General features: G+C 35.3%; 35 protein-coding genes, 3 long non-coding RNA genes, 1 other non-coding gene and 4 pseudogenes across 54 annotated transcripts; 20 read left to right on the top strand and 23 right to left on the bottom strand.

Annotated features, from left to right (window-relative positions):
• Positions 2,938 to 4,307, top strand: LOC18606187. Its single transcript, XM_007039654.2, has 2 exons — positions 2,938 to 3,471; positions 3,578 to 4,307. Exons 1-2 carry the CDS (start codon positions 3,007 to 3,009, stop codon positions 4,208 to 4,210), a joined length of 1,098 nt encoding a protein of 365 aa, XP_007039716.2. The 5' UTR covers positions 2,938 to 3,006; the 3' UTR covers positions 4,211 to 4,307.
• Positions 5,342 to 9,554, top strand: LOC18606186. 5 transcript variants are annotated; one of them, XM_018116684.1, is made up of 8 exons: positions 5,546 to 5,640; positions 5,719 to 5,788; positions 6,901 to 6,989; positions 7,095 to 7,170; positions 7,773 to 7,822; positions 7,908 to 8,246; positions 8,615 to 8,653; positions 8,919 to 9,333. In XM_018116684.1, exons 2-8 carry the CDS (start codon positions 5,719 to 5,721, stop codon positions 9,096 to 9,098), a joined length of 843 nt encoding a protein of 280 aa, XP_017972173.1. In that variant the 5' UTR covers positions 5,546 to 5,640; the 3' UTR covers positions 9,099 to 9,333. The 5 variants fall into 5 exon arrangements, with proteins under 5 accessions (XP_007039713.2, XP_017972173.1, XP_007039714.2 ...); XM_007039651.2 differs by lacking the exon at positions 5,719 to 5,788 and having other exon boundaries at positions 5,342 to 5,640; positions 8,919 to 9,554; XM_007039652.2 differs by lacking the exon at positions 5,719 to 5,788 and having other exon boundaries at positions 5,547 to 5,640; positions 6,857 to 6,989.
• On the bottom strand, positions 11,719 to 12,650 carry LOC18606185 (lysine-rich arabinogalactan protein 19). The gene has a single exon (XM_007039650.2). The coding sequence runs from the start codon at positions 12,519 to 12,521 to the stop codon at positions 11,964 to 11,966; it is 558 nt and encodes a 185-aa protein (XP_007039712.2). The 5' UTR covers positions 12,522 to 12,650; the 3' UTR covers positions 11,719 to 11,963.
• On the bottom strand, positions 13,810 to 14,642 carry LOC18606184. Its single transcript, XR_001926954.1, has 2 exons — positions 14,409 to 14,642; positions 13,810 to 14,303 (listed from the first exon to the last, which is right to left on the bottom strand). It is a non-coding gene; the product is annotated as an uncharacterized LOC18606184 (long non-coding RNA).
• On the bottom strand, positions 15,632 to 19,574 carry LOC18606183 (putative glycerol-3-phosphate transporter 4). Its single transcript, XM_018116697.1, has 3 exons — positions 18,179 to 19,574; positions 16,626 to 17,171; positions 15,632 to 16,150 (listed from the first exon to the last, which is right to left on the bottom strand). The coding sequence occupies exons 1-3, from the start codon at positions 19,209 to 19,211 to the stop codon at positions 16,113 to 16,115; spliced, it is 1,617 nt and encodes a 538-aa protein (XP_017972186.1). The 5' UTR covers positions 19,212 to 19,574; the 3' UTR covers positions 15,632 to 16,112.
• LOC18606182 (50S ribosomal protein L19-1, chloroplastic) lies at positions 20,009 to 22,751 on the top strand. The gene is made up of 5 exons (XM_007039646.2): positions 20,009 to 20,236; positions 20,320 to 20,694; positions 20,994 to 21,080; positions 21,170 to 21,303; positions 22,440 to 22,751. The coding sequence occupies exons 1-5, from the start codon at positions 20,213 to 20,215 to the stop codon at positions 22,546 to 22,548; spliced, it is 729 nt and encodes a 242-aa protein (XP_007039708.2). The 5' UTR covers positions 20,009 to 20,212; the 3' UTR covers positions 22,549 to 22,751.
• Positions 25,322 to 29,242, top strand: LOC18606181 (vesicle-associated protein 2-1). Its single transcript, XM_007039645.2, has 8 exons — positions 25,322 to 25,610; positions 25,845 to 25,938; positions 26,540 to 26,610; positions 26,729 to 26,810; positions 27,038 to 27,153; positions 27,259 to 27,393; positions 28,244 to 28,312; positions 28,871 to 29,242. Exons 2-8 carry the CDS (start codon positions 25,878 to 25,880, stop codon positions 29,006 to 29,008), a joined length of 672 nt encoding a protein of 223 aa, XP_007039707.2. The 5' UTR covers positions 25,322 to 25,610; positions 25,845 to 25,877; the 3' UTR covers positions 29,009 to 29,242.
• LOC18606179 lies at positions 31,657 to 36,820 on the top strand. The gene is made up of 15 exons (XM_007039642.2): positions 31,657 to 32,093; positions 32,186 to 32,262; positions 32,476 to 33,348; positions 33,506 to 33,572; positions 33,677 to 33,739; positions 33,858 to 33,921; positions 34,038 to 34,131; positions 34,205 to 34,288; positions 34,364 to 34,453; positions 34,573 to 34,600; positions 34,983 to 35,501; positions 35,591 to 35,652; positions 35,973 to 36,082; positions 36,165 to 36,252; positions 36,341 to 36,820. Exons 1-15 carry the CDS (start codon positions 31,736 to 31,738, stop codon positions 36,626 to 36,628), a joined length of 2,865 nt encoding a protein of 954 aa, XP_007039704.2. The 5' UTR covers positions 31,657 to 31,735; the 3' UTR covers positions 36,629 to 36,820.
• On the top strand, positions 37,859 to 39,908 carry LOC18606178 (bax inhibitor 1). Its single transcript, XM_007039641.2, has 6 exons — positions 37,859 to 38,082; positions 38,405 to 38,548; positions 38,645 to 38,736; positions 39,100 to 39,286; positions 39,380 to 39,535; positions 39,648 to 39,908. The coding sequence occupies exons 1-6, from the start codon at positions 37,972 to 37,974 to the stop codon at positions 39,699 to 39,701; spliced, it is 744 nt and encodes a 247-aa protein (XP_007039703.1). The 5' UTR covers positions 37,859 to 37,971; the 3' UTR covers positions 39,702 to 39,908.
• Positions 41,548 to 43,976, top strand: LOC18606177. 2 transcript variants are annotated; one of them, XM_018118085.1, is made up of 5 exons: positions 41,548 to 41,720; positions 41,917 to 42,063; positions 42,526 to 42,636; positions 43,332 to 43,451; positions 43,503 to 43,976. In XM_018118085.1, the coding sequence occupies exons 2-5, from the start codon at positions 41,947 to 41,949 to the stop codon at positions 43,614 to 43,616; spliced, it is 462 nt and encodes a 153-aa protein (XP_017973574.1). In that variant the 5' UTR covers positions 41,548 to 41,720; positions 41,917 to 41,946; the 3' UTR covers positions 43,617 to 43,976. The 2 variants fall into 2 exon arrangements, with proteins under 2 accessions (XP_017973574.1, XP_007039702.2); XM_007039640.2 differs by having other exon boundaries at positions 41,551 to 41,720; positions 43,332 to 43,976.
• Positions 44,492 to 46,226, top strand: LOC18606176 (protein BUD31 homolog 2). Its single transcript, XM_007039639.2, has 4 exons — positions 44,492 to 44,725; positions 44,955 to 45,056; positions 45,160 to 45,347; positions 45,816 to 46,226. Exons 2-4 carry the CDS (start codon positions 44,963 to 44,965, stop codon positions 45,969 to 45,971), a joined length of 438 nt encoding a protein of 145 aa, XP_007039701.1. The 5' UTR covers positions 44,492 to 44,725; positions 44,955 to 44,962; the 3' UTR covers positions 45,972 to 46,226.
• On the top strand, positions 57,078 to 62,630 carry LOC18606174 (GATA transcription factor 26). The gene is made up of 8 exons (XM_007039636.2): positions 57,078 to 57,630; positions 58,816 to 59,178; positions 59,745 to 60,174; positions 60,525 to 60,597; positions 60,850 to 60,953; positions 61,209 to 61,395; positions 61,502 to 61,616; positions 61,950 to 62,630. Exons 1-8 carry the CDS (start codon positions 57,591 to 57,593, stop codon positions 62,252 to 62,254), a joined length of 1,617 nt encoding a protein of 538 aa, XP_007039698.1. The 5' UTR covers positions 57,078 to 57,590; the 3' UTR covers positions 62,255 to 62,630.
• LOC18606172 lies at positions 62,859 to 66,149 on the bottom strand. Of its 2 annotated transcripts, XM_018117902.1 has the most exons (3): positions 64,419 to 66,149; positions 64,015 to 64,229; positions 62,859 to 63,049 (listed from the first exon to the last, which is right to left on the bottom strand). In XM_018117902.1, the coding sequence occupies exon 1, from the start codon at positions 65,884 to 65,886 to the stop codon at positions 64,588 to 64,590; it is 1,299 nt and encodes a 432-aa protein (XP_017973391.1). In that variant the 5' UTR covers positions 65,887 to 66,149; the 3' UTR covers positions 62,859 to 63,049; positions 64,015 to 64,229; positions 64,419 to 64,587. The 2 variants fall into 2 exon arrangements, with proteins under 2 accessions (XP_017973391.1, XP_007039696.2); XM_007039634.2 differs by lacking the exon at positions 62,859 to 63,049 and having other exon boundaries at positions 64,012 to 64,229.
• On the top strand, positions 69,794 to 71,309 carry LOC108661204. Its single transcript, XR_001926944.1, has 2 exons — positions 69,794 to 69,832; positions 70,936 to 71,309. It is a non-coding gene; the product is annotated as an uncharacterized LOC108661204 (long non-coding RNA).
• LOC18606171 (histone-lysine N-methyltransferase, H3 lysine-9 specific SUVH6) lies at positions 74,394 to 79,324 on the top strand. Of its 4 annotated transcripts, XM_018118243.1 has the most exons (4): positions 74,395 to 74,662; positions 75,346 to 77,928; positions 78,055 to 78,223; positions 78,993 to 79,324. In XM_018118243.1, exons 2-3 carry the CDS (start codon positions 75,382 to 75,384, stop codon positions 78,166 to 78,168), a joined length of 2,661 nt encoding a protein of 886 aa, XP_017973732.1. In that variant the 5' UTR covers positions 74,395 to 74,662; positions 75,346 to 75,381; the 3' UTR covers positions 78,169 to 78,223; positions 78,993 to 79,324. The 4 variants fall into 4 exon arrangements, with proteins under 4 accessions (XP_017973730.1, XP_017973732.1, XP_007039695.2 ...); XM_018118241.1 differs by having other exon boundaries at positions 74,394 to 74,458; positions 75,346 to 78,223; XM_007039633.2 differs by having other exon boundaries at positions 75,346 to 78,223.
• On the top strand, positions 80,851 to 88,215 carry LOC18606169 (COP9 signalosome complex subunit 8). Of its 3 annotated transcripts, XM_007039631.2 has the most exons (6): positions 86,106 to 86,272; positions 86,428 to 86,507; positions 86,655 to 86,836; positions 87,164 to 87,271; positions 87,591 to 87,662; positions 87,957 to 88,215. In XM_007039631.2, exons 1-6 carry the CDS (start codon positions 86,189 to 86,191, stop codon positions 88,094 to 88,096), a joined length of 666 nt encoding a protein of 221 aa, XP_007039693.2. In that variant the 5' UTR covers positions 86,106 to 86,188; the 3' UTR covers positions 88,097 to 88,215. The 3 variants fall into 3 exon arrangements, with proteins under 3 accessions (XP_017974055.1, XP_007039693.2, XP_007039692.2); XM_018118566.1 differs by lacking the exons at positions 86,106 to 86,272; positions 87,591 to 87,662 and adding an exon at positions 80,851 to 80,949; XM_007039630.2 differs by lacking the exon at positions 87,591 to 87,662.
• On the bottom strand, positions 81,260 to 82,890 carry LOC18606170 (expansin-like B1). Its single transcript, XM_007039632.2, has 4 exons — positions 82,630 to 82,890; positions 82,325 to 82,431; positions 81,726 to 82,037; positions 81,260 to 81,629 (listed from the first exon to the last, which is right to left on the bottom strand). Exons 1-4 carry the CDS (start codon positions 82,769 to 82,771, stop codon positions 81,432 to 81,434), a joined length of 759 nt encoding a protein of 252 aa, XP_007039694.2. The 5' UTR covers positions 82,772 to 82,890; the 3' UTR covers positions 81,260 to 81,431.
• Positions 89,031 to 90,670, bottom strand: LOC18606168 (expansin-like B1). Its single transcript, XM_007039629.2, has 4 exons — positions 90,406 to 90,670; positions 90,150 to 90,256; positions 89,517 to 89,828; positions 89,031 to 89,423 (listed from the first exon to the last, which is right to left on the bottom strand). Exons 1-4 carry the CDS (start codon positions 90,539 to 90,541, stop codon positions 89,226 to 89,228), a joined length of 753 nt encoding a protein of 250 aa, XP_007039691.2. The 5' UTR covers positions 90,542 to 90,670; the 3' UTR covers positions 89,031 to 89,225.
• On the bottom strand, positions 92,361 to 96,336 carry LOC18606167 (ATP-dependent Clp protease proteolytic subunit-related protein 4, chloroplastic). Its single transcript, XM_007039627.2, has 8 exons — positions 95,950 to 96,336; positions 95,489 to 95,692; positions 95,105 to 95,160; positions 94,594 to 94,720; positions 94,403 to 94,480; positions 94,039 to 94,152; positions 93,846 to 93,957; positions 92,361 to 92,546 (listed from the first exon to the last, which is right to left on the bottom strand). Exons 1-7 carry the CDS (start codon positions 96,217 to 96,219, stop codon positions 93,886 to 93,888), a joined length of 921 nt encoding a protein of 306 aa, XP_007039689.1. The 5' UTR covers positions 96,220 to 96,336; the 3' UTR covers positions 92,361 to 92,546; positions 93,846 to 93,885.
• On the top strand, positions 96,806 to 98,349 carry LOC18606166 (annotated as a pseudogene).
• On the bottom strand, positions 98,990 to 100,987 carry LOC18606165 (ankyrin repeat-containing protein At3g12360). Its single transcript, XM_018117131.1, has 2 exons — positions 100,391 to 100,987; positions 98,990 to 99,814 (listed from the first exon to the last, which is right to left on the bottom strand). Exons 1-2 carry the CDS (start codon positions 100,985 to 100,987, stop codon positions 98,990 to 98,992), a joined length of 1,422 nt encoding a protein of 473 aa, XP_017972620.1.
• LOC18606164 lies at positions 103,073 to 104,634 on the bottom strand (annotated as a pseudogene).
• On the bottom strand, positions 106,484 to 108,660 carry LOC18606163 (ankyrin repeat-containing protein At2g01680). The gene is made up of 2 exons (XM_018117219.1): positions 107,904 to 108,660; positions 106,484 to 107,702 (listed from the first exon to the last, which is right to left on the bottom strand). The coding sequence occupies exons 1-2, from the start codon at positions 108,504 to 108,506 to the stop codon at positions 106,929 to 106,931; spliced, it is 1,377 nt and encodes a 458-aa protein (XP_017972708.1). The 5' UTR covers positions 108,507 to 108,660; the 3' UTR covers positions 106,484 to 106,928.
• On the bottom strand, positions 110,844 to 112,303 carry LOC18606162. Its single transcript, XM_018117242.1, has 2 exons — positions 111,480 to 112,303; positions 110,844 to 111,315 (listed from the first exon to the last, which is right to left on the bottom strand). The coding sequence occupies exons 1-2, from the start codon at positions 111,624 to 111,626 to the stop codon at positions 110,845 to 110,847; spliced, it is 618 nt and encodes a 205-aa protein (XP_017972731.1). The 5' UTR covers positions 111,627 to 112,303; the 3' UTR covers position 110,844.
• LOC18606161 (ankyrin repeat-containing protein At2g01680) lies at positions 112,719 to 114,993 on the bottom strand. The gene is made up of 2 exons (XM_007039621.2): positions 113,921 to 114,993; positions 112,719 to 113,697 (listed from the first exon to the last, which is right to left on the bottom strand). The coding sequence occupies exons 1-2, from the start codon at positions 114,494 to 114,496 to the stop codon at positions 112,912 to 112,914; spliced, it is 1,362 nt and encodes a 453-aa protein (XP_007039683.1). The 5' UTR covers positions 114,497 to 114,993; the 3' UTR covers positions 112,719 to 112,911.
• LOC18606158 lies at positions 116,659 to 119,095 on the top strand. Its single transcript, XM_007039618.2, has 3 exons — positions 116,659 to 117,167; positions 118,395 to 118,532; positions 118,650 to 119,095. Exons 1-3 carry the CDS (start codon positions 116,795 to 116,797, stop codon positions 118,892 to 118,894), a joined length of 756 nt encoding a protein of 251 aa, XP_007039680.2. The 5' UTR covers positions 116,659 to 116,794; the 3' UTR covers positions 118,895 to 119,095.
• On the bottom strand, positions 119,305 to 122,428 carry LOC18606157 (annotated as a pseudogene).
• LOC18606156 lies at positions 122,871 to 124,456 on the top strand. Its single transcript, XM_007039616.2, has 4 exons — positions 122,871 to 123,205; positions 123,302 to 123,580; positions 123,904 to 124,095; positions 124,207 to 124,456. The coding sequence occupies exons 1-4, from the start codon at positions 123,140 to 123,142 to the stop codon at positions 124,264 to 124,266; spliced, it is 597 nt and encodes a 198-aa protein (XP_007039678.2). The 5' UTR covers positions 122,871 to 123,139; the 3' UTR covers positions 124,267 to 124,456.
• LOC108661189 lies at positions 124,370 to 129,155 on the bottom strand (annotated as a pseudogene).
• LOC18606155 lies at positions 128,339 to 150,023 on the bottom strand. 2 transcript variants are annotated; one of them, XM_018117851.1, is made up of 37 exons: positions 149,750 to 150,023; positions 149,505 to 149,595; positions 149,185 to 149,279; positions 148,562 to 149,082; positions 148,235 to 148,445; positions 147,802 to 148,113; positions 146,760 to 146,913; positions 146,513 to 146,650; positions 145,805 to 145,886; positions 144,650 to 144,936; positions 144,420 to 144,533; positions 143,365 to 143,609; positions 142,536 to 142,784; positions 142,284 to 142,439; positions 141,824 to 141,961; positions 141,465 to 141,707; positions 140,470 to 140,597; positions 140,139 to 140,262; positions 138,955 to 139,116; positions 138,646 to 138,793; positions 138,444 to 138,544; positions 137,868 to 138,029; positions 137,411 to 137,458; positions 136,966 to 137,073; positions 136,000 to 136,074; positions 135,622 to 135,672; positions 135,036 to 135,179; positions 134,813 to 134,943; positions 134,127 to 134,214; positions 133,577 to 133,636; positions 133,259 to 133,511; positions 132,496 to 132,647; positions 132,316 to 132,386; positions 130,884 to 131,040; positions 129,267 to 130,578; positions 128,991 to 129,141; positions 128,339 to 128,793 (listed from the first exon to the last, which is right to left on the bottom strand). In XM_018117851.1, the coding sequence occupies exons 1-35, from the start codon at positions 149,930 to 149,932 to the stop codon at positions 130,417 to 130,419; spliced, it is 5,544 nt and encodes a 1,847-aa protein (XP_017973340.1). In that variant the 5' UTR covers positions 149,933 to 150,023; the 3' UTR covers positions 128,339 to 128,793; positions 128,991 to 129,141; positions 129,267 to 130,416. The 2 variants fall into 2 exon arrangements, with proteins under 2 accessions (XP_017973340.1, XP_017973341.1); XM_018117852.1 differs by having other exon boundaries at positions 138,652 to 138,793.
• On the top strand, positions 152,280 to 156,823 carry LOC18606154 ((S)-ureidoglycine aminohydrolase). Its single transcript, XM_007039611.2, has 13 exons — positions 152,280 to 152,523; positions 152,614 to 152,745; positions 152,847 to 152,934; positions 153,017 to 153,093; positions 153,174 to 153,213; positions 153,349 to 153,415; positions 153,791 to 153,876; positions 154,179 to 154,260; positions 154,548 to 154,604; positions 155,211 to 155,249; positions 155,627 to 155,697; positions 156,306 to 156,359; positions 156,476 to 156,823. Exons 1-13 carry the CDS (start codon positions 152,460 to 152,462, stop codon positions 156,543 to 156,545), a joined length of 927 nt encoding a protein of 308 aa, XP_007039673.2. The 5' UTR covers positions 152,280 to 152,459; the 3' UTR covers positions 156,546 to 156,823.
• LOC18606152 (cationic amino acid transporter 6, chloroplastic) lies at positions 169,373 to 172,759 on the top strand. The gene is made up of 5 exons (XM_007039609.2): positions 169,373 to 169,824; positions 169,951 to 170,173; positions 170,587 to 170,917; positions 171,037 to 171,265; positions 172,169 to 172,759. Exons 1-5 carry the CDS (start codon positions 169,437 to 169,439, stop codon positions 172,720 to 172,722), a joined length of 1,725 nt encoding a protein of 574 aa, XP_007039671.2. The 5' UTR covers positions 169,373 to 169,436; the 3' UTR covers positions 172,723 to 172,759.
• Positions 176,542 to 178,513, bottom strand: LOC18606151. Its single transcript, XM_018116682.1, has one exon. The coding sequence runs from the start codon at positions 178,044 to 178,046 to the stop codon at positions 176,730 to 176,732; it is 1,317 nt and encodes a 438-aa protein (XP_017972171.1). The 5' UTR covers positions 178,047 to 178,513; the 3' UTR covers positions 176,542 to 176,729.
• On the top strand, positions 179,693 to 182,309 carry LOC18606150 (protein ACCELERATED CELL DEATH 6). The gene is made up of 3 exons (XM_018116815.1): positions 179,693 to 180,688; positions 180,875 to 181,407; positions 181,539 to 182,309. The coding sequence occupies exons 1-3, from the start codon at positions 180,121 to 180,123 to the stop codon at positions 182,181 to 182,183; spliced, it is 1,746 nt and encodes a 581-aa protein (XP_017972304.1). The 5' UTR covers positions 179,693 to 180,120; the 3' UTR covers positions 182,184 to 182,309.
• TRNAW-CCA lies at positions 182,536 to 182,607 on the bottom strand. The gene has a single exon. It is a non-coding gene; the product is annotated as a tRNA-Trp (tRNA).
• On the bottom strand, positions 183,840 to 186,673 carry LOC18606149 (phospho-2-dehydro-3-deoxyheptonate aldolase 2, chloroplastic). The gene is made up of 5 exons (XM_007039604.2): positions 186,082 to 186,673; positions 185,716 to 185,993; positions 185,240 to 185,516; positions 184,466 to 184,711; positions 183,840 to 184,354 (listed from the first exon to the last, which is right to left on the bottom strand). The coding sequence occupies exons 1-5, from the start codon at positions 186,565 to 186,567 to the stop codon at positions 184,082 to 184,084; spliced, it is 1,560 nt and encodes a 519-aa protein (XP_007039666.1). The 5' UTR covers positions 186,568 to 186,673; the 3' UTR covers positions 183,840 to 184,081.
• On the top strand, positions 186,804 to 187,644 carry LOC18606147 (phospho-2-dehydro-3-deoxyheptonate aldolase 1, chloroplastic). Its single transcript, XM_007039601.2, has 2 exons — positions 186,804 to 186,889; positions 187,001 to 187,644. The coding sequence occupies exons 1-2, from the start codon at positions 186,827 to 186,829 to the stop codon at positions 187,268 to 187,270; spliced, it is 333 nt and encodes a 110-aa protein (XP_007039663.1). The 5' UTR covers positions 186,804 to 186,826; the 3' UTR covers positions 187,271 to 187,644.
• LOC18606146 (DNA repair endonuclease UVH1) lies at positions 189,861 to 194,134 on the bottom strand. Its single transcript, XM_018117922.1, has 9 exons — positions 193,097 to 194,134; positions 192,744 to 192,967; positions 192,530 to 192,618; positions 192,195 to 192,356; positions 191,285 to 192,073; positions 190,945 to 191,055; positions 190,598 to 190,858; positions 190,282 to 190,505; positions 189,861 to 190,200 (listed from the first exon to the last, which is right to left on the bottom strand). Exons 1-9 carry the CDS (start codon positions 193,954 to 193,956, stop codon positions 189,990 to 189,992), a joined length of 2,931 nt encoding a protein of 976 aa, XP_017973411.1. The 5' UTR covers positions 193,957 to 194,134; the 3' UTR covers positions 189,861 to 189,989.
• LOC18606145 lies at positions 194,345 to 197,737 on the bottom strand. Its single transcript, XM_007039598.2, has 5 exons — positions 197,207 to 197,737; positions 196,474 to 196,572; positions 196,202 to 196,246; positions 195,624 to 195,761; positions 194,345 to 194,981 (listed from the first exon to the last, which is right to left on the bottom strand). Exons 1-5 carry the CDS (start codon positions 197,591 to 197,593, stop codon positions 194,619 to 194,621), a joined length of 1,032 nt encoding a protein of 343 aa, XP_007039660.2. The 5' UTR covers positions 197,594 to 197,737; the 3' UTR covers positions 194,345 to 194,618.
• LOC18606144 lies at positions 200,849 to 201,645 on the bottom strand. The gene is made up of 2 exons (XM_007039597.2): positions 201,251 to 201,645; positions 200,849 to 201,087 (listed from the first exon to the last, which is right to left on the bottom strand). The coding sequence occupies exons 1-2, from the start codon at positions 201,567 to 201,569 to the stop codon at positions 201,071 to 201,073; spliced, it is 336 nt and encodes a 111-aa protein (XP_007039659.1). The 5' UTR covers positions 201,570 to 201,645; the 3' UTR covers positions 200,849 to 201,070.
• LOC18606143 (serine/threonine-protein kinase SAPK3) lies at positions 204,997 to 210,201 on the bottom strand. The gene is made up of 9 exons (XM_018116659.1): positions 209,770 to 210,201; positions 207,674 to 207,748; positions 207,106 to 207,207; positions 206,945 to 206,998; positions 206,777 to 206,869; positions 206,574 to 206,666; positions 206,106 to 206,210; positions 205,896 to 205,994; positions 204,997 to 205,593 (listed from the first exon to the last, which is right to left on the bottom strand). Exons 1-9 carry the CDS (start codon positions 209,890 to 209,892, stop codon positions 205,315 to 205,317), a joined length of 1,023 nt encoding a protein of 340 aa, XP_017972148.1. The 5' UTR covers positions 209,893 to 210,201; the 3' UTR covers positions 204,997 to 205,314.
• Positions 217,392 to 221,593, top strand: LOC18606142 (calcineurin B-like protein 1). Of its 3 annotated transcripts, none has more exons than XM_018118297.1 (9): positions 217,393 to 217,747; positions 218,307 to 218,466; positions 218,825 to 218,907; positions 219,165 to 219,224; positions 219,843 to 219,951; positions 220,036 to 220,088; positions 220,289 to 220,369; positions 220,787 to 220,899; positions 220,989 to 221,593. In XM_018118297.1, exons 2-9 carry the CDS (start codon positions 218,388 to 218,390, stop codon positions 221,050 to 221,052), a joined length of 642 nt encoding a protein of 213 aa, XP_017973786.1. In that variant the 5' UTR covers positions 217,393 to 217,747; positions 218,307 to 218,387; the 3' UTR covers positions 221,053 to 221,593. The 3 variants fall into 3 exon arrangements, with proteins under 3 accessions (XP_017973787.1, XP_017973786.1, XP_007039656.1); XM_007039594.2 differs by having other exon boundaries at positions 217,393 to 217,751; XM_018118298.1 differs by lacking the exon at positions 219,165 to 219,224 and having other exon boundaries at positions 217,392 to 217,751.
• LOC18606141 lies at positions 221,101 to 223,093 on the bottom strand. 2 transcript variants are annotated; one of them, XR_001927250.1, is made up of 2 exons: positions 222,665 to 223,093; positions 221,101 to 222,573 (listed from the first exon to the last, which is right to left on the bottom strand). It is a non-coding gene; the product is annotated as an uncharacterized LOC18606141 (long non-coding RNA). The 2 variants fall into 2 exon arrangements; XR_001927251.1 differs by having other exon boundaries at positions 221,101 to 222,449.

Here is a 234,417-nt window from a genome sequence, read left to right as displayed (position 1 = left end):
ATATAATTGTATAAATATATTATATATACATATATTTAATTTATACATAAACATTACTATAATTTATAATAAACTTTATTTATATTATTACATTTAATAACTTTATTAGTTATCACCTTAGATTTTATAATATATTGTTTATAATTAATTATTATTTATACAAATTTTGATATAAAACATTATAACATATAAGTTATGTCATTAATTTCAAATATATATATATATATAATAAAATCATATATTATATATACATATAATTAATTTATACATAAGCATTACTATAACTTATAATAGATTTTATTTATATGATTACACTTAATAATTGTATTAGTTATCTCCTTAGATTTTATAAAATATTGTTTATAGTTAGTTATTATTTATACAAACTTTGATATAAACATTTCAACATATAATTTGTATCATTAATTATATATATAATAAAGTAATATATTAATATATATGTATTTAATTTATACATAAGCATTACTATAACTTATAATAAACGTTATTTATATTATTACACTTAATAAGTTTATTAACTATCACCTTAGATTTTATAACATATTATTTATAATTAATTACTATTTATATAAACTTTGATATAAAACATTATAACATATAAGTTATATCATTAATTTCATATATATATAAAATTATGGATGAAGTTTATAAGTTTTAATATTATAATTTACAGAAAAAAAGTGATAAAATTTTGATCCATTGGTCTAAAACCGGACCAATTAAACCAAATTTATATTTAGTTGATTTGGTCTTTTTTTATATTTCGTCAAATTTGATCGGTTTTTTAAAAATAATTGATCCATTTGATCCTTATGTATAATAGACCAAGCCACCTAATCCACCAACTTGCTTACCTCTACATAATTGCCTAACCCCAAACTGCTAATTAATGAGGCAAGTTGATTTTCCATGAAATCAGTCAGTTCCCACATTAATTTAACATGAAAGCCAGCTACGAGCAAATCCCAATTTCACCCCTTACAATGCCTCCCGCACTCCCATGGCTCCCTTCGCTTGCTAGCTCCATGTACATGATTCAACTGGGAAATGGCCCCGGAGGAGGTTGAATCCACCTTACCAAAGTGAAGGTTGCCATGAATTTACAGAACATATGTCAAATGCCAAATCAACTTGCTCGATGCATGGGTGGTTTTGTCCTTAAAAACAAACTTATCGCAGGCTTTCCAGTGTCACCAACAAGCACCAGGAAAAAACACCTCACCTCAGTTACCAGGTCCCTTGCATATTCAAGATGGTCCAACATCGAGTTGTTAAGCTTAAAAAATTAAAAGCTACTACTACTTCTCAGCAACCCAAGCAGAGAGCATTTTGGCATTTCCTTATGGAATGGGAAACAACTGCATAATATTTGATTTCTAACGACATTTATGAGCTGCACATGCAGTTGTGTTAGAGCAATTAATGATAACATCTTGACTCGTCTCGTTCATTGCTCGTTTTCACCAGCAAGAACTGCTTGAGGCTCCATATTAAAATCTCAACAAACTTGAGCTGTTTTTATAAGTCCTTTATTTGCCAGAAAAGCCCTTTACATATATAGAAATTCAAACTCTGGGAGCTGCGGCTATGATGATGAATCCTCATCTCAAAAGAAACCACTACATTAATTATAAACTTAACTTATCCTTAGGAAGGGTAGCACCTTTCGGTTCCTTTGGCCAAATTTTTGTACGTGCAATATGAATCTGATGACAGGGCTAAGATACCCAGAGTTTTTGTTCAGCTATGGAGGTTTGCAATTAAAGTAACCCCCACTTACTTAATGAATCATTGAAAGGCTTATCAAAAAAAAAAAAATTATAAACTTAACTTGTGATAGTTTATAATTCAAACCCCAAATTTGGCAGATTAAAAAAGTTAAGCCAAAAACTGAATTAAATATTACAGTTGTTTATTTGGTAACTTTTTCTTTGTGCAATTTAAATTGCTGACGAGCTTGGAACAAGTGAAAAAGAAAACTCAATGTGTGTACGGTACATGAATAACACCATGTTGATTCTTGCCTCCATATTTATTGGATATTGGTGGCCGTTTAACGAACTTAAAGTAAAAGACAAAAATCTTTTTAAGTGACGCTGCATGCTTTAAGGAAATTCGGCCAATGTTTTTACAAGAGCTTCCAAAACTTGGTAAATGAACCTACCAACCGATCATTGAAATGCAATATTGTCTGGTAACGCGCTGTGGGCCGAGACTGACATCTGGCCAGGGCCATTACAAGTTACTGCACATATATGCACACCCTTCATTCTGCAAAAAACTTTTGCTTTCGGGCTTTTTCGTTTAATGGATTTTGTACTAACTGACAATTGGTTGAACTGATTTGGTCTGAATTCAATTTAGCAGATTTGTATTGATTTCGCTTTTGCTTGTCTGAAGAGACTCTAGTAGACCAAGAAAATGGAAAAAGACACGAAGAATGGATTTCCCTGTGCCAGCACTGAACTCAAATTAACAGTAATGATCAACTGCATGCTTAGCAATGAGCTTGGGAAAGTTGGCTTTTTTGCCATTGCATGTGCTTCAGAAGGGTATTGCCGTGGAATTTTTTAATGTCTTTAAAAGGAAAGAAAAATGATATTAAGTGATGCAAGTTTAGATTAGATTTTGTCTGATTACCAAATCTTTTACAGAATAAGACATCTTCCTTTCCCTTTACGAATTATCCTGGCACATTAGGTGTACCAGCAAACCAGCCTCTACTAAAATTCATTAATCAAGCCAACACTTTTTCTTTCTTTTTTTAAATAAAATAAAAAATGAAAAAATAAAAACTAAGCTCTTTTTGTAATTTATAATACTAAATCGCATGTTCAGACTGCAATTATGCAATGGCATTTTAGTACTTTAGACTGTTCTCTTTCTTTTTTTTGGGAGCTCAGCTGTTTTGTGCTGGACATGTTTCTATAAGTACCATAGCAATTAGCGGAGATGTAACCTGTTCTGCTCACAAGCTTCCCAAAAATGGCAAAGCAAACCGATAGCTTTGTTTCCAAATTATCCATTGAAGGTATTATGACTGTAACTCCCATAAGGATAACGGATCCACGACAGACCCGACAAGTGTTGGCAGGGGAGGTTGTTGATCCAGGGGTTTTCCAGCGGTGTCTGAACGTAGTCCAATACTACAGAAAGGAAAATGAGGAAGATTCTGGCTGGCTAGTTGCTGGGTGGATTAAGGAGACACTTGGGAGAGCTTTGTTGGAGCAACCAATGATTTGCGGACGTCTCCGAAAAGGGGAGCAGAATGATGGAGACTTGGAGATCGTTTCCAATGATTGCGGCATTAGACTCATTGAGGCAAGAATTCAGATGAATCTGTCACAGTTTCTTGATTTGAAGCGACGGGAAGAGGCAGAAGCTCAGCTTGTATTCTGGAAGGATATTGATGAGGAAAGCCCGCAGTTCTCCCCATTGTTTTATGTTCAGGTAATATTGTACTGACATTAGCAGGTCATTAGCTATATTAGAAAAGCTCTTGGGATAAGAAACTTGATTTCGAGCAGAATTACGATCAGCTCTTCATGTTTTACAGGTGACCAATTTCCAGTGTGGTGGATACTCAATTGGAATCAGCTGCAGCATTCTTCTAGCAGACCTTATGTTAGGGACAGAGTTCCTCAAGACATGGGCAGATATTCACAACAACATTGTCAACAAGAATAATGAACGAAAGCTACCCCTATTCTACCTCCCTGGTCTCAAGAACACCACCACCTCCTCCCCCAACATAATCAGCTCAAGTTCAAGCAAAAACTCTGGCAAAACTATGAGCTTCAAGATTAATGCTGAAAGTGGGAGTCTTGAGAGTGACTGGTGCAGAAAAGCCGCCTTAGCCTGCCTTGAGGAGGCAGAGCACAATCTCGGAAGTGAAATGGGTGCAGAGTTTTCTTTGTTTGTGAATGAATCGTTTGAAGCCATCAAGGTGGAAAGCTGCTCAAAACATGGGACACCGAAGCCACAGCTGAACCTCAACAAGGACTTCACTTACGCAAAATGGGATGATTTTGGGGCAAATGAAGTTACTTTCCGACAAGGGAACAAACCCGCTCATGTTTCCTACTGGTTTACATCCATTTTGGGTGGGGTCGTCGTCGTAATTCCTTCGCTTCAGGAGGATGCAAACAGAGTGAATATCTTTGTCACAATTCCTAATGAGAAGTTGTGAAAAGGGATTATCCCTGGGCTTGAATTGCAAATGACTTTTATTTAAATAATTTTCAAAATAAGCAAATAATATTTACTTTATATTAGCATGCATCAAATGTAATCTTGCCATAATAACTTTTTAATTATTCCCTTATTCTTTTAAAAATCATTGCATGCAAATATTTTGAAGAATTCAGCTCATCCGATTCATTTCGTTTTAATGACAGATTTGTCCAAACAAAGTGGCTTCGCTTATGCCGATATTTTTCTCAGTTCTTTACTTGGAAGTTGGAAATGAATCTGATGAGAAAAGAACTGAGAAAAATTTACAGCTTATGCCTCTATTATATAGAATTCTGGACAAATAGTTAAATAGTCAAATGCAATTGGGATTTGGGGAAGGGAGAGAATAAGGACGATTGCCCTTGTTACTTGCTATACCCTAATATATGTGAACGTGCACTCCTTCAAAGTTTACTAAAATTAATCAAATAATTATTGTTATAATCAATTTAATTGCCTTAATATTTTTTTTAAAAAAACCCCATCGTTGAAAATTGCTCCAAAACATAAAATATTTGTAAAACTCATGCATACCCTTTCGAATGACGAGATTTAATAAAAAATAAAATTTTTTGTATAAAATGATCTCAGTTTAATTTTCTAATACCAACTTAGAAATTTCAACACATTCATATTTTTTTTTTCAAAAAACATTATTTTCTTGTTCATTCCTCTATTTATTTTTTATTATCAAGATTTGAAAACAAATTTTTTAATCTTATAAATAGCTCAAAAAAATGAAATATAATTGGGTTTGGGTTCAAACAATTTACTTGATAAAAGAGGCCTATCCCTTGCTTAAAATTAGTAAGCCTTGAGCCCAAATATAATGAAAGGACCCAATCCAGCTCGACCCATAGCAAATTTTCCCAGTTCGTCTTCGTCTACAGCTTACTTACGGTAGAAGTGCCCGCACTTTCAATTTCCATTCTACATATGGGTATTTATGTAAATCCAACCATTTCCCAACCTAAATGTACTTACGTTTATTGACGTGGCAAGGTCTGATTAAACCAAACATAACAAAGAAACATGTTTCTGTCAACAGACGATATCTACCCACAGTGTATATGTTTTAGTTGCAGAGAGACAGGAAGGAGTAACATAGGCAGAATTCTTGGCTTCTCCGAAGAGAAAAGAACATGAAAGAGATACGCATATGAAAGAGTTTTCCTTGGGATTTTGCAGGAAGGGGAATAGATACTTGTTGAAGAATGGAGAGTAGTATCAGTAACAGTAACGATAAAATAGAGGTAACGAATCAAAGAAAAGGCTTTGAAGGAATCAGAATGGAGAATCCATTTACTTTGAAAGTGGGTCAAGTATTTACTGGCTTTGGCATTGGCTGTGGTATTGGTATAGGTGTGGGTCGCCCTATAAATCTAGGTACTGCTAATTATCATACTCGCTCTTTGCGTATGCTTTATTCAATCAGTGTAAAAATCTTGTCTTTCAATTGTGAAGATGAATTGGGGTGGTTTGTTTATTCCCAAGAATGATGATATTTATTCCAATTGGCTTCCTAAGAAACCATGTATGTATCACTTCTGGTATCACTTTCTTTTCATTTGTTTTATTAAACATATAGGTTATGTTTTGTTGTGGGAAAATGTGGGTAAGTGGAATGAATAATAGCTTTCCATTTTGATGTTTACAGTATTTGAAATGACGGGTTAATTGATTTAGTTTGTTAAGGTTTGAGCTTTTTTCAGTCGTCAAGAGTGTGGTTTAGCTTAACCATTTGTTATTCTAAGTCCTGATTAAGAACAACTACTTTCAGTTTGTGTTCTATATATTTGCTGTCCCTCTGTCATACTTTTGGAGTTACTAGATCAGTACTATCCTGACTTAGCTTAATAAGCCTCAATCTCTTGAGTGGCTTTTGGTTGTCTGCTCCTTAGTGGAAATCTGATTGCTTTTCACTCAAGTTAATTGCAAGATGAAAACATTAAGAAATTATTTGAGTTCAATCAAGAGTACAGTGTAATTTCTTGATTTAATCATGTACCAGGTAATTGGTAATGACTCCCCCTTCAAGGTTTGGCTTGGATGATGTTTTTCTACATCTTTATGCAATATGATGGTGTTTTGCACAATATAATGGGAATTTGGAATATTAAACGAGATTGTAATTCAATAATAAAATCTTAAAGTTGCCTACAGTGAACCAATTCTGCCTTGTTTGGGGTGGCCATATCATCTATTAACAATCATTGACTGTGGAATGTTGATAGGGAGAGCATACTATTAAAGAGTTATTATTTTTGGACATTAAATTTGTTAAATTATAATCCTCTTGCAAACTCTTAGATGCTTTTGTTTTATCCTCTTTATCCAATGCATGCTTCTTTATATTCTTTGATCGTATGTCCTGTGAGGCTGTTCTGTAAATCAACGCCTTTAGATATCATACTAAGTCTGTAATTGCTGTTTAAAGTTATCAATATTATTACATTAAATAATTGTATCTGGAATGAGAAATGAATGGGTTAGGGCAAAACTTTTATGATTGATGAATATCTCTTATGATGAAGTACATTATATTGTTGTTAGCTGATGTGAGTTTTGCTGCTGTTTCTGATTGTTTGTACATTCTTTCAAGGATATTTTGTTAACCGGTGAAACTTAGCATATGCTATATACCAGGTGCAATACCTATGCTTGGCCAAGTTATGAGTGCAACTAGAGGTGCAACTGATGCGTTTTCTGGTGTTAGCAGACATGTCAATGGTGCTGTAAGTCAAATATACAACTTTCTGAATTTTTATGACACCTTTTGTTTTTTACTTTTGGATGTTTGATATTTCACAATCTGCTTCTTGTATTTTCTCATGTTTCAGTTAAGGAAGTTGGGAGCGAAGAACATAGAAGCAGGCATTGGATGTGGAGTTGGTCTTGGCCATGGTTTTGGTGTTGGTATGCAACATTGTTGAAAAGAAAGTATTATGATATAAATGCACTTGTATTAAGATGTGATATCTTATAAATTCCTTGTGTAGTCTGACTGTTATTGGACCTTGCAAAAAGATACCATGAGGTGACATTGTGTGTGCCTAATTTTTTCAAGACTAGAGAAATTACAGATTTTTTTCTCATGATTCCCTTATTAGTTACTTGATTTTATGCTGTGTACAAAAGTGTTATGTGATAAGCCACTGCTGATCCACATACAAGACCAGATACTTTATGGTTTGCTTGCTGACTGCTTAGTTTCAGCACTTTCTTATATGATCATAGCAAAATAGCTGATTTCTGTGGTAGGGATTCTAGCAACATGAGACATATGTCTTTTCTAACAACAAGAAAATCTGTTCATGCTTTCCTCTTCTTTTGAAATTCTAAGCATCCGCGTAAGGAGTAACCCCATCAAGCCTGCTGTGCTTATATCTTTTATACCTTAACTGACATTGATATCTTTATCCTCATGCTGCATAAAAAATAATCTTGTAAATTAATGCTCTGTCAATGATATGAACTAAAAATATCATTTTTGACAGCTAAAGTTGTTTTCATTACAGGACTTGCTGTGAAGCCAGGGGTGGTGCGTCAAATTCAATGTTGTGTTATAGTACGTTTATTTCTTATAACATCGTCTAATTTGCCTATTGTGGTTTGCTTTAATTTTGTCTAAATTTGTAATCTAAAATTTCTAGGAAGCGACGACAAAATTGATGATGAAGTTTGGAATGGCTCCCAAATTGCCCTTCAGTGAAGGTTCTTTTCCTGTATCCTTTCAAAGTAGTTTGACCACGAGAAATGAACCCTATATCCAAAGCCCACTTGGAAACATGAAGCAAATGGTTACAAAGCTACCAGATCCCACATCTCAAGGCTTGCCTGGACCTGCAAATGTGGGCAGAGATTCAGCTTATGAAAAACTTTCATCAAAATATCCAACTGAGACCTCTTATGGAAGTCGAACAGAAAAGGTTCTTAGTAGTTTTTTGCAAAATCCAGTTTTGAAGGAAGACAAAACTAGCCTAAACGAACTGGTATGCAAAGATAGCCTTGTTCTTGTGCATTTCTCTTTGCAATTCATCACTTGAGGATTTTGCTATTTCTTATCCTCATTCCTGCATTTGAATCTGACTGTGAAATGTTAGTTTTAGAAAATCTTATGGGAGGTCTATGGGGTTAAATTTGTTCAATATGAGGTTAAAAAACCAGCTCATTTTATACACTTAATGGTTGTGAGAGAAACATTATTTCCCTCCAGCAATTGAAGGAGTAGCTGGGAACAGGAAGCTATGAAAAGAACATGCTTCGACACGCAACAAATAGTTGCAATTGTTCTGATTTTGGTTATCAGTGGTAGCAGTAGGCAGCAGCAATAATGCACTTGAGTTTGGTTGTTTTGTAGGTTGGGCGCTTGCGTTCTGAAAACAACTTGCTTCAACTGGTAATGCTCCTTACTCACTAGTTTTTTCACCTGATCTGTACCCATTTTGTTTTACTGATCTTGTTGCCAAGAAGATTGTTGATCATTAAGTGGAAAACCACATAAAAATTGGAAGAGCGCAATGGTAATTAGATGTAAAATTTCATGATTGACGTTGCAATGTTTTCGACATACATTTGATTCATACAAGGTCTCATCCATTTCGCATTCCTCCTCCTTTTATTTAGGATTGTGTTAGATTGTACTGAAACTTCTATTCATTAAGGTGTTGAAACATCAGCGAATCATTGAGGAACTTATGGAGGAGAATCAGAAGCTTCATCAGATACTAATAGAAGACCTGAAAATACCACCAAGCAAGCTCCAAGCCAGTTACTCGAGTAAAATTAAATCTCCATGTTCAGAATGTTTCCATTGCCGAAGAAAACTAAGGAAAAATAGATGATGACAAGAAGTATGATATGTAGAGTAAAGACCATTCAAGTGCCATACCAAAGTTCTTATTGATAACCTTTCCAACAGGATTTTGAATTCAGCCGAGCCTTTCCAACCTGATAATGCAGAAGTGTTGTTAACTATCATCGATTATGATCCAATGGAAGAGGATATCAAAGTAAATGACCTTACACATGATTGTACCGAACAGATTGAGAGACACTGAAACTAATACGCCAATGAATCTTCCAAGGCAGGTTTTTTCCCCCCTTGATGTGCAAGTTTCTGCAGTTTTGCTAACTGATCATGAATCTATCCATTTTTGGTTTGATTTAATTTCTTGATCGTTGTTTATGATCTATACAGGCTTGTCCCTTTTGTTTTTTAAGTATTGCCAATGTGATAAACAGTTACATTCAATGCATGTGATACTGTGCAATTTTTACCTGCATATGTACGAAACTGAGTTTTCTTTGCTCAAGCTTTGCTTAGCTATTCTCCATGAGCATGAGTTTGCTTTTAATCAATCTCATCCCAAGCTCAATGAGTCAAGAAGCTAGTTTAAACTTGATCATTTCGCCTAGACGACCAACCCACCAGAGCAATGTCACAAAGTTTAAGAAAACCTCCATTACACCATTGAAACATGCTTTTCCACACAATACTACTTCCAGACTAAAGACACTGGACGACCAGTCGGTCCCAAAAAAGACTCCAAAAAGCTTCAAAGTTGAAACAGCTCATCCTTCTTTCTCTCTTTCAAAAATATGGTAGCAGTATTCCTTGTTGTCAATTTGATCGACCCCGAGCAGGCCCAGAGCAATAAATTATGGGCCCATTCTAATGCTTTGGTGGGCCAAGCTCTGACACTGCTTTTAGTCTTTGGTCAATATCAGATGATTAGAGGGCTTAGACTCTAAGCCCAACAGGTGGCCCACCCTATGCCTAATCAGAACCCCAATGTGTCCGTTTTCTTTCTTGTTTTCTAATTATTGTTTTTAACCCAACATCAAACATTCTTACTCATATTCATGACTGGACTAGGTTAATAAGCGGTAAATTTGTGTGGCTCACGTGAAAGATAAACTGGACTAGGTTGGAAGGAGAGCAAGTCTTGGTATAGGCTTTTATTCTTTGTGCTTGTCATCTCTTCATGGGAGAAAGACAAGACAGAGAAAGAAGATAGACAAGCTAAGATGTTTTTTAGTGCAGTGCTTCTTCCTAGTGTTTACCCATTATTTATACAACCTCTTTTGAAAAGGTATCCAATGTTGTTTTTTCTTTTTCTTTTTTTTTTTATGTTTTCTTAACTAAATTCCTATTATTTGTTTATATAATTTAACCTGTGCATGCCAGTCATTTTAACAGGAAAATTTTTCATTAATGCCTCTCAAAAATAAATAAATTTCTTCCATCAAACTACATAATAACATGAACTTCATGCAATATTTTGATATGAAAAAAAAATTGATCATTTATTTGTATTTTTTTATTTTTAAGAAATAGTTAGGAAGTTTCATGCAATAAAAAGAAAAAAGAGTTGACCCTTATTATATAAGCCCAAACCAATAAAGAAATAATTATGTATGCACGTAGGTAAAGATTTGAAAGAATTTAGAGACCCAAAGATTTGATCTTAAATTTTCTTTTTAAAAAAAAAAAAAAAAGAATCTGATTTTAACTTGCAACTTGATAGTTAATTTCCTTGAACTTGTTCGTGGTGGCAAGCACTAGCACCCCATGTGCACATCACTTTCATACTCGAATTGATTTGTCCTTTGAGGTTTAGGCCCACAACAGCCAATCATGCATCCATGGCAAGCTCCCTCAGGACTCTTCCTCTCTCTCTCTCTCTCTCTGTCCCCCTTGTGCTTTTGCACCAATGGAGAAAAAAGGCCCATTCTCTCCGGTTTTAGCACTCATAGGTCAGAGCATATACCAATTTCTCCCACAAACACAAAAGAGTCTCCAAAGGCAAATTCCCTACCCCTTTCCAAAAAGTTTAATTACACTTCCTCTCCCTCCACACAAGTCTAAACTTAACAGCTAGCACCTAACCTTTTCCATGACCATTCACCACCACCAATGTGCACCTCTTCATCTTTCTCCATCTACCCCTCAACCAACCCATTCTCATCTAACTTTTTAGCAAAGAGAGAAGACATTTGGGCTTTAAATGCATAGACAGGGATATGTACTTTCTTAATTTGTGTGTGTGTGTGTTTGTATATTGCTTCTTTTAGGCATTTTAAGAAGCGCATTAGAATTGTAATGGACTGAGTAAATTCATAATGGATTAGAATATAATCATTTGAACTTTGTGAATCAACACATAGTTTAGTGGTAATCAAATGTTTTTTCCATCTCATCCTCTAAGTCTAAACTGGCAAGGGCATGGTGAAAAAAGTCTCCGTATCTGACGCTTGCCTAAACAATGAAAATAACTTGATTGAATGGCCATAAAATTAACCTGCCATTTCAGTTTTTTTTCCCCTTATTTTCTCCATTTTCTTTATCAAAAATCAAGATGGATAGTCTAATATTCGATTTTTCTTTTCTTTTATGGTAAAGTCTAAGCAAAACAATATCCAGAATCACAAAGAAAAGAAAATAATTAAGACTTATTAGAGTAACGCAAAACAAGAATCACAAAGTCTCTCTTTATTAGGCTAAGTCAAAATGCTACAAAAGAGCTGTAACATTCAATGTAAATCTTCAAAAATAAAGGCACCTCGCAAATCACAAATGCAGCTCCAAGAATCAACCAGAGAGAGAGAGAATGTAACCAAAAAAAAAAGAATACACAGTGAACAGCTTGATCTACATAAAATAAACAAAAGAAAAAAGATTAAAAATTTTGGAAAAAAACTGTGTCCTAAACAAAGAGTGCAACTCCTCCGAGCAATGCTAACAAGGACATGCTGTATTCACGTGTAGAAGCAGCAAAGCTTGGCGAAGCCGTAACGGAAGGAGGCGGAGCAGTAGAGGGAGAAGGTCCTGATGCTGCTGGATTATCGGCTCCCGCTGGTCCAGGAGGAGAAGCTATGGAAGGTGCAGGTGGCGAGCTTATTGATGGGCTTGGTGCCATAGGGGTAGATGATGGGCTCGGGGCCATTGGAGTTGATGATGGGCTAGGAGCCATTGGGCTTGTTGGAGTCATGGAAGGAGGGCTGGACGTGGCCGGTGGGGGTGCGGAAGTTGGAGTCATAGCTGGGGGAGGTGTCGTGGAGGTGGGTGGTGGGGTGGATGCTGTAGGGGGAGGTGTCATGGAGGTGGGTGGTGGGGTGGATGCTGTAGGGGGAGTACCACCAGTAGGGGGTGCGGTGCTTGAACTCGGTGGCATTGTTGGTGCTGCTGATGGACTTTGAGCTACTGAACATGATATCAGAGCCAGCACCAAAGTCAGCGCGAGCATGGCACGTGAACGAGCCATGCTAACATATACGTATGTGTGCGCGTCTCGAAGCAAAAGGCAAAGAAAGGTGGAGAAGGTTAAGATAGCAGGAAGCTGAGGCCTAAGATGAATTGTGTGAGGTATGGGGAGAAGGAGAGGTACTGAGGATGATATATAGAGGCAAGGAGATTGAAAGTTCTGAAGAATCATTTCAAGGGATAAGTACACGGACAATTCATCCTACTGGCCACAAGAATCGACGCGTGTCCCAAAGGAATGTGTGTTTTTTGTGGTCGAGCACTTCCTGCTCAGGACAGGCCATGCACAGGATGAAGAGGATATTTTCTTTTTCCTGTTATTGTCACAAGATAAGTTAAATCCAACACACATTTGTTAATTTAAATTTCCTGTTTATTCTAAACTAAGGTCACAAATTGTTTATTCCATGATGTGGAAGCCATCAAGTGGCTTTACCTTTTTAGGAATTTTTATACAGAAAACAGGAGAGCTTAAAGTTAAAATTAATCAGGTGACATGGGAATGATTGCTATGATTTCATTTGAAAAGAAAAGCCTTCCTTCTAAATAGCACAAAGCTTTGATGCTTAAAGCAGTTAGTAAATACACGTCAACAACATGAAATAATGCATTTGATTCTGTACAATTGTCACTCTGCTTTACAGTCCTTAGGCCAAAAACCAAAGTATGAGACCCTGTTTCCCTTTTTTTTTTTTTTTCCTGGGTTGATATTGACAAAAAGGCAGAGAATGAGTAGTTTCTTTTTCAAGTGCTAAATATTGGTAAATTGGGGCTTAGCTTGCACTCCCACCATAGGATCCTGACAGGGACCAATGACCATAGTGGCATTCATGCTTTGCAGGTATCGTTTTGTTTGTCCCACCAACCCAAAATTTGTGACAGCTGACTTATTCACGAGAATCAAAATGACAAGAGCAGCAAGATATTGAAAAATCATCTTGAGAAAAACCCAAGACTTTGTATCAGCTAGCAAGAAATTTTGATGTTTTTGTGCTTTTCTTCTCGATCTGATTAGATTCATGCTGAATTGCAAGATGAATTGGGTTTAGTACCTTACATAAGGTTGAATGATTCTCTCGATGGGAGTCAAAAAATTTAGATTTGTGATCATCGTCCTTACATCAGCAGTAATAGTACTCATTAAGTGCTCTGCGTACAACTGCACCGATAGAAATTCTTGGAAAAGGTGCAGGTTACGCAGATTTGACATGTTTTCCATGTTGGTTGTTTGGTCGGTGACAAAATGGATTGCGAGCTGTTAGAAATCGAGCCAAGGTCGTTCTCTGAAATACAGAACATAATGGTGGCAAACAGCCTATTATGTCCAACTATGGTCAAGATGTTCATGGAAAAGAAAAAAAACCCACCCTGCTCAGGTTACAGTTTGGCAATTTGTAATCAGAAAATGCATCAAGATATGTAAGTTCGAGGGGAAAACAACATTAAAAACTAGTATTCTTTTCACCGTTTGTGCAGTTCTTAGAAAGAAGTACCTGAGGCTTTTTCTCTTTCAAATTTCAATCCTAATGTAAACCCTTTTTATTGACAAGACTTTCTTCTCCCTCGGGTTCCAAACCACACAAGCCATGAGCCCATGACATGAATAATCAAGATGTTGGCACACGAAATACCCGGTGGTCCTCCACGATGACCCGGACCCTGGTTCCATTTTTTCCACCTTGCTAAGCCTAAATTAATGCGGGACCCGAAGCCAGATGTGCTTCCATGGAGAGGACCTCCAATTTGTTGGCTCATTTCTGGTTGGCTGTATCTTAAATCAAACCTAAGAATCAAAGGCAATATACATAGTTTGAAGATGTAAGAGTAACATTATTACTTTAACAAAGAACACATAGTTTGACACTAAAGAATCAAATAGTTCTCTTACCTATGGACGTGGTGAGAGATCAAGAATTTCTTGAACAGTTCGAACAATTGAAAAGATGGCAGATGTCTGCGTGTGAGACGAAGGGACAGCATAATTCTAATGGAAATCGGTTGTGGTCTAAACCTGTTGAAAAAGAAATATGAGAATTTTTAAAAATTATATGGTTAGAAAGAAGAAAGAGCTGGTGTGACAACCAGGAAGGAGAAAGGGGTCCTCAATTCCAGCAACTACAATGGCGATTGATGGTAATGTCTGCTTTTGGGGCTGTCAAAAAGGACACATTTTTTTTATTACAAATTACAAATTCAAGTGAAAAGGAGCCAGCCATGCCTTTGGAAGCTGGTGTGCCAACGTGTTAGTCACTGTATTTCATCATAAAAATCTTTTTCCCCTTTCCTTTCAAGCAACTTGGGAACAAAAAGAAATTGGAGAAACACTCAGATATGTGATAGTTCCCTCGTTCCGTATGAACAATTTAGTACTAAGACATTTGTCTGAATTGTAAGCTTGGAGTTTGAATCTCAAAACCATAACGACATATCATTAGAACTTGTATCCTGATCCGAACAAAATGATTTGCAGCAACAAGGAACATGGGGAAAATCTTTCCTGGAACTGGAAAGAACAGAAACCATTCCACTGAGGACAGATTCAACAGATACACACAAGGGGTAGGGGTAAGTAACAGAGAGGAACCCAAGGGCCGTTAGTTGGTTTCATTGAGAGAGCAGGACATCTCCAAATACATTAATTGCAATTTCAAGCGTTAATCAACATCTCTATCAAGGCAATTATATCCTTCAGTACGTAAGGGACCCCCTGCTACAGGAGAAGCCATTTAAAGTTATTAAAGCATAAGTGAAGGCATCATCTCTACAGACTTGACTTTGAGTTCCTTTCTAATGCTAAAAATTGACAAAGAAAACACGAGCATATATGCGTTACAACAGAAATTCCCTTGAAACTAAGAACTAACCATTGAATTCGAACCGGAATCCAACAATAATGCTAAAGTAGGCTTAGCAGAAACCTAACAGCATCAAGGCCGCCAAGTTAGATAGCTTTGGATTAAAACAGCTAACTTAAAAACGATCTCCAGCTTCCGAAACAGTCATTAGCACTAGTCAACCTGGTTTCTAAGTTTACTTCTTATTCGACTTAGAGAGGGGGGCAGTGGAAGAGCCTAGTTTCTTGGAGAACATTTTTCTGACATGAGAGGCTGATGAACCAAATGAACATTCACATGTTGTTCATAAATATAAATATTTGAGACAAAAATTCAACAGGTGGCCGGTGGGTGATAGCAAAATTAATGCTGCCAAGTCCGATAGGTTTGAATTGTCAGAGGTTAACGAGAAGAATGAGATCCACCCACCTTAATAGTCATTGGCACAACTTGGCCCGGCTGCTCCACTTACTTTTATTAGATCAGTTAAAAGAGGGAGCTAGGACATTGTTCCTAGGAGAATAAACTGAAACAAGAGACAATAAATCAAACTAATGTTACATATTGCTATCAGTGTAAATATATTACAAAAATCAGACTAGCTGGAGATAAGCTGCAGCGTTGCCGTCAAAATTTAGCAAAATACATATGCTTCATGTCTGTCAACTCAGACAATTATTTTTAGCACTTCTATCTATCTCTAAAATGTGTTCTAAACTCCCTTAATTATTATACCTCCTTGACACCGTACCTGGTTATCACCTTTGATTGCTTAAAAGAGGTTGGGATCCTGTAGCTGCAAGGAAAAGGTAGAGATCAGACAAGTCCAAAATGATACCATGTTGGAAGACTTTTCACACATGCAAAGGATAGGAATGTGACTTGATTGAAGCAAACATGGGACCTCTAGCATGAAAAGTAAGACTTTGAAACAATTAAAGGTAAACTTTTCCAACATATTATCTTTCAAAATCGAAATTCCACATATAACACACAAGAATTATCTATCGGAAAGCTTGGAGCCTCACAAATAACACATTGAAAAAGTTTAAGTTTCTTTATCATCTACCTGGTAGTCTTGGAAGTCACAAAATATATTTTAATTCCTACGGCTTCCGTTACTATGACTGTTCCAATTTAGTGGACAGCATTTCACCCTCAAATACTATTAAAAAGCAGGTCGCTACATTTAATTTCAAAGAAATTTTTAATACTACTCAGTATGCATCACGCATGCATGCATCTGTGCAACAAAACTTCTACCACATTACCTTCAAAAGCTTGCCGTCCATGGGATAATGGAATTGGTTTCTGAGTTTTCTCAGTAATTTCTGCTATGACCAAACGTGATAAAAGAAGTGCTGCAATAAGAGCACCAACCATTAGCATTACAAAAACTGCATCCCATCCCTTTGTTGAGAGAAACCCAGTGAGTAGAGGGCCAAGTGCAGCGCCAACTGATCCAGTGCCATCAATTATGGCAGTCACTGTTGCCAATGCCCGAGAATCCCCTCTGAGAGAACTGTGTGTACCAAGGTCTGCAGAAACTGCAGTTGTGATAAGTGCATATGGCCCATTAACAAACAAGCCAACAATCATCATAAGCAAAATGTTTATAGTACGAGAAACATTTCCATATGTGCGGTATAAGAGCATGGAAGGAATTGCAGCAGACATGAAGCTGGCTGCTGTAGTAGCCCGGGCATTAAGTTTATCAGACATGTATCCAGCAAGGATCCCCCCAACAATACCCCCTACATCAAACAAGGTAGAGAGATTTCCAGCAGACTTCACAGACACATACTCCCCACCAATTTCTGCATAACAAAGAATGCAAAAGTCTCAGACTCTTAAAGGTAGCAAATTCACACAGGTCTAGAAAAACAGGAAATAAATCTGTTTGAATAGACAGTTGACTACTTAAGAACCAACTTTGGTCAAAATTTATGCATATCCAGGTACTGAATCCACAGAAAAAAAAAATGAGCAATATCTTTACTGCTATCACAAAGCAGCTGGATTACAAGCTGAATGTTAAGCACAATGTTATGCATCTTTAGTAGAATCCCAAGCTCCAGCAACAAATAGGCATCAGGAAAATAAAATAGAATAGATAAGTGAAATATATATATATATAACGCACTGAGAGACCTAATTGTTAGCTGACAGGACTTCAACTACCTTCATAAGCACAATTTTATATACAATTGATGCATTTTGTATCTTTTATTTATTTTTCTGAAAAAAGAAATCACAACGAAAACAAACAATTTTAATATAAGTAAAAAAGAAAGAACAGAAAACCAACTTACAATTCACAGGAGTTATACTTAAGGATGAATTATAAGTAAACTAGCCCCCTAGAATGCTTTTGTCCCACAAAAGTCAAAAGATAAACTAAAATTGTCGAACTTGGCATCAATTTATGCTACATCAAAGGGTAGAATAACAAACAAATTAGATCCTACATATAGCTATTTATCAATTTGACCTCTGTAGATTGACTGGATTAAATTTTGGGTGTTCAATTAGACAAACTTTGACACCAAATCAATCCTATGTGCTGAGGTCTCAAAGAAGGAAACTTTATTCGAGCTCATCATGATTCTAGCTTGATTTTCATTCCATTTTAAACCTAGCATAAATTCAATCATTTCAAAAGTTGCAATCTCTTTTGATCTAGTCACTCAAAGTCTACAATAAAGCACATTCATCAACCAAGATCAGAAGATATTTAAAAAAAATAGATACCTATTAATCTCCGGGTTGCAATTTCCATCTCGTCAATCAAACAATACCCAAAGCTTGGAAACAAGAAAAATACCTGTCTGACTCAGATAAAATGGTAACCAGTATAAAAATGTGTAGGCCACGAGCTTTGAGAAGAGGAGGCACAGTGCAAAAGGAATCACCCCTGGTATCAAACAAGCTTCAGAAAGTCCAACACCTTTCCTGCTCCCTGACCCCTGTTTGAGACTAGAACTTTTTTCTATATCGACTGCATTGCCCTTTTGAATCTGAGCCACCTCATTATGAGGCACGGAACCTAGTTTCGGAGTTGAAGCATTTGCACCAGCGAAACCGATATCCTCTGGATAAGCAGGTAGGAACAAATAAACTAGTACCCCTGCTGAAGCAATTAATGCTCCTGGGACAATAAAAGACCATCCCCAGCCATAGTCCAAAACAGCAGCAGCAAGAAGAGATCCACTAATATTCCCAACTGAAGTATGCGCATTCCAAACACCCATAATCAAACCCCTCTTCCTTTTCCCAAACCAATTTCCGATCACAGCCACAACTGAAGGCCACCCAGTAGCTTGAAACAACCCAGCAACCATTTGCATCACAAGGTAAAACCCAAAGATATGAATATTCCAAAAGTATCCCATCCCAAACAGCGCCACAAAAATGCCACTCCCAATCATCCCAGTTGTCAAGAACAACCTAAGATCCAAAGTATCACCTAAATGCCCTGCAACATACATTCCGAAAGAGTAACAAGCCAGAAAAGCAACATCAATTTCACCCAATTTTGATGTACCATCAGTTCCATTAAAAGGATACCAACCCTTGTGTTTCACCCTGTTTCTATCAGAACTCACAAATTCTTCCTTGATGAAGACATTTCCAACAGGCCAAGGCTTCCCCTCAGAAACTTTAATGGGGTCAGGATACAAAACACTCTTAACTATGCTACTAGGTTTCCTAGATGCATGATAACTAGCATATGCTATGAAGGTAATCAACAAAACCATGTATCTATATGATTTTAGGCTCCAATCCTTCCCTCTAATACTTCTAATAAGCAAAATCCCAGGCGGGGTTTTCCTCGTTGTATCTGAATTCCTTGACATCTTTAACAATCCCACAAATTTAACCACCCAAAACCGATAGAAAAAGGTAGCCTTTTGTTACCAATCTTTCATAATCATCATAATCATAAAAACCCCATCCTCAAACATCCTTAAAAAGCGAAACGTCTTACAAAATGCAACTAACTTGATGGACATAAAAAAACGATACCTTTACCTCACAAGAACAAACCCTTTTATGATCTAAATAGGATAGCTAACCTTGATCCAGACTAAAAAAACTTTTTCACTGGTTCTTGCAGAGAGAGAAGGAGAAAAAAAGTTGGTGTTTTTAGGGGAGAAGAGAGACTGATGTGAGGGAGAGCGAGGTTGGCGGGAGAGCGACAAAGGGGACGAGTTTGTATCAAAACTGGATGCACGTGCTACTTGTCTGGAGCTTCAACCGAAAACATATGTATCCAAGTGCCACGTAGGCGATCGAGATAGTGACGGGATTACCGCGGTTCAATCAAGAGAGAGGCTTGTGAAAGGCTACCTGATAGCCACGTTGCTAAACACGAAGAAACACAGCAGTATTGACCGATAAGCAGCTTATTCCCAGAATCACAAAAAAAAAAGAACGAGGTATACCTGGATCAGATTTCGTCATTTTGGGTTTATTTCTACACTACTCTATCATAATAACTTTAGAGTTTGGACCAACCCAAAAATATGTAAACTTTTTCAATGTTTTAAAAGAAAATTTAGATTGATTTTTCATATAAACTTGATGATTAAAAACAGGTGAAAAGAGTTAACTCAAAGTACTTATAATCTTATTTCATCAATAAAGGAAACAAAAATCTGAAAAGAAAAACAACCAAGTTTTATGGAATATTAAAAATATATAAGCATTTCATATATATATAAACCGTTGGAAAAAAGCCGGTGTAAAAAATAATACGACCCGACCCGTTACAGAACCCTATCTCAAAGTGTTTACCCCAGCAATTCTCGAAAACAGATAAGACACAGTCTCGGAACTGAGACTCCGTAGTAACACCATGGCCTCCCAAGTTCTTCCTCAGGTAACCCCATCTCTTTTGCTTTTTGCTTACATTTCTTTAATTTACATTTTCAAGAAAGAATTTACATTTAATTGTTTGATTAGGCACTGCATATGATCCCGATAAACCAAGTACAGTCCTTTAATCCAGTAAAGAATTTTGGGTTCTCTGCATTTCTGTCTCGTGGTCCTTCTCCGTTGACGACTTCCAAGGTTTCAGTTTCTGGGTTTCATTTGAAAATCCCGGTTGGCTCAAGTTCTAGTTGTTTTGCCCGAAGGGAATTTGTTGTGAGAGCAGAGTCTAATCCTGAAGGTGTAGGTGAAGTTGAAGCTGAAGCAAGTGAAAATGATGTTGAAGAAGCAGAAACGAAAGCAGAAGCTGAAGAGGAAGTTGAAGCAGGAGAGGACGGAGAAGATAAGGTTGAAAAGAAACCCAAGGAGGGAAGAAAACCCCTGGTTAAACTTGGCGATATAATGGGGGTAATTTGTATTCTAAAGTTTTGTTGATAGTTTTATTTATTGATTTTCTTATATTGGAATTGAGAAGAAGAATAAAACCTTTGAGTTGCAATTTTCCCTTTCCTTTTCAGTTGGTTTAGGAGTTCAGGAAGTTGAATTGTTTACAAAGAGAGAACCTTTTTCCAAAATTTGAGGAGTTGGGTTGAGCTTTTCGATAAAAAGGCTGAACTTTGCTCAGCTGTTTGAAAATTTTTTTTGAAGATGTGTGACTGATAAATGCTCTAGTTAATTTGATGACACAAGTGCTGTTTTCTGAGTAGATATTGAATAAAAGGGCAATTGAAGAATCGGAGAAGCAAAGGCCAGTTCCAGATCTTAGGACTGGTGATATTGTTGAGATTAAATTGGTAATTCGTGTTTCTCATTCTTCCTACTGCATCTCTTTTGTGTAATTTAGTTGCTTTTCTTATATTTGCTTCTTGCGGTTGATGTCCAGGAAGTTCCTGAAAATAGACGCAGGCTGTCTGTATACAAAGGTATAGTCATGTCAAAACAGAATGCTGGTATCCACACTACCATCCGAATTCGGAGAATTATTGCTGGCATTGGAGTTGAGATTGTATTCCCTGTGTAAGTATTTCTTTTATCTCTTATGATAACCATTTCCTTCATCTGGGTTGAGCATAGTGGTGGTTAAATTATTCTGCCTAATTAACTAACTAATGTGTCATTTGAATCTGAGAAAGAGAAATTGGAGAAGCTAGATTTGTGCATAATCTTCATGAATTTATGAAACTCAAGAAAATAAATAAAAACATAGAATAATTTGCAAAATTGAAACCTTAATGTAATGTGTGCTTATCGATTCCTATCTCAGTCTTAGATTTCTTTTTGATATTAAGATGATTGGCCTTCTATGTCATATGTGAAACTTACCTTTTGTTATTTATCCAAACAAAAAAAGGAAACTTGCTTTTTCTTGCTATACATACCATGTCTATCACTATGATGATTTTACCTTATTGTTTTTATCAAGCAAGTCCTCAAGTTACTTTTCTAAAAAGTGAGATTATCATGAGTGCATGACTGACAATTAACCGTGAGGCGACAGAGTTTGACAATACAGTTAAATTTTTTTCCAACTTACTTGGCTAAAGTCTTAGTTGATTTGTATTATATATAACTAACCACCTATGTGCTAGTTAGTTTAAGGATCTTCTTCATATGTGTAACTCCTATTGTTTTGTCCCCTTTTTGTTAAAGAATTTCTCTGAACTGTTAATTATTTGCGTTTTACATTTTTGTCCATGGTCCATGAAGTCATGCAGTTATACAAATTCATCAGGCTTCTTGTGATTTCTGTTTCTATGTGTTCATCACTGGGAAACAACAGAAGTTGAATTTTCTTGAATATATCTTTTGCTCAAACGTGAGCATGATATTGTATGAAAATTAACCAGTAGAAGACCACAGGAAGAAAGTTTGAATTATCACATTTATGTTGCACTGTTTGCGTGTTATTCCAAGCCAATTTGCGAATACAGAAAAACAATATCTGTTCCACCAGTTTTCAACATGATATTGAAATCTGTAATAAGTTGGAACCTGAATTTAGAATAGTTTATTCCCTAGCTTAATGTTTCATGTAATTCAGATGAATTAGTCTCCTGAATTTGGATGATGATTATGCCGGACGTACTAAAGACTCCTTTCTGAAATTTGTTAAACATGATTCCCGATTTATGTTTTCTGTATTGTTATTGCAGTTACTCACCCAACATTAAGGAAATCAAAGTAGTCAAGCATAGGAAGGTCAGGAGGGCGAGGCTGTATTATCTAAGAGAAAAGCTCCCCAGGCTGTCAACTTTCAAATGAAAGACACTGATGCCTTTCCTCTGGTTTTCTTTCCCCCCAAATTCCAAGCTGTTTTTTAATTGCTTAGATATTGTAAGAGCTGTAATTCTATGAATCTACCCTTTGTCCATTTTGGTGTAAAATTTATTGTAAACATTGCTTTGATTCTGGGAAACTACTAAATTCAATTTTCAAGTTATTTACTAATCATTTCAGTATGTTAATCCCAATCTTCTAGCCTTGAGATATGCTTCTTTCTTTGTTAATCAAAGGAAACAGAAAATCTCAGTTTTCAAAGTTCCTGGAGCCTTTCTTCAAAGCAATATTTAAATCTACTTTAATTGCAACAATGCAAGCTTCCCAATCCCAATCTCAAGCTAAGATGCTGGGGTTCGGAAGATTTTCAAAATAAAGTGAAAGAAAAGTAAGATTAATTAAGTAATTTGATATGTGAATCGATTAAATCGCATGATTAGTCGAATAAGATTCAATGAAAATTGATTAATGTGAAACAGGGGTTCACACGTTTAATCCGTTAATATTTCATGTTAATTGACTAAAGTTAAAATTTAAATCTAAAAATTTGTTTTTGGGATGAGCTAATCGACTAATTTCATAAGATAATTGACTCACTGAATAAGAATATAAATTTTAAGTCCTAATTTTTCTTTTAAAGTGTCGATGCCTTTTCAATGGGTAATTCAAAATATTGGTTAAATAAGAGCTTACTCAAAAAAAAAAAATTGTCTCTCTAGACTCATTAAAAAGAAAAATCTATAAATAACTAAATTAAATAACTTTTCAAAATAAAACAAAAATTAGAAAATAATTCTCGTCACTCTCGAGAAAATAACAAATCTCTTATACATTATTTCACTATAAATTTTTTTTATTAGACTGATAATTCTACTGCTCATTGAAAACTATTTAATAATTTGATTTCATTTTAGTATAAGATGCAGTTTAATAAAACTTCATTTTATCTTCAAACTATTCGATTAAATTGGCCACGCCACCATAAATAGTGAGAAGAAAATAAGTCTTAAACGAGAGCTAGGCAGGTGAAGTTATTTTCCATTTAATTTTGTGACTTTTCATACACTCGCATTTAACAAACGTCTTCTATTAAAGCCTAAAGGCATCTACCTTTCTTTCAAGAAAATTGAATATGTTCTTTTCAGGTTTCATATTAATGGGGAAATACAGATTTCTTGTTAGGATTAAACTTGGATATTAAACTGACAGCAATATTGACTTTATTCAAGCCTACCCAAATTGAAGGTTGGTTTTTTTTTTTTTTTATTAGTCCAAGCTTTACCCCTCCTCATATATTTTGATGTGGTACGAAAATTAATTTTTCCACGGCTACAAATAAAGTAATGGGATGCTGTTATCATGCACCCCATGTTCCATTTTTTATACATCATCATGATTGACGGATAATTAATTGTTTAATGCACGGCAAGTTTCTTGGAGAAACCGGTTTTCTGTCTAACCAACCACCGTTCTCCCATTTCCCCTTTATTTTTTCCTCTCACCGACCTAACATTATCCTCATCCATGGTCATGACCTAATGATGCTTCGTCTTTTAAAAATGTTTTGTCGACAGGGATGCATGTTTGTTGGTTTGTAAAGTGGAAATTGTAAAATCAAAATAATTTTGAATATAAATGTTTTTTTTAATGCACGAGTTTATTAAAATTATGTGTTTTAAAATTGATATAATATTTTTTAAAAAATTAAATTATTTAGAAAAATATACATAAATTATTAAATTTTTATTATATTTAATCAAATTTTAATATTTATATTTTGAGTCAAGTAAATTTTTATAACTAATACTTAACTAATTATTGTTGTCAAATTACTACTATCTTATATGGTGTAGATATTATATGATGATATAATTATATAATATTTTTACTATTTACGTTAGTATCATGTCAACGTAATATAATTAATCAATTCTTAATTATAAGAGTTCATTTGATTTAAAATAAAAATATATGAATTAATTGAATGCAATAGAATGATAATAATTTATTTAAATTTATCTGAATAATTTATAAACATTTTCAAACATTATATTTTTAAAATTTTACTTTTTTATATTTTAAAAATATTTATTTTTCAAAATTTAGTGTTCATGACATTAAAGATGTAAATGAAAACGAAAAATCAAACAAATGTGACCCTATACATCTTTTCTTTAGAATTTTCCCATGGAACAATCAATCAATCATGGGTTGGAGTTGGGATGTTTCAACTTGTACATGCATCAAGATGATTGGCTGTTTTCCTATTGAAATCATTGACTAGTTAGGATATATGGATGAGGTTGATTGTCAAGCAAAGTACTTTCAAATAATTAAGAGGTCCTACCTTTGATCTTCAAAATTCAAATCATCCACTCAAAACTTTTATGTGACATAAAGCCTTCCAAAATTCTTAAAAATTGTAAATTTTAAATTTTCTCTAATTTTCTTTTTAAAAAAATATAAAATAAAAATCTTGATTTCTTAGATTTTTCTTTAATGGACAAAAAGAAAAATCATAAAGTAAACAAAAAGACATAAGAGAAAAAGATAAAGTAGCCCTTAGTGCCCATTGGGATTTGGGTTAGAGGGGACACATCACAGAAAAAATGAGGTCAAAAAAATGGAAAAATCTTTTTAATACTGAAGTGACACGTAAGAGGCTTCCTTTTATTGAGTGCCACGTCATTGGATCCCAGTTCCAGGCTGTCACTTTAGAACAGGGCGTTCACTTTCTATTTAATTGACACGTGTCAAATCACAGTCTTCCTTCTCCTCTTTCTGATAGAACCGCACTCTGCCTCTGCCTTTCCCAGCAGCAGACGGTGCACAGAAGCTCCAAGCCATTTTCCTCTCCCATTTAAAACCTTATTTTCTTTTCCCTCTTTTATTTAAGTGATAAGAAAAAAAAAAGGGAAAAATTTATATCTTATTCGGACCTGAAACTCCGACTTTTGTGGCGACAATTTGGGTGACTCTTTTTCCCACGCCAAAGAAAAAAGGAAGAAAGGAACCTCGGATTTAAGACCGAGCCAGTCGCACCACATGTTAGTTCCTGATTCATTTTCTCTTTCTAAATTAGTACGTTTAATTCTAGTGACTAATATTAACTAAATTTTTCTCTCTTGAAGTTTTTTTTCTCTTTTTTGGCTTTTGAGGGTTATGTTTGTTGATTTATTGTTATTATTATTATTAGTATTAGTATTTTTGCTGTGATCCTTTAGGTCTGTGAAAGATTTTTGTAGTTGGTTTTGATTGATTTTGTTTTTGAGAGAGTAAAGATCTATTGGTGACGGTGGTGGTGGGGCCAAGTCATGACTGCTGGTGACGGTAATCAGTTGATCTCTGTTCATCCCAATGACCTCAAGTTCATTTGTAAGTTTCACCTTTGTATGTTTCTACTCGCATGCATGCATGCGAATTTTTGATGTATCTATGTATGTATACTTACATGCATGAATGTGTGTGTGGAGTCGGGTTGGATGTATGTGAAAATTCATGTTCAATTCCACGATTATGTGATGAACTTGGAAGGGAAAAAGTGGTGCAAAGGATTGGTGTTGTGTTGAATCTCAGGTGGGAGAGATGCATTGGAGATGATTATTTATGACAAGTTTATGGAATTTGAGGATTATGTTTGAATTCTTGACTTCATTGGGCCTTGATCTGGATTTGGGACCAACCAGAACTTGTATAAAAACAGTGAATGCGAATTTAATTTGTTAAGGTTGAGCTTTTGTTTTTAAGAAAATGCAGGAAGAAGAAAAGCGGTTTAGGGATATTATTTAATCGTTTCTTAGTCTTTGTAACAAGTCATCAACGTTTAGTTACCTTCATTTCCGCTTTTGGCAGCTGGTTTCTTTGTAATGCTGAGATTTTTTTAAGTCATCGTTACAATCATCTTCTTTGCTATACGTTTATTCTTGAAAATTTTGTTAAGAAAGTTTTTAGTTGATCATGCCATTCATGTTTTCAGTTGAGCTGGAAAAGCAAAGCTTTTGTGATCTTAAAGTGGTAAACAACACGGAACACCATGTGGCTTTTAAGGTACTGCTTCTGTTACTGTTGCAAATATGTATGATTATCTTGTTATGTGTATTCCTATCCACTTTGTGATTTTCTATAATTGTTTGATTTTAATGTTCCCAACTTCTTATCATGTTAGGTTAAAACAACTTCACCTAAGAAGTACTTTGTGCGACCAAACACTGGTGTTGTACAGCCTTGGGACTCATGTGTCATCAGAGGTATTTCTTTTATGATGATCTTTCCAAAAACAATTTCATTCTTGTAAAGTAAGTTCATGATAGAATTTAAAACACAGTTATTTTTGGGTCTAAGAACTGTTCTAGCTTTGCGTTTTAAGATCATTAAGTCACTTGCTTAGCTTGCTTTCCACCATTACTTTTCTCTGTTAGTTCATTGAGATTTTCATACGTTTGATACTGATTTCATTGACATGCTTGAATACCAGTCACCCTCCAAGCCCAACAGGAATATCCTCCAGATATGCAATGCAAAGACAAATTTCTGCTGCAGAGTACTATAGTGCCTCCACATTCTGACGTGGATGACCTACCAGCAGATACTGTAAGAATGATGAAATGGAGTATGATGTTTCCATTTGTCTACCTTTATGATATTGTCTAAAAACAAACTTGATTTTTGGGCTGTGATCTTTGTCTTTGCATCCAGTTCAATAAGGAAAGTGGTAAGGAGATCGAGGAGTGCAAGCTTAAAGTTTTCTATATGTCTCCTTCTTCAGCTCAAGGGAATTCAGAAGATGAAGGATTAAAGAGCTCCTCACAGCAAAGCCCTGATTCAAACTCTGTGAGTCTCATTGGTGATCTGCTATATTTTTTTTTTGAGGAGGGGGAGGGTTGTGTATGTTGTTTTATTCTATGGAATATTTATGTTTGCAAATGCTTAACCTCACAACACATTGACGCATGCACCTTTGTGGTTTTGAGTAAAGTTTCAATTGATACAGTTGATCATCCAATTGGAATAGGTGTTGAAATCAGTACTGATGTGGGCAAGTGAAAACTTTCCTCCTAATCTCTTTGTTTTTAATGCTTTTGTTATATCACTTAAGTTGAAGGTCCAAAGTATTGCTGGTTTGTTTGTATAGTATTGTAATTTCTAGTATTCTAATGCTGTATGATGTTACTTTAGTTTTGTTGCATAAACTGTCACCCTTCTGGCTTGTGACCAAAGGGAAATAAAATGTATGCATTAGACTTTTGATCAATTATCTGGAATTTGCTAATGGATGTTTACAGTTTGAATGAAGTAGGCATGTCAATATGCAAAATAATGGTCAAATGCATTTGTTTGCCAAGCTGCAGATACTTATTGCCTGATTTATATGAGCACATGATTCCAATGTTCCTGTCTGATTTGTATGAGCACAGATGGTTTCAGTTCCTTGTAGCCATTTCTTGTCTATGACCTGATTATTATGGGATTAAGGACCTTCCTTTTTTTATAAAAAAAAAAAATTAAGTTATTGCAAATCATCATGTTTTGTTATCTTACATTTGCAGTACTTCATCATTATATGCTTGCTGCTTGGCCTTTTATTTAATTATATTTTCTGGTGAAACTAACTTAGTAAAATGCAAAGCCAGTCTGATTTCTATGTCTTTATATTTTACATTTCCCTTCTGTATTCAATCAGGCTGTGCAGCATCTGAAGGATGAAAAAGATGCAGCAGTTCGGCAAACACTGCAGCTGCAACAGGAACTGGTATGTTTTTACTTCAGATTTTTTTATCTTAGTTTTCTTCACAAGTTGACAACTGCTCCACTAAACTCAAAAACAGAAATGCGCACTCACACACAAAAATACAGAAAGAAGAAGAAAAAGAAGAAAAACCAGGCTTTTCTAATTTCGAATTTCAGCATTTTGCAACATACAATGAGAATTTTGACGGTTGACAGAATCCATATAAAGGGACATAACATGAACTTGTAATGTAAGTGGTGTTCGATTTCCACCTGGGTCGAATATGATATTCACTGTTTTTTTCAATAAGAGCTAGAACTGAATGGTGAAACTTTTAATTTGCCAATCCGAACCAGTAAAAGGTTATTATCCATATATGAGCTGTAATTGACCTGTAAACTTTTCATTCCCAAACTGAGCAAGCAGATTGTCATTACCCAGGGAAAGAAGGGCAGATGTGCTCCTTGATTATAGTTTCTTTTTTTGTATGTATACATGTTTATGTTCTTTCTGAGGTACAGGCTTACAACTCCGAACAGACATGACCAATATGTAAACAATCTTGTTTTCCTCTAACAGGATTTTCTGAAGAGACGAAGACAACGGAGAAATGACTCTGGCTTCTCCATCTCATTCGCAGCCTTTGTGGCACTGATAGGGGTGATGGTTGGCTTTCTATTGAATCTTTCCTTGTCTTCACCACCACCGATGGAATGAACAGATGCCCTTTTACAAGTGTGGAAACCAGTAATTTTGTCCACTTCATTGTATAATGCCGAATGTTTCTGTTGGATGGAGAGTTTGATCTTCTAGCCATATTATGTTGGTCAGCTGGTTTTTGTGAATGTGTTTTTCATTCAATTGATAAGTTGATATGTTACTCTTATTAGTGCAATACTAAGTAAATAGTTCTAATAGAAGTTTACTGAGTTCAAGTTCTTGACAATTAAACCTCTTTTGAGTTCTTCACAATTGCGTAGATTGATGCGAATTAGAATCATAAACCATCCACTATTTAATTTTTTTTATTTAAAGGGGAATTTATTGATTAATCAAATGTGGAATACAAACTCCCATCTTATCATTCAGGAGTAGGGAAGAAGCTTTTGCTGGTTGGTAGTCATACAAAATACTATCAGAGTTTAAGTCAAACCCAAGATTAGACATAAAATCTGCAGTTGTGTTAGCTTCCCTATATATATGACTTATATTGACCTCCCAATGTCTACCTAACATACCTTTAATTGCTCTAATTAAATCAAGATTGGAGCAAGGATGAACAGAAGAAAAGCTGATTGCCTGAACCATTGCCTTGTTATCACTTTGTAATTTAACTTTGCGGAAGCCTCGTTCCCAAGCCAGTTGGAGACCATCCCACAATTCCACACGAAGGCCTGAACTTGTTTCTAACTTGCAGGCATATCCCACTATCCAAGTACCATGTGCGTCTCTTAGCACTCCTCCAGCAGCCGCAGTCCTTGCTGCACTCTTGAACACCCCATCCGAATTTACTGCTATCCAGTCTTTTGGTGGTGGTGACCATCCCACTAGGATCTCCTCTTGATGCCTCATGCCCCCACTAATAATACTCGGAGTTGACCATGTATTATGAGAATTCACAGCCATGCTTTTGATAATACTCAGCCGGCCTTCAACAGAGAGTTCACGACCTTCAAAGATAAACAAATTACGCCATTTCCAAGTATACCAACAGGCTATACCAAAGACAATATTCCATGGGACATCAAATACATAAAGATTCTTAAGGTTAAGATTCGAAGACAGCCAATCAATCAGTGGTGTTTGGAAGAATTGATTGATACCACTTTGAGGTAATATGTTCCTCCAGAGAGTCTTTGATGCAGGGCAGTCTCTAAGCACATGCAGGCAAGTTTCCTTCGCTCCATAATAGTGAGGGCATGATGCATCTGATGACATCTTATGTCTAACTCCTTCTGCATTTGTCAAAATGCGTTTGTGCAAGCAGAAAAACAGGAAAAGACAAACTCTATGAGGACCTCTCCAATCCCAAACCAAGCGCCACATTTTGTTGTTATCTTCTCGAGTAGAATCTGCAAGACTCCATAGATGCTCATATGTTGAGGAAATAGTGAAATACCTAGAAGGAGAAAGAGCCCAATAAGGCATATCTAGTGAGGCTGATAGAGTGGGAGGGATAATGTAGAGAATTTGATTCACCACTTCAATTGGTAAAATAAATGTTAGCCTCTCTTTATCCCAATCACCATTAGGCATAATATAATCCCTTACCCAAGCTCGTAAATTCGACATGAATCTCATATCAGCAACAACATTAATAAAAGACACTTCCCTTACCCAAGTATCTGTTCAAAAATTAACTAGAATGTCGTTCCCAATTGACCATCTCACATGTTTGGTGAATTCACCCCATAATCTACTCATTGATTTTCATACATTTGAACATCCACAACACATAGGATCTTTAAAATAGTCTATTCTATTGAAATTATATTTATTCACAAGAACCCTTACCCAAAGTGTGTCAGGCTTGGAAAACAATCCTCAATATAATTTGAGGATAAAAGCGTTGTTCATAAAGGAAAGTCTTCGAATGCCCATCTCTCCTCGTGTCTTAGGCTTACAAAGTATATTCCACCTCAACAAGTGTACTTTCCTGTCTTGACTTTCACCATGCCACATAAAATTTCTATACAAAACGCTATATTTTTTTACAAATTTATAGAGAATAGAGATTGTTTGTATTGTGTATAAAAGAATACTCGAAAGAATCCACTATTTAATTTATTGATGCTTGATATATATATAATCATACTTAACACTTGACTTTCAACAATTATATTTTTTGAAATACTTCTAACGATTACTGATTAAAGTTATTATATACATATATATAATCGTTTAGAAGTTCAATGGTAAAAGTTTTTAAATTTTTAAAATACATATTTATAAATTTATGGGTATTTGTCTTTTAGAGTTTCTGATTCTTAAATTTATTTACCATTAAAGTGACAATATTTAATACATTGATAGTGTTTAAAATTCATATATTATAAATTTATATGAATAAAGTCTATAATTGATACATTCATACAAATAAAATATATTGTGATATATTGTCAGAGTATAATATCATTTCATAAATATATAAAAATAAATATTTTTAAATAAATCATTTCACATTGTCCATCGTTCAACGAAGGGGAAAAAAAATAAATACTTGGGGAGGGGACAAAGGTGTAAATTCAACCTCACACAGGTTCAGGATCAGATGAGCACATTGGCGGGAAAGCTCGCACGTACTGAAATCTTAAAATCCCCATCACGTGCCTGATTCCCGCCTATCTCAGTACCGTCCCAAACTTTTCTGTAAAAATTCCTTCATTTTCAAACCCTAACATCTCTCTGTCCTTCCCCCCAGCTTCTCTCCCATCCATATTCGTCATGAAAAGTGACTCGGAACAGCTCACCGAGTCACTAATCCTCCCGGCCAGCGAGTCGCAAAAGGCCTGGCACATTTTTTCTCTTCTAGTCTTCATCGGCAAGCCCACCCCTCTATGGGAACTCGCTTCCCAATGCACTTTGTTCCCGGCCAGCCCTGCTCTCATTTCTTCCCTCTGTTCCATTTCAAACTCTCCCATCACTCTCTCAAACAAGTATTTCGTCGCTATCTCTTCAACAGGCCTTTCTTTTTTCGCCTCTTACTTAGGCCGAAATTTCACCGTAGCTGAAGCTTTTACGTCGTCGCCGATTCGATTTGGTGGTTTCCAGAAGATATGGCTTGGCAAGAGGAAGCGAGACGGTAATTCCAAGAAGAAACATGCTTTTTGCTTTTTCCTTTTTTGGTGTAATTGCGTGTTTATGTTTTTGTTTGACTTTTGAGTGATTTTTCAGCGGTGGATTATGCAGAGGATAAGGAGGAGAGAGAGTTGGCTCTGTCGTTGAAAAGAATTCGAGGTTATTGTACTAAGGTATATGTTGAGCTAATTATACACAATAGATCTGTAGGGAAACTCCATGGAATTGCTAGTTAGTACATTTGGTAGCTCAATTTGCCTGTATTTTTAGTGTGTAATGATGATGATGAGTGTAGATCTTGGAAATGCCATCAAGCAAATCTGTTTTCATTAATTGTCCTTTTCAAAGTTATAGTATCCAAAAACTTATTAATCAAAAAATTTCAGGTACATGACCATCTAATTGATGATATCAACAGAATTGTAGAATTGAGTAATCCGTTGTTCTTGGTAAATAATATTGTGGTCAACCCCTACTTTCTAGCTGAAACTAGTGCTAGACAATTAAGTTGTAAAGTGGAGGGTATTGAAAATGTGGAAAGTGAAGTGAGTGTGGAAGACTTCATGCAGAGAAATGTCAGCATAGAATTAGCAGCTAGTGAACCTGAACCAGAATCAACAGTTCCAACTGCAAAACCAGATCATGAGCTAGAAGTTAAAGCAGTTAAAATCCCTCCTGTATATTCTACAGAATGTGATAAACAGAGCAATATATCAGTAGTGGTGGGTGGAAAATTTAATGTGGATTGTACCACAACAAATTTTAGAATTGCAGACAATGAAGTGATTCCTGAGGACAGTAAGAAAGAAGAGAAACTTGATTTGGTTAGTCAAAGCCAAGGAGCACTAGATCTTTCCCCTTCATTTAACATTGACCTTAATGAGGTACCACCTGAAAGGGATTTGGAAAGCCTTGATAAGGATAACTGCTATCATAGGATGCCATCTCTAGCTGGGGAACATCTCATTGTACCAGCAGGTGCCAGTGTTATACATTCTGTTGCCAAAATTTCTGTTTCCAAGGAGCAGCTGGCAGAGCCTTCTGTGAAGGCAAAGACTAATCAGAGGTATATGGTGGCTCCAGTAATGCAAACCCCCGGCAGGTCTTTGGGGCATACCAAGGTTGTTCATACTTACAAAAGGAAGCTGCATGGTGAAAGAGATCATCTATCAGTTCGTGCTGCACAGAAATCAAATCAGAACCATAGGGACATATATGTTAAAGAAAGAAGGGGAAACTCTACCTCTATTTCTTCTCAGGTAAGTTTATTTCATTTTGTAGTTTTGCTGTCTCATGTAGGAAGTAGGGTGCTCTATTTTTTTTTTTTGTTTAAAAGTGGGAATGTATTCAATCTGCCTGAATTTGGCTTTTGTGTTATTTGAACTATAACTTAAAAACTATGTATGCTTGCTTCAGGACCAGTCAAAGCCAAAAGTACTGCCAGACTTTGAATCTTATATTGTAGAAGAGGAAGAAGGTTCAGGTACCGTAGTGTTAATTATTTCTTCTTTGCTTGTACTTCACTACTGATCTGTTTATGACTATGACCATTTATAGATTGGCTAAGGTGAAAACTCTAATTGGCAGGTGGTTATGGCACAGTATACAGGGCACGAAGGAAGAATGATGGAACATTAGTTGCCATTAAATGTAAGAGGCAAATTTTATATAACATGCTGTTGCATAGCTGTGCTGCAAGGAGACCTGTATTGTATTAAATTTCTGGTGCATTCCCTTGATGCCATATTGCTTATGTATTTCATTGCAGGTCCTCACGCCAATGCTCATAAGCACTATGTTTACAATGAGCTGAAAATGCTGGAGCGTTTTGGGTAAGCATTTCAGAAAAAGTTTGTTTCATGTAAAGAAAATTTCCTTTCTTTTTTAAAGTTGTTATTAAGCTCTTCTTTTTCCTCCCCTCAATCGTTCCTTTTTTCTCCAATTTCAGGGGTAGAAACTTTGTAATAAGATATGAAGGATGCTTTAAGAGTGCAAATTCTGATTGCTTTGTTCTAGAGTATGTTGAGCACGATAGGCCGGAGGTAATTATTAGAAGTTTAACATTTATATTTTGCTTGTTCTTCTGCTTGATTGTGACTTTGTTTCATTGTGCAGGTCTTGAAAAAAGAAATTGATGTTTTTCAGTTACAGTGGTATGCTTATTGCTTGTTCAAAGCTCTTACAAATCTTCATAAACAGGTACGTCATTTTCTAGATTTGATGCAGCTGTTCTACCAAATTACATGTTCTTAATAAATCTTTATACATCTGCAGGGAGTAGTTCATAGAGATGTTAAGCCAGGAAACTTTCTTTTCTCTCGTAAGACCAACAAAGGTTATCTTATTGACTTCAATCTTGCCATGGTAAGCAGTGCAAGGTCTCCTTGCATCATTCTACAATTGGACATTATGGTTTCCTTTTCCAATATTTTCATTCTCTAATCTAATGATTTATAGTTTTGTTCTTTCTCTTGTTTTGACAGGATCTGCATCAAAAGTACAGGAGTATGGGTAAGTTCCTTTTCTGGAGCTTGTAATTAGGTATCCTGGTACTGCTTTCAAAAAAAAAAAAGAAATCCCCAGTGTTGTTTTTGTTGTACTTTAGGCAATGAAGAGGATCACCTAAATGTTTTTGTTCTCCTGTCTAATACTTCCTCTAATAAAGATTCAAGAAAGTTTTACTCTGGCTGTTAACTATCTACTACAGCCCTCCTTATCATCCATAGAGCTGACCCTACATTGTAGTCAAATGCTTAGTTTGTTGTTTGTTCCATTCCAGTTAAATAGTCTTCCTTTCCTTTCAATAGTAATTTTTTGCCTTCAAAGTTTCCTGCTCTTACTACCTCCTGATTATTAATTTATAATTGATGTGGCATTGTTATACATTTCACAGACAAATCAAAGTTGGGATATGATGTAAGTTTTAATCGTAATATTGTTCCTACCAAAGCCATTCATCCTGCAAATAGCAGCAAGATTTTAAGTACTAAATTATTGGAGGGAATCAATATAGAGGCAACAAAAGACTCCAGGTTAACTTTAGAGCCTAAGAACATGAAGAAGACAGCAGGACAAAGAAAGGCTCGTAATGACTTGAGTAGTTGGAATAAAATCAATAGTCAGGGTGCAGATGGCTCGGGCATCACCTCAGCAAAGGATTTAAGTGCAAGGACTCCTTCAGCAGAAAGGCTCAGAGAACCTTTGCCATGCCAAGGTAGGAAGGAGCTCATCAGCCTGTTGCATGAAGCAATGCAGAGTCCAAACCATGGAGTGTCACATGTTCCTGCTCCCATGAGAAAGCGAGTTGCTGCTTCTCCAGGAAAAATGGATAGACAGGTTCTTCATCTTACTCCAATGCCTTTGAACTCAAATAGCTTTGCTATTGCTGGAGCTGGCTTAGCCAAGAACAAAGGTAAGTACTTTTCCTGCAAGAGTTTTTGCAATTTTGGTTTCCAAGAACAATTTTCCTTAGTAAATTCATTAAAACTTATTCACTTGCAGGGGATGGGAAGCATAAGAGAGACGGTCCTTGTGCTGGGACAAAAGGCTTCCGAGCTCCGGAGGTAATGAATATTAAACTTCAGTTTAGGTTTTAATTTAATCCCAGAAAAAAACCTATGGGGCTAGATATCATTGAGTTTCCTGCTGGTGGTCTTAGAGGTTGAATTCATAAAGCGAAAAACTTGTCCAAAAGAAAAATGTTAATAGCAAATGCCAAATTTTGGCCATTTGACCAAAGTAAGAAAAAATGATTTCTGTTATTAAAAGAACTGAAAGATATGGCAAACTGAACTTTTGCTACTTCAGACCCTGATTGATGCTCCCTCAATAATTGATATTGTTTTTCCGATGAATGGAGCCTCAAGTTGAGTGGTTTGTGCAGGTCTTATTCAGATCTCAACATCAAAGTCCAAAGATTGATATCTGGTCTGCTGGGGTCACTCTACTCTACCTAATGATAGGGAAATCACCCTTTTTTGGTGATCCTGAACAGTAAGAATTCTTTCTTTAATCCTAATTGCTTGATCCAGTTCTGCTTTATGCCTCATGTTTCCAACATCATTGGCACTTTCAGGAACATAAAGGATATTGCAAAGCTGAGAGGCAGTGAAGATCTTTGGGAAGTTGCCAAGTTACATAATCGCGAACCCTCATTCCCTGAGGTATAAATATAATGAATGATCTGTAACTATAATCTATTCAAAAAGTAAGTAGTGATGTCTTGTATTGAAGAGTATGATTTTCTTGTAGGACCTCTATGGTAAGCAGTCATTGGCATCTGTGAACCTACGGGAATGGTGCCAAATGAATACAAAGAGACGAGACTTCCTCCAGGAGATACCAAGTTCACTTTACGATCTTGTGGACAAATGCTTAACAGTGAACCCAAGATTAAGGATTACAGCAGAGGATGCTCTGAAGCATGAATTCTTCGCTTCAATACATGAAACCCTGAGAAAGCATAGGGCAATCAGGCAGGGACTCAGCTTGGAATCTGGGACTAACAAATCCATTAAGGTTTCTCTCGAAAAAGCTTGATCAACTGTGATAGTATACTCCATTTTTAAAGGTATAAGGCCGGCTGGAATCATTTTCTGCAGTTCTTAATTCTGTAAATGTAATCAAATCTTCCACCCCTGTAAAATTTCCTCAAACATTACAGGTTCAAATTTTTTGTAACTGTATCCATTACCTGAAATAGAAAAATGCAAATCTAATAGTAGTTATATATGGTTCATCCTTGACAAGTTGGTCGAGAGGCATACCGAAAGAAAAAGATCACAGTGAAAGGTCTATGTTTTACGAGAGAGGTCATAGCTTGAGAGAGAAAACTCCTTAATATGCTTTAACTAATTCCTTGGGTCAAATGAGAACTTTCTGGTACGCAAGGAATTAAGTTCTCAAGTAATTTACTTCGCCCAAAGTTTCAGTCATTCCATATCAGCTGGCCAGTTTTGACGAATGATTCTCGTTTTTGGAATGATAAATTTTGGGACGAGCATGTTATTTAAATTGAATTCAATAATTTATTGAGTTTCTATTTAAGTTTTTATTTTAACAGATGATTTATTTGATTAATATTTATATTCAAAATTTATATCAAATTGATTTAAATATTTATTTTTTAAAAAATTAATTACTTTAATTTTTAAATGTTTAAAATCAAACTGATCAAATCCACTCAATATTTCTCTCTAAATAAATTTTAAAAGGATAACATTTGAACTCATTTTCGCTGTAATTAAAAAAAAAAGAAAAATTAGTTAAACACTTTAATTATGGTTTTAATTACTGAATTAACGAAGTGGGGGATTATTGGGTTGTAAGTGACATGGCAATATTCTATTGGCTCACGTGACGCAGCAGCAGCGGAAGTTTTCTTGCTTCGTGGCGAAGCGATGTTCGCAATGAACACTTTTTTGGTTCTTTGCTTGTCATTAGGAAGCTGTTGGTCAACCTCTGAACACCGCGAGTTTTCCAGAGCATTTGCGTCTTGTTCCATTTCCCCAATTGTCCCTCAAGTATCGGATAATTTCAATATTTGCCATAATTAAAACTCTTTCTTATCTTAATTTCCCTTCAAACCTTTGTTTAAGGAGAGAAATTTTCTAGTAATTAGTCCTAAGACTAAATACGATTCTTCTTCAACCAAATAAACTCGTTCAAGTAGTTGGCAGACATTTGTAAATTAAAAAAGAAAAGGAAGGGCTTTTTCGTAACTTACCTATCTAGAAATTTCCAAGAAACTCTCTTATTCAGGCCCGATAAATACCACGATCCATATCGTAATCAAAATAAACAAAATCCAATTCGACAGACTTTTCTTTCGTTGTATCTGTGAATTTTCTTCCGATTTCTCTCGTTTTCTCGTTCGACAAACAATGGACGCGTTCTCTTCGTTCTTCGATCCTCGATCGAGAAGCAACTGGAGTTACGATACTCTCAAGAATTTCCGTCAGATCTCTCCTGTCGTTCAAACTCATCTCAAACGGGTAATTTTCCCTCAAATTACGATTTTATGAAGGAAAATTTCCTTAATTTTTTAAATTTTGATGTACTTATATTGTTGCGAATTGTCTTTTTTTTTAAAAAATTTACCCCTAATTTTTTACTTAGGGTTTTGCACAGTTTTTTGGCTAATCTCTTGGATTGAACTCTTTCTTCGGTTAGGAGACTTACAGTTCTCATCTTTATGCGATTCTAATGCTTATTATGATTTTATCTTTGATTTTAGGACAAATTTATCTATTTAACTATTCTGTGATCCATATTTTGCTTTCTTGATTATCTGAATATAGCGGTTTTAATTTGCAGGTTTATCTGACCCTATGTTGTGCGCTGATTGCGTCCGCTGTTGGGGCTTATCTTCATCTCCTTTGGAACATAGGGGGTTATCTCACAACATTTGCAGGCTTTGGAACCATTATTTGGCTTCTCTCTAGCCCTCCTTATCAAGAGGTAGTAGCCTTTCTTGATTTGTCATAACGAATGGTTTTTTTTTTTTTTGCATTTTTAGAACTCATTTTTTTTTGTTTGTTATTGTAAATTATGCAGCAAAAGAGGGTTTCTCTTCTGATGACATCGGCAGTGTTTGAAGGGGCTTCGATTGGTCCTCTGATTGACTTGGCCATTCAGATTGACCCAAGGTATTCGTCCAATAACTATTAAATGGGTAATTTGTGTATTACTAATCACATATTAAATGTGGTGAACTTAAATTTTGAATCTAAGTTGAGAATTATATTTATTTTTTGTCACCTTTTGAGGGTGATATTATGCTTACCTAATTGAAAAAAGACAATTGCAAATCCCTCAACTCTGTCAAAGGTTATGGGCCTTCTCTTTGTGGTGGATGGTTATGCTTAATTGCTATTAGCTTTGACCATTATCTAGACCTTTGAATCTCATTTGGGTGTGTGACTTTGTATGTGTGTTCTTCCTTTCCACTTGATCAACAAAAAAGGCAAAAGAATGACTTGAACTAATGATGCTTTTCTCCATTATGACAGTGTTTTGATAGCTGCATTTGTGGGAACAGCTCTGGCCTTTGCATGTTTTTCAGGAGCCGCTATGTTAGCAAGGCGCAGAGAGTACCTTTACCTTGGTGGCTTGCTTTCATCTGGTGTGTCTATACTTCTCTGGTTGCATTTTGCTGCCTCTATCTTTGGTGGTTCCACAGCCTTCTTTATGATTGAGGTGAGTGAATTGTTAATTTGGAACTTTTTCTGTTCTGGTAGTTCTTGAAATGATATTAGGGACTGACACTCCTCTTTATCTTTGTTTTCCCAGATATACTTTGGGCTTTTGGTGTTTGTGGGCTACATGGTTGTGGACACACAGGACATAATTGAGAAGGCACACTTGGGTGACCTGGACTATGTAAAGCATGCCCTGACCCTTTTCACTGATTTTGTTGCTGTATTTGTCCGCATTCTGATAATCATGGTGAGTCAAACTAGAATACATGATAAAGCTTTATTTTAATTTTTATAATAACTGACTTGGTTTACATTACCTGACTATATTTGTACTAACATCAAACTTACTTGTGTTACAGTTGAAAAATTCAGCTGAGAAGAGTGAGAAGAAGAAGAAGAGACGGAGTGACTAAATCTTTAAACAGTAGCTGGGAAAGGTTGCTTACTGTCTTGCAAAGATGAAGTCAGTTGGATACAAGTAGTTTTCTTTGCGTTTTGTACTAAAGTATCATGCTAATGTGATGTGGAAAAAATTGGCCATACTGTTTCTGTTTCTGCTGATTGCTTTTGTTTGGAAACGATTTTCACAGAATGACATGTTAATATTTGCATTTTCTCAAGGTTGCAATTCATTCATTTCCCTCACTACATATGCTAGAAATTAAACGTGATATTCAAACTGCTTGATCTGGTAAATTTTATTTGAATAATTAATTTGGTGCAAGCCTGTATAAGACAGCGATCCCTGCTTCCAAATTTTCCCGAAACACCCTCCCCCCGTTTTACCCTTTATGTGTGTCTCCACCGATGGTCAGTGACAACTTTCCTGGTTCATGCGGCTCATTGTGACCCCAATTTCAGCTCAGACCTCGTCGCAGGGTATCTATCGTGGCTCTAAAGGGTTCTTCTATTTCTCCAGTTTCTGCGGATAACTCGTTGTTGCAGAGTCCATCGACAGCTGAGTATGACTAGCCTTCTTGCCTTGCTTACGACGTGCAGTGTTGGGTTTTTCAATCTGGAACTTAAAAGTTGCGTGAAACAGATTTTCCCTTCTAATTTCTAGTTGTTGGACTATTAAAGTCGTGTCTAAAACAAAGCGATGTTAAACAATTTCTTTATCCCTTTGGCAAATTAAGGATGCACTCCATGGAGCTCAACAAATTCTAAGTAGAAATCAAAGGAAAATAGTATGTATGTATGCATGGTAACGAGTAATCGACTCAAAAATTGAGTTCTACCCGCGTTATATATCAGCATTAATGGCCTCTTCTATTTGCATTCTAATGGTAAAACCAGAATCAATTTTACCCATAATAGTTAATTCATATTCTGCAACATGCAGTACGACTGAGGAGGGAGTAGAGAGGATATTTATCTAAAGTCTCATGTTAGTTGGATCATCTCTATCCTTACATATGATATCGACGACAGGAAGACTCACTCTTTCCCAGGGATCCCTTCATTCCTTCCTGGAGAGCCTCTTCGTATTCTTGTTGTTTTCTTTCTGGCTTCCACCTTTGCGACCACACAGTAACTATCATTTTTAGATTCGTCTCTTTCACACCTTTTCTGCAGTTTTCTCACAATGTTTTGATTGCCGCCTGGATCCCCATTCTCGTAAAGGATAGCATGTGAATTCAGAAGGGTCATTTAAAAGCTCTTTTGCATCTCTACAATCAAAAGCCTCGTTTACAAGGCTGGTCTCATCTAGAATTCCTTTTTCTTCACAATCATGTCCTTCGAGTGAGACTGCTGGGTCGTCCTGACCTTTGTGCATGCATTTGTACCCTTAGATGGACCATGTTCATTCTTTCTCGTCCTTTCAGGTTCATTTCCAACCTTCTCAAGTTGGCCAACAATCGGTATTAGGCAGTGCGAAAAGCAGATAGAAGATGATCTCGAAGATTGCTGAGGCAAACCGAGGCTGAGCATGGTGATTTTCTCTTTCATAATTCTGAGTGTTCCATGCACTTTTTGCTGACTCCGACATCAACTCCTTGTATCCGTCAGGTCACTAATCTTCTCATTGCTGCAGTCTTTCATGGCAATTTATTATGGTCTACTGCCAAAAGACTTATGCTAAGCCACCTGTACACATTCTTTTCTTTGTAAATAAAAGAGCAACAAAAAAGGCCCAACCCAAATCTAAAATTGCTAATTCTTTCATTACTGTGTAACGATGATGATTTGCAGCCTGCAGGTGACTGAATACCCAAGCCCAAGATAAGCCCATTTTGGAAGCATTGCAATTGGGAAAAAAAAAAAAGCAAGAAAGAGTTGAAATACAATTCGGGCTGTTCTTGGTCTCGATCCGCCCACCGCCATACACATCGTTACAACCATTTTTCGCCATCGGATTCAACCTCTCTTCCCTCCTAGACCTGCTTCGCCGCCGGTCTCCAGCCAGGCTCGTTGGAATTGGCGCCTTCCAGGTTAGTTCCTTCCTCCCCACCACCCTCTTTTCGATTTTTACTTCTTAGTTCTGGGTTTTTTTTTTTTAATTCTTGGGTTTTAAAACAGTGAATTTGATGATTGTTGCAACAAATTCTCCATTAATTTGGGAGTACTGAAACTAGTTTGTCATTATGCGATTGAAATGTAAGTTCTTTTTTCTTTTTTTGGGTTTAGGAAAAAGTGGATGCTAAAAGGTGAAGCAGAATGGATAAATTAAGAGAATTTGGGAGAAAAGCATTGTTCTACGTAAGGGTTCTCTCCGGGTATGAAGAGCGTAGAATTCGAAACTATAGATTGCAGCTCGAGAGACGTCTGCTACAGGTTTTTCACTTTCTTTACTCATCCTCATATTACTCTTTTACTTTTGCTTCTTTCTTTCCCCAAATTTTTATAAATTTGTGGAGCTAAGGCTATTTCATGGTATTGGTAGCCTTAATTTGAACATGGGAATTGCTTCGCTCTTCTAGAAACATCTGTTATTTGCAGCTGCTCTTATTCACTTGTGGGTCTGACATCACAAAGTTTTGACTATGTAATGATGCATTTCCTTAAAATGTAACTAAAGAAGAAGTTTTATTTCTGCAATGAGGTGACTGCACTGAGTTTGTAGTTGAAAAGGGTATATTCTTGTATGCATGTGTACTTGGGAGAGTTAATGTATGTATGTGTTTTATTATCTTGATTTTGATGCTTAAGGTAGACTTTGATTGCTCTTTGTGTGTATTGAATTTCCTGTCCGAAATTCTTATGTTAGCTCTCTTTCTCTCTCTTTTATCTTTGCAGGCACAAGAAAGGAAAGCGGACATAAGAAAGATCCCTGAGCAAGCTATATTGGCAGAGGTTCGCCGTATGGTTGACGAGATGCAAACTCTAAATAGAAAGCTTGAAGAAACAGTAAGTTTCACTTGCAATTGGAGATGATAATCGCCAAAGGCAGTGCAAAAATACAGTTTTTGCATCTTAAAATTTGAATAGTGTTGATTTTGGATACACATGTATATATTCGGCATTGCCACTTACAACCTCTATTCATCAGTGGGCAAAATGAACCAAAGAACTTTTGACTTGTGTGATTTGTCATTTGCTCAAGTTGTAAAGAAATATGTTCATGCCATAAGGCTTATGCTGCTTTTGCTTAGAGATACTTTTTCTTCTTGAATATGCATCATCAATCTTATAGGAAGTTTTGAAGATCAATGAGACAAATTATCTTGTATGTTGGACCTATGAAGATTGATTTTATCAAAGTTGAAATTCAGGAAAAAAATGAAGTTATTAGATTATGTGTAGTACTTGACAAATTCCTTGCTTGGTTATAGGCCCATCTTTGTAAGGTCCCGATCCCTACTTTCAGACTTTGATCAACTCAAAATATTTAAACCTCCCATAACTAATTTAATGGTCACTTTGTCTAAATATTGCCATGCGCATTTGCAATCATCTTTCCTTTTTCACTGTGGCACATGTCATGATGGGAATCACTCCACTGTTAGTTTCTGAACTCTCAGGCATTTTTCCGTTCCTTAAATGTCTCCTAGTTCAGAATGATTTTCCTTTTTATTCTTAACAAGATCGTTGTTCACGTTCAGGAAGCTGCCATTGAAGAGTACTTCAAACCAATAGACAAGGAAGCTGAGATGCTAATGAAAATGCAGCTTGAAGGAGAAGAGAAGACAATGAAAGAGATGGTGGCAGCAATGCAACAACAGGCCTTGCTTGAGAAAGCTGAAGCTGAGAAAATAGCAAATACGCAACAACAGGCCTTGCTTGAGAAAGCTGAAGCTGAGAAAATAGCAAACACGCATCAACCAGACACAAACAAAAGTAACCAGGATGCTACCTCCAGCAGCAGTCAGCATGCTCAAATGAGATAATTGTCAAAACCGATTCCATGAGTGCATATTTTTTGTTTCTCCACTTTTTTGTTAGTATGCGCGTATTGAGAGATAAGTCTGAATAATTGAGGCTTTTAGCAAGAAAAGTTGAAACAACTAAAGGCTTGAATTTTGTCAAATTTAGTTAGTCATGTATACAACCAAGAGTTGTTATTGTTGCTCAATTGTACTAATGGTTATGTAGGATGGATAGTTTCCATTGCCCATACTCCACATATTATGTTGCAAATGAGTGTGCTTTCATGGGGATGAGCTTAATTGTTGAATATTTGGATTTGGACACAACAGTCTATATCTTATATAATCTATTGATTCCTGAATTTAGGGATTTATCTGCTTGACAGCTGGCTTTATTTTTGCACTGGGATTTTTGTGCTTGCTGTTTCATTCCCAATATGCAGAGATTTAGGGTTTGTTTTGCATTGTATGGTATGCAAATTGGTGAATTTAAAAAAAGGATATATCATGTCATTTTAACATATTATGTCATTATTTGTTATAATATGCCATTATGTGTGTGATATAAAATAATAAGTGATATTTTAAATAAATTAATTATTAGTTATAAGAGTTTATTTAGTTTAAAATAAAAATATTAAGATTTATTTGATTCAAAATAAAAATATAAAATTTTAATTGAAGATAATAAAAAATAAAAATTTATTTAAATTTTTAAAAAATTTAAAAAAAAATTTAGATATGATGTCATTTGTAGACAAGAAAAAACAGTTTTAGGTAAGTTCAAGAAATTTAGCTATTAAACGCTGTCGTTTCCCAAGTTTATTTTTTATAAATATTCTACTCAATGGCCAACGTGGACTCTTCCTCTCCAATTGCTGCGCGTGTGGGGGTATTTATAGATTCCCTCTCTCACTCTCTCCACTTGAAGCCCGTAGGTTGTAGATCCAAACACCGCAAAATCAAAAGCACAAGGGTGCCATCAGCAGGCCGCCGCGTAAACCGACATAGTTCTGTTTGAAATCCCAATTCGTGACGCAAACGACCCAGATCGACTTCTCTCGTTGATTGACGACTATTCCCTTCGCCTAATTCCTCTTTCTCTCACCCTCAAGCTCCGTACTTTTCAGGTGCAGTGAGTTGTTCCTCTCCTATTTTGTTTCTAATTAAGAGAAAAAACAAGCTTTTTCATCTTTATTTCCGGTTCGTAGGAGCTAAAGAAGTAGGTAATAGGCTGTGATTTTTAAATTGTGGGCAAGATACCTCTTTTTACATAATTTTGATTTAGGTTTTGTGGCATGATGAAAAATTGCTAGGAAAAATATATGGTAGTAATTTGTCATTGGGCATTGGTGACAGGTCCAACGATGCCGAAGGTGAAGACTAACCGTGTAAAATATCCGGAAGGATGGGAATTGATTGAGCCTACGCTTCGTGAACTACAAGCAAAGATGAGAGAAGGTGGGTTTTTTATGCATCAAAGTATTTTTATGTTCTCTACTTAATTGTTGAATCTTTTACTATCATCTTGATGTGGTGAACTAATTATCAACTCTTTGGACAGCTGAGAATGATCCTCATGACGGTAAGAGAAAATGCGAGACATTGTGGCCTATTTTCAAAATTGCACACCAGAAGAGCCGCTATATTTTTGACCTTTACCACCGGAGGAAGGAGATATCCAAGGAGTTGTATGAGTTCTGCTTGGACCAAGCCTATGCTGACCGCAATCTTATTGCAAAGTGGAAGAAGGTTTGCCTCTGCTCCTGTTTCTTAGTTCATTATCATCAAGTGCCTTCCAATCTGATTTTTGACTTATGTGAGACTTGCATCATTAACATATTTGTTTTATTGAGCAATCAAAAGGAATACAAACAATGGGTATAGAGTATTGTTGGAAAATAGTATGTTATTGTCTTTCTGGAACTGACAAGGTCACAGATAATTAGGCAACGCGGTTAGGTCATGTTTGATCATTTTCTCAATTATTTCATATTAATTGATGATTGTTTTGTTCGTAATCTCAGACTCCATTTTCTTCTCTATAACATATATGGTGTGCATGTGTGTATATACTATATAAATAGACATATAAATGGACATACATTCATGTATCTACTATATGTACATATATACATATTCTCTCTTTCTTTCTTTCTGAAGTTTTAATTTAATCTTGTAGTAGCTGATCTTTATGGTTTCTCGTTTTACCTGTTGCAGCCGGGTTATGAACGTTTGTGTTGCTTGAGATGCATGCAGCCACGGGATCACAACTTTGCTACAACTTGTGTCTGCCGTGTGCCAAAACACTTGAGGGAAGAAAAGGTTATTGAATGTGTCCATTGTGGATGTAAAGGCTGTGCAAGCGGAGACTAGATTTGCCTTGTTCTTTTGGCCTCTCCTTCTTAGTTACCAAGGGGGGCTTAGAATGTAGTTGCTGCTGCCCCCTGATTACCTATTTCTGTAAATTTTCCTTGCGCTACTGTACCTCTGAACCTGAATTTTTGCTACGAATGTTATGTCTTGGATTGAGATATTTTTGCTGTGGCAGTTAACCATAGATAAGACATTGAATTGACTTATACTTCTGTCATTATGAGGCAAACTAATGTGCTTTGCAACTTTGCTGAACGAGCAATCAGAATTGATTTTGGACTTACTGTAGCATTTTAGTCACCTGTGTGATTTGTGGTTCAAACTGAGTGTTTAACAAATGGCTATATGCCTCCTGGTTTTGGTGCCGGAGCTAGAATTGAAAACAAAAAAAGCTTATGGTGTCCTGATGGTATAATTGTTGCATTCATCAGGAACATTTGAGCAACAAGAATACTTGTTCATGGCAAACCTAATAAGGCTCTCGTACTGATTTTTCTTTCCATTTTAGGTAGGATAGGATTAGCACTTGGTAGTATAGTAGCGAAAGCATTATAGGGGAGCGTAGGCCTGATATGATTCATGAAGTCCATTCTATCTACAAGTGTCCTAGTGCCCTCTCAACAAGGAATGCTTGAAAGAAAAGAGATAAAGAAGGATAGAAAAGGGTAGAGAAAATGATATGATAGGGACATATTCTAATACAGTATCCTCCATATTCTATCTCAACAGTCAATTGACTTACCAGCCATGAATACTCGATCAGTCAGAAAAATTCTGGCCCTAAATCAAATGGCAAAATCTTAATCTGAATTCGGTTTGATGTTTGAATCATTCTCTCCTTTACCTCAACCATTTTTAATATCTGAAAAGTCTCTCTTCCCATATCTACTAACCATATGTTCTCCCACCGCCCCAACATCAAATCATTCTTGTCTGATCTTGTGTTGAAAGGCTGCATCTGAAACAAGAAAATGTGGAGCAAGACTGAGAGAGAGAGAGAGAGAGAGGATTTGGAGTTGATTGATGGTCGTAAATGGAGATAATAGTATGCAAGTGGGGATAAAATCCTTTGTAGATGGGAGTGATTAGCACCTTGGACCCTCCTATCCTAGGCCACCGCCAAATTTCATGAATTGGTCGCCCTGTCCCAATCAGGAAAAAAAAAAGGGTACATACCACAGTGAAAAATCTCAACCTAAGGCTAAGCCAAGCCTAGAGAAAGTAAACTCAAAGAAAAAGGAAGGAAACTACTTTTAATACACAAAAAAATAATAATAATTGAATAAATTGATTATGCCTACATCATCATTTAATGCAACAAATAACATGAATGATAAGAGAATGAAGACGGCAATGGGAGTAGTGGTCACACAAGCATTATGTGAAAGTGCTATACTTTGTTTGGATGGGAAGACATTGACAACAAAGCAAGAATGGCTTTTTCTTTCTTTTCTTTGCTTATTGACTATTACAAAGAGCTTCTAGTTGGAAGAGGAAGGTTGCAAATTACCTGATTGTCCTTAAATTTCTTAAGCCTTAAGTTAGACAACACCTCTAAATCGATGACGACAACAAATTATCACGAGTCCATCTCAACGAAAAACCTTTTCGTAATAATACTAAAAAAAAACATGATTCAAACTTTGCATAAACTTACACAAACTCAAACTTTATATGTAAAACAAATTATAAAAAACATTCAAATTTACACTACACAAAATCATTTAAATTCTATTTTAAAACACATCAACAAATTTTAATACTTAACATTTTAAAAATATATTAATAATTATTGGACTCCTAAAAATTGAAGGCCCAAACTAGGTTGAAGTGAGGCCCATTCTTTTCGTTGGGCAATTCCAGCATGGCCCAGAGACTTACTTGGACCAATCTGTCATCCTATATACTAAAGAGCAAAGGGCATGCCATATCCAAAAGGGATCTACTTATCTTTTCCATGGAAGGATTCCATTAACTCAAACGCCTTTGTCTTATAGCACCATGAAGGAAAAAAAAATGTGGGAAACTGCTTTCCTTTCTCATTCTTTGCAAGAAAAGTACTCTCACGATTGGGTAAACCCCCAAAAACATGCCTAAATTGCTTGATCAGTGCAGGATCCTAAGGCTAAAACTGATGGATATCTTTATGAAATTATTAAAAAAAAAATGGAGTCCTAACTTATTCTTTGGTCCCATACTCAGTTGTCTTATCACATTGCAAATCCTGATCAGAGCCCACCATCTATTTTTGATTGTTCTTTTACTCTTCTTTTCCTTTGAATTCATATTTTACATAACCAAAGCTTCTGTCACTTGACTTTTTAATCACACTCATTTAGGCCTAATTGGGTGGTTGGATTGGTGTTGTCTTTTACCAATTTAAACTTATTCAAACGTTTAGGAACTTTAAATGGATTACATAATTTTGCTTATGATATCATTTGCTTGACCTTGCATGCCCTTCTGGTGGATTTTTGGGTCCAATCTAGGACAAAAACAGATGAAATTCAATGGGCAGAGAAAATTAAAACAAAAAAAAAAAACAGCCCATTTACTTCTAACTATTTACCCAAGAAATAAGAGAAAAATATTGTGAAATTTAAAAAAAAATGGGGGGGATCCAACCCATAAGGATTGCATAATATGAAAAGGCTTAACCAAATTGATGTTATCCTTTCTTATTTTTTCTGTGTGTTTGTTTTCTTTTTATGCTGCTTAGGTAAGCCCGACGGAAAAATTCAATGGTGGAATTGCTCATTCTACTTTCACATTTCGAGGGATTTTTAGGTAAAAAAGATAAAAAAAAAAAACGTTTGGTTGGATGGACCGTCACCCAAATGAAACAACAGTCAACCATAAACCATATTATATATGCATGTAAAAACATCACAATCGAAATTTTAGAACCCATTAAACCATATTGATTATATGGTTCAAAAAAGGATTTAAAAATGGTAAAAGATCCTTTCATGAAAACCAAAGTAACATTGACCCATGCATACCGCAATGATACATGACTCGTTTTCTAATTGATTCAAAGATTTTTATCTTTTGTCCATTTACCCATCATAGTTTTAGGTTACAAAAGATGAGTGGGTAAATGGCACACAATATTACTAAAGAGAAGTAGTCTAGCGAGAATGAATAAATTTACTACCAAGTGAAAGGGGAGCGAATAACGCTTAGATAAATTTGGGAGCAATGGGCATGAGAGTTTGATTAAAAGGGCAAACAATTATTAGAAAGAAAAAGCTGAGAGTTATTTATACATCCAATGCAAAGTGGCTTTGAAGAAAGAAAAGCTTAAAATGCGAGGTCTAGGCTGTCCCGAGGCAGCATACGGGTACATATATTACTTTCCAATTTCTGGTCCCTGAAAAGCTCATAGATACCATGATTTCCTGCCCTACGCTTTTTAATGGTTTTTTTCGTTGTACTATGGTAGCATTGTTTACAACTTTTGCCTGTCTTCCATTGCACTTGAAAGAAAAAAATGAATTTTGTAATGAAAGCTTTTGGTGGGCATTGGTGATGGCCTCTAGGGTAGGTGTGGGAATGCCGTGAACCATGAACCATGATGCAACGACAAAGCCGCTGTCAAATGGGTGGTGGCTCTTTCGGTCAGCTGGGAGCTGGTGGGGTGCCATATGCTACCTGGCCCAACACTAGCCACCCACAATGCTCAATATTGGGTGGTTTTTCTTTTCCTTTTTTAAACTTTTTGTACTGGTTTTTCATCAAAGATTTAATGACTTTGAAAAACTGTCAAGTACACGTAGATTGAATCCTGTTTTCCAGACCTGAGAGTGTGATTGAGGGATTTGTGAATCGTGGGTCTCCGGGCCTACCTGATTTTTCAACAGTAATTGGCAATGAAAGTTCATTGGATAATTTCAAATTTCGGATAAAGAATTCTTTAATTTTAGATGAGTATCTCACCTACACCTACGGTCTGTTGATAATAAGTAAAGTCAACAAAGGAGTCAAGATTTTATGTTTGAGAGGTGAAAAGTCGAAAATAATATAAAACACTTTAGATGAAAAAAATTTATATAAAAATTATTCAAAATATTAATTTTAATAATTTACTTAAAAAATTAACTAGTATAATCATAAATAATTAATGATAACAATAATGTCAATTTTTAGATAAACTTAACAACAAACAAAAACTAACAAATATAATAACAAATATATCAATAGAGAGTAATCTCTTAACTATCAGTAAATAATTCAATGGGAAGTAATTCTTTAAAATTAATCAAAATATTAAAAATAATATCAATAAATAATTTAATAATAAAGCGATTCCGAATAAAAAACTTAATTATTCACAATAATCTAAGCAAATAAAAAAACACAAATAATTTTTTAAAAAAATAATAAAAAAATCCCCAAATAAATAAGTAATAACTAATCCTGGTGCTTAATCAAATTCTTGTTTTGTTGCTTTCAATAAAAAATGACTGAGTGCTTGTTTGGCTTAATTTTTTTTCAACTTATTTACTTCTTAAAAGTACAAGTCAGGCCAAACATAAATTTTGAGAAGCTCTTAAAAAAATAACTTTTTTTTTAAAAATAAAATATTAAAAAAAAAGCTTATAGAAAAGAGTCATGGCTACTCACAGCAATATATGGCAATCCATTAGAGAGGGAGCGAAAATTTTTGTAAGATTCTTTAAAAATGGCAAGCAATGAACAGAATCCACCTTAGATGGTTATAGGGGATTTTAATTAAGTAGTTTCTTTAGGATAAAAATAAGGGCGTAATGACGTTAATTTGGCTCAGTGTAAGCTGTTGCTAAATTGCATGAGTCATTGCAATTTATATGACCTAGAAGCTTCTGAATTCAAATACACATGGTGGAATAAAAAGAGGATTAGTTAGGGATGATAAAGGAAATTGGTTAATTGGATTTGCCTTTAAATTTGGGATTTCTTTTGCCCTTGAAATAGAACTTTGAGCAATCTTAAATGGTCAAAAGACTTATCCAATCCCTATACTCTTTAATTTTATTCAATTTAGTCTCTATACTTAAAACTGAAGCAATTTAGTCCATTGATTTTGAAAATTACGTCAATTTAGTCCATTTCTCTAATAGTATTTAATTTTATTGTTAAAATATGACATTATCGCTAACATCAGTGATGATGTCAGCACTAATGTGTCACTTTTGATGACGTGTCATTGAGATGACAACGTGGCATGCCATGTGACACCAAGTGATGATGTGGTGATGTTGCTTGGTAATATACGATGATGTGGTAGTGTTGACGTGGTATTGACATGTCAGCATGTCAGTGCCACGTGGCAAATAAAAAAAATTCAAAATAAATTCTGTCATATCATAGGATTAAAGTGAAAAAAAAATATATAGTACATGAACTAAATTAAATAAAACTGAGATGTTGAGGCACTAAATTGTAAAAAAATATTTAAAAAATACAAATATTTTAGTAGATTATTAATATACTTATTAACAAATTAAATATTTAAGTGTAAAAGATTTATGATGTTAAAAAATATATAAATATTTTCTTACTTGATTATTTGATTCTAAAATATGTAAATTAAATTATCTTTTTTACAAAAATTAAGTTTAAATTCTCCTTCTATAAAAAAATTTTAAAAAAATTTCATACATAAAGTTAAATTTAAATGAATAACTTCTATTACGTTAAAATAAAATAATATAAAATGACTAAATAAATTATGTTTTCTTCTATTTATAATAGTATAAAAATTTGAAATATATTTAACTTAGTTTTTAACTTGAGCTAAAGTCAAATAAGTAAAATACGTTAATTAAGTTTTTTCTTAAAAAAAAAATAAAGAACGAAGATATAAAGTTAGCGATGATTATAAAAGTAATTCTTCATTTTGACATACTTAATTTGAACATAAAAAACTTCTTATTACAATCATAAAATCTGAGCTCCACTCTTTCAATTATTTATTTATTTTTATTATTTTTATTTTGTTTAATATTTTAAGTTATATTTTTTAAGTTCAAATTTTTAAAATTAAAGACTACATTTACGGTTAATAAAGTTAAATATAATTGTAAATATTTGTATCATTTTATTTTATTAATAAATTTTTTATAGATCTAAATTAATAATTTAAAATTAAATTTAGTAGAATTTGATTGTGGTATTTGAATTTAAATAAAATCATTTTATAAGAAATTTTGAGTAAATTTAAACAAAAGGTAAATTAGGTAAGAGTTGAATAATTTTAAAAGAATGTGTATTTGTAAATTGTGAAAATTGTAACTAAATTAACATATTTTGCTAATTTGAGTAAATTTAAATAAAAGGTAAATTGGATAAGAGTTGAATAATTTCAAAAGAATGTATATTTGTAAATTGTAAAAGTTGAAGCTAAGTCAACATATGTAGTCATTTTTATATTATTTTATTTTAACGTAATGCAAATTATTCATCTAAATTTGACTTGAGGTATAAAATTTTTTCAAACTTTTTTATAGAAGGAAAATTCAAACTTAATTTTGTTAAAAAAAGTAATTTACAGATTCTAGAACCAAATAATTAAGTAAAAAAATATTTATATATATTTTTTAACATTATAAATCTTTTACACTTAAATATTTGACTTATTAATAAGCATATCAATAATTTACTTAAAGATTTATATTTTTTAAATATTTTCAATTTAGTCCCTCAACATCTCAATTTTGTTCAATTTAATCCTTGTATTATATATTTTTATTCACTTTAATCACTATAACGTAATAAAAATTTTTTTTAAAAAAACTTTTATTCTACCACATGACATTGCTACGTCATTGCTGACGTCATCCTTTAACGTCAAAATTGAATAATGTTAGGAGAAATGACTAAATTGACGTAATTTTTAAAATTAAAGATTAAATTATTTCGATTTTAAATATATAAATAAATTCAACAAAATTAAAGAATACAAAAGCTAGACAAGTCTTTTGACCAATCGTAAATGGTCTCGAACCTTGCTGGGAAAGAGGCTTTCAAAAGGTATTGGTAGAAACTGACTCCAAACTTGCTATTAAGAGGATAACTCAGACAGGATCACTGTTGGAGCCAAATGCAAACATTGTGAAGAAAATACAAAATCTTCTTCAGTGAGATTGGTCTTGCTGACTCACTCACGTGTTACGTAAAGCCAATAGTTACGCAGATTGGATGGCAACCACCATCACAATCTCTCTTTGAGCCTACGTGTTTTTGAAGCCCCTCCACCAAATATTTTCTCTTTATTATTAGCTGATGTATTAGGAACATCTTGACCTAGACTTATGTAATTTGCTTTAATTAAATAGATTTCCCCCTTTACCAAAAAAGGAGTTAGAAATTTTGACGGCATTTTTGTTAATTGTGAGATAAACCACTTTAATATTTAAATCTCTTCTCCTAGTAGACTTCTTCATATGTGCAAAAAAATAATAAGTTAGACTAAGATAAGTATTTAATTATGCTAATTACTTTTGCAAGAAAAACAAATTAAAAGTATGTTTGAAAGATGATAAGGTGAACTAAAAAATTACACCAATCCTCATGAGTCAACTTGAATTGCTCTATAACCTAATAAACTACATTTAATTTAATTTTTTATTTTAAATAAACTGAGACCGAGCTACCTAAGTGGACAATTATAGTAAACTCTTTAACAGTTTAGTATATAGATTTCCTTGTATCCCCACATAATAATATACCAGGTTAGGGATCCTGGGTATTCGCAAATTTTTCTTGGGGGCAATTAATGGCTAGTGATAGAGGCAGAGGAATTGTTGAATTGGAATTCAATGCTTTTCAGTCTATTGCTCCTGATAAAGTTTGTGCATGAATTCCACATAAAACCTATCAAGAGTTTGAAAAGATGGATTCATTACTATGATTAAAATTAAATAAATGTGAATTATTATTTATTTTATTTAGTGAAATTGGAGAATTATTTCGCATTTTTCCTGATTTAATTTCCTAATTTTACATGGAAAATGAAACTAAAGACTTTAATAAAATTGGTCCATCCCTAAAATATGGTATAGCATGAGCCTGGCATTAGCAGCTAGGTGGCTGCAACTTTCAACATTTAGAGCGATAGATACAGCAAAAACAAGCATTGTACATATATTTTACAAAGTGGAAATGTTTAAAACTTTAATTAAAAACAAGCAATTGGCCAAAAATAACATTATGTTTTGTTAGCAATTTATATCCAAATGTACTTATTTATCTGTAAAAAAAAAACAAATAGTGGTTATCATATTGCAGAATTCTTGCCCCATCACTATATATATATATTAATTATTAGGAATATAATAGTTCGAAAATTGGGGACAATCCCCATGTTCCATTACCCACAAATCTAGGCCCTTTTTTTTACATTTAGTATAAAGACACCGAGATCTTATTGGGAAAAAACATAAAACAAAGATGAGGAAAGTGAGGGATATGATGTGAGGCCAAAACCCATATAGTATATTGCTAGGTACATCAAACCACCTAATGTATTAGACTTGTTTCTCACAATAATTTAGCTAAAAAAATCAGCACATTTAGAGATCCCATCAACTGGCCTCTCTCTACCCATGTCTCCTTTTTTGGTCTTATTATTCAAACATTTATTTTCTCCCAATGACTTTCTCACATAATAATTAATGTTGTTTAAATATATGAATCATCGACGTAACTCGAGTTTAATTGATGTAAGATTGTTTTTTTTATTACAAAAGCTCAACCCCAACATGATAAGAACAATTTTATGGTAAAAAATACATAACATGATTCGCTTTCAAACGAATCAATTAATAATCATAACGAGTAATAAATAAACCATAAAATTAACTATACATGGCTTGTGAATTTTTGTTTATACAAGGAAGTTTAGAAAGGTACAAGAATTCGAAACTTAAACTTTAATTAGTTTAAAGATGGATAAAAATGTTAACTCGAATTTAAATTGTTAGTGACAAAAAGCTCTTAATCAACATACTTGGAAATTAAATCTCGTATCTTCAATTCGGATTAAGGGATCATGTGAACATAAAATTCCATTAAGGATAGCCTTAGAAAGGGATTTAGGTGATTAAACTGACTTTTCTAGTGCTAATGACAACATCATAAACACCACATTTTAGCACTTTTTTGATGTTCCACCATAATATTAGCACTGAAAACAGTGGAGTAGTTGGTGAAGGGATTATATGGGAATTTCAGTAAAAATAAATAAATTCATAAGAAAAATCCCAATAAGGTGGCCAATCTGTAAATTTAAGCATGCTTTTGCTTTGGGATATCTATTTCCATTAAAAACCAAAAAGAGAAATTAGTTCATTGGTTACACCGGAGATTAGGTCTTCCTGCCCTCTCAAAGACGGCTTCTGTTTTTCCTTTTCTTTTTCTTTTTCTTTCTTTTAAAATTAAGGATTGGTAACTTCCTGTGTTCCAGCGCATGGCTTCAATCATGCACCTTAGTACTGCATTTTTACACGTGGCAGTTCATTTTATATCAAGTATTTGGACCCACAAAATGCATTAATTGGCCATACTATTAATAATCGAAGTTGATTTTATGCAATATATATACATATATATAAATTAAAATAAAGAAGATTTAACTATTACTTAAAAACAGAAAAATTCTGTTCTAAAATTTTATAAATAAATTAAATACTACCAGAAATAAATGTTATGGTATGAGCGGTTCACACATTATATTTGCCTAAAAAGGAGTCTATGAAGTAAGCTAGTATAATAAAAGGAGCGAAGGAGAAGAACCGGTCGATCAAGGACCAGCAGTTATGAGTTCTTCTTGGGACCCACCAATGAAAACATATTTTTCCAATTATTTTATTTTCTCCTTTTTTTTTAAATTTTTATGCAAGGAAATATTTAACCTTCCTTTACCCATTTTATTCTCCTAGTTTAACCTTTCCGCATTGGTGGGCTGCTGAATGTCAAAATATGGCATAATTACGAGAAATTTTGCAAGTAAATATATTTTTATTGAAAAATTAATTGCAAATATTGAATTGAAAAAGAATTCTGTGATTGGACCCATCTGATAGATTAGGTGACTGAATCAAAGGTAGAGATTTGTCATGTACACTTAGCACATGATTATGACGCGTACTATACGGCATGTATAAATAAACAAAAATACAAGAATAAAATGAATAAAATATGAAGTAAATGAAAGTCATGGTACCTGGACATTAGGCATGACTTTTTTGGGCAAAATGGACCCATCCGATGAGTTAGTGCAGAAGGATTGATGATCTTCGGCCGTCGGATTTGGAACATGATTTCGTAATCTGTTGGTTGTGTCATAATCCTTTTGATCTAGTGGCTAGATTTCCCCTTGCTGCCTTTGTTTTCAAATTTATTTTATTTTTTCACGGAGTTTGTATTTGGACTTTTGCTTTATACAAAAGAGTCACAGCCTCTCCGCCCCCTTTGAATCATCCCTTAGATCTAAGTAAATCACAAAGCGAAAGCAAAAAAAATAGTAATAATAATAATAATAATTTCATCGAGTGGGACCCAATTTGACGATGCTTTTAATTAAATCTGACGGAGTATAAATGGGTTGTGACAGTGATCATCACGCGGGACGGTGGAGATTAGGTTCATTCTCTTTTAAGAAAAGACCCACCAAAAAAAATTATATTATCGACATCATGTATCACATACACAAACAGGAATATAAATAAATAAATTTAAATTACCACATAAAAATATATTAAAAAAAAGAAAAAAAGGAAAGAAGCCAAACGAACTCTCTTTGTTTCTTTCTCCTTTATTTTTTTATTTAACAATCATTTAGTTTGCAAAATTCTATTTTTCTGGGAATTTTATAGACATAAAACAAAGCTGAAAAGTCTCTAGTCAACAGAGCAAATGCAATAATATTCCCGTAACCTTCTTTGAATATTTTTTTTAAAATTTTTTACTAATTTTTTTAATGTTTTGACATGAAATTGTAGGAAGAAATTAATTAAAGAGGAATAGAAAAGGAAAATATAAAGAAAGCTGAACTATTTTTACTTGATATAAAATACAAAGGGAAGGGGTCATATATACACAAAACACAAAACACACTACTATCTCTCTCTCTTTCTCTTTCTTTTCTTTCTCTTTCTTCCCATTTCACCTTCCTCTTTTCACAGCCATTTATTAGATTCCTCTCAAATAGTCTTCACCTTTTGTTCTCTCCATTGGATTGTACAGATTCCAAGCTGAAATACCCATCTCTAAAATCTTCCATTTCTTCCTGATTTTTTTGGGTGGCCTTAATTTTTATTGTTTTTTTTTTAATTTATGTTTCTTGTACTGATAAACAAGACATAGAACTCTTCTGGGTTGTATTTTGCTTTGTTCTGCAAACTAAAACTAGCTTTCTGGGTTGTTGCAGAAAAAGCCTTTAATACCCAGTTGAATATGTCGTATAAAGCTTGAAGAAACCAATCAAATTTATACACAAGAAAACTTTTCAGTTTTTAGTCAAAGTTTTTGTCAATAATAAATTTTTCTTGTTTTTCTTAATTTTTTCCTCTTTGTTATTTTAAAAAATTTTCCTTTTTAATTTTATTTCTCTTCACTCGAGCAAAAGAGAAAGACATGGGCAAGCAAGGGCCTTGCTATCACTGTGGAGTTACAAGTGAGTTCTTGTTTCTCCAGTTAACTTTTTGAATATGAAGCTAAAGAAAAAGAAAAAAGGAATTTTGAGTTCTTGGATATGAGTAAACGTTCAACCTTTCTCTATAAATCAGTATTTTTGTTGTATGATCTCATATGCTTGGATAAATAATTTTATCATTGGAATTTGGAAGGGGAATAACTGTATGTTGAAAAGGAACAGATTACATGGACAAAGATAATAAATTTTAGAATATGTGCTGTTCTTTGTGTTATTCTGTTTGTATATGGATTTAGAACAACAGGTGTCCTTTTTCTCAATCCATGTAAAGCTTTGAACTTGAAGTTTGTTTTTGAATTCAATTGTTTCTTTCAACCTCATTCATTTTCTCAGTCTTATATCTCATGGGTTGGTCTTTGACTCTTGTTCAAAGTTCTAGCATATCTCACAAAAGGGAAGTCAGGTTGAATTCTATTGGATAATGGGGAATTGCAGAGTCTATGTTGTTGAATTCTGGGCAGTTTCAGATTCAACATTAAATTGGTATTGCTTTCCCATTCCCATAGATGTTTATAACCTCGGTATCAAGTCAAACCTCAGTCCTCTTTGATTCAATTGAAAGGGCTTTATTTTCTTGCAACGCCATTGTTTTTGAATCCTTCATTTGTACACTTGCCACTGAGTTTCTGCTCATTTTTCTCCTTTTGAATAAGCTCTTGTTTAAAATTCAATGCCAATGAACAAATACTCTCATGTTTGTTTGAAACGTTTTTTTGGTCTTTGTTGATAAGACTTGTCGATCTCCACTGGATTGGAATTCTATTGTGAACCACTTTTCAGGAACTGCACTTGAATTCGTTTTAAACCAATGTTTTGTTCTTTTTCAGTTCTGGAGAACATTCTATTTTATTTTGAAGTTCATTGTTTTGCCTCTTAAGCCTTGAAACAGTTCAACCTCATCAGTGTCATTTGCTTTCAAACTCTCTGAAAGACTCCTGAGTGTTAAACTCATTGCAACATTTTTCAAACATTTGAAGTGTTTATAATCTTAAAACTTAGTGTGTTTGTACCAATTACTGCAACTCAACTTATGTCAGCTTGTTTGATAAAAAAAACTTATTTTAGTGTACCATAAGTATATCAGAATTATGATATCTCTTTGTCCAAAATCAATCTATACTTACTAACAACAATGTATTGTGATAGGTACTCCTCTTTGGCGCAATGGACCTCCTGAGAAGCCAGTATTGTGCAATGCATGCGGTTCACGGTGGAGGACTAAAGGGACACTTGCGAACTATACTCCACTTCATGCTCGGGTTGAACCTGATGATTATGAGGATCATAGGGCGTCCAGAGTGAAGAGCATATCTATAAATAAGAATAAAGAAATAAAACTGCTGAAAAGAAAGCCAAATCATGATACAGCAGTAGTTGCCCCTGATTACAACCAGGGCTTCCGTAAGTTTGTGGATGAAGATACAAGTAATAGATCAAGTTCCGGATCAGCCATATCTAATTCTGAAAGCTGTGCTCAATTTGGCAGTGGAGATGCTAGTGACTTGACAGGTTGGACACAATGCCATCAGTGTTCCTCATTGCTGTTTTGACCGTACAAGAGTAAATTGCATTTTTTTTTGTCACGAAAGAAAAGAGTCCTAGTGGACCATATATTAAATTCAATGGAACATCTCAGTCCATCTTGCAAATTCATTGGAGATTCATGAGTTCCATCCTTGGTGTAATCCAAAATGATTCAGGGAAATGGTTGTATATCTGCCCAAAAATGTGATCATTATTCTCTGATGCACATGGTTTCCGAATGTTTTTCCCAATGAACAACTGAAGTGAAAAGGTTTTCATATCTTTGAGATCACTATACTGAAACTGTGGTTATAAGTGGAGAGTGGAGACAATGTTTTTGACAATGTTTTTCAGATTATACCTCTTGCTATTATATTGAATCTTCTCCTTCAGTGGTTCATCATGGCGTTTTAATCGGCATACTCAGATTTTATCTCCTTTGTCTACTTGATCTTGACTAATGCCAATGGCTTCATTCTAGCTTCATGTTTATACTTTTAAATGGTCTGAAATACTGATTTTAACTTGTCTTCTTTTTTACATTTCTGTAGGGCCTGCTCAATCAAACGTGTGGGACTCCATGGTACCTTCTAAGAAAAGAACCTGTGTAAATCGTCCAAAGCCATCTCCTGTTGAGAAGCTTACAAAAGATTTATATACTATTTTACATGAACAGTCTTCATACTTCTCTGGATCTTCAGAGGAGGATTTGCTTCTTGAGAGTGAAACACCCATGGTTTCTGTTGAGATTGGACATGGAAGCGTTCTAATTAGACATCCAAGCTCAATAGCTCGAGAAGAGGAATCGGAAGCTAGCTCACTCTCAGTTGAAAACAAACAATATTCAATGAACGAGGCTTATTCACATTCTTCAAGCTTCCCTACACATAATGATAGTGAGGGCATCAAATTTTCAGGACATGGATTTGAGAAGGCTAAGAACCCTGCTGGACAAGGGATGCAGCACGAGCAACTTAAGAGGTAAATCTTTTCACTACAATATGAAACAAGCATAGGTGTAGACCATGTGGTTCATTAACTCTGATATTTTGAAATTTTACCATGCCCACTCAAAAAGGTTAAGATAAATATATTTGTGGGAGTAGAGAAGTTACATTTCCTGCAATGATATGAGGCATGGAATTTATCTCAAAAGCTCCAAGTAGGAATGTCTTTGGCACTGCAGGATTTCAGAAAGATGTTTGAGTATCAAGTGTCATTCTGAGTGATGGGCCATAAGATAAGCTTATAGCTGCTGCGGAATGTGAGGAGAAATTGGAGATGGTGCTTTCATGTTGTTTAATAAATTTTTTCCTTTATAAATTTGGCAGGGACAAAGTTCAACATGAAAAATCATTAATCCTGGAAAGTCATAAGTCACCACTGTGTAACATAGATTTAAATGTAAGTCCTCTTCTTTCTTTTTTCTTTATTTGTTTTTCATAGGGGAAAATCTTTAGAACTAAATGTGCTATATTGTAAAAAAAATCTCAATCAAGCACTAGGAACCTGTAATTTTGTAGGGACTCTGGATGTTTAACGAATCTTTCACATAGTTGCTCTGTCTTAAGTGAAGTGTTGAGTTACCATGAACAATTCACATCATTACATGTATGTTCATTCTCCATTATGTGGTTATATTTTTGTGTGGTGCAGGATATTCTCAACTTTGAGGAGTTTGTGAAACACATAACAAATGAGGACCAGCAGCTGTTACTGAAGTATCTACCTCCACTTGACATTGTCAAACTCCCTGACAGGTATTTTTTTTACTCTTTTATCAAGGAGGGAAAATAACATCTTTCCTCTTCATGTTTTGTGCGAATGCATAGGCTGATAATAATCCTGCTTTTATTCAATATTATCTGATGCATGTATTCTGGAAATTAGATAACTGAGGAAAAGAAAAAGGGAAAAGGTTTTGAAAACCAGTAATGGTCTTTATATAACTAAAGAGATGACCTATAGTTGGAAACATGACCAGGAATCACTTATTGTTGTCCTTGCACCTGCAGCCTCAAGAGCATGTTTGATAGCCCTCAATTCAAGGAGAACTTATGTTACTTTCAGCAACTGCTTGAGGAAGGGGTCTTTAATATCTCCGTCCCAGGGGTGAAAGCTGAAGACTGTAAGACTTTGAAAAGACTTGCATTATTCAATTTGACAAAATCCCACTGGGTGGAACGCCATAATGTACTTAAGGTTTGAATTGGTTTCTTAAACCGGGATATCTTAGCATGAACTTATTGACAATTAACTTACTTTGCCTAGTAGATATCTTAGTTTATTAGCATTTCTTTAGCTGCAGAAATATAGAAGTGGTACTGGAGGGTCTGCCATTGCTAGAGGACCAAATGCCATTACATCAAATAATATGATAATTATGAAGAGATCACGTGACAGCCAAAGTCAAAATTTTCCAGGTTTGAAAATTTTCTCTGCTGATATTACTTTGTACGAAATAAATCATGTTAGACTATATTAAAGATTAGACGGCTTCATTGAATTTTAAATTGAAAATAACCCAACTCAGGTTCTATGACAAGAAAAAGTAATAAAACCAGAGTCAGAAAAATTATACAGATCAATCAATAAATAATGAAATTGGGTGGAAGCTAATAACATGAAGCCATATGAAGTAAGTTTCTCCGAAACTGAATAAATTTGACCTTTAAGTCGAGTGTTAATCATGCTATTGCTATTGTTACTAGTTACTCTGCCATTTAGCTCAAGAAAATATGTTTTTCATTTTTCAGAAGCGAGGACTTTAAAGAGCCCCAAAAGGGTGATCATGAAGACAACTTATGAAAACAAAGAGCTCATAGACAATGATGGTTCTTGCTTTAGTCCAAGAAGCCTATTCGCTTTGCCTCCTGATGGTAGCTCTCTCATGCTGGATTCTCTCCATTTTGTTGACGAAAGTTCTGACCATGATTTGCTGCTGGATGTGCCATCCAACGGCTCATTCCCCCAGGCAGAACTGCTTCATCCTACTTTAAGTTTTGGCCAACAGGCAAGCACTAGCAGTAGCTCAGCACACCCACATCTTGTCCATCCCTAGCAATGGTTGTTAATTACTAGAACTATAAAGGTCTGCTCCTTCTGCAAGATCCCATGAGTGGGGTCGACATATTTTGCATGCCAAACACCGAAGTCTGTGAATGAGGTTTGATGGTTGCTGTTTTTTCCCCTTGACCTTTTAAAACTTGGAATGCTAAGGGATGAATTTAGGGTGGGTTTTTTTGTATAGGTTGACAACAGATTGTATAATATAGCTCAAAAAATGCAGAAGAGGTGGTATTTCCAGAGTTTTGTATGCAAATGTAGTTTTTGCATAGAAACATAATTTTATATACCCCTTGGTTAATTCCCCTTTGGTTTTGCTGAGTGGGGAAAGAAAAATAGAATAAAAGGGATATGAAAATAGCTTTACTGCATGCTAAGGAATCACCATCTAGCCTTTATTGGTGCCTTTTGAAGTATACTGGATACCTGCATATATCATTTGATTGTAGGGACCTTGTTGGTAAGATCTTTGTCCTTTCAAGCAATCACCCTAGGATAAGAAAGGTGGGGGGAAGGGTCCAAAGGGATAAAGGATTGTGTCTTTGAGGTGGTCGCTTTCGAATGTGAATATGTGATGGAAAGCAGAATTTAAGTAGGCAAACCTCCGATTAGTTTTGCGTTAAGACTATTCCATTTGATGAGTAGTGTGCATGACTGGTCGTTCAAGGAAATCGATAGAAAGCCACACTAACGGTTGTTTGAACTGCCCCAACGAGTGTGCTTGAAGTTGACAACCCGGGTCATCCTTTCTTGAAGTTAACTCATGCTTCTTTAGGTTGGGGAAAAATCCCTGCATTCAAAAGCAATGGAGGCCTTTTAAAGTATTGCACTGTTGCTCATAGGTGATTGCATTGTTTACGCTGAAATGAGTCGAGGAAAGAAGAGACGTCCATGAAGTAACTGAAAATACATGACATGAAACTGAATAGCTGAATCCAAGTGGTGTACGCAAGCTTGTTGAATCATACGTTAGCAATCTTTGATATTTCTAGCTAGGCAGAAAAATTACGTAAATAAGTTATGATGAGGAGAATTAAGAACGATGTCTAATCAATGATATTGACATCACCGTTAGTGCCTGATAATGGCCATAGACTCTCAAAGTCATGTCACATTGCCAACAAGCCATCGCTACTAAGGTCCAAATCTGAGACCAGGACCGTTTCCATCCGGCAGCACAGGATGTCAACTTCCTGTTTGTTTGGTTATAAAGACACTAAAGGCCTGAATTTAAAACCCTACTCAATCTCGTTTCCTATCCTTGGAAAACAAGCTCAATTGTTCTTTGTTTATGGCTTCAAAAACAAGTTAAACAATGCACCCAAATCAGATCAAACCTGCGATCAGACCACCATTCCTTTCTTTGTGGAAGGAGGGAAGGGCATTCGACTAAAAGTATGGTTTGGAAATTTTTAAATCCTTTGACGGTAGACATGAAATCAATAAAAGAAGAATGTGCAAGGCAAAAATCAGAAAGGGTAAATTATCCATCTCTGCACATACACCAGAAACTTTACTACTACTACATGTGCCATGGCCGACCATAGGGCTATTTTGTTGGCTAAGGGCAGGTGACATTTTGCTTTGCATATCCGGAATTACCTACTAAAGTGGGTATCTATTCTTTTAAAATGACGTATGAGCTATAATGAAAAATGAGCAATAGAGTGCAACACACTATGCTTTGATGCAAATGTAAGTCCTTTAGTACTACACATCCCTTAATTGATGGGATAAAAGGAGAAAAAGAAGTACCTTTCACCTGTTTCCTTATTTGACAAATTTTAGCGCAAATCACTTTTCATCCCGGGTACTGAATTTTGATCCACAAGGCTTGACTTTAAACAACAAATAATTTCTAGATATTGCGTTAATGGTCCATTTCCATAGACCAACCAATTAAGGCATCAACAGGTGTGGAGAAGCTCACCCACAGAGAGACAGGGGATGCACACATGCGCACACACGAGCTACACAAAGAAAACAATCATAATCGAAGTTTTGCATAAAAGACTAAAATATCTTTTTACACAAACAAAAGTATTTTCATGGTGTAACATTCATTTGTATTTGTATACAAGCAAAGCCTCCATATAGTGCATGGACTTGAACTACAAAATCTAGCCTACAGTTTTAAAACTGCACATATTCCAATTTACCTGCGTTTGTAGCAGAAAAACAGCTTCATACAATCTCCTTATGGACCTTTTCCGTCCATCCATACCCAAAGGCCAAAACGCGCCCAAAAGAAGACCCGATACTCTTTCAGTTTCAGCTATCTCTTCCCTTTAGATCTCCTCTCCTGCGGCCTACCACTTGGTCAAAAAACTATATCCCTTTTCTCTCTGCAACCTCCAAAAGACTAAGACATTCGAGACTCCTATCCTCCTCACAAGCCTTTGCCAGTTCCATCAAAACATTCAAAAGCGTCATTTCCTCAAAATCCTCACTCAAACTCTCTGAATCCTCAACATCCTCACTCAGTGTCTCCGAATCCGTATCAGCCTGGACCGGCTCCCTTTCATTATCTTCGACTCTCTCATCAGCCCCCATTCTCCCATTAGCCCATGAGGGCAATGCCCTTTTTTTATCAGTTTTCCCCTTCATTTCACGCGAATTCGAACCATTCCCACCAGTGAATCTAAACTGATCGATATCCTCCACACTCTTATTATTTCTCCCCGAATTTCCTTCACCATTCTCATTTTCGCTCTCCGCATTTCCTTTTTCAGGATGAAAGTCGATATCCTCAGTCGAAAAGTCAAGCCTTGTCTCCCCATCGTTTCCTTCACTATCGTTTTTTTTACTATCCATAATTCTTTCTTCACTCTCAGTAACATCAGTCGGCATATCAAGCCTTCTTTCCCTAACACTTCCTTCACCAACTTCATTAGCTTCATAATTTTGCTGATTTTCACGCTCTAATTCTGAACTAGCTCTTGGAGACAGACTAACTGTCTTGAAGTTCCATTTCTCCAACGATTTCAAAATTTCGTCTGTGTTTCCCCCTTTTGAAGTCCCCAAACGTACACTTGGCGATTCAAAATCCAAACTTTTCAACTTTTTCGATGGAGATTCAGTTGATAATTGCCCGTTTGGGGAAAATCCTCTTCTTGAAACCCTAATTTCTTCCGATTTCCTTCCAAACGCGCCGTCTGGTTTCGAATTAGCTTCAATTCGCTGCGTCGAATCCACTTCCACTTCCGAAAACCCTAGATCCGTATCACTCCCCAAATCAACGGCCCTCCTGCTGGCCGCACTATCAGCATCAACGACCACGGTTTCTCCGTCGTGATCAAGATCATCGCCGATCATTCGAACATCGTTGCAGTTACCGACAGAGGTGGAGATGGAGGTGGCCCTGGACTCGGGAGGCGTGTGGAAGATTTCCTGGTCTTCGGGAAGGGTATTTGTGTCATTTTCCGGTTCGTCTTGCTGTGATTCCGGAGGAGTCACTATTGTGATGCCGACGGCAGCGACCAGGATGTCGAGCGGATTTTGCTGCTTCGAGTCGGAATCATCAGAATCCGACTGTCCAAAATAAGAACAGCGTCGTAAGCGGGACTCCTCAGAGGATGACACCTGGCAGAGCTCCGTTATCCAACCAAAAGGATCGTCTGGTTCCATCCGAGGTTCTTTTTTCTTTTTTCACAAACCGACCTAAATATAACTTGAACAGAAGCTTGTATTTTAGATTCCTTTTATATTACCTTTTTTTTTTAATTTTCCTCTTCTTTTTTTTTTTTAAGAATTTCTTCAATTTTTTATTTGTTGAAGATATTTCCCGCCTTTTTTTTGGTGAAGTGGGAAACTAACGGTCGGATGACGCACCTCATATTTTTGCTTCGGGAAATCAGGACCGTTGATGTAGACGACTTCCTTTTCTTTTCCAAGTATTTTTAAATATTTAAAGTGGATTAAAATTTTAAAAATAATACTTAAGCTTATAGTAATTCCTAATTTTCCTCTAAAAATTTTGTTTTCTATTTGATTTCATTACAAATCTAATTACTAATTTGTCTATGAGTTGTCCTTCTAATTAAAAAAAATTGAATCAAGTTATACACATCGTTTACCTTTTGAATTTAGATTTTGATCCATTTACTGTATGATTGGAAAAAAATGAAATTCTGTATTAAAAAAAAAAGAAATTATGTGATAAGAGTAAGTAGTATTTTTTTTAGATAAAAGACATGTTTTATTAAAAATTAAGTTATAATACTTTAGAATAATTTTAAATTATCCAAGAAAATTTAAATAAAATTTTATTTTTATTATATTCAATCAAATACATGTATTTTTTATTAAATAAATATTTATAATTAATAACTGTCTAACTATCATTAATCAAAACGTTACTTGTCATTTTACAACATAAAATGTTATTGTGCTATATGAGCATATCACACTATTAACATATTATGTTAATATTACGTTAATAAATGATATTTTGATTAACAATAGTTAGTAAATGGTTTGTTATAAAAACCTATTTAGTTCAAAATAAATATATAAAATTTTGATTGAACGTAATAATAAATAAATATTTAAATAATTCATAAAATTTTGTAAATATTATATCAAAATAAAAAGATATAAACACCTCCAACTTATTATTATTACTATTTTATTTTAGTTTTTAAATAATTTCTTTAACTACGTTTAATGTTACTTAACTCATGATGCCAAATTCAGTCAAATCAATTATATACAAGATATATGCCTTTTTTTTTTTTGAATCTAGAGACTTTGTTTGATATTAGTAATTTAAGAAAAATTTATATATCTAATATAAGAGACTGTTATATAAAATAATATTTTTAAAGGTAAACACATATCTATTTTCCAAAGTATCATATCACCTTCTAATACCTAAATTATCTAAGCCTTTGTCCAAACGGACCAAGCCTGACTAAACCTCGAAGAGTATGAGGTTTTGGGCTGGGCTTGCAACTATACTCGGCCTCAATAGCTTGAAAATTAAGTACTACTACTTTTTGTACAAATTTATTTAATAAAATAACATGTATAAATAAAATAAAATAAACAATGTATAATTTGAAAATAACTGAGCTGATTTATGCTTAAAATCTTAACTTAAAATTTTCATAAAAATAATACAATTTAACATATAATATCAGCAAATGATGTCTACTAAATGTATTTTGTCCATATATATTTTAACATCTATTAAATATGTATAAAGATAAATATTATGATAAAAATAAGAATATAAAGCATACCTTAAGAAAAATAAAAATAAAGCATCATATTTAATTAGTTTATGGTAAGTAACAAAATTAGATTAAGGAATCCCTTAAATGATGGGTAAATTAAGTATAAACAGAGTCCGGATTTCAAATTTGATGAGATAAAAATAAAAAATTCAATATTTGACAATGCAAAATTATAAAATTTTTAAAAATAAAGAATGAAATTATAAATATTTAAAACAAATTAAGAAAAAATTTATAGATTTTTGAAACTTTTGAAAGGAGGGATGAGGGCCTTTACTAGCCCCCCTCCCTCCGCCTTTGATTGACACCATTATTTGTATAAAAATAGTGAGAGAGTAATTGCAAATGAGACATTTGTTATATGGGTAAAATACAAAAATCTCTCAATGCACTTTTAAAGTATATTTTAGCTTATCTTGTTTTAAAAAGCACTTTGGTCCTTTTGATTTTTCATTATCATTAGTTAACAGTTATTTACAAATATAAAAAGTCATAATTATTCTAAAATAATTAAAAATAATAACAAGGAATATTGTAGACACTCATTTTATTTGGGTGTTTATTGAATTTTAAAAATATAAAAAAAATAAAATTAAAAAAAGGAGATAAAGATGAAAAAGTGAAGAATAAGTTCACATCAATCTTAATCCTAGATGAATTGAAAAAAATCTAGAAGAGATTAAGTTAGATTGAATCAAAACTCATTAAATCGATTCAAGAAAAAATAAAACATATTGAGTATAAATATACCCAGCACCAGTGCCACAAATGAGAAAAAAAAATCTAGTAAAAGTATTTAGCAGAAGAGCTAAAATAGTTTTTGAGTTATTGAGTTTTGATTTTTTATTTTTTTCCTAAATCTAAGAGAATCGATTTAGTTTTTAAAAAAACTATTCCAATTAAAGGAAGAAATAAGATAAAAAAAATATTATAATGAGATATATAATAATTTCAATATGACATCGTTTTGCATAAGCTAAAAAGTAGATTTATGGGCTGGATCTAATCAATTTGACCCGTGCTTGGTATCTGGCTTTGCAGAATCCATGTGGGTAGTCTTAGCTTTAGTTTGGTTTTTTTTTGGATTTTCAGCTCAATTAGGTGAGTTTTTTTTTATTTTCTTATATTGAAATTAGTGTAATTTGTATTTTTCAACATTTTGATTAAAGTGCTTTCTTAATTTAATGACTTTTGAATTTTTTTTAGGATTTTGATTTTTGTTTTTATTCTTATTTTTTCAGGCCATTTAAAAATTAAGAGTATTCATAAATTTATAGAGATTATTCAATGATGAAATTTTAAGAATGTTGTGGCTTTTAAAGAATTTTTAAGTGAGAAAATCTTTGAAAATTATAAAAATAGAAAATGGATAAAGGAAATAAAATTAAATATTAAACTAGATTTTATTCAATAAAGTTTAAAAGACACCTAATTAATTAGGTATTACTTAAATGGATGTTATGAGTGTGCTAATACATTTTCATACGTAAATAAACTCTTGAACCTAAATTGCTTGGTCTACTAAAGTCTATTTGTGAAGAACCTAATTCAAAGTCTAAGATCTTATTAGGTAAAATAAATTTTGTCAAACCGTATTCTATAAAATAATTACAACGTCATTTACATGTTCAATAGAATGTTTGCATATTTAGGAAGTTCAAGAAATTGTTAAAAGACGATATTGCCCCTAATGGTACCATTAAGTCAATTAAGCATCGAACTAGTTCAAATAAGAATTTGAAGTTGAAATTAAGAGTTTCACAGTCTAAGAATGATTTAAAATGGTGATTTGGAGTTTGATGATCAATTTGAAGTCAAACCAAAATTTTCACTATCTAGGGGTAAAATGGTCATTTGCCACTTGGAGACAAAATGAGAATTTAAGAAAAGATTTTTGGCCCCCATTTGACTAATTGGAGTATGATTTGAGGTTTAGAAGTGAAAAAAATTTTAATTTCAATATAAATTTGAGTACATGGGTAAAATGGTAATTTTGTCATTCAATGGGCAAATCGGTAATTTTGCACCCCCATAGCATTTTTTCAGCATAAGGTCTTCACCTATCATCATTTTTGACCCTTGAATAATGTGTGGTGGAGAGAGAAAGCTTAATAGTTAAGAAATGACACATGGACCAATAATAAGGTGACATGTGTCAAGTTTATATCCATTGTTTATTTAGCTTTAAAATAAACATAAAATCAGCCAATTTTGTTTCATATGGCCGGCCAAACAAAGAAAAAAAAAAGAACAAAGGGAGAAAAGAAAAACCAAAACCCTAGGTGAAGAATTTCAAGAGAAAAGTGTGGGAAATTCAAGGAAACAAGTGACAAAAGGTAAATTTTTTTTATTTTGACTTGTGATCTACCTTTCCCATGCATTTCTCCTTATTTTTCATGCTTAAATTACATGTTTTCATGATAAATTCATGGCTGGTCAAAATGGGTAAGGAGAGAGAAAGATGTTGGATTGAATTGATTTTAAGATATGTTAGTGTTTTTAGTTAGTTTAGCATATTTAGAAGCAAAACAACAAGAGAAGAATCCATTTTCCTCATGAATCTTCATGGCCAAATCTTTCTTGATGTGTGTGGGTGATGGATTGTTATTATTTTAAGAGAAATGGCTTAGAAAATGATGAATAATTGTGAGAAAATTTAATAGGAAAAATCATGGTGTTAGTGCACTATGATGGTCGAATTTTTCCATGAAGAAATGGGAGGGTTTTGATGCTAAAATTGGTGTTATTTGAATAATGTTTGGTAAATTGAGGTATTAGAAATGAAATGGAACAATTTAGAGCCAAATCAGACACAATTGTCATTTAATCGGGTAATAGGCCAAATTAGATCAGCACCGCATTTAAGTGGTAGTCGGATAAGTTGCATATCATATCATGCATATACACCGAGCCTGAATTGATTTATAATGGTCAAGCATTAATGTGGTGAATTATGTATTGTATATTGTGGATATGTGGTGAGCATATTAAACTGGTAAAAGTACAAAGATTGTGCTCGAAGATTGGGATTAGGAGTACATTGACTTCTAGAACTGTGAGTAAACTTATTATCGTCTTAATTATCTAGAGTAGTTTTATTCAATTGTGTGATTTTATAAAAAATGGATTTAAATGGTAAATTGTTATGTTTCAAGAAAAATTGTGATTTTATAAAATGATTTTATAAATTTTCTGAAAAATTGAATACTGATTTTGAAAGTAGAGTAATTAGAGACTGCCCGCTTGTGTTATAAATTGTGTTTTAAATTATATGGCTTATAGCAATATGTGAGCATGAATGACAAAGTCTGTGTTTGTATCAAAATTATATATACTATGTATTTAGCCTTGAGAGGCTAGATTTCGATAAATTGTCATGTCATGTAGAAAATGATTTTATAAATCATGTGGTAGATAAAATAATTCATAATCCCTGTAGTGGAGGTTTTGTGGATCAGCCTAAAAGAAGGGGCACAGAATCAGATATACCTTAGCTCAATTAGAGAGTCGTGTGTAGGGTTTCTCTAGAGGTAAAGATTTGAGTGCACTTCACGTGGACCATCGCGTGAGAGTGAGACTTAGCCAACGCAAAGGCATGGCTAGAATTTTGGATGTAAAGACATTCAACAGCCTTGGTGGTCTCAGTCAGATGCCTAGGCCAAGGCATCCCTGGGAATGATTTTGGCAGAAGCCAAGTTTTGTGAATTACATAAGCCAAGTTGATTATTTGAGTAAATTGATTATTGATGTTATGAAAAATATACTGAAATGGAATATCTTACTTGTCTTTATTTACTCGATTTTAGATGGTTTATATGGTATTTGTTTACTCACTGGGATTTTATAATCTCACGACTCTCAATTTCTCACATTTCAAGCTCGGGATAGCCTGTAGATAGCCGATCGCATCAAGGACTTTAGTTAGCCTTGCATCGACAAAATTGTAGGTTCACAGACTCGCACCTTATTGGTTAGTTAGAGGCCCACGTGTCACTGTAAAAATAATTTTATATTTCAGTTATCTGCTTTAAAGTACGTATGAATATATTTAACTTTTACACTACAGAAATTAAATTACGAATTTCTCTATAAATATTGTTTTGTATTTAGAAATAGAATATTTCATTGAATATTATTATTTTATTCAAATAATTATAATTTCATTTCAAATAATTATTTTAGACATCTAAATTTACTTTTAATTATGAAACATGTGTTTTTCACCCACACACAATGTTTTTGACGGGTTTCGATATTTTTGAAGAAAAATGACAAAAATGCCCATATGAGCAAAAAAATAATATTTTATTATCTTGATTTGGAAATGACTTATTATTTTTTTTGAAATGCGGGATTTAATAATTGTCGCTCACTAGGGATATGCGAAAGCTGATGCTAAGCCTTGTGGGGTTCCAATCGACATTTGGGGTAATGAGTGCCTATCGGGACGTCGCGACGGTTGTCAATGGCTCGATGAGAGTTCCGGATTGTGACAAATTTACTTTGGTGATCAATCGTATCTAAAAAAAAAAGATTGATGGCCACTCGTCTTAAGTTGAATTGTTGAGTTATAGGGCTTAGACAAATATCATAATCTAATTTAATTAAATGATAATAAAAATATTTTTTATTCAACATTTATCAACTTAAAAATTTAAAAGTCTATGAAAATGGGTTTTATATTTGGGTAAAACACTTTTATTTTTTTAAGTTTTGCTCATAATTTCACGCATCTCTATTAGTATTCGAAATAGACATTTTACTCCAAAAGAATTTTTTTTGTTAGACGCATAACTTTTGTTGCAGGGGCAGCTCAATAAGTTCAAAAGCCTAAAGCGAAATATTTAATGAGGTATTTTTTTATTGAAATTAAAAAAAATTATTAAAATTTTATTATTATAACTTTTTGAGTTGCAAAATTTGTATATATTTTAAATGGCTAATACAAAATAAAAAATCAAAATTTTTAATTCAAATAAATCAACTATTACATAAAGTAAAGATAATATAACAATATAATATAAATTCTAAGTTAAAGTAAAAAAAAATTGTAAATATTAAAATAATAGTGCCTAATTGTTGAATGCTTATTGCAAACCACAAACGAGGCTAATAGTTTTATGAAGATAATAACATAGTAGATTTCTTGTGTATTCTTTGGAAGAAAACTAAAGTTAAAGGAAGAAGGAAAAAAGAGCAAATGAGACAAGAAAAATTCAAAAGTAGGTATTATACATTGAAAAAAAAATAATTGGTTTTATATATAAGAAAAAAATTGTTAAAAATCATTAAATATGTTAATTGAAAATAACAGAAAAAAGTAAGAAAAAAATAGTTGTTAGAGATGATTAAATATATATGACCGTTAGTTGATTGGAAATAATATAGTATTATAGAAATTAGAAAGTAATAGAAAATTGAGATTTATTAAACACATAATTAAGAAAATGAGAAAATAGGTAATTTTATTATTTATTATTTTTATATATTTTTAATATAATTAATTATATTATAAATTTATAAGACCTCTTCAAATTGGGACCCTAAAGCCCTTGCTTGGGTGGCTTAACTCAAGGGGTGACCCTATTTTGTCGTTAGTTAACTGTTAGTGTTTCCATTAAGGGTAAAATACCTTAATTTTTAAGTTGTGACCATAATTTCACATGAGTCAATTAGTATCCAAAATAAACAGTTCGTCTCAAATGCGTAAACGGCATTAACAGGCAAATGTGAAATGTCTCATATACTTTTATTCTTTCTCCACTATTTTCACTATTTTCTTTTCTTGCAAAGCGGTAAACAGTGCCTCTTTACGCTAATCGCTAGAGCACCAAGTTGCGCCCTTCTAATGCAATCTTGTGCTCATTGACGTTGTGGGAATGCTAAATCTAATGGTCTCGCGATCAAATCTAGTAAGGAAGTGACAGATCTAATGTTCACGCAGGTTTGATTTGGTTGGGTAGCATCTAATCTGTTGTTCTCGTGGTCAGATTTGGTTGGGAAACGTTCACTCAAAGCTTGTCATGTTGTTTGCCGTTGTTGTTGTTTACAGTGGAGAAATTTTAGTGAGAGAAGGAAAGAGGATGCTTGGACAGAGAGGCAAATAAATTGTAAAAATTAAGAAATTGTATTTTATGTAATGATAATTTGAAAAATTAATAAAAGATAAAATTATCTAAAAAATATTACCACGTCATCAAACTAATGAAAATATTAACAATTGACAAATGATAGGACTTATGTATCTAGTAAAAAATATTCTTTTAAGATAGACCGTCCATTTCAAATTCTAATAGACTCGTATAAAGTTATAATCAAAACCTTAAAGGTTATGGTAATGATGTGGCAAAGGATAATTTTACCCTTTTTTTCATCCTTAAACCTATTAGAAGCTAAAACTCTTTCAAAATCCTGATTTTATTGTTGAAATGCACTAGATTTATTGTTGATTTTTGGCACTTCAACTCATAAATGACTTGTGAAGAGAAACTATGAACCTATGTTTGATTTTTGCTAGGTGATTCAAAGTGAAGTCGAAAGGTGGAAGAGAAAATGAAAGTTGAGTCGTTGAGTTGATTTATTTATTTATTTATATATGGGTTTAGAAACCATAAATCTATGTTTGATCTAAGTTTTGAATTTCAAAATTTGTTATGAGAACTTGACATTTTTTCTGTTGGATAAAATTTTTCAAATAGGTATTGACACACTATAGTATTTATTTTTTTGTGCAATAGACAATTTAGATATTTCATATTTACCATTGATGCTATTCAAATTGTCAATTTTGAATCCTAATGAGTTTACGTGTAATTATTAATAAAAATTAGAAAAAATGTATTTTACCCTTATATTTTACCACCTGTCATTTGGCATAACGACGCCGTTTCTACTGCGGCACTCGAAGCGTCGGGTTTTTCTTCACTCCGGCAATCATCTCGTAAAGGAGACAAATCGAAACGGTAAAGTGCACACATTTCCTTCTCCACTACGAGCTAAAAATCATCAATTTTTACGATCCAGCTTCCTATCGAAAACTTTAGACGATCTTCACCGTTGATTTCAGTCTAATGCCGCTCATTCTTCATTAGTAACCGTCGTTTTCTTTCCTCATTTCGATGCTCTTCCGCCTTCTCGTGCATGTTCTACTCCTCGAAGATTTTCGGGTGAATTTTTATTCTTGTTGAAATCTCGTCTGTTTAATTAGCTTTTGATCACTTCAAATCCATAATAGATGGTCAACATTTCTTCGATCACTTATTTTTCCGCCTTTATTTTAGCAATTTTCTGTGCATGGTAACGCAACCATTTTTCTCTTTCCCCTCTTAATTTTGAATTATTCTTCCCGTTTTGGTGGATATCGAGTTTGTGTTTCTAGTCCTGTTTGGTTTCGAAGAAAAGTTCAGCAGAAAATTCGATATATTTTAAAGAAAACTTGATTATTGTCATTAGGTGCTTTAGAGTTTACGGGAAACTACATATATGAATCGCATTATTTTTTTAATCCATTGATTCATTTTTCCTTCTTTTTTTGTTGCTATTTGATTGAAAAGGGAGTTTGATTTTTTCATCCATTTGAGATATACTATTTGCTTATCTTTTAATCCCCTCGTTTTCAATTGGCTTGTTCTTCAATATTGGGGCATAGTTTTAGGTTATTTCATGGCTTGATTTGATTGTTGATACAGTCTTTTGCTGTTGTTAGAAACTAAAGTCTCATGACCACGGGATTCGTTTTAATTGTTTTCTGTTTTTACTTTTATTCATGGTTAGAGATAGAGAATGAGGTTAATTATTGTTTAATCTTTGAGCTAATTGCAGTCTAATAATATTTTATGTTGGTTTTTAGGTTGCTTTTCGTGCAACTTGTAATATATGAGTTGAAATGGGCGTTTCCGATAATATGCTGCATAAAGAGACATTAAAAGTGGCAAGTTGTAGTCATTCTGAGGGAAGGCTGGGAAGAGTGTCAACTGAAAATGGTCACTTTGCCCCTGCACCCAAGTATAAGCAGCGTAAAGTTTCTGTTGTTCGGAATTTTCCACCAGGGTGTGGAAGGTTGGCTGCACCAATCGATAGACCAAGTGAGCAAGCGGTGAAATCCCACCCTGGTGAGAGCAGTTTGGAGAAGACTTCGGCAAGAAATTATCGTCCTCGTAGAGGAGTCACTGTTGTGAGAAACTTCCCTCCATTTTGTGGAAGAAATGCTCCACCTCTTAGCGAGGAGGAGCGCATGAAATGGCTTACCTCTCTAAAGGACAAAGGTTTCAATCTAGAGAAGTTTGTAAATGAGGAAAAGCCCTCAGAGAAGACTATATGTACTGATGTGAAACAAGTGATAGAGGATGTTCAGGATGTCAATGCTCTAGAAGGTAAAATAGAAGGTAGTGCTCCTACACTCTCTGCAGAAGAAATTCAATCTAAACCTGAAGAGCTGGCTTCTGAAAAAATGAGGAAGCTATGTGCTTATGAAGCTTCATCCAGGAATGATATGGATGAGGACAAGGAAGATATGAGAGAAAAGAGCATCAAGTCTCCTTGCGAAACTTATCCAAATGAATTTGATAGCAAGTCCAAGCAAGTTAGTGAGACAAGTGATGGATATGTTAGAGGTTTGGAGGAAAATCCAATACATGATATTGTAATCTATGCTGAGGACAAGAGTTTTGAGACAAAGCTTTCTGATTCACCTGCCTTTGAGGATCAATTGCTGGAGGAGGACTGTGGGAGTCAAGAAGTTTTATTGGATGGGTCAATTGTGCAAGGCCTCATGGCTTCATCAACTTGTCCTCTGCCACAAGGGAAAGTGACCTGCAAACGTGACCTGGGGGGTGTTTCATTTAAAAGAAAAAGAAAGAACAATTTCATATTGCTACCAAGGGCAAACCATGCTTTAGTAGCAAATAAGAATGAAGCAGAGAGCCCTGAAGAAACATGTATTAAGAAGAATTCTTCTCCCACAAGGCCTTATAAAGGTCTTGGTCAAGTGGTTATCAGGGACAAGGAAGAATCAATCCAACAGGATGGACTATACACAGATGATAATTTTGCTCTGAGATCATACAGTTATGATGTGAGTCTTCCTCCTTCTTGTCCAAGTAGTGTGTGTCATGATAATGATGCAATTACTACTCGGAACAAAGTGAGAGAGACATTACGCCTATTCCAAGCCATTTGTCGGAAGCTTTTACAGGAAGAAGAATCAAAGTTGAATGGAGAAGGAAAGACCTTTAAGAGGGTGGATATCCAAGCTGCAAAGATTCTCAAAGAGAAAGGGAAATACATTAACACAGGCAAACAGATCATTGGACCTGTACCAGGTGTTGAAGTTGGTGATGAGTTTCATTATTTTGTGGAGCTCAATATTGTTGGCCTTCATCGCCAAAGTCAGGGTGGTATAGATTACGTAAAGCAAGGTGATAGGATCATTGCTACTAGTGTTATAGCATCAGGGGGCTATGACAATGACTTGGATAACTCAGATATCTTGACTTACATGGGTCAGGGAGGGAATGTTATGCAGAAAGGTAAGCAACCGGAAGACCAGAAACTTGAAAGAGGAAACCTTGCTTTGGCAAATAGCATATTTGTTAAGAATCCAGTGAGGGTTATTCGCGGTGAGACAAGGTCTTCTGATTTGTTAGAAGGTAGGGGTAAAACATATGTTTATGATGGCCTCTATTTGGTGGAGGAGTGTAAGCAAGAATCAGGACCACATGGTAAGCTTGTCTACAAATTTAAGCTGGTCAGAATTCCTGGTCAACCAGAGCTTGCTTGGAAAGTTGTAAAAAAATCTAATAAATCTAAAGTGTGGGAAGGGCTGTGTGCACATGATATCTCACAAGGGAAGGAGGTAATCCCCATTTGTGCTATAAACACCATAGATAGTGAAAAACCTCCACCATTTGTGTATGTACCTCACATGATCTATCCTGACTGGTGCCACCCTATTCCTCCCAAAGGTTGTGATTGTATTGATGGATGTTCAGAATCTGGGAAATGTTCCTGTGCAATGAAGAATGGAGGAGAGATCCCATATAACCATAATGGGGCCATTGTTGAAGCAAAGCGCCTTGTCTATGAATGTGGTCCTACTTGCAAGTGTCCTGCTTCTTGCTATAATAGAGTGAGCCAGCGTGGCATAAAATTTCAGCTTGAAATCTTTAAAACAGAATCGAGAGGCTGGGGTGTTAGATCCCTAAATTCTATCCCTTCCGGAAGTTTCATCTGTGAGTATGCTGGAGAGCTCCTCGAAGATAGAGAAGCTGAAGAAAGAACAGGGAATGATGAGTATCTGTTTGATATTGGAAACAACTACAGTGAAAGTTCTCTGTGGGATGGTCTTTCAACCCTAATGCCTGATGTGCATTCAAGTGTTTGCCAAGTTGTGCAAGACAGTGGTTTTACCATCGATGCAGCACAGCATGGCAATGTAGGGAGATTCATAAACCATAGTTGTTCACCTAATTTGTATGCACAAAATGTCCTTTATGATCACGATGACAGGAGAATCCCACATATAATGCTCTTTGCTGCTGAAAATATTCCTCCCTTGCAGGAGTTGACATACCATTACAATTATATGATAGATCAGGTTCGTGATGAGAATGGTAACATAAAGAAGAAATTTTGCTATTGTGGTTCTTCAGAGTGCACTGGTAGGCTGTATTGAAGCATGACACCAAAAACTCTTTTGGATTCCTGAAGAAGCACTGACTTTTTGCACTGTAAGTGTTTTTCCCCTCACATATCCTTAACCTTTATTAGGTAGTAATGCACATAGACATAGTTATGCATATATAAATATGCAAAGGCTATGTATTTGTGTATATGAATTTAATTTTGTTTTTGGTTTTCATTTATTACTCCTGATCTTTTTCTCTAAACATATATGTGCTTATGGATGCTCACATTGTATGTTTACAAACTGATCAATATACAAATCACAGATGTTCAAATCCATGGCAAATCCTAGTTGCTTGTGGGAATTACACTCATATGACTTGTGTGGATTCAAAACTTTAATATGCACAGACTATTTTTGCCTGTGTCATTTGTGGATTTGGTTTGGGACAATTTAGTGCACATTTCTACTCACTTTTGATCCCACATGTAAAGGTCATAATCTGGCAGTCATTTCTGCATATGATGCTGCTATAATATCTGTGCTCATTTTAGCAGCTGCTAATGCGATGGGGAAAATTTCTTGTTCTGGGTTGTGCTATGGAAAGGGAAAGAGCACCAACTTTAGAGATTTAACCCCTCTAAAGTATCAAGTCTAACATTATATTTGTCTCGTCTATGATGCGAAGTTTCTTCCCAATTCTAAATCATACACAAATTTGTACATAGTGTATAAATATAAAAAATCATAATACTATAAATAGATGCCGTTGAAATTTCCTATGGTTAATGCAGAAAGAAACAATATCCGCCATGCAAAAAATGGTGGTTTGTAATGAAGTTCTGCTAAGGTTGCTGCTTAAATTTTTGCAGGCATTACAATATCCAGATGCTGCACTATCGTATGCTTCATTCATGTTCAAATTTCATGCTTGCCAAGACTAGCTGCCCGCCGCAGAATGTTTATGATGCCCTCCTTGTTTGCTTGTATCAATGTATTGGAGACCTCTTTATGGTTATATTCTTCACAGCTGTTCCTAGAATATAATTTTTGGGCAAAAATGTACTTCTAAGACGCATGTGAGGAAGCTAATTGCAGAGTTAATGTTACAGACTTGCATGTGCGGTGTAATCATTTTGACAAACTACTCTACTTTACAGGGAAAATATAGAAAAATAGTCAAATATAGAAATTTCCCCACCAACTGGAATGTTATCTTTTTTTGTATATATGCTAGGGAATTTGACCTTCGCATTGGAGGGCTAGTAACTATTAAGTTAACTTTGGAGTAAAATTTGTAATCAATCAAAATTCAAAATGTTATTTGTAGAGGGTTTCTTTGGTAAGGGGAGAGTACGTTTTGAATAAGTAAAATGAAATTCACTAGAGGTGGCAGAAAAGAAGATTGGAACAGTTTTTGAAATTTAAGTGTTTTGGGTGATGGAACGCAATAGATAGAAAGAATTGAGTAAAGGGGATATTGGAAAGAGTTTAGAGAAAGTTTTGAGAGTAATCATTGATATTTTTCTGATTTTTTGTTTAATTGTTAAAATCTCATATTTATATTAAACAGTAGTGTTTTCTTAGAAGAAAATAGAGTAATTTTAAAAGAACATGTTTTGTATGGAAGAATGTGCTTGTTATGGAAAAAGCATGTCCACTATGTGAAGGATGACCTATGAGAAGAGCACTGTAAATAACGGTTTATCGATCATTAACATTATAAAAAGAGCACGTAATTGGATAATATTTTTAAGAAAACAAGTTTTGCATGGAAAAACGATTTTGTTATGGGAAGAGTATATTCACTATGGGAAGAATAGTTTATAAGAAGAGCACGTTAAAGGACAACTTATTTGATGATATGGAAAGAATACGTAATTGGATAATGGACATAAGTTTGGAGTAGTAAAGTAGTGATACTAAACAATGTGACACTTATACATTAAGAAAGAAGGAAAAGATAAAGCATGGTTAAGAAAACGTCTTCTTAACAACTTCAATTTCTAAGCCACTAGATCAAACTTTTTAAAATATTTAAGTATGAAAATAACTTGTGAACTTGTCACTTGTTTTGAATTAATTTTATTTTTTCATGTGACACAATTATTCTATATTTGTTCTCGTTTTGTAAAATAATACTTAAAAAAATAATTAATTAAAATTAGACATCTATAGTATGCTTTTTTTTTATTTTTAATTTTAATTATCCAAACAAATTATGGATTGTTATTTTTAATTATCAAAACAAATTAAGGGTATTTGTAATAATTTCTAAACTTGGGCACGGGAAAGTTTGGGCAACAGACTACAATAGAAATTTGGGTCGTGTCAATTAGAAGTAGGAAATTCCTGATATAGTTTTAAAATAGAAATTTGGATCGGTTCGAATTAGGCAAAACATGAATTTTATGTCACAATTGGACATTCAATTCAGATTGTTTCGAACTAAGTTTGAAATTAGACAAAAACATGGATGCCACGTCTCGAGTGCACAAAGAATGGGCTTATAAAGAATTAAGGTTGGATCCTTATGTTAAATGAAAACTTAAAATCGTAGAAGCTGTTTTTTAAGACGCCGCCCATTTAAATGGGCTTTAATTTTTCGGTCCATGAAATTGGGCTAGACAAGGGAAAAAAAGCAAAAAAAAAAGAAAAAAAACCGTCTCCCAAAGAAAACGATTTAACAGAGTAATAGTAGGAGAGAGGAAAATCGAAAGAGTAAAAAGCAGAAGATAAGAAGAGATGGATCTTAGTGTTCTGAATGAAGCATTGGCTTCCAAGTCCTTCGATAAGATTGCTGATATATGCGACAATCTCATGCTTCAGGTACCTTTTGATGTTCTGTATCAGGTCTGATGGTAATAGTGTGATGGATAGACTGGTATGAATGGATTTTGTGAACAGCAAGAATAGGGAACAGTGTCTTTGGTCCTGTTTCCTGATCTTACTGATGCCTTTTGCTAGTTCTTTCTTGGTTAGGATGAAAATTGATTGGGGCTGGGTGCAATTCTTTGTTGCTTGTATGGTGTAACTTGGTTCTCTTTTAACTCTTGACCGTTCTGTTCCTTTTTTTACTAGGTTCATCCCAGTTTGAATGAAAGTCTATGATGATTAATGTTAAAAAAAAAAGCAAAGGTACACATAACCAACTCTTTATTTTATCGACCGCAAGGCGAAGTTTTAAGCACTTTGCTGTCTTACTAGTGACATCATAAAGCAACCATGTAATTAAGGACTTAATACAAGTAGTCTGATTTTTGCGTTTTAAAATTTCTTATTTGTTTCTAGTAGTGCAAGCCTGACGCACTTTACTCAAGCTGAATATCTGATTCATACGCAACTCCAGCTTTCCAATCGCTGGGGATAACGTTTGGTGCCTGCACCCATGTCAAGCCCGCGCTGCCACTCACTTGCAACCTCAAGCTGACAGCCCCCTGTGGCGGACTAGCCATGTCGAAAACTGCCCCATACGCCCTCCTCATTCCTATCCATTGCTTACAATCCTCCTGCTCACACACCAAACGCATAATAATGTAACTATATGTACGATTCGGTACTTCAAGAAGGAGTAAAAAGTTTGTGATAAATAAGTAAAAATTTACCCGCCAAATATCAACGGCTTGGATATCGTTTTTGCCAGTTTGGTACAAGATTACAATGGCCAAGTAGCTTGGGTATCTGCTTTGTTCTTGAACCTTGAACTGCAGCTTGTGACCACCGTAGCGGCAGGGGATTCTCTGGAATTCCACGTCAACTACGCCATAAGCAAACAGCTGCGCGGCGGTGTTTGATCGTGCCATCCTTGTGTAGGCACGGGGACTCAGGATGAAATCTGTGTGGTCTCCTTCGCCATAGTCAGTCACCACAACGTTCACCCCATTACCATCACACAGTTGAGGGTTCGTGCACCTAACCTGAGTTTGTTTAATTAAGCAAAAGCAAGCGTCATGGATTAGCTAGCAACATAAAATAAGAAGCAACTTGTGTTTATAGATCAGTGCCAAAGCAACTAATGATAATGAAAACTTTTAATTAGTTTTAAGCGGTAGGGGCACATGTTTAACGCTAGAAACACTATACTATTCTAAAGGTTGAGTGGAAAGTAGTTTGATTTTGCGGAAGTTTCTGCCGAACCCATAACTCCTTGCTTTACCTGTGATCGCTTTCAGAGTTGAAATAATTAAGGGGCTTGAAGTTTTACCTGATAGCAAGCACCGCAGCCAGCTCCATTCTTGTAGAGCCTGGAAACCCCAGCCACGTTCGCATCATTGACAGTCCTGCCGTATTCTCCAAACCCGCAAGCTCCACCTAAATTCACATGATTGTTAGCTCATGTATGACATATGAGCATTGCATAGGCAGTAAGATTTAAAATCACAGTCAAGGACCTCAAGAATAAGTATATCCACTTGCTAATTTTAAAAATCGTGACGATGACACTTAATATTACTACTAAATACTACTAAATAAATAAACATGCACGTATCATAGGAGAAATGTACATACTTGGAGTCCCTAAGCAGTCAGGACTGCCATAGTAAGTTGCTCTGGACCGGACGAAATAGTCCTGAGAGTAACACAGAGACAGTGCAGGCAAGAGCACCATGACAGACACAAGGCAACAACGAAATCTTACTGAGAACCCCATGTTTCTGCTACCAAGCTTTTAGCAGTACCAAAGAGAATAATATAACCAAGAAAAGAGAAAGATAACCTAGCAAATGGAGAGGGGAGAAGTTGGATGAGCTTGTGAGAGATGGGAAGCTAAGAAATCAGTATCCCATATTTATAGCAGAAGGCAAGAGGCTGCTGTCGAGCAAATTGCTAAACCTTTTTTTTCTTATCTTCCACTAATTAGGAGTAGACAGTCCGAAAAAGGGTGCCAAGGCGGTAGGATTAAGATGAATGGTGTGTATACGTATGCGTAGACCCCGTTCTTGACCCCCTTAAGACCCTTCTTTGAATCTGGATACGTATTCTATTGACAAATGTTCTGCCTAACTTTTGTCAACATTCCCTTCACTTTTTGGTAGCTTCGTGTATCTCCAGGGTCGATTCTGAAAGTTTACGCGTGAATTATTACTCTACTTTTGGTACTAACTTGATTTTGTTTATGCTATTGTGTTTGAAGCATTAAAGAATTGAGACTAGAGAAGCAGATTTTTTGTATTCTCTTTTCTAGATATCTCCTCATCCTTCACCTATCAAGACAAAGCAGTTTTCATTTTCTATTCGTCTTGAGAGCTTGAGGCGTCAGAGTCTTAGATATTGCATCAAATGAAGAAGATCTCAGCATGAAGAATTTGAAATAAAGAATCAGCTGGATGGAGAACAGATGACAAACAAAGTTAAACTGAACTTAAAACAATAAAAAGCATGCACCAAATTGAACAGAAATCGAGCACTTGTTAAAAAGTAGGCTTCTTATTTCTTCCATCATAAAAAAGTAGGCTTTTGAGAGTTTTTGATTGATAAAGTTCTGTTTTTCTTGCCTTATATTTCCTCTGTTCTTGCTATACAAAAATTCATCATAACATAAACATGGTTAAGTTGTTTCAAGCTATAGGAACTATTAGTCATATACACCTTCAAAACCTATAGTTCCAATGCACTGAATATCTTTTTTCTTTCCTTATTAATTATTAAAAAACAGTTTGCCATTTTTGAAAAACAAAAGTTATGATTTTTTCATGTTTAAGTTTATATGTTTCCGGATGTTTGGCTGGATTTAAAATTCAAACCTTCAAGTCCCAGAATAAATTCGTTTGACAAACTTGAAACTTCCTCTTAATATGATTATTCATGTAACAGGTACTTGTGAAAGAATTGCTTGTTTTTAGTCAAAAACCAAAAGCTATTTGGAAAAATCCCATCAACACGACTAAATAGTACGAGCTGCATTAATCCACAAAATGCCATCACTTTGGTGGGTTGTAACGCACTATCACGACTGTCAAACCAGTAAGAACAAAACTAAGGTCTTCAGAACTGTCACTGGTGGTGGAAAATTTTAAGACTTGAGAGCACTCTTAAGTTTTCTGTTTTGCAGGTTTTATATAGCAAATTGGTCTTGAATTTCCCATTTTTTTCATTTGAAATCTTGGCACGTTTGTATTGATGTCGACACATGTGGCAAACAAGAGTGCAAGTGTGATTTTTCTGTAGGATACGTGTGCATAAATTCCAGTAGTATTTTATTTCTGAAGTGGGTTGTGGCTTTTCTTCTTGGTCTTCCATTTGGTGATTGTACGGCACATTGGGTTGTAAATACCATGGAAAAAAGAATGGGGGAGAAACATAGTAGGTTAGTAGTAGCTGCTAATTATGGCTTTATGACTCTGGTCATCAATTAACTATTGAATCATGGCTTCAATGTGAAAAGACTTAAGTACTGAAGTAACTAGTAGGAAGCAAGCATAGGGAAAGAAGACAAGAAGAAAGGAAGAAAATGAAAAATAAAAAAATAAAAAACAAAATTTTAATTGGAGTTTAAACAAATAAAACACTGGAATTTATTGATCCCAAGATACACTTTGTGCGCCAAATGAGACTGATACACGTGCTAAGAAAGCATATCCTTCAACTCATTCCCATGCCTTTGCTCCCCGAACAAAGCACACACTGTTCTCAGCTTCTCCAGTCATCCTTCAACTCGAGCTAATACTGTTGCAGCAAACAACATATCACAGAAGCTATAAAATAATTTTATAAATTAAAATAAAATTTGGACAAAAAATTGGATCTCTCTAAACACGTATCACTGCTGGGTTCAAATTAGATTGATACTTTCACATTTCAGAAAGACAGGCATAAAAAAATTGAGAGAAAGAGAGAGAGTGACCACCAGCTTTATTGGCTTAAATAAGGAGATCACTCTCCATTAACCAGCCTTGCCACTTGGAACAAATAATGGAATGGAATAGACACTGTTGAGAATTGGGACCAAAATACATCAATGATCTATATCCAAAATCCATTTTCGACTTAGAATCTCCTTCTAATATTTGTTTTTTTTTTTTTTGAAAGACGATTTCATTAATAGAAAGGGAAAACATAGCTCCCAAAACAATACATGGTTTGAGACTTCAATGCGTTAGCAAGAAACGCACATTAGTCTCAAACCACATAACCAATCAAAAAATACAAAAAAACTCCATCCATCTCCCAACGTTTACAAAAGAAAATCCCAATCCCTGTTTTTGTGATTAGCACTATTTACATTACCAAAAATCCCCTCAAGAAACCCCTGACTACCCCTACTCCTTCATAATGCTAATGAGATCTCTCTGGTGAATAGCTCCCTCCTTCGCGAGGTTATCAGCCATTTGATTGTTTTCCCTAAAGCCATAGATAACATCCCATTTTCCTAAATCTCCAAGGAGCTTCCGCTGGACTGTTCACCCATTTGACAGCATTCATTGAATGGCTCTCAATAACCAACCTATGGCCCCATTTGGAAGCAATAAACCCAATTAAAACTTCTCTAATGGCCCTTATTTCCGTTGGTTAGAATCTCTCACCCTGTACCTTAAAGTAGCGTTTGGTATAAGAAAAGTGAAAGCACATTTTTTGTAATGTGTCCAATTAAATTATATTACAGTATTTATTTTACAACAGATCATTATAATGTAAGATTGTAATGTAATCACATTATATTATACTTTATAATATTTTTAAAAATATTTTTACTCTTTAATTTTATTATTTTATTAAAAATATTTTATAATATTTTAATTAAAATAAAAAATATTAAAATAAAATGGGCAAGAAAAAGCTTTTGACGTCCCTGTATCATCCCTCAAGAGTCAAGACGCTCTCAATACCGGCACTACCGGGACACTTTGGGCAGGCTCATCCAAGTTGAATTTCGTGTGGACAAAGATGGGCTTTTCAAGGTTGGATCTTTTGACGCCACGAATTTAAATGGGCTTTAATTTTTCGGCCCATGGAATAGGGCTCAGAAGGGACCAAAAAGAAACAAGAAGAAAACCTCCCACAGAAAACGATCTGACAGAGTAATAGCAGAAGAGAAGAAAATCGAAAGAGTAAAAGCAGAAGAGAAGAGATGGATTTTAGTGTTCTGAATGGAGCATTGGCTTCCAAATCCTTCGACAGGATCGCTGATATATGCGACAACCTCATGCTTCAGGTACTTTCTCTCTTTTCTCTCCTTTTGATCTTTTATTTTCCTTTTTTTTTTGTGTGTGTGATGTTTCATCTAATTTTTAGATAGTTCAAGTGTTTTCCTTTAGAATTCCCAAAACCCTATCGAAACCCTAATTCGAATTTATAAAAAAAAATCAGGTAGCAGCGGAAGGCGTTGCTTTTCAAGACGAGTGGCCTTTCGCAATTCATCTTCTCGGCCACATCTACGTCGATGATATGTAAGTCCCATTTATTCTTTTTAATTAATAAGTTATATATACGGGATTATATGTGATTATGGGAAATGCTTTTTTTGGGAGTAAATGTTGTTTTCGTTTACATTTGTTTAGTTTGGGATTTGATGTTTGAAGGGAATGGTTTTGCAGTAATAGTGCAAGGTTTCTTTGGAAATCAATACCTGCAGCAATCAAGGAGAGCCAACCGGAGTTGGTTGCAGCCTGGAAAATAGGTCAGAAGCTGTGGACAAGGGACTATGCTGGTGTCTATGACGCAATTCGTGGCTTTGATTGGAGTCAAGAAACACAAGTTCTTGTTGCTTCTTTCTCAGGCATGCTTTCTCTACCATAGCTTTTTACAATATTTTAAGTGTTATTAGGTAGATAATAAAAAATATGTTAAAAAATGAAACCTGAATTAAATCAATAAAAGGAAAAAAAGGAGCTAATTATAAAAAGTAATATCTAATTGAAACATTATGGTTCAGTACAGAAACAATGATAGTTGAATTGCTTATTTTGACTGAGATGCATTGAAATTGAAGGAGTGAAAACATGTAAAAATTAAGTAACACTCAATATTATAGAATGTCCGTAAAAGATTTAGGCAATATACCAGTTGTGGTCATTATTTCATTTATTTGCTGTCCTTTTTGTAGAGCTTTACACTAAGAGGATGTTTGGACTGCTGCTATCTGCTTATTCAACGATAAGCATCCAAGATGCAGCTCAATTTCTTGGAATGAGTGAGGATGATGCCACAAATTGTAAGTACACACATTCCTTGTTATGTTTATACTGTGAATATTCTATTATTTTATTTGCTTTTAGATGTTTGTGATAAGCTTCTTTTGAGACCATATGAGTCTTTATAGTGTAAACATAAATATATGAAATCAGAAGGATATATCATATTCTGAATCAATGAAGTCTCCTTTATAGATGTTTAACTCCCTGATTGCAAGCTGGAGACATGTCTGGTTTATATCTATAATCAGTGAATCAATGTTGAAGCTTTTGCTTCTTATGGTTTGAGTAGAGTCTACATTTCTTGACTTTGAAACCTCTGGTCCTCTGCCTTTCCAGATATTCGAACATTTGTGCTCCCTGTACATGCAAAATGTATAAATCTCGAGACTCTGAACAAGTTTGGCAAAGGAAAGCTACTTTTTCAATTTCTTATATAGTTCTTGGTTTTATGGAACAAGATCGATGGCCATACAAAGCTAAATTCCCATTGAAAAACATGGAATTTTGCTGTTTGTAGGCTTGCCAAACTGGCTTTTACTGTTAACCCTTTTTGGAGCTGAATGTTCCACTTTTTGTATTGTTAATAGAATTGTCTACTTAAATTAGTGTGTGCTATACTATTCACAATTTCTTTTGGGTTGTTGATACAACAATATTGGTTGTATTTATTAATGTTGTTGATTTTGGATGTTTCACATGCAGATGCACTACGGCAAGGTTGGACAGTCGATCCTGTTTCTCAAATGCTAACTGTGAAGAAGCAGGCTATTGTGAGAGAGCAAAAATTAGATCCTGGCAAATTGCAGTGCCTGACGGAATATGTTTTCCACCTTGAACATTAAATCATATTTGTAACTTCTGAGCTTTCGATTGCCTTGTTATATTGAATTCTTTAAGAAGTTGAAACAAGTTAATGCTTCTCATATTTTTCTAAATTTTGGGGAGCTTCTTCAAACCTTCACTTAGTTTATCTTCTATCATCTTACATGCCCATTTTATGTTTTGAAACAGTTTCAGTGAACATCCTGATCCGGTAAAGCATGTTTCATCCTATAAGTAGCTGATGAGAAGTAGGAATAATTACGCAGCTGGAAACACGTAATTTAATGACATAAACAATCAGTTTTATTACCAAAGAAAGTCATATATACTTGAATTTTTTTTTTAAAATTATTCAAGAGAATTTAAGTAAATGTTCATTTTTTATTGCTTTCAATAAAGTTTTATATTTTTATTTTAAATTAAATAAATTTTTATGATTAATAATTGATTAATTGTCGTCAGTTACAATGTTATTTATTATTTTATGCTCATGTGGTGTTGACATGAAAAGTAAAAAATATTACGTGTTTATATATCATATCATATCATATTAACATATTATGTCATCATCTATTATAATATGTCAATATATCATTAATATCATGTAAAATGTAACGATAACTGATATTTTGATAATAACAATAAATTAATCATTAGACATAGAATTTTGTTTGATTTAAAATAAAAAATAAGTAAAAATTTATTTGATTTAAAAATAAATATATAAAAATTTAATAGAATGAAATAAATAAATAATAATTTATTTAAGAAATTTTAAATAATTTAGAGATTAGTTGAAGTGATAAAGGTGAATGAGATTGAGACTTAGTTAAACACATGGAAGTAAAGATTTGGATTTGAAATGTAGTATTTTTTATTAATGATTACGAAAAATAGTGAAAACAAAACACTATCAATTACTATAAGACGTCGTCATCATGATAATAAACTCAGTGGAAGGAAAAATACTCTAAAGGTGTAACTCTATTGACTCATGAAGCAAAAGTACATATAACAACTTTTTATTTTATCGAGCACAGGGCAAAGTTCCGAGCACTTTGCTGTCTTACTAGCGACATCATAAAGCAACTACATAATTAAGGAATTAATACAAGTAGTCTGATTTTTTTCCTTCTAAAATTTGCTACTTTACTCAAGCTGAATATCTGATTCATATGCAACTCCAGCTTCCCAATTGCTGGGGATAGCGTTTGGTGCCTGCACCCATGTCAAACCGGCGCTGCCGCTCACTTGGAACCTCAAGCTGATAGACCCCTGTGGCGGATTAGCCATGTCGTAAACTGCCCCATACGCCCTCCTCATTCCTATCCATTGCTTACAATCCTCCTGCTCACACACCAAATGCATAATTATGTAACAATATGTACGATTTCCGTACTTCAAGGGGTCAGAATTTTGTGATAAATAAGTAAAATTTACCCGATAAATTTCAATGGCTTGGATTTCGTTTTTGCCAGCTGGGTACAAGATTACGATGGCCAAGTAGCTTGGGTATCTGCTGTGTTCATGAACCTTGAACTGGAGCTTTTTACCACCGTAGCCGCAGGGGATTCTCTGGTATTCCACGTCAACTACGCCATAAGCAAACAGCTGCGCGGCAGTGTTTGATCGCGCCATCCTTGTGTAGGCACGGGGGCTCAGGATGAAATCGGTGTGGTCTCCTTCGCCATAGTCAGTCACCACAATGTTCACCCCGTTATCATCACACAGTTGAGGGTTCGTGCACCTAACCTGAGTTTGTTTAATTAAGCAAAAAAGGAAGTGTCATGGATTAGCTAGCAACATAAAATAAGAAGCCACTTGTGGTTTATAGATTAGTGCCAAATTAGCAATTAATAATAATTAAACTTTAATTAGTTTTAAGCAGTAGGGTCACATGTTGAACACTAGAAATGCTTTTAGCAAGTGAGAAATATATACTATTCTAAAGGTTATTGCCGAAATTAGTTTATTTTTGCGGAAATTTCTGCCGAGCTCATCACTTTGGTAGCTTCGTCCTTGCTTTACCTGTCGCTTTCAGAGCTGAAATGATTAGGGGGCCTGAAGTTTTACCTGATAGCAAGCACCGCAGCCAGTTCCATTCTTGTAGAGCCTGGAAACCCCAGCCACGTTCGCATCATTGACAGTCCTTCCGTATTCTCCGAACCCGCAAGCTCCACCTAAATTCACATAACTGTTAGCTCATGTATGACATGATGAACATCCTTAAGTGAATTTGAAGGTTTAAAATCACGGTCAATATCCACTTGTGAACTTTAATTGTAATAAATAAATAAACATGCATGTATCATAGGAGAAATGTACATACTAGGAGTCCCTAAGCAGTCAGGACTGCCATAGTATGTTGCTCTGGACCGGACGAAATAGTCCTGAGAGTAACACAGTGCAGGCAAGAGCACCATGACAGACACAAGGCAGTAACGAAATTTTAATGAGAACCCCATCTTTCTGCTACAAAGTTTATAGCAGTACCAAAGAGAATAACGTAACCAAGAAAAGAGAAAGATAACTTAGAAGATAGAGAGGAGAGAAGTTAGATGAGCTTGTGAGAGATGGGAAGCTAAGAAATCAGAATCCGATATTTATAGCCGAAGGCAAGAGGCTGCGGTTGAGCAAATTGCTACACCTTTCGCTTCTTTTCTTCCACTAATTCGTAGTAGGCAGTCCGAAAAAGGGTCTTAAGGCGGTAGGATTGAGATGAATGATGTGTATACATGTGTAGACCCCGTTCTTGACCCCCGTAAGACCCTTCTTTGAATCTGGATATGTATTCTATTGACAAATGTTCTGCCTAACTTTTGTCAACATTCCCTTCACTTTTTGGTAGCTTCGTGTATCTTCAGGGTCGATTCTGAAAGTTTACGCGTGAATTATTACTCTACTTTTGGTACTAACTTTGATTTTTTTATGCTATTGGGTTTGAAGCATTAAAGAATTAAGACTGGAGAAGCAGATTTTTTGTATTCCTTTTTCTCAATATCTCCTCATCCCTCACCTATCAAGTTTTCATTTTCTATTCCTATAAAGAGCTTGAGGCGTCAGAGTCTTAGATATTGCATCAAATGAAGAAGATCTCAGCTTGAAGAATTTGAGAAAAAGAATCATTTGGATGGAAAACAGATAACAAACAAAGTTAAACTGAACTTAAAACAATAAAAAGTATGAACAAAATTGAACAGGAATCGAGCCCTTGTTAAAAAAGTAGGCTTTTAATTTCTTTTCTCTCCAATCTTTCATCATAAAATAAACATGGTTAAGTTGTTTCAAACCATAGGAAGTATTACTCCTTTACACCTTCAAAACCTGAAGTTCCAATGCACTGGAGATCTTTTACTTACCTCATTAATTATTGAAAAACAGTTTGCCATTCTTGAAAAAACAAAAGTTTTGATTTTCCCATGTTTAAGTTCACATGTTTTCGGATATTTAGCTGGATTTAGAATTCAACTCTTTAAATTCTAAAATATATTCCTTTGACAAACTTGAAACTTCCTCTCATGATGATTATTCACGTAACAGTTACTTGTGAAAGAATTACTTGTTTTTGTCAAATATCAAAAGCTTATTGGAAAAATCCCACCAACACGAACTCCGGTTTATCAAATTTAAACTAGCACGCATCATCTTTGATAAGCTGATAGGTTTTGTTGACTCGGAAGAAGGGAAAAGCCATGTACTAAATTTAGTAACAGCTGCGTTAACCAACAAAAAGCCATCACTTTAGTGGGTTGTAACGCACTATCCCGACTGTCAAACCAGTACGAACAAAGCAAAGCTCTCCAGAACTGTCATTGGTGGTGGACAATTTTAAGATAATACTTCAAAAATTAGGGGTGAGAGCACTATTATTTTTTCTGTTTTGCCGGTTTTGTATAGCAAATTGGTCTTGAATTTCCCATTTTTTTAAGTCTTGGCACGTTTGTATTGATGTCGGCATGTGTGGGAAACAAGAGTAGAAGTGTGATTTCTCTATAGGATAAGTGCGCATAAATTCCAGATGTATTTTATTTGTGAAGTGGGTAGGTGGCTCTTCTTCCTGGTCTTCCATTTGGTGATTGTAGGGCACGTTGGGTTGTCAATACCATAGAAAAAAGATTGAGGAAGAAGCATAGTAGGTTAGCAGCAGCCGCTTATCATGGCTTCAATGTGAATACTCTTAGGTACTAAAGTAACAAGTACAGGAAGCAAACATGGGGAAAGAAGAGAAGAAGAAAGGATGAAAATGAACAAAAAAAAAAAAAACAAAATTTTAATTGCAATTAATTGGTGTTTAAACAAATAAAATACTAAAATTTATTGATCCCAAGATACACTTTGTGCTACAAATGACTGATACACGTGCTGAGACAGCATATCCTTGACTATGATTCTCAGTCCCATGCCTCTGCTCCCTGAACAAAGTACACACTGTTCTCAGCTTCTCTGGTCATCCTTCAACTCAAGCAAATACTGTAGCAGCAAACAACATATAAGAGAAGCTAGAAAATATTTTATAAATTAAAATAAAATTTGGACAAAAAATTGGATCTCTCCAAACACGTATTACTACTAGGTTCAAATTAGATTGATACTTTCACATTTCAGAAAGATAGGCGAGAGAGAGAGAGAGAGATAGTGACCACCACATTTATTGGCTTCAATAATGAGATCACTCTCCATTAACAAGCCTTGCCACTTGGAGCAAATAATGGAATAGATATTGTTGAGAATTGGGACCAAAATACATCAATGATCTATATCCAAAATCCATTTTCGACTTAGAATCTCCTTCCCACATTTGTGATGATTAGGATAAAGGGAGTTGCAAAAGGTAATGTAATAAGGGAGCTAAACTGATAATTTTTTGCAACAACGAACACCACTATCTAAGATTCCTCTTTGGTCATTCTCAAACCCCAGAAAACTTAACAGAAGAACCAAAAGCAAATGCAAGGTGTAAAGCAAATGACCACAGAGTCAAACAAACAACAATAGCTTCCAAGTGTCTCTCGTTGCAGATTTTAGGGTGGACAGAAAGAGCAATGATGGCAAAGGTGGTGAGATCATAATACAAACAAGCAAATACTTTTCTATTCCAGAACACACTTGTAGAGAAATGTACGAGTAACAGGCAGAACCTAGAACCATTGTTGGTGTGGAAGTGGAAAGAGGGGCATATGATAGAGATTGAAGAGCTAATGTTCAATAAAGGCATAACACATCTATAAAGGTTTATTCCTCCTTCATCCTCCACAGTAGATCAATTACCAATAAAAGCCTTTATACGTCAAGAATCAGGATATTACTTTAATCATTTCATTCAATAGGCAGAGATTTCACACAAAATAACGAACACCCAGCTACATCATGGTACACTGCTTGATAACATATATAAAACACTAGTAAATCACGGTACATTGCTTGGTAACATAAATAAAACACTAGAAGCCACGTGAAGAGTCACAATGCATCAAAGTATCAATACTTTCTAAATAATCCACGCTTCAACAGACGAGATTAATTGGATCCTGCGGTAGCAAGTATACCCTACATCTAAGTTCCATCAAAATTGTGGAACAAAAAAACTATAGAGAAAATAATTATGAGTGACACAAAGGACTCAAAATGAAATACAGCTATCTTTTAAGCATACTGCCTTCTAAAAAAAAACATTTATTGTTACTGAAGAACTACTTAAAAAAAAATATCTACAATATATAAAATGCAATGTAATCAATCATACAATTCAAGAGAAAACACATGGTTTACCTGACAGTTTTAACAGTCACATAGTACAAGTCTCTTATGGTCAGATAAGTTGTGCCTTCTTCAGGTCAGAAACAACACCACGGTCTTCAGCGCCCCTTTCATTGTATAATACCTGCAGAATATATTGGAAAAATACAGTATAGTAATGCATGAAAGCTAGTAGAAAATATAAAACTCCTTCAAGTAAAAGAACCTTATCTATGATGCCATATTCAACTGCCTCACTGGGGCTAAAATATTTTGGGCGCCTGATATCCGCTTCAATCTGCTCAGTTGACTTTCCAATGTGTTTTGCATAGAGTTTAACCTTGAGCATAATTCATATGCAGTTACATTAGCCCAAATTTGGATGCACATCCAACAGAAAAGTTTGCAAAGTCAGCTTTAATGCTAATAAGTCAATTTATGAACAAATGCATACAGTCTGCAGTATGCAGTTTAGTCATAGAAGACCAAGCAAATACAAAGCCGTGTAAGTAGGATCATGGTGTTTTCAAATGTAAGCTTGGTGTATAATCAGAAATCAGAATCCTTAACTAAGCAGATCATTTTCTTACCAACTCTGTTTTCACATTCTTTACTTCCTTTCTTGCAAGGTCAACATCTGTTGCTTGACCTTGAAATCTTGCAATAGGCTGCAGATTGGTAGAGATAAAAATAATAAATATTAAACATGTCAAAGTTCAAGCAACATCGTAGAAGAATTTCATAGTTTAGAGCATCAGAGATCCACTGTCCGAGAACCAACCTGCCTCATCATTATTGTAGATGAAGGAAGAGCAGAACGATTTCCTGTTGCACCGGCAGCTAAAAGTAATGCAGCTTCTCCCCAAGCATTACCAACACAGAGAGTAAAAATAGGAGGCTTCACATACCTGCAGTGAAAGATAGTATTCAAAACAGAAAATAAAGCTTGGAAGCTCTTCTGGAAGGATAAGGATGTGCAGAGGCTCATAGAACATTATACATTCAGAAAATTTTCCAGGCAAGTTGTATCTAAGTGTCTAGGAAGTAGAAAAACTTCATGTAACTGGGCCTCATCATGACTCAAAGAACATATCATTCACAAAGAATGATGCATTCACCATTTAAGAGTAGTTGATACTGCTGGGTTTTGACATCTAGAGTGAAACTACCACCCTGAAGCCAGGAAGAGAATTCCGATATTTCAACGTTTAATAAATGCAAATTAAGTGCAGCTCATAAGACAAGTAAATTGTGAAATACAGCATGAGTTAAAAAGTGGAAAGAGTAATAACCCCATAACGTCATAGATTGCAAAAGCCTCAGTCTCGTAACCCAACTTCTCGCCACCCTGAAAAAAGTGAACAATCCTATTAACAGTATTGAAAAGGGAGCAAACTAACACAACATCTGATTTCCTCTTTTAAGCACCCTAATAATGCAAAAGAAAAGGTAAAAGAGAATAAATATTTTTACTTACTAAGCACACCTGCAATACATTTTAACTCTATCAAAAAGAAACTAAAATAAGACTGGTTCAAAATACTTTCTAATAAAAGTTTGCATTTTTATCTTTCATTTAGCATCCAATTCTAATTATGATGACAATAATCACAGCAAAAATCTACATTTATGCTTCCAGAACATGGTTATCAACTTCTGTGATAAGAAAATCATACCTTGGTTGTTCCAGTGGAGTTTATGTATAAGTAAATAGGCTTCTCCGCATCTTCATACTGAAGGTAAAGAAACTCAGCCAGTATCAACTCTGTGACAGAAGGAACAAGCGACATTCCCAAGTAAACTATGCGGTTCTTGTACAAATACGATGCTAAGTCCGGTGGAGGTTGCTCCCATGCACTTCCCCTCGAAAACGGAATAACCTATCCACAAAATTCCGGGAAAACGCCGGCATAATGTATTTACTTTGCAATATACTTGACCTAGATAGGGCAATTCAACTTTGTGATATGATACTCAAATTTGAATTAAGAATTAAGATTAGTATTAACGTTACTTGTTCAGCATTCTTATAAAATAAAATTGCCTACTTTCTAACCGTTAGCACTATTAATAAACATTTGAAAGTCCTAGAGAAGTAAAGAAATTTAGATTAAAAGTCAAATAATTTAACGTGTACCATGGTTACGACACCTCGTTTAGGCTTGGATCGGGAGAGGGAAGCCGGGTTGAGAGATTCAGGTCGTAGCTTGAGACCGGAGAAATCTCCGGCGACGCTTCCGGTGGCGGGAAAGGGAGAAAGGAAGTTGGTTGAGAGAGAAGCTCTGAGAGAAGTTGACGGAGGAGAGTTTAGGGTTCGATAAGGGTTTACGGTTCGTGCAGAGGTTGGTGGTGATAACATGTGAGCATGGAGCGCGAGGCTTGATGCTGCTGCGGTTGCGACCTCCATTGATGGCTATGGTGCCTTCGAAGAAAAGCTGCGTTTCGGAAGGCAGTTAGCGAATAGTCGTAACAAAGAAGAAGAGGGAGAAGTGATATCCGGATCAAATCCGATTCGAAAATCTGGTAATGGTTCGGGTTAGCCCCGAAGTGCGGCGGTTTGGTTTGGTTGGCCTGGTGTTCAGGCCATTTTTGGGCTCCTTTCCTGTAATGCTTATGACTTTCAGCCCATCTTGGGCTCCCTGCCTTTTCGTTAGCGTGGGCGTGGGCTTATAATTGTCTAGCCCAAAACATTGTCTCTTCGCTCTTCGGTCACCTTTTGGGTTTATAATTGTTTGCTCATCTTCTTCTAGGACCCTTCGTATCTGATTTGTCGGTCCTTTTTGTCAACTCCTTTCCGTAATTTTTTAAAATAATTTTTCCTGGAAAAAATTTTCGTCAGTATCCTAGGATGACACTAACAAATTATTAGCGTTGTGTCATTTGTGCTCACCTCCTTCAACTTCACCCCAGTCAGCAGTCGCTTGCTTGGGGATATTTATTTGTTCATCGCTTGATCAAACTCTGCTGACATTTTATGCATTAGCCAACGAACAATGCATGAGATATCGCCACCGGCGCTGCCAATTCTCGTTATAAGAAGGTAATGATCCTCCTAGTTATATATCACCATTGCCCATATAGTCGCCTGCTCATTCTTGCGAACGTTCGCCTTATCACGCACTGCAGAATGGATGAGCAGTTACAGATTGCAGCAGAGAATGGAGATGTTGATGCATTGTATACTAGACTTGCCCAGGATCCATATCTTCCGGACCGTATCGATCGGATACCGATAGTTGATATTCCTTTGCCATTTTGCCATGGAAGTTGCGAACTTGAAGCCATCACTTGCTTGGAAGCTAAAACACATGGGACTTAGTCCCATTCATCTTGCTTTGCAGCATAAGTGCACTCCGATGGTGAGAGGATTAATCACTACCGACAGTCGACTTACCCGAGTCAAAGCAAAGGGGATGATTACACCTTTACACTATTAGCCCAAATAGACGATGCTGATCTATTAGCTGAACTTTTATCCGCTTGCCCATCATCTGTTGAAGACATCACAATTCACTGTGAGACTGCAGTGCATATTGCTGTGAAAAACTGCTCAATTAGAGATTTCGAAGTAATTCTGGGATGGCTGCGACGAGTCAACAAAGAAGACATTCTGAGCTGGAATAATGAGGATGGTAACACTGCCCTGCATATATATTGCCACATCTACTAATCTGACAGAGGTAAGCTTTATACATGCTCATTGTTTGCTGCAAATGATTTCAAAATATAATTATAGTTAACTGATCAAACTTTATTTGATTGTGAAGGTCGTGAAGTTGTTGATTAAGAATGACAGTGTCAATGTCAAGAACTTCAATGGTTTGACTGCTATGGACATATTTCACCTTCAAGGAACAATGCAGAACGTAGAGATTGGTACGATTCTACGTCGTTCTAAAGCAAAACAAGCATCTGATCTTCCCTCGAATGTGACTCTTGGAGATTACTTGAGCAGGGAATTAACTCTGATTGAAAAACGGGACAAATATTTTGGAATCAATTTCTAAAAAAAACGTAGTGATGTCCGTACTGTAGTTCTTGTGGTGGCTATACTGATTGCAACAGCCACCTACCAGGCTAGACTTAGCCTCCTGGCGGGTACTGGCAAGATGACTACAATCCACCAGCAAACAATGGAACCAACAACAGCAACACGAGCCTTGGGCAAGGGCGAAGACATCACCGTGCAGGGCAGATGATCATGGGGCCTCAGTGTCTGTTCAGTTGTGCTTTTTATTTGTCTGCGTGGACAAGTCTGATTGTTATAATTGGGCTCCCATATTCCATAACTATGTATACATCAACATGTCTTCTTCCTTATGCTTTTACTTATTATTCTTCCCTGGATAGGACCTTTCCATTCCGGAATAGCTCTACGGCTTTCATCGTTGCGAGGGCCTTTTATATAGCTTCAATTTACATATCTGGAGTAGTGGCATATTCAATTCCTTCGGCAGCGTACTCTAAACATGAAAAGCTTAAACACCGGGTGGATACGATAAGAGGAAGAAGGGTACTTGCCTGTCCTGGAAAATGAAGAAGAGGAAATTATATTAACTGTCGTGTCACCTGAAATATGTATTCGTTTTTTTAATTATTTACTTTAGAGTTGACTTGAGTTTGGTATCAATTTAGGATTTTATCCACAAATAACATAGATACACTACGTATTTGGTTTTTAGTTGTCTATTTCGCAACAGTTCGGATCTCCTTCCAACTTTCATTGCTACTTGCTCTCTCTCTCCGTCTCTCATGATGGTTTATCAATCATTGCAACCAGTCTGATCTCTGAAGTTTGTTCATTGGGTGAAAGCATGTAGGACATGCCACTCCACAAGTATGCGAAAACCATAATTTAATACCACCGTGTTGGATATGTACGAAAATTGGGACGAATTGGATGCTGTTGTTTGACTATCTCAATGATTGCAACATCAAACACTGTACACACGCTTTAGTTCTCTGGAGTCCTGCCATAAATTCCTAACTTGAAAAAAAAATTGAATTATTCAGGCACAAAGTTATATTTTATCAAATTGACCTTGCAACAGGTAAATACAATTGGAAAGCGAGAAATAATTACTGTTTTTTCTGATTAAAATGGGATGATATCTGATGAAAATAAAATGATAATTTTGAATGCCACTGAAACCGGATTCTCCTTAAAGCATCCAATATCATGCGGATGTAATATTTTGCGCACTTGACTCGTCACTAGCAGTCCTAGCACCGCTCTCCTGAACTTCATCTGCCAGTGCTTCTTTAGGGCACTTGTTTGCATTGTAGTTAAGTTGCTGAAGCTTCCGCTTTCCTCGTGAATAAATTAGGAGAACGGTGTACAGAAACACGATGAACAAGGACAACAATACCAGATCAGTAACTGCAATATTCATCTTTGGTGATATGACAAATATCGAAACAGCATAGCAGACTAACAAGTAAATTAGCATCAACATCATATTCACCCCGATCAAGCCGTCTGAGAGGAGAAGGCCAAGAATACCGATTACAGTGCAAAGGATAAAGGTGTTGAAAGTAGAGAAGACAATGAATTCTCCGTTATCCATGACACTCTTTCCTGCATCATTTGATGGTGATTCTCCACTGGCACTGGCGTCTGTAACAGGGCTGTAAGTTCCATCGATCATAATAGTTGGGTTGCCATTTTCCTGCCGAAAACTTCCAGGGGGACTAAATACAGCATGGAAAGTGGCTGCAACGATCACCCCAGCAACCACCAGCAATGCATTGCGCAGGTCCTCTGCAATTTTCATTCTCTGACGTGTGATGTATACCGCTACCCTTTCATCAAATGTTGTCTTTGACCTTAAGTAGTTTGCAAGAGTTTTAGTATTTTTAGGCGATGAAGGTTTTGAAACCCGAGTCTTGCGCAGCATTTGACGTACTACTCTTGTATCCATTTTGGTTTGGTGTTGCAGGGTGCCCAAAGCTGTTTTCCCTTTAGAATTCCTGGCATTTATTTCATATAATAACTGGATTGCCTGCATATTTGCATAAACCATGGCCAAAACTACGCCAATTCATCAAAGTAGAAGTTGTTGGAGATGAAAAAGAAAACGCAATTTCTTTGTTCTGCTATGATATCAAGTTAATGTTCAAAGCATTAAGAGTTAAAGAATAGTAATGCAAAGAACAAAACAAAGTTAAGAAGCAGATAAGCTTTGTAAATATCGAGCTTCTTCATTAACTGAAGAGAGAATACAACATTTATATCTTACATGTTTGACTACCACATGTACTTAAACTGACAAGTGTTAAACATATATTAAGTTCAACATGCACTACATGAACAAAGCAGCACTACATGAGCAGACTACCTTCTAGTTTATATAACCAGTACAACAAAGCAAAAGATGATAAATTTCCATTACTTAATTCAAAAAACAAACATGACTCAAGCGAGTTTTATCTCAACAGTCTTCCCACTATTTGATCAGAGTGCCAAATTATCATACTAACATACAAGTCTTCATGACAGTGGTATGTCTTCTTCTTATTAATTGATGTTTTAACGTTAGTTTGAAAATTAACATCTTGATAGAAGCATACGAACTTGCCTCAATTTGCATATTAGATACTGCAATGTCCAATACAGTGTCGCCTTGCTTGTCCCTCCAATTCAGAATGTCTGTCCTCCAACTGAAGGCATCTTCATGGCAGACTCTCTTAAGCCATCCCACCAAAACTTCAAGGGCCTCTAACATGTTGTTTTTAACAGCAATATGCAATACAGTCTCTGCCTGAACAGTTATATCTTCAATAGACTTTGGACAAGCCGCAAGAAAATCAGCCAAGAGATCGATGATTCCATTTTGAGTCGCATAATGCAAAGGGGTCATGCCTCCTCTTCCTTTGACACGAACAAGATCACGATCAGCACGTAGTAGTAACAGCACCAACTCAGAATGCCCCTTCAACAAAGCAAGATGCATAGGGCTAAGCCCATCTTTGTTTAGTTTCCGGGCAAATGATGGCATCAAATTCATCACCTCCACTGCGAAACAGGTTTCGCCATCTGAAGCTGCTAAGTGCAGTGGAGTATCTTCAAACATTGTTTTATCAATTCGCTTTAAGAAACCTGCATCATTCTTGAATAACTGATACAAGGTATTAATTTTTTCTTCTTCAGAGGCCTCAATCAAGACATTATCCATTTTATTGTTAATTGAATTTTCTTAAGCATCAGATATATATAAACCTTTTGACATAAGAAATTTTGTTGTCTTTCCCGCTAGGCTACCCTTTCATTATTAGTTAATTGCTAATGATCATAATGGGACAGATGAGGAAACTACTTAGTAGTTTAACACAAAGAAACCTCAATAAAAAACTGGGATAATAGTCAAATTAAAGATTCTTCCATCTTGTCTTTCTAGCTGGCAAGAAGAACCTTGGAGAATACTAACCTGGTACGGTCAATGCCTCTTGTTGGCAAGGTTCAAGACCAATACTACAGATCACAGAGCAAAGGACTAAGCCGTTGTAAGTAGAGAAGACCGTGAATGCTCGGGCATCCATGACGCTCTTCCGTGCATCCTCTAATGGCGATCCTCCATTGGCACTGGTGTTTGTAATAGTGGTATTGATGTGTGTTCCATTGATCACAAATATTCATAATAGATGGGTTGCCATTTTCCTGGCGGGTCTCAAGAAACCAAGCTCTTATCCTACAAGAATAATGAATAATTACTTTATTTTATTTTTCACTTAACATGCATTTTTTAATCTACATAGGCCTCACTTCAACGTCAATTATATACTAATTCAATGGTAACAAACAACATTATTGGATTCAATTAAAAATTTTGAAAGTCAACCCTACAACATTTAAAAAAAATGTAATACTATGAAACTGGTCTAATATCTTATTATAGGTTAAAATAATAGTTTTAAAAGTGATTTAATAATTGCTGACTAATTGATTAATTAAGAGAGAGAATATGAAATGAAATTAAAAATAAAAGGGTGAAAAAGAAATTTGAAAAGAGGGATAATTAATGGTAATTAACAAAGTAGAAAATATGTCAAGGGCACATAGGTTGGTGGAATCTTCTTGATGCTTGCCAACATCAAGCGTTGACCACACCAGGTTAGCATTCATATTTGTTTGCTCGGAGGTTCTTCCTGCCAACTATAAAGAGTACATGGAAGAATCTTGTTTTATGTACTACTAATTAGTTTCCTCATCTGCCCCGTTAGCAATAAACTAAAAATAAAAGGCTAGCCTAGCGGGAAAGACGACAAAATTTCTTATGTCCAAATGCTTATATACAAATGATACCTAAGAAAATTCAGTTTTCAATACAATGGATACCAACCTTTTCTGTGAGATATTATTTGTTTTGGTTCATTAGATTCACGGTTTTACTCTACTTGGTATTGTTCATTTTAACTAGTTGACCTCATAATTTAATCCTACAAAATATGCGTCATAAGTTAAAAGTAGTGTGAACCTTATATGTTCGGTATCACTTTAATATATAATTGATATGAAATTCATGATTTCCTCTTTAAAATTATGACATCTTTCCTATAATGCAAACAAATAGTGCTAGAACTACTAACAACAAGACAGGTGCACAAAATATTACATCTGCATTATATTGGATACTTTAAAAAAAATTCAGCTTAATTGACATTCAAAATTATCATTTTCTTTTAATTTTTTCAGCATATTAATACGCACAACGACGTGAAGAAATTATTATTATATTTCATGTAATTTTAATTAGAAATAACAGTAGTTCTCGCTTTCCAATTGTTTTGCCTGTTGCAAAGTTAATTTAATAACATATAATTTTGTGCTTGAGTAATTCAATTGTTTGCAAATTAGGAATTAATGACAGAACTCTACAGAACTAAGGCGCGTGTTGAGTGTTTGATATTGAGATGGTTAAAATAGCATTCAATATATTCCAATTTTCTTACATATCGAACACGGTGGTGTTAAATTATGGGTCTCACATACTTGTGGAGCGGTATCTCCTATATGCTCCCACCCAATGAACAAACTTCAGAGTTCAGACTAGTTGCGATGATTGATTAACCATCATGAGAGAGAGCAACTAGCAATGAAAGCTGAACGAGACTCAGCATCTGCCATCCGAACTCTTGTCATCTGTACAACTCCAAGCCAAATAAGTAGTGTATCTATGTTATTTTTTTGGACAAAATCCTAAATTGATACCAAACTCAAATCAACTCTAACAAAACAACAAATACATGTAGTTTCCTCTTCTTCATGTTCCAGGACCGGCAAGTGTCCTGCTTCCTCTTATTGTATCCAACCCGGCGTTTAAGCTTTTCATATTTACGATACGCTGCCAAAGGAATTGAATATACCAGTGCTGCAGATATGTAAATTAAAGATACGTATAAAGCCCTCGCAACGATGAAAGCCGTGGAGCTTTGCTGGGTTGGAAAGGTACTATCCAGCGCAGAATAATAAGCACAAAGGAGAAGAGATGTAGATGTAGAAAGAGTTATGGAATATGGGAGCCCAATTATAACAACGAGAATTGTCCACACAGAGAAATAAAAAGCACAGCTGTTGAGGGTGAAAAAATAGAACAGATTCCGAGGCCCCATGATTATCTGCCCCGCACGGTGCTGTCTTTGCCCCTGCCCAAGGCTCGTGTTGCTGTTGTTGCTTCCATTGTTTGCTGATGGATTGTAGTCATCTTGCCGGTACCCGCCAGGAGGGCTAAGTCCAGCCTGGTAGGTGGCTGTTGCAATCAGTATAGCTACTACAAGAACTACACTACGGACATCACTAGGACTTTTTTGGGAATTAATACCAAAATATTTGTCCCGTTTTTCAATCAGAGTTAATTCCCTGCTCAAGTAATCTCCAAGAGTCACATTTGAGGGAAGATCAGATGCTTTTTTTGCTTTAGCACGGCGTAGAATCTTACCAATCTCTATGTTCTGCAATGTTCCTTGAAGGTGGAATATGTCCATAGCGGTCAAACCATTGAAGTTCTTGACATTCTTAATCAACAACTTCACGACCTTCACAATCAAATAAAAGTTTTATCAGTTAACTATAATTATATTTTGAAATCATTTGTAGCAAAAAATGAGCATCTATAAAGCTTACCTCTGTCAGATTAGTAGAAGTGGCAATATGCAGGGCAGTGTTACCATCCTCATCCGTCCAGTTCAGAATGTCTTCTTTGTCGATTCGTCGAAGCCATCCCAGTAGGACTTTGAAAGCTCTAATTGAGCAGTTTTTCACAGCGATATGCACTGCAGTCTCACAGTGAATTGTGGTGTCCTCAACAGACGATGGACAAGCAGATAAAAATTCAGCTAATAGATCAGCATCGTCTGTTTGGGCTAACTAGTGTACAGGTGTAATCATCCCCTTTGCTTTGACACGGATTAGCTGACTGTCAGTAGTGATTAGTCCTCTCACCATATATGTGCACTTGATGAAGAGGACTAAGTCCCACGTGGTTTAGTTTCCAAGCAAGTGATGGCCTCAAGTTTGCAACTTCCATGGCAAAGTGGGGCTTCCCTGCCCTGGCAGCCACGTTGAAAGGAGTATCAACTATCGGTATCCGATCAATACGGTCCAGAAGATATGGATCCTCGGCAAGTCTAGTATACAATGCATCAACATCTCCATTCTCTGCGGCAATCAGCAACTGCTCATCCATTCTGCAGTGCGTGATGATGAGGGGAACTTTCACAAGAATGAAGCTGGCGATTATTTTAGCAATGTTGACGTCCACAACTACTAGTGTGCTTACCTTCTTATAACGAGAATTGGCAGCGCAGGTGGCGATATTTCATACATTGCTTGTAGGCCAATGCATAGAATGTCAGCAGAGTTCGGTCAAGAGATCAACAAAAGTAAATATCCCCAAACGACTACTGACTCAGGTGACATTGAAGGAGGTGAGCACGCATGACCCAACACTATGAATTTGTTAGTATTATCCTAATCTATTGACTAGAACTTTTTCCAGGAAAAATCATTTTAAAACTCTTGGCGTGAAACATGCTGTCACCAAGCGTCACATAAGCCAAAAAAAAAAAACAAAAGTCATTTCCACTTTTTCATTTGGCAAGTCATTCTCTCTCCGAATCCGCTTTTATTGAGGGCCATTTAAGGATCAGCAACTAATAGAAGGGTTTTTTTATTATTATTTTAATGAATGCCGAGCAACTTCTAAGCCACAAGTACTGCTTATAAAAGTAGTTATCTCTACCTATTTTACTTTCATTTCAGAATGAAGCAGCTAATGTTATCTCCAAAATATTATATATATATATAATGTTAGTAAAATTTGTTATTGACAAGAATGGCTATATTTATTTAATGTATTTTTAAGTTATCATTAAAAATATAATAACATCTATTGAATTTGTAAATATGAATTAGAATTGAAGGGCTTTCATTAAAAAATATTTTTCTTAATTTTATAATATTATTGAATAATTTATAGATTAATATTTTAAATTTTTAATTATTTATACTTTTAAAATATTTATATTTATATAAAATTATTATTAAAATTAAATAAAGAATATTGTAATGCATGTGATAATAAATATTGGTATTAGTGCTTGTTACATTACTAATTGCATTTATAAACTCGTGGAATTTCCCATGCATTACTATGGGTAAACATGTTTTGTTTATGAAAAAAAAATTTATGATACTAATATTAATAATATAAAAAATAATGACAAATTGAAACATATTAAAACCCAATTATTACCAAATATATAAATAAGTACTAAAATAGAAAACTTAACATTAACATAAGCAAGTAGGCAACAATTATAAACCCAAAAGGTTACCGCAGAGACAAATTTTGGGGGCTGGGCTGGAAGCATGAAGCCCTTGCGGAGGCTAACGAAAGAGGGAGGTAGCCCAAGATGGGCTGAAAGTCGTAAGTATGAGGGGAAAGGAGCCCTAGAGAGAAATAACACTAGGCCTGCCAAACCCAACCACAGCAAGACCCGAAAAGACTAAAAAAAAAAAGTTCACCGACGATTCGCTTACTGCGTTGCTAGTGGTCGCTGCCTCGCTGGGCTAATTATACAGCCACCTTCCCTGCTGTGTGTAGTACCCCTGGTAGTATTCGTCGGGAAACGCAAACCCAACTATTGTGATTAATAGTACAGCCATCAACTTGAGTCCACCGTCAAAGAATATACGTTCAATTCTCATTGTGCAACAGCACAGTCCTTGATCTTACAACCTTTATGGTTGGTCTCCTTGTCCCAGATGGATATTTGGGTACAAGCTGTTTTATCTACTGTTTTACCTGTTAGCATGCTTGTTTTGCCTATTGAGACACGGCCCCGAGCTCTTACATAGATTGGGCAGCATAAACCCAGATAGACACCTAGAGTGCACTATAATTCAGTGGTCAATTTTTCAGTGAATTGATAGGGTTAAAATGTACTATACGAATTGTTCATGTATTTTTCAAGATTTGAATGCAGTTTATTTGATTTTTATGACTTGAGGTCAAACTTTTAATGCACAAAAGATACATGTATATAGTCCTTGATACATATTTACCTATTTTGCAAAATCTCAGAAAAATCAAGAACAGGGAAAGTTAATTTTTAAGAGAAAAATAAGAAGAAGAAACTGAGAGAGAGAGAGAAAGAAGTAACAGCTCAAAAAACACAAATTTCTCATTCTATTCTAAGCTTGTATACTTAGTTACAACAGATTAACTAAACCCACAAAAGTCGGATTTGGTAAAAGAACTGAAAGTTAACAAACAGACGCAGGAATCAAAGCTAGCAACAGCTAATACAACAGACACTTGAAGAAGACTACTAAAAACGACAAACAATAAAGCGTTTCAGCTTATACGCACAAACAACACATAAGCTGATCGTTTAGTTACACAGTGTCACTTTTAGAATCACCAAAACGACTCAAAGACTGCCGTTTAACTAAACAAACATTCAAACATCTGATGAGCCCGCCACTGTTCCTTAGCATCAAACCCAGATTTCAATCATTCTTCAACAACCTATTTAGATGACTGGAGACACATCAAGCTAAGAGATTAATCGCAAAGCCATTCATGTCCCACGTTGCACAATCATCCGAATCTACATTTATGGATCTGGGTCAGCGCTAGTAGCACTATTGGCTTGACCTTCAGCTGCTTCAGTTTTTCTTTTTCTATATGAACCAGCAAAGTTATTTGTATTGCTCTGAAGTTGCCGAAGTTTATTTTGTCCCCTTGAATAAGTAACAAAAGCAAGGAATACAAATACGTAGGCCAAAAGGAAAACTAGCAAATTATATATGACAAGTCCGTTTGGCAAGCTGCGTTGTATCCACAGAACATAGCAAAGTATCGAGACAGGCAGTAGCCGAATCAGGATCATCCCGAACAAGCCATCCGGAAGGAGAAGACCAATTACACCATTCACGATGCAAAAGGCGGTATTGTTGTACAACGAGGACAGCAAGAATACTGTCATTGCAGCCCTGTCTGAAAGGCGTGACTGTGATGGTACTGGTGTTCCTTCAGAATTGTTGTTGCCACTGTCCCCAACATCCCTCTGAAAACCACCCGGGTCATTGAGAACAATTTGCAAGGTTGATGCTATAATGAACCCGGCCACCACCAGCAATATATTGCGCACATCATCTGAGATTTTCATTTTATGACGAGTGATGTAGACTGCTAACCTTTCATCAATAGATAATTTTGACCTTAAATAACTTGCAAGAGTTGAAGCATTCTGCTCTGGATCAGTAATACCACATTGAATTCTAAGTACTCTGTTTCTTCCCAAGTTGGATTGGCGCCTTCGTAAGATGTCTGAGACTGTCAGACTATCAGATGTTTTAGCATTTATCTCGGCTAACAATTTAAGGACCTGCACATCAGTCAAAAACACCAATTCCTCAGAGAAAATATTGAGTCTCTGGCTTAAGGCACAGGGTTGGTTTTTAATTATTAGTTTAAATCTTGGTTTTCTACTTTCACTTGATTATTTATCTTTATTGATTTACTAGTTTTATCTCTTGGACGGTTGCTTGAAGGTGAGAGGAAAGAATACATACAAAAGAGAACTTGCCTCAAGTTGCATATTATTAGATACTGCAATATCCAATATAGTATGGCCGTGCTCATCTTTCCAATTAGGAATGTTTATTTCCCATTTGAAAGCCTCTTCATGGCAAACTCTTCGGAGCCATCCGACCAAAACTTCAAGAGCACCAAAATTGTTGCTTTTAACGGCCATATGCAAAGCAGTCTCGCCTTGAGCTGTCAAGTCTTCAATAGATTTTGGACAAGTAACAAGAAAATTTGCGAGGACATCATCATTTCCATGCTCCGTACATGCATAATGCAAAGAGGTCATGCCTCCTCTGCCTTTAACACGAACGAGATCACAATCTGCACGTAGAAACAAGAGCACCAACTTGGAATGCCCATTCAAAAGTGCAAGATGCATTGGGCTAAACCCAGATTTGTTCAACTTACGGCTAAACGATGGCATCAAATTAATCATTTCCATTGCAAAACAAGTCTGCCCATCAGAAGCTGCTATGTGCAGAGGCGTATGCACAAACATTATCTCCTCAACACGCCTTAAAACATCGGCATCCTCCTCGATTAATTCATACAAAGCAGTTACATTACCAGCTTTTGAAGCCGCAGTTAATCGGTCGCCCATTTTGGGATTACTTGAGACTCATCAAGGTTTAGAACAAGAAGAGTGAGGACCATGTCTTTAAGTACACATCTTTATTTCCTTTCTTAATCTCTTTCTTCCTGTTCCTTTTTCACAAGAAAGCAAGCAATGTAATTTGAATTCAAATCTTCCACCAATACCGCTGCTGAATTTTGACTAACTAGCCATTGATCATGTCATAGTTGAGCTAATTAAGTAGCTGAAAATCTGACAATTTTGGACACGACTCGTTAACACGACACGGATTAAATAAGTTTTGAATTTAATCTTAACGTGTTTCGTGTTTAATCGTGTTTGACATGTTAACATGTCAGACACGACAAATACGTTTAAAACACGTTTACTTAATCGTGTTATTGTGTTTAAACGTGTACACGTGACACGTTTATTAACCTATTAAAAATTAATAGTTAAAGATTATTTTAACCTTATACAAATAATTTTTAAAAAATTATTTTAATAAGTTTTTTTAATTTTATAAAGGTAATAATATAATTATTACGATTGAAAACTATGAATGAATTTTGATATTATTAGTATTTAAAGGTTAGGTGTTAATGATTTATTTTATCATATTATATGATAATGAATTTTATATATGTTATTTATATTAAATTTTATTATATTTGATGTTATTATTATTTTTGTTTTATTATAATTAGTTTTATAATTATAGATTTTAAATTTAAATAATAAAATTATATTTAATTGTAAATATTTTTGTTTAATCGTAATAAACATGTTAATCGTATTAGTAATCGTGTCGTGTCGTACATTGACACGTTTAATAAACGTGTTAATCATGTCGTGTCGTGTTACACGTTTATTAAACGTATACATATACGTGTTTTAAATTTAAGACACGAATATTAAACGTATCGTGTTCGTGTTTAGTCTTAACGTATTTCGTGTCTAATCATATCTGACACGTTTACAACACGAAAACACGAATTGTCAGGTTTAACTGAAATCAATGAAACAAAATTTTAAATGTATTTACATGCATACTTTGGTCTTTGCCAACAATGGGAAGTTTCCTCAACTTTGCTACAAGCTCTTTGCGATCTTATTCAACAGAAATTTAGGTGATAAACAAACATGAAAATCAATTTTCCAGTTAATTAATACAAACAATTGTTTGACGAAAACCTTGGCATAAATTTAATAAATTAAGAAGTTTTCACCAACCCCCATATCGAAAAATAGTCCAAAAGCTTTAAGAGAGGTCAAGGAAGCCCTCATTATTAATTTCACTTTCAAAACTCAGTTATTCTTTATTTACAATGTCCGTCATGGAAAATTGGTATGACTTTACATGTTTCTGTGTAAAGTAATGAAAAAAATGATAATTTACAATGTCAAATACCGTTTTATATGTAATATAATTTAATATAACGCAATACTTTAAGATTTGATAAATTGATCAGGGTTGTTGAAGTTATATAGTATTTCATTTGGCTTTGAAATCGAGAGTGGATAGGCTCATACCTGACTCATTCAACAACTACAATACACTAGAAATACCTCTCAAATTTCTTAGTTCTTACAGCATTCACATCATGCAGATATGTTTGTTTCTGGTTGGCACTAGTCTGTACTGTAGCAAAGTCGCCTAAGGTTTCGCTTTCCTCCCTCGTGCATCGCCCGGACGAAAACCACGGCCATGTACATCGAGGTCAAAAGCAAGGAATCAACCATTCTAACGACCCCATCATCTGGTGATATAATATTCATACATCGTAGCAGGATAACAAGACGAGAAGTAGGATCATCGAAATCGCCCCAAGAAAGCCATCTGGGAGGAGAAGACCAGTTAAACAGATTGCAGCATGGAGGACTCCGCTGTTATACATCGAAAAATATTGTGAAAATTATCCAAGAATTAACAAAGATAAAATTTAGAGAAAATAAGTAAATAGAAAAACACAAGAATTTACGTGATTTATCACGGAGTGAAACTGTTCTTCTATTATTGAGAATTTAAAGTACAATAAATTAACCTTTATGGTTCTCCAAAACAACCAAGATCCCTTGCACACTCTTCCTTAATAACCTCCCAAGAATATTCACTCAAACCAAACCACTCTAGCTCCACCTAAAGCAAAAGATAGAGTTATAAGATGTTCTCTCTCTTGAGCTCTCAAAACACTACTTGCAATTTTAAAGCTTAGAAATCCACTTTTATAGTATGAAAGTTCAAAGTAGAATGTGATTATAATTTGATGTGAAATAAGAAGTTTAAAACCATACAATTACTTAATATTGTATACAAACAAAAATTCTAATCAAATAAGATCTAGAATTCTAATCAACCTAAAACTCAACAAAAAATAAAGGAACGTCCCTGAGTCCAGTCCATGACAACCGTCCCTGCAAGCGGTGGTCTCCCTGAAGCGGTGCTGCTCGTAACAGCAACAGTACTTGGGTTCTCATTGTCACCCTGCCGAACACTACCAGGGAGACTGAATATGGCCGGGAAAGTCGCTGCTACAAGCAGCCCAACAACCACTAGCAACGCACTGCGTGCATTATCGGAGATCTTCAGCTTGTGACGAGTAATGAAAACCGCAAACTTTTCATCAAATGATGTCTTTGACCTTAAGTAATTTGTGAGAGTTTTACGAGATGCAGGTGATGAAGCCTTCGAAAGATCTCTGTTTCTGCCGCAATATTGCATTTTCTTAACTATCGTTCTCAAAAACAATTTGACTCTATGTTGGATTGTGCTCGAAGCTGATAGACGCCGGCCCTTAGAATTCTGGGCATTTATTTCAGACAACAACTTAATGAACTGCATCATGAGTATAACAGCGCCAATTCATCAAAGGCAAGCCAGTTAAACCAACTCTAGAAATGAGGTCAGATTAATTCAAAACAATCCAAATTAGACAAACCCAATTAATTACATGGTTAATAATACACAAAGTAAATATTTACTACCATAGGAAGATTTACCTCGAGTTGATTATGGGATGCTGCAATGTCCAATACCGTTTTGCCTTGATCATCCTTCCTGTTTGGGATCTTTACCTTCCATTTTAAGGCATCTTCATGACAGACTCTTTGAAGCCATCCTACCAGACCTTCAAGAGCTTCCAACATATTGTATTTAACAGCAATATGCAAAGCAGTTTCACCATGGACACTCAAATCTTCGATCGACCTGGGGCAAGCTACTAGAAAACTAGCCAAGAGATCGATGTTTCCGTACTTGACAGCCAAATGCAAAGGAGTTTAGCCTCCCCTTCCTTTGACACGAACAAGATCACAATCAAGTTCTAGAAATGAGAGTCCTAACTCCAAATTCCCATTGAGCATAGCAAGGTGCATGGGGCTAAGGCCAGACTTATTTAGCTTCTGGGCAAATGATGGCATCAAGGTCATCATCTCCATCACGAAACTGGCATGCCCAGAGGAAGCTGCAATGTGTAAAGGCGTATCTACAAACATAATCTCATCGATGCGCCTTAAGACATGGGCGTCTACCCGGATTAATTCATACAAGACATCTATATCTCCTTGTTGAGAGGCCTCAATCAAGCGATCATCCATATATACAGACTTTTCTCCATAGATTAATGAAGACTTTGGTGCAAATTCTTCATATATAGAGGACTTTAAATATACTTATTTGACTTTTATATTTCAGGAAATATAGAGGTAAACTTCTCCCTTTGTTCATAGAAATTCAGTAAACTAATAAAATAATGACCTGCACCAATGAATGCAAGGGATCCATGCTAATCATTCAGTAGGACGGTTCCACCAAATAAGATATGGTAGCCGTTAACGTGCATCTTTGGTCAGTATTGGTATATTTTTCCCAATAATTTTCAAACAAACAGTCACAATATACATGTATATCTATACACATAGACACACAATTGAAATGCCAAGTTCATTTATAAATTTTCAAACTTGTTATTAATCTTTGTAACGATCCTACAATTATTTTTCATGTTATATATAACAATAATTTAATTTATGTATATAATATATGTGGGTAAGAAACATATATAATTAGAAAATTATGAACTTAAATATCAAAATCATTGTCGTTGTCTTTGTAATTTGGAAAGCATTATGCAATAATGCCAGCTTGGAATAGAAAATGAATTCTTATTACATGCACACATATAGAGTTAAATATATCACACATGCAATTGTCTGGGTGTTGTTTGATAACCAGAAATATTGAATCTTTAAAAAAATAAAATGTTAAAATTGTTACTATTGAATTGTTTATATACTACTACTATATAGAGTCAACGCAAAATTATTGAAAGGTTCTAATCATAGCGGTAAAATCAAATTTCCTGTTGACTTCACTTGCAGCCTCATGGGGTAAAATCTATTAACGAAATTGGGCGCTCTGTTCACATCATCTTTATAAAGCATCACCCAGATTTCTTCTCAGAAAATCTAACCTCCATTTCAGCCTCTTATGCCGAAGGAAAGCCACCAAAGTGACCAAAATAATCATTCCTGTGAACAAGTAAGTTACATGCACATATATAATGCCTGCAACTTTATTTGTCAAACTTTCCTGTGGCGTATAAGGGTAGTTGTTAGCCAAGGAAGTCGAGTAAGCTAACAAGAAAAAACATGCAGAAACATATAGCGTGATTGAGTAAGGGAGCCCCATTATGATTATAAGAATTGTGGAAACGGATGCATAAAAGGCTATACTATTAAGAGTGAAGAAGAAAAAGATATGCACTGGGTCCATGATCATGTCTCCTGCTCGATGTGGTCGCCCTTCTTTCCCCAGGTAGGTGGCAGAGAGGTTGTTGGTGTTGTTGGCTGGAGGATCGTAGTCATCTTGCCAATATCCACCAGGAGGGCTGGGACCAGATTGGTAAGTTGCTGTTGCAATCAATATGGCCACCACAAGTATTACATTTCCGATGTTGCTGCGGGATTTCCTTTGGTTTTGGCCTTTGAGTCCTAGGTGCTTGTCCCTTTTCTCAAGAAGCGATAGTTCCTGACTCAGGTAATCCGCAAGGGTTATAGTAAAGTTAGCGAGAGATGAAGCTCGTTTAGCTTTGGCATGGCGAAGAATATCCCCAACTTCATTCTGCTGTAATTCTTCTAGAAGGCAGATGTCCATAGCTGTCAACTCTTGGAGGTTCTTTGCATTTACATTCACGTGTCTAATAATTGACTTCATGACCTTCATAAAGATGCAAACGTAGTTTGATTAAAAATTTAAAATTTTTGAATTTTCTAGACGAACTAACATGAATGATCCAAAGACTTCTTCAAAGTGAGGTGATAAGTCAGGGGAGGTCTGTATCTGGAGCTAATAATGGTCTGAGTTATTGATAAATGTTTAGCATGTTCCTAGATGAAATGCAATGCCAAATAGCATCTACTATGACTAGTAAATCACTGACCTTTGGTTGATTTGTGGAGGTTGCAATATGCAAGACAGTGTTACCATCCTCATCCTTCCAGTTTAGAATCTCTTCCTTGTTGACCCGCTGAAGCCAACCAACCAGGACTTTAACAGCTCTAGACTTGTGATTTTTTACAGCAACATGAACAGCAGTCTCACATCGAACGGTCAAATCCTCAACGGACCCTGGACAAACCCATAAAAATTCAGCCAAGAGATCGACATGTTCTGTTTCAGCTACATAATGCAAAGGAGTAATCCTCTCCCTTCCTTTTACCCGAATTAGCTCAGGGTCAACTGTTATAAGCCCTCTTGCCGTGTGGATATACCCGTTTCCTAGAGCCAGATGCATGGGGCTAAGGCCAATATGGTTCAGCTTCAGTGCAAGCGAAGGCTTCAAGGTAGCAATTTCCAAAGCAAAATGAGTCCTCCCAAAGCTTGCAGCAACATGTAATGGAGTCTCGACAATTGGAATCTGATCAATTCGATCCAAAAGGTATGGATCCTGAGCGAGTAAGGCATACAGCGTGTCGACATCTCCATCCTCAGCAGCCTTCTTCAATCTCTTATCCATTTCTAAGCTCACAAACGGCGATTTTTGCACAATTTATGATAAGGCCAATCTTGCAAACAAAAATATATTTGCAAGGCTAGCAGCTAGGAGTAGGAGAATGACTGGTCTTTTATGTACGAGGAGAACTCACAGGGCAGAGCAGAAGTACTCCTTGTGGACAAATTGAAGATGTTAACAAATAGGTATAGAAAACGTGAAAGAACCGTGCAACCTTTGACATGTCCAACATTTATATTTGGATGCCATAGAAAGTGAGGGATGGAGACGTAGCTCTTCTTTTCTTTGTGGTCAATGACTCAATGACTGGGCAGGGTGCGTTTGGACTGGAATAAAAAATGTTCACATTTGTAGTCAAATACGAGCTCCGTGGCACAAGCTGCAACGCCAACATGTTCAGAAACTGCCAAAAGAACATCTTCTTTGCTTACTGTTAAAAACAATCTTTCTTGCGATGATGAAAAGTATTTCTCCTCACCAAAGCCAAGAATTCTTGTGCTTGTATTGAAATGTCAACAAGAGGGAACAGATTGACTTTAGTAATCACGCAGAGATTTTTTATTGGCGTTGGCTGACAGCTACCGGCAACAGGTTGATTGAGTTGAAAAATTGACGATTGCTCTAGACTTTAGCCTGTAATTAATTCAAGAAAGAAAACCATGGTACCCCCCAGCAATACCAATTTGATGTCAGGATTGCTTCATACCAATGCAATCACTAAACAGGATGGAAAAAGAAGAAGAACAGTGATGTCATGCCATGGCACTTATCAATACCAAAACATGAATAATTGTCAGAAGAGCTTCTATTTTGAACTATAATACATGTCTGAACAGGATTTGGTTTTAACAAGGAAGAGAACATAGCACTAAAAACCATGTCTTAGCTATTGGCTATTACTATAATTTATGTAGCAAACTTGGCTGCTTCTTTTTTATTATTCTTATAGCTTTTTCCAGTTGTCCACTTAAAATTACACATATACCTCTTTGATGGTTGTTGGATCTAATCTAATCATACACAGTCTTGGACTGTTCAACAAAGGTCAAAATCAATCTTCTTCTCATTAAACAAAAGGATCATTTCAAAATCATGACTCTTTGCTTTCAACTAATTAAAAATTCACATTAATCATTTTAATTATTGGTTTTAAAAAATCACATGTGCATGACTCACGTTGAAAGAAAATCATGGACATTGATCCCCGACCTAATTAAATTTTAAGGTGATAATTAAGGTCATTGTTCGTAGAAAAAACAGAAAGAGCTAGTCGACTGAGCGGGTAACTGGCCCATTTTCTCATTATGGATAGCAGGCCCAAACTGCATTTTCAATTCTATTTCTATATTTTAATCATTTATTTAATTATTTGTTCTGCCCTTTTCCATACCAACAAAGGCATCATAAACCTACTTGAATCGATATAATAGAGGGAAACAATAAAGAAGCATAAAAATTTACAAGAATTATAATTATTCTCATCTTTATAAACAAGTGACTTTGGTATATGAAAATATAAAAAATGGTTTCCAAGTTCATCATTCACTATTATTCAAATTAAAGACAATTTTTTTTTACTAATTATAGCATAGTGCATGCTTTAAATCTACTATGTGAAGTTGCACTATATCAAGCTAAATTTAAATTTACTTTGTATGTCCAAATAAAAAATTATTATTTTTTAAATAATTTTAATTTGGGTCAATATACGTGTCGATCGGTCCAATATATTTATTGGTCTAATTTGGTTTCAATCAATTAAAATGATTATATATGGTCAAATGGAGCAGGTTAACTACACCTTCAAAAAAAATGAAACAAGAAATGGGGAAATCTTGAAAGTTGATGGTGACCCAATTAAAGTTTGAATGTGAAATCAAATTAAATTTAATGGGTTTAATATATGTCAAAAAAGGGAAAAATATATGATACGATCTTGATGAGCCCTGTCTATTCATTTTTAGTTTGATCTCCCCCCACCCCTCTTGAATCTTTAATTACTAAAACAAATTAAAAACCAAGAGCAGTGATTATTTATGAATAATGAGTAAATGTTGGAATAAATGTAAGGCTAAGATGTTATCTTTGCATGTAAGAAGTGGATTGTGATGTGAGCCCAAACGGCCCAACCTCATTTAATTTTTTAAGTCAAAAAGTAGGATAGCTGACAACCTCAAACACCCCACCCACCGAGGGACAAACTGAACTCAGCCATGAACTGAAGGGAAAAAAACTCATCACTTCCTCATCATCCAAAAACCCAAACCTCAAAAAACAAAACAACACTGAGAAAACAAATCCATGTCCATATCCATGGCCTTGTTTTCTCCTTCTACTACATCCCTGTCTGTCAAACCCCATTTCACCCATAAATCAACTTTTTTTCTCCCTCTCAGAAGACCCATTCGTTTCCTTTCCACTCCCAAGTCTTTACCAGACAATGGAGCGGGAGTTTCAGCTTCAGTTGCTGCTGTTGACGACGCAAAACCCAAGCAGAAAGACCCTGTACTTGAAGAGGCTGTGGCGGAGTCTGCTGGGACTAACGGGGCGGCTACGAGCCCAGGAATTGACGTTTTGAGCAAGTTTGAGGATCCTAGGTGGATTGGAGGAACATGGGACTTGAAACTGTTTCAGAAGAACGGGAGCACTGACTGGGATGCTGTTATTGATGCTGGCAAGATTTTTCTTTTAATTTTCAGTTGGTGATTTCAAATTTAGTTGCTTCCTGACAATTTAATAATTCCATTTTCATGGACGAAGTAACCAATTCTTGGATTTTGCTTCACAATAAAGTGACAATTTCTGTGCATTTTCTTGTTTCACTTTTCTGCATGCGAAACCTGAATTTTTGCATGGATTAAGATCCAAATTTTTTATTATAATTGTGATGTTTTCTTGGTTGCTTGTAAAGGGTTAATGCAGCTACTTTGAGATGCATTACGAAACTTAAAACATTTTGTTCTCTTCTTGTTCTTTGATAAGGGAGAAGGACAAAATGGTAGTTCAAATTGTTGCTGAAGAAAAGCTTACTCTCTGAGCGGCAGTTGCCCATCTTGGGTGTGCTGCAACTAGGTTGTTTAGGTGAAATGGGAATGTGGTGGCACAAAGAATAGAATTACTATTACGGTAGTGAAGGTCCCAAATAATTGATTGGATCGCAGATGCATGTAGTGGTTGATTCTTGATTTAAAGTTCTGAAAGGTTAGACATGGGTATTTGTTAGTTGTTATGAGTATTCGTTGGTACAAGAGCTTCAGTGCAAGCTTGACTGTCCCCTTGAAACTGAATTGAATGAAAAGTTTCACTTCGATATCTCTTTGTTTTCATTAAAAACCCTGAGTGGGCTTGTTCTTTGATAACATAAATAGGAAAGGATATTAATCAAAGAACCCTACTTAGAGTCCAACAACAGGAAAGGAGGGACGAGGGTTACTGGCTAGGCCTGAAGATGCAACAGGAATCCTTTTCTGATTAGATACAGTCAAGGCCAAGGTGTTCCTTTCCTTCCATAGAGTTATTCTTATGTATATTCTCCTTAAGATGGGGGTTGAGTGTCAAACTCTTAAAGAAAGTGTAATTGCCACATGATTCTTTTGGTATGTCCCACCTCTGGATTCTTTTGTTCTGCAGAATTGAAATAAGAAGAACCCTTTTCCAGTGTAAAATCCTGTTGTTCACTAAATTCATATTAGCCTTATGAGTATAAGGAAAAAACAGGTGTAGGCCTGTCTTTTTACTTAAAACCAAAATTTTTGTTTGCATATTATATTTTTGTTTGATTTCAAAGAGGGTGGATCAATTGAGGCATATATATGTTATATTTGACTTTCTAGTCTAATATTTCCTGTTGATTCTGTGATTCCTTCATTTCTAACAGACTTCCTTGAATAATCATTCTCAGAGGTCAAGAGGAGAAAATGGCTCCAGGACAATCCAGAAACAACCAGTAATGATGACCCTGTAGTGTTTGACACTTCCACCATACCTTGGTGGGCATGGATGAAGAGGTTTCATCTACCTGAAGCTGAATTGCTTAACGGTTTGCAAATTTATATTATTCTCTTTCTTGATAAAGATCAATCTTTCGATACTGTGGATCAGGTAGCAGTGCTACTGGTTTGTTTGATCTTAATTTATTATTATGAGTTTTATGCAGGCCGTGCAGCAATGATAGGTTTCTTCATGGCTTATCTGGTTGATAGCTTGACTGGAGTAGGTCTGGTTGATCAAATGAGCAACTTCTTCTGCAAGACTCTATTGTTTGTAGCTGTTGTGGGAGTACTTTTAATCAGGAAGAATGAGGATTTAGATAACATCAAGAAGCTGATTGAAGAGACAACCTTTTACGACAAGCAATGGCAAGCAACTTGGCAGGATGATACCAGTTCAGAGAATAACTAGTTGAATTTGCAGTTTTTTGTCCTTTAACAGTTCATGTATTTTTTCACCACTGCTATAGTTGTAGTTTCCCCCTGTTTGTGAGGAAGCAGGGTTTGAAGTTTGAATAGTTTCTGTGTGCCTAGCTATGTTGCGTTCTTGAACTATTGTGATTATGATTTTAGCGTTAATGAAATGTTAAAGTTTGTGAAGATTTCAGTTAAAGCTTTCACATCTGAATGATATGCAGCTCTATCCTCATATTTTACCCTTTTTAATTACTTTTCCTTAGCTAAATTCTTTGCCAAGCAGGTTTGCTAAGACCTGAATAACAAAAACTTCAGCAGTCAGTTTATGCATCAATCTAAAGCTTTAACTTTCGTTCAAACCGACAGCATTCCATGATCAAGAAAAACAGATGATTGGACAAAAGCCAGGTATAAATTAAAGTCTAAATATTTTGTCAAAGACAGCAGATTCAAATACAAGATCGGGTATTATGCTTCCCAGCCCCTCAAAAGCATAGCACGAGCAAACCCTATTCAATCCTAGGTTGAAGGCTCCTATTCTGGGGTTGCAGTTATGAGTATGGGACATTGCTTCAATGTCAGGGAAAGCTCTCTTCATGTACCTCTTTAGCTCATAGTTGACCTTTTCTTCTTCCCACATAAATCCTAATACCTAACGAACCTATGTTATTGTGCTAGACTAGGGAAAAAGAGGTTTAAGCTGCGATGCCTAATAAAGCATGTTATTAATGCACAACTAGCCATTATGCTAGAGAGTTGGGTGGGAAAGTTAATTGGTTGTTGTTACCTGAACCCATTCAAAGAAACTAACAGCCACACCATCAGAATTTGCCTAAATGCCAGGAAGTGTAACCACTCCTTTCCTGAAATACCACAAAACAAAAATTTTGTAATTAATTATGTTCCAAATAGAAAATTACTTCCTGAAAATTTAGTGGAAGGCACAGCTGCCACAGTACTTCATCTGCTTCTGGATCAGTTGGATGGTTTCCGGCTTCTATGATAAACTTTGCCTTCACATCAGCAACATTTTCCCTTTAAAAGAAATTGAAAGTGCACAAATTGGATACTTAAATAGAAAAAAAAAAATCTTATTGTTCATCCAGAACCCATGCCATCGTCTGTCCAATATGTGAGAGTACAAGAGCTGTATGTAAAATTGAAATACGATTGCTAACAGAATATAAGGTGATAACTTGTTCTTTGGAAGGCAGGAATTTAATCGCTGTATGAGTCTCAAGGAAGGAGACCAGCTTACAAAAAGCAGAGCCTTTGGAGGCTTGCATGAAAACGAGAGAGCCATGCTACAGAGACAAAAAATGGTCCTCTCACAGGAGATCTAGGGGACAAATAACAAAAACACAGCATTCGTAGCCTTAAATAGAAAATACAAGTGGTCAAAAATATAAGGTGATAACTGATAAGCAATTCATTAGACAAGAAACAGAATACCTGTGAATTAGTTCCCATGTCAGGTGCAGGAACATCTCTATGAATTCCAATAAGATCATGGGTCTTTCTGGGTGAAAACACGTGTAAGACGTTCGAAATCCCTTACACTCAACTCTCTAGGATTGCAGCCAAGTCCACCGTTTGCTCCGCCATAAGGAATATCTGCTACATCTCTCTTCCATGTCATTAGCTGAGCCAGAGTGCATTCACCTCATCTAGATCAACCTAGAACTAGAAAAAATAAAAGTGTTCATAAACAGCACAAACTGAGAACAATTGGAGTATAATCTTCAGCAGCTGTGATGAATGACAGGAGTATGTTATCATCACTAATCTTGCTTTCAGTATTTACTACTGAAACAGTGCAGGTGCAATGCCTGATTCAGAAAGTTCAATTGCAAACCACGCATAAAAGATATATGCAAAAAAATTTAAAAAAAAAAAAAACATTGTAAGTTTGTTCACACAGGTCAATATGAGAAATCCATAGATCTAGCTTCTTCAATTCAGCTGCACAAACCATTGTATTCAATCATGTACTATATTCTCTACTCAAATCATGCTCTTCAAAACCAAATAAAAGCCAATATTATGCTCTAAACTTTCCATTATAGAAGTAGCAAGGCAATTTTAAATGGATTTCAACTAGAGGCTAAACTAGTGATCAAACCAAATGTTTACATTTATGTTCAGAGGTGAAGTTCTACTAGTTTTCTTCCTTTTTCAGATAAAAAATGTAGAAATTTATTCGACAAAATAAGACATCGTCAGCCAATTCTTACATATGTTCAAACTTCCAAAGAAGCAAGAACATTGCAACTTATAAATACCATTTATGCAGCTATGTAATTAGTTAATAATTGTAACTTGTCTCATATCATTGTTGTATATACTGCTTAATTCATTAGGAAATAATTACAAAGAGGAAGAACTTTCAAAGCAGAGAAAATCCCTGCCTTTAAGTCTTGTTATGCCAAAAGTTAATGCAACATATATGTTATCCAATCCCCACAAGAGTGTTTCGAAGTCAAACTTGAGATATATGTTCTTCCCCTGTCAACGCCCCAGCGATGAAACAGAAGGCATACATGAACATTTGAAAAATATAAAGCTTTTTTCTTTTTCATCAAACAGAACTGAATTTGTATATCTTCACATAACTGTGAATCAAATTTTGAACTAATGTAGGGCAATTCACAAACAAAACCTCGAACACAACCTCATAATCTGTCTAAAGTTAATTGAATCACCCTAAAATTGCATAAATTCAAACTGATAAATCCATTTTAATTCATTCAAAATGAAGTCCAATGCCCCAAGGAAAAAACCAGCAAAAACTTGACCATGCATCTTTTTTATTTTTTTTGTCCAATGAACCGAAATACGAAACCCATGAATCTGCAATTAGGGCATCAAATGATGAAATCCATGAATGTGGAGAGGCAGGGGGAAAGAAAAAGAGAATATCTATGTATATGATCACCTCAGGGTGGTGACGAACTCCGCCTTTCATGGGTCCCCGAGCATTGCCATGTTGGATTCTAAATCCACTATAAAAGTCTTAAGAGAACTATCGTCTTTTAGAACCTGAGCGTTCAACCTGAAAGATCAAATTCCATAAAAAATAAGAACAAGGGCAGAAGAAAAGATCAGAGACAATGAAAGAACTTAACCTAGATCGACGCAAAGCAAAAGTTACTTTGATTTCCCTAAAGGGTATCAACAGGCTCTTCTCAAAGATTAGAGTCCAACCCAAGTATCCTTGCTGCATGTTGAAAGTTGCGGATAGTGGCTGCCTAAACTCATTGAATTGAACAGTGAAACACACGGAAAACAATAACAAGAAATGCATTTATAATAGCTGGAGTGGATTTTCTAGAACAGTAGTACAACAAATTCAATGGCCGCACGAAAGCTTGAGCTGCAGGGTTCCCTTACGCTTCCATGGCTCCTGGCCTGGACGAAGGAGCGAGGCAGTTTACGGGGTCTAAACTCTAAACTCTTAAACGACTAGTTACTTAAATTACTTACGTTGGTGTTGCTGGGTAAGAAATGAAACATGCCGGCAGTCAAAAGGAGTAAGACAAAATTATTATTTATCGCATAGAATAAGGTGGATAAAAAAAACCCTATGATGGTTAAAAATCAACAAATTCATTGTCGACCCAAGGAGGTTTATTAAAAAAGAAGCAATGGGAAAGGTAAACGTTCAATCAGAATGCAATGCATCAGGCATTACTTTTTCTTGCATTCAGCACCTAATAAACAATTCATAGAGAAGTTTTAAGTTAGGTGCAATCTTTTCGTCAAGGTTTGAAATGGCAATTGTCAAGTGGAAAGCAATGGAACAAAAGAATGGTGATTCATCAACCACTTGATTGATATGATAACGATGTTTTCCCCTCCCGAATTAATTCTTTTTCTCGCTCTTTATCCTGAAACTTGTTTTCTAATGAATTACGCTTTATATATAAACAAATCAGGAAAATAAGTTTTGTTGGTTGTTGTACCATTTTCTTTAACAAATTAATTGGCAAAGATAGTTATATAGCATTATCCAATCAGGATTTTCTTGCATGGGATTCACTGTTTCTTTCAGGTACCCTGTTCTTTGTCACAATGGCCCTGGTTAATTTATATAAGTTGCATCAAATGGTTCTAATATTTGGAAAGCTTTCGGCATGTAACAATGAGGTCGGTTGACCGATCCGACCAATCATTCCAAAAGTCGGCTTTCTCTGTCTGGCTTTTACATATTTAACGCATCTTGCCTTTGAAAACATCAGATATGTTGTCTTCTGACGATTTCTCCAACTCAAATTCTATCCCTGTCGACACCATGGCAACCAAAATGGTAAGCCGCCCTCTCTTTTCATCCCCACCTACATACAGATATATTTACGTATGAAGCTAAAACGACTTGAGATGATATTTCTGGAATGAGTTTCAGGCGACACGCTGTAAAGACATGGCGGTGTTGGTAACCGTTTACGCAGAGAAGCCCCGGAGGAGTGTTTCATCAAACCACCAACACCACCGTCAACACCATTATCTTCATCACACCATCAAGCAAGAGCTGATTAAGCATGGAGGCGCAGGTAAAGGGTACAACAGAAGAGCTGAGCTTCTTCATTACTCTCAGCGCCTTAGGGAGTCAGCTCGATCAGCGGCGTCCACAGCCTTGCAGTCAAAACCAGTTTCTTCCAATGATCAGCAAGCTTCAAACAAGGTATCCCACTAATGCTTAACTTACATATTACATGCACAGGATCCCTTTTCTTTCACCTTTTTTTTTCCCATCCACTGTTAAAGTCTAGTCATTATTAGTTCACCTGAAAGCATTTGTGAATGATATCATGCCACAACTTTGATTTGACTGAACTTTAAGTTTGGTGAGATTTTCCAGTCTTTGAATAGACTAATTCATATAGCAACTTCTCCTTTATAAGTTGGAGGAAAGTGGAAGCAATGTGGTTTAAACAGAAGAAGAAAAAAATTGGGTCCATTGGGTTTTGTGCAGTTATGATTCCTTATGGCTTTTTGCTTTGGTAGATTGTCGCTGTCCAAAGAAAGCCAAAATGTTCCAAGACTCCCGCTTGTTTTGACAACTGGGGAATCTTGATCCCAAGGTTTCTTAGATCTTTGACGACCCTCCAAGCCAAGAAAACTGGGAAGAAAAAGCAGCATTGTGGATCCACAGCAAGAAATAGTAGTATGATGAGAGCTGCAATGAAAAGCTTACAGGTGATGTGTAGTGGAATTTCACGAAGTGCAATTCACATTATCTTTATCCGTATGAGTAATTCCCTGGTTTATTATTACAAACGCAATGACTCCTCTCTTCTCTACTCACAGATGCAAAAGACGTGGAGATTCTTCTCAAAACCGATCTCGATGTTGCATAAGCATCGATAAAACTCCAATTTTGCTTGCGTCTTGATTGTAATTTTTGATAGAGGTGACGTTTTGGTTTGAAATGCATCGAATAATACAAGATTATGTATTAAAGATGAAAATCTATATACAAATCAAGATGCACTCACTTGTAACTTGTAGAAATGGTGATTTCTCTTTATTGAAGAAGTATGTGATGACAATTATTTGATGAACAAATTCTTACCTTCATAGAGGGTATAGACCACCTGATTTTGGGGAAATGCAATGCTGCAATGCATGGCAATCATGTTTCTTGAACAGAGAGTTGATCCCTTCAGGGGCATGTCAAACATGTTGTATTTGTTTCTTTGGTTGAGAGAGTGAGGGTTTGATTGTTTGTAGACAAATTTCAAGACCTTACGGCAGAACCTACAAAAACGGCTAAAGGAACTCTTACAGTGTGCATCATACTCTGCAATACCATTTCCCCAAATGTGTAAGCATTTGTTGTCCCAGTTGCTTGGAATATGGGCTTCAGGCGCGTTGAAGCATAGCCTCTGATTTTGAACACAGGTAGCAAGACAGTACCATTCACACCAAATGGCTCCCTCACAAGTACACTATATGTTTCGTTCATATGACCCACATTTGTTACTTGTCGGATGACCTCCCTTGATCCAACTAAATTAGAAATTGTTACACTTGCTGTGTTCAAATCTGAGCACCATGGAATGAAGATCAAGTTTGGGAGCTTTGCAAGCTTAGAATTGCAGTCTGGGCAAAGACTAAATGGCCAAACAAGTACGGGGTTGCATTGGATACTTACTGAAATCCATCTGTTGGTGTGGGAATGAAACAGGATAAAAAACTTAGAGAAGTAGAGGGTTGGATTAAACCAGTGGCAGGAATGATGAAATTTAATGTTGATGGTGCTGCGCAGGGTTGTCCAGCTGAGGCTGGGATTGGGGATGCTTTGAGAGATGAAAGAGGGCATGTTAAAATCTTATTTTCCAAGTCAATAGGAATGGGGGATGCTAATCTAGTCGAAATAAGAACAATAAGGGAGGCATTCATCCTTTTTATTGCTTCTAAATGGAACCCCAGTCATTCTTTATCTATTGAAAGTGATTCGAGAAATGCGATCAAGTGAGTAAATCAACTATCAAAAGGACCATGGAGATTAAGGAAATGGCTACCGCACATTGAGAGATTAAAGAGAGATGTGAAAAGTTTGGAGGTAAAGCACACGTTTAGAGAGAACAATCAGTTGGCTGATAGACTTGCTAAAGCTGGTGTTCAACGTGCTCAAGACCTCATCAGAGTGCTGGATTAACAAACGATGATAATCGGATCATCTCTATCTCACAGAAAGAATAAAGAGAATCAGGGATATCATCAGAGTTCTGGAACTAGCTAGAAAGCATATTCAGGGGACAAAAGTCTGTCAAGGGGCTTAATTAGCTGGTGGCACCTTTTAGAGGAAGGAGGGTTCCTGGCGTGGCAGCTGATGCTTGAAAAGTAATTGAGCTGTGTGAATTTATCCTTTTGTAAATGGGTTATGGGAGGTATGGGGATACCTCATGTTGTAGGGGAGCCCTTGGGAGCTTTTTATCTTGTACAGAAGCCCTAGAGTTCCCTGGTTTTTGCATAGTATTTTAGGTGAACTTTTGAAGGAGATTCTGGGTTGTTATTCTCATGATCAGAGAGTGACAGTCATGAATTTTCCTTTTCACTTCCAGAAGTGAGGATTTTTATCTCTCTGGCTTCAATATATATTTAAATTTCAAAAAAAGAAAATCTGAGCACCAGAACTTCCTATTAGTTGGGCACTCAACTCCTACTGCTTGTCTCACAGACTTACCATCAACACCTGGAACAGCACAAAGAAATTGAACATAGTGTTCGAAATTAGCATTAAATATGAGTCCTGGTTCAATGGCTTGAGACACATTGATGGATCCTGCCCCAAAATCAAATGGAGTAGCTGGAGCAAGTTGGTTTGTTGATTGAGCTAGAATGGGGGCACCCGAACTATCAGTTCTATCAGCAGTTGTCATCATCGCTGATTTGATAGCAGCAGGACCCCATTTAGGATGTTTTCGCTTGATCAAAGCAGCAATGCCAGCAATGTGAGGGGTCACCATGCTCGTACCGGACATGAGTGCAAAACTTTGCCCTGCATGAAAGAATGTATTGATGTTCCAAATTTCTCACGAGTAATCATCAAAATTTTCAAACAATGGAGGTGAATTGAGGGAGTTTAAACTAATCTTCTGCTTAAGTTCAGTGCTGATATCCAAACAAACTAGAGATATTAATTTTATATCAATTAAATCAAGAGGTGGTCATACCATTGATGTATTGATCTCCTTCACCGGTAGCACTCCATGCAGCCCAAATACAGGACCCTGGGGCCAAGACATTTGGTTTAAGGACATCAGCTGTCTGCAGAAGTGCACTGTTCACATCAGGACCTCTAGAAGAGGAGAATGCCACAACCGGGGCCTGCCCAGTATAAGTTGCTCGCCTTCCATCTAATATTCTTGCACTTGCAGCAAATACTACTGCCTGTCCCCTCTTGCCCGACAGTACGGGAATTGTAGTACTCCCATAAAGCCTGTAAGGATGCTAATAAGGAATGATCAATTAATCCAGAAAAATCTGTTATCAGTTAGAATATGTAAAAAATTCAAACAGATAAATCGTATTTAGGTCTTAAAAAAATTAGAAAGCTAGAATGTTAATGATAATTTTCTCAGTAGAAAAACCAGCCTACCAAAGATGCATGCATGTTGTTCAGGATAATGGCAGGGATCTGCAGTGTCAGCATGGTACCTTTGACTTGCTCAGAACCAATATTAGGATCCAGTGTGATTATAAACCTGCAGCTCCTATTTGCTTCATAGTGTCTGCAACAGTTGCAATGCTTGCAGACTCATACTCATATTCAAATATATATGTGCAGATAATAAGCTTTCCCCGGACCAAGGCTGGGATGAAAGGTTCTGAATGTTGACAGCTATCAACTGTGATTGTGGTTGCATTCCTCACACATACATCAGCTGCTGCAGCTATGGGGTAATGTATTTCTCCTGCCGTGGGAGCTGCAAAGTTGATAGTCAACTTGAATATTAACTCCAGAAACTTTGAAAAGAAGTCTAAAAGGAATTGCTTATACTAAGGAGATGAAGGATGGAAATTTTAAATATGTTAAAGATATATGTCTAAGGGACCAAATCATAATCTGGAATTTTGAAAATAAAATACGTGCAAGGCCCACGCCAGAGAAGCTCTGTCCATTGCCCAGTAAGATGGTATTCTTATATTTGCGATCAGTGATAGATGCAGGAACACTAGTGATCCAAGGGCTAAAGGAAATGATTGAACTGGACGAAGGGCCACCATTTCCAGCAGCTTGAACAACCAAAACACCAGCTTTAGTTGCAAACAAGAGTTCCAATTCTAGCATATTGAGGAAAGCAGAAAGACCAGGAGGGACACTAGATGGTCCCAAAGAGAGGCTTAGTATATCAACTCCATCTTCAACCGCCTACAAGAAGAAAACATGTTAATGATCATTTGAAGATGATGTTTTGTACATTCCTAAGCTACAATGGATTTAATCTTGTAGAGCAATTTCTGAAGTTTTCCATATTCATCAAACCTGATCAACTGCAGCCACAACATCTGACATATACCCTCCAAAAGTATAAAGAGCTTTATACACAGCAATCCTATGGAAAAAGATATTTAGATCTTGATGGTCTTATTCAGCAAAAATCACAAGCTGTTATGTGGATACCGATAATAATAAGAAGCTGAACATCAAGTACTATCTATAACACAGAGATTCCATCTGTCAGTTAACTAGCTCCTGGAGCCATTCCACTTGCATGACCGTAGTTAAAGCCATTGGCAATCACTGGAATATGGTTGTTCCCAGCAGCTATTGAGGCTGTGTGGCTGTTAAACACTTTTTTTACATGCATAATAATGAATTTGAAATGAGTTTGGGTAGTTAACAATGATTTCAAAACTTAGCTATTATAAATTGCCAGCTAGAACTGGAACAGCAGTATTTGTAAGTTGGCTAACAGTTGGAAATGAAAAGTAAACCATCAGCAAAACCAATTGCCTCTAAATTTATCAATGTATGGGCATAACCTGCCTTCCATGTCCATCTGCATCATAAGGAGATGCAACATCACGAGCAGCATTAAAATCACCATTAGCGATTGCTGCATGTGCAAAATATTGAGCACCTACTAACTTTCCATTGCATGCTGTTGAAGGGAATTGCTCCCCAGAAGTGCATTTCCCCTTATAATTTGTGCTATTTAGAAACCCTAAAGCCGAATGTCTCATAAAACTAGGATGGTAAGGATTTATCCCAGTGTCAATGAAACCTATTACAACCCCCTCACCAGAAGTCTCTGCACCACCTAATCTTCGCCACACACCAGCTGGAATTCGTAGAAAATCAGCTGAATGTGTTGTAAGCTTCTCCACTTTGACGTCTTCATGGATGAACCTAACCCCAGTTGCGTTTTGCAGGATGCTGAGAACCTGCAAAAGTTCAGCATCTCACATCCAATTCAGTTCTTTTGCCAGTGATAACGTTGAACATGAAAGCTAATGCACATAACCCGATGCTCCAATGATGGCATTAAACTTAAACTGTTTTTAAGGTTTTCATGACTGAATCAAAGATCTTATTATTGTCACAATGCTAGACTAAAGCCAAATAACCCACTTAAATGTACCTTTTCCAAAGTAACATGGACTGCAAACCCATTGAGCAAATGAGTATAGCTGTAGAGTTTGGTGTAGGATCCTTTCTGCAAGTGAGACTCCAAGAAAATGGTGTGGCTACTACTTATTTTCTCTTTGTACGCAACTGTGTTTTTCTCACTCCTACACATTGACATGTAATCTTTAAAATCTTGCATAAGGATTGGGTCCTAAATAGGAAGAAAAGACCCTTCCAAAAAAGGTAGAAAATAGGAAGAAAAGAAAAGGAAAGAAGTTTGCAGTCACACCTGTGGTGTTTTTGTTTTGTTGTGAGAGACAGAGTAGGCTCTTCCTTCCTCCATTAAAACCATGAAGACCTTAGCCTCTGCAAATAGAAGGGTAGTAATAATGAAATATATGAGAAATGCAGTACAAAGCAAGGCAATTAACAATGTGTTACTGTTTTTGCACAACCTGTTCGTTTCTAAGACTCAAGGAAGAAATATCCCTTCAATGTCTACAAATTATAAGGAAGATGGTTGAAGAGATGCAAACTACTTTCATGCGATGCAAACTACTTTCATGCAATGCAACCCAACCACACATGCATTTGTCATTTTCAAACCAACTTGATCATGCAAGTGGACATATTCTCTCTGGCATTAAGTGTAAACTGTATAGACAGGTAGGGAAAAAATCTATAAATCATGGTGAAATTGCATTAGTCCTAATAAAACAGGCAAAGAACAACTCTGCTAGGGAAAAAGAACCCAATGGCAATTCAAGCTCACAATCTAAAGAGAAAAAGTTGAGGTTTAAAATCATGCCAATATAAAGTTAAGCATCCTCAGTTTAATCAAGAAGATCAACAATTTATTGTTCCCAAATCAGATAATGTCATGCAAGTTTTGGTACAAACAACTGTGTCTGATCTCTCCAAATGGCAGCTAATGTTCACCATCCATTAATTTGTCCCATACTCAAGAAACATGAGCCCATATTAGATGTAGTGAAACAGGTTACAAAAGCAAACATTCACTCAAACATGACAATCAAAAATTACTGAATCCTTCAGAATATCTGAGCTGTTTCAATCAGTGTTAATCAACAGTATGCATCCTGATCTAGACTTGATTCAAAAACAAAAGCATGAATTTTGATGATTTCACCAACATCACCTGCTTTTCTTCAGCTTAATCACTAAAAATGGAGAAGAATGTGAGTTTCTAGGGCATATCGCCCAAAAATAGTACATAAACAAATTACAATCAGATACAACAAATAAATTACAATGGGCCTGACTGATAGAAACTGAAGATATTACAATATGGTCTTTAGTAAAAAAGACCTATCCAAGGGAGAGGATAAAGATATTAAGACTGCTGCTGTCAAGTACACAATGACGAGTAGAATTTCAAGTTAGCTCCAACGTATATCCTGTCAAGAAGTAATGAACTATTATAATCGTTGCTGTCGAGTATACTCCCAGAGCGCAATGGCTCCACTGACATGTACATTAAGTGATCTAACAACCCCCAACTGAGGAATCTCGATACAAGCATCCAATATATGAATTATATCCACAGGTATACCCTCCTTTTCACGCCCAAGCACCAAGACCTAGAAAAAGAATGAAATAAAAAACTGTCTAAATTCCTTCATAGCAATTATTGCAACTAGTAAATTTTAAAGACAAGCACCTTCCGCTGATTTTTAATTGAAACTGAAAATGCAAAGGTAAAGAAAGGTCCAAATGGAGAATAAGATAAAAAAACATCTGGACTATTGTAAAAATGCTAGCATCAAAGCCAAGTAACTTTCTAAATACTTATTACTCTAAAGAAACATAATTCAAGCATTAAGAAAGGGGAAAATAAATTACTAGCAAAATGTTAAATTGATTTGTGCTCTAAAGCATGACTTACAGTCTTTTTGGGATAAATGTACTGATCAAGAGGTACACTGTTTGCAGTTTGCTCTAACCCCAAGATCGAGTAACCTTCTCGCTTCTTTTTCTCCAAGAATTGTTTCACACTATTTACAGGGACTTCTATGATAGGAACCCACTTCTCTGCTGTCACACTGCAGAGTACAATATATGTGAGTGATTTTTGTCATAAACTTAAAATCATTAAACTTAGAAAAATACACTACTGTCATATGGTCTGATGGTCTTTAAACACCAAATAGCACAATGGAATCAAATGATAGAAAACAAAAAGCCAAACAGAAGACAAGCTGATCTGTCTGACTTCCATAATAAAGCTGACAGACAAAAAGTCGTTCTAACATTAAGGTCAGATATTTGAATCTTACTCATACTTCAAAATCATGGAACCACACTTTTATTCAAGCTCTTACAGGATAAACTGGAGCTCTCAATTAAAGGTTGAAGGTAGAGAAAAACTATGTATTATGTGCGCTCTAAAACTTTGAATCTAGTCTCATGGTTTTACCCTCCCTACATCCCACATATGCTCCTGCTTTATATTCATGCTTTCTAAAATTATGATAAAGTAAAATCTATATTCTTTTACAGAGGACATAAATCTAGAAACTTGAATGAGCACAAAATGAACTATGAATATCTCCACATGCAAGTTGAACGGCTGCTTTTTTGCAGGCTCTTTAAATGTTGCTCTTTCATGCCAGATTATAAAGTATTGTATATTATAGCAGCCATATACATTACTACCCTGGTAATGGAAATAGACATATCAACCCTTGATTGGATCAAGTTCTCATCTGTCATTTTAACTGCTACAAACAATCAATACAGTTATTAGGATAGTAAATTATTTATACCTTTTGATGTCATTGCTATGTCTAAATGATAGATGAAAAAATAGTATAAATAGTTAGTTCTAATGCCTACAACATTTCATCAAAAAGAAGCTATTTACAAAGCTACCTTCTACCAACAACAAATTACAGGAATCTTTTTTCTCCAACCCCTCTTATTTGATCGTTGTTCACCCATCCACACCCTTGATTATAAAAAATATGCAGGAAATCAGCATACAAGAGGGGAGGTCATTTAGCAGCTTACAGTTGATTTGTCTATTTTATTGGCTGTTGTTTCATATCAGTTCAAATAATTTTCAAATTCACCATAGCAAGGCTTTAGGAGCCCTAAAAACAAACAATATTCAGTCTCAGACAGCATTATTATTTCTATTGTGAGTTCTTAAAATCCCTTTCTAGGTTCATAAAAGAGCAGATCATAACTCGAGTGCCTGAAGAACCAAACTTCACCTAAAGTGAAGCAGCCTCTTTTAGTCTTACATGATATAAGCCAAGCAAGTATAGGTTATACAAAGAGTTACAGATTAAATGACAGTAAGCTATCATCAAAACCTGATGAGTTGAAATTGTTTGTCATGTACTATTTTTGCATCTGCAACAGCTAATCCTGACGCTTTAAAAACCTGAAAGGGATGTCAATGGATGTGTTTTCATGAGCAGAAAAACATACTAGTTATAAAAAGCAAGCCATTAAGCACTAAGAAGTATAACGTAATAACCAGCACAGCATACCTCACTGGTACGTGCCAATCCAGCAAGGTTGGGTATGCGATCAAGCAATGATGCTACTAGGATAATATGCTGCCGGTTTCCTCTTATCCTTTCCATAGCCATGCTTCTAGACTTCAACAACTGATCAAGAAGACCATCTTCCTTCTCCATTTCTGCTTTTGCACATATTAATGCAAGAGAGCAATTACACACTTTGGTTATAAAAAGAAGGGGGGAGGGGGGGCGCAGTAAAAAGAACCTCAGACAACGAGTGAGTTTAATTGTTAATTATACATGAGGTAATTTGGTTAATAATCAGGAATACTTTTTGTTTGTATGATTTCTCTGCTAGCAGGGCATTATTGAACTTGGAATACACTTTTCTTAACAGACAACTTTTCTTTCTTTAGTGGCAAGTACCTATTAGAACTCCTCTTAGTGAAACTCTTACAATGCTTTAATTACACTAAAATTTCAATTTTTTTCTATCTTCCCATTTCTATCTCTTTTCTTCCCCTTTCTTTTTTTTTTTTTTTGTGCTTTGGGTGCACCCTTCAACCCTAATGAACCCTCAAAATCAACCTGTGTAATCCAAGTCATCCAAAACCAAACTAAAAAACGCTTAATCACATGAACATCACCAGCTCTATTGTCTAAAAATGCAATTGAAAGTATCAAAATAGCCCCCAATCCAGCAAAACATGCAATTTCACAAATATGGTGTCATCAAACTGTTAAAAGAGCTTTATCTTCAAATTATTTACTTCTCAAAGTTAATACATACCTAGAAGTTGCTTGTACACTTCTTCTTTGCCCAATAAGGAACTGGAATTCATGTCCTGCTTCTCATGATTAGAGAAAGTAATCTTTTTCTGGAAGTCCAAATGTGCATCTTTAGACAACTCAGTAAACAATCTCTCTTTACAAGCAGTAGACAGTTTCTCGATTGATTCAGGATCTTCACTGATATTTAGACTCTCATTCTTGATTGTCACTGTATCCTTTGCCATCGAACATCTCAGATCTTCCCTCACATCCTGCAGTAACTGAAAATTAGATATCAACCAAGCATGAAAAGCAATAGAAGTTTACAACTGCTTACATTTAAAAAATTAAGCACTTGCTCCATGAGGGATGTTGGAACACATTCAAACTCGATTTCCTGCAATTTTTACCATACAAGGAACAGGGGAGTTAAAACAGAGAGAGTAAAAGATAAAGCATTCTCAGAAGCATAAAATATAAGTGAAGAATAAATGCTACTTCATATTAAGCTTCTGAGCTCACAGCTCGCATATCAATATGCAACAATTAATTTTTGCAACCTGATCGTTCCCATAAAAACTTGTAATTTCAGCAAGAAATGGTGTCAACAGGTTACTTGATTGCAAAGCCACAGTATTAAGCCAATTCTCACCAAGGGAAGCAATCTTTCCCACCGATAGTATTTATCCAATGGTGATTTCTATCAATCATGATTTACTTTATCAATTAGATCAAAAGAAAAAAGGCATTATCAGTTGAATATTTCATTCATTAATGTTAATTCATTAGGGAAAAAAATTTGCTGAAAGGCATTAACTTGGAATTGAGAAACTAACTCTTGGTAAACATTTCAAAAGTTAGCCAACTACATTTAAGAAATCCCATACCTCTACGCGACTAACAAAAATTCCAGCAGGAGTAGCAGAGTTTTTTGGATTATAAGCATCAAGATAGCCTTCCATTGAAGCTCGCAAGCTGAAAGGCAATCAAATCAGCATGTCAAGGGCAGTTTAAACATTCAAATGTATAAAGCAACATCCAACGCAGACATCTAATTTGTATTGCACTCAAATCTCATTCATCCAATATTGTTGCAATTTCTAATTACTTAACTTTGTCAGAGGCCACCATCTCTCTACGTATCCAGTTCAGCTCCCAGAAATGAATCTTATTCAATTTTAGACTGATGAAAGGATTATTTTTCAAGTTAATAGTTTATAACCCAGCACCATAATTTTTAATTGTTTATAAGATTTGGGGTGCACCCTTCTCTATTCTTTCTCATGCCCTTCTCTTATCTTATTCCTCTCTTACCCTTAAAAGACATTTCCAGTTTTCTTTTTCATTCATATATATCTCCTAAAATAGTTGAATTGCTTGGAAAACAGATTAACTTTCTATCCTAATGCCATCCATCTATTTACCCTTGTCACATGCCCAGAGAAATGACAACAATTAAAGATGCTTACTAACTTAAGAAAACATGCATTAACATCAGAAATGAAATTTAATTGAAGTAACTTTTGGAAGTTGCTAAATGTACGATACTGAAAATTTAAGATAAATACCATACCGCATGCAATCAGAATTCTTTGCCAGGTATAATTTCAAATCCTCAAAGCACCTTTTTTCCAAAGGTATGAATTCAGAGCTTCTAGGATCCATGGGAGGAAAAAGTTTGCAAAGTACTTGATGTACCAAAACCTGCAAGAAAATGTCAAAATGAAAAATGCTTTAACAAAGTAAAGACATTCAAAATTTAGAATGAGGCACTCATCACCTTTCATGAAACTGACCTGAGTAAAGCCACGTAAACTATGATGATGTGAGGTTAACAATGGAAGTATGGGAGGAAGTAATTCATCCAAATGCCTGAATTGAGTCTCTTTAGAAGCATGGATGATCACATTTGCCGCCACGAACACATAGGAAGAAAGGGCCTGCATTTGATGCATAAAGCTCAATACAGTAGCATACAGCATTGGTAATAAATTTGTATACACCACAAAAATCCAGAATATAAATTAGAGAAATAATTGTTAAAATTTTCCACCTAAAATGACTATCAATTCATCCAACTAGACAGACTAGGAAATTGGTTAAAGGCTTAGCTGTGTGCACGTGCATGCGTCTGAGAGAGAAGTAGATGCTTCTCTATCTATATACAGTACAGAAAATGCCGCATATAATCTGTAGTCACTCAACTTTGCATGAAACCCATATACATCATTCTTCATAGATGCTAAGCTATTTCATGAATGTATTAAAAATTTCACAAGATTCTAAGAAACAATGGCTAAATGGGGCTTCTGAAAAAAGGATGAAAGTTGTTGCAACTCCCAACAATGAAAATTTGTGAAATCTACACTCTGCAATATTTACCTGGGGCCTCATGTCATAATCTCGTAATGTGGGAACCAATTGCTCTGCAACCTGTGATATAATTACAAGAATCAATAAGAGCAGCTGAATGACTGATCAACCTAAGGATTAAGTTAATAAAAACTAGGAACAATTTGTCTACAAACATGATTTGGAAAAATGTTGCTATTCCTTCTATACGGCAATAGCCTCATTCAAGTGTCATACAAAAATAAGGATAAAATTCTAAAGAGGCCTCTTTGTGTGCATGTGGGTGTTGCTCCCACTTGAAATACATATTTTACATCCAAGGCATATAGATTGCTCAATGTGTGTGTTCTGCACACATCCCATGCATGAAGATTAAGCTTCTCTTTGTAACTAAAGAAAATGCCTCACCAAAGATGGAAACTTCAAGTAAATATTAATTGCAAATGTTTCCAAGTACTGTCGAACAGAAGGTAAGTTGTTCCTCTGCAAAAGAGACATAAGAAGCAGATTCCCAGGGATCAACAAAAAGGCAAATAAAAACCATTGCATTATGTAGATCTACAAATATAGATGCATGAGCATATATATGCAATCCAAAGTCAAACTGTTAATTAAAGACCATTCAGCATTATCAGTTACAGCCTTCTAACCAGTAATGAGAATGGCAACCCCATGAACTAATTCACAAATTTCACCACATATTCAGGCATATCAAGGTAAACCTGTCACTAAACTGCACAAAACTCTAATAATGGCAGATATCAGTCAGCATGTAGCAAGCTCTACCTACAGACTACTAATTCTAGCTAGTTATGAAAATCATATATATGTGTTCACATGGTTGTGCGTAAAACAGTAAAAGCCTGTTGCTTAACAGAGTAGCATTGAAAAATATATATAAATCTACCATATAAAGCAGACAGTTATTAATATAACATTTCTCATTAATTCCTCAGGGATGAACTACCTAAATCACATCATCAGATCTGTAGTAATATAACAAGTCTCATATATTAGACACCAAGTACACATACTAGTGATATGATGCAAAACAAGAAGCATTCATGTGTAAACATGGCTTGATTTAAGGAACAACCTAACAGCAACCTCTGTCAGCACCAAACAGAAGCATTCTGCCTTTTGAAAGTAGCCAAAACTAAAAATTGTGAGTGCAATGCACATGGAGCAGACATTCCGAAACAAGTATTTGAGAAAAAGCTTTCATGAAATTTCTATAAAAACGAGAAAATTTACAAGGTATTCTCTCCAAAATAACTTACCAAACTTAATCACATTATGAAACTTCAGATCACGTTGAAATCAACCTAGAAGAGAACTACCAGATTTTTTCTAAAAAATGCAGCAGTCACTTACATAAAGGGCTATGTGCAAGCAATGAGCAACTTCTCCAACTATATCATCATCAACAAATTGTGACAGAACACATATCATCTGCCAAGCACGTATTTTTCGTCTATGGATCTGTTGACAAATGGCAGGGCAGATAGTAACAATTGTTATTAATCTGAAAAGATGGAAACATGAACAACACTTAAAGGTTTGACAAAATTTTAAAATATTACAACATTTAATCATTTATAACTTTCATTATTTACATGTTAACTCATATATCCTCATTCTTCATGCATCATCAACAGAAAAATCCTAGAATGACAGAGAACCAAACTACAGTTCAAATTCCTTCATATGATGTTTTACATTTTGTTGCACTAGGTTACTTCACTTATCATTTTCAACTTCAGTTGGTGAAAAAACCCAAAAAAAATACAGGGCAAATGAACCGAAAAGTATCAGTTACCGCACTATACTTCTTATACAACTCTTTTGCAAGATCCTTATCATTTACCTGCATCAGAAATGAATGCCATCAAAACTAGAACCCAAACATTTGATGCGGAAAGTTTGCTCTTATCAACAAATAAATAACAGCACAATGTTGAAACTCTCGTTTCATGCAAGTTGGATGTAAAAAAGTAAATAATTAAGGCAGCTACAGTCACCAACAATGTTGATGTGCTACCCAAGTCACAAGACTTCTGCAAGCATAAATTCCAAAACATAGTCTTACTTCCTCCTTTGCTGGTTTCACATAGTCAACAAACTCAGTTTACCCTAACAAGACATATTAATTATCTAATAGGAGGTTACAGACTTATGTTTACTAGCTAGTTGAACATATTAACTTCATTAGGTATATCATCTTCATTGAAAATGGCGAATAACAATCAATTCATGTTGATCAGAAAGAACAATACCACAGAATCCAGAAGCTCTAGCAGAAACAATTTTCCAGATTCAAGGGCTGCCTGGTAATCTTTGTTTCCACTTGATGATCCCACCATATTAGTCAAGTCAGCCAGCTTGTAAAAGAGAACAGCAACAGACACACGTGCATACAACTCTGTGTTGATAAACAACTGAAAAGAGAAGTTGATATGGTCAGTAACTCCAAGAAAGCAATTTATTTACAATATGAATGCAACAGAAATGCAGAACATCAACACAAGAAAACAATTACTAAATGCCCAGTAACGTGTAATCCATATATGCCCAACACACCTATGGAAAAGTCTATACACAAAATTCTTCCTAGATGATCAAACAATTTAGAGAAACTTGGAATAATTTCAGAGCATAATCTATAGAAACAGCATAGAAATTTTTGCAAAACCAAATGTGCTTACTTTAAAGTAGAAACTTATTGAGAAACTCTAACTTGTATGATAAGATAAAATAATAAGTAATAACATTGCAAAATTACAGGTAACATTTGGGCCACACACACCACATATACAAAGATGAGACAACAAATTGATAATTGAAGAGCTTACTTCAGTCAACTCAGGGTCTGGATTTTTAGCCAATAATGTAACTTCAGTTCTTGCATCATGATTTTCAGTTAACTCAGCTTCAAAATCCTCATCAAAAGCAACTGGTGGTGAAAATTCAGATTCTCAGTGATTTTATGCATAATGGAACTGAAAATAAATGAACATGAATAGAACCAGAAAGTGGATAAGCACAAGTCAACACCAGAACCGTAGAGTGTTAGCAGCTTCAGTTCTTTTATGTAGTATTTTATGGTCCTTGGATTTGAGAGCCAGAGCCCTGTCAAATGTAAAGCTGCAAGACGAATTGTCCGAGGACTTTTTGTGCCTTCCTCCAGAAGCTTTTCAACAAACTGCACCATTGATGTTAAAACAAGAAATGACATAGTCCTATTCATATAGAACCACCACATACAAAGAGAAAGCATGTGCACAATAAACACACCCTTAACACTCACACCAACACCCACACATGCATGCACACATGCACACACAAAAGAAAGGAACCACACACCCATTTCAGGGGCCCAGGTTCATTATCAGTTTCATGCATGTCCCCATCACTAAACAAGGAAGGATGCAAGACAGAAGATAAAAGTGCAGCAATAGGTGCAACTCTCCGCTTGTTGCAGCTGACATGCAATATCCAAGAGGATCGAACCAAATGCCAAATCATCTGCATTAAGTCATGAGACGATATGTAAATATAGCTTCTTTCATCAAACAAATATATTTCAAGACTGAGAAAGTAAAAGGCAAATTTATGGATGAATTGAGACTCCACAGTATCCCCATACATTTTTAGTTTATCTTTTCAGCATTGCCCGTAAGATGTGTAAATTTATGAGTATAAAACATACAAAAACAACAATAGCATATCAAAACTTAGTTCATGGCAATAACAGAAAAGAGTAGTGAAGATTTAAAAGACAGATACCAATGATACAAGACAATCATTGAAATTAACTTCAGAAATTAAAATAAAAAATTATAATACTTAAGCATAAGCATTTGATTATGAGCATGAGATACTAGTTCCGTAGGCTAAATAATTGGAAGAAAATTTCATTGATATATGTTTAATTTTTATTCCAAAAGGCGTACACCCTAACACAAAATTACACCCCCCCTAACAACTGACAATAAAAATTAACACTGGCAAGCAAGAGAACTGAAGAAAAGAATACAGTAGGCATAGCAAGAGTCTGTCCACTTGTCAGTCTCTGACACATTACAAAAAATATGAACTTCCTCACCAAATATCAAATTGATTTTAAGGTCACCAATGCTAACGAAAGAAATATTTTAGTGTTTATAAAATTCAAGGCAGGGAATTCAGTATAGATTTCATAACATTCTCATCTATAATCACTACAAGACTAAACCACACCCTGCCTCCCTGGCATATAGAAATATCTCATTCCTAAATATCTATGTTCCATGATTGTGTAACTGGGTATTCAACCTGCCTGACTTAAGGCCATACATATAAATAGTTGTACATCCAGAAAAAAGTGCAGAAATGATAATCAAATATTGAAATCTCAACACTGTTCCAAAATAGTGTGGACATAGCACCATCCGATCCATTGCTTCCCTTGCATCACACATAAACTATGGTGTGCACAAGGTCACCTCAAAAAGCATAGACAAAAATTCAGATAAGCATAAGCTCAAAAAGGGAAAAATTATTTGCACCTGAAAATCTATACCACTGCAGTGGGAAACAACCGCAGACAACCTTCCTGGAGTAAATAGCTCCAAGGCCAGTCTGATGGATCTCAACATGGGTAAAACAGAACCCTCCCCAGCATTCTCAAGACTGCAAGGTTATTTAGGAAGAAATCCAACAATAAGGCCTCTTAGTCAGCATATTATCTAAAGGGAAAAAAATGAAGTGAAGAGAGCCAGAAAATAGCCAACAAAAAACAAGTACTGCTAAATGACTCACCTTCAGATTGAACAAAAATTTGAAACATTTAATGCATCATGTAAGTAATAACAGAAGTAAGCTCAATCAGTTCCCTACCTTTCAAGAATATCAGTAACAATGTGTCTGACAGCAGCATCTGAGAAAAAAAATCTACCATCCTCTACATGAAGCTTACTCTCAAAAGCATAGTAAGGAATCAAGAGCAGAGACTCTAAGCAAACCCACTGAATTAATCACAAAAATCAGTTAATATTTTGATTTATGAATTGTTACTACTAATAAGGAACATGAATACGTATTAGTAAAAAGACAAACAAAAAACACCCTTTAAGACAAACTTCACATATCAAGAACCTATCTAAAAATTTTATAAAAAAAAAACTCATTGCAAGAAACCTTTATATGTGAGTAGCAAATTTTATCTCTCAAAACCTTAAAATCACCAAGTTTGTAATCTTTTAGAAAGAAAAATTTTACCAAACTTGTTTCCCAATAATATTTTGATTAGAAATTTTTATCTTCTAGAAAGTTTCAAAGTGGAAAAAAAATTGAATAGTTCATTCATAGACAAATAAAATTTCAAACAAAAATCTTAAAAGTATGGCAAATTTTTTTAATCATAATTTTGTTATGGTGACAATAGTAAACCATTGAGTACTACATTATTCATAAGCAAGGATGATTAATTGTGGAGAACTTCAAAATTCATCTGGACTGGAATTTATTAATTGGCTCACATCAGAATTCAAAACTTCATACTAATGCAATTTGAACTCTCCATTAAGATATGAAAAGTAATTGCATTAAGAAGCAAATTTCTTTTATCAATTTCATCATTAAATTTTCATGCAATTACTTTTTTATGTTTAAGGAAAAATTATTACTTTTTTATGTTTAAGGAAAAATTAAAAGGGAAAAAAAGAAAATGAATTAGAAAAATATTATAGATACACACAAAAATTTTAAGTTATAATCTATGTCATCTAATTTCTGGATTCCATCAGAAACAACATTATGATTGTGAATTAGTTCAAATGCCAAACTAAAGGAAAAGAATAGGGGAGACTATAGTTAAATCAAACAGGCATCACCTTCCAATTAAGCAAAACTGCCCGCCTAGTGCGTGCCATGAATCTGACGGTCAGAAGATCATTGATATTCTGAAGAAAAGAAAGAACTACTGAACCTAACCAAGGTTCACCTTCTACTGCAGGTACTAATGACTTGCAATTTTCCCTGAAAAGGTCCAAAGTTTGAGGAGAGAATGTAGAGACAAGTGCTTTCAGAGCAGGAGCTAATGCTTCATATGCAGCAAGACAAACTTCAGCTTCAGACTGATTTGAGGTAATCATATCAATCAGCAGTATGTTATCACAAATTGTTAAAAGAGAAAATAAAATGTCAAACAAAAAGGTGGAAATATTTTGCAATAGAATGCCCAAAAACTTACCTCAGAGTTACAAGTCAGAGAAGCAATAGTGTTACAGAAGAATTTCCAAACAAAAGTAAAGGCAGAATTTAACAGAATGCCAAATCTCATTTGTGCACACCAGGCAGATATGCATGCAACAGCTTTGACAGACATTATCTGCTCACAAATATGAAATTGAGACAAGTTAGGCCTTCTCCTTCGATAAAAGAAATAAGAATACATGAGAACAATAGAAGAAAATGCTTATAAATGAAAAATAGAGAGAGGAAGCAACTAGTGAGCACCTAAAGATGCAATCATTGCGAGAGGGTTGCATGAAAAGTCTAAGAAGGAGTATGCATTTAATGAATATTCAAGTGGTATTTTCGGAGTGCAAAGGGGTGAGGCATACTAATGAGCATGAAAACACAAGTTACTAAAATAGTTCTAAAGAAGAAATCAACTAATGAAACTAAGAAAGAACAGAGTGATATCGTACAGCTTGTAACACAGCAGTTGTCAAAGAATTTGATAATCGTCGCTGACTAGGACCTCCAAGTTTTCCTCTCACAGAACTAGGCAGAACCTTGTCATCGATCTCAGAACTGGACAAGAATATGGAACAAGACAAGTTGGCAAAGGACACAAGTTCCTCCTGCATGCCAGACAAAATACCTATGTACAGCTCTCTCATAACAAGTTATATGCAATTCTCATCATATGATAAAATAGCTTAAGAAGGCACAAATACCAATATAAAAAGTAAAGGGTCGGTGAACATCTTGTAAACGATTGAAGCTTCTACATTATTTGGTCGCTCCTCTGTCTCCAGCAGGCCCATTTCAGATTTGATTTGAATTCTTACACCAAGTTTAGCAACTCTGCTCTGCATCACCTGGATCTCTTGAATCAAGCCCAAGATAAGTGTGAGAAACTTCACAGGTATCCACTCTGAATTGTTTTTCTGTTTACAGATATTTGTTCCATGATTTTGAATAAACTGCACAAACAAACATAAACAAAATGTTGGACTCCTTGTAGGCAAAATGAGAAAATAATATTTGAAAAGGAATGCAAGCAGCTACACATAAACTAAAAACAAAATAGATATCCATGCAAACAATTTTTCATGCAGTCAACCTGCAGAACATTTTGCATGGCAAGATTAAAGCCTATGAAGCTCTTCAATTGACAAAATGCAGCAACTAAGATTCTGATGGTCAACAATGCATAGACATTATGAAAGAGAATAACAACATCTTAACAGGATAACATTTATGAAAACATGAGAACCAAGGAAGGGCAAAGATGAAGGGGTAAAGATTATTAAACAAGACTATTAGACCTTTTTTTTTTCAGAATATTCATATTACATTCAATAAATGGCATGTCATATTAGAGAACATGAGTATTTGTGCTTGCATGTAAAACTTTGATATGAACGAGTATCACCAATAATATGATTTAAATTTCTTTTCAGGTGCATTCTACAAATTAAAATTTATACCAATCAACAAAGAAAGAAGAATATAAAGTTAAACAAAAAAATTAAGCATATAAAGGAAGAGTTGAAGGCAAACCATCAGTAAAGGTACTAATTGATGTTCTTCCTTGATTACAAGAAAGAGTACTCTTGCCCATCTTCTCACTTCAAGATCCCATGCATCCAAGTCTTCATCATTAAAATTTTCAACCAGATAATTATGAGTAATGAACCTTTTTGGAAAGCCATAAAGACTATCCAAAAGCTGCATCCAGGTACCACCACAATGAGGAGTGCAATGATTCTGCAAAAGCCAGTCTTGTACTCTTACACGTAGAGAACCTGACGAGATGGAGAGGTGTTACACATGTACAAAAGCTCCTCCTTGAAGACAGTAGAGAAGCAAATGTAAGTTACAAAATAGATTCATAGAATGAGGGATTGAGAAAGATTCATACAAATGTATAAGAAATGAGGAAACATCCAGATCCTAAGTTAACAAGTAATATGAGCAATAAAATTTTCACCTAAATTCAATAGTTCAGGGATAACTCTGACTCAGAATATTTTAAGCATCTCCTCCCCCATCAGCTATCATGCCAAAATAAGAAATTTTGAGAATGAATCTCATCCACCTCTGATGCCTTTTCACAAAACTGAACCAAAAGAGTCCCCATCAGGCCTAAAAGTCTTCTGAACCCAGTTGTCTCCATACTAAAAGCTTGCTACACAACACCAAAAGTGTTCACTTAATAATGCGAGAGCCATTTCCTAAATAAAGCCCTTGAGAAAGTAGTACACTTGCAACCTCCAACCTCTCAACTCCAATGGAGAAATAGCATATTTGCAGTCAGCTAAGTGAAAGAGCCACAAACTAACTGGGTACTTACAAAGTTCAATAACAAAATGGAGCTTTCAGCTCCTTTTACCATATAAAAATCAATCGACTCAACTTAATCTTACCCAATGATCTAAAATAAACAAATTTGAGAAACAAATGCAAACAAAAAGCATACCTAATTCATGCATGGTAATTCATAAATGTCATAAAGGAGAAATGCACCAGCAACAAGAAGAGATAGGCATAAGGAACCAAATGAAGAGGCGAGCAAATAGCAGAGTCTATAAAAAAAGCCATAATGTTTTTCCTACCACCATAATCAGTAAATTCCCGTGGCAATGTTGAAATGAAGTGCAAAAGTGTCTCAAGAGGAACATCACTTGCAGGCACCAATAAAGCAGCAGCGTCCACTACTTTTTCACAGACTGACAATTATAGAAGAAGGTGTCACAAGGATTCCGTTATAGCATTCAATGGTTGCACAGTACATATGCAACTCTAATAAATTTATCAAAATCTAACCAGAGTGGTAATTAGTAACCTCGAAAACGGTAATTAGGATTGAAATGTTGCTTGCTGCTCTCGAGAACATATCTGAAAACATCCAGCAACTCTGTCCCATCATCATGCAGAAAGTTCTGCAAAGAATTTTCCTGTTGGACTTTATCAACAAAACCATCTTTGGAAAACTTCACTTCATTGTCGATGTATTTGCAAGCCCCCAAAGCAGATGCAGCGATACATTCTGCAAGACCCATCAATCCAGCTCTACTGAAAGACTTCCTTTTAGCGAGGGATACTAAGCTACTTAAAAAGACAATCCTTTCCCTGTAACAATAACATATGATAATCAAAAACTTCCCGACAGAACAGTAATCGTTGCATCTCTCAATTCAGACATTTCTACATGCTCCAGAGGTTAAGTACTTTCTCTTTTATTCATGTATACCTGCAATGACGGGTATGCACATGCAGTTTTGGTGCCCCACCAACAAACATTGTTATAGAGCTTATTCACACAGAGAAAATGTAGATTCATTGAAGCCCAAAGCTTGAAGAAAGGGAAATAACTTGTTAAAAAATATGATCATCAAACCTTCCCAATATAACAGTAATTCTCCAATCTATCAGTTTAGAAGTTTCTACTTATCTTCATCTGTGCATACATGCAATCACAGGTATGCATGTGAAGCCAAACATTGTCATAGAGTATTTAAAAGAGAAGATGTAGACTCATTGAAGCCCAAAGCTTGATTGAAAAGGGAAATAACTTGTTAAAGGATAAAAATTAATGAATTCTAAGGTAACCAACTCGTCACTAGAAAGTCTAATCAGTTTCAGTAAGAAGCTAAGTCATCTAAATCATCTAAAACTTTTACCAATTTCAACCAAAACAATTATTTACAGTATACAAAAAGGACCTGAATTTGACCAGACAGAACATAAAACTAGTAAGAAAAAGGAGACAGGAAGAAGAATGAATATTTAAAAAGCTGCAATAAGGAGTTTTTATAGTTTTTACACAACTTCTCTTCAGAGCCTATTCCCCACTAAATGCATGTAACTGACAACATTACTGAGAATGAAAAAAGAATAAATATACATAAAGCTTTCTTGCAAAGTCAACTAAGTTTGTAGTTTTCAACAAGTTGCATTCTACTATGTAAACAATATTCATCAGACAAATAATGCATACCTTGAATCCAGGTAACTTGAATAATGATGCAAAAATTGAGCTGCACCCTCAATTGTTTTTGAAGAGTAAACTCCTTTAACACCTAAACGGTTGATTGAAAGATCAATTAGGTGAAAAATGAAATTCTAAGTTATTCATCTTAGGTCACAACATTCAAAGCAGTATAAACCATTCAAAATAGATGTAGTAAACCAAAAACTGCGCAAAATCTTAGCAAGACTACAAGGGCTAAAGCATGAAACAAACTCCAACATTATTACATAAAAATTTTATATGAAAGCATCTTACTTAGGTGGCTAACTAGAAGGTCAGCAAAATAAAAAAAAAAAAAGAAAGAGAGAGAGAGGAAAGGGGAGACACCACAATGCAGATGCTCAACCTAAGTAGTCAGTTACTGCGACTGGAGGCTTTAGAAACTTAGATGAAAACACATAACGAACTTAGAACAAAATGTATTTTGGATTGGATTCCACAGCCAATGACTTGTGCTTGAACATAGATAGAAAAGAGGATAAATATCGGTGCTTGCTTTGTGCTGAAGTTGCATATCAAATGAGAAAAAGAAAAAGGGGAAAGTCTCAAAAAGTTACAGCATTGTAAGGTTTTATCTCCAATAATCTACTAGTTTAACTCCAATTGGTGATATGATAGCATAAAACATTCTTTACTAGCAAATTCAGTAATGAAGCAATCAGATTCAGGACAAACCAAAATCATTATGGTGTACTGGATCATTCAAAGCTTCCATCAAAGGACCAAGAATAAAAATTTCAGGTACCGACTTCACACAGCTTCCATATTTTGTCCATTCAATCCCCAAAAATGACTGCATGATCATGCATCTAACTGCATTATGCAGAAAAGAAAGAGAGCAGGAATACATTATCACAAAGTTTACAATAAATCGTAAATTAACTTATCCCCAATTAAGGTCATGCTAGCAAGACATCAATACCTTGAGGATTATCATGACAAAAGCCTCGCTTCCACAAAATTGATAACCAGCTAAAGACTTCACCCCAAGTTTCTGACTGATTTTGATGGACACCTCTGCTAATAGCACTCACAAAGTTATCATCTGAGGCAGAAAACTGAAGCAACAAAGTTATCTGCAAGAAACCATAACAATTAAGCAGGTAGGCGGGGTAGAACTGAGGTTCGAATAAATTTTTACAAACTACAGAGAGACAGCAACAAATAAATAAAGACAATATATAAGATACAATAAGGTATCTTCTTAAGCATCAGCCAATAAAGGTTGTTTCCAATTTGACAGCAAGGAACTGGAAGATAACACGTTAAACAACTGAGTAATAGACATGCCATTCAAGTGACCATAACTACAAACCACAGAGTAATAGACATGCCATTCAAGTGACCAAACCTACAAACAAAAAAAAAAAACAAAGAAAAGAAGTTGATGACCATGTAGATAAACCCTTAAAGAATAACAAGTCGACTAAGGCATATAAACATGTCAACATTTTTCATCATATATTCTGAGCAAAGAAATTCTGAGCCATTTCAGAGAAAGAGACTGACGGAAACCTTATAGAAACGCTTCAAGTAATTAAAGAATCCTAAAAATACCACGAAAGTATTCCCTTTTTTTATAATATAACATTTTTCTTCAAACATTTGCTACACATCCAGGAAGCCAAAAGATTCTCATTCAAGCATCATGCGCAATAGTTCACATTATGTTGTCCTTGATAAAAGTACCTCAGTAAAGCTTAAATTGAGGCCTGCAACTAGTTTCTTCATCTTTTCATTAGAGGATATTACCATGCCGTATTACTTATCTACTTCTAAAGTTATTAATCTAATCCAATAAACTAGCTTTGCTAATTAGTCCAAATAAAATTCCCTAACAGCATCCTTCTGTCATTATCATCATAGGTTACTCCTCTATCAATGTATAAACGAATGAACGAAGGCCTATCTAATTTAACCAACTCAAATCATATGTTATCACAAGAGCAGATTTTATCTGGTACCTGATGATTCCAAGCAGCTTCTACAAGGTGAGTACCATACTCTTCAAGCATTTCAAATAGGAGAAAGAATGCCTCCCACTGCTGCTGACTGTTCAAGCCTGAATCAACTAAGCTGCAGACTTTTCCTACCCCCAGTGACTTCGCTTCATTATAAGCCCACAGCTCTCTCTTTGTCACACCATGAGGAACTGAATGTTTCCCTTGGGATTGTTTCTCTGAAATACCAGAATGGCATTGGCTTCCACTACTCATACATAACACTGTCTTCAATATATGCAATGATTGCTTCCTCACTAGGCCCTCCTCATCAACCTGACATACCACCAAATAAATAAATAATAATAAAAGTAAAATCAGTTAATCTATACTCTCTAGTCATTATTGAATAAAACTTAAATCAACAAGACGAGGGAGGGGGGAATGGGTAAATTACCAGTCCTGCTTTGATTTCATTCCACAGTTCTTTTTCACTACTTACATCAAATTCTTCTGCCCCATCACTAATGTCAGAGTTTTCAGAAGTTTCAGTACAAGAGAAATAAGACAAATACAGGGAGAGTATACTGTATGCATCTCTCCTCTCTAAAGATCCAAGAGAGAACAATCTTCCACAGCATCTCCACATTCTCATAAAGAAACGATTCCTGGAAGCCAACCAGATATAGTCAGTAAAAAGAAAGATGTGTTCAGGAGTCAGATTCATGTTAAATAAAGTAAAAAGAATATTAATACCAAACACAATTTGCAAGCAACCATCAACCTGGAAAGTATATGCGTCTGCCCATGAACTGAGACTTTAAAAGAGCTGTGAGAAACAAATGCTTTGAAAATGACAGGTAGCAAAAAGCCAACTGTACAAGACCGATTTTCCGAACATTGTAAAAGTAATCTTTCGGTAACATTACACAAATTCCAAAGTAAATTAGCAATGAACTTTGGAGCATAACAGCACCCATTTTCCAAAACTGAGTCTGTAACTGGAGCAGCTTGAAAAGTTCGTAGTGCAGCATCCAAAATTATGCTTAAAACATGGCATGATAGTGGTAACGGAAAAGATCCGGATAGAGCAAGCATATAATCCTTGTCCATATCCAAATTTTCTATCAGGTCATTTGAGACCAGGAAAACTGAGCTTCTATACCATCCGGTACCATCCAATTCTTCATTTTTAATTATACTAGCAGAAACACCAACCGATCTTAGGAAAAAAGGCACCAAAGTTGCTTCCAGAACTGCCCAAGCATTAGTCTTTTGCACAACATCAAAGAATGAATCTGCAATCTAATATCAAACATCATGCATGGAACCAAACAAGAGATAAAGCAAGAGTAGATGAATGTTATTAGATGTCAAAAACAAGTAGAAAGCACCCAACAATTCTACCTGGTTAAGAAGCTCACGGTCAAATTCATGTCCCATTTTCATCAGCGGGATAAAACCTTTTCTTAAAAAAGACTGCAGGCCTTCATGATTAGTCTCTGCATGGAAATTCCTATTAGCAATGAACTCCATGAATAAATTATTATTCATCAAGGAAGCAAGAATACAAAGTCTATTTAGATTCAACTTAACAGATCAAACCAGGATAATATTAAATTACTATTCTTCAAAATTGCCCGAGGTGGCAATTATTTTAGCCACTTTTAACCATATCAAAAAGATGAAAACTATAAATGAAAAAAAAAAGAGGAAAGAAAACTCACTCGCTTCAGTAAGAAGATGGCATAATGCTCCAACCATTGACGCAATATTGGTACGATGATCGGAATCCAACTTCCCATCCCTGTTAGCACGCTATGCAAAACAAAATTGTATAAAATCGCTGTAAAATTTAATGGAAAATGAAAGAATTCAACATTTCCAATATACTATACTTTCATTTCTTTTACACGAAGAAAAGGCAATTTCGCATTTGACCAACTAGGGTTTTGTAGAGTAGAAGAAGTACCTCGATGAGATTGTGGAGATCGTCGAGAAGAGAAGAGAAAATGGACATAGGAGGTAAAGGAGTGGAGGCTAGGACGCAATCCAACATAGGCGGAATGGCGGATAGAGGAACTTGCCGAAAGCTGTTGGAGAGTGAAGTGATAAGGGCAGCGGCGGCCATCGGATTGGGCTCCGTTGCACTCATCTTTGGTGGGAAAATCAGCGAAAGTGAAAAGGGAAAACTCTTTTTCTTTCTCCAATTCTCCGCTGAATTTCAATGGAATGTTCGTTTCAAACGGCTATAATAAACCGCCTTAACTTATAAACCCTAGTTACGTTGCCCGTTCTGTTTCTTAGTATAGGGTTTATTATAATTTATTAATTAAATGATAATTTTTTTTGCGATTATTAAATTTTTTTAGGAATGCCATTATTAATATCTAAGTCTTCAAAAGAACCAAAAAAAGGCATAATTTATTACATGCATATAGTAGCATTTTTATGTAATATATATATATATAAATATTTTTTATTTCATGATTTTTTTCATATATACTTTTAATTTTCTGATTTATATTATCCGTAATTTATATCTTTGATGGTCCATATATTTATTTGAATCCTTTTAATATGGTTTTTTTTTCCAAACCCTTGTAATGTACAAAAATATTACTAATTTTTTGTGAGTGACATTTTAATTAATTTTCTTGTTATAGTAATAATTATTCAAATTGCATTAAATTGCTTAAGATAAGACTTGAATCATGTAAAATTTATAAATTAAAAAAATATTATTTTTCTGTTTTGCTTTCAGATATTAGAAGTTTGGATTTTAAGTAAAAAGAAATAACATCTAAGACTCAATAATTAATGCATGAATTTATTTATGCAAAAAATAAAATAAAAAATCCCCTTATCCCCTAATATAAAATAAAAAAATTACTTGTGTTGCACTGATTAAATTTTATTATGCTATTTAACATTTCTTTTTATAATCATTTTAGACAAGCGATAGAACTTCGATTACGCTTCTCTCAATTATCTGAACAAACAACACTTTTTTAGATTTTTTTTTTTGTGAATTAAATCAATAAATTGTGAATAATACATAAACATGCACATATTATATATTTATATATATATTGGTTTATTTGACTATATCTAGTTACTATAATAAATTAAAAAACGTAATGCATGCATGCATGAATAGATGTTGCCGTTGCCTTGTACGATGCCTCTACATATTGCGTTTTAGACTTTCAACTTATCATAACATGTCATTGATTTCTTTGTGTTCAAACAACTTACTCAATCACTATCAGTACATTTATAAGGTGCAATATGGATGTAAATGACAACAAAATACTATGATTTAGCACATTTTTAGGTATTTTAACACTTTATATGTTACTTATAAATATGAATTAGCAGACTTGTTAATAAACTGAAATAAAACTTGCATTGCATATATTATGTCAAGGTCGATAAATATCAAATATACAAGTTTCCTAACAATTGTTTATGACTAAAAACAATGGTCAATGGATCATCATCACTGACACTTGATAATTTGTTATTGTAATCAATAAGCGTGGACATTGGCTCAGGCTCTCAAAAGTTCATGCTCTTCTAACATTTCTCATATATACTTTCTTTGATACAACGAGATACCTTATTTGATCTAACAAATTTTAATACCAATGAAAATACTTTCAAGTCTACCAAGATTTTTCAGTTTAAACTTTAATCTCATATACAATATTACTTCATTTAGAGCATCCACAAATGAGCTTATAATTATCATTAACATACACTAACAAATCAACAAAATCACTATCTATTGTCAATTTGGTAAATACAAAATAATCTAATTTTGGATCGAATGAATTTATAATGCATCAAAGAGTATTTAAATTAAGCATTCAATGGCTAAACTCTTTGTGACAGAGAGAAGATGCCCCATTTCAGGGAGGGAATAATTTAGAATCTGTTTGGTAACTGTAAAATAAATTGCTAAGGGAAATTTTTTTCGCGTAAAATATATTATAAGAAAATTTAATATTTTATATTATTTGAATAAATTTTGAAAAATATTTTTTATTATTTGGATCATCTTTTAAAAAATATTTACCCAAACGTGTAAGTACCTTATTATTTTGAAGAAAATTAAAAAATACCGTTTTGAGAGTTTATTATTTTGAAAGAAATAAAAGGTGGATATTCAAATCATGTTAGAAGTTAGGGATGATAGAGTTAATAACTCAAAACTTTAGGGCATAACTTTTTTTTTTTAACAAGATTATTTTTTTAACATGGTGAAAATTGTCTTAGGTACCTCAAAGGCATTAAATTTTTTTTTTAAAAGATTTTATTTTTAATTATCCAAATACCATTATATCCCAAAAATATTTTCCAAAAAACTTTTCTTTCATAGCAAAATCAGCCTTCAACCCTTGCTTACGTTTAGACGTTCCGTAAATGGGTCTGGGTAACTTTTCTGTTGGGCAAAGAGGCATGAAACTAAATGGGCTTCCCTTTCCAATTTTATCGAAGAAAGGGGAATAAACAAAGAAAAATCCTAGTGGTAGTGGCCAGTGGAAGTCCAACCGGTCCAGCTTGTACATTTTCGTCAGTTTCCAACTTTCCTCTCAAAAATTAACGTTATTAGTTATACTGCACAGTCCACTCTCCCTTCCCCAGGGTCCAGGCAACAACAAAAGGGTCGTGAAGAAATGCAGAATCCCTCTCTTCCTCAACTCCACCCTTTCCTCCTTTTTCCCTCATTCATTCTAATAAGTACTTCATTTCTTTCTTTATTTTCTTCTATACCATGAACTTTAAATTTCAATCATCCACATCTTTATTGGGTTCTTTTTGTTTTCTCAGGTTTGTTTGTTATAGTGTTGGGTGATGGAGGTTTCTGTTCTGCGCCTTCCATATTGGACCAAACTGATGCTTCCTCTAAACCATTATACTGGAAATTCACTAACCCAACTCTCTCTCCTTCTCATCTCCAAGGTCAGTTTATTTTATTTTTAGTTTTTACTAATAACATCTGGAGTCTGGACAGCTACAGGGTAAATTTATTTACTCTAAAGTTAAATTTGGTTTCTCTGCAGACTTACCCGGTTTCACTCGTAGTGTTTACAAAAGGGACCATGCATTAATAACACCGGAGAGCCATGTTTTCAGTCCTTTGCCTGATTGGTATTTACAATTTTTACATTTAATATTTGTTAGAATATCAAGACTTTATCGTCTGAAAAATTGATTTTGAGTTTTTTTATAGGACAAATACATTGGGTGCTTATCTAATCACTCCAGCAATGGGTTCGTACTTTGTGATGTATCTAGCAAAAATGCAAGGTCTGATCCTGTTTGAGTTTGAGTAGTCAATATTATTGCAACAAAATGCATGGTTAATTGCTGTTGTTTGTCCTTTGTAGAAAACTCGAGGTCAGGGCTGCCTCCTCATGATGTGGAGAGGTGTGAAATTATTTGTTTGTCCATCTGTTTTGTTTTCTAATTTTATTAGAAGTTGAAATTACTCATAAATAACTATCACAAGGTCCATTTATGTCTTGCTCTGAGTTTTAACGCCTGTTTTATGTTTATTTTTAGGTTCATATTTGTGATTCAGGGCACTATCACTCTCACCAATACATCTGGCCTTAGCAACAAATTGATGGTAAAGGGTGCTCCATTTACATTTATTAACCAATATGTCTGATATGTAGTAGTACTAATAAAGGCAGCTTATTATGTTCAAATAGAGGAATCAAAATTTGTGCCCATGATAGTGGCATTAACTTTCTCCCACAATCTTTGGAAAGCTAATAATTTGTTCCGAAGCCCCTTATTTCAATTTTTATTTCCAAGTTTTGATAGCTTCTTATTTGTATTTTAAAGACCTTTCAACTTTTGTGTACAAAAATAAACAAATGTATGTCCATTTCAGTTTTTCTTTAGTACCAAAAATTAAAAAAAAGAAGAAGAAGAAGAAGGAGAGAACACGTGGATTCTTTTAATTCAAAATTTCTTGTACATTCTTTTTGTCATGCAGGTGGATTCATATGCTTATCTACCTCCTAATTTTGAACATTCTCTGAAGTGTGATGAATCCGCTACTCTTGCAGTATTTGAACGAAGGTACATTATTACACACCAACTGGTAACCATGTTAACTAGTTACCTTCCTAGTTTTGTTTGATTTTTATCGTTACAATTTTGTTTAATTTTCATGGAGTGCTTGATGAGTTACCTGCAGAGCTTTTTATGCTATTGTGTTCACTTCTTAAGTTGCTTATTTGTTAAAGTTCTCTTATTATTTTATTGTGAAGACCAAGGTAATTGGGTGTAGAACTAATCCTATTAGGATGATGTAATAGTTCTATGTTGTATATTATTAAGATCCATAATTATCTTCTTATGTGTTACTCGGCCTCCTGTAGATATGCCTTTTTGGACAATCATATTACTGGGCATATTGTTAGTTCGACAGAGAAGCGGCCACTTCTTGAAACTCCCGGTGAGGTAATCTTGATCTCCCTCTTCTTCTTTGCTCTTCTACTGTCAGTAGTAAATTCTAGGTTCCCGATTTTGATATTTGGAGACTGGAGACAAAACTATTTCTCCTTTAAGAAAAGTGTTCGAATTGCATTGCATTGTTTTGATGTTAAAAATGTTTATCAAGAAGTTGTTTTTCCATAAAAAAGTGAAAAGGATCCCTATGCTGAACTTATATACATGGTGGTCTCTGGGTTTGTTTATGATATTGTTACTTGACTGTGTTGACGTTTGCTCTAATGTGATGTTAACAGGTGTTTGAACTTAGGAAGCTTCTTCCAGCATCAATTCCTTATGACTTTAATATCCATGTAAGCAATAATCACTGTCCCCAAGTCTACTCTTTGTCCTTATTTAGTCTATGATTATTGTCTGTATTATCTGCAAATGCCAATTTAATGTAATTTGCATTATCTGCTGTAAATCAAAATCCAAGTTGTTTGGGTTGATACTGAAGCATATGTGCTACATTTAAGTTTGGTCAATTTTGTTGGGGACCTTTGGATGATAAATTGGGATAAAACAATTTCATGTTGGCTAAATTCGACAATTGATCTTCATGGTAATAAACTTAAAGGATAAGGTAATGCATTTTACTGCATGAGTGATGGTTGTGAATTATATGTTAGGCTTAACTGGCAGTGGCTCACTAGAGTGAGTACGGGACTGGCTTTTGAGTATTTTTATTATTCAAATTCTTGCTGTGATGCACCACTTGAAGGTTGTTTCCAACTTGTTAGAAATCCCATTTTGTTATAATTTCCATACTTAATAAATGTAAACCTTAAAATTTATTTCCTTTTGTTTACTCAAGTATGATATGTCTCAGTAAACCTTCTTTGACTGAAATGAAGATGATACTCTTGTAACTTTTTGTCTGTATGGCTGATGTTTGGACTTTGTACCCTTAACTGCAGATTATGGATTTTCAGCCGGGAGAATTCCTTAATGTGAAGGTAAGCTTTTTGTTTCTGGCTGATATACTATTATGTTAGTATTTGACAATAGTTAGGTATTAAATCTAACTTGGTTATATGTGTCATCATTGGCTGATAGTAATCAAAGGGAGAGTGCGGAAATATATTGCAACTTCTAAAAAATAGAAGGAAAAAGTGAAAATAATTTTACCTGTACATCTTACGTGTAGACTCTAAGTTAGGCTAAATTCCAATAATTCTTCTTAATGATACAATTTGAGGCTTAAATACATGTGGTCAGTCAATATTATGATCCACTTACGATCTGTTCTATACTTCAATTACCATGACTAACCCAGTGCTCCGTTACTTTGAGCATCTTTTGAGATGAGTTTTCCAATTATTTCTTTCTGCAGGAGGTCCATTATAACCAACATGGTTTGTTGCTTTTAGAAGGACAAGGCATTTATCGGTTGGGTGATAGCTGGTAAGAGTCGTAACTGAGTATTGAAACCTTGGTAAAGTGTACTACACAATTGTCTAGCTATTGTCTCAGTTCTCCATGCGCCATTGTGCCACGATTTTCTAGGAAGGATCCTGATAATTTTGACTATCATCACACTTTACATACCAGCTATGCATAACTTGAATGGAAACTTAAATTTTCCAAATAGCTTTTCACAACCTTTTGGAGTATCTGCAGCTCTACATGGAGAAGATGTGAAAATTTTTCTCCTTTTATAGTTTTATATTTCTTTGCCAGCAATTTTGTATGCTGGAGTGTTGATGGAGGATGCAGTTATGCTAGTTGAGGGATTGAGTTATCTAGGAGTTTACATTAGTATTTATGGATTTGTTTGTATTCTTTACACCTTCCTACTTGTTCTACATCACTTGTGTTCTTTTTGATGTCATGTCGGTTCTTTCAAGGCATGTGCTTGCCTACAGGCACATGCTTTAACAAGTAATAAGACATCTAAGAAACATACTAGTGCTTTTCCAAGGCAATATGTCTAGTGTTCTGACCATATTTTCCCACAAGCATCTGCCACAAAACACATTTTATACCCTTACTCCTTTTTCTATTGTTAATAGGTATCCAGTCCAAGCAGGTGATGCAATTTGGATGGCACCATTTGTGCCGCAATGGTGAGGAATATATAACCTCTAAATTTTTCTTGCTAGGATGTCAGAATGTTCTCTTCCTTTAATATCTGCAGATTGATTCTGGGTTTGCGGACTGATACATTTTGCTGCCATTTCAGGTACGCTGCACTTGGTAAAACTCGGTCACGTTATTTGCTGTATAAAGATGTAAATAGGAATCCACTGTAGTCACATACAGCATGATGTATGCGCTGGTTTGAATAACAATTGATCCACTTACAGTGAATTAGAGTACGAATTTCATGGCCTGTAAACATTAAATTGAATGGGTTGCATTTATCCTTATGTATTTATGCACACAAATTAGATAACCAAACTTCTGGACCATATTTGCTTGTGAGATAGCCAGTTTTGTCTAACCTTGTCTGCCAAAATTGAATTCACTTGTGAGACTGCTACAGTTTGTGAATTTACAATAAACAATTAGTGAAAACTATGCTTCTGTTGATTGGAAGTTAGTTGGCCAACTGTTTTTGAAAGAATGCTGTTCATGACAAAAAGTTGTGTCTGAAACTTGAGCAGCTTGTTAGTGCTCAACTCCCTGTTTCCCATATAGGGTGAAGAATTGATTCGGTCGAGTGCTTAATAATGTTGAGACTGTCCTTCTCCGTATCTGTAATGAAGCATAGGGTCTAATATTCATTTTTTTTTGAAAGTTTAAGTTGCATTGAATATCAATGGAAACAGGGAGAGGATCCCTGCTTTACAAAAGGAGGCTTTAATATCTTTGCACCAAGGGTCTAATATTCTTGTTGACAGAAATCTATCATACACATTTTCTTGATAATATAGGAGAGAAAAATGAAGTTCAAGCTTAAATTTTTGTTTGTCTAGGAGCACTCTCAGTGATGAGAACTCCAAGATCCTGGCTCTCCCTCGCATGGGTCAACACGGATCTCACCAGTGGAGCCCACATTGATGGAGGGCTTTGATCTCGAGAGCACCCTGCATCGTATGAACATGTTCAGACAGGAACAGAGAAAATCCATGGTAATTCATTCAAACCCCTTCAATTGAGCTTAAATTTACTACTCAACATTGGCAAGAATGTTTCAATGACCTTATAGGCTTTGGGTTCTGAGCACAGGGTTTGGGGTAGCTAAAAGATGCAAAACTTAGCTAATTAATTCAGGATCATTGGAAAAGAATGTAACCGTGATTAGTGATACATTTGGTAGAAGCTCTTAATCTAAATTCAGTTAAACTGCCAGCACTATGTTATCCTGTTTGCAGTTTACTTCCAATTTCAACCTGCTTTGAACTTTCAAGTCAATAAAAACTTTAAAACATAGCAATACTAGTATTAGATCTAATTTAGAGATTGACCCTACAAACATAATTAAATCGTGTGGTCAAATTCCATAGGGATCCAGTTCTTGTTTGATGTAATGTGGCACGTCCTGTAAATTATCAAGAAAATTTAATTAGCAATCCAACTTTATCTCCACTAATATATAAAATGTTGAAAAACTTATTCCCTTCAAACTACTTCAACTCCAAAGTCTGTCGGTTAACAAGCCAATCAGATACACAATTACATGTACCTTTGTGAAGCATAACATATTCTTTCTGATTAAAAAACTAGTTTAATCCCAAACCTATGCTTAGATAGCCAATCAAATATAAACTTAACTTATTTAAATACAGCTTAATTTTTTTAAGCAGGGTAGAGAATTTTGGAATCATTTGTACAAAATCTTTGGATTAAGTTAACAAGATTATCATGTGTGTTTTATCTTTGAAAGGCCAACACCCTTGCTGCCCAACAATTCCATGGAGAGTACCGAAGATCTGGTTCAAGAACTTCCACATGGCTCTTGACAGATAACCATGGGAGTGAAAGTATTGTGGCCCCACATATAAAAAGCACCATCACCTCCACCACCAGCACCACCGGCCCATTCCCTTCACCATTCCTTTCTCCCATTTCCCTCAACTCTTTGGTGGGATGCTTCAAATCAGGCTTTACCAAATGAGGAATATTATGATATACATTATCTACTTTTGTGGAAGAAAAAGTTCATTATCTTTTTCTTACATTAAAAACTTCTTTTTCCCTAAAGTTATCATTAGTGGCATTAATGAATGTGTCACAAATTCCCCTTTCTAATGGCTTTTTCTTGGTCATGAAAATTCCCTTCCAACAGCCTCCTTTTGATTATCTCTCTTGCTAATATAATAGCTATTAACACTTTATTTCTAAAACAATATTCTCACTACTGTTTAATTTTAAACACAAGATTTAATATAAAGAGTTGCTAATAACAGCTCAGTTTGGACTTTGGTCTTATTTCTTTCATTGAGAAAGATTAGGATTTTGTCTTCAAGTCTAAAATGTGATTGGTGTAAGGAAAGGGATTGGAGGGACTATCTCTTGTGGCATAAACTCCTGTTAGCCAGCAGCTCCACTGAGTATTGACTATGTTAGTCAACTTATGCATAAAAATTAAACACGCAAGTGGAAAAGAGTTAGAAATAAATGTTCTATTCAGCATATATAGGTTATTTGATGTTTATAGTTTTATATTTTTATTTTTCATATACTAAGAGAGGACTTGAACCGAAGATCTTTACTCCAATCTTGCTGTTCCTTTGCCACCTCAGCTAAGCTTAGGTGGCATTACCACCAATTTCAGTCTTTGGTTCTTACTTCTACTCTCCTTCACTGATCAACTAGTACTGCTTTGCCTTGAATATATAAATCCATTGGCATTCTGTCAGAAATAATTCAGCCTTTATGTGGGAAGAACTGTGATAACTCCATATTCACTTTTTTCTTCACTTTGATTTTTGGAAGCTTGATAGATATCTCAGCCTTAACACTTTCCAAGACGGTATTATTTATCTTGATTCTCAACTGAATGCGCCTTTAACAAGTTGTTAACTATCTATGTCGTTCTTATTTGAGTTGAATTTCCTTGTCTTGAGAAAACAAAACATGAACAAACATGATGCTCAAATATCTATATATTTATTTTGCTCATCATGGTTCAAATATTCCAAACAGATTTCTCATATGGGATGTAAAATGATATACAATATGTTGACAGGTTATGAGCTGTGACAGCTGGATTAAAAAAAAGGTGGAGAATCTGTTCAAATGCAACAACAAGCTTTCTTAATCATTTCTATAAAATGGTTTTCCTATTGAAGAAGCAAAGCTCAAACTCATATACAAATTTAACATTTGTCAGATCAGAGTTTTCAAGTATATTGCAAGATTATAGGAAAATGAAAATTTTGACTAAAACAGAAAAAAGGATGCATTTTTCATTTGGTTTGGCAAACAACCATTAATAGAGAGCAAAGGCATGCAGAATGCATGTGATTTTTGAAATAATGAAATTTTTTATGCAGAGTCATCTGTGTTACCACAGAACATAAAGAAATTTTCACAAAAATTCCAGCTGACATCGGCTCTCCAGGCCAAAAATAAAAGAAAGATATCTCCCAAAGCAATGCAGAATATATCATATGCGATTCTTTTCATATTCAAATGCATGTTGCTTGTGACTTACTGCTATCCTTGATAATGTCCTGTTCGTGGGAAGTTCAATATCAAATCCCATTGAGGCTCTTTTGACTTGTAAACAAATGATTGTTGTGTTGCACCATTTTCTGTTAGTTGAAATTTTGCAGGTTAATCTTTGCAAAGTGTGAAGTGTATTAGATGAGAAAACCAAATAGTAGCTTTGCACCGTTGCTTTGCAATCCCACCCCGTCACTGGGATGAAGAGGCACCATCTGTATATTGAGTGTCTTCAATAAGGTTACAACAACATTCTGACCCAAAGAGCAAACCTCTTGCTCGACATAGATACTTAAGCTAGCCATTTTAAATTGATGTTTTGCCTTTATCTATTTTGCTTCCATCCGTTTATATTCTATCCTTTTTGCTCTCTAAAAGACTTTATCTACCGAAAACTTGTGTAACAATACCTAGAAAGAGATAGGCAGAGAAGCATGTAAACTCAGATTTTGAATTGAAGAAAGGAAATTAATGATTCTTGAGAGATGAAACCAATAGATTTTTGAGAAAATTGTGGAAAATGACCTTCATAGAAAGTTGATTTACAAAATGATCGTCTCTATAACTTTAACTGTTTTTAACCAGTTTTTGATATGACTTGACAATAATACCTTTTAAATAATTTCAGATAAATTAAAATGATTTCAGTTTTCTCTCTCTCGCAATCCAGATAAAAATTTCAAAATTAAATATCGATTTCTCTCTCTACTCAAATATATCTATTTTGCCATATAATTCACAAATATGACATCAAGCTCTTTCTTATTTTGTTTTATTTTTTTAGATGGTGGATATTGGGGTTCTTAAGGGCGATGAACAACGATTTTGCTCTTTACAGGCAATGATTTTGCTCAAGGAGAAAGAACAACTAAAGTATGTTTGATAGGTTTTATGGTGGTTCATGGTTTTGTTGTGTTTGTGATTGGGATGATTGTGAAACATGTTTGCTAGGGATTTTGATTTTTTTTATAAGATTTTAAGTTGAAATTGTTCAGGGAATATTTTGTAAAAAATGTATATTTTGTTTTTGTATAAAGGGAGTAAGCAAGACCTCCCGATAGGAATATATTTTCTCTTATTTTGGAGGGTTATGGAGTTTTGTAACCTATTTTTTATGAAATACACAATTTCATGGCTTAGCAAAAAAAAAAAAAAGTATTTTAGATTATTGAGTTTGTTGGTTTATTCATAAAACCTAAAAATTGAGTTTACTGGTTTTTAGGTATTGCGTGACTTAATCCACTGTGTGACTAGTTTTTAGTAATTATGTAATTAGTTTTAGGCATTATGTGACTAGTTTTTATACATTGCATGATTGATTTTTAAGCAATGCCTAAGTCACGCAATGCCTATCAACTAGTCATGCAATGCTTTATCAGAAACAAGTTACGCAATGCCTTATCAAAAACTAGTCACGCAATACCTTATAAAAAATTAAGCACGCAATGCTCAAAGTTAGTCACGCAATACCTTATCAGAAACTAGTCACGCAATGTCTTATAAAAAACTAGTTACGCAATGCCCAAAGTCAGTCACGCAATGCCTTATAAGAAACTAGTCACGCAATGTCTTATCAAAAATCAGTCACGTAATGTCCAAAGTCAGTTACGCAATGCTTAAAAACTAGTCACATAATTCTCAAAAATCACCAAAACTACTGAATTTCATTTAACAAGATCAACAACTTCAAACGATACACTATATTCCATTTAACAACATAATTAACAAATATGAATGCTCAAAATGTTCGAAAATTTTTCTTCATATATCAAAAATCACTCTAAAATATTTAAAAATGTTCAAAACGCTCACAGGTTTTTTTCGTGTATCAAAAACTACTTCAAAATGCTCAAAATGTTTAAACGTTTTTCTTTCTGATAAGGAATACTCCAAAGATAAAGAGTCTGGTGACGAAAGCTCAAAAAATATAAGTCAGTTTGAGATGCAAACTTAAACATACTTGACTCGTTAATAGGTTTCGAGTTGAGGCGCGGAGCCTAGCGAATGGGTCGGTTTCATTAAAGCTAATTTTGTCCAATTTTTTTTCTCTTAGTTAAAAATAGATAAAATTATAGATAAAATTATTCTTAAAAATACCTTTTACCTCATACCCATTTATAAAAAATACTTTAAATTTTTTGCTATCACTATCAGTCAAACAGATTTCTTTACACATATGTGTAGCAAGTAGCACCAAAGAATTTCACTAACAACTTGTAAAGATTCATCATATCTTCTTGCAAAACAAGTGCACTAATTAAGGCTTGCAACTTGGTGCAAATTTTCCAAATGAACTTGATTTTGTGAAGTTGTAAAAATCAAAGTCATCTAAAATCATGTTGTCTGCAGACCTTGACTTTCAACTCCACTTATCCAAGAAAGGAGAAGATACTGAAGCGTAATGATTTTATCTTTCTTGTCAATGTCCTAATATTTTTGTTTTTTGAAGAACGAGAAGATAAAAAAGATGGCATATTTAGAAAAGCAAAATAGTTCGCTTTGTGAAGCCCAATTACCAACAAAAACCATTAAACCGACTGTAAAAATCAAAGTTATTCAAAATCACCTATGATATCGATTTGTTTGGATAGGTCATTTATATCAGTCAGTATGCTTTCAATTTGAACATATGGATCTCTGAGTATATCAGTTTGTATATTTGTGTGTGTGTGCGCACATTAGGTGGGGGACGGGGGGAGGAGCTTCTATGTCTGCTCTATACTAAAGCAGTCAACTTCAGCAGAAAGTTTTTTTGCTAAAACTTTATGCTAGGTGGCATTGGACCCGGCCTTTTGATGTTGAATCAATGAAAGTTGGGAGAATGTTCAGATGTCAATTCTTTTTTGGTATGAATAATGATAAATGTCAATTCGTGACAGCTGCATTCACCTAAAAGAGATTCCTGGAACATTGATATCCACAGTGACGGATTTGATCATAAAAAAGTTGGCAGCCGTACATGACATTTTTACATTTTATCTTCATCCTTTTCCTGTATAATAGTGGAGATGAACTCTAATTCCCAACCCACTTCAGACAAATCCATCCGGTAGTGCTTATTTTGGAGAGTTTACAAACTACATAGGATACCTGGAGTTCTGTCAAAAATGCCGACACCTATACAAATTTTTAGCTTAAAGTCATTTATATATATATACACTCACTTGGAATTGGGTTGAAGTCTGAATTGCATTGATAGTTGAGTGCATTGTACTTACCATTTTGTTTACCAGTGGGGTAGAAATATTCGATTTTAGTGGTGTCCATGGAAAGGACACATGCAAGAAGAAAACATAGGAAGATTTAGCCCCCATGGTTGTTGATTTTAGTGGTGTCCATGGAAAGGACACATGCAAGAAGAAAACATAGGAAGATTTAGCCCCCATGGTTGTTGATTTTAGTGGTGTCCATGGAAAGGACACATGCAAGAAGAAAACATAGGAAGATTTAGCCCCATGTTTGTTGAATTAGTTAAAGTGGCAATTACATTGATGGCTCTAAAAAGTTGAGACTTTATCTGCAGTGAATGGATGCTGAAAGCACTGCTTGCAGACACAGAATAAAAGTGATGTTCAAGCCTTATGGTGTCCAGCCTCAAAAGTGATGTCTTATGTGAACTTTGTAGAGACCTTTTTTTTTTCTTGGTTTTTTACACTTTCTTGTTGCTTTTGCCTCCTTCTCCTTAGCATATTGTTTGATTTTAAATCTTGTGAAAGGGAGAAACCAATGGCTCATCCAAGGCATGAAACATCAGTCTTACACCTCCCCTTTAAATTTAATGTAGGTTTTCCATGCAAATAAGGCATATACATCACTTTCCATTGGCGAGACTGCGCATGTGAGATAGAAATTATAAAAAATTAGCAGCATGCGGGCCATGGAAGAGTTCTTTAATCCATTTTCTTTTGTTCAGCATGTAGAAATAAATAGGTTTCTTTTCAGTGATGGCAGACCGTGTACATTAACTAGATTAAATTCTCAAGATCTTAACCTTGTTATAATTGTACGAAATCAATATACTATATGAAAGATAGTTGTTAGATTATTACATTTGTTATGTTCTCTTTTTGTCCTGAGTGTTTTTTCAAGCATCCGTATTCACTGTATTTGTACTTTTCCTTTCACTTTTATTTGGTTTCGTACACATTTCTGCTCTTACCAATTTCATTTCATGACAACATAGCTATTGTGTGTGTGTATATATATATTCTTCTCCCTTGTGGTGCAGAACCAATCGAAACCCTGATAGCTGAGAAAGCACAACAAGAAACAGAAAAAAGTAGGTTTTTATGTGGTATGTTATGCAGGTGATTACATAAAGAGCTTCCATTACGTAAAGTTGATATAAAATACAGATCTCTGCTGATTGTTGGATCTCAAAAATCCACTATATATAATGTTTTTAACCCAAATAGGAAATTATGTAGATTCTACGTGACGTAATTATTCCATTAATTAGATCGGCAGTTGGGGCAATGATAGCCATTTAAGGCCTCAGATTATATAATCAATTGGTCCGTATGGATTGTGAAAGAGGTTCGTTCGAGCCACAAACAGCATAAATTTCTTTTAGTCTCACATGAAGGTAATCTAGTCCATGATCTTCATAGTCATGGCAAGTTTTTGATTGGTTAGGGAAAGGATTGGTTTTGGAATTGGTTCTTTCAGCCCTCTGATTTTCAACTTTCTATCCATTCCCACCCTTGAATTTTGGCTTTTGCTAATAAAATACGGGAATGGGGCAATGAACTTATAATCATTTACCAACATATTGCCGTCATTTTGCTTTATAATATATAACAACATGAGTCATGTGAAAGGCAGGTGTCTTCTTCATGCTTCATTGCACACTGATCACTGGATGCCATAATGGATCTAAACTGAATGCATTTGGCCCTGAAATGATGTCGGATAGATACCCACAGAAAGTTCTGTGTCTAGCTTAGTAGCTCTTAATCAATCCTGATAGTATAATGATCATAAGCATGGATGGAGGATAGGTTGCTATAATACATCCATGCCAACCTCTTGATTAGTGGGGGCCTTGCATGGATTGCTTTCACAAATTTAGCTTAATCAAAGTGCAGGTGGCTGATCATGTTAGAGTCATGCTTTACCAATTGAGTTGATAGTGGGGCTTGATTAAATTAGCTCTTCCTCTCCTTTTCTCCTAGGTATCATCCCCTTTTCCAGTCCTTTCTCCCTAATTATAAATCAATTAGAGGAATACCTCCACCAGCATTTTTGAACAATGCATTCCTTTGGTAAGATAAAGATTCATCTTTCAAAATCATAATCATTTTGTATTATAAGCATCAGCAATCTAAGTAAGATAAATTTTTTATTATCCATTGATTGATGACATAATGGAACAATCTTCTCTTAAACCCTAAGCTGCATACTAGAGATTGGAAATCTTCAAATAATTTCCTCAAAGAAGGAGATACCAATAAGATACATGATCATTGGCTAGTTAGAAGTTAGTTTGTAGAAAAACATTAATAGGCTATAACCTAGCTACTAAATCCCTGCAGAGCTAGTTGCACAAGGAAAAGTTTTAAAAGGCACCTTGTAATTTAAGGATTATCCGTGCTGATTCCTTCCACAAAAAAGGGCACTCGGTTTCTATGGAAACGACTCTCACTATTCTTTTTTTTACCTTTTCCATTAGTAAATTGTCTCTTCTGATAATAAAAACAGAACACTTTTTCACTCATGACCTGACCTTATGTAGGTTCCATTGGCATAAGAAACACTAATGTTAAAAGGTACTTTGACAACACTCAATATAAGGAGGGAGAGGTGAGGAGTGAGGTCAATGGAAATTTAGATGACCCACTTACTTAACAAAATTAAAAGCAAAAGGATCCAAGAGCTTCCTACTACCTTCCTGAGTGCAACTTAACCACCAATCACTTTGAAAAGCGCAGAAAAAAAAAATTCCACTCCCCCTAATGCTCTACTTATTTTAGTTGTGTGAATATGCTTACTACTGTTTAACAGGTTTTAAAATTGCAGTACCCATATCTCAATTATCTGATTAGTTTGCATCTTATACAAAACATGCCTGAAATGCTTTAGCTTAAAGCTAAATGGTTAACTGTTACTTGGACTTTTTAGAAAGACAGGGATGAGTAATGCCAAGACTAAGAGCTTTTTGTCATAAGTGAGGAGCAAGTATAATTGTCACTAAGATTATCAAGTTGCAGAGACAATTTTATGTTCGAAGTCAGACATGTGCTCATTATGTTCTCAATTGAGATCATTAATTAAGGAACTTACAAGATAAAGGACAGTAGAAAACGATTTAATCTCCTGTTTTTTATACCAAGTTCTTAAATATCCAATTTTTCTTAAAATTATAACCACGAACTCTCTATAAAAAGCAGCCTCTTCAAGATTGGCTGCTGATGAAGCAGCAATTGTTTCTTGAAGTCAACCTTCTTTTTGCCTTTGGTACTCAAAAAATGTTTATTAATGGATCAAATGCAAACAAGGATTGTGATGGATTGATTTTTACCAAAGATTGAGATAAAGATTTTTTTTTTCTTCCTTTTCTTGAAGTCAACTTCAGTGATAAATAGTTCTTTATGCAACTTGCTGTTTTAAGAATGATCATGAAAGTCTATAATATATATATATATTTTTTTTGTACAAATTTCAAAATAAACGTTTCTTTCCTTCACTAGGGTTTCACTTTGAAGATTGAGATTTGAGAGGGGTAAGTTATCTTATTCTTTTCTCTTTGATATTCTAAAGCTTTCTTCTAGAGGAAATGTGAGACTACTAACTATGTAATTTATACATTGGTTGCAGGAAATCTTATTATAGTATTATTCAGTGTTCAGTAGAAGTCTTTGTGTAAGTTTCTATAATTTATGAAGCAATTTATGACAGGAAGCATATCGATTGAGTAGGATTAGTTAAGAGAATCAGTACACATACTAGTCTCAATGTGCATCTGGAATTTAATTGGTTTCTAATTGCATTGTTCATCATTTTGATTCACATCAAACAATATCCACTTCACTTCATGACTCATGATTTCACTTTGAATCCTAATCAGTATTTAGATAACATTTCAAGCCAAGCAATATACTCTGGACACTTCCAAGTGGGGTGCACTGATTGCTTTCTCCTCCACAAGTATTGAAATCCAAGTAGATGTTGACATATGAACAGTCCAATACAGGCAAGCATATGTGTCCCGTTGCGACATGTGTGAGACATAGAGGGCCACGGACTGCTCAATCTCAACATGGAACTTTTTTTCAGCGATGGATGCTTTTAGAATCACCATCAAGAAAAGGATTTCATAAGTTATGTTGTTATCAACAAGTGTGCATATGCAGGAGCTATGATGATTGGATTCAAGCTTTGTAACTTTATCAAGAACTCTTCTCTTTTATTTCTTTGGTTTTGCCAGAATATTGGCTTTTGGTCATGACAAAGATGATTCGATAATGATTCTTAAGGATAGAAAAGAAAACCCAGAAAAAAAAAAGGCAAATAGAGCATTAGATAAGCTTGCTTGAGGATGGCGGTAAATAATGGTGTGTCACCACCTCCCCACTTGTGTTTTAGTACAAAATTTTAGTTTTTGTATCTCAACTGTAAACTGTCACAACCGATTTCCATCCATTTTCTAGCTTTTTTTACTAAAAGTTACATAAAGCTGTTCTAGGATGCTTATGAAGTTCCTTGAGTCTTATCTATATCATGTAATGACCTTAAGTTAGTTCCCACAAATTTGAGATGGGGAGAGGCTTTGGGTTATTCCAAAGGCTTATCGACTGATCGAGTTGTGAAATGGAGATAGGCTGAAACCAGGTTATTTTAGATTGTGGTAAAGAATATAGGAAGAAAAAAACCTAGGGTATATACTCTATATAGAGCTATATGAATTCACTAGATGGAAAAAAAGGTACATTCAGGAAGATCAAACCAAATCTTGATAACTCAGAGGGTTGGCATATTATATATTCGAGATGCTTAGAATATTAATTCCTTATTGCATTGTCCAACTGATTTGATTCTCGAGCCAATTGTCAAAACCATGCACTTTACCAAAAGGGTAGCTAGAGAATCATGAAATTTTCAATATATTTCGGTGGAAACAGGACCTCTTCAACTCAGAAGCATCATGTACGGACAGTTGATCTTTTTTATCTGTTCTGTTGTTGTGTGGAAAGCTATATCTTCATATCTTCTCCCTTTCGGTATTGATCATTTCATTTCTTTTTGTTTCTATGTGGACAACGAAATTAACACGAGCTTTTTCTGTTTCATATTTCCTGCTCATTTTATGCTTTTTCTGTGCTTCACAGCTCAGAATTAGTTGCGAAAGCACACGTAATGATGAACTATGAGGACTTGTGATTGAATTCTACTTTTTAACAGGGCACTGTGGGGGAGATTTAAAGGCTTAATAAGGAAAAGGGAAGGATTTGCAATCTGTTTAAAACTGTTTTTGTAGCCTAGCGACTGGATTAAAAGAAGCTTGCAGAGTGAATGATAATACAAGTCCAATAACATGAAGGGCCGAAAGCTTGTTCCTCAGTGAGAAAAGATGAAAGAAAAGGAAGAAAAAGCTTTAAATAAAACTGATGCGCATCTTCAAATTGGCACGGCAGAAGATTTAGAAATTGTAATGCATATTCCTAGCCACATGATACTCAAACTCTCTGAAATTAACCTAGCCATATATGATGTTAGAGAGGCTTTTTACCTGCTAGCTACTCAATCTCAAAAAGTGATCACAAGCATAGAAGTTTCGACATAATTCACCATTTGTGAAGAGTATTCCAAGGCCATGCCAACTGGTAGTTTACTTTTAAGCAGAACTTTATATATATAGACACTCTCTCATGATGAACTTGAATCTCATCCTTGAACACAACAGACCAAATGGTTACAGCTTTGGTAAGATAATTTAGAGAAAACATCAACCCATTTTAAACTTTAAAATATTTCATGGTTTTCTGGAAGAAAAGGCATTTTTTTTTTGTCACACTGTATCTGCTGCAAGTGTGATGTTCTGTTGAGGAATCAAGTCCAATTATTCTTGAGACTTATGGTGAAGCCAATCTTTAGTTGCTTTAACAAAGGTTTATGGGGATGCTTGTCACATCTTTTCAAAGTTTATGAGGAAATTCCAAAAGATTAGGTCAAAGTCTCTCCTCAACATATGGTTTTTCCTCTTACAGACTTGTTTTCAAAATGGCTAGGCCTTTTTCTATCTTTTTCTTTGCATGCTTCTATAACAGAAGAACCCCTTTGGAGTCTTGGGTCTATAAAAAGCTGTCTGCATAGGAGAGCGATTAAAGGGTATAATTGTCAGTTTGCATACACCCAAGGACAACTAGGTATTTTCAATAAATCCAAGGGACATCAATTTGGTTCTCCATCAACCTTTAGAAAAAGAATCTAGCAAATAGCAATGTATGTCTTTCTCTCTCCTAAATGCATATTTAAACCCTCACCTCAGGCTTCTCATAGAAAGCCACAAAACACTCATTTCCTTCACAAACATGGCAACCATTCAACCCACACACAACAAAGTTTTCTTCTTCAACTATCTGCAATCTCTTTCCCAAACCCCTCGTAGGCTTAGAAAGAGAATGCTAGCAACATGGACCCCAGACCAAGAGCTTAACCATGTGAGGCTGAGGTCTGGTGCTGATATGAAGAGGAAACTTAGGTGGTATGAATTAGTAGCTCTTGGTGTAGGTGGAATGCTTGGTGCTGGTGTTTTTGTCACCACTGGCCATGTAGCCCGCAATTACTCTGGCCCTTCAGTCTTCATATCCTATATCATTGCTGGTATATCAGCACTTCTCTCTTCTTTGTGTTACACTGAATTTTCAGTCCAGATTCCTGTTGCTGGCGGTGCCTTCAGTTACCTGAGAGTGACTTTTGGTACATATCATTACATTATAACTCTTCTTTTCTCCATTTCTTGGTAGAAATGATTTATCACTTGTAATTATAATATAGCAATACAATATAACTTCTCCATTTCCATTCTTTTTTGGAATGGTGTAGGAGAATTTGTGGGCTATTTTGCTGGAGCAAACATACTATTGGAGTACGTATTGTCAAACGCCGCGGTCGCAAGAAGTTTTACGGAGTACTTAGCCGCAGCCCTTGGAGTAAGTGATCCCGACTCCTGGAGAGTGGGAGTTCCTGGATTGCTAGAAGGTTGGAACAAGTTGGATTTCACAGCTGTTGCTCTTGTTCTTCTTCTCACTCTCTGCCTATGCCATAGGTTTGATCTCTTTCTACCTTTGTGTTGTATCCTTCAAAATTCTTAAATATTTTTTGCTACTATTTCTATCAATCTTATGGCAGGCAGGTTTTTGTAGCAAGATATTACTTTAACAAGAGAGCGAGTGAAGTGGGGCATTTATTTTAGTTATCTATTTATTAGCGGCTTGGGTAATTGGGTTTGGTTGTTAGACAGGAAGTGATTTAGTGTCATTGGATCTATGTTCATGACAGGTTTTCTAATTTATTATTGTTGTTATAGTTTTGTTTTTATTATGATCAAGCTAACAATTACTCTTCACTATGCTTTTATTATTTTTTAATTCATTGTTGTTGAAGACAAAGAAAGAAAAACAGTTATTGTTTGTTTCAGTGGATTTTGAAAGTGATGGATGTTCCTTTTTGGGATTGCAGTACAAAGGAAAGCTCAATCCTGAACCTTATTATGACAATCTTTCATGTTGTTTTCTTTGGATTTATCATAATCGTCGGTTTCTGCAATGGGAGTGTGGATAACTTGGTGAAGCCAGGAGGGCTAGCTCCTAATGGTGTCAGAGGTATTCTTGATGGAGCAGCTATAGTTTACTTTAGCTACATAGGCTATGACTCAGTTTCAACCTTGGCTGAAGAGATCCAAAACCCTCCTGTAAGCCTTCCAGTGGGGATCGTCGGTTCTGTTCTCATTGTCTCAGCACTTTACTGCCTCATGGCCTTGGCTTTGTGCGTGATGGTTCCTTACAATCAGGTCAATCATCTAAACTTGATCAAAAACAAACTCAAGTCCTGAAAATAGATGTCAAGTTTTCTTAGTGGAACAATCCTTATATATAATCACATAAGGCATTTCTTTCACCTGATGTGTAGATAGATGATAAGGCATCATATTCAATCGCTTTCCAAAAAATTGGTTGGAAGTGGGCGGGGAATGTTGTTGGGGCAGGAGCAAGCTTGGGGATAGTAGCTTCTCTCTTGGTTGCCATGTTAGGCCAAGCCAGGTACCTCTGTGTTATAGGAAGGGCGAGGCTAGTACCATCCTGGTTATCTAAGGTGCATCCTTCAACAGGAACCCCATTGAATGCCACACTCTTTTTGGGTATGTGTTTTTTTCCTAATTTTTTTAACTTCTTCATGAACCTTGTATGTTGTAACTTCTTCACACTTCACAATGAGTACATGACACAGGAATGACAAAGTAAATGGGAAGTACTAGTTTCTAGTTCTCCTTTATAGCCACCTCCTTCTTAATTCCCCTTTTCCACTTCCCGTCACCTTTCTCTTTCCCCTTATCTCCTCCTTACAAGCTTTTAAGGAGAGGGGTTGGTATGGGATTTGACAGGGTTAGTAGTTATACCCCAAAGAAGTTATAAGCTACCTAATATGATTAAACATTTTGATCTATATGCCTTTACATTTTAATCACCACAAAATCTTGATTTAATATCTCTTAAATCATGTTTACGAATATAAAAAAAATTGTTTTGCGTTTTAAAATCATGTTGTGGTTTTGTTATTAAACATCTCATGTATATCATCATGAATTCATGACCATATATATGGGAGAACAACTATTCTTTTTTTCTTTTTCTTATTTCATGTAGGGATTGATCATCCGTCTGGTACAATTAATTTTCAGCCTAAATTTTTTCTCTTGTAATTATGCTCCCTCTTTCAATTCCCTAAAAAGGTGATGCATATTCTATTATATATAGTGACCAAACTTTTTTAATATCACACCACCATCAAGTCTGATATAAATAGTTCATTTTCTCCTTTCCTCAAATTAATGAAGACACTTGCAATAATAAAGTAATTTATTCCTCAGTCAAAGAAACAATGTTGATTGTGGATATTACTGTGTTCTCTTAGCCTACCACATCAAATTGAAGAAAGAAAAAATCAGATGGAAATAAGCACTGTGCATAGACCATAGTAATTGAGTAATTGTAAGAATAAAAGAAAAGAAAGAAGTAAAGAGAATTTTGTCTCCATGATGTAGGGCTTTGCACAGCATCAATAGCACTCTTCACAGACCTGAAAATAGTGCTTGAAATGATCAACATCGGCACACTGTTGGTGTTCTACCTGGTGGCCAATGCTCTCATCTATCGAAAATATGTGATAAGAAGCAAAAACCCACCTTTCCGTACACTGTCCTTCCTCTTCCTCCTCACAGCAAGTGCAATTGCCTTCTCAATATCATGGAAACTGAAACAGCAAAGGTGGGGTTTGCCTCTGTTTGGTGGAATCATGATCACCATCACAGCTTTCTTCCAGTACATGGTCCCTTGCCTTCGTCAGCCTAGTGAGTGGTCGGTGCCATTCATGCCTTGGCCGGCTGCCATTTCCATTTTCCTTAATGTCTTCCTCATGACCACCCTAAAGATGCTCGCATTCCAAAGGTTTGCTATATGGGCATGTTTGATAACTGTATTCTATGTGTTATATGGAGTTCACTCAACTTATGAAGCAGAAGAGATGGAGATGACGGACATGGCTGTCAATGATGTGCCAAACCCATCTTTCCAACTAGCTAAGCTAGATGTAATTTAACAAGTTCAATCTAAGGAAAATCAAGCTTTTCTTCTCATTCCCTTCCTATACTATACATTTCTTCTTCTCTTGGATTAACAATTCCATAAACCTTTACGCTTTAAAGCTAAGTCAGAAAGTCTCTAAGATATATCTGTTTCGGAGAAATCATATTGAGCATGGTAACCAACGATTATCAAACGACTATGCCAATATGATAAAAGCACGTCCAATTCCAAATACAAGAAATTAGAAAAAACAACAAAGAGGGAGCAAGGTTCTTTTGTTATACATCTTTTTCTTTTGGTTTTTTCCCTTTCTTCTGTGTCATGGTACTGATTCCACCATTAGATGTGTGAGAGAGAGGTCAATACCCATACTCGTTTTAGGAGAAGATCGTAAGGATGATTGAATTGGGACATTACCCTACAATCATCAACGCAAAAGAATAAAAAAAAAAAAGTATAAGCAAAGTAGCCAACTCGTTTTTATTTTTTGTCATTTACTAGCTCATCCAAAAAAAAAAAAATGGGTAAGTCATCATCAGATATAAATATTTTTTCCTTTATATAATAAACCTATCATTTTCCCATACAATAGAAAGCAAAAGCTTGGAAACGGAACAACACGATTCGCACTGCCAAGTGCCAATGGCCTTTACTTCCTGTACCCTAATTAAATTCATTCATTCTTTGACTATTTATGAATATAAATCATGCAAACATGCCAATCTTCTAAGCTAGCCAGCTAGCTGCTTCCATGGAAACCAAACAAGGAGCGATGTATTCCTGATCAAACAACAACAGCCGTCATACCCCATTAATTTAACCACGATACTAGGTTGTACTGAGACCTATACAAATTTTTTCAACGACAAGAAAAGTATTCATACGAAGATTATTAAAGTGGATCGCATAAAGTTGTTATCCGTTGATGTTGTTCAAGATACTGATGATTTGAGTTAGAAGCATCTCACACATTTTAGTGGGATCTGATGTTGAATACATCTTTTTTCAGGTACTTTGATTGGTGAAAAGAAATCTTTGGTTGGCCCAATGCTTTCACACGCCTTTTGTTTCCGTTTCTTCTCATGGGCTCACAGTCCCTTGTTTGCTTTCCATTTTCTTCTCCGCTCTCATTTACATCGAGAATCAAAAGCTGATTTTGCACTCCCTCGTCTTCCCTGGCATCCTTGCATTGGCTAACGTTGGAAACAAACTATTATTACCTCTACCAAACAGGAACATCCATACCCGCATTTTGCTTCTGCATCCGAATGGCTGTTTTATCTTATCTGATTAAATCAAACTATATGATGCTTGTCATATTGGTCAGCATGTCTCTTGATCCAGTAATCAATTTATTGATTTTGATTTTAATTCAGCAGTTGAAGAAGATAAGTACAATATTGCATCCCAACTGATTTAACGATAAACACATCTCAAACACTGTCAAACAAGGCTAACATGCAGAAGAACCGTCGCATAAGTCTCCTTTTCTTGGCGTTACAATCAAGAAATATGTTAAGAAAGTTCATGAAACCCTTTTTCTTCATTTCGTAGTAAAAGATTTTAACTCACAAAGATATTCATATGTACTAATTGAAACTAGTCCTTGATCATCAAAAAGTTTGCGTAAAAGTAAATGTATGGTAGCCAGAGCTGCGTCACAGTCACAGAGGGTGTTTTTGAAACTACACGAAGATTAAAATTGGAGGATAAATAATACCCGAGCTTGCTATTCCCGTCATCCTGCTAGAAAATAGGTGTATTTGTACATCAGCTTATTTAATTCATTACTTGAGAAATTTCTAATATTCTACGTTGGATGCAGGAAACCGATAACAGAAAATCTCAACTTGGATATCTTCAGACTCCAGAGAGGCTATAAAGACGAGACTTGTTTTCCCTTTCAAGTTAAACAGACTTAAAGTCTTAAGCAACTCTTATACAAACAATAACTTCTCCCTAACTTCCATTAAATAAGAAAGATTAGAAAAGCACCTTCATGGAAATATATCCAATGCATCTTTAATTGATCCATTGGAAAAATGAGACAACAAAAATTGTGCTAAAAATATCTGGTGCCTGTGCTGTATTTAATTCATAAGGAGTGACCATCCTCTATACAACACAATCACATAACTCTAACATACATCTTACCTTTCTCAACCCACCAACCTTCCTCGTGTGGTATACGATGATTCAACCTCAGAATGCCAAAATACTCAGACATTTTTAACTTGAGACAATTGCTATTTGACTGAACTCTATATGAATCTTTGTTGCTTTCAGTTTTTACAGCTTTGATATAGTTAACTAACTAAAAGCTACCATACTAAACAAAGATATGTATATAAATGTGTGTGTGCATGTAAAAGTCCAAGTCTAACAGTTATTATCTCAAATCAAAGTGACATTTGAGATTGTTTGCTCAAGATTGGTTATGGGAGGTATAAACAAGTCAAGCGCTGCTCAAACTTGAAAACTTCACTAAGGCATTGCAAAGAAAGCTGTTGGATAGATGATTTAACCTCCAGACATCAAGTTACTCAAAACACTTTGACTTGATACGATAACCATTAGATCATTTTTTGATAAACCTTTTTGAACTTAATTCTAGGAATTTTGCTGAAGTAAACTTGGGTCACTACACCAAACATTGAAAGAATATTCAAAACTAGAGTCCAATAGTTACCGACCCAGATCAAAGTGTTCAAATACATTGAGTCATTCAAAGAAGGATGGTTACTAGAGTTAAGCAACTTGTGAGTACTCATGCTTGAATTACCAAAATATTTGAACTCAATTCATATGCTATCATGTCAAACTCGAGCTCGAGCTTGAGTAGTTCAATGAGCTAATTAAGTTGAGTTAAAAGTTTTTAATACTCACATGGCTTACAAGCTTTAATCAATATTTTTACTATTTTTAATGCATTTTGCATATAAAATGCATACATAAAATCATATATATAGTAAATCATTTAACCTAATCAAATCAAGTTCAGGTACATCAGTTTTTTTCTCAAATTGAGCTAGAGCATGAAAAAAGAAGCTCAATCATGTTTCATGCCTCAAGTTTCATTGTTAGTTTAACTTGGAATTCCCAATGAGTCCACTTGATTGACCACACCCATATTAGTTACTCCCAGAAATGGCTTGATGCGGGTTAGGATTTCCAAATAGAGTAGACCTATCGCTTCACTATTAAGGATAAAGGGGGGAACAATACCTTAAAAAGTTATCACAAGGTGGAGTAAATTGGCCCTTTGGGATTCAAGATCAGTACACCTTACCTTCCATAGGTCCAAAAGTTTCAAAAACTAAAGGTCCAAAATTATGAACTTAGAAACCAAATCTCTATCTCTCTTAATTTAGATCCTTGCATTGAACAACTCCATTATGCATATACTTCAAAGGATGGACAGAAGTTGAGACTCAAAAACTAGAAAAAACAAAATCTATAGACATAAGAATTTGTACCTCAGAATAAAATTACATTGGATATGCATCTCCGCTTTCATGGTTTGGTTATGTTTTTTGGTGCATCCCACCCCTCTTCTACTCCCAAGCTTTAGGGGGAAAATTGTATGCTCAGAACAGACACCTTAAATGGTAAGAAGGATATAATCCAGGCACCATTAAAATGCAAATAAAAAGCAAAAGCAATGAACTAAACTCCTGAACCTCTCATGTTGCATACTATGTTTGTCAGGTTCCAAACACCCATGATCTTCAAACAACTAACATGAATGCATCAATAGTTAGAATTACATTTACTAAATCTAGATGCAGAAAACTAAATCACGTTGTTTACTTCATAATAAATTAAAGCAGGATTAAAAGCCATCACAAACTCACATATGAATAGATTAAGGACACTGGCAAATTATGAGAGATAATCTCCTTCTTTAAATTCCTCCTTAATTTTGAATCAAAAAAGAGCATCAATCTAAGTTGCTCTGTTTCCAAAAAAAAAAAATTAACCAAACTTAAAAGATAACATAAATGTAACCATGTAAGTAAACTATACTATTTGAACATTAGGTGACACTATATCTACCTTTTTTTTCTTTATCATATCATCGCTTTGCCATTCTTCAACCGCATTTCCATTCACATTAGGTGATAGCGCAGATGGTTTCTTCTTCCTTTTCTTCTTTTCCAACAACGCCTTGGCAAATGCATCCACAATCTTTTGTTGTGACTCAAGTATCATCTCATTATGCTTCATCTCCATCTCCATTCTCATCTTCTCAATCTCCTTCACCATCTCCATCTTCATCTTCTCCATTCGCACAAACCCTTCAGCCAATAACTTAATTGAGGAAACCATCTCCTCAACCGGATCCACACCCTTCTTGACTCTAACACCACCATTCTTCCTTCCAAGCCCTGGCCTTGAAGAAGAAGCAAATCCATTCAAACCCCTACAATCAACCTCCGTGGTCCTATCAACTCTACCACATTTCTTAGGATGAAAACCTTGAGGCACTGAATCCCAAGCACTTGAAACTTTTCCTAGAAACCCCATTCCTTCATCAATGCCATAATCTTCCAAATCATTATAATAATCATAATTTAAATTAGGGCTACCAAAATTCTTGGGCTTAAATTCCGGGTTCACTAAATTCCTATCACCTAAGGTCTTGAGAGGAAACTCTCCAACATTATCAACACCTTCAACAAAATTATGATCAAAATCAACCATAGAACCATACCCATCGCCAAGTCTACCATTACTCTTAAATTTAATCCCTTTAGCCACAAAATCCCTATTACCCTGCAATTTCACCCCATATCGACCTTCAAATTTGTGATCAAAATCAAAATTTGAACCGTACCCACCTCTAAGATCATGATCAAAACCTATATTAGACCCAGAATTCCCATCAATCCATTCACGATTCTTCAATTTCAAGCCAAACCCATCAAACACACTGACTTTGCTGTCAACAGTATGATCTTGATCATCAGATCCAGCGACCAAAGTTGATGCAAAACTCATAGAATCAAGCAGAGGAAACAAGTCCCAAGAAGAAGAGAACTTGCCTGGATTCTTAAGGCTCCGCTGCTTCTCCGCACGATACCGTTTCCTCAGCTTCTCGATCTTATGGCGGCATTGAACGGACGACTTCGTGGTCCCGGGATCAGCTGCCGAGGTTACGGCGGTGGAGACGGCGTCCCAGTCGGGTGCCTTCAGGTTCCCACGCCGAAGAGCGAACCATTTCTCCTTGTAAGCCTCAATCAACGCCAGGGTTTCCTCCTTGCTCCAGCACGGCGGAGGGACCCGCCTTGTAGCGGTGGCGGAGGAGGATTGTGGAGGAGAAGTTGGAGTTGACATGAGGGTATCGAAGGCGGCGGCGGGTGTAAGATAAGAGAAAGAGAGGGGAGGCGTAAGTTAGCAAGAAATGGGAGCATTTGTTTTTGACGGTTTGACAAAAAAGGGGGGCCTGGAAGGGAGTAAAGAGGGATAGAAGAGGGGAGAGTGGGGGCGGTTGGTTGGTTACTGGGGCTGCCTGATGAGTGGGGCGCCTAACGTGCGCGAGGGGAGGTGGGGGTGGAGTGTGCACGCGACAGCGAAACACGTAAGACTTTTTTTAAGGTGAAGTCGAAGTGTAGGAGTCCGGCACTAAACACGCAAATGGAAAGCAGTTAACGTCAGCTAATCAAAGTGGTTGAGGTGTGAGGGACTGGGGGGGCTGTGGCTGAGCCCACTCTCTGCTTGAGGCTTTTGTTTCTCTGCCTAAGGGAGACAGAAAGAGGGGTATGCGTTGGACTGATGAGAGTGGTTGTGGGTGGTGGTGCGGTGCCAGTCTGAAAGTGAAAGTTCTTGGCTACTTTGACACTTGGACTTGGATTCCAATTTCTCAAATGTGGTGAATTTTTGGGGCCTTTTGTATTGCTAATGGGCCCAGTTTGATAAGGAAAAATGAATGCAAATTGGGCTTAAGAGGATCATTTTAGCATCCGTCTTTGTCTCAAGATCACGAGGATAATATCATTGTTCTAATGTAAGCAAATATTATTGCCATTGTGTGATTAGGATCACAAAGTAATCATAGTCTTAGCTTACATAATTTCACTGGTTTGAAGAATAATCTCTTCAAATTTCAATTAAACTTTATGCCTCTTTTATCATACTTAATTTTGATTGGGACTTCTAACTTTATACTTCTAAATGCTGCTTTAAATTTCCATAGATGAAAAGTGGGGTGCTTTATGATTTGAGTTTGAGAATTAGATAACAAAGCTGTTGGTGGAATTGAATTTGAAGCATTTATAACAAAACGGGTGGACTGCAACGAATGGAATCATCAGTCATATGGTAAAACCTTGACAAAATGGTATCACTTCACCACCTACCTTGAAAAGGCCTTGATGCCTACTGGACAGTTGTAACTTTACACTATCAAACATTGTGGATCTAGCAGTGATCCTGTATTCAGATATGGATTCTTAAGCTTTAGTTCTTTGTTGTCTTCACAGACAACTACTTGTTTCCAATCTTGCTCTCCTGCCGGATATCATTCTGCCAAATGAGTAAAGTCACGAGCAGAGGAAGTTTTAGCAGACATAAACTATAGATTCCCCCCCTTTTTTTTTTCTTTTGAAGATTAGATTTCCCCATTAGTGAAGCTAAATATGAACAAAAGCAGGGGATTCAAGTAAGGGGAGGAAAACATGTTCCATGCTCATTGGATAGCATAGTTGTTAAATGTGGATCATAGAGTTGCTTTCCAATTAACCTTTTTCGTTTTATCAATTTTTGTATGTATCAATCATTCATTCACTGCTGCAGAAGATAAGGGACGGCTTTAATTTAATGAGAGAATTGGTAAAGCAAAGAAAAAAAGTTGCGCAAAAAATCAAAAGGGAGAAAAGTTGATGAGACAGCTTCCTGGTAAGTTTCTTATCGTTTGCAGTATTTTCTCTGAGTATTTTTGTGAAGGTTACAACTTACAAGCGTGAAGAGACTCATATTTCCAAATAGTAACATCGTATGTATTGAAGACTTTGTGTCTGTAAACATGATTTCACCATTGCTCGCTGCGGGTGTTAGAACTTAGGAGACCCGGAGGATAGATAGTCTTCGAATACGTAAAAGAACCTGAATTGATTGGTGAATGGTTAGTTGATGACAGCGAGTTGGAAAAGCACCGGAGAAAAGAGAAGGAAAAAGAAGAACCTTAAAGTGCGGGTTTACTTTGTTTTCATGGTCATTGTTTAGTCAACTGTCATTTTCTATGCAACCTTTCTACTTGCAGACTGCCCATGCACTCTCTTTGAAGAACAAATTAGCAGTTTAATCAGATTCTTTACGGAATTATCAGCAAAACTCTTTCCCCTTGTAGGTTTCCCTTGTCTTTGAGCACCATTATACACACAACATCTCTCCTTTTGAATCAAAGAGCCTTATGGATCAAAGATTGCTCAAGGCAGCAAGATCAGGTGATCTCAATGTAATCAAGCAACTTGCTGATGCTGAAGGCAATATCCTTGGTGGAACAACTCCTCAAGGAAACACTGCTCTTCACATGGTTGCAAGATTCGGGCACGAGAATTTGGTACAAGAGTTAATGAAGCGGCAACCTAACCTTGTCCTCAAGAGTAACCTCAAAGGTGAGACCCCCGTCCATGTTGCAGCCAGGGGTGGACATTGGCGAATTGTTCTGTTATTCAGAGATTCTGCAAGCGGCTCAAACGATGTTTACATTGCAAGAATCAGAGATAATTATGGTAACACGCCCTTACACTGTGCCGTGAGAAATGATCATTATTTGGTCGTGTGGAAATTGGCAGATAAAGACAGAGAATCATTGGAGTTGGTCAATGATGCTGGGGAATCCCCACTGTCTATTGCTATCGATCTGAAGTTAGCAGTTACTGCAGAGGCAATCATAGGCTTAAATCGATCCACTCTTGATTACAGAGGACCCAATGGCCAAACTCCATTGCATTGTGCTGTCATAAGGCGTGATTTACGTAAGGATTTGATTCCCATATTAGAACTTTTCTTAGCAGTCTTGATTATTATATAGGTTTTTTACTTGTTATTCTTCACTGCCCTTTCTCCCTCTTGTAACTTACATTTAAGGCTTTTTCACCTAAATGAAAGTAATTAATACATTTTCTTTCTGTCATCTTTATTTTCTATGCTATGAAATACAGATATCATGCGTAAAATGCACATCAGAAAACCAAAACTCATTAAAATGCAAGATGAAAAGCAGAGGACTCCCCTTCACTATGCTGCAGCCTTGGGTGAATATGAAATAGTCAAGTTGCTGCTAGAATGGGATACTTCGGCTGCATATCAGGGAGATGACAATGAACAAATACCTCTCCATTTGGCGGCAGAAAATGGACAACTAAACTTGTTAAAGATATTGCTGGATCCCTGCCCGGACACCATTGAGTTATTAGATAATGAGCAACAAAACATCCTACACTTTGCGGCCAAAAATGGAAATATTGATGCTGTATCATTTATATTGAAGTTGCCTGAAATGGAAGACTTGGTTAATGCAGCTGATATGAATGGAAATACTCCATTGCATCTTGCAGCAAAGAATTTCCACAGCAGCATTGTATACATTCTAACAAGGAATGCAAAGGTGGACATTAGGGCAATCAATAAATCCCATGAGACTCCTCTAGCTATTGTGCAATCAACTGATGACCGTGGAATGGAACTTCAAAAGGTAAACAAAAATGCTAATCTTATTCATTTTTGTTGGTAAGTTGAGATAATGCTGGAAACCAGATAGCAAGAGTAAATTACAATATTGTCAACATGTTATTTATACTACTGATTTTAGTGCTTGTATTGCAGCACTTGACATTGAAAGCACTTAAGAGCTCTTACGCAAAGCGAGCTATTAATCCCAAAGATGTTGTCGATAATGCACAATTCAGTTATGTTGAAGTTGACAAAGTTGAAAGAGGTGGTAAGAAAAGTAGAGAGATGGCTCAAATAATCTCAGTGATGGCGACACTAATAGCTACATTCACATTTACTGCTGCCTTCACCATTCCTGGAGGTTTTATAAACGATGGTCCAGATGAGGGTATGGCGACTTTGATTAGAAAATCAGCTTTCAAAGCATTTGTCATCACTGATACTATTGCCATGACTTCATCCATGACTGCTGCGGTTATGGTTTTCTGGTCATCTTCTCGTCGCAATAGCGAATCATTCATGGACACACTTCCTTTTGCCATTGGCTTGACATGGATTGCCCTGGTGGCAATGGCACTAGCATTCGTGACTGGCTTGTTCGTTGTGTTGTCCAAGAATCTATGGCTGGGTATAGTGGTTTGTGTGATTGGCTGTGCTGCACCTGCCATTCTTTACATATTTGCGCCTTTGTTCCTTCTTGTGTTTGATCGCCTGTCCTCTACTCGAGCTCGCCGGCGTAATATTGTTGAAGACAATCCATTTTTGTTTGTTTTCAGATTGGCAAAGATGATTTCTTAACGTCCAAATCTGAATTTGTAGTTGGAGGGTAAATGTTTGAAATAAAAAGTTGTAAGACGCTTGTAAATTTAAGAGCTGGTGCGCCTGTAATGGAAGCTTGGAAGTTCAATCAGCCCATTTGAGATACGATCACCATTTGATCTTGTTTAGAGTATGGAATTGATCAAGCAGCCTAGTGAAGGGCCTTTGTCCTGCTCTGAGTCTGGGCCATTTTGGCTATTGGCAGGGAATCCAATGAGCACTGAGCCCAACAGGCCAACACCATAACGAGGCAGTTCCAACTGAAAAAGGCCGACTTGGTTGCAAAAGAGAATGGCAAAAATATATTTGGATCCGGTTAGGATCGGGATTTTGAACCCGACGTGAATCGAACACGCAACCTTCTGATCTGGAGTCAGACGCGCTACCATTGCGCCACGGATCCACTGGCGGTGAATTGTGCTGGCTTATTTTTATAAGCACTTTGATTTACAAAAAAAGGTGGAACCAACCTTTCTTTTCCTGTTTATAGAATCCTTAATTACAGACATTTTTATGTAAAGAACTCACTGCACTGTATTTGAATTTTGATGTTGTATCTTGATATGTAAAAACATGACCAGCTCACTAATATTATCATTCTTCGAATAGACTGTCAGCCTCCAAGTTCATGTTAGTATGGTTTTCCTTGTCCAATTTGTCAACTTTGTCCCAATGCCGCAGCAGTTGGGAATTTCCAACTCAAAACACCAGTTCAGAAAGCCAATGCTTGAGGCGATAGAGGGATAGAGCGGAGCAAATTTGCATTAGTCATACTGGGAGGAGCCATAGGTAGAAGTTGAAATGTATAATTACGGTCAAAGGGACAAACTCTCCTTCAGAAGCTCCTTGGAGACTCAGGAAATAGGTTCTGCACATCGAAAGGCTAAAGAAGGAGGTAGGGAGATGGGAGATTAAATATATTTTCAGGGACAGCAACCAGCTGACAGATAGCCTCGAAAAGCTGGGGTACAACGCCAGGTAGAGCCTTTTAATGTCTTTGAGTAATTTAGTTCTCCCTGTCAAAATATGATGTTATGGTGGGCTTGAGCTGTTGTGATAATGCTTCATATGGAGATGGTTGACTCAATATGGTTGCTGTATGTGGAAGTAAAGGTCTGTGGCTCGGCTAGACATGGCTGCTGATTGTGATTCTATATTGCGTTGTCTTTTGTATAGTTTTTATTAGGAGTCAAATAATCAGGGAACATTGTTGTAAGCAGGCACAGGAGAATTTTGGGTGTTTCCTATGCTCTTACAAGAGCTGTTGTCTGGGTTTTGTTTGCGTTGAATTTCTGGGTTTAGGAAGCTGTCTTGCAGCTGGGAGCTGTTTTTTTGTATAGAAGGTTAGATGATCTCCTTAGAGAGGATTTTGAAATGTTATTCTCGAATTTAAGAATAACAGGGTCAGATCATCTTGTACTTACCAGAGGCGAATAATTGTTCCCTCTAACATGAATATATATTCTGAACTTTCAAACAAAAAAAATACTAAGCAAGTGAAGCTTCACATTTGGGTTTTCAACTACGTTTTTTTTTTTTTCAAATTTGGAACCCCAACTTTGCAGCTTTGCCACTGCTAAAATACTAGTTTTACTTTGGGTTTGAATGTTAACCAAGCATTTATGCAATGTAAAATGAGGAACAAACCGACCAATTTTATACATAAAATTACACACACACACACTCTCACAAATAGACTACTTGTTCAGAAATGAAGGAGGAGGTAAGTTCACAGCTCCTTTAAAAAAGGAGAGTTATTTACTTTTACAGAAGATCTCTCCTTTGCAGACACAAGACAATGGAAAAACAAACTAAATAAATAACTACTCTTAACAGAATCAAGGTCCAGCACTTGGCTGCCTTAAGCCACAAAACCATTAATTAAATCTGTAAGCACTGCGAAATTCATTAGCAGACTTGAGCCTTTTCCTCCTCAACCTCTCTGATATGGCAAAGGCTAGCTCTAATGACTGTGATGCATTCAACCTAGGGTCACAATGTGTGTGATACCGAGAGTTCAAGTCATCAAAGGTCACAGTCTTTGACCCTCCGATGCACTCTGTCACATTTTGCCCTGTCATCTCCAGATGAACTCCTCCAGGATAGCTCCCTTCTTGATCGTGAACATCAAAGAATGCCCTCAACTCAGCCTTAGAACAATGTTAAATAGACACAAAAAAATTCTCATTTAGTCTTCATCATAAGTGCACAATAAAACGGTCCCGAAAAGTATGCTGAAATGTAAGGTCAAGCACTCTTACCCTGATTGCATCAAATCCACGAGTTTTGAGACCACATGGAGCCTTAATTGTGTTTCCATGCATGGGATCGCTTACCCAGGTGACAATAAGCCCAGCCTGGCGCACAGCCCTAATAAGATGTGGAAGCTTTATCCTCATGTTTTCCGCTCCCATTCGGGTGATTATTATCAGTCTTCCAGGTTTGTTCCGAGGGTTCAGAATTTCGCACAATTTTACAAGTTCCTTTGGGTCCATCTTATCACTCACCTACACAACAAATGCAGATATCAGCAACCAAAAAGTACTATTCAAACATAACAGCTAAAACTATGGTCAAGCTTTTTCTCCTTCTAGTCACTCGTTAAAAGAATAAGAGGTACGTTGTACCAACGGATGAAAATGAGTAGTACTTCGGCTTCACCTATGTCAAATCAACTAAGCTTACTCAACAACTTTATAATTCAACATAATGAAATCCTCCACTTGTTCACTCAATTTATGGTTTGATATTTTGACACTAACCACTGTCCAACAAAGGTTTGTAATAGCAGGAGATAAAAGGACACGAAACTTAAACCCTCTAGCCCATTAAGATTATTGTAATTATCACATTCTTACCCAATATAGAATAGAGTTACTATTGCAATACTAATGATAACCAGAGAAAAGAACACAACAAAAAAGCTCTAACTCAGAGTCAAAAGTAAAGGGTAACAAGAACGCGATGATAATCTAAAAAATCCTATAAACAACTGGCAATGCCTTTTAGATTCTAAATATATAAGCATCACGTACCTTTATGCCGAGAGGATTGGATATGCCCCGGAGAAATTCAACATGTGCTCCATCTAATTGCCGAGTCCTCTCACCTACCCAAAGCAAGTGAGCAGAACAGTCATAATACAGGCCAGTCGTTGAATCCTCTCTAGTCAAGGCTTGCTCATATGGTAAGTGAAGGCATTCATGGGATGTCCAAAAGTCAAATGTGTTCATTACAGGGTCATCAACAGTTAACCCAGCCGCAGCCATAAATCCCAAAGCTTCATCAACTCTCTGTGCAAGCTCCATGTACCTAATTATAAATCAAAGTCAGATTCTACAGCATACAACAAGAAACAAAACCTAAATTCGCCTTGCAATGAAAACTGCGATCAATCGCAAACATAGGTGGACTGCTTTTTTGAACAAATTCAGTTATTATTGCAAATGTATGCGGCTCCTATAGCGATGCCAGAGGTGCCTATATATGAAACAAAAAATTAAGAATCCACCTGTCTCCCTGTTCACTATGTTTAACAAAATCGAGATTCCACTCCGAGACTCTTTGCATAGCAGCATAGCCACCGGTAGCAAATGCTCTAAGGAGATTCAATGTACCAACAGATTGAAGATAAGCTCTGATCAACCTTTGAGGGTCGGGAACTCTAGATTTCTCATCGAAAGCATCACCATTTATGTTATCTCCACGATAACTCGGTAACTGAACTCCATCTTTTATCTCAAATGGCTCTGACCTTGGCTTTGCAAATTGCCCTGCCATCCTTCCAACCTGTCATACAATAAAAAAAAAAGTCAGATATTAAACTTTTTCTTAAATGGGTCATAGTGAAAGTTGGGATTTTATCAAATAAACAGACCGCAATGACGGGTATTTGGGCACCAAAAGTGAGGACAATGCCCATCTGCAGAAGCACTCTGAAAGTGTCTCTGATGTTGTTGGCATTGAATTCTTTAAAACTCTCCGCACAGTCCCCGCCCTGTAAAAGGAACGCCTTCCCGACGGCGGCGTTCGCCAGCTTCTCCTCCAGCTTTCTTGCCTCGCCAGCGAAGACAATCGGCGGGAACGACCCGATTGTTTGAAGTACCAACTCGAGCTCGTCCACGTCCGGGTATTCAGGAAGTTGGAGGGCCCGTTTTGACTTCCATGAATCGAGAGACCATTGGTTATAATCGGTAGAGGGAGGCGGAGAGGAGGCGGAGACGGAGGGGATAGTGATGGGGTTGGGTGTTTCGGTGATGTGGAGGGTCGGGATTGGAGGGGAGAGAGGGAACCTGGTGGTGGTACCGAGTAGAGAGCGTCTTGGGGCGGTGAGATTAACGGAGGCTGAGAGTGCGAGCGCCATGTTTTTCAGAGTGTTGGTGAAGTGACGGAGGATGTGTAGGGTATGATAATGAAGGAAGGAGCTGAAAAGTAGACTTGGAAGGGAAGATCCTTTAACGGATTTTGGGATGTGCCTTTGTACCCCTTATATAGACACCTGAACGACAGCGTTTTAGGTGTTCACATGTCTCACTCATTTACTTGTTTATATTTGGGGATTTTGTGGGTTGATGGAATTAGGCAACGAGGGATGGTTTTCCTTGACCTGGGTAAGCGATCCCATGCATGGAAACACATTTACGGCCTTATGTGGTCGCAAAACTCGTGGATTTGATGCAATCAGGGTAAGAACGCTTGAACTTATATGTTAACATACTTTTCCGAACCGTTTCAGTTGTGCATTTATGATGAAGCCTAAATTTGAATCATTGTTTGTCTCTTTGCATAGTTCTAAGGCTGAGTTGAGGGCATTCTTTGATGTCCATGATCAAGAAGGGAGCTATCCTGGAGAAGTTCATCTGGAGATGACAGGGCAAAATGTAACAGAGTGCGTTGGAGGGTCAATGACTGTGGCCTTTGATGACTTGAGCTCTCGGTATCACACGCATTGTGACCCTAGGTTGAATGCATCACAGTCATTAGAGCTAGCCTTTGCCATATCAGAGAGGTTGAGGAGAAGGCTCGAGTCTGCTAATAAATTTCGCGGTGCTTACAGATGTAATTAATGGTTTTATGGCATAAGCCAACTGCTGGACCTTGATCCTGTTAAGAATAGTTATATATTGAGTTTGTTTTTCCTTTTTCTTGTGTCTGGAAAGGAGAGATCTTTTGTAATTATAAATAACTCTCCTTTCGTTACTGAAAAAGTAGTCTGTTTTTATCAACAGAATGCATGGAGTAGCAAGATGAGGAACAGGCCAACTGGCTGTGTTTCTTATTCGTACTCCATGTCGTTGACTTTATTTATTGGGGGGTTCGGATGGGGTGGTTGTAATTGGGGTTGATGGGTGTGTGTTTTGTAAAGTTGAACAGGGCATTATTTCTGGCAGCGTTTTTGCTGGCCAGGTTGCTGTCAACTGTACCCAGGCTGATGCCTCCATAGTCGGGTTACAGTGACTTGTATATTCAGGGGTCTCCCCTGCTCTTGATGTGAAATGAAATTAATTTTTTTTTTATAAAAAAAAGTAGTCTGTTTGGGAGATTGTGTGTGGAATTTTATGTATAAAATTGGTCGGTGTTGTGTTCCTCACTTTACATTGCATAAAAGCTTGGTTACCATTGAAAACCGAAGTAATACTAGCAATTTAGCAGTGGCAATGATACAACGGTGGGGTTACAAACCAAACCAAGTGCGAGGCTTCAATGGCTTGGGACTTATGCATGCCAACTTCTACCTATGGCTCCTTCAGGTAAGACTAATGCAAATTCAAATCCGATTCAGTGAGTTATTTATTATTAAAGCTTAAATAATTTTAGTTTAACTATATATTTATTAATAATATTAATTTATATATAATATTTTTAAAAATATATTATTGATTATCAATTCGGCTGTAAATTCTGAATATTGAACACTGATCAAAATAGTTAGTAAAAACTGATAATATTTATAAAGTATTTGCCTTCGATTAGTTATTTCAATTTACACTAATTAATGTTCACCTCTCATATTACATTATTAATTAATAATGAAAAAAATTAAATTAAATTAAATTAATCGAATTCAACCAATTTCAATCTGTTTTTACTAATTAATGTTCACCTCTAATAATTCTTTTTTCTCAGCCAATCAATTAAATTTGTATTAAAATCACCGGTAAGTGTCAGTGAGCTAGGTCCGCCCATAACGACAGACCGAAAGTTAGGAGTATGTGCATACAAAATGAAGCTACACGTGGTTGTTATCCGTGCCCATTAAATAAGGCTTGGCGGCCTAAAAACAAAGAGCCACAAATAAATAGGGAACCACAGGCAGAAACACAATGCCGCTAACGGGGGCTAACATTAAAGTAACAACTACGGGCAGAAACAACTAATTAAGAAACAAGCATTGACAAAAAATAGCAGCCACACCGCAGGACCACACTGCCGGCCAGAGTAGGAGAATCATCACCAAGTATCAAACATAGAGTTTTTATCAACGCCAAATTTGGCCAAGGACTCTGCAGAAGGCGTTGCCTTCTCCTAGTATGTGCACAAAGGGGACTTCACTAAGAGAGAGTTATACCGCGTCAATTTCATGGAAGATGAGTCATTTATTCCAAGGCTTTTGGTCAACTTTGTTTACCCATGATAGCACCACTTTTGAATTCGACTCGATGGTTAGAGATGACCCTGCAAAGGAAGAAGAAGAAAATAGACATAGAATGTGAAAAATAACCATCAACTCCGTATAATTAAAGTCATGGATGTTAAGTGGACCAAATGAAAAAACACTCCATATCCTGCAAGATCAGGTTTACTTCTTACGGAGTCTTCACCTTCTGACAATCGATAGTGGAGAACTGTCCGCCTAGTGTTGGAGCTCAATGATTCCATCCACCATTCAATATCATCCATCGCATCTTCACCATCACAAGCACGAATTAAAAGTACGCATCCTTATCAGAAATAAAATTTCCTTACTACCCCATCTCTTATTGTTAGAAACAGCATTGTTGCGTGCCAACCACATATGCCAAAGTGTTGAGTTGCACACAATCAACCAGCGCTTTGCGATATCCTTGTAAAAGCATATTCGATCCATGACCGAAGAAAAAAAAAAGGAAGAAACCTTGTTGAGAGAAGATCATGAAACCCCTTACCATTTGATAACAAGCCCCCAAACAAGCCAGTAGCAACTACATTGACAAGAGAATATGGGAACAATTTTCTTCATACTAGACTGCACCAGACACAACGCAATTGCTTAATGCTGAATCAGACCACGCGTGAGCTTAGGAAGCTTTTGGTGGGGATCGAGTCTCGCATTGGTAGCCATAAAAACCATTGCATCGTGAGACGAATTTGACAGTTTCCAAATAAAGTGAAACCAGACTTTGCGCTCACTATGATCTATGCTCTAACGAAGAGCAGAAAGTCTTCACCAAGAATGCCCCTTTGGGGCTACGTTTCCAAATAAGCTTATTGCCCTTGCTAGGAACAAGAACCACACAAGATAGCTTAAGAAGGATTTCTTTATAAGCCTCGTTTCCCATGAATACATATTACGTCTAAAAGATATAGACCAAGTGCCATTACCCCAGGCATCAAGAACCTGCATTTCCTTTCCCTCGACCAAAGAAAATAAATGGGGATATTTAGAACAGCGGTACATCATCAAAAAGCCATTTATTGAGTCAAAAATAAATTAAAACACCATTATCGAATCAACTCTTCGGTATACAACGAAAAAAAATGGGGAAAAAATATGAACTACTTGTGACTCAAATGATGGGTCACAATTCACAACAAGGTTGGACACTTTGCATCAAGGAAATCTCTTAGAGTCTGAGCAGCTTTCCGACCACCCATTAGTTCAGCTAGCTTCTCCATAGGAAGAAGTGCAAGTTCGGCCAAGCTCTTACATCCATCCATTATAGCCCTGTAGTTAGAATCTGTCACTCCTGGAAGTCGTCTCAGAAACTCAACAGCAGATGTATTGTAGTTCTCAGCTCTGTAATAGGGGAAAATAGTCAGCAAAATTCTTACCCTGAAAGATATATCAAAGCCAAAAGAAAATGACCGCACAGCTTACCTAACATCATTTTCTATGAAACCCTCTTCGGAGGGTACACCCACTCTCATTGCCTTTGCCTCATCAGGTTCATCCTGATTTGCCTTAAGAGAAGCAAATATTTCAGCAGTTGCATGCAAGCTGCGAGACCAGAGGATTCGTAGGCGGGGAAAATGCAGAACAAGTAATGACAGTTTGGATATGATATTATTTGGTGTTACATCATCCCCAATGTCACTTGCAGACTGCATAAACACGTCAAATAAACATTAAAGGCTAATCTGCTGGCGTTCTTTTCATCATATTCCACCATCACAGAAGATTTAATTGAGGTTACCTGAAATGAAAAGCTTTTGTCTTGTGAAAACTCAATTAGAAGAACTGGTATTCGATAATAACGAACCATAGTCTCCACTTGGTGGTAAAGGCGGCCTGATGTGAAACTCATAAAAAGATCTTGAATGCTTTTCCTCTCAACACAAATAAGTGGTGAGAGAACATAATCTCCAACTTCTAAGGTAACTGGGATTATGCGCATGCCCTTCTGATGGAGCACATTTGGAAGACTACTCATGAACTCCCTCATGTCCACTACAACCTGCAGACAAGGCAAATAAGAAATGAAACATATTTTCCAGCAAGCAAACAAGGGACAATGCTAAGAAGAGAAACAATATCACCCACCTGCTTTTCTTTCTCAGCTTCCTTTCTTCCACCTGCCTTTCTAGTGATTGAGTTCTGGGAACTTGAACCTTGTAGGTCTGAGGAAGAATTAGAACCAAGGCAGAACCCATCCTGAATAAAATAGGGTATGCATAAAGAAGGCAAAGACACGAGTAATCAATACTTTTTTTAAAAAAATAAACAACAATATTCCTTCAGATTATATGCTAAATACTTCAGTCTATTATCCAATAATTTTTACACATAGCATCATGAAGTTTATCAATCATTAATTACCCAAAAGGAATAAATTTCATAGTAGCCCCCTCTTCTGGTGCCAGAGAACTACAGAATATTATACCTGATCAACAGGAATCATCATCATTGATTTCTGCCGGATCAAGGATTCAAATGCTCCATTTTCTCTACGAATACTTGCTTCAAACTTTTGGACTTCAGTAGAAGCTTCATAGAAAAGAAAATAGACCTTCAACCTTTTTCCAGGATTCTCTGCTTTGTAGACTTCAATTTCCCTAACAAAAGTCGTATCTGGATGGTAAACAATAATTACAGAGGGCTTCAACACATCTAGTATAGGCTGATCTCTCTCCAGAGCATGAAAGTGGACAGGTGGTAATTGCTTAGAGTTGTCAGTTTTCGTATCATCAATCCTGTCAATATGCTTCCTAAAAAGCCCATTGCCAATAGTAGGGTTAATTTCATTTCTATGACCTTCATTTTCTGAAACAGAAATTTCAGGTCTATCATCTGTTGCTGCCTCAGTGCTATGAGAGCCATCTTTATTCCTAGAACACCGTGTATTTGCAGGGCCTTTTTTAATCCTTCCTCTTCCCCTTCCTTTCCCATGTCCTCGGCTGCCAACATGAGGTTCAGGATCATCTGCAGCATCATTTTCCATTTTAGTCTGGTTTCTTCTTAATTCTGATGCCGCTGCTAACAATGCTTCATGTTCCTGCTTGCATGCACTGCTAGGTTCTGCATTTTGGGCAGACGTAACAGGAACAATACCATCAAGAATCCCATAACCTTTAGGTGTTTTAGGTTTTTTAGGTTTTTTCTTGTGAGATGTTTGCACACTACGGAGTTCTACTTTGCTTAAGAGGTATTTCTCCCATTCATCCCTCATGACCTTAAAAAGAAAATATGCAGTGTCAATTTTAACTACGCAAATGAAAACCTTAATAACTAAAACAGCACTAATATAACATATAAATAGAGGTTTATTGCATTTACTAAAAAGAAAACAAAACCTTTTGTGGGCTGTTAGTAATGCAATCTTCAAGTTGCATGCACGAGCACTCATCTTTGCACGCCACTAAAACAATTCCATTATTGTCCTCTCCGACATCCAAAAGAAGTTCTTCTGATGATGCTTGCTTTTGTCTTTCCTCTTCTATCTCCTCAAGAACCTCCTGTAATAAAATATTTAAGTTATAGAAGAGAACAACAGCAAACAGAAGACCATCATAAGTAAGTTAACTGCAAGCAGAAATATCATCACAAAATTGAAGCGCCTGGAGAGAGTATAAGACCAGAAGTGAACACAGCAAACAGACAGCACAGACGATGGAACTCACTTACTCACACGTAACACCTTCCACTTTGGAGGCTCTTCCAAAACTTCTTCGAGAACAACTCCATTACTTGTACCTGTTGATGAAGTACCAGCAATTGCTACATGCACAAGTAAACGACAGAAGGTTACGGCATATAAATGCAACTCTTGTTTTGGGCATGACATTGTGTAGAAATTCACAATAAAACCCAAATTACACAAACAGCAGAATGAATACACTCACCTCCTTCGTTAATACTACCATCCTCCTTCAATTTTCTCTTTTTGCCAGACACGTTCTTACTAGGCTTATTAATTTTGGTTCCATCTGACCTTGAAAAACAATAAACTCGCTTCCTTGCATAGTCAAATATCTTATAACTGGACTCTGCAAATATCCAAACAGACCGAAAACTCTCTGACACTCTAAGCGTATCCAAATACTTCAAATAACTCACCGCATCATACCTACCATGAAATAAATAATATAAAAAACCAATTTCCAAATTCATAGTAAAACTCACAACTAAAATGCATTACAAACCATAATTAACTTAAATTTTGAAATAGAAAGAAAAGGGTTTCTTTCTTTAGTACCTAACAAGATAGTCCAACAACTTCCTCAAAGTCTTCAAATCCGAAACGAGCTGCTTCGTCTTCTTCCCCAAAGTATGCCAAATGGGATCCAATTGTCTCCTCACAATCTCATCAAATGACTTAAACAACCCATTCTCCAACGTCAGGTCCTCCACATCAACCTTATTAGTCTTCCTCATTTCCTTCAAACAAGCATCCATGACTTCCACAATCGCCTTTTGAATCCCCACCATGTATTTACTCATCGGCACCCTTATATCCACCACTTCAGGCGGATCCCTCTCCAATTCCTCCGATACATTCACTTGAAACCTCGGCCAAAGATGAAGCTTTTTAATGAACAAACTCTTCATTATCCTCTCCGTTTTCGCGAACCCAGAAACCATAGAGTGAGGCTTGTCTGAAAACGCGTAAACAGAAGCATTTTTATTGAATGTTTTGATGATTCTCACAATGAAAGATTCAGTTGAGCTTTCGGAGAGCGAATGGGTGTTGAGGAAAATGACACCGGAAATTAAGGAAGTTTGGGCCTTTTGGGTTAAGAGGTCGACGATGAGGATACGAGGGGAGAGGAGGAGGACTCGATTGGAGGAGTAGAGCGAGAGGCGGTTGGAGGAAGGTAGGTCGGCGGTAATTTCTGAGAGCGGGAGGTTGGGGGAGAGGGAAAGGAGGAGGGATTTGAGGGAGGAGGAGAATTGAGGGGAGTGGAGGAGGAGGAGGGAGCCGTTCGATTGGGAGTGGAAAGAGAGGAAAGAAGAGAGTAGTTTAGGGAGGGAAAGGCCGGAAGAAAGGATTACAAGGCCGCCGTTTGGGTCTTGGAGGAGGTCGGAGACTATTTGTTCGTGGAATTTCAAGACCATTTTAGCGCTAGGGTTTGGCGGGAAGAAGAAGGGCGGGGACGTTGGGGCGGAAGACGGGGGAGAGGAGGAGGATGGATTTAAACACCAACCTAGCAAGAACTGTTCCTAGTCAACGGTATGAATGAAACGCTGTCGTTTTGAGCTAATTTGGCACTTGGCACTTGGCACTTGGCGCTTATCACTGGTTCCAGCTTTTCCTAGTTTTGAGGGTAAGATCATCAGCTAAGAAGAAGAGAACTCTACAAAACCCAAATTGGCATTGCAATCGCCACTGACGATTGCTATTAAAAAATTCTTTAGAACTGCTCAGTATATTTTGTATGTTGCCATAAGCCCATAACCATAACCATAACCCAGCATTCACTTTGTGAAAAGAAGGGAGAGTTGCTTCAAAGAAGACAATCCAATCTTATTTTTTTTTATTATTTGTTGATACACAATTAACCTGTTGAACTTCATCATAGAGTGACTTTATTTTGCAAATTACAAACACTTTTCTCGAACTTATCAAGAAAAGACCTGAGAACAACAAAATGACCCAAGGACTTTTGTGTTCTGCTTCGAAAGAAACAGAAGGGAAAATGAGTACAAAAAGATAAGCAAGTATGAACAAAATTGAAGAATACTATAGTGTACATTACAAGAAAATATATAATATCAGTTCAGTCTGATTTCACATTTGTATTAAGATCACCGAGACTCCTCTTCATTCTTCGCATAACCAAGGGAACAGGCTTTTGTAAGACAGAGACGTTGATGTTGCTCCAAACATCTGATTTGGTTGGGAGTTGCGTGATTTTCTCTGCAATCTCCATGTCTTCTGGAAGAACAGAACCGAATACAGTGTATGAGTTTTTCCATTCCTCGTGGTTCGCTAGGCTTATAAAGAACTCTGGCCCAGAGCCAATCCAGGCAACCGATCCCCTTCTTATGGTAGGGCGAGCCTCTGTTGGAATCTTTTTGAATGGGGTTCCTTGGGCTTCAAGAGTTCCTTGAATCAGGGCAAATGGGGGACCAAAAGGAGCCTGTAAATTTGTGAGAGAAATTTGGTATTAGAAATATAAAATCTTCAAATAGCTTGAAGCATATTGGCTAAGAATAAACATGCATGGACCATCTCTACGTCTTTTCCTACTGTAATGATTGATTTGTTAGAAATAATTTTTCCTTAAAAGTAGTATTGAAAGAATTTCTCCAGCAAGAAAAAAAGATAAAATCCAATTAATAAGGTTGGAAGGAGAAAAAGAAAAAAACTACGAGTTTAAGAATGATCTTCTCCTCCAGGAAAAGAAAGTAAATAGCAGGGAAGTGATGGATTTTGAGATGTGTTTGTATCATCATTTGAATTGCTACAAAATTGGTAAGAACAAGAGTAATAAGAGAAAGGTAAAACTGAAGATCTATTTGGATCCCTCAAGCCCGTCAGCCCCACACATCCCCCTTCCTAAGTTAGGATTCAATACCTAGTTCAGTGAGGTAGCCAATCTATCTTTAATCTCTACATGAAAAGTTGCTGACTCCAAGTTAAACCAAAGCACAAATTCTGTAACAGAGTTCAGGGGCCAAAATAGACAAAAAGGAAGAAAAAGAAAAAGAAACAAGAACACTTCATCTTATAACAACAGCAGCCCCAAAAGAAGCATGTAGATGCTCTTAAATTTCCTTACATCTTTTATGTGATTTCCTTCTGAATCCCAATATTTTCCCCGGCTTTCAGCACGATCTATTTGGCAACCCGCGCAATGCCGCAATGTTAACAACTCAAGAATGTAGGCCACAGAATATGGAGCACAGTCGGGAAAAAGCTGCATCAAACAACGAATAATTGGTGAGTGCAATAATCTATTACTTTTCCTGAAATTCCTAAATGTATTTTTTTTATCACCTATGCTGAACTCCAAATCTTTTATGGAGAAGTTCTTATTGAGTTGGTGAATTCGCAACAAGGATCACCTTCATTAACCACAAAAAATAAAGAAACAGGGAAAAAAATTCTAAATGGCACATGCCAATCACATTAACAAGTAACAATCCTAAGATCATAAATATTCATCTTTCTTTTTAGTTGCTTCGAACTGTAACTCGCAGCAAAAGCAGAAGGGGCTAAAAAGGGTGAAGCAATATAAAAGATAATAGCTTCTGAATGAGTTGTAACTAACAGTTCCATACTCTATGATACTCATGCAAAGTACCTACAATGTCAAAAACAGTAGAAGCATAGCATCCTAGAACAAAAAGTACTCACTTTTATATGAAGAGTACCATATTTAGTTTCCATCTCAACAATGCCCTGAACAGAGAAGACACAAGAATGAAGTCACTGCTGGATAAGTGTTACTCACATGAATCATGATAAATAGATGAGATTTCAACAATACAAAGTTTAAGGAAGACCTATGCTTATAAAAAAAATCAACAGAAAAAAAAAAAAGTACTCAACAATTATCAGTATGTAGCCAGTATCATAAAGATGGAAAAAGAAAATATAAGAACTTTCATCAAGCTTTTGTTGTATACCTCTCCTTTCCCGAAGATCAGCCCAGAAGTCCAACTAACAGTTTCACCTGCCTCTTGCCGATCAGGGGCCAAAGTGTCCTTTTGTTTCTTCAACCAACACTGGAAGAACAAAATGATAAATATAAACTATAGCTCTTGCCATTCAAAATTTAAAATAACATTCACTTTACTTTATGCACCAAAAGCAGATAGATCATTAAACCACCTTTAGCACCACCAATTAAGCCACAATAGAATGAGACTAAGCATGCAAATAAAACACTCCAATCTTCATTTTAAAATGCACTTGGTAATTTGAGATTGAACAGCAATAGCAGTATCTTTTGACTTTGATCATTCACAATAAACTTCTTCAGAAATGAACCACATAAACCGAGATTATTGAGCAAAAACAAAAGCTTTCTGAATAACCACCCCTTAATTATATATCTTTAAATGACATTATAATGTTTATCCAAAGATCTTTTATTCATTCTCCACTGAGGCTCTGACCACATTAAACAATAGACCAAGTAAATCAGCAGCAACACTTTAATAGTCAGACAACAAATGGAAGAGAAAGTAAATTCTCAATCACGCTAATGCATTCACCACGTCAAGTCAAACAACCCCGACCAAAAACATCAAGTAAAGTGAATCAACTAAGAACATCTAACAATCCAATTCAGCATTTCAGACTCGCCTACAAAAACCGTTAAAAATCCACCAAAAATGAAAAAGGCAAAAAGCTCACCTCCCCAAATCTCGACCCACAAGCCTCCTTGTTCCCACAGAAAACCCAAGTATCACACAAGCAGGGCCCATCATTGCCGCTACACATGGTCTTACAAGCCTGACAACATTCTACAGAGGAATTAAACTTAAACTCAGACCCCCACTTCACAGCTGGACCCCACAGCTCCAAATTCTCAATACCTCTGCAACACTCACCCTTCCTTTCCCCCAAATCACCACTCGCCATCGCTTCCAGATACTGAAAGCTGGAATTTTGAGAATTTACATTGGGGTTCAAGAGTGTAGAAACGACCGCATAGACAAAAACACAGGAGAACAGAGCCACCAATAGGAGGACAAGAGAGGCGAAACGGGAGTTTTCTGGGTCGTTTGGCCTACGACCCATTTGAGATTAAGGGGTGAAGAGAAAAACCCAGGAAGGAATTCGGAAGCTTTGGATCGTGAAATGAGATAGAGATTTTGGATTTGGGGAGGGTGTTCACTGTGAAAACAGGGGAGAATCTTGAGGAGTAGTATTCATGAAGGATTATTATCGTTAATATTTAATTAAATTTCATTAAAGGAGAAAAAGAAAGAGAAGGTTGGTGAGTCAACTTTCTTTGTTGGCTAGTAACTATTTACCCGGAACATGAATTGGGCAAATTTTGGCTCGCTTCGATTCATCTTTCCTTTTCTTATTTTTCCTTGTCAAGTTGATGAGACAAGGAAGACACTTTGAATGTGAGAGTGAAACCTCAAAAAACGGTCCGTCTTTGAATGGCAAGACATTTTGAATCTTCTTCTAGCTTATGGAACTTAAACTATAGTTTTGTCAAAATTTTCATACATGTTCTTCAATCCTATGGACTTCACCCTTCCTTTTTGTTTTTCTCCACAAAATGATTTCTTTTTGTTTAAGAGAAAGTTATCAAGCTGATTTTGACAATCAAAAATGCCACTATCGATCAACTATTTGAGCAAATGAGGTTTAAATGGAATTCAAGAAAACGGTAAAAGTGATTTCAATGCGAGTCTTTAAATAGATGCTATATTTAAGATTTATTTCGCTCTAACAACTTGATATGTAAAAGATAAATAATACGAATAACCTTAGAGATATAATGAAGCCAACGTTTAATTTTGTCGATTTTTTACCTTAGAACTTACTTTCTACAATAAGTAGATTACAAGTAAATTATAAAGAATTTAGATGCTTTTGTAGTTGACGAAAATTTAAGTGTTTATGTTAATAGAATACAATACTTTTTTTACTCTTGATTTTTTTGCTTTTGCTTTTGTTTTTTATTTTATGTCTCAAAATGGTTAGCAACAAATTTTTTATATAGACTTGCAAGTATCTCTTCTTCAAGAATACAATTCTTTCATTAAAATACTATTTTAATTAAAAGGTATTTTTATATTTTATCAGATATAACTTTTAGATAAAAATATTATTTCAATAATCATCTTATGAAAAAATAATTATTCATTTAATAAAATATAATCTTTAAATTATAATTTAAAATAATAACTTTTTATATTTAATTTTTAAACTATGATATTTTTTTAATTTATCTCATAATTTTTAAATATTATTTTATCAAGTAACATAATCTTCGAGATAAAATAATTTTTTATTTTAAAAATACATCAACATCAACTACCATTAAGGCCACTTTAGTTTCTCTTTTCTTTTCTAATTGAACAACTCAAAAATTGACTCCAAAACCAAACGACCAAATGACTCAAGGGTCGAAGAAATCAAAATGGGCAGCAATGGTGTTAGAAAATATCATTTATCTTTTCCACAAAATCAGAAAAGTGACGTATGCACACGAGAGAGTCCTCCATTTCAATAGATTTTTAATCGACATAGGCAGGTGGAGCCAAAGTACGAAACCATTACAACCATACGTTTGGAGTCTCATAAATATGAGCTACGTACAGCAGAAAAAATATTGTAAAACTGGGACAAAACCATGTGAAAGGGGCCATTCATGTCGATGAAAATGATAGAGAAAAAGGCAATTCATGTTGGAGTAACACCAAGTAATTCTAAATATACTATAAAAAGATATGATTTTTTTGTGTTTCTGCAGTTTTTTTTGTTTGATTGTTTCTTCAGGAGACATGCTTTCATCCTCCTGTTTCATAGTGTACTTCAATAAAACGTGAATAAAAGTGCAGTTTTTCAAAAAATTTTAATTATAAAATATATAAATAAATTTCTTCCATTATTGTTTACTGTAGTAAATTCAAGTAAGGTGATTTGGTATTCATAAACTCGAATCAATGTTCGTGTGAATTCACTGTTTTTATACGAATATGAACACTTTGGGGAAAGGCTTTCCCAGTGAAGAGGTCGACTTTCGTTTAAAAGTGGCTTTTAGTAAACCAAAAAGAATAGTGAGTCCTTTCACTTGACTTGGGTCTTCGTGGTGTCCTTTGAGAATATTGGAATGATTTTTCTAATTTAAATGGTTTATCTTTTTTGATTTGTGGATTATTTAAGTAATATCAAACTTAATAATACATGTTTGGATTACGATCTTTCACATTAACTTAATTTAATTGGTTGATTTTTTTTTAATTTTAAAGATTAAAATCAATGTGAAAGATGGTCCACTAATTAATCGATTTCTCATGGCGTTAAGCTATTTTTCGTTCCTCTTACTGTAAATTATACAGTAATTAATTAATTAACTAATCAATGGTCCTGAGAACTTATATAGCCTGTTAGGCAAAATAAAAGGATAGGTTTTAATCCAACAAACTTGAAGGTGTTTGGACTATTAGTACCAAACTGCCACATTCATGATTAATTTGTGAGAATTTATGATACTTTGCGGAGAAATTTTTTCAGTAAATCCCATTATTATGCTTACCAAATGTCACACCATGATGTGGACTTGATGATTAATTATTATCTAGCTATGAACTATGAGAAAGAAAATTCTTTTTTTGGTGAGACAGCATTCAGCTTGAGACAAAGCAGGTCGACTTATCCTAGCAGTAGTGCCCGAAATACTGAGAAGTATAGTTTGCATTGACTTGTTCTTCAACATGTCGTTTTGGAAGGATGTGAAGCAAGTCAAGCTTAATCTTTCGTTTTCTTGTGACTTGTGAATTATTGATCAAGTTTGTTTGTTTTTTTTTTTTCCTCCCTTGTCTGTCTAATTCAACTATCAATTTTATATGGCAGAGGTTGCTCATTGGTTTGATTTCTGTCACAAGTATTCTAGTTTTAGTTTTAGTGTGAATATTTTGCACTTTTGTCAGAGAAGTAATCCTAAAAATGGCATCAAATTCCAATTTTTTTAAGCTTTGACATGATATTTATATTTCATTCCTTTTATACCAAAAAAAAAATATCAATCGAAAATTTTAACTAAACTTTGTTAGTTTGAAGTGAGAATTATCGGTCCAAGTTTTTATTGGAAATTTTGACATCAAATATATATTATTTTTTTATTAATTCTCAATCGTAATAATTTTATAAAAAAATTTTATCGAAAGTTCTACGAGAACATTTAAAAAAAGCTTTAGTCGGAAATGGCTATGTTTTTTAGCATCGAGCCACAAGCTTGATATTTATTGTTCCCATTATTATTATTATAAAATTAAACGGTAACGTAAAATAACTCAATAATTAAGCTAACACTCATTTTAATATATTGGCTCCATTAAACATTAATTGAAAGTACATATTATTAAGAGATGACCAAGTTCATATCCTATGTGTCTTACATATTTCTAGCCAATATGCAAGCAGTTACATATATTGCTGAAAACTCCATTATTCTTTTATTTTTCTTTTAGAAAGGCTGACGCCTCGATCCAAACATAACAGTAGAAAGATATGGATATCCAAGCTGGACCAATTTCACGGAGTTGTGATACCTGCAAAAACCAAAAGAAACAAAAATGAGGAAATCAACAAGTGCATGTATCAACTATCAAGCCAATTAAATTAAATATTATGTATACTTGGATGTGCGTGTGTGCAGACATATCGATGATTATGTATGTATGTATGTATGTAAAGAAAGAAGAGAGGGCTTACTTCCACACTTGTAGTGGCGAGGGACCCGTCTACCGCAGCCTTCGATGAGGCGGACGGCGCGGTTGATATCGATGAGGGCAGCGAGCTGGGGGCTGATCACTGGACACACGCATTCTAGATGGGTAACCCTTACGCGCTGGCAGCACTCCGGGGATGGAAGCTTCCCGTAGACCACCGGCTTGCAAGCATTAATCCCAAGATTCCTTTCCTCCTTGCATTGAGCATCACTGAGTTCTGCACCAGCCATCTTAACCTCCCACGTAGCTGCAACTCCAGCTACCACCACGAGAACCATGAAAGCCAATGGCCTAGCCTCCATTTTCAATACTCTCTTCCTCTCTCCCCTTTTTCTTTTCTTTCTTTCACCGAAAATGTGCTCTTATTTTGGGTTAGCTCGCCACCTAATATATATATAGCGGATTGGGGCTTGTAGGATACGCAAAAATACCACCCCCCACCCACCCCACCCCACCCCATCCTTTCTCCTCTTCCTATTCCTTTTCCCATAAAGCGCCAATAGTCTGCACAGTAACTTTTTAGCTTTCTTTGACTTATTAGGCATATGCTAGCCTACTCATTTTCACATTGCGGGATTGTAGTCACTTGTGGTTCACTTTTAACTCCACAGCTCCACGGATAGACCAAATACTCAAAGAATTGTGTTGGTTTTCTTCATCGAAATCGACATACTTCCGGCATGTCATCATTTACTCATAAAATTCTTTATATTCCTTTACTAATAATATATATCCTTTGGTATATATGGAATCCTTTAATCAACTTGCATCACTGATATATCATTAGTTTATAGCAGTATAGTACCTTAAAGAATGTTGATAGAAATATATATATATATATATATATATCATTCGTACAGGTTTCAAATGAGTTTTTTCTTTTTGAAAAGTAGGATTCAAATTAGTTTGACTGAGAATTTTCATTAACTATGCTTAATTTTTAAAATTTTAAAACAAAATTGCTTTTCTTGGTGGCAAATTGGTGGTAAGGTGTGGAACAAAACCGATAAATATCGATCTTAATTATTGAGCATAATTTGGTTCCTATATACTAGCTTCTTAAATATTTTATCCCTAACAAGATTGTTAAAATTCCTATAAAATTGGAAAATGTGTTGAAAAATACATGTGGGAGCTGTTTTTACGCAAGCAATGATCCAAAGCTATAGGTAGGAGATATGTAGATATAAATTCCAAACACAGTCACACACCATATTATTCAAAAATGGTAGGCTTAATTAAATAAACGAATTGAGTTGACATATATGATAAGTCATCTAAATTACCGGGATCCTTGATTGGCACATACATGATATACATCAATATAAATTCTTAACTAGATTGAGTTTTATTAAATATATATTATCATTTCATTAATAAATAAATTTTAAAATTAAAAATTTTTAAAAATAAAATTATGAGTATTGAAATTTTATATATATATATAATGGATGAAATACTAAAATAACCGATTACATCTTTCTAGGTCTTGAGATATTCAAAATGTCTGCCAATAAAATAGAACTAACACAAGTTGGTATACAATCAAAGACATGTAGATGAAGTAGCAATGAAAGTGAGATAATGGGCAGTCCCAATCTAAATGAAGTAGCTCCCTTATGCGTCTAAGAAGATAATAGATAAATATTTATGAAATGATACTACTCTATGATTAAATGATAATAGATAAATATATTGATAATGCACCAAAATATAAATGATAAATCTAATATATATTGTTGAATGTTGAATCATAAGTGTGTATGTATTATATAATCAAATCCATATATATAGGTACCACTACCCTACCTCACCGGCCATCTATGACTACGAGGAGAAAATATTTCTTGCATACATATTCTCTTTTCTCTTGATTATAAATTCTTAATACCATATTTTTATTACTATTTTAGTTTCATAATTTTATTCTCGATAAAATAATTTTGGCATAAATATAATATATAAAATATGCATGTATATATTTCTTGTTTTTGTACTTCTTAAAATTTGAAGAAGGGTGAGATACTCTAAAGCCATTGATCCCTGCATGAAATGTTCTAATTGTCGAACTTTAAAAGGAAAGATATGTAGCTACCGGATGGAGAAGGGGGAAGGTGAAACCGATATGCATTGATATCTAACCTTTTCGCCATTAAACACTAGCTAGCGTACTACGATGGCAAATCTAGCTAGCCTCGACGACTTTATGTAGGCATGATATATATCCATAAAATCAAAGTTTTAATTATATTTTAATATAAACTTTTGTGGATTTTGATTGTTCCATTGATGAAGGATCGCGCTACTTGTCTAAAGATTTCCACACCACACTGTTGCATAAATTATCGCAGCTAAAAGTCATCAATGAACAGGAAAAGAAACAAAGAAATAAAGAAAGCTAGATAGCTAAATTTTGATTGCAAATCGAAGAATGTAGTCAAAACAGGAAAACGGGAATTTGGTGTTATTATGGAGGATGGCGAATTTGCTGTCTGCTTTTTTGCTGTAGGAAAGCTTAGGCTTATGTCTATGGAGGACATAGTAGAGAGTAGGTACTGCCAACTAGTTATCGAGTTGTGGACAACTTTTGTAATTGTTGACTATCATTCTCTAAAGCTTTTGTAATTGTTGAATTTCATTCTCTACAGCTAGTCTTTTTATGGCTATACGAAGTCTTTCAATAGTTGAAAACTTACCATGGTATGCTAGATTGCTAGTTTATGAGATTTCAATAAAATATCACTTTTTCAAAAGAAAAAATTTCCCTTTGATCAATCTTGTGAGGAATTTAAGCTGTGTGGAATAAGCTACGAAGCATCTGTCCCTGCTGGTTCGTGGAAGTCAATGGTATAACAGTTTCAGACAACATTAAAAAAATATACGGACTTTGACTTCGAATTTTTTTGTAATGTTTTGCATGTTAGGTGTGGGCTGAGTTGGGTTGTTTTCGTTCCATTCGCTTTGATTCTCTTCCAAAACTGAAAACATGGGGCGATTCATTTGACTAAGTCTAAGACACTGGGAAGAATTGGATCCCACCACTGGAAATTATGGACTAAAAGGGTCCACAAATGTAATGAATTATCTTTGTAATCTCTATTTCTTACAACGGTAGTGCAGCACTATCTTTGGAATCTCTATTTATGAATGGGATAGGCATGCATATGTTGATTCATGGTTTGCATTTCTTACAGGCTCTCAACATATCATAAACATACCTTTCCACAGAATTGCAATTTGCAACCAAAGTTTTGATGGATAAGGACTGGGTTAAGCTATTAGAAATTAGAACATGAGCTTCATCCTCGTACGTAATTTGTTTGCTACCGTTCTGGCATATGCACGATACTCAGACAGGAACCTTAATGCTTATAGTTATGATGGGTAAGTTGCGTTTAGAATGCCTCACTAATTTCTACAAAATATTGCACTGAGTCGAGAGAAGTATACCTTTTAATTTAGACCACCAAGCAAAGCACTCCTTCTAGAGTCATGGATCCTTTTCACCTAAAAGAGACCATGGCCAAAAGCATCAGGACGGCCCCTTCACAGGTTTGGTGGAAATATGTCTTGGTATGTTGTGCGTGGTGGACCTGTTTTCATACCTGAAACTGGAAATTGAAGGGGAGACTAGACTTAATAACTTGCAATAAGGGGAATTAAAGGGACTTGCAAAAGTAGCTAATCAGAGGTAAACAAGGGAGCAACACATCAGTAAGGCATTCAGCAAAGTGCAAAATTACATCCTGGTTACAAAATATAAACTGTAACATTGTTAGTGTTCAAAGGAGTACAAAATAATGCAAGATTTGAAATCCGTTTATGCTTATGCAAGATGTTTCACAAAGTGTGAAATTTACAATATGGGACAGCAATTGATTATATGATACCCACAAAAGTTTCTTGCTGCCTGCAAGGCAACACACTCTACTGTAAGTCTGCTGTACAGCATTTCCAGTCTGATTAAAGCGTATCAACACTGTAACCCGAAAAATACTACAAGCTTAGAAATAACAAATCTTCTTGAAGCAATTTCAAAGGCCATGCTCACATAGGGTCATCAAAATCACCACTGACATCAATCTCAGATTCTAAAGCTGCCTCAGCATCATCAGGGTCTGATGACCCAGCAGCAGCTTGTTCACCAACTTTGGCGCCTTCAGCCGGTGTCTTTGCCTCTTGTATGATACGCATTATTTCTTCAACACTTTGAGATGGTTGGCCACGTTCTGATTCCGCATAGTTTGTTTTCTCAATTTCAACCAGCTCTTTTGGTAAATTTTTCAGAAACCAAGGATGCTGCTTAATCTCTGGGATGGTAATCCTCTTTAAGCAAAGATTAGAAGAATCAGCATACAAATAGTTACATCATTGGAACAATGTAAGAAAGGAGATACTTCAAGTTATCATGATAACACAATTTGCAGAAATATTGTTAATTAAAGGGTAAATTTTGCTCCTTTATAATACTGATAGATACTTGGTATTCAAATCAGAAGAGGCAGGCTTTTTCTTTTAATCAGAGGTTGTGTGTGCCTCTGTCAAAATGGTGAGAGTAAAACGCAGAAAAATAGTGTGCAGAGTATTCTAACAAATGCAAAATTTACAAAAAGGAAAAAGAATGATACCTTGGCAGGATCGGCAACAAAGATATGGGAAAGAAGATATCTGCAATCTGCAGACACCCTCACATAGTCCGGTATGGAGTATTGGACACTCATTATTCTCTGTTAAAATGTAAATGATTCAACTTCACAGTTTAAAAAAAAAAAACACAAAAACCAAAACAAAAGGAAATGATAATGTCATCTAACTGAAGAACAGAGTTCAGAACTTACACCAATGGTCTTACGGAAATTTCTAGGATCTTCAGGATCCTCAAAGGGGTATGCTCCTACCAACATCACGTATAATGTCACACCACAGGACCAAACATCTGCAATCTACAACTAGTAGACGATCAAATTACCCATCAAATAATAAGAGTAGAGATCACTTAATTATTATTTACAAATTGAAAGCATCAATATTGTGACAGGGTTTTTTTTTTGGGGGGGAAGATTGATAGAGGAATTTGACTAGATCGCTAACTGAAATTAACATATACTACTCAGGTGCATGGAGATATGAGATACAAGGTTCTGTACAGCAACTCAGCAAGTGTTATAAGTGTTTGTGTGTGTGTGTGTGTAGGTACCTTAACAGCATAACTGCAATGAGCACAAATTTATGTTCCATAAGTAAAACAGAAGGATCCCAGGTTGACTTTCTGAGTGATATTTGATTAGCAAACAGAAAATTTATACCTTTCCATCATATTCCTTTCGTGATAGGACTTCCGGGGCTATATAAGCTGGTGTTCCAACAGTTGATTTTGGTTGTGAGTGCAACACAGCAGACTGCATCACCAACAAAGAAAGCAACGAATTAATTATAAACTAGAATAAGAACAGTAGAATACATCAAAGATGTATAACATATAGGGATTATTTCAAATTTAAAAATTAACCTTGGAGTAACCAAAGTCACAGATTTTAAGACGTGGTGTTGGACTTCCATCCAGAAGTGTGTTTTCCAGTTTCAGATCTCTGTGACAAATTTGCTACAGCACAAGTAATGAATGAGGTAAGAAAGGTGACTATCATACAAAATCTGAAAAGTTATTCATATACCATACCATGGAATGACAGTAGCTGACTCCGGATATTAGCTGCTGGAAGAAAAATCTTGCCTGCCCACAAACAAATATTTTAAGTAAACATTACCTCACACAACTTCCATGCAAATTAACAGGAGAAGAATTAGCTCAACATGTTGAATAAGGATATATAAACTCACTTCATCTTCACTAAATCGACCTGCACTGCATATTCTCTCAAAGAGTTCACCACCAGCAGCATACTCCATGACAATAGCTAAATGTGTTGGAGTCAATAAAACCTGCAGAGAAATGTGTTGGACTTTGGATTTTATCTACCGATTTAAGTCAGTTTTAAATGAACAGGCAATTATCTTTAATGAGATAATTGTCCAAAATATATATATATCTCTTTAATGATTATTAACAATGTAACAAGTAAAAGGAAAGTAACTGATGTTGTGTCCGTATTGCCCAGGGCACTGTTTAATCTCCTCGAACAAGCTTAGAAATTGATAAGGAGCGGCAAGCCAGAGCTTTTAACACTTTCATAAAATTGGTCAACAAGAATAAACTTAGGGCAGAGAACTTCAGATACTCAGTGCAAAACACTAAGTTTCAAACTACTACTGTTATGAAGTGGTGACAAACCGAGTCAAGAAACGAGAAATGTTCTTCTAAATGCCGCAATATATAGGCCTAACTATTTATTGTTCGAACCTGAAATTCTAACCAAATTGCTAATATTTAAAAAAATCAATTTCTCACCTCTTTGAACCTGATAATGTTTGGGTGCCTTAAAGATCGGTGGTTAATGATTTCCCTCTGAACATTTTCATCAATCTGAAACCAAAAACAGAAATCATAGTAAATTAGTATATCAAGGACTTGAAAATGATATGAAATTGATGCATTCAAAATGCAACACACTGTTGCTCACAGAGAACCAAATGACTTAGGATACTGAAATGTAAATACAGTTCTGAAACTAATCACAAACATCATGCCCATTGCTGAAAACAGTGAAAGAAAGACAGTCCCTTTCTACGGTAGCAGCAGAAAGGAAGATTATAACATCACAAATTATGCCAAGAAGAATACGAATACCTTGGACTTGGAGCCAGACATTCACCATATGAACATGAGTAACTTTAATTTTCCTTTAGATGGCAGTCATAATTCAACACAAAGATTCGTGAATTAATGGCTAAATGTTTGCATCAAAATGATCAGGCCAGTGGCCATGTATGCACAATAAACATAACAGGAAACCAACAATGTTACATCCTTACTTGTCTTTCAGTTACTGCTCAACATATAGATGTTAAAATAGATACCATTTTCCAGTGATTCTTAAGTTCAAAAATTTTCCATCAGAAAACTGTTCCCACCAGAACGTCATCGGCAAATGCAAAACTGAAACTAAAATATGCTTCTCAAATGTATATATAGAGATACCGATGGTCATTTTAACCATCATAGCCAACCCTTCCTCAGCACAAACATAAAAATGAATTATTTTCTCATTGCCACCAAAATAATACGATTAGCTTAAACCCCTCATCTTGCCATCCTTAATTTGTTTTAGTGCAAGAAATCAAGTTTTCGGAAATAGGAAACTGAGAGGCTGAATATGTGAACAACTGTAAATAGCAGGGACAAGTTATTCTAGGCTTTCATTCCTAAACAATTTGGAAAGCCAAATTTTCATCTCATAAATGGCAGCAATAAATTGAATTTTCAATTTGATCTGAAATCAGCACAAGTCATAAAGTAGTACCTCTGGACATGCAATGTGATTATGTCAATCGTCTTACTTGTACAACATTAGGTAGCTTGGCAAAAATTAGTATAATATTTCAATTTTCATCTCATAGAGTTGTTCTTTATTAAGAAAAAGTAAACTTAGGCAGCTTGGCAATTTTCAACAACACAACTTTCTTCTCAAGAAAATAAAAACGTGTCAATAACTTCATTAGGTAAGAGAGTCTATTCACCCCCGCAAGAAAAGGTCAGAAACTTGCACTTTCACTCTAGATTTGTAGTCCATTATTAGTACATAGATTATAATAACGATGAACACGATATTATCTGCTAGCTCGAACATATAAATCAACACCATTTAATGGTCAGACTTTTGCCCGGCACTTCCTGTCCTATCCCCCAAAATGTCTTTGAAGACATAATCCACGCCTAATTCAACCAATACACCATGATCACCTGACATGAAAAAGTCAAAACAGCTTGCTATGAAAGGCCAGAAGATTAACTACTTGTCTTGACCTGATTTTTTTCCTTTTTTGGCACCAATTACCAAATTACGTTTCTTATACTGATGAAACTCCAGAATTTTGCCCCTTCGATGCAAGAATTTGTAATAGAAGTAAATCACACATTGCAATACAAGGAAATGGCACCAACGATAAGAGCATATCCACATTCTATGGCAATTGAACAATGGAGATATTCCTTACTAAATGAAACATAAACACTTTTCCATATTCAAAACCCAATCACTATCTAGTTTCTGCGCAGCCATTAAGTAACCAATCGCCCACCATAATTTTGCCCAGATTAAAGCCTGGGGAAAACGACCATCTTTTCACCTAATTCGAATTAAGTTGTATAACACACATTATGTTCATATAAGTGCTGGCAGTTCAGATACAATTTGCATATGATCCACGGCAACACTGACACTAATATGATACTTAGAAATGTTAATCATAAAAATTCAAACCGGCCTTAACAGAACTTCTCCATTTTCAGCAAAGCTTAATGAGAAAAATCAATCTTCAATAATTTCAGACTATCTAAGAAGTAACACAAACAAAGAAAACATAATCTTTAGAAGAATACATTACCTTCTTTCCTCTTTCAATATATTTGACCGCAACAAGCTCTGTTGTCCTCTTATCTTTCACCAACCTTGCCACTCCAAAATTCCCAGTGCCAAGCTCCTTCAATGGCTCATACCTCTCCTCCATCACACCAATAATAATTATTAAAAAAAACCCAGATAAAAATAAAAAAGAAAATGTGAAAACTTCCACAAAAACAAGAGTAATCTCTTGTCTCTAGATGGAATTTTTTCAAAGAGAGATAGTCTATAAGGAGTTTGAAACTAAGAAGACCAAGACCAAGAAAATATGATAGTAATCCAAAAGAAACAAAAAAATTGTAGAGAAAGACGGCTTGAAAGCAAGAAGCCCACCTAAGCAACCCTCTCCTCCTACAGTCCTTAACCAGCAAACTCCTATAAGTTTACGAGTCAAGCCATGTTTTACGCCTCTTTCCTTTATCAAAGCAAATAGATAATTTACAGAACCAATAAGATTAAAAAAAATTATTTTAAAAAACGTCGAAGAATTGGAAGCCATATGAAAGACACGTGTTGGATTGAGGGGCCACTTCTGAACGTGTCGGAGAATGGAGACAAAGACAATGACAACACAAAAAAAACAAACACTGTCTTATGTAATCTGACACGCGGCGTAGGTTAAGTCAGGGAATGTAAATAAAACAATATTATTTGGCTAAGTAAGCCTGGTGGGTCCCGTGTAAAAGAGTACTGTAACGTAGGTTTGCAAATGTACTTTGACCACCTAAATCTATCTTAAAGTCGTGTAACAACCAAGACAGGAATATTTATCCAATCATGTGCTGCCTCCGAAACTGCCCGCGATTAACGTCCAGGGTGATGTCTCTTTAGGCGCCTTTTAACTCGTTTGGATTGCACGCACCAATAATTTTTCAAGATGTTCCCATCTTTCTTTTTGTTCTAGATAGGGAAGCCCCAGAATTTTGCGTCCCACGTTTTGTTGGTCGGTTTGCAGCTTTCGAGTTTCTTCTACCCATTCCTCCGTATATGATCTTCCAACGGTTCTGATCTAAACCATGTGGGGCCGCGTTGAGTTTGACTTTGCGTACTCAAAGACTTAACTCTAATCGTTGGGGATTCCTTCTTGAGACCACCGAAAGTGACAATATTACTGAGATAAGAGATAAAACTATTTTTTCATGTGTTTGGGAAGATGACTTTTTTCCAACTAAAAATAGGATAAATCCGATATCACATGTGATTATACATATTTGTTACAGGTAGCATTATTATAAATTTAAAACAAATCTTTCAATTAATAGTTTATGATAAATTAATTTTTTGACAAAAAAAATTAAGTATACACAAATATACTTCTTACGTACCTAATTAATTTTGTTGTACAAATTTTAATTATGTATCCATAAAATTTTAAAAAAATTCATAAATTTTTTAAAAGAAATATAAAAATTTGAATAAAAATAGTTGAATGTGAAAATATTTAAAATGTAAATATTTGTTATAACTGTTTAAGACATAAGATACTTTATTATTTATTCAATTGTGATCCAATACAAAGAGAATTAAAATAATTAAATGTTGCTTAAACTCAAGAATTTCTTATTTTTTTAGTAAACCCAAGTCAAGATTTTCAAATGCAAAAGATTAATTAATATAATAATAATAATATAGCAACAGTACCATAGATTCCATACACCTACCTTATCTACCAGCATGCATTTTTCTAGTCAAGATTGGTTGAATGGAGACTATATTGATTCCTTTAATATATTATGAAAGATTATTATTTACATAATCCATCAAAAGTGGCCCTTTATTTGTAAATTTTTGTAGTATTTTTTTATTTTCTTGTTAGGAATTTATAATATAAGACTATGTTGAATGTTTCATATAGTCTGAATTCTTTGCTGATCAAACCCACGTGGTTTCGGTTTGTCAATTTACGTGATGCATTGCTTGATAGATTGGAGATCTCATGGAGATTGGAAGATAAATTTTCCAAATTGTTAAAATATTTGTTGAATAGTTTTATTTTCTGAAATAAATATATATGCCCAAAGGAAATTATCTTGTATGTTGATGATGGAGTTTATAAATTTTATCTACGGACGTTAAAAAGTTGACAAGTATCTTATTTTTTAAAAATTAATTATTAAATAAACATGTATCAATTTATGAATCTTGTTTATAAAATTTGAAAATTCTACCATCAATTTATAAAACAATAATCTTAGGTTCAATGCTAAAGCACTCATGGATATGAACAATTTTGCATTTTTCTGTTCCTTTCATTCTATTTAGCTTTTTCTTTTATTTAAATAATAAAAAATTAATATTTGAATATAAGCAACTTATTGGTGAAGCATAGTCTCTATAACTACGTTGTTTAATTTTACTCTTTTTTTTTTCCTTTTGATATGCCATAAATAAGAAGAAAATTATGTTCACACTAAGGAAAAAAAATTATAGGTTCCCAAAATCTAATCGGCCATGCCCATGTTAGAGTGGGGCTTGCCCCAGTTAGATTGCGGGCTACAAGGCCCACTGACAGTTGATATTTTCATCACAATTGATGGGGCGATTTGACTTGAATGGAATCCAGAGGGATTCACATAGGTTCAAGGGGCGGTGTGGGGGGCGGTCAAAAGAAAGGTTCAAACTTTGAAGTGCCTAAACGTTGCAGAGAAGTGATTTAAGGAAAATGACCGTGGAGCTTTAAAAGCCAATGGAAGAAGATATATTGGACCCCAGGAATTTTGCACCCCTTCAACATTGCCTTCCCTGAAAGTGAAAGACTGATTCCATCCCAATTCACCTAATCCCCTTTTTCTTCTTTATTTTTCATTATATGAACTTATTCCTAACTATTTTTGACCAAAAAGATACAACAAATTCATCCCTGCAAGTGCTTTTCCAGGAAGGTATATGGGGATAGCTTTTAGCTTCTTTTTTTATTTTTTTGGGTTAGATATTGGTGATTGTCATTTGTCAATGGTTAAGAGAAACCATTGGTACCAGTAATTCCATTCAAACTTTTAATCAAATTTCACTCTCTGACATTAGTTTTTCAACTGCTGGGAGAAGCCAAGTAGTTCTCAAAATGCCATTCATTGTGCGTTTTCGTTTCCTTTCCTAGTTCAAATTATATCTTGATATCTCATCCACCTTCTATTCTTAGGTTTTTGAAAAATCTCTACATACCTACCTTTGACTAAACCTACCTTACCAGAGAGATCGCATCGTACTCCTGTCTAATTTATAGCAAGCTTGTTATAGCTCTCAGCTTACCTTCTTTATGAAAAAGGAAGGAGAGAGCATGAATGAACCTGATAGATCCACAGGTTGTGTCCCAAACAACGCCTTATCCACCAGATCAGATACATAGCAAATTTGGTGAAAGAAAAAAGAAATTGCTATTGTTAATTAATTAGTCTTAATTTTCTTAAATTAAAAAACAAATTAATATGTTTTCTTTAACCAATAACTAATTTCAAATGCATTAATTGTTTTTATTTAAAATTCTTATATATGGAATATAAAAAATTTTATATATGTGTTATTGTCACAAGTTCACATTCAACTAAAATTACATACTTATTAGATAAAGGAAAGTTCTTACTTAGAAATTTAAGATTCATCTCATAATTCTGTGATCTTTTCTCTCACTTAATCAAGAAACTCATTTTCATCCAAACCTTTCTCGATCTTAATATCTCTTGTAAAAAATTTCACATCAATAAAGAATTAGATAAATTTTGATATTACTTATCGCGATTTTACACGTTTAATCCAAAAAGTATATATTTTATATAAAAAAAATTTGTATTTATAAATTCAAAACCTATTTCATTTTTTCAAATTTAAAATTTGTGACATTATGACTTTCCCTTCTCGTTATATTCACGAAACTTGATTGATATTTTATAATGAGACTTCATGGCCCAACCACTAATAAACTAAAATTTATGCCTTACATTTCAAGCTGCAAGTTAGAAAAAAATATATTTTTAATTAATTTTTTGGAGAAAAATCATTCAACTTAGCGCCTCCCCCAAAAGAATACTTCAATAAAAAATCATTAAAATTGAAAAAAAGAGGGAAACAAACTCACTTTTTCAAAAGCCAGAGCATATGGCAAATCTCAGATCTATTACAACTTGACAATATTAATGTTATAAAATTAAGTTTGAAAAAGAAACTCAGAATTAAATATATACTATAAAAGAAATCTTTTAAAATAAAGAAATGGACCAACAGAAAACGCGATTAGAACGATAATTTATACAATTAAATATAATGAATCAGACTGGGATTTTGTCAAAACTTGAGGTCAATGTGTCAACATCTCCGTCTGACAGTCCAACGATTCAACATCGTCAAAAAGAATTATTTTTTGCTATATTTTATTTGATTATTTTAAATAGTACCAAATACTTACTGCGGAGAGAAATATTGATTGGAGAAAAGATGAGGAGGAGGAGGAGCTATAAATGAATATTATCGCCAACAAGCACTTTCAACGCTTCAAAATTATTATAGGAAAAAAACAATTTTTTAAGATGGAAATATGGGCAATAATTGACATATCTCTCCAAGTTGATATTTACAAAATAAATAAAGTCTCTGCTAGATTCTCCTACAGTGATAGACAACATAAGCTAAACGTTAAAAACATTTTAATAATTTCTTTTGAAATAAGAAAAGGTAACATAAATTGATTAAACCAGCCTGTCAATTCTTTTATTTTTTAAAATAAAAATAATTCACGAAAAACCCTAAAAAAACATGTTTTTTAAATGAAATATTCCATCGAAAAAGTTCAGATTTTTGTCAGAATTGATCTTTACCGACTATTATTCGCCCCTCTTAGGTATAGAATTCACAAAATTAAAAAAAAAAAATCAAGGTATCTTTTTTGGTTCAACTTAAAAGACGACGTTATATAACAAAAATAACCAAATATGGATATTTATAACATTATACCTATATAAATTTAGTAGAATTTTCAGTTTCCAATTGCAATACATTCTCATCGTCTGGTTGGTTGAGACGTCCGCCACAGCGATCATCATCTCGTGAAAGGATTTAAGAAAACGTGAAAAGCCATTTGGGGATTGGTGGTGTCAAATACTAGCTAGCAGGAACAGGCTTCTTGCCAAAGGTTGTCTGTTTTTTAGTTGGTGTCATCGTTTCCTTTGGCTGGCGATGAAAAAGAAGAGAGAAGCGATTTCCTTTTCTTTTTCTTTATTTCTTTAATAGTCAGGCTAATAATTATTCTCGAAACAGCTCTTTGATTTGTTTTTAGCTCACTTTTTAATCCGTTAAAACGATTCCCTCTACTAAATTTTAATGAATTTTCGTTGGGTTTTTGACAAAACGTTAAAAAAGAATATTTCGTTGGAAAAAAATTATTTACTTCAATGGCAATCAACTTAGTGCTTTTTTCGGTTCTCTGGTGCAATACTATAAACCTGAGGAGACAAATACTAAACCTTTCCATTATTCTTTGTTTGATTCCGAAGTTTGTCTCAAAAACAAGTAGTAAACCAACAATAATGTAAAAGAATAAAGTGATCATAGTTGTCGGTTTCTTTCTTCATAAATAATCCGAACAAAACTTCCTTTCCCCCCCCCCCCCCCCTTCCCCTCAAACTTGTTCCACATGTGGCTTGATTCCTGCTCTTAATTTCATAAATCATGGAGGGTAAGATGTGGGAGAGACAGACCAATAAAAAAACCCAAACAGGGTCATGTGATTTGTTGGGAGTATTACTAAAGTGTAATCAATGGAGCTTATGAAAATGTTTCCATAAACGTGAGTGACAAATCAGGGGTTGCAATCAAAGTTCCAATATTTCCCTTGAAATGGACGTGAAATACAAATGATTTTAACGAGGGCAGCTAACTAGCAAAGGACATTTTGTTTTGTTTTCAAGTGACAGATTGTTTTCATTAAGGTTTGTTTACGTTGCTTTCAGCTTTGTTTTCAGTTATTTGCCCTATCCTAGGGGGCTAATTAAGCCGTAGCAATCTTTCGCTAGGGACAACCCTCAAAAGTTGATACCTCCATCCTGTTGGGGACAAAACCATCTGCTTCTAGTCCAGAGCAAACTCAACAACCACAAGGAAAAATGTAGCATATTCTGATTGGACTGCAAGGTATCTCATTTTAGTTGATTTTGGGTTTGGGTTTAAGTTTACAGGTCAATTAAGTAGAAAAAAAAATCTATAGCAAATGAGAAAGAAATTAACCTAAAAAATCCAACCAATGCATAAAATGCAATAGTGAAAAGGCCTAAGAAATGTAACTTCTAAATATTTTGGGTAGCCATAAACCAACCAATTGTGTTATTGGTAAACATTGAAAGGATATAAAACCCCCAAAATCTAAATTGAAAGGTACTTGATTCTGGAGTTAGGATTAGAAATTTGAAACATTTGTAACAGTTAAATAGTAATAATACTTAACTCAATTTTAGTCTCTCATGTCTATCCTTATCCATTCATTTTTAAATTGAAATGGACAAATGGATGGTCATGAAGAAAATAATTAAAGTTAGAAGGAAATACTTGGACTATTACTAATATCAAGCAAAATAAGTGACAGATCAATCTTAGGATACTTTCTTCTTTACCTTCTTAATAAAGTAAGTGACATTTACCTATAATCATGACCACCCAAATATATTTTCCTCTACTCAAGCAAGAAAATAATCTTCAACTCCTAACTTCCTTTTTATTTTTCAATTTTACCAATTACCCAATTTTATTTGGTTTCCCTAGCAATAGCCATTTCCAATTTGGCTTACACTAAACAAAGAAAGCCAACAATTTTGAATCTGAGTTTTAATATGACCTTTCTTTTCCTATAATGAACATGACTAGACAACAAGTGAGATTTTTGCTTAATTTTAAACCTAATGATTGCCTTCTAAACATTGCTTCTTATAATAATTTTATTTATAATGAGAATATATGTACAAAATTAAATCATAACCACAAACAAACAATCCTTAACATATATAACTATACATAGAAGAAGATAAAACTAAAACATAACTAATTTATTGCATAACTGTAAAAAAAAAAATTCAATATAAAATTGAATAACAAAATAAACTCACAGATGGTGTGACATGAACTTAAAATCATTAAGTGAAAGAAGTTAAATTTGAACTATATAGATAATGTACCATTTTTCAAAAAAAAAAAAAACATACACTTTTCAATCTTTTCTCATTTTTAAAAATTCAACTAAATTTAGCATTGATCCTAAACCAACAAAAAATAAAATAGTGCATAGGTTAATGGTTGAATTTTCTACGTTCAAATTTGTTCCCATGTTTATTAGCATTATAAAAAAAATTAGTAGGAAAAGAAAATGAAGATAAGTATAACATGTGTATTTGCTGTTTAGAGATAAACTAATGAACTGATTAACAGAAGTAAGTAGTATTAATCAACCGATAATTACTGTCAGTAACTCCTTACCCTGCGATAAAAAATTATTTACCCACATCCTTAACAGGGAATATTCCAAATTCTCTTAACGCGTAAAGTAAATAATTCAACCACTCGCGTCAACGGCACGTGCAGTTACTCGCGTTCGAGTCCTATTTGTTGGCCTCTCTAACACCCGGTCCTTTAACTCGTCGAAGTCCAGTCCGTTTTGGCGTTTCCAACTTCGCTGCTTCCCTTTCAGACAAGCGAAAAGAAAGCTGAAAATTTAATAATAAAAAAAAAAAACAGCGTAAAAACAGGCTTTTCCCTCTATGATCAGATCAACTTAATCTCAACCGTCGGATTAAGCGGTCAATTTTCTTTTTCTCTCTCGAGAAACCCTTCTCTGCCTTTATAATCCCCCTCGGCTTTTCTCGCATTCTCTTCAGATTATTTCATTCTTTTTTCAAGAGTAAGGAATTCGACGTTCTCTCTAGAAGCTTTTTTTCCCCTGTCGTACTTTTCAGCGACGGATTTTGATTTTTCCGGCCACATTTCCGGTCGGTAAGGTTTTGAATTCGTTACTTCTTTTTTTTTTCCCCTTTGAATTATACTTTCTAGAATTTGAAGTCTTATTTATTTATTTATTTTTCAATTTTTTTTCGTTTTTCGTTCTTTTTTTTAAAGAAAAGTTTCAAGCTTGAGTTTTCTTAAGAAGTGATTTTTAAAGCTGTTTGTTTGGGGGAGAAATTAATTAAAAAGAAAAGCGGATAAGGTTTTGGATTTTGATTGATAGATTGATTTTTTTTTCGTTTAATTTCACTACGTTTTCAATTTTAATTTATTGGCTATTGCATTTACTTTCGCAGCTACGAAGGAAAGGATTTTTAAGGCTTTAATTTTGATTCCTTCCCTAAATTTTTATTGTTAGAACAATTTATAATTTCTGTTAATTTTCTTTTTTTGGATTTTATGTTGAACCTTTTCTTTTTAGACTGAGATCTGTTGATTTAGCCTGCATCTTTTTTTTTTTTCCTCTTTGTTTCATATATTACTTTGTTTTGATTTCAAAGCTGATTAGTATTTGATTTCTAATTGATGTTGTGAATGACTATGCAGGGTTGAAATGGATTTGCAGAGAGAAAATTAGGCGCTTTAGTCTAGCAAGTGCCTCTTTGTTTTTTTTTTTTTTTCCAGTAAATGGGCTGCTTTCAATCTAAAGTAACAAGACAATACCCCGGACACGAAGACCCTATTACTCTCGCTTCACAAACTGCTTGTAAGTTTGCAAATTATTACCACTTTTTGTTCATTGCATGTATCCTATTGTATGATTGGTTATCTAAGGAAACATCAATGTTTTCTGAGCCTTTTTTTTTTGTTTGTACCAATGCAATTTGTCTCGGGGTTTTCAACCATTTAGTCAAGAAACATGGTTCTGTATCCAACTAAGAAGGAAAATTTGTAAATTACTCCTGGTTTGTTGTTTTTTGATGGTCTGGGGAAGTTTTGTTTCCTCAAAGATTTGGATTAGTCAATCAGCTTGGGAAGATTATGTAGTTTGCTAACCTTGCTTATTTTTTTGCTGATGTTTATGGAAAATTTGACTACTTGTTTGGTTTTCCTTGTATCTGCAGTTAGTGTTAGTGAAGTTGAAGCACTCTTTGAGCTATACAAGAGCATCAGCAGTTCTGTGATTGATGATGGGCTGATTAGCAAGGTATAATTCTGTGCTTCCTTTGTATCAACCAGATTTTGACTTTTCCTTAATGCGGTTTGAAATTAGCATTATCACATCTGATGTTGTGTTTGACTTTTTGATGTGTTCATGGTTCTCATGACTTTGCTTTTTGATTGTCTTCCTTCCTAGCTGCTTCCTTACCATTAGAGGATTTTTTTCTCATTGTTTCTTTTATGTCAAATTTGAAAATTTGTATGCAGAATTTAATGCCCATTTGACTTTGCTGTTGTATGCAGGAAGAGTTTCAGTTAGCTCTTTTTAAGAATAGGAAGAAGGAAAACATTTTTGCAAATCGGGTAATATATATTTTTGCGTTTACTGTTCTGAGAAATTCAATATTTCTTCAAGTTTCATTTTGTTTTATCTAAATTATGTTTGACGGTCATTGGAAGTGCTACTGGTGAGCCATCTGGCTGCATCATTATCTATAGAGTTGAAGTTCGTTTTGAGGGCCTGTTTATCACATTTATCTTGTAGAACTTTTATGTAAGAATTCCTAATGCTTTATGGGAGATGTCTCTGAGACCAATCATACATGTATGATTCAATAAATCTGGCTACTATTATTCTATTTCACAATTGCTTCTATTTTGACCATTTGTACTGGTATGATGCTGTTTTGTTATGAATAAAACATTAGACATGTGCCAGCCATGTCCAGCATTGTTTTTTATGGTCATTATATTCTTTCTTTTGGGTAGGCATTGGCTTACTGCATATCCTAATACTTATCATTGTTCCACACGGTGGCTTTTATGGGAATGTTAATGGCATCAGTGAAAACATTTTCTATCTTTTTTAATATCCTGGGGGCAAAGTATTTTAGTTTTCTTGCGCAACATAGTGCAGAGCGTACTGGGGAACATTTTAAAGATTTGAATTAGTTTATTTACTCAACCTTCTAATGCATGCAGATCTTTGATTTATTTGACGCTAAGAAGAAGGGAGTTATTGATTTTGGTGACTTTGTTCGAGCACTCAATGTCTTCCATCCAAATGTCTCACAAGAGGACAAGATAACTTGTAAGTGGACAATTAATATAATTATGTTGAATTGTATGTGTTAATCTTCTGCCTCATTTTTAAGTTTATGGTTTTATATTCCAGTTGCATTTAAACTTTATGACATGGATGGAACGGGTTTTATTGAGCGGAATGAGGTATGTTGGGCCTGATACTTTTGTTATTTATGTATTATGGTATCGTCTGGATATATATTTTGATATAGTTACATTGTTTTGAGTAAACAGGTTTTAAAGATTACAGATTGCTGCATATCATCTATATTTATATTTTGATTCAGTTACATTTTTTACACAAACCTCCTTGCAGGCAACTTTATCTTATGTGATTTTGGCAGGTCAAGCAAATGTTGATTGCACTTTTATGTGAATCTGAAATGAAGTTAGCTGATGAAACCATTGAGGCTATACTTGATAAGGTGAGAGCTTGTTGTGGTACGGTTGCGTAATGTAAGTGTTTAGTAGTGTTGAAAAGTTGTCAAACCTTTTGAATCAGTAGTTACCTGAATTACTGATTACTTGGAATTATTACACTCTTAACAATATCTTGAATCGAATACCTCCAGTTAGAGTATTTCATGTGACTGCCCATGTGAGGTTTTAGATTTAGAGTGAGAACAAAGGAAAGGTTCCTACATTTTATTCTCATTGTTGCTTATGTTGGCATTGTGTTAAGTAGTATCTGTCCATACATGTGATATAATCATCAGGCTCTTTCTGGTGAACCAGAATATTTTAGTAGTCTTAGGTCATAAAATATTTGTCTCGTAACTCTTTGGTGGGATTTTACTTTATTTTGCAACTTTTTACTGAGCCGTGGGGATTTTTGTGAACAGACATTCTTGGATGCCGACATTAATCAGGATGGAAAGATAGATATATCTGAATGGAAAAACTTTGTCTCCCGTAATCCATCATTGTTGAAAATCATGACCCTCCCATACCTTAGGTATGTGCTATCAATAATGTTAAGATAAGCTTTACTTGGAAACCTCACTCATCTGGAAGCTCATCCATTTTGTAATATGAATTCTGCAGGGATATAACAACAACATTTCCAAGCTTTGTTTTTAATTCCGAAGTAGATGAGGTCGCCACGTGATTGGGGGGGAGTATGTGCTCGGTTTAGCATGTTCATGCATTGGATTGAAAGGCATTTCTGCATGATTTGTTGACATTGAGCGTCTTTATGTGAAGAAAGTATGGTTAGATTTTGTTGCAAGGCTAAAGCTATCAAGTTTGCAAAGGATAGCAGCTAAATATTCACTAGGATGGCTAGTTGATTGTATAGGCATTGTAATTAACCGTTTCAGGTGTTCTCCATTTTTAATCATTGTTTTTTAGCAAGGTAATATCAATTCAGCAGTAGATTAGTGTTAAGTCGGATGGATTGCTCGAATTCCAGCTTTAATACCTTAGTAATTACAAGGTTCTAAGAAACAAGGAGGTCTAGAGGAAATAAAATTTTCAGATAGGTTGTGGGGTGGGGTGGGGTGGAGTAAGGGAGAGATTCAGAAAGTGGAGGTACAGCGACTTCCAACAACCAGGTCGGCTGGCCCTGTTGTAGCATAACTACAAATTTGGGATGTGTGACATATGCCACCTTTTGGTGTAATTGATCTCCTTTGGTGGTGTTGTGGGCTCCTTTTGAGAGTAAATTCTTTTGAAAAATGGTTTACTTGTTGATTTGAAATTAGAACTTTTCTAAGTTGTAAACAACTCGATCATAGTGTTATGTAAAATTTTATTTCGAAAACATCATCCCGGAAAACAATTGTTTGCAGGTGGACCTGTCCTGGAATTTTGCCTCATTAATTCCCAATCTGAGCTCCACAAACTGTCCTAGCTCGCTCTCTGCCCTTGCCAGCGTGAAACATCATCAGATGCGCACGACCCCGTATGGACCATAGCCAAGTAATAAAACACCAAAAATTTCTGGCTCTGGTCCTGGTTCTGGGGACAGCTTTGCCACGTATTACAAGTACAAACCCATGAGCTAATCCATAATTCGAACAACATGCCCAAGGTGACGACTAAGAAGGCCATCTTGAAAAAAAGTCCATAGGCATTGGATTGTGCTGTGCTGTTCAATCAACATTTAAGATCACAGGCATGAATTCGACTGTGGAGGGTCCTCATTCTCTAAATGCTGGGAAAGAAAAATCTAACTGCACCTGCACAAGGAACTGGCAAGTGGCAACAAGTTTGGTGTCAAATTGATGCTTGAATTACACCCAATCCGATTGGTTTGGATATATATGATGCAAAAGGAGATGACAATACTGTCATAACATGTAAAATAATTCTGGTGGTATATATATACAGACTGATCCACAATATCTCAGCTTTTCTCAAGAAAATAACGTAAAGATTCTTTAATAATGTCTCTCTTGAACGGTTCTTTGATGTTCTTTAACTATCCTACAGATCTGTTGCAAAGCCTTCCAAGCCCCTCCTGCCTAAGCCTCGAGAAGACATGAATACGAGCTACCCCCGAACCTACAATATTTTTTTAAACAATTAATAGTCAGACAAGATCAGAGGGTAAGATTTATTACAGGAGACATTCAATCACTGCCATAATTTGGTGAACAGATTCTGTCATCAATGTCACCAAGAGAACCTGAGAGACAACGTAAACCTCTTAAGAGCATTAGCAAAAAAATGAAATTACAATAGATATGTACGGCAGGTAGCGAGTTATGTGGACGTACGGTCTGATTCTCGATAAATGCAGCCAGCCCTCTTTCTGAGTCTGGACTAGGAGATCTGCTGCTGCTGACATATCCTAGGTGAAACCTTTCAGGCCTACCAAGCAGAGTGCAAAAAGTTGTCTAATGCACCGACCAGGTTGATGCAGGACGAAAAATGCAACACCTTGTAATTAATTCAAGAGCAAAAACACACCTGTTGAAGTAAACATCCACATATGGAGAATCACTTTTCATAAACATCTGAGTATATATGGAGTTCACTTTCACAAGTCTTGTAGCCGAAACGGGCGCTTGATCGATCGGCGATGTCGATTGTTGGCGTAACTTAGAAGAAAATTTTCACCAAGCCTAAAGGAACCCAAGCGAGTCATTCAGGGCTCTAACATACAATATTTGCACAGAGTACACCCATCACGTAAGCCGGCACAGACAAATATCATGCACGTGTTTTACAAAAAGAGAAAACAGATGGGACAAAATACCCATGAAATATCTGTATTTATATATTTTATTTAATTTGATGTCTGTATTAAAAATTAAAATAATTTAGTTTTTTAATTTTAAAAATTATTTTAATTTAATTTTTAATGCAAAATTTTATATTTAAAATCAAATTTAGATGAATAATTTGAATTATGTTGAAATAAAATAATATAAAAAAATAAATAATTTTTATGATTCATAATAGTATAAAAATTTAAAATTTATTTAACTTAATTTTTAACTTGAACTAATATCAAATTAGTAAAATAAGTTGATTTAATTATAACTTTTATAATTTACAGATATCCATTCTTTTAGAATTATTCAATCCTTATCTGATTTACCTTTTATTTAAATTTATTCAAAGTTTTTTATAAAATGATTTTATTTAAATTCAAATACCATAATCAAATTCTACTAAATTTAATTATTAATTTAGATCTACAAAAAATGTAAAATAAAATAGTACAAATATTTATAATTATATTTAACTCTGTCAGTCATAAATACAGTCTTTAATTAAGAAAATTTTAACCTAAAAAATATAACCTAAAATATTAAACAAAATAAAAATATAAATAAATAAATAATTTAAGAGATCAAATAGCTTAGATTCTATGGATGTAATAAGAGATTTGTTATGTTCAAATTAAGCAAGTCAGAGCGAGATGTTATTTTTATAATTATCACTAACTCCATATCCCTTTTTCATTTTTTAAAAGAAAAGACTAAATCAACTTTTTTGCTAATTTCAATTCAACTCAAGTTAAAAATTAAGTCAAATAAATTTTAAATTTGAATACTATTATAAATAAAAAAATAATTTATTTAATTTTTATATTATTTTATTCTAATATAATACAAGTTATTCATATAAATTTGACTTTAGATATGAAATTTTTTTTAAAATTTATTTATTGAAGGAGAATTCAAACTTAATTTTTGCAAAGAAGATAAATTAATATATATATATATATATATATTCTAAAATTAAATAATCAAGTAAGAAAATATTTATATATATTTTTTAACATCATAATCTTCTATATTTAAATATTTGACTTATTAATAAATATAGTTATCATCTACTTAAATATTTATATTTTTAAATATTATTTCAATTTAGTTTGTCAACATCTCGATTTTATTTAATTTAGTTCTTTTACTATATATTTTTGTTTAGTTTAATCCATATGACGTGATATAAATTTTTTTAAAAAAAAATTTTTATTTATCATGTGACACCGACATGTCAACATTGCTACGCCATCATAGTAGTGTTACGTGACACTATCATATTATCATGTCTGTGCCGCATAACATGTCATGTCACCAAAATATGCTACATCAGCGTTAATGTCATCCTTTTAAACGATAAAATTAAATATCGAGAGGAATTAAATTGAAATAATTTTTAAATTAAGAAATTAAATTATTTTAATTTTGAATACATAGAGTATATTAAATAAAATGTATGAATACAGAAAATTAGGAAATATTTTAACCGAAGAGATGACAAAGTGTATCTTTGCAGATATCTCTTTCAATGTTTTGACATTGGAAGTTTCGTGGAAACTAGCAGAAGAAGCTTTGTGAAACTGCAGTGGGGGTTCTGGGGATTTGGGTTTCAGTGCAGCGCTTAAGTTGTCTTTTCAACCTGGGTTTTGAACCCAACCCTGTGTTCGATCCTCTTCGCTATGAGTGAGCTATAGTATATGGAGATTTCCATAACTTCAAAAATTCATTATCAACAACAAAAATATAAATAAAAAAAAAAACAGATTTTTTAAGGCCTACAAGAAAGCTTTAATTTTGGAGCCCTAATTTTAATGGGAATTAATCTTTTTTATGCATGTTTGTTTGAGTAGACCACGAGGGGCAGGATCATATGTCAACAGTTGGATTTGGTCAGGCGAGTTACTGTATAATTAAGCATTAATGCCCGGCTTTCAAAAAAAAATTAAGCATTAATCCTTTACTACTTTTCAGATGTCAACAGTTTGGTTTTGAGTTTTTTTAGTTAAATTTTTATATTTTTATTTTAAATTAAATAAATTTTATGATTATTAATTGATTAATTACTATTAATTAAATTGCATATGTCATTTTTATAATTTTATAATTTTGTCGTACAACAATTTTTTTGTTTGGTGAGATGCACTTACAGTAATTAGTTAATAATTAATTTTAGTAAACTTAAAAACTAAAGATGCTCAATTTTAGCAAATAATAATTGTCAAAAAATATATTTGTATTTTATATTTAACAGGTAGAGTTATTTGTGTAATTTTCACTTAAAATTTTTTCATTTAAGTTACTTTATAGTTTTGTTAGACATTAAACTTTTAATATAATTGTTTTTTAGATATTATCTTTACCCTTAAACATAAAATTTTGATGTCATCATTACATATTATAATGAAACTTAAGATTATGGTGACCAGTTTATCATGAACATAATGTCATGGCTTTAACACGACAAATAATTTTTCTCATCTTTTCCGACAAGGATTAATTTTCAAATCTCGAATTCTACATAAAAATAAAAAAAAAATTCAATTCCAACTTTTTTACTTCATTAACTTTACCTGACTCGTGTATATCTTTAGAGTGGAGGTGTGTGACGAGGATAAATCCAATGTGGTTCCAAGGTGTAAAATGGAAACCGTGTGGGGCCGTAATCATTATTGTGGAGTCATCATCCATAGTCCAAGAAAAAAGCATGCATGCAACTTAATTATTGTTGACTTCATCACAACATTATAGCAAACTTTTCGGGTTTTTTTGTCTGGTATAACAGTTGAAACAAAGGACAGCCCCCCGTTGGTGTTGGGCGTCATCAACTCAACCATATTACATTGGAGATTCTCTCCTTATCCTTTTAACCATCTGGAAAGTGGAAACATTTAATCTTCTATGCAAATGCATACCAAGAGTTTTGCATGACCCAACTTTAATAATAGATTAATATTGTAACTATATATTTTCTAGCATTAAAAAAGGATTATCAAGGGGCCTTGCTTTTGCTGACGTAGTGCTGCATCATTGCCCTCTGTATCGTCATGAAAACTTGTTCCTTTATAAAGTAAGATTATCTATTCATCATCACGGTGGACGAAAGGGGTTAAATATTATACCTTTTATATCTAATTAATTTATATTTGATTCAAGAGTTCCTTTTTTTTTTTCTTTTTATAATTGAATCTAAATCACATAAGCCTAATTAATCAAGGGACACCATATAAACTAGTAGTCTGTAGCACTAAGTTTAGGTCAAGGTAATTTAATCGATTTTTAATTTTTAAACATCCTCTCAACAACACAGTATAATCCAGATCGGACTTTTATAAAACCATGTCATTGTTCTACAATAACCTGTTACGGTAAATCTTGCTACAGTATTTTTTCTGTAATGATATTGTGGTTTGTAATCAATTTTATAACGTTTTTAATATAAAAGTTATACCAGAATGACAACTGCAGAATATATGTCATTATTTATTAAGTATAAACAATATTGTCATACTAAGACTAGTACTAGAAGGAAAGAGTAATCGAAAAGAGAAAACTTAGAAAAGAATAGCTTATATTTCACCAAGGATACTTTTACAAAGCTAAGCTCTAACATTTAAGTTTTGCCTTCCTTCGTGGTGAAAGAGTTGCAATTTATATATAAACAAAGCAAACTATTTAGTCGATCTAAATTCTAACAACGGATATACCGTTAGCCGAACGAAGTGTCCGGATTCAACGCAATAAAAATTTTGTTTTTCCTAATTTATAACTTTTCGATAAATGACATTTTTAATGTTTTATAGACAAGAGAAAGCATATATCTCCAATCGCATCATATACATACAATTACACTATTGTACTCACATATAAAATTGAAGTTTAACTTATTTTGTTAAATTATATTGCGAACTATAATATCATATTTTTATGGAAACCAACTCTAATAAATTCACACTCTAATTACATAAAAATCTAATAAAACAAGTTAATGACAAAGAATTAGGGTTAGGGAGCACGTTTGGTTGGGGAATAAACGTCAGAAAACTAGTGGGCTTACTTTTTGACGTTCATGGTTGGGGAATAAACGTCAGAAAGTTCCTAATCAATTTCCATTTCAACTATTTTGTTATGTCCTCTCTGATATAAATTCCCCTACCGAATCATCTCAATTTGTCACAAGCAACAAAAAGGGAGAATAACAATGCAGCTCCTGATTGACTTGAGGTATACGTGCCCTCCACTGCTGAATTTATTCTCGTTTCTGCCCTTGACATCCCAAAATAAGCCTGCATTTCTGCTTGCTGCTTTCCTCACTGATCAACCCATTTCCATCTTCATGCTTGCGTTCTTGCTTGTTGCCACTTTCTTAACTCTACTCTTCCTCTTCTTCTCTGCTGAACTCCATCTCACCCCCCATCCCATCAGCTTGAGAGCTAGAGGTTTCTCCATTGCCCTTTTTATATCACTCGTAGCCGCACGCTTTCTTCCGCCTTCACTCTTCTGGCTTGTCTATTTATTCATCTTGATCACAGCTCCTTGGCACGACAAACTGTTTGATCTATTTATACGCTTTTTCCGATGCTTTGCTCTCACCCTTCAATCCCTGCCCACATTTATGATCAACGTTACGCAGAATCATGAAAACCCAGACCCATCTTCTCCTCAGGTCGTTGATCTTGAAGTTGGAACTGTAGCAATCGAAGGAGAACGTCAACCCTAGCGGAGTCAGCAAAGTTCTGAACCTGACTGCGTATAGTGAATAAACGAATCATATGAAATGGTGTTTGAATTCACTTTACGCATATGTAAATGTAGTGAATAAAGGAAGCACCGAGATTCTACTTTCTCGTTAGTCTTACTTCTTTTAGAACTGTTACTGTAATCTAATTCATGGTGTACTTTTCGATTTGTTTCTTTCAAAATTGATCACTCATTCTGCATCTTAAACCTTGAATGACCTGGATACAAAGAATCATTCTGAGCAAAATATAAATGCAAATAAATGAACAAGTAGGGCTGACAAAGTTCAAAATTTGTCCCAATTTAATCCTATAATGAATAGAAATCCCCTGCCAGACAGAGAGGTGCCCGGGGCCTCTCTGCCTTTCTAAAATGAATAGATTGCCCTTCCTTTCTGTGACCTATTATATAGCTTGTCATCTTTAATAATTTTTTCCATGTATGTCACTGTCTTTCTTTCTATACTTACTGTTATAAGGTTTCATGTTAAATGAACGAATTTTTGTCCTAAAATGCAGACAAAATGTCGAGGAAATTTAAAGTAACTTTTTGTTCGTCCCAAATGACTAAGTTCTGTGCCGGTAGCCTCACCGGTCACTCTTAGTAGGGTTGTTGATGGTCCACATGGTTTTGTCTGTGATCTAGATGACTAGAACAGAGATGTCATTGTTACTGCTCGAAAGTTCGTGCCGCAGCAAGGGGTCAGCAGTGGCACTATGTGGCCCGAGGACCTTCGCACGTGACACCTACACTTACTGGTGAATCGACCTTCTATTATGAACAAATGAGAAACAAGTACTACAACCCAAGACCGCATCAAAACTTTATGGTTGCAAATTAGACATCTAAATCCAAGATATTCTTCCCAAGTTTGCCACTATGCAACAAACCCATAGCTAGCTACATAGTTCTGAGTATTAAAAATCACTTTCCCAAATCTTGTAGCCGAAATGAGCCCCTTGATCGGCGACTATTTTCCTTCAATTGTATCTAGTATCAAAAGAAAGAAACTAAGACAAAAAAAAAGGTATATTGTAACTAACCAATGTGGAATGATGACGCTTTGAACCAGAATATGAGCTCCGATCATGAGCATGTCCTTCACTGTGACTTGATGGCTACAAGTTTCATAAGCACACTCCCTCACTGTTTGTGAATAAGAAAAGCCCCTGCATGAATCAATCGAGCTTCCATGTCTACTCTCATGGGACTTTTCCAACCCGAGAACAACAATCAGAAACTTTCCTTTGACTAATATATTATCCTAGAGTGACTTACAATCAGCTTACAAAGGGCTAGTATCTGATAATGGAAATTCCGATATTGTTTCAGGGTGTAAATAAAAAAAAAACCGTTTAGGGCCAGTAAGGCCATGCTTACAAATTATATCTGCAGAGTCATCATCTATTTTCATTAATCCTCCCACTCCACAAGGAAATGGAGGTAAAAAGCATGCACACAGCATGGTGATCGATGACTCCAAACTCCAAACAATAAGTTCAATCACGACGGTATATTTTGTTACGCCTTATACATATATTATCATCTTTTTCCCTTTTTTTCTTCTATGTACAACGGTTTAAACAGAGGACACCTCCCATTGGCCCAAAAGATTTTGGTTCTGTTATAGATGTTTTCCGTGCTCCTAACTATAGCTTGGCCGTGAAGACTCCAGTTAAGGTGAGAAAACTCACAAATTGGACCCCTCCCCTGCTGGGACAAATGAAGTTTAACGTTGACAGCGCCGCAAGAGGATGTGCAGGTGAGTCCTGGATTGGGCGATCTTACGATACGGAAGCAAGGTTCTCCAAAGGAGTGTTCCTGATTTTTGCAGCTACTGAATGGGCTAAAGATTAGATTTTGGTGGTCGATAGTGATTCGGAAAATGCTGTTAAATGGACAAATGAACCGGATTTGGCAGCTTGGAGGACGTGGAGGTGGATTCTTGAAATTGAGAGCCTCAAAACTCGATTAAAAGGGTGGATAATAGTTCATACAATGAGGGAAGGCAATGAAAAGGCGGACAGATTAGATAACGAGGGTATTGGCAGAACCCAGAATCTGATGCTGTGGTTTAGCAGGTATGGACGTTGAATCAAAGTTCGAATTATGATAAGGGGACACTGCAAGTCCTGTCATTGTTGGCTGGACTTTTGTGTGTGTGGGATGTTTTGTTTGTCTTGTTCTCAATCATTGCGAAGCTGTTATTTTCTGTTACAGCTGGGTGTTTTCTGAGAGTGTTCCTCATGCCTGGGGTGCGTTTGATCTCGGTTATGGACTTTCAGGGACACTCTGTTTTTCCTTTTGTAGTGTTGGTGCTTGTACAGATGCCAGAGCTTGTGATTTTTGGTTGATATGCTCGCTGCTGCCTTAATTTGTAAGAGCATAAAAACTCAAAATCCATCCGTGTTTCTAGTGGAGTTATAATTTGTTAAAGCTTCAAGGATAATTAACTAATATTATGTCCGATTAATGGATCAATTACAGGAAGGCCTTGATTGATATAGTCAGTCTGTTACAAGTTCAGGAAAGTGAAAAGAAGCGCCTTTCAAGTTAGGTACAAGACTAACCAACAAACCCAATATAAAAGTTTTAGGATTTTTTTTTTTTAAATGGCTTCCATGTGTAAGGCATTTTTGACAATAGACATCTCTATAATTTTAACTATTTTTAGTCAAGATAATTAAAATTTGAATAAAATTTCTCTTAATAAAACTGATCCATTTATTTGGTTTCGCGTCTCAATCCGAAACTTATTAACGGGTTAAGTATGTTTAGCTCTGCACCTCAAATCGACTCATATTCTTTAAGCTTTACTTGTCAGACTATTTATCTTAGAGTATTCCTTACCAGAAAGAATACCTTTAAGCATTTTGAAGATTTTGGAGTAATTTTTGATACACGAAGAAAACTTTTGAGCGTTTTTAGCATTTTTAAGCATTTTGGAATGATTTTGATATATGTAGAAAAACTTTTGAATATTTTGAGCATTTTTTATCAAGTAGGCATATTCGTTAATAATTTTGTTGATCTTATTAAATGAAATTCAGTAGTTTTGTTAGTTTTTAGGTATTGCGTGACTAGTTTTTAGGCATTACGTGATTGATTTTGACATTGCGTGACTAGTTTTTAAACATTACGCGATTAAATTTTAGGTATTGCGTGACTGACTTTGAACATTACATGATTAGTTTTTAAGCATTGCGTGACTGGTTCATACGACATTGTATGACTAGTTGATAGGTATTGCGTGACTTATTAGTAAGACATTACGTAACTAGTTAGTAAGGCATTGGGTAACTTAGGCATTGCTTAAAAATCAATCACGTAATGCCTAAAAATCAGTCACGCAATACCTAAAACCAATTACGTAATGCCTAAAAATCAGTCACGCAGTGATTAAGTCACGCAATGCCTAAAAATCACTTTCGCAATACTTCAAAACCAATCTAATCAATTTTAACTTCTCAACTTTAGAGTTCTATGAATAAACCAATAAACTCAAGAACCTAAAATACATATTTTTTTTTGCTAAGCCATGAAATTGTGCATTTCATAAACGATAGGTTACAAAACTCGATAACCCTCTAAAGCAAGACAAAATATATCCCTATCAAGAAGACCTTGCTCACTTCCCTTATGCAAAAACAGAATATACTCCATTCACAAAATATTCTCGGAACAATTTCAACTCAAAATCCGATAAAAAAATTAAAATTTCCAGCAAACATGCTTAACAATCATCTCGATCTCAAACATAATAAAACCGTGAACCATCATAAAATCCATTAAACATGCTTTAGCTCTTTCTTCTCCCTGAGTTCATCATCTTAACCAATCCTATCCAACTTATCAACAAAGGCATCTCCATCGCAGCACACGTTTCGAAGCAAGTCATCATCAAAAAACATCCAGTTACCATATTCATTATGTTACCTGCAATCACTGTAGAAGAGTAAAATCATTGTTCATCCCCTTGAGAACCTCAATATCCACCATCCAAAAAAATAAAATAAAATAAGAAAGAACTTGATGTCATCTCTGCTCTTTGGATGAAGAAATAAACAGTATTTAACCAGAAAGAAATTAAGATTTAATTTTGAAATTTTTATCTGAATGACAGGATAAAGAAAAATGAAACCATTTTAATTTGTCTGAAATTGTTTAAAATGTATTGTTATCAAATTATGTCAAAAATAGATTTAAAATAATTAAATTATAAAATTAATATTTTTGAATTGAACTTAAAAATTTTTTTTTTATAATTTTTTTAAAATTTTATAACTTAAAACAAGCCCGTGCTTTACATGGGCCGACCACGTGCTTCTCATTTTGAATGCTCATGCGCGAGCCACGAGAGATTCTCTTCCTCTGCAGCCAGACTTCCAGTCTTCTTTGATCAGCTGCTGATAGCGGTAACTGTAACTTTCCCGCGTTAAAAAAGGATTACAAATGGGCGTTGTTTACACAATGCTCCGTCGTTCCTCTGGTTATTTCCAACATACTAGAATGCCGTAGATCCAACGGCCAGGAGCGGTTTGAACTGGTACCAACGATGCGAGAACGTTTGGGTGATGAACCAGTGGGATTTGCACATCCTACCCTGACAGATGACTTTGCTGCCCTTTGTTTTTTGGCCTTTTTGAAAGTCAATCAGTGGATTTCATTAACAAAGGGAAATGAATTTCCCCGCAATCGCCATTGCACTACTCGGATGCAGATAAAGGCCAAGGGATTGAACGATATGCCCACTTCACTTTTTGCTGTCCTTTCTTTTGGCAAATGCCTTTGAAAGTTCGCGTACATTTCCATTCCAAATTTTTTGGTTTTTTGTCGCTTGTATAAGTTCCCTTACTCAAATCATCTGAATTTGTCGACAAGAACACAATTCACCAAAAAAAAAAAAAAAGAAAGAAAGAGGTGAACAACAATGCACCTCCTGATAGATTTGAGGTATACGCTCTCTCCACTGCTTAATTTAATCTCGTTTCCTTCTCTAACATCCCAAAATAAGCCTGCATTTCTGCTTGCTGCTTTCCTCACTGATCAACCCATTTCCATCTTCATGCTTGCGTTCTTGCTTGTTGCCATTTTCTTAACGCTACTCTTCCTTTTGTTCTCTGTTGAACTCCCTCTCACTCCCCATCCCATCAGCTTGCGTGCTAGAGGTTTCTCCATTGCCCTTTTTATATCACTGGTTGCCTCAGGTTTTCTTCCGCCATCACTCTTCTGGGTCGTCTTTTTATTCATCATGATCACAGCTCCTTGGCACGACAAACTTTTCGATCTATGTATACGCTTTTTCCGATGCTCTGCTCTCACCCTTCAATCCCTTCCCACATTTATGATCAACATTACGCAGAATCATGAAAACCCAGACCCATCTCCTCCTCAGGTCGTTGATCTTGAAGTTGGAACTGTAGAAATCGAAGGAGAACGTCAAGCCTTGCGGAGTCAGCAAAGTTCTGAACCTGACTGCGTATAGTAAATAAACGAATCATATGAAATGGTTTTGGAATTTACTTTACGCATACGTAGATGTAGTGAATAAAAGAAGCACGGAGATTCTACTTTCTAGTTAGTACTAGTTGTTAATTGCTAAGATGCTGTTGGAGATGGGGCAGAGCCATTTGTTTCAGCATTGGGTAGAGCCCGGTTTCGAGGACGACCAAAAAAAAGTATTAGTTAATTGCTGGCTCTGTTTAATTTGGCACCAAATGCCCTCCAAACAAAACCTTTGGAAAGTATACACTTTTGGTAGAATTTTAGGAAACACTCTGATTCTATGCCTTTCTTTTTCCTTCTCTTAGAAATGTTAGTATAATCTAATTGATGCTGAACTTTTCGATTTGTTTACTTCAAAATTGTCCACGCGCAGAGCATAAATCTTAAAGCTCGAAAGACCTGGCAAATATAAATACAAACAAAAAAGTGGGGCTGAAAAGTTCAAAATTTGTCCCAAGAGAGAGGCGCCCAGCCCCTCTGCCATTCTAAAATAAATAGAGTGCCGTTCCTTTATGTGACATATTATATAGCTTGTGCTGTTAAATAACTTTTTTCATGCATGTTTTAATTACGAAATAGATAGTAATAAAATAAAATAATTATTTTAAAAATATATAATAAAATAAAATAATTATTACGTAGTTTGATATTACGAATAGAATAAGATAAGAATAGTAATTATAATTTACTACAGTGTTTGATAAATAAAAATAACCTTAAAATAAGAAATTAATAAAAAATAAAAAAACAAAAATAACCAATGAAATATCATACGCTAATCAATGAGTTATATACGTGAGTGTAATATTTTATTCATAATTTAGTCTTTAATTTTTTTAAATATTAATATTTTAATTATAATTTAAATATTATTATGATTATTTATTATTTATTTATTTTTAAATATTAATAATTTAGAATTTATTAAAAATATTTATAATTGATTATTTAATTATTAATATTTTATTTATAACTTAAATGTTATTATGATTATTTATTTCTATTTTATT

The sequence above is a fragment of the Theobroma cacao genome, chromosome 3, assembly GCF_000208745.1.
Source record: "Theobroma cacao cultivar B97-61/B2 chromosome 3, Criollo_cocoa_genome_V2, whole genome shotgun sequence".
NCBI classification, from domain to species: domain Eukaryota; kingdom Viridiplantae; phylum Streptophyta; class Magnoliopsida; order Malvales; family Malvaceae; genus Theobroma; species Theobroma cacao.
Note: the sequence above shows the minus strand (reverse complement) of the source record. Positions and strands in the feature narration are given on the sequence as shown.

Bases quoted from the DNA above. Each gene is read 5' to 3' on its own strand.
- LOC18606187 (XM_007039654.2), top strand. From the start codon at position 3,007: ATGGCAAAGCAAACCGATAGCTTTGTTTCCAAATTATCCATTGAAGGT. The intron at 3,472-3,577 runs GTAATATTGTAC...CATGTTTTACAG, and splicing joins CCCCATTGTTTTATGTTCAG to GTGACCAATTTCCAGTGTGG.
- LOC18606186 (XM_007039651.2), top strand. From the start codon at position 5,469: ATGGAGAGTAGTATCAGTAACAGTAACGATAAAATAGAGGTAACGAAT. The intron at 7,171-7,772 runs GTATGCAACATT...TTTTCATTACAG, and splicing joins TGGCCATGGTTTTGGTGTTG to GACTTGCTGTGAAGCCAGGG. The intron at 8,654-8,918 runs GTAATGCTCCTT...CTATTCATTAAG, and splicing joins AAAACAACTTGCTTCAACTG to GTGTTGAAACATCAGCGAAT.
- LOC18606185 (XM_007039650.2), bottom strand. From the start codon at position 12,521: ATGGCTCGTTCACGTGCCATGCTCGCGCTGACTTTGGTGCTGGCTCTG.
- LOC18606183 (XM_018116697.1), bottom strand. From the start codon at position 19,211: ATGTCAAGGAATTCAGATACAACGAGGAAAACCCCGCCTGGGATTTTG. The intron at 17,172-18,178 runs GTATTTTTCTTG...TTTGTTATGCAG, and splicing joins ATTTTATCTGAGTCAGACAG to AAATTGGTGGGGAGTATGTG. The intron at 16,151-16,625 runs GTAATGTGGTAG...TTTTCCTTGCAG, and splicing joins TGGACGGCAAGCTTTTGAAG to CTACAGGATCCCAACCTCTT.
- LOC18606182 (XM_007039646.2), top strand. From the start codon at position 20,213: ATGGCCTCCCAAGTTCTTCCTCAG. The intron at 20,695-20,993 runs GTAATTTGTATT...TTTTCTGAGTAG, and splicing joins AACTTGGCGATATAATGGGG to ATATTGAATAAAAGGGCAAT. The intron at 21,081-21,169 runs GTAATTCGTGTT...GTTGATGTCCAG, and splicing joins ATATTGTTGAGATTAAATTG to GAAGTTCCTGAAAATAGACG.
- LOC18606181 (XM_007039645.2), top strand. From the start codon at position 25,878: ATGACTGCTGGTGACGGTAATCAGTTGATCTCTGTTCATCCCAATGAC. The intron at 25,939-26,539 runs GTAAGTTTCACC...TCATGTTTTCAG, and splicing joins CAATGACCTCAAGTTCATTT to TTGAGCTGGAAAAGCAAAGC. The intron at 27,394-28,243 runs GTGAGTCTCATT...GTATTCAATCAG, and splicing joins AAAGCCCTGATTCAAACTCT to GCTGTGCAGCATCTGAAGGA.
- LOC18606179 (XM_007039642.2), top strand. From the start codon at position 31,736: ATGAAAAGTGACTCGGAACAGCTCACCGAGTCACTAATCCTCCCGGCC. The intron at 33,349-33,505 runs GTAAGTTTATTT...TGCTTGCTTCAG, and splicing joins CTACCTCTATTTCTTCTCAG to GACCAGTCAAAGCCAAAAGT. The intron at 33,573-33,676 runs GTACCGTAGTGT...TCTAATTGGCAG, and splicing joins AGAAGAGGAAGAAGGTTCAG to GTGGTTATGGCACAGTATAC.
- LOC18606178 (XM_007039641.2), top strand. From the start codon at position 37,972: ATGGACGCGTTCTCTTCGTTCTTCGATCCTCGATCGAGAAGCAACTGG. The intron at 38,737-39,099 runs GTATTCGTCCAA...CCATTATGACAG, and splicing joins GCCATTCAGATTGACCCAAG to TGTTTTGATAGCTGCATTTG. The intron at 39,287-39,379 runs GTGAGTGAATTG...TTGTTTTCCCAG, and splicing joins CAGCCTTCTTTATGATTGAG to ATATACTTTGGGCTTTTGGT.
- LOC18606177 (XM_007039640.2), top strand. From the start codon at position 41,947: ATGGATAAATTAAGAGAATTTGGGAGAAAAGCATTGTTCTACGTAAGG. The intron at 42,064-42,525 runs GTTTTTCACTTT...TTATCTTTGCAG, and splicing joins TCGAGAGACGTCTGCTACAG to GCACAAGAAAGGAAAGCGGA. The intron at 42,637-43,331 runs GTAAGTTTCACT...GTTCACGTTCAG, and splicing joins ATAGAAAGCTTGAAGAAACA to GAAGCTGCCATTGAAGAGTA.
- LOC18606176 (XM_007039639.2), top strand. From the start codon at position 44,963: ATGCCGAAGGTGAAGACTAACCGTGTAAAATATCCGGAAGGATGGGAA. The intron at 45,057-45,159 runs GTGGGTTTTTTA...CTCTTTGGACAG, and splicing joins ACAAGCAAAGATGAGAGAAG to CTGAGAATGATCCTCATGAC. The intron at 45,348-45,815 runs GTTTGCCTCTGC...TACCTGTTGCAG, and splicing joins TTATTGCAAAGTGGAAGAAG to CCGGGTTATGAACGTTTGTG.
- LOC18606174 (XM_007039636.2), top strand. From the start codon at position 57,591: ATGGGCAAGCAAGGGCCTTGCTATCACTGTGGAGTTACAA. The intron at 60,598-60,849 runs GTAAGTCCTCTT...TGTGTGGTGCAG, and splicing joins TGTGTAACATAGATTTAAAT to GATATTCTCAACTTTGAGGA. The intron at 60,954-61,208 runs GTATTTTTTTTA...TTGCACCTGCAG, and splicing joins ATTGTCAAACTCCCTGACAG to CCTCAAGAGCATGTTTGATA.
- LOC18606172 (XM_018117902.1), bottom strand. From the start codon at position 65,886: ATGGAACCAGACGATCCTTTTGGTTGGATAACGGAGCTCTGCCAGGTG.
- LOC18606171 (XM_018118241.1), top strand. From the start codon at position 75,382: ATGGGCGTTTCCGATAATATGCTGCATAAAGAGACATTAAAAGTGGCA.
- LOC18606170 (XM_007039632.2), bottom strand. From the start codon at position 82,771: ATGGGGTTCTCAGTAAGATTTCGTTGTTGCCTTGTGTCTGTCATGGTG. The intron at 82,038-82,324 runs GTAAAACTTCAA...AAACAAACTCAG, and splicing joins GCTGCGGTGCTTGCTATCAG to GTTAGGTGCACGAACCCTCA. The intron at 81,630-81,725 runs GTAAATTTTTAC...GTGTGTGAGCAG, and splicing joins AAGCCGTTGATATTTGGCGG to GAGGATTGTAAGCAATGGAT.
- LOC18606169 (XM_007039631.2), top strand. From the start codon at position 86,189: ATGGATTTTAGTGTTCTGAATGGAGCATTGGCTTCCAAATCCTTCGAC. The intron at 86,273-86,427 runs GTACTTTCTCTC...AAAAAAAATCAG, and splicing joins GCGACAACCTCATGCTTCAG to GTAGCAGCGGAAGGCGTTGC. The intron at 87,663-87,956 runs GAAAGCTACTTT...TTTCACATGCAG, and splicing joins TCTGAACAAGTTTGGCAAAG to ATGCACTACGGCAAGGTTGG.
- LOC18606168 (XM_007039629.2), bottom strand. From the start codon at position 90,541: ATGGGGTTCTCATTAAAATTTCGTTACTGCCTTGTGTCTGTCATGGTG. The intron at 90,257-90,405 runs GTATGTACATTT...ATGTGAATTTAG, and splicing joins TGACTGCTTAGGGACTCCTA to GTGGAGCTTGCGGGTTCGGA. The intron at 89,424-89,516 runs GTAAATTTTACT...GTGTGTGAGCAG, and splicing joins AAGCCATTGAAATTTATCGG to GAGGATTGTAAGCAATGGAT.
- LOC18606167 (XM_007039627.2), bottom strand. From the start codon at position 96,219: ATGGAGGTCGCAACCGCAGCAGCATCAAGCCTCGCGCTCCATGCTCAC. The intron at 95,693-95,949 runs GTACACGTTAAA...TTTTGTGGATAG, and splicing joins AACGAGGTGTCGTAACCATG to GTTATTCCGTTTTCGAGGGG. The intron at 93,958-94,038 runs GTTCTTTTACTT...TATATTCTGCAG, and splicing joins AATATGGCATCATAGATAAG to GTATTATACAATGAAAGGGG.
- LOC18606165 (XM_018117131.1), bottom strand. From the start codon at position 100,987: ATGGATAATGTCTTGATTGAGGCCTCTGAAGAAGAAAAAATTAATACC. The intron at 99,815-100,390 runs GCAAGTTCGTAT...GCAAATATGCAG, and splicing joins TATCTAATATGCAAATTGAG to GCAATCCAGTTATTATATGA.
- LOC18606163 (XM_018117219.1), bottom strand. From the start codon at position 108,506: ATGGGCGACCGATTAACTGCGGCTTCAAAAGCTGGTAATGTAACTGCT. The intron at 107,703-107,903 runs GCAAGTTCTCTT...ACTGATGTGCAG, and splicing joins CTAATAATATGCAACTTGAG to GTCCTTAAATTGTTAGCCGA.
- LOC18606162 (XM_018117242.1), bottom strand. From the start codon at position 111,626: ATGTTGGAAGCTCTTGAAGGTCTGGTAGGATGGCTTCAAAGAGTCTGT. The intron at 111,316-111,479 runs GTAAATCTTCCT...CTCATGATGCAG, and splicing joins CATCCCATAATCAACTCGAG to TTCATTAAGTTGTTGTCTGA.
- LOC18606161 (XM_007039621.2), bottom strand. From the start codon at position 114,496: ATGGATAAGAGATTGAAGAAGGCTGCTGAGGATGGAGATGTCGACACG. The intron at 113,698-113,920 runs GTCAGTGATTTA...ATCTTTATGAAG, and splicing joins CCTCCACAAATCAACCAAAG to GTCATGAAGTCAATTATTAG.
- LOC18606158 (XM_007039618.2), top strand. From the start codon at position 116,795: ATGTCCATATCCATGGCCTTGTTTTCTCCTTCTACTACATCCCTGTCT. The intron at 117,168-118,394 runs GCAAGATTTTTC...AATCATTCTCAG, and splicing joins GGATGCTGTTATTGATGCTG to AGGTCAAGAGGAGAAAATGG. The intron at 118,533-118,649 runs GTTTGCAAATTT...AGTTTTATGCAG, and splicing joins TGAAGCTGAATTGCTTAACG to GCCGTGCAGCAATGATAGGT.
- LOC18606156 (XM_007039616.2), top strand. From the start codon at position 123,140: ATGTTGTCTTCTGACGATTTCTCCAACTCAAATTCTATCCCTGTCGAC. The intron at 123,206-123,301 runs GTAAGCCGCCCT...AATGAGTTTCAG, and splicing joins ACACCATGGCAACCAAAATG to GCGACACGCTGTAAAGACAT. The intron at 124,096-124,206 runs GTGATGTGTAGT...CTCTACTCACAG, and splicing joins CTGCAATGAAAAGCTTACAG to ATGCAAAAGACGTGGAGATT.
- LOC18606155 (XM_018117851.1), bottom strand. From the start codon at position 149,932: ATGAGTGCAACGGAGCCCAATCCGATGGCCGCCGCTGCCCTTATCACT. The intron at 146,914-147,801 runs GTACCAGATAAA...GGTTTCTTGCAG, and splicing joins AAGCTGCTTGGAATCATCAG to ATAACTTTGTTGCTTCAGTT. The intron at 138,545-138,645 runs GTGTTGACTTGT...TTTCACCACCAG, and splicing joins GCTAACACTCTACGGTTCTG to TTGCTTTTGATGAGGATTTT.
- LOC18606154 (XM_007039611.2), top strand. From the start codon at position 152,460: ATGCAGAATCCCTCTCTTCCTCAACTCCACCCTTTCCTCCTTTTTCCC. The intron at 154,261-154,547 runs GTAATCTTGATC...TGATGTTAACAG, and splicing joins TTCTTGAAACTCCCGGTGAG to GTGTTTGAACTTAGGAAGCT. The intron at 155,250-155,626 runs GTAAGCTTTTTG...TTCTTTCTGCAG, and splicing joins GAGAATTCCTTAATGTGAAG to GAGGTCCATTATAACCAACA.
- LOC18606152 (XM_007039609.2), top strand. From the start codon at position 169,437: ATGGCAACCATTCAACCCACACACAACAAAGTTTTCTTCTTCAACTAT. The intron at 170,174-170,586 runs GTTTGATCTCTT...TTGGGATTGCAG, and splicing joins ACTCTCTGCCTATGCCATAG to TACAAAGGAAAGCTCAATCC. The intron at 171,266-172,168 runs GTATGTGTTTTT...TCCATGATGTAG, and splicing joins GAATGCCACACTCTTTTTGG to GGCTTTGCACAGCATCAATA.
- LOC18606151 (XM_018116682.1), bottom strand. From the start codon at position 178,046: ATGTCAACTCCAACTTCTCCTCCACAATCCTCCTCCGCCACCGCTACA.
- LOC18606150 (XM_018116815.1), top strand. From the start codon at position 180,121: ATGGATCAAAGATTGCTCAAGGCAGCAAGATCAGGTGATCTCAATGTA. The intron at 180,689-180,874 runs GTAAGGATTTGA...TATGAAATACAG, and splicing joins TGTCATAAGGCGTGATTTAC to ATATCATGCGTAAAATGCAC. The intron at 181,408-181,538 runs GTAAACAAAAAT...CTTGTATTGCAG, and splicing joins GTGGAATGGAACTTCAAAAG to CACTTGACATTGAAAGCACT.
- LOC18606149 (XM_007039604.2), bottom strand. From the start codon at position 186,567: ATGGCGCTCGCACTCTCAGCCTCCGTTAATCTCACCGCCCCAAGACGC. The intron at 185,517-185,715 runs GTGGATTCTTAA...ATTTATAATTAG, and splicing joins CATAGTGAACAGGGAGACAG to GTACATGGAGCTTGCACAGA. The intron at 184,712-185,239 runs GTACGTGATGCT...TTTGTTGTGTAG, and splicing joins CCAATCCTCTCGGCATAAAG to GTGAGTGATAAGATGGACCC.
- LOC18606147 (XM_007039601.2), top strand. From the start codon at position 186,827: ATGCATGGAAACACATTTACGGCCTTATGTGGTCGCAAAACTCGTGGA. The intron at 186,890-187,000 runs GTAAGAACGCTT...CATAGTTCTAAG, and splicing joins GTGGATTTGATGCAATCAGG to GCTGAGTTGAGGGCATTCTT.
- LOC18606146 (XM_018117922.1), bottom strand. From the start codon at position 193,956: ATGGTCTTGAAATTCCACGAACAAATAGTCTCCGACCTCCTCCAAGAC. The intron at 192,357-192,529 runs GTGAGTAAGTGA...ATTTTATTACAG, and splicing joins CAAAGTGGAAGGTGTTACGT to GAGGTTCTTGAGGAGATAGA. The intron at 190,506-190,597 runs GTAACCTCAATT...GTGTTTATGCAG, and splicing joins ACAAAAGCTTTTCATTTCAG to TCTGCAAGTGACATTGGGGA.
- LOC18606145 (XM_007039598.2), bottom strand. From the start codon at position 197,593: ATGGGTCGTAGGCCAAACGACCCAGAAAACTCCCGTTTCGCCTCTCTT. The intron at 195,762-196,201 runs GTGAGTACTTTT...TGTTTGATGCAG, and splicing joins ATGGTACTCTTCATATAAAA to CTTTTTCCCGACTGTGCTCC. The intron at 194,982-195,623 runs GTAAGGAAATTT...ACAAATTTACAG, and splicing joins AAGGAAATCACATAAAAGAT to GCTCCTTTTGGTCCCCCATT.
- LOC18606144 (XM_007039597.2), bottom strand. From the start codon at position 201,569: ATGGAGGCTAGGCCATTGGCTTTCATGGTTCTCGTGGTGGTAGCTGGA.
- LOC18606143 (XM_018116659.1), bottom strand. From the start codon at position 209,892: ATGGAGGAGAGGTATGAGCCATTGAAGGAGCTTGGCACTGGGAATTTT. The intron at 207,749-209,769 runs GTAATGTATTCT...TTTTGGTTTCAG, and splicing joins ATATTGAAAGAGGAAAGAAG to ATTGATGAAAATGTTCAGAG. The intron at 205,594-205,895 runs GTATCATTCTTT...CTTTGCTTAAAG, and splicing joins TTGTTGCCGATCCTGCCAAG to AGGATTACCATCCCAGAGAT.
- LOC18606142 (XM_018118297.1), top strand. From the start codon at position 218,388: ATGGGCTGCTTTCAATCTAAAGTAACAAGACAATACCCCGGACACGAA. The intron at 218,908-219,164 runs GTATAATTCTGT...TGTTGTATGCAG, and splicing joins ATGATGGGCTGATTAGCAAG to GAAGAGTTTCAGTTAGCTCT. The intron at 219,952-220,035 runs GTAAGTGGACAA...TTTATATTCCAG, and splicing joins ACAAGAGGACAAGATAACTT to TTGCATTTAAACTTTATGAC.